We start from the raw sequence: 287,826 nt of genomic DNA, 5'->3' as shown, positions 1-287,826 counted from the left end.
TACTAGCACCAAACCTTCCCATGCTGCCTTCCAGCACTTTACACTGTGGAGGCCACCAAGCTGGCAGATCCTGAAGGCAGCTGGGGTTGCCTAGAGTTAGTGAATGGTTCCTGATTGATGAATAATGGGAAGAGTAATAACGAAAACTCTGCTGAGCCCCACTGACCTTCAGCAGCCGCAGGGCAGGGTGGTTGTGCTAGTGCTGTCCAGGAGAATTTTTTAATGGTGAGGGTGACAGAGCCCTGGGACAGGCTGCCCAGGGGGGTTGTGGAGTCTCCTTCTCTGGAGATATTCAAGACCCGGCTGGACGCCAACCTGTGCAACCTGTCCCAGGGAACCTGCTTTGGCAGGGGGGTTGGACTTGATTATCTCTGGAGGTCCCTTCCAACCCCTAAAATTCTGTGAATCTGTGAAAAGAGCTGCCCAATGAAGATTTTGGTCTCACTTATATGTAAAAAACCCTTGCTAGCACAGCAGTGCAAGGTAGAGGGGGTGATGTTTTATGAAACCGCTGCAACTGGAGAATTACAAAAGTGGCTTTTCATCCCATAACTTCTTTTGGTGCAGAATCTATACCTGCAAAAAGCAGCCTTCTGCCATGGCCCGGTGTGACCGCCCTAGATGGGAAGGTGTGCGTGGCTCTGCCAGGCACGCGTGTGTCTGCACAGTTACAGCAGCTCATCTCTCGTAAGGCTCTGCGAAGAAATTGTGATAGATGTAGCGAGCAACTGTTTTCATCGGTGGAGTGATTTAGATGAATGATTTTCAGGCGGTTTCCTCCCACCTTCCTGCTAAATGGACTCTTCACTGCTTCAATTAAGAACAGGCTAGCACTCCAGGAAGCAGTGGCAAGGGAAAAAAAAAATGCAGGTAGTGGTATCAATAAGACCTTTTTAATTACTCTTTACCGGAACCTCTGACGTAAATCATACTGAAATAAAAATATCCCCAGTGTGTTGGAAGAATTTAGGCTCCTTTGATTGTGAACGTGATCACGGAAGGCAACTGAATTAGGGTCAGAAACCAGAGCCCTTCGGTACCCAGACAGCACTGGGGAGGCTATGGACATGTACACACCCACACAGGACAACCAAATGAATGCAATCAGTGCAAAATACTCAAGCACCATAAATGCTTTTCAAACACCCCTCAGAACAGCTTTCCTAACAGTGAGGCTTAGAGGGGCACTGCCTGGCACCCCATCCCCCCCCCACCATGCCTCTGCCACCCATCGCAGCAGCCATGTGCAGAGAGTCACTCACCCATCACTGAGCACAGGACTCGTCCAGTGGCAGGAGACATTCCCCTCCCCTCCCCTGCCTGCTGAAGCACCCAGTTTAGTAAGAGTTAATCCAGGTGTACTCTAATAAATGAAAGCTGCATAATTGAAAAATAGCTGAGGCATTAATCTTCCTTCTCGGTACCTTGAGTCCTCTTTAAAAAGATTATTTTGTCTTCAGAGACAGCTTTAATGCTACTTAATGAATCGCTTATAAATGAAGATTTTTCCCCCTCCCCTATACAGGGACAGGCTGAGCACCGCGCTGATCTCGTCAATGTAAAAGAGACAATTAACTCTTGTCAAATATGCAGAGGTAATGACTGCTCTCCACAAATATTACTGGACTGAATTCGATGTGTTTAAGGCCAATTTACCTCGTCGTGTTGGCTGAGCCTGCTTAGACACAGCAAGTTACCCATTTCCTTTAGCCAGACCAGGGGAACTCTTTGGGCTTACCAAAATAATTAGTGGCCCCCAAGCACCCCAGGAAGGGGTAGGTTAGCACCAGTTAAGAAATACCAGACTGGGAAATTGAGAATCTGAACACGAGCTTGTTCAAATGTGTTTGGGTGTCCAGCTTCAAAGGAGGGCCCAGACCTGAGAAGGAAGAAGAAACAGAAACCCAGAGCCCCAGGAACCCTTCCCCTGGACTCCTACGCTGAGTGTCTCAGTTGTGGACAGGGTGCAGGAAAAGTTTTCTTCCAACTGAAGCTCCCTCCCTGCAAAACAGACACCAAGCAGGACCTTGGGGCAGGCCAGTGGGTTCCCAACTCCAAATAACTCCCAGGAAGTTGCAAGGGCAATTTTGTAGCATGAAGCCCTTCCTAACACGGGGGTCCCCAAGCACTCCGTCATCCCACTTGCCTGCGTCCCACCGAGCACCTGCTCCAGTCCCCAGATCCACACCCACAGCCCAAAGATGCTGAATGAACCCGAATCCTTCCCACCACACCAGCCTGGCTGAGCATTCACATGTTGATTTCCAGCGAGGACAATGGGCAGTGCAAGTTGTAACTTCACAAGTGCCTCCAGCAACAGCCTTTGGGATAGGCACAGAGGAAGATGCAGAAAAGGCCCAATAAATCCTTTGCCACCTGGGCTGCTCCCACACTGTTTGGCCTCAGATGAGATGCGAAGGAGCTGCAGGGATGCACCCAGTGATGGGAAGAGTGGATCTCCTCCATCTCTGAGCAGACCAAGTGAGGGTTTAGAGGTCTCTCCTGCCTTCCATATCAAAACTAGCAGCCTGTCTGATTTAATGCCACCAGGACATGGTGCTCAGCTGTTGGACAGGTTCTGCACGTGCCTTTCCAGCACAGTCCGTTTTTCCTGCTTAAGATTCTAGTCTAGACCCCAGACAACAGAGGTTCATTCCTTGGCACAGTCTTAGATTCCTCGAGCTGTCAAGCACAAGTACAATAAGCCATTTAGTCCCCTCTGTGCATCATGGGCATTATCTTCAAAGTCAGGACCAACATCTTCTGTCCCCCTCCTCATCTCAACTCTGCCTTAAATCCAGCATGTGGCCAGGAGGCAGAGTTATTTCCAAACTACTTACCAAAGGGGGTATCACCGCTATCCCCCCACCACTCTCTAGCCAAACACTCACAGCAGCAGTTGCTCTCTTCCCAACTTTTTCCTTCTCCCTTTGGAAGAAGCTATTTGCTGCGGAGGCAGCGCAGCTGTACTGTGCATGGCATAAGAGGTTCCCAGTCTTGGGGAGAAAAATAAAAGCACTAGTTGCTTTGGCAATAAACAGCTGAATACAGCAGCTTGCCCTGAGCTGCCATCGCTGAAGAGATCAACAAACAAGCAGCTCTATTTATGCCATCGGGCTTGCACAGAAGCACCAGACAAACTAATAACCTCGTGTTCAGCCACTTCCCCTCTTTGTCCCCGAAGCAGCAGCCTCACGCAGAGCGCACGGCTCGCTCGCCCAGAAGAGGCTTTTTTTTGTTAATCACTCAAAGAGCCACGGACACAGGCCCCTTCATTCAGCTCACCCGCTCGGCGCTGCCATCTGAATAGAAAGGGAAAGAAGGAAAACTTTGTATTCCTTTCGTACCTTGAATATTAAATGACACCATCAATGCTGCCTCGGGATGCAGCATCAAACCACTTCCTTTGCTCCCAGATAGGATTTAAGGACAATGACTCTGAGGCTGACTTGCTGTTTCAAACCTCCTGTTTCTTCCCCCATCTCGAGGACATAACATGAATGAGATCAGAATTAGCCTCGTTACAAACAAGCAAGGGGGGGGGTGTGTGTGTGTGTGACCCAGATTCACTTTGCCCCTCAGAAAGAAGCGATGGGAGAAGTTTAGATCCCACCATACAGGGCTGTCGGCTGTGGCACATTTAGGGCAAAGTTTGTTGTGATCAAATGGTGCTTTCCAAAAGGATTTCACTAGCGGGATGATTTGTACAGCAGAGGCTGAATTATGCATGGGATTTGCACAGCCTCTGCTGGCAAGTAACTCCAGCCCTTCTGACACATGCAGAGAAACCCAAGCTCTTCCCTGCAGCATCTTCAGTGGCTTGAACCCAGCCCTGCAACCTTGGGGACACACTGGGCTGGGGTGTCAGGGTAGCCACATCAGGCAGCACCCTGTGCCGTGCCAGGCTGGAGCTGGTCTTGCTGTGGGTCTCAAGGTGCTAGGATGTAATGGGAGGTATTTTTCCAGTGATCTTATTGAATCCTGCCCAAAACAATCATGTATCAGAGGGCCTGCTCCCAGCGAAGGCAGCCTGGTTGCTGTGTGGGCTGTGGGGCTGCTTGGATCACAGCTGGGTGGTTGCATGGGATTCTGAGTGATGGTCGTGCTGAAGGAAATACATGGAAATGAGCAGGCTGGTGGGGTTTGTTGTAGAGAACTGGGGAAAAAAACCTCAGGGAAAGGCACAACTGTTCACCCCATTGAGCTGGGAAGATTAAATTGATGTATTTCACATCTAACAAATCCTAAAGAATTTTCAGTGCTTTAGTATCTGAGTAAGAAACTCTTACATTGCTCATCTACAGGCACTCAAGGTGCTACTAGCACAATTCTTGTCAGCAAGGCAGTGACTCTGGGAAAAAAGAGGAAAGCAATACAAAAAGGAAAGCTGGTTCGTGACAGATTGGTCCTTGGGGAGGTGGGACAGGGGCCCTATTTGTTTTAGAGATCTGTCTTTAACTCAAGGAAAAAGGCAGCTCATCCTCCTCACCCCATCCCCATGGAACGTGTGCCCAAGTGAGGGTGGGCAAGGCTCTTCCCCTTACACTGAGAATTCCTGGGGGGGGGAGGGAGGAATGACAAAAGAAGAAATAAAGAGCTTTTTATATTTTTCCCATTGAGATTCCTCATCTAGTCCCTTTCGTTATGAGTGACAACCAACAACAAACCCACTCCCAGGTCTCCTTTCTCTGATCACAATGGGATTACTTTGGCAAAACGCAGCCCCAGTCGCTGCCCCCAGAGAACCTACTGAGAAAGCTCTCCTCTCCACACATACTGCCCAAGCAGTACCTCCAACACCCCCAAAAATTTGTGCAGCATCTCAGACACTCAGCATCACACCCTAAGTGCCTGGCCCTGCCAGGGGAGAATGTTGAGATGCTCTGGGGACTCTCCCCTCCACATTCTCCCCCTCCTCATCCCCAATTCACATCGCAGTTCACCCAGTTGCACACCCACCTGACAAGCACTTTGCCCGCACCCTGCTCCGCTGCCCAGCACTAAGCCCAAGCTGCTTTTCCAGCTGGGAAAGGCTCCCACCCAGCCACACCATCACTCCAGGGATACTCATGGTTGATGCTGCTCTCTTGCCAAAATCACCCCACTACCATTGAAAACTGCTTCCCAAGGCTGAAATTGCCGTGGTTGTTGCCTGTGAGGGGAGAAACAACTGCTTGAAGAAAGAAAACACCATTCCCTTCCCCACACAGCCCCTCCTGCAGCCTGGCTTGCAGGAGCTGCAGGCTTCAGGAGCCCATTGCACAGCAGTGCAAGGAGGACAGCACGACACACTGCGCTCCAAATGCCGAGCTCTGAATTACGTCCCAAGCAGCACCTCTGCACCTGAGTAATGGGGGCTCAGCTCATCCGCGGCCGTTAGCGAGATCCTGTCTGGCTTCATCCTCATGACGGGAAATGGCCTGCTCGAGCCCTGCAGCTGGTGGAGATGCTTCCTCTGGTGAAGCGGAGTGCTTTCTCCTGTCAATTATGAGCAGAGAGCTCAACGGCCCCGCGCCGATCGCTGGGTGAAAGCACAGCCAGGAGCTCATGGGAACTGAGGACAGTCTGGGTGGTGAGTTCGCTTCAAAGCGGCTGATGGAAACACAGAGGTCAAAGGAAGTCAAGAGCAGAGGAGGTGATGGTGGCTGTGGCTGGCACAGCAGCGCCGAGGGGCTGGGGGGGGCATGTGGCCCCCATCTGCCCCTGCAGAAGCGCAGACGTCCATAGCAGCGGTGCAGCGGGGGTTAGCAGCAGTGCCAGTCCACTCTGAAGCCAGGGTTTTTCCCAGTGAGGAGATTCCCTTTCGGGGCTGTCCCCTGTGGTGCATCAACAGCGTGCAGCCTGCAGCTGGGAAACTCGAGTCTCTCAGGGAACAGACATGATGCCCCCACTTGCCACACTCCTACCAAAAGGCCCAATTTCACTGGACGTGCCGGCACACCTGCAGAGCCCTGCAGGACTTCTGAGGGGTGAGTGACCACATCCCTAGCTGAGGTTGCACACCAAACCTTTACCCAGCAGCTGTGGCATACTGCCCACAGTGACTGTCCTTACCCAGGAAGTCCAGGGCAGGAGACATTCTGCTGAGCATCATAAACAGCCCCGTGTCCTGGTGGGTTCCACAACGGAGAAGAGGATTAGGAAGAGTGCGTGCCTTTTAATCAGCCGTCTCAGGGAAGGTTTCTTCAGCCCTACAGACCTTGCTGGCTCCTTCCAGGCCAGGCTCACAGCCCCCACTGCCTGTCTGGTCCCCAGAGCCTGCCTTTACTCCTTCCTTTTGGGAAGGAGGTAGCAGTACTGGGGCCCGATTCAGCAAAGGGACAGCTTCCCTGCCCACTGCTGGCAGCGAGCAAGCTGAGTGCCCAGCTTACAGCGTTCACTTCACTCTGCCCTCTAACACACCATCACTCATGAACTTCCACTGGTCTTCAACCCACTCCCCAGCGCCTGGTCTGATCTTCAGCTGTCCTCATACCCACAGCCCATCACTGTAAGGTCCTCATGTACATGCAGAGTATCACTTGCACTCACATCCATCCTGCCTGTCTCTTCAATGGCTCCATTCAGAAATCTCCTACTCGGCATCAGCTCTGTACAGTCACACCTGTCAGCAGTTCTGCAGGCTCTGCAGAGGGTATCGATTCCTGCTCATAGAGCAGCTCTGCCTAAGAAAAGCCATCGCATTCTCCTGGGTGGGCTTCAAAAGTTGGCCCCTCTATCCCAGGCAGATCCCTTCTTCTCCTTTTCCCTTCTGCCTTCCCAACAGATCCCCTGGAAAGTGGGGTTTGCCTGCCCGCCTCGCCCCAGCCCCCTTGATTTCCTTCCAGGCCCCGGAGGCAGAGCCACCCATGACTTATTTCTTTATGTTTAGTACTGCAAAGTCAGAGGCAGCAGAAATCTGCAGCTGGCAACTTCAGGCTGCTTTCCAGCTCCTCCATCCAGCCCTGCCAGCAGACGTTTTCAGTTTTGGTTCTCAGATCTCCATTACAGTCTGGTCCCAAAACAGCAAATCCACCAGCCCTCCAACTGTGCACGTTCAACTCCACAGCCTGAAAGCTGTTACAAACGAGCCGCAAGTTCCTCCCGCTCCTCCCGAGGAACAGGGTATCCCTCCAACACGTCTGCCTCTGACGGAGAGCGAAACCCTTCACAGCTCTTCAGCACAGTTTGGTGCCTGGTTTTCCCCTCCTACCCGACTGTAGGCTGGTAAGCAAAGACAGCTCCTCAGATCTGAGGAGATTAAAACTCTTCTATACCAGTAACTCCACTTACCTCTGTGACAAGGTGAAAATTGTGCTTGAATTTCTGCCCCTTTCCTGGAGGATGCAGGCGATGCTGAACTGTTGGTGCATCCATCCTCCTGCTGCCATCCACTCCTGAGTGTGCACTGCAGACACTTCTGGGCCCAGGTTTTATTAAGCCATGGAGGAGAAGTGAGAGCTGTGGTTCATAACTCATATGACATTTCACTTAGAGCTGAACCAATAATTTGAGAGAAAAAGGGGGGGAAAGAGGGATTTCTGTGCCACAGGTTTGCTCTGCGCTCCTGCCATCTGCAGAAAGCAGATTTGGAGATGCTAAGTTAGTGATGAAGTTTAACAGGGTTGTATATGTTTGTTTTGGGGTTGAGTGGCAAAGGTTTGGAGGGAGGGAGCAAGCTGCAGGGGTGACTTCTGTGAGCAGCTGCCAGAAGCTTCCCCCAGGTCTGACAGAGCCAACATCAGCCGGCTCAAGGACGAACCCGATGCTGACCAAGGCTGAGCCAATCAGCACCTCTGTGATAACAGAGCTAAGAAGGAAAAAAAAGCCCCACAAGCAGCAGTTTTGCCACCAGAGAAGGGAGTGAGAAGATGTAAGAAGCTCTACAGACCCCAAGATCAGTGAAGAAGGGGGAGGAGGTGCTTCAGCCACCAGAGAGAGATTCCCCTGCAGCCCATGGAAGATGGCTGGGAGCAGAAATCTCAGCTGCAGCCCATGGAGGATCCCATGCTGGAGTGAGTGGAGACACCTGAAGGAGGCTGTGACCCTGTGGGAAGCCCACAGTGGAGCAAGCTCCTGGCAGGAGAAGCCCACACCACAGCAGGTTTGCTGGGGGAACTTGTGACTCTCTGGGGACCAGGCTGGAGCAGTCTGGGCCTGAAGGTCTGCACCCTGTGGAAACCACGCTGGGGCAGTTTGTGAAGAGCTAAAGCCCCATGGGAAAGGACTCATGCTGGAGAAGTTCATGGAGGACTGTCTCCCGTGGGTGGGACCCCACAATATGGCAGGGGAAGGGTGGGAGGAGTCCTCCTCTGAGGAAGGAGCAGGAGAGACAAAGCATGATGAACTGACCCCAACCACTGGTCCACGTCACCCTGTGCCACTCGGGGGGAGGAGGTGAAGAAATTGGGAATAAAGTTGACCCTGGAAAAAAGGAAAGTGGGGGAGGAGGATGTGTTTTAAGATTTGGGTTTGTTTCTCATTACCTACTCCATTCAGATTGGATAATAAATTAGATGCATGTTACTCCACCTTGAGTCTGTTCTTCCCATGACATTACCTGCTGAATGATCTCTCCCTGTCCTTATCCCGACCCATCATTATATCTTCTCTCCCCTGCCCAGCTGAGGAGGGCAGTGATAGAGCAGCTTTGGTGGGCACTTGGTCTCCAGCCAGGGTCAACCCACCCCAACATCTAAACCAAAACCCTCCACAGACAGAACAAGCCCCTCATCAGGGCTCATCCCTGTCCCTGCAAGGGAGCTGAGCACTGTCCCCAGCAGCGGGGACTGCTGAGCTGGCACACAGCCCCAAAGGAGAAGGCACGGCTGGCTGAAGGAAGCTGGGTGCAGATCTTTGGGACCAGCACAGATCCGAGATACAGACAGCAAGTTGGAAACTGAATACACATCCAACGACAGGAAAAGCTGACAGGGATATTTTGGGTTTGTGTATGTATTGCTGCATATACACACACACGTATAGATACAGACCAACAAACCCTATCTGCACGCAGTGAGAGCAGGATGTTGCTATAGTAATCCTAATTTCACATTCCTTATATTTAAGAAGACGACAGCAAGTTGTTTGGCACCCAGACTGTCCTTTTGTTACAGCATGTGCTGCGTTTACCCCAGTGGGACTGTTCTCTGCCGCTCAGAGCTATGGAAATAGAAATAACTGCTAACAATACCATCACCGGCACCACACGCAGCCTGGGATCACTTTCCTTCAAGGAAAGGGAAAAGAGAGGCAGACAGAGAAAGAAACATGCTCTGCAAGGTAGCAGTGAGTTTCAGCTTGGACACAGACACGTCCCCAGGGATGGGCAGGGACCCCGGGAGCAACGCTGGGAACTGCCGGGGTAGGGGATGGAATGGGGGTGTCCTGTGTGGTGGAAGTGGGTGAGCAGGGGGCAGGAGAAGTGGCGCCTGCTTCAGATTTTAGGTGACACCAGCTGCAAATCAGAAGTGACTCTGGCAAAGCCAGCAAAGAGAAGGATGGAAAGCAAAGCGGAGCTCCTGCACTGCAAATGTGCTGCATCCGGATCCTTCTCCAAAACCTGATGTTCTGGCACAGCACAGGGTCTTTCTGGCCATGCTGGGGGGCTCTGCCTACAAAATGGGGAACTAGAGATAATATTTAAGCATTTCTCTCTAAACAGCCCCCTCTCTGGTGGAAGCCCGGCTCATTGCAGGGCGGTGAGGGGGCACCCAGCACGAATGCTGGCTGCACACCTGCCAGCTCCGCATGGCCGCGCAGCCAGAGAAGAGCACAACTGGGCTCCCAGCACACATCCACCCATAATGCTCACACCGTGTCCAGGGCTCACTGTCCCCCTGGCAGCAGCTGAACAACTTCACAGAGATGGTGACAATCCTCACCAGGAAGCACCCAGGAGCTGCGCTAACGCTGAAATAGCAGCATCCTTCTTCCATCTCCCTGAAACAGCAAAAGCAACTGGTGCATTAAGCCCCCCCCCCCCCCCCCTCCATCCCCCACCCCCTCCCAATGCTGCAGCCCCACAGCAGCTAACCCTGACCTGGGTGCCCCATCCTGAGAAGGGCTGGGGGCTGCATGGGCGTCTACTGACCTTCAAAACCCCGGGACCCAAGCCCTGCCAAGGAAGAAGAAAGGCAGTGCTTTGCCTCCTTGGGTTTGCTGGAGCTTTGGGTGGCCGCAGACCTGGGGAGGTCTGAGGTTGGGGATCCACAGCATCCATGGGCACGCTCCCTGCCCTGCAGAGGCGAGCGCTGCCTTCAAACATCTTCACCTGACACAGGCTCAGGGGCGCGTTCGTTTGTCAGGATTGATGGTGTTTACAACTCCAGGCGTCTTCTCTGTCATCTATGATCTCTGGCCATGAGCGGGTCTCTTTGGGACGCCGAGTGACAAGCATTGTTACAGTGCCAAGGAGATGGGACTCTCAACCGTCTGTGGCAGGCAGACTGCTGTGAAATCATGATTTATCTGGAGTTAAATTAAGTTATGTCTCTCCTCCCTGCCCGCCCTGGCAGCAGCTGCATACAGGTGTGCTGTATTTCTTCCCTCCAACAGGAAAGCGCGGGGCCATTTACCAACGGCTGGAGATCAGAAGGTGCCCGCTCGTAAACGCCAGGACAAAGCTCATCCGAGGGAGGGAGCTGACAGGTGACAAACAGGCAGAGCTGAGCTGGCTGTATTTTGGCTTATGCCATTGCTTGGGGAATCTCGGGAAGGGAAAACGGGTGAATTATTGTCACCTCCAGACTTAAACAAATGGAGGCTTCAGAGAAAATTGCATTGCTTAGACATTCAGAGGGGGAAATATTTACCTCGCGTGCAGAAATAAATGTTATAGTTTATGAGTCATATAAAGCCTTTTATGCTGAAAATCCCCCTCTAGATGAGGACGGGGATATTTTTCATTGTGGTCTTGAGCCATGCAATTTATTTGCAGAGCAAAAGGATCAGTTAGGACATCATTCTCCAGAAGGATGGAAAAAGTTCTTCCAGTGGGAGATGGATGCCCACCTGCTCTTTCCCACCCTGGCTTGTAGATGTCCCTTCGCCCTCCCACGCAGCCCCCATTGCCCCTGGCAGGGGAAGCCCCAGGTGCCTCTTTGTGCCAAGGGTTTTGGAGCTGTGGCATGCCTGTCTGCAATAATGGGGATGCTCTGACACGTGGCTGTTCCCCAGGGCCAGGGGGTGGAGTGGGAGGCACAAGAAACAGAGCAAGGTAGAACATTGGGACAGGCAGGGCAGGCAGGAGTAGGATGCTCTTTCTTTCTGCAGCCCAGTGTGCCCCACCTCACTGGGACCTGGGATCCCAACCACCCCTCCTCTCCCCTCAGTCCATCATGGAGTTGTGTGTGCACCCATACCTGCACTAAGGGATGAGCCGAAGATGGCACCTTTGGGGTGCACTATGACCCAGCCACTGGCCACCCATCCCAGAGAGATGGCCAGCAGCAAGTCTTGGGAACAGCAAAGGTCTAAAAACTCCTTTGTGTGCAAGGAGTTTGGGTCTCAGGGCAATTGGCAGCAGGCTCAGGCAGCACGGAACGAGCCTGGCCTGACTCCTCTGCCTTTTGGGAGAGACATTGCTCCCACTGGAGCCTCATGCTTTCTGAAAAAGCACCATTCCCTCCACTGCTGATGATTTATTTGGGAAGAAGCCTCATTTTTCCACTGATCATATTAGAAGCACAGAACAGATTACAATGTGGAGTAACCTTGATAGCTGAGAAATTCAGTGGATGCCAATGGGAGCCTTAAGTGGCTCTTTCAGTGACAGATCAGCTTGCAGGGGGGATGCCTTTGCAATGTGGCACCAATGAATAGACAGATGCTTAAAAGCAGGGACTTTGTCACAAGCCGCAATACACAGCCCAGAGACCCAGTGACCCCGCAAAGAGCGGCTCTGCCCTGCGAGCACAACCCGCCTCGCTGCTCTGCAGACCTGCTCCTGCTGCTGCCTGGCCCCCTGCCCTTCAGGATGGCCAGCATACCAGCACACGTGCCCCAAAAGATGCCAGGCACTCAACTGCAAAGCCCTGAGTCGCCTGCAGCACCCACCAGCTCCCAGAGCCACCCATAGCGTCCCCTGACACCTAAACTGCAGCCCAAGAGCTGCCAGGAGGGAGCACGAAGGGCTTGGAGCCATTTCATCCTCTCCCACCTCCTCAAAACTCGGGCATGAGAGTGGAGCAAGGGCAGGTATGAAGAGGGATGAGGTAAAACACATGTTTTCCCTGGACTGATGCTGCCCGTTGCCTGGGTCTCCCAGCGCCAGGCAGCAGTAAGGGTTCTTCCTCCCTTGGGCATCCCCTGCGGCACCCAGGCTGGACCTGCCAACTCCGGTGGGTGCAGGGATGCACAGGGATGCCGTGCAGTGCGTGGCAGCTGCCTGAAGATGGCAAGCCAACACTGCAGTTTTATAATACATGCAAATAACCCCACTGAAGGAAAAAAGGGGGCTCCCTACAAACAGGAGGGCTATATTTTCTTTGCAGCCCATGTAATGCCAGAGCAGCATTTAAATTGCAGTGTTTATCAAACAGATCCGAGCCTTTTGTTTTCCTTTGCTCCTCTTTGTTAAGCGCTGCCCATCCTGCAGAATTCCAGGCGGTGCTCCCAACACTGCACCAGTCCTCAAGCCCCAACACAAAGTCTGAGGAAGAAATTGCAATGCATCCTTTGGCACCAGGGAGCCATAGAGCTACTGTGTGCATGCAATAATTTATCCTAAGCCTTCTAGTGGCATTTTATGTCTTTTTGCTGTAGTGCTATTACAGCTTTGATTACTCCATTTTTATGTTTGTCAGCACAGCATATGGGCAAGATAATTTGTATTCAAAGTATTAAACTGGTAATGTAAATTATTAAAGACCCAATTCATAAAAGCATTACACACCATATGCAGATTCCTTCCTCTGAACTCTCCCCTCCTCCTCCCTGTTTTGCAGACCTGGCATCTCACAGTTTGAGCGGGACAGGGACCACTGCCAGCTCCCCTGCCATGGGCACCAGGTTTGGCTGAGTAGATGTCAGGTGAGGACCCAGCACCTTTCTCTTCCTGCTAACCCCTGCACAACTCATCCCCAGGTGCCTGCTGCCCACCAGCCCAGCTCATTTTGTCATCTCTGAAAATATGCTAGAGAAGAAACTGGCTTCCCATTTTCATCCCCAACCCCCATTCGCTACAAAGCACCCTCCTAAGTGCATACATCTCCGAGAGTGGCGTTACAAGGAGGCACTGGAAGGGGCACAGGAGGAGGTGAGCCCTGTGGTGGTCCTGTCCCATTGCCTGTCCCAGGCTCCGGGAGCACTGGATGATGGCAGTTGTTCTTGTGGTGGGTAAGCACCCAGCCCTCACTGGCAACGGGTTACCTCTCCTGTGCAGGCTTCCAGCAGCTGCTCCACAGGGCTGGGGACAGCGAAACCTGCCAATTCTGCAGGGAAACCAGGCTTCTCAGCTGTAACCCCTGCAATAACAGGCCACTCATTTCAGTAGCTGTTTACCAGACCATTCACAGTACCATCATGTTGAGCAGATGCCGTCTTCTGTTTTTCTCATTACCAAGATTTACTGTCTTATAAGCTTATTATTGACTGAGGCTTTAGGCTTTCTTCAGGGCTGAGGACAAGGGGAAGGCAAATTCCCATCATCTCCCTGTTGCACAAGCGTCCCTGCCAAAGCCCTCAGGGATGACCTGCTGCTCAGGGCTGCCTGCCCAAACCCGGACCCCTCTACCTGGTGGCAAAGGCTTTAGCAGCCCAGAAGAGCAGTGAGGCGTTGCAGCGTGCCCTGACCCTGCAATGGGTCTCCCAAAGCCCCCAGGTCCCCGGGGCAGCCCCTCGGCTCCTCACCCCAGCATGGGGGAGCTCCGGTGCATCACACTGCTGGTGCTTCTGAAAAGTGGCATTAGAACTGAGCAAGGGTTGGGGCCACAAGGCCCAACTGCGCTTCACCCACGTAGAGTCACACAAGTTTCCCAACCTCGAATCCCCCCCACAGCACACAAACGCTTTCCTGGCCTGGCTGTTCAGGAGGAAAGCACTCCTCCTCCCATCCTGGAGGAACAGGAGGATTTTGTATTTTGCTTCCAGAAGGTCTGGCATCCAGGGAGCCCATGGGTGGCCCCAGGGGAGTTGTACCATTTCTCCAGACCTCTTTCTCTCCATCCCAAAACCGCTGCTGACCCAGTGCAAGCTGCAGGCTTCCCAGTACACTGACACTGAGCAAAGCAGCCGCTTTACCTGTTCACCCACGCACTGGCCACGCTCACAAATCGCTCACAGCAGCAGCTCCCTAAGGTAGCACAGGGAAAGCGTAAGGACACCACGGCTCAAGCCCAGCAGGACATAAAGGTACCCAAAAAGTAAACATGCTGCCAGTATCCATCAGGACTCAGCTCTGCTCCCCTGCCAGGTTTCCCCAAAAAAGCACGTATGTAGCTAACAGGAACATCCCACATGAAATACCGAAAGCAGAAAGCTGGTGCTTTCCTTCTCTCCTTAATTTTTCCCCTAAACTTTGGATGGACATGTTTCACCGAGTCAGCATTTTCAGCAGCCCCTGCTGCACGGCTGCATCGGGCCTCAGTCCCACTTTTCATTCTCTGGGTCATCCTGCCCTGCAGCAACTGACATGTGTCCTTTAGCCACCCTTTATTAACGTCCTACCCAGGTTCCCACTGCCCAGGTACCTGCCTCTCTCCTGCATCATCAATTACTCTTTTTTAATTAAAACCCCCCTTGCTTTTATCACCCCAAGCATGACCCAAAGCACCACCAAGTTCTTACATCTGCTTTAGGGTGGCTTGTTTTATTGCCTGGACATCTCCAGGCTTTGGTTTTGCCTGAGATGGGGCTGAGTGGGAATTACGCTGCCTGCCTGAGCAAGGCACCCATCCCAAACCTCTCGGTGCCAGCTTGCTCGACATGATGCTCCCCACCCGTGGGCGGGCATGCTGCTGTTTGGGCAGTAGCAGATATTTGGCAGGACCACTGCAAGGGTCCAGCTGTGCACAGCCATGTTTCAGCTGTGGCCAAAACTAAAGCTGCCAAAACAGGTTGTCCAGGAAGGGGATGGAAACAGGAGCAAAACAAAGCACTGGACTTGAAGGAGGAGGAACAGAGCACACACTGCAGACTGATAAAGAAATGGCTTCGGGTGGGGGGGGTGGGGGGGTGGGAGGGAGCAAAAGCAAAACAAAACACTGTTTGGCTATTTCTGCTCACAGCATATTTGGAATTCCTTCCCTGATACTGTATTTTCGAAAAGGCAAAAGCCATTTTCAACTCGTATTTCATCATCAAATGCAAAAATCCCCACACATCTGCCCCCACGGCTCTACAGCCTGTCCTGGTACCCAGAGCGGGACAGGGCGAGGGGCTGGGGGCAGTGGGACAGGGCAGGTGAGGTCCACCCTGGACAGACAGAGCAGCTGATGCCGGCAGAAGCAGCCCTGTGCTGTAACGATGGGCTCAGCTATGGGAGAACCAGGGGTCTGCACATGGGAAGGGTTCAGAAGCCACAAGTAGGTTTCTCTCCCACTCTCCCATGTGTTTGCTTTTCTGTCAGGCTCTGCAGAGCTGCACCTGCCCGAAAACACAGGGAGCCCTGTGCAAGGGAGGGTCTGCTAAACACCAGCCAGGGGACCCGGCGATGTTTGGAACGCAGCCGGCAGCTGTGGTGCACGGACACGGGGCCCTGAGGCCTGCGAGCAGCCCTCCAGCTCCAGAGGATGGGCTGCTCAGGCACCGCTCGGGCCTGCGTGGAGCCTGCAGAGCTCTGCTGGGGCGGGATGGTGCCTCGTAAATAACAACCGAAACTCTTGTTTCAGAACATCCCCACAGAGAGCGGCCCCGCTCCCCGCGCGTGTTCTGCGCCTACCAGCCCTGTAATGAAGACGCAACCCGCCCCAGCAGACAAGTTCAACAGCAGGCTTCCAGATGTCCACGCCGCTCGCCCATCTCAGACTCCTAATCCCCTACTTTGTCTGAGCTCTAGCTGATTTCTGATGCATTCAGATTATCCAGCCAGCGTAACTGCTAGCGAACATCCGAATATTCCCGCCCCCCCCCTCCGCATCTCACATTTCACCTTGGAGGAGAAGCACTTTGCAGAGCCCAGGCCCTTCTTTATCAAGCCAATTAGTGTAACACAAAAGCCGTGAATAGGGCCAGGCAAAGCTCAATGGCCTGTAAAATCCCCAATATTTTGAGATGGGCTGAGGCCAAATATGACTGGATTTTTATTTTTTTTTAAATAAAGGAAAAGCCAAGGGTAAGTAACTGGCCTTTCCTAGTGCACCAGAAAGAAAACCCCAGCAAACTCCTCTAATACCCAAGCCGGTTCATGTATCATAAAGGAAAGTTTACAGAGCGGCTATAATTCCTTCTATAACATTGGAGGACCAAAGTTTGCGAGGAACAAAAGGAAATGATTAACAGGGGAAATATGCATGTACAAAAAAGACTTTTTAGTCCAAAAAGGGATGTCCATATTTAGAAACACTTGATTCCTGTTGTCAGGGCCCTGCTTTTTCCTGAATGCGTTTCTCCCCCCCGTGAAAGAAAGAAGTCACAAAGGGAGTTTGTGCGCAGCCATGTCACATGCACACAGGGCACCGCTGGTTTTCCTCCAGGATTAAGGGAAAAATGCAGAGATTTCACAGCAAGCAAATAAATAAATAAAAACAGTCATGCCCATATTTAGGAGACAACTTCCAGCAAACCGGCGGCTCCTCCAGCAGGATCCCCTCTCTCGCCACAGGCACCGTGAGCCCTTCTCAGGGTGTCCTGCCTCCAGCGGGACCCTCCCTTGGGGGTCCCCAAGCACCCGCATCTGCAGCAAGTTACTGTCTCTCTCTGTGTGCTGCGGGGCCGGAGGCAATCCCACTCCAGCTCACAGAGATCTGCGGCTCTGCTTCGGGAGACGCTGTCTCCCAGCAGCTCCACAGAGCACCCGGGCACAGCCCCACCACCTCCTGTAAGAGTCAGCACCCAAGCACAGCTCCGGAGGGGGTAAATGGGGAAGGGACCCTGCCAGAACGTCTCTGAAGGGAAGGAAACACATGCTTAGCAGGATGAGAATATATATGGAGACGCTTCCTGTCTGCACGTTAATTAACACCTTATCTCACCCCACAGCAGCCTAGTCCCGCTCCCTGCCATGAGAAAGTGTTCCCAGCCCAGTTCAACCAGTGCTACAGAAACCCAGCACAGCCCCAGTACAGCCCAACGCACTGCATTGGTCATAACCACCTCTGCAAGATGCACCAGCACCAGTGACAGCAAATATCTCCAAGACCACCCTTTCATCTGTACTAGCTGCCGAACCTCATCTCACAGGGACGGCTGTGAAATACCACACCATATGGTGCTCGACACAGAGAGAGACCCTGTGGGCTGGATGCCGTCTGCTCGAGACCCAGAGACCTGCATCCCTCAGCCACCTCCCGCTCCTGTTTCCCACCTCCATCACGACCACTCTGCCCCACGTGCACCAGCCGGTCCGGCACGCTCCCTGCCAACAGCGGCTCAGGCATCAGGATAGCTGCCACGCTCACCCTGATGCTCACCATCAGCACAAAATCTCAGGGGAACAGCACTGGCAGGTGGGCTGAGCTGGCACAGAGCAACAGCCACACCAGCTGAACATCTTCCCTAAAGCATACACAGTGGGAATACACAGGCCAGCCTGCTCTCAAAATTTGGGAGTAAGTTACCCCACCTCAAATACGCTGTTGTGTTAGATTTGCTGAACAAAGCCAGGACAACCCCTCCTCCAGCTGCCCCCACCTCGCTGGGCAGGGGATGGGAGGAGAGGAGGACACAAAACAGGTGAAGAAATGGGTCTTTAAAAGCTAAAGAAATAGGTCGGGGGCAGGCATTATTTAGAGGGTTTGGGGGGAAATAGAGAGAAAAGAGGTTTGGGGACTTCTTTACACTTTGCACTCGGGAAGATCAGCCTGGACCACTGCTGGAGAGATGTTACCTTCCAGTATGTAACAAGCATCAGGGGCACTCTGCCCTGGGTCTGCAGAAGTATTTCTTGGTGCTCCCCACGGATGAGTAACCACACGTTCACAGAAAAGGCAAAGGGCTGAGCCTGTGACAGAGACACCTTCGCTTCCTCCCCAGGCAAAGCACTAAGAGGGGACAGTGCCACACTGCAGAGGTTTGTGGGGAGTAGTTGAAAGCAAGCATGGCCAAGGTCTACATTCAAAACTATCGAAGGCTTTTTGAAAGTTGGCCTCGAGATTCAAAATACCAGGTCTGGTCTAGCGGATTTCCTTGCTAGACAACACTTGCTGGTGGGGAATGGCCAACAAATGAAACACGAGTGGCAGTGAAGAGCGAGAGATCTTTAGCTATACAGCTTTGCTCCCTCTGGTCAGGTTTTATTCCGCTTTCAGACAAGCCCTCAAAAGAAAGGGTTCTCTTTCAGACTCACAGCTAACACCTTGATCTTCGAGCTTGGTTTGAGAAATCTCCCAGCAGCTTGCAAGAACTGTTACTACACAAAGCAACGAACTAAACTGAAGAGCCAGCATACCTTTCCTTTCGCTGGCTCTGCTGCTGGGGAGCAACCTTGGCCAGGAGCTGCAGGTAGCAATGCCTTAAACAACCAAGCCTGGGGAAGACCCCCCAATCTGAGCTCTAAACCTGGAGAGAACAAAACTCGACCAAAATAGTTTTTAAGGAAACCAGCCCAAATTGCCCCTGCTTCTACCTTCCTTGCAAGATCATGAACTCTTGGTAGTCCCTCCCAGGTAACACTCAGAAGAACAACAATCACACAGTAATTAGCAACAAGCAAGAGGCTTTTGTCTCAAGCAATCCCTCAAACGACTTCACCTTTCCATGTGTATTAATTTTCTAAACTAACATGAAGTGGATCTTGGGCTTCACAAAGCAGCAGTTAAAAACACTTACAAGTAACAAGCTCTTACAACAACAAAGCCAGGCCCTGTTTGATCAATATTTTTAAAAAAGAGCATTTTTCTGCCTTGAAATACCTGAGGGAGGGAGGGGAGGAGCTGGGAAGAAACAGCAACTCTGGCTGGCAGCAGCCCCCCTCCTCACGCAGCCTGACTGCAGCAGCCTGCCGAGGGGCTGCGGCCGGGGCCTTGTCAGGCAGCGCGCAGCCAGAGGCAAGGCCGGGCAGCTGGTACGGGGCAGGGCAGCAGCACTCTGTGCTGGGGGGGCCTCAAGGGTCACCCACAAACACCATCAAAGTGCGCGGTCCTACTGCAGGGCTTGGCTCCCAGGGAGATTTTCCTGACTGCTGGATTCAGCCAGGGACACCAAGTCCACCATGCCAGGGGACACAGTTCAGGACAGGGACCCCTGAGCACAGTCAATACATCTCCCAACACCACCAAGACCAAGATTTGCTTTTATGTATCTGAACTTCCTACAGCCTTAACCCCACAGCAGCATCAGTTTGCTGCTCTACATAACTCCCAGCCTCCCCGGTCCCAAGGAGGTCACTTGCCATCTCTGCTCTGGCTTAACAGGAAGACTAACCCCAGTTTAGCTACTTCACAGGCATTTTGGTGAGGCCATGTGCTCTCCAGGCACAAGGAAAGAAGGTACTCACCACCCAGGAGACATAGCTGTCAGCTGTAGCAGGGCTGGACCTGCTTCCTCCTGACTGATTTGGGACCCAGGTGCAGGAAGGAGCTCAGGGAAGAGCTCTTACCAGTGGGCAACACCAATCAAGATCATTAGCACAGGCAAGGAGCCACCCCTCATCCACATCTTGCTTCAGCACATATGCATCAGGCCTACCAGAAAGATGTTTGCAGAGCGCTTTGAACACAGGATGCCAAACATTGCCCAAGACAGGGCAGGTGCACACTGTGCTCCCACTGGAGCCTGCTGAAAAGGGAGGGAGACACCTTGTAGGGTAAACCCCCTCCCATCAGACATGCTGGTTATTCACTCCCTTCTCCACTGCTAACCAAAACATGTTTAGAGGGAAGCAGCTGGTAACGGGGTCTCCAGCACACTTTGTTTTGCTTTGCAGCTGCAATTTGCAATTCAGTTTATTGCATTAAAATCTGGTACAGCCCTAGCAGAAAAAAAAAAAACCCAAACTAAACCAAGATTGTCACTTGTCACAGATCCTCCTGTTATCTCTTGGAGGAGAGGTTGGGCTCATGTTCATAGAGGGGAGCCCGGGGCTTGCCAGGAAGCAAACAGCAGCATGGCCATAAATGCAGCATCCTGCTCTCACCCCAGCAAAGCCAACAGGGAGGAGGTCCCATCCCAGATCCTTCTCCTGGTCCAAACCCTCCTCCCTAAAACCCTCAGCAGCAGAGTGCTTACTTGGGAGGTGTTTCTCTGCCCATGCAACAGCCTGAGTGAGCAGAGGGAAAACATAAACTCGAGGCAGCTGCCAGAATTGTGCTGGAGGCTGGAAGAGAAAAGCCATTCACCTGCCACCGCCTGAGCCAGAGCCAAGAGAAGCCCTCACACCTCACTGCTGTTCCTGCAGGGTTTATTAGGAGTGAATAAAACTATATAAAAATGAGCCATTCGAAGGGAGCAGATAAGAGAAGTGTTTTGACTCTGCCTGTATCCCCAGTACGATCCCCAAAGCAGGCTCTCACCTTCCCATGGACCTCCGTTAGAGCTGCAGCCGTTCACTGCTAATTGATTCAGTACGTATTTGGACTAGGATTTTTAATTAATTTTATTACAGAAAAATTAATGCACTGCTTCCCCACAGATGCATTAGGATACAGACATGAGCAGTAGGAAATCAACCTGCAGCAGAGTTTTCCTTGTGACTACCACCAGGCCTGCGGAGGGGCTTCCCCAATGCAGCTCCTCCCCTTTGGAGCCCCCACCCCACCTTAGCCTAAGGGCTCACCTTCACCTCACACCAAGTATTTACCGACTTCCAACTGAATTTAGGCACATATAAGCTATAGAGCAGGACAGCACAGCTCCTCTGCCTCTATGGTCATGCAAACAGGCCCTTAGGCTCCTTTCAGCAGGGGCTGCCTCTGTCCTGCACCAAGCAGCTCAGCAGCCCCCCTCATCCCATCACCCCTCACAGTTGACTTCACTGTGGAGGGAAGTGGAGTGCTTGGGCAGTGACTGCATTCTCCAGACTTACACAGTCCCAAGTGCAAATCAAGTGGCACCAGCCATGGGGAATGACCCTCAGAACAGTCAGCACTGCAGGGCAGCACCCTGCCTGCCTCTGCCCATCTCTGCCCTGCATCAGCGGATGCTTTCCTTCAGCAAAAGCTCTTCAGACCTCTGCCACTGCTCCAGGCATCTGGAGGGAGCACCCCATGCAGCCAAGCCCTCCTCTGCCTCCCCAGAGCAGCTTTAACAGCTGCACCACCTGCACTGTCCCTTCTTCCTAACCGAGCCCCTCATCCTCACACAGGCAGGGGGATGCAACAAATCGTATTTTGGGAACATAAGCAGTCTCACCATCAGCTCTGCCCAACTCATGCAGGGATAACTCTTCATTCCTCCCCTCCCTTTCCCCCCAATTTATTTTATCAGTACCCTTCTCTACATATAACAGGGTTAACAAGAGACATATTTATGCTGCTTGGCTTGCGACTAAAGTCAAACTAGAAGTTTTAGCTGTACAGCAGCCCAAAGCAGCAATGTCTGCTCTGAAACACCACAAGCATTTCAAAGCAGGAAGAGCATTTGGAGGATGTTCTATCAAAAAATAAAAAAGGAGGCGGGTGAAATTAAGCTCCTAATACTTGAGATGACATCTCAGAACACAGAAATCAGTGGTGATGGGGGAAATCATATATCACTTATATACATTCACACTATGATATTCATCAATAGCCGATTACTGGGGGAAGAAACATCATCACTACATCTGCAACAGCCAAATCAGAGTCCCACACTAGGGTTGTATTGAACGGCATCCCCAAGGCACACTATATTTTAGAAATTTACAGAGCAGGAATAGGTGTTGCACTGTAAGGTCTGAGACCTTAATCAAGCCCTGCAACTCGATAGATTTCCAATATAACGAAGACAAAGAGGTGTCAGCTCTAGTTCTTATTTGCTAATACTATCAATGGGGGCTCAGCTCACTAGCAGTTAATTCAAAGCCAAGCTCGATTTGCACAGCAGTGATCTACACTAATTCCCATATGTGGCTAAGGGGAGATTTTGCCAACTAGACAATAGAAACAGTATTACAGTTCCTGAAATGATGCCATTGCTTTTCTCTTCTGCTCCACCACTTCCTCATCAAATTTCCACGTGCTGGAATCTCAAGTCATCTTCTCCCTTGTATTGGAAGATGTGCAGAAAGGGCAGCAAATACGAAGGTCCCTATTTCTTTTCCAGATACAGCTTCATCAAGGCTTTTAAAATGCTGCTTCCCAAGAACCAGGGGCAAGTTCCAAGAGTGGGTTTTGTACATTAAAGACACTAAGAATTGCTGTAAGTTAAGCAATTACTTCTGAGTGATTCAACTGTAACAGCCTTAAAAAAAAAGTTGCCCATTTTACCAAAGCTTATTAGCCTGCTGCTTCTGAGACCAAGTTTTACCTGGTTTTGCTTTTAGGTCCCAGCCCACCTCAACACCACATCAGACTGCTTTGCAAAGGTACTATGGTTGTTAAGAAGTCAAGGGAAGCCAAATACACCAACCAATTAGATAACGAAGTAGTCTTACCCACATCAGTAACATTAGTTACTGCCTGCAAGCCTGGCCCTCATACTCTGCAGCTTGGCTCAGAGGGAGGGGGGCAGCAGCGTACCCACAGTTACCACTGAGTTACCCTGTCCTCTTAAGCCCGTTGCACACAGCAACCCACAACCTTGACCTGCTATTAATGCAAGTATCCTCCCCCCCCACACCCCTCAGGTCTCCTCCTTGCTGCCAAGCAAACACTGACTGCTAACTACATCACTACAGCCAGCACAAGGAGGGAATTCAAGGGTAGCAAGAGGGTGCTATAGTTTTACCAGTCTGTGCAGTTTCTATGTTATGGAAAAACAAGGTTCGTCTCGCCAGCTAGAGACTAGGTATTGCTTTTCCCTTCCAAGGGCTGCAAAACACCCCCAAGCTCAGATTTGGAAAGATTTGAGGTGACACGGGCAGCTCGTCAAAAGGGAAACAGACCTGCACCGCTCCCCCAACCCACCTCACAGCACCCGATTCCTATTAAAACTTGCACCATTGGAGAAGGGACACAGACTGAGTACCTGGGCCACGCTCCTACTTCAGCAGGGAGTTAGACTAGGTGCCTGGCTCCTGCCACGAACCAAGATGCTAGAAAAAACCACAAGTCTGAAACAGTTTAACACAGGACAAAAAAGGCACATTTTAATATGTACAGCAATGCATTTGGGCTATAAATTTACCCAACACAACTGAAAAAAAAAATCCAAACTATGCTTTTATACTTATTCCATGGTGTCAGCCTCATTCCTAGCCACCTACCTTTCTCTGCATCTCTGAATGCTGCTATATACACACACAAACAAACAATTACGTCATGAATGTTCATTTAGGCTCCCAAGTTCAAGTAATAAAGTTCAAACTTGCATAGCATCTTATGCCACTCAGCCATAAACAGTTAGGATTGCATATTAGCTGAAGCAGCCATCTCTTTCAATTCAGCCAGTTTTGGCTGGCCACCATTTTTTTTTTTTTTTTTTTTTAATTTTTAATCCTTGAGTCAGAATGTTTCCTAAGTCACCAGCCCTGAGGGATGCCACAGACTTCAAAATGAACCTCTTGCTGTTGTTAAAGATCCTTTTAAACCAGAAATTTAGAGTGTTGTCAAGAACAGTTTTAAAAATGTAATACTGTTTATTTTGCTTCAAAAACATTTCAGCATTCTAAACATACAAAAAAAACAGAACGTTGCAAATTCGTTTAAGTACAGAGTGTTTTTGAACTTCAGTTGCTGCACTGGCTCTCCACTTAGTTGACGATGAAGAGGTGTCTACAGTTTCAGTTTAAAAACTACCGCACTTAACTAAAAAAATCCATACACTTCTCATGCCAGCTGAACCCCCTTTCCACAACTAAGAATGGCAGCAGAATGCTATTTCACTATATACAGAAAGACAACTTTAAGCTAAATGGACGCCCACTGTAGTGTAAATAGATCTACCCTCACAGTGCATGCTTTGGGCCATGGCACCCCGGGGAACGTACAGCCTTTCCAAGTAATCACTGCTCCTCTAAGGCATCATAACTCTAAGCATGTACCACAAGAATCTGTCTAGTTTTTACAAACTATAGATATGTACAGTTTATAACCCAGGATTTTCTAGCCAATAACCATATAGTAACACCACCTTACAAATTAAAAAAATGCTTGAAACATTTTTAAATGCTTTGTTACACCAACAGCAAAGTGCACAGAGTTAGGAGAACACTAGAGCGCCTTTTCATTTTAAAAATGTTTGGAAATATGTACAACTTTGATACAGTTTCAGGGTGCTCACTACACCCATGGCCACTTCATGTAAACCAGTTACAATTTCTAGAGCACTTTTAGAAACTACAACGCGATCGGAATCCAATTTTTTTTTAATTAAGCCTAATAAGGGCAAGAGACACCATCTCAAATAAGAGGTGCTTCATTTATGGTGTTTCCCCTACTCTATGGTATTCACATGGAGACAAGTATTGTACAGTTTTATTCATCATCATCATCTTCATCCTCCTCTTCTTCATCCTCCTCCTCCTCTTCGTCTTCTTCCTCTACCTTTTTCCGAGCAGCTTTGGTTGCTGCTCCCTTTGCGCCATCAAACTTGCCTTTAGACTTGTAGTCTGCAACATCCTGCAAAGTCAAGGGGATGTCTTAATTTGCTCTAAGCAGCAAACACATACAGCATTTGTACAGCAGCAGGCGTTAACGCAAAGGGACTGGCCTCCCATGGCTGCACCCCCAAAAAGGGAGGCAGCAAGCTTTAGAGCACGCAGGTATGCAGACACCTAAGCATACTCAACTGCCTCCAGATGATGGAGGCCTCAAACCCTGAGTTCATGGGTTTGTTTTGGTTTTGAGGAGGAGAAGAAAACCCAGCCTCTCTTAGAACTTTCCTGCTAGCTAACGGGACAGAGCTGCTTTAACAGCACAGCAAACCCTTTGCTGTAGCAACACAAGCTGCACAACGCTGGGGGAAGTTCTCCCTCCTTGCTGGAATCCACCTGCCCCTCTTCCACCTACACTGTCCCAACGTACAGAGTTCACACAGTGCATGGAGACTGGTCTGTAAGCTGTGGCGATGGTCACTACACTGGGTCTGACACAGAAGTTGATCAACGTACGAGCCAGTATGAAAAGCCACAATGAAAACTAGCCTTACCTTCTCATACTTCTCCTTCAGTTTAGCTGCCTTATTATTATAAGGCTGCTTTTCACTATCACTGAGGTTGTTCCACATTTCACCCAGTTTCTTTGCTACATCCCCAATGGATATGCCAGGGTTTGTGGACTTTATCTTGGGGCGGAACTCTGAACAGAAGAGGAAGAAGCCAGACCTTGGGGAGAAGCACCAGAACAGAGTCAACACCACAGCGGCATGCCCAGGGAGCACCCCATCCCTGTTCCTCTCCCACATCCACAAAGAAACATTCTTTTTACTTTAAAAAAAAAAAAAGCCAACCCCACACCAAACCCAAAAATGTTTTGATTTTACTGAGCCTCAGACAAACAGCCCTCACTCAATGCTGGTTTTAATCAGCTGTTGTCCTTCCCCACCCCACCCCCCTTCATCTTGGATATCCAAGTCTCACTGCAAAACAAGTCATTTGCATGCCTTCTATCACCGTGAGTTTAAGGGTACAGAGCACTGACAACTCCTGTTAGTGCTCAAGATCACAAGCTGCCTAGGCAGCTTCCAAGACAGGATCAAGTAAACTATGAATAGTAGCAACACTGCTACACCAACAGCATGCCCCAGCTACTTCCTTTATGGAAACTTATCAGCTGCGTTACAGGGTGCAAAACTACATGAGAACACGAGTGCATTTAATGCCTCAGAGTTACTTACGGTGGTCGTTTGGGGGCATTGGGGTCCTTCTTCTTCTTGCCACCCTTGGCCGGTCCATAGTCCTTCATTTCTCTATCATATCGTACCTTGTCAGCCTTTGCCATTTCATCAAATTTAGCTTTCTCCTTGCTTGACATAGTCTAAAAAAACAAGACACCGAACCTGTGATTACCCAACTGTTCAATAGCTGGCAAACTTAAGTAAACACACCAACACATACCGACTTGATAGGGGAGTTTCAGAATTTGTTTGTTTGTTCCCTAACTGGACCACCTTGGGGACGAAGGTCCTGTACCCCAGTACACACTGCAGCCACAGCTGGCATATCGAGCAAAACAGAAGCAATGGGAACAGGACAAGCACAGCCAGAGTCCTCCTCAAGGACATGGGCCTGGGAGGTGGCTGCTGAAGGACACTGGTTGGAAACAGAAAAAAAAAAGGACAGAGTACAGTAGAAGAACCTAAGCGGGCAGACACACTGAGCTGCAGCCTTCACAACCACCACAGGAGTCAGGAGCACCTGGTCAATGGCTGCGACACCTTGCCAAGAATGGCACACAGACCAAAAGAGCACCAGCTCCCTTCACATTCAGACACACGCACGTCACCCTACCAGACACCGTTTCAGGATGCCACAAATTAAAGTACCTTCCACCTCTCTGAGCACTTCTTGGAGAACTCTGCAAAGTTGACTGGAACCTCTGGGTTCTTTTTCTTATGTTCCTCACGGCACGTCTGCACAAAGAAGGCATAGGCAGACATCTTGCCCTTGGGCTTCTTCGGATCACCTTTAGCCATCTTGACTCTGTAGGCAAGGAGGGGGCAAAGAGGCAAAAAACAAGTGAATGCATATACAGATCAACGTGCATATGTACGTGTGTATGCGTAGATGGTGCATATGTGCTTATACACACACACTGCCATGCCCTGCAGCGATGTCCCACCACTAACACATTCCTTTCTTCCTCCCCAACAGCTCTTACCACCCCCAACAGACTTATTCTTCCTAGAGACTCGGGTTGCAGACTTGAGCCAAGTGAAACCGATGACTGGATTTAAGTTTTACAACTGATACACATTTACATCATGTCCAAAGCGTGGAGACAGGCTGTTAAATGCACATACTCCCGGCCATTAAGAGTTATATATGAACTAATATAAAAATATTTGTTTTAGTTGGCCACCACGCTGAGGCTTGAGTGGCGTGCACAGCATCAGGCGCTGTGACTTATGCCTTTAGTAGCTGGAGTTCACATGTTAGCAGCTGCTGTCCAGGTAGGAAAGCAGGAGAGATCATCTCCCTTCCCGCTAAAAGTGTGATAACCTCCCACACGGGAGGTGTGCGAGTAAAGGCGACTTTTAAACACAATAGGATCCACGGGGCTCTGCGAGGTGAGCAGCGCTTGCTCTTGCTCCACCAAGTGACATGTTCGGAGGCGTAGTGGTCAGCGCAGAGCTGTGATGAGCAAGTCACAGAGAGGACGGTGCTAACTTTTGGGCTGTCTTTCTCTCCCCCCTCTTCCATCTATTTCCCCCCCGACACACCCCCCCCCCCCCAAAAAAGAAAAATCCCCGCAGCAATATTTCCTATTTACAGCTTCTCCAGCGCCTGAAAATTTAATTTTTATTGGCACAACGTTAATATTTAATTGCGCCCATTAAGCCCCCACGCGCAGGAGAAGCGGCTTCGGGCTGCCCGCCCCTGCCCCGGCCGCTCCCGGCGGGATGCCCGCCGCCGCCCCGAGAGCCCTCCGCGGGGCGAGGGGAGACCCGCGGGCCGCGGGGCCACCGCGGCGAGGCGGGAGCGCGGAGCGGGGCAAGGGGCCGCCGCCTGCTCCCGAAGTTGGGGGCCAGCGGCCCGCCGCGGCCGGCCTGGCCTCCGCTCCGCTCCCCTCCCGCCATCTTCTCTCCCCCCCCACCCCCCCGCCTCCTCCCACCTCCCCCGCCAAGGTCACCGCGGCGGCCGGGCTCCGCGGCGCGGGGCGCGGGCACCTGCGGCGGGGCCGGGGCCGGCGGGCGGAGGGGGCAGCGGCGGCTCCGCCAGACGCCAATAATTCATCTTCCATTTTGTGAAACGCCTCCTGATGAAAGAAAGTGCCCCTGAAATGCGGCGGGGCGGCGGGCGGGGGGCGCCGGGGGGCCGGGCGGCGGCCGGGGGCGCCGGCCCGGCCCCGGGCGGCCGGTGCGAACGGCAGCGGGAGCGGCGGTGGCGGCGGCCGCGCTCCGCGCCCAGGGCCGGCCCCGCTCGCTAAGATGGCTTCTCCCAGCGCCGCCGCCGCCGCGCCGCCGAACAAAGCCGCGCTCCCCCTCCGCCGCGCTCGGCCCCCCGCGCCCGCCGCCCCCGGCCGCCGGCCCCGCCAAAACGCCGCCCCCGCCGAGAAGGGGCTCCCCGCTCGGCCCCCCGCCGGGCGGCGGGGGCGGCGGGGCCGGGGCGCGGGCGGGAGGCGCCCCCCCCCTCCGGCCCCTGCCTAGCGCAGCGCTCTCTAACAAAGGCTCCCGTGCAGCCATTATCGCCGCCGCTACGCTCCTCCGCGCCGCCAGAAAAAAGAGTGCGGAAAGCCCCGGGGCGGCCCCCCGGAGCCCGGCCGAGGGCACAGGAAGGTGGGGGGAGAGGAGCCGGGGCGAAAGCGAAAGGTTTGAGCCCCCCGCGGGGCGCCGGGAAGGAGATTTCCCCCGCCGCGACCCCCCTCCCCATCCCTATGCCGCTTACACGTCTTTCTTCCCTTCGCCGGGGCTCTCCAGCGCCAGCCATATTAATGCCCACAGCACGGGCGGCGCGGCGCGGGGAAGAGGCGATGCGGGGCCCCGCCGCGGGCGCAGCCCCGCCAGAGACACCTTCCCGGGCAGGGGAAGAGCGGCGGAGGCAGAGGCGAAGGGATCGGGGGAGTTTGGAGGCGGCGGCGGCGAGAAAAAAACTGCTTCGCCGGGACAGACGGGCGCAGCGCGCAGCGTTTATCCCTGTCAGATGCTAAAGCGACAGCCATATTAATGCAGAATAAACAGCGGGCACGGCATTGCGCACGGCCAACAACTTTCCCACCGCCGCCAGCCCCACCGAGCCCACCCGGGGGAAGGGGGCAAATAAAAGCCGCGGGCGCCGCGCGTTTTGCCGTGCGACATTAGGAGGCGGCAGAGAAAAATCCCTGCCCATGCGGGGGAGAAGAGGAGTTAGTCCCGGTGTAGTTGCTGCACCAGCCATATTACTCTCGGCGGTACGGGAGCCCGGCACGGGGAAACCGGGCTGCACCGGGGACAGGCAGCCCCTCCGCGCCGAGGGGGAGCTCCCGGCGGGGCAGGGGAGGAGGACGGGGGGCAAACACCGCGCCTCGCCCGCCGCCCCGCCAGCTGCGCGCAGCATCTGCCCCGGCACCACCGATCCCCTGGCGAGGGGCGAAGAAAGTTTTGGGTGATTTTTCCGATTTTTTTTTAAATAATTTTTTTGTTTTTTTTTTAAAAATCCCCAAAACTCGGAGGGAGGGAAAACAAAAAAAAAAAATATAAAATTAAAAAAAAAAAAAAAAGCGCCCGGGTCAGGCAGAGCAAAGGGACGAAGGCGCGGGGGGCAGGGCGGGGCGGCGGCGGGGCGGGCAGGGGGCAGCCGCCCCCCGAAAAGTTGCGGCGGGGCTGCACGTACCTGTATTGTTCGCGGTAGTGTGGACAGGAGCTGGAGCGCAGGGCACGACGCGGGGCTCGGCGCGGCTCAGCCTCGCGTTGGCTGCCTACGAGAGCGGCCTGATTGGCTGCGGGGCTCTGCCGTTTAAAACAACCTCCTCGCCCGCTCATTGGCGCGGCGCCTCATGAATATTAAGCGCGGCCGCGCGGCGGTTGGCGGGCGCGGGTGAGGTCATTCATTCAAAACGAGCGCCCGCCGGGAGACGGGGAGCTCGGCGGCGCGCGCCGGGGAAAGCGGGGCGGGGGGGGACGGGTTTTGGGGAGGGGGGTGTGGGGGGAGAAACAAGGAATAAAGGTTGGCGCGAGGGGGCCGCGCGCCCCGCGGAGCCCCGGCCACGTGCGGGGGGCAGCCCGGTGTCCCGCTCGCCGCGGGACGGGCCGGCGCCGGGCGCGGAGCTGGTGCGCGGCGTGCGGGGCCCGGCTCCCCTGACCCCCCAAACCCCGCTCCGCGGTGCAGGGCAGCACGGGGGCCGGCAGTGGCAAGCGGCTCCGCGCTCTGCTCGCCTCGGTGCCCAGCCGGAGCTGAGACCCGCTGCGAGAGCTGGGGGGGCGCGGAGCCGCGGGACAGCTCCGGCAGCGTCCCGGGGGAGACGGTGGGGAAACCCCCCCACCCGCTGTAGCCCTTTATTGACGCTTCCTGCCCCGGAGCCGCCGCGGCCCGGTTCCAGCCCAAGGGCACTGTTGGCAGAGCCGGTTACTGCTGCGCAGCGCGGGGAGGGAACCGAGCCCCAAACAAACTCCGCTGGCAGCCGCAACCCGCGGTGGAGGGAAAGGAGCGACCGAGCTGCGTGTTCGCTGCAGGGCATCAGAGCGTTTTACCCGCTCCTTCAGCAAGTAAAGCACCAACAGGATGGAATTACTCTTTCTAACTCACTTCCACAGCTTGTTTGGCACTAACTTCCTAGGGTCAGGTTGTTAGAGAGGCTGGTTGGGAGCAAGGAAACCCCAACATGCCCTTTCTGGCTGAAACGGCCCCAGCAGGGCTCTGGGGCCAACAGCTACTTTGGCTCCCTCAAAAACTCTATTTCCTATAGGGCAGCTGCCAAATGGTTAAACTGGTATTAGTGGCTGACCACAATTGTTGGCTTGCTTGGAGAAAAAAAGAGCTGTTATTTTAAGGCTGGAGCGGTAAGACTCAGAAACCACCACATACTGTTATGGGCTGGGCATAACTGCCACCCTTCTTTTATGATAGCCAGAAGAAACAGTTGCCCTCTTTAAGGAATAGATAGCGAAAAGAAGCCTCCACCCTGGGCTGAGATGCTGACATGCATCAGGGTTGGCCAGATACTGCCCTGTGGAAACACTTACGGCTGTAACAACATATGGCCACAGGTTGCCTTTGCCGGAAGAGATCAAAACAAAGTGACTGATGAGACATAGAGGAGTGCCAGCCTCCCGCTGACAGATCCACTGGGAAGCACGTGGAATTTCACCCAGGATTTTAGCCAAGGTACTGCCTGGATTTCTCCCTTAGGATACACCTCAGCTGGTCTATCAGGCGCCCCCGTCCAGTTGTCATCTATACACAGAACCACTGAGGCTTATAGAGACCTACACCTGTGTCCTGGGGCTTTCCAGAGCATCTATGATAAAACCAGTCTTACCAGCCTCTTGCCCTATTTCTACCTTCTAAAACCAAAAGCACAAAACAAGGGGTTCATTCATAAATGTTAATGAGGCTACCTGAGGGACTGGATTCTGTAGCATCATCATAAAATAAGACAAGCAATACTACTGCAGGATAATCTCTTTGTAGCTGACAAACATTCCCCTCACCTATTTTTAGGGATACTTTAAAGTGTTTCAAACTAGTTGAATAATTAAGGCTTTTTTTTCTTGGCTCTGGAATTGCACAATTTTGTGCTCTAAAACACTGTCTTCCTCAAACCACCGTCTCGTCCTAGGGAGCACCAAGCTGGGAGCATTACAAAGGTGGCAGCCCCAGTGGACAGGGTTACTTATGAGCTTGCTTAGGACCAGCACCAGGCATTGATTGTGCAGTTCTGCTAGCCACCTCCACAGCATCCCTCCTGTTTCTCATAGGCCAAGGGAGCCTATGAGGCCCAAGATGCTTGATCTAGGAAGGCCAGGAAAGTTTTGACAGCTGGTCAAGGGGCAAAGGAGTTCTTTTGGTAGCTGAGTGACAGTTGGGATGAAGGTTTTGTCCCAGCAGTCTCAGTAGGGTTTTGAAAGCAGTGGAGGGCTGAGTAGCAACTGAGTGACCATAACCCCCATAGGGAAAGCTTCGACTTGCTGCCAGAACTGCCACTGATGAAAGAAGTTCTCCTGTGGTGCCCTCTGCCCTGCATTGCCCCTGGCACCCGTGTCCGAGCACCAAGAAAACAGCCTAGAAAGTTGGCTGGGCAAATTTAACCTTCTGCTGCAAGCTCTTCAGGTTTGGCAGTTTGAAGGGGTTTGCTTGGTTGGTTTAACAGTACAAATCACTGGGCATTTATGCTGTGGGAAGCATGAGAAGAAAAGCCAAACTAAATGAAATGTCAGGATGCTGGATCTTGGCACAGATGACAGCAGGGTTTGCAACGATTCCAGGAGAGTTCAAAACAGTCCTGTACCTTCCTTTCAGAAAGTGCTGACCTGATCCCCACCATGATCACTACAGGCAGGATTTATTTTGCAAATGAATGCAAGTTAAGCAACTGTCAGCCATACCTGCATCCCACAGCAGGGACCCAGGCCAGGCAATATCTTGAAAGTAAGGACTGAGGCATAAAATTTAGTTCAAGGAGGTCCCATAGAAAGCAGGCAGCTTCCAACACTTGCAGTAGCCTGTTGCTGAGAAGGTTGACCACTAAGTCCTGTTGCAGCTGGAGTGGCTGAACACTGAAGGCTTCTGGCCCATGTACATCATGTTGGTGCTGTCCAGGAGACTGTAGAGATGCAAACAGCAGAGGCCACATCATTACCTGCCAAGGTGGAATGGCATCTCCTCTTTGGCTAGAGATGATAGAACAGGGAGGCTGCAGTGAAAAATCCTGTAGTCACCAAGGCATCCTCCAACAAATCAATGGATTACTTAAATACATTTTAAATCCAGCAAAGTCATCCATTGTTACATATTGCCAGCTTCTACTCCCTGGAACTGCCCAAGTTCTAGAATAAATTCACCTACTCTTCAGCCAACAGCCAGGTCTTTTTTGACCCTAGTGACAGCTTGGTGGGGTTGATCTCACAGCTCTGTCCTGCTCCACTCGTGTCAGCTGGATGGCAAAATAAGGCCCAGCAGTATTTAAGCTGTTCAGAAATCAGAAGTGCTTGAAAAGAGCCAGAGCAATAACTGATCTTTGTGGAACACTGCACAACGGGTGCAGTAAGGAAACTGCATCCTCACCACCACTGATCAGCTCCACAGATCATCCACCTATTCTCACAATGTATCTTGACCATCTCATTCCCATCAGTGAGACCATGAATACCTCAGAGAGGTCTTGGAAGACAACCACTGTGTGTAAAAGATCAGCCCCAATACTTTTAATGAGCTTCTCTGTCTGAATCCAGATTGCCTTGATGTAGAAAGTTGTCCTGACATTAACTTGTACTTGACCTCTTGCTAGTTTTGCTAGGCTTTTGCTCTGCCCTTGGGATGATTGCAGCCGAACAGTTGATTTGAATTGATGTCATGTCCTTACTGGGCTTGTCCAGTATTGGTCCGAGTGCATTGTGCTTGTCGTGTGGGCACTTCTGATCATGGGTAGCATCACCTACTAATTGCTAGGAAGAGGCTGGGATGAATTCACACATTGAAATTTAAAAGCACCTCAGTGAATTACAAACACATCAATCACAGAAAAATTACTAGGGCCCCCAATGTGATGATGTCCTCAAAACGAGCTACTGAGTCTGGAAAGTTTCCCAAACATACATCATCATTTCCAGGAGGAACAATCCAGTTACCTGGTTCTCATTTTGGAGGGGCAGCTCAGTGCATTCCCAAAGCGGTTTCCTTACTGAGGAGCTACCTGGGCTCAGATTCGGCAGCATCACTGGGTACAGCTACAAAAGCTCTACTCTGCAGCATGCACACTTGGAGATGTGCTGTTTCACCCCATCAGCCTTTGTTTCCCAGTGCTGATACCTGAGTTTCTGCCTTTCTATCCACCAGCTGATGCGGGTCTCAGAAGGTCTCCGGGCACAGATAACTACAATGAGGTGTTGGGTACCAACACAGCATCAGCCCTTTTGCCCTTTACCCAGCTTTGGAATACGTTGAGGCCACAACTGTGTGGTTAAATCAGGAGCACCCATGTTGTTGGGCACCTGACCGCTGCACTGGGGAGTCTATTCGAGGCAAGGAGTACCGGAGGCATCAAGAAATCTCACTGGAAAGCTTGGGGCAACCTGCCTGTTCCCCTCCTGAGCTAAGAAGTAATTTTCTGAGGCCACCTAGGCCACTGAACCCCATGGGTCATAGCAAAAACAGAAGTCTCCCAAGAAGAAACATGCTTGCTACATACAAGGTGAGGAAGTTCAGAAAACCTTGCTGATAAACACTCCTTTCTCTCAAGCATGCAACTCTGTTCCCGTGAAACACGTTTTCAAGCACCCTGGGCACCTAAGGTCAGCATGCTGAAGATGTGCCTGGCTGAAACACCAGAGGCCGGGCTACCCACCTCTGTCACGCAGGGTTAACTCCACAGCAGGTCTCAGCAGAAGGGTCCTTTCCACCAGCCCCGTTCAGCACACAGCCTTTCCCGAGGTCAGGACCGCATCGGGCGCGGATGGGTTCAGAGGCAGCTGAACTCCAGCTCTGTGGAAGGGTCCTAGCGCAGCCACAGCAGTCCCAGCACATCATCATGTGTTCCTTGCAGCGGCATCCCAAGCATCCCGCCCTCAGCAAAACCAGTTATTCCATTGTGGCCGGTGAGCTGCAGTTTAAGCAGTGTAATTACAACTGCATTTGGCGCTTCCACTTCTGTCTGGATCGAATCTCTTTGCAACCCTTACCCACTGGCAAAATTCTCCAGTGAAGACTTGACCTGAATGAAAAGGCTGATATAAATACATCCGTGGGGTTCTGCCAGCAATTAGGGATAAGGGCAGGGGGAATTCCTCCTAGGAGTCTAACAAAGCCAGGAAACCTTTTTAAGCACAACCAGCCTATCAGAGTGACAGAGTTGACATTTAAGGTTGGGTGGACAATAGCGCATGAAAAAGTGTTAAATGACCTGTTCATCTCAACAGCATATTCATTAGGCGAGTTAGGGGCTGTTTCAAAAGCCTCAGGCTTGGACCTAGCTTCTCCCATCCCTGACCCTCTGTGTTAACATGCAATAGAGAAGAAGAGGCTCATTTAACCCTTCTCTAACTAGCATAGTCGAAGGCTGTTTGCAGAGGGGTTTTTGTTGGTTGGGTTTCTTTTTTAATCAAGGGTTTGCCTTCAGTAAAGGTGAGGAGGAGTCCCTCCATGAGAGACCCTCCCAGTCTTACAACACACCGGATTTCCACATATGGATTTTTCTGATGCCCACAGCCTGAGGCTGAATTCCAAGACCTGTAACGATAGTAAAATATTTGTAATTGCTCGCTGGGATCTTAGCCAGTGAGAATATTTCCTCTTTAACCTATGAAACAAAAAGAGTTATCTTAAATACGTGCTGAAAGTAGAAAATAAAATTAGCCATGGTGTTCCAGGAGCTTGCCAGCATGCAAGTTCAGAGAGCCAGAGGTTAATCTGATCCCAATTCAGCTACGGGAAACCCAATGTTCCGACAATTATAACATTAGTCCAGATGAACAGGTGACACCCCCCGCCCCAATCCCCTAATGGGGTGGCACAGCCTGTTATCCCCTGTAGCCATATCCCATTAAGCTGACACCTCGGCAGGAGTAGGATACGCTCCCAGTTGCACACACAAAATTAATTATTGTCAAATGCACTTCATGGGGACTGAGGTGAGAAATACAAGTTAAAATAATTGACAGTCGTATTAGGCAGCGGTTCAAAACCTCCTCACAGGATAACCACAGGCAAGATAAATAGAAACTCACGGTTACCTTCACAGGTGGGCTCCCCCCACATCTTGTCACGTTGTCCCCACTCCTCCTGGCTTTTCCCTTCCTTTCTCTCCCTTCTCCCCCTCCTGTTTTTGCTTCCCTTCACACCTCAGCGCTGGCTCTTTCCCAGCACAGGCTGCCAGGCTGCCCAGGGGGTGGCAGGCAGGCAGTTTGCCCCTGCACACCTGCTCCAAGAGATTTGCCACTGCAGTACAGCACCTCCTACGCTACCAGACTCCTGGAAATCGTGTGCCCCTGCGTACTGCCTCCTTACATTCCCCGCTCGTCTCTGCTCCCCCATCTAACACACCCTTCCTGCTACTACACACTTTATTCAGGCATCTTCTTCCGTGCTCAGCTACCATGGGACCATCTGCTTCCACATATCTTCTTTTTAAAGAGGCACTGTCCCAAACCTTGTAAACCCCAGGCGACCTGGTATATGAGCAATGAGGAAAATTCAACTTCAGAAGGGTGTTTCTGCTTCCTCTTTGCATGCAAAGGACCACACTAAAAAGGAAAAAAAGAACAAATATATGTATCCACCTACCCCACAAAGCCAAATGCTAAAAGTAGGAAGACAGGACAACTGGAAACAATCTCTGCAAGTTTCCCATAGCCCTCAGAGGAGATAGAATCTAGATGTGATTTTAAAGGAGAAGATTGTAAGTGTTTTCCTTGCACTTTAATTGGCAAGTAATCAAGACCACATTCAATGCAACACAAGTTCTTGCAATCACGCTGTGACAGCAGACCAAGAAACTCTATTAGGAATCCAAAGCAATTACAACCCAACAGCAGTCCAGCAAAGGACTAGACATAAAGGGAGGCGTGACCCCACATTAGAAAGAAGCTGGTGATGATACAGCTGAGGTGTAGTTCAGACACCACTGAAGTGACACTAGCGGAAGCAATCAGGCAGTGCTGGGACAAGCAAGCTGCCACTGGATACTTATTTCCCAGTCCTGAAACGTTGCTATAGTCAGCGTTGCTCTCACATCATCAAATAACTTGTTTCCAAAACTGCAAATACCACCACACCAGCACCCTCCCTCCTCCCCAGCAATATCCAATCACAAGTGTATATCCTTTCCTCTTTGGCCATCCTGCCTCTGTCCACACTTCCCAACAGGACTACAGAGGCAGCACATGGCACAGAGACAAGATGATACTTTAAAACCCACTCAGGTTCAAGTGACTGAAAGAGAACGTTCTGCAACAAGCATCATCTCTACCCTACCTCCCAACATGTTTCCAAAGGGAGCTTTGGTCATGGCTTGTAGCTGTTTAACAGGCCCTGCTTGACTCCAGATGCCCGAGTCATTGCTGAGATGGGAATGACATACAGAGCCCTTGCCTAGAGAGGAGAACGAAGTCTGCTCCACAGGAACTGTGAGCCAAGCACTCGGGGTCTCCCTGCCTGTCCAGGCTGCCAGGGTGACCAGCCATCAGCACGTGTTGTGCAGGCCAGCTGTTCCAGACAGCATCTTCGGGAGGTTGGGGGTCTGGGTGTAAGAAAACAAGGAGAGTGTTGGGAGAAAACAAGGAGGAGTTTCCAGCCTGGCAGGGACATATGATGCTATCACAACAGGGCGCTCGGGAGGGTTAAATATCTAATTGTCAGAAAAGACATAAATGATATAGGACTTGCAGAGGTGGAGGCTAAAGAAGGTTCTCTTGATCGGAGATCTGCACTACACTGCTGGGACATACGATCTCCAAAACCAGCTGCAAAGCTAGGGGATGAATACATTTGCCATGTGCACGTCAACTCCCAAACTGCAAGGGGAAAAAGGCAAGTTGAAATTAGTAATATTTGCAGTTTAGGAGAATATTTAATTGGTTGCAAAAAAAAAAAAACCCAAAACCCCACCAGGGTGGCACTGCACAAGATGATTCTTGGATGCCTTCAAAGGGTTAGCTGGACCTTTGGTTAAAAAGAGAAACACTGGCTCAGGAGAGTCCTCAAAGTTCCTCAAGCTTCCCACACTCTTCCCGTGACCTCTCTGTCCCCTGTACATTTTTTCTTCTCGTAAATCAGTTCAGAAAATATCGTTTCCTTTCTGGTATCAGTTTGGTGCTATCACTTCACCATAGCAACAGACAGCAAACAGCAGCTCAAACAACTGGAAGTTCTCAGGTAGGCTCTGCTGCGGCAGCAGGCTTGAGCGAGACTCTGCTTCTGGAGAAACAATCTGCTGCGTAATTCTAGATTTAATTCCACCAAAGGAGAATATACACAGTTAGCTAAATGCCACCAACTACACTATCAAGAAGGCAGGGATATTTTCAGTCACTGCACTCTGTATGCAGCTACACTGTAATCAAGGTATGACAGCAGCTCCTGTAGACACACTGAGCTCCTTTTGAAGTATCTACCTGGAGTCCGGGAGACAGACATGGACCACAACCCTCACCAGGGCAGCTGGGTCCATCCCAGGCAGTTCCCCTGCATACATCTCTGTGCAGACAAGAGCCAAACTGGCAGAGCTACTAGAGCCCGGGCGTGAGATTTTGTGAGAGCCCCAAATTCCAGGTCACTCCCAAGCAACGCCCAGCAGCGGGATGGATCTCAGCTAAGGCACCAGAGCATGAACTGAAGCAGGTGAGGTTCTATCCTGCTTCTAGACTGCGGAGGGGTCACACTCAGCAGGACAGCAGGAAGATAAAGAAGGCAACAGGATGATGAAGTAAAGACAGAGAGGAAGGGAGTGTTGCAATGCCTGGTTAGGATTTACATGAGTATCCTTCCACTACCAAAAAGCACAGGAGTGTCCTAGACTGTGACAAAGTATCCAACTCAGGTTGCCATCACCAGGTGCTATCCTTGATGAAGGAACAATTTACTGAACAATTTATTTGGAGGGCAAGTTTAATAATAAAGGGTGTAGATGTTTGCCAAGTGCTCCTGAATTCTTCTCGCCGCACATGCGTTGAACATCTGCTTCGTTAACATATTTAATCCCCATTTTGCACAGGAGTGTAGGAATGTTACAATGAGTGAATAGTAAATATATTTACAGTGAAATTGTTTTTAAAATTGCATAATTTATGTGTGCACATATTCTTTACAGATACACACATAGGTATCCATCCATCCATCCATCCACAACTGCTTTACGGTTAAAGAAAGGTGAACTTCCCCATGAAAATGTGCAACTATCTCAATTTTCTTTTAGGTTTGTTAACCCATTTCAGATTTAAAAGACATTGTCTGTTGAGGTCCATGTGTGCATTGCATACCTATCATCAAAGATTCCACTGAAGTCAATTCACTTTTTTTTTTTTTAATTACAACTTCTTCTATCAAGATAAAGGTGTTTGATAAAATTCTCCCAAAATGCCTCAGCTTTGTGATTTTCCCCAACTAAAAGTAGATGCCTTTCAAAGAAAACTGGCTTCAAACACAGAAGGAAGGAAGAAAAACATACTGAAAAGATTAAAACAAAAAAATAATCAAAATCCTGCCCACCTTCCTGCCCTGTATCATCAGAGCCAGCATGTTTTCAGGGTGCCAGCAGCAGCCCAGTGTACCTGGCATTTAAGAATTACCAAACAGCTTAGACCCTGCACAGCCTTTGCCGTAGTGTCCAAATCCTGACCTCCAGTTAGAAAATCCCTCTGAATTCACTGGAATTTCATAGACAAAATTCAGGAGACGCTTCAGCTTTATGTTGCTTGAGTATAATTAGCCCATGGTATATTGGTTGGTGGGAGATGGGTATTTTTCCCACCACCACAGAAACTGCTGAGATAAAAATTTAGTGGCTAAAAGTGATTTTCAGAATCCCGTTTTCCAGAGGGGGGAATAATAATAATAATAATAATAATAAAGTGTGATTATATGGAAATGGAAAAGTTATTTGGTCTTACTGTGAACGTGGTAACTGCGGTCTCTGGGTCGTCTCATGCTCTAGCCGTCTTTCCATCAGCTCGTTTGTTTTCCATGTGGCTGCTTGTATATATACAATTGTCTCTGGTTATCATATGCTGAACATGATTGTTACGCGCTCAGATTTATTCCCAGCATGAAAATTATTTGAAAACGGGCAGAATGAGGGGGAGAAACACAGCCATCATTTGAGGAACTCACACAGTAGAGTGCTCAAGAGCTTCATTTCAGATTTGCCTTCCCTGCCAAGAAAAGGCATTGTTACAGTGACAGCCAAGAGGCGTGTGTTACAACAGGGAAATCATATGGGATGCGAAATTAAAATCTCAATCACAGGTGAAAAATCAAGGCAGCAGAGGAGTGTATGTACAGCACTGCTCCTTTCCCTTTGCCTCTGAGAAAAAGTTGGAAACCACTTGTCCTCACCACAGTGGTGCTGTTGGATGGGCAATGCCTGGAGCAGGGCAGCTAAGCGCCCGCCCAGCACCGCATCCTTTCCAGCACAGTGCAGCTTTGGGCTCTGTTTCCAGCAGAAGAGCAGTGACTCTCTAGTCACCGGCTAGCTCCACTGCACCCAGACCTGCCTGCACTCCAACAGTCTGGGTCCCTGGTCCTGCTGGGTCTGCAACTCTAGAGCAGCTCCTGTTCACCTGACCAACTGTTTGTCACCACTCAGAAGGTGCTTGGGCTGCATCTGCAGCAGGAAGAGGTCATCCCTTCCACCGATGGTCCCTTTCAGCCCCAAGCTCACAGAAGACCTCCTGTGCCAGCACCACTGGACCTATGACAGGTCCTACCAGCCAACCCCACCAAGGGAAGAGCGTGATGTTCTGGTGCCACAAGCCAGTGTGCCACACTGACAGTATTTTGCAGCACGGCTCAAGTGCTGATGCGCCCTGCGCCCTGTGAGGGGGGTGAGGGGCTGACACCTACACTCAGCCGACGGTTCGCATTGCACCCAAAGACACTCTGAGGACAAACTTGCCAAGCCCGTGCAGACCCATACAGAAACCAGGTGGAATCTCTCCTTACACAGACCACTGTGTTTCTGAATGGCAGATCATGCTCCTCAGCCTCCTCTACTCCCAGCTACTCAGCATTTCTCCCTGTTGTAGTAATTCTGGCCGACAACGCTCAGTACTACTTACCCTCTTTGGATAATCACACCCTTACAGTACCTCTTGCAGCCTAATGTTTTACAATGAAATCTGAGAAGGTCTGAATAATCCTAATAGCAGATCGGCAGCGGCACTCGCACAATTATTTATATAAAAGGTAAGTGTGCTCCTACCAGCTCTCCATTTAAATTTATAGTGATTGGTTCCATACAGTAACATGGTAAATGAAAAAAATCCCCCAGCCTTCACTCAAGAGGTTTATAGTAAATAAAAACTGTCGAGGGCTGTGCGTTGGCCCCCAGTCTGTCAGCTCTCTGTGCAGGAAGGGGATTCAGGCTCCCTTTCCTAGGCACGCATAAAATGCCGGGTGATATACGGCTCTGCTCTGCGAGGAGCGCGCCTGCAGTGAGAGCCAGAGGAACTCAGGCTGCTGGTCCTAACGAAACCTTCTCCTCAGATCCCGACTGGAAGGGCAGAAACCACCCGTGCTCTCCTGCAGGCTGCTTTCCCAGTACACTCCAGCACCTTATCGGGGTTCGGTGATGTGCCGTTTCCCAGGTACAAGGCAGCATGGAGTTGAATCCCTGATTAACGCGATACACGGTGCCCTTACCATTCTGAACAAAGGCTGGAACTCTGTCAGATGTGGGGAATATTATCTGAATTTTATTTTCCACGAGGAGCACAGACCTTGAGATGTTTTTTAAACTATCTCCAGAGACTAAAGGCTGCTCTGTTGTTCTGAATTTAGACTGCGGGGAAGATAGGGCTTCACTGGAGAGATTTTAATTTCAGTAGCTACACAAGTAACTTTAGAAAATACACCTTGGGTATGGTCCTGACTCTGACTGAAGTCAAAGGCCGAGATCCCACACACAAAGAAAGCTCTGCCTCTGCTGCACAAAGCCAGGCATCTGGGGGATGCTCAGCTCTACCCTGTTGCAAAGTTCGTCTCCCCTGGGTGAAAACACCGAGGTCCCTGCTCGTCCATGGTCCTCCTAGCTGAAAGCACCCTGGCAGCCTCGGGACCCCTCGCCATGAGACCCCACTCCACAGCCTTAGGGGGAAGAACAACCAGTACAAGTCAGCCTGTCTGTCCCCAGGGTATTGGGTATGTGGACAGCTTTGGTGGCACTGAGCAGTGAGAGCTGCCCACAGCTGCTCCCCCCAGACCAGCTCTGAGAAGGGTCCTGCAGCCGAGTCAGTCGGCACAGGCTCCAGAGAAGTCTCCATCACCTTTACACTCCCTACATCACCTTTACACTGCCTGCATTGCCTTTGTGTGGCCCAGACCTTACTCCCTTGCCACGAGCCTGCCAATTCTGCTCCCGGTGAGGAAAGAAGGTTTTCACACCTTCATCAAGCTGTTTCTCCAACAGCACTTGACAACCTTGTGCTCTCACGGTATCTTGACCAAAAGCACTTCCAAGGGGGCTCCACCACCCAGAGTGGCCACAGCTGCTGGGTGGGATGTCTCGGAAACTGCCCCTGTATGGAACCTGGCTACCACGACATGATCGACAGAGCCCCCAGCCCACATGGGAGCTCAGGAGCAGGACAGCAGATGGTGGGATCAGCCAAGGAGAAGTTGCTTGTTGTCATCAGGGAAGACAATTCTCTCCCTTGAGACATCCCGTGCTGTAGCATGTGGGCCAACAAGGAGCCAGAGGTGAATTGAAGAGTCTGTAAGTACTGGCTGGGAGAGAGAACCAGCATGTTTGACCCCAGGAAGCTCATTTTTTCCACTAGTTTAATAACTGCAGTAGCTCCCAACCTCCTTGCTTTTGTCTGAAACTGCTCCAGACTGTGGCAGGTCAGAGGAGAACCTGGCCTCTCCTTCCTCCATCGCAACCCTGAGGTGGTGCAGCCAAGATCCACCATCCACCCAGGGGCACTCCCTCCAGAGTAGCGGGGTGACTGGAGCACCCCAGGCTCTGCTGCAGCCCTGCCCTGACAGCCGGCACACTGAGCACATGCAGCTGGATACCACAGCATTGGTGTGGGGTGAATCATTCCAGCCAAAAGTACGCACCCTAACAAAGAGGAAGGAGTCTCCCCTGTTTTCTCCTCATGTTCCTCCCCATCTGTTTCCTTCTTAAAATAAATAAACAAACAAGCTCACTGCTGGCTGAGCCTTGACCCTAGACAGCCCATAGTACTCACAGGTCCCCCCTGCTCCCTGGCAAGGCTCCTCTCCCCAGAGCAGTCAGACACAACACATTGTGACCCACCTCACTAACCCTGCAGCAGCCTTGCACACCCACACAGGGGGAATAATAACCTGTCTCCTAACTCGTGGGGATTTCACAGCCAGAGATTAGTGCTGGGGTGTTTCTATGAAGCAGGGGAGAGCCACCAGCTGCGTGACATCCAGAGCTCAGCTCAGCCGCGGTGGGTGTCTACAACCACTTCAGAACGTCTTCCGAGACTCACCCCCGTACTCAGAGAACCTCTCCCCTCCCTACACGAAGGAACAAAGCAGAACTGGCCGGTCTGCAGCTCCCAAGGCATTCGGGGAGGGAGGGGGGGGGGGGGGGTGTCAGTGGTGAAGCCGAGTGCAGGAAGGGCTCTGCCAAACTGCACTTGTAAATCCCTCGGGGTGAGAAGTTATAACCCCCCTCCCCTCCCCCTGCTTGCAGGATCTCCAGCGCCAGGGGCTTTACACTCCGGTGCCACGCTCCCAGTGTGCCTTGCACATCTGCTGAACTAAGGTAAAACCGGACACTGCAGAGCTGTGATTTATGTCGCCGGGGTAAGGCGCTGCTGGAGAGGTCCCTCCCTGCCGCAGGAGCCACAGGCGCCCGCGTTGCTCCCCTCACGCCCCCTGCCCTTGCAGCGGCCGCACAGCTGGGGTGGGGCGGGGGGGGAAGCCTGTTCCGACACCGTCACCGCTCCTCCATCTTCTGCGGCGCCCAGAGATCCCACGGCGTGCGGCTGCCGGGCTGCCCCGCGGAGCCACCAGGCATCCCCGCTGCACGGTACCCCCAGACCCCTGCGCTTCCGAGCGCCATGGGCAGCTTTACCTTTCCTGAAGAGCCCCGCCAGCGCTGGCCGTCTGGCTTGGCTGCAGGAAGAGTTAACTCTGTGGAAGGAGGCAGAGGAATGAAAGGCTTTCCTTTCTCGGTTTGTCAGGCAACAGGTCACACGCGCGCTTGCAGACAGATCCCAAAGCCTGTCTCTACTCTCACATTTCCTCTCTTCCTTTCCCTGACGCTTTCCTGACACATCTCCGTGTGCACTTTGCTCAGCTTTCGAAGTAACACTCCTCCCTGCTTGTTCTCCTTCCCACTCCTTGTCACTGGAGTCCTGCTGCTGTCATCACACTCCCATCAGACTTCTCCTTTCAACTGCGCGTTTCCACGCTGTCTCTCCCAACTGTCACATACACTTCTGGTTCAAACATCTGTTCCTCCCCCTCCCAGGGAAGTTACACCAAAACATGCTGCTTTCTGTCTGAATGGCATGAAGGATGGATTTGGTCGTGCACATGCTGCTACACAGCCATCCGTGCTGAAGCTCCTCTTCGCTGGTTTGGTCCCATCAATTCCCAGGGCTACAGACTTGGTCCATCCTTATCCTACCAGCATGGAGAGGAAGAAGCCTGTATTTTGCATCCTACAGAGCAGTGGCTCAGGGCTGACAGGTTCTGCTGCATGGGAAAGCCAAGGAGCGGGATGCTTGCTGCCCCACACAGAAGGAAAGTCTGCCCGATGGTCCCAAAGCACTTGTGCAGCAGCACAGCAGGACTGAAAACAGATGTAGGGGTCCAGCCAGGCAGTATGCCCAGCAAGATGTCCTGCACAGTCTACAAGAATCTCAAGGCTCTGAGGCAGAGCATGTTTTCAGGTCTCTGCAGCAGGCTGCCACGGCCCCTGCACATCCAGCACTTATAGCAGCCCTTGAACTGCCCAGCCTCACTGATGCCATGGGGAGGCAGGGAACAATCACAAGAGAGGGGAAGAACAGCGTCTCTTCTGTCCCCGTGCCCTGGCTGGACACAGGAGCAGCATGCTGCAGCAGCATTACTTTGTCCCTACACTTGGGCAGACAGAAACCCAAAATCTAGTCCTGAGTGAAAACTCAGGGTAAAAAACAACATTCCATCCACTGAGTTCTTCCATCTTTCTCCAGAGCATTTGGTGCCACTCAGCAGAGACAGCAGCTGGAGTTGCGAGGGCTCTCTGACCACACTTCAACTAGTGACCCTCTGCTTCTAGGCAGAGGGAGGACTACAAGTCCATCCACCATGATGTCAACAGTGGCTCCTCGGACACCTCAGCTCAGCTGGTCCCTCAGACTGGGTATCAGCTGCTAGCATGTTCTCATTCACCAGACACACCACGTGCCTGAGGCTGCTCCATATCCATGGCAAGCCTCTGAGCAAACGGCGCAGCTGGCCACCAACCTCTTGAGTTAACACAGCTGAAGTGGTTGGTTCCTCTATTCAGAGTCTCTCCTTTCCTAGAAAAAATTGCTCTTTCATGGCCTTCAGGCACATCCCCAAACCAGGTGTCAGAACTTGAGAATAAGGCTCAGAGGGGGGTTTGTTACTGGTGGTAAGTTCTGCCCATAGCTGCAACCCCAGTGAAGAAACTGAAATGTAGTTTCTCTTCTATTCCCTCTTCAGCTGCTTATAAGGTTCTCAAACTGATTCCTATTCAGGGTGAAATGTTCAGTGCTTGGTCTCAGCTCAGAGATGATTTCTTTTATTTCCCCCTGCAGGAACTGTGAGCAAAATACTAAATGCAGTAGATTTGGAGTTTGGGGAGTGCAAGCAATCAGATATTTCCCCCTCGTTCCCTCTGATACCATATGTTCCAATTGGAAATTTTACACTTGCATACTGGTAACTCGTAAATGGTGGAGATGATAGACTTCAAATGTTCTCATTGAGAGGCAGAAAACAAACCCAGATTTAACAAAATAATTGGTTCAATACTGTTAAGATGAGTTTAAAGAATTCTGATAATGCTTTTCCCTTCCCCAGTGTCCCAGGAGGAACAAGTACACATGTTTTATTTTAATCTATGTGCTATAATTTTAAGGATAGCTGACACAAGGTGGTCTTTGCTGAGATGTATCTATTTGCTTTGAAATCCAAAGAAGTTCAGCGCTTACAGGCTGCCCTAAATCACAGACCTATTATTCAAGGAACTTCTGAGCTCCACTGTCAAAACCATCAGAAGTGTGTAAGCCGAACAGCTCCCGTTCAATGCATTCCTGTGCTCATTTGTAAACTCTACGGTGGGATTGCTTGGAGTTTTATTCCCCTCAACCCCAAATTCACTTAAAACTCAAGGCAGAGAACCACAGCGTTCCTGTAACAGCACATTTGGACACCCAGCCTTCCAGCAGCAACAGCACCCTTATTATCCTCACCCACAGTGTCAGCTAGGACACCTCACTGTCACGCACTTGGGGATTTTTTACTTCAAAGTGAGCCCTGCAAACCCCACATGTGCTTTGGGTAACCTAATTCTGCTCTACATAAGTTATAAGACACAGTTAATAAACTGGCAGCACAGGTACTATCTGATGGCAAGTGCTCAATCACGATCCCATACGCACATGATCTTTGCCAAGGCAGGCTTACTAAGGGAACATAGGGAGGCAGCATCCTCATTACCACTGCATGGCATGCATGTCCCTTGCTATGTGGCTGGGAAGTTACAGGACTAAACCAGACTAGCAATAAAACAGCGTACAGACTCACCCTGCTCAGGTGAGGAAGCCCCATGACCTGGAACTCACCAAACACAAGGGCTGGCAGACCACCGAGGAAGCAGATGATGGCTCTCTCCCAATCCCACCGCCCAGAGCGACCCAGCAGCCACCTGGACCACAGCAAAAGATGAAACCTCACTGGCAAGCAGCTCCCAGCCCACCCTCTGCCTGCACAGCATCTGGCACAAACCAGTTTCACATCTAGAGCTCCTGAGTGCTTTGATCTCTCAGATAGCTATGTACCTTAATGATTCATGATTGTTACCCCAGCCCCACCTGCAAGCAAGGCAGCCTCCACACCGGCCTGCTAACGCGACAGGATAGCTGAGGGCTCACTTCCCCAGCCTCCTGGGAGCTACTTCGTTACACCAGCCTCACAGCATGATGATTCTGTTAAGTGCTATGGAATTAATCTTGATTTATGCCAGTGGGAGGGAGAGAATAATCGAGTCCTGTGTCCTCACCTTCTGAGCTACTAGCACCGCTCTGATCTTCTTCATACTTTGAAGTGCTTCATTCCGGTCAGGTTGGTAGAATTACTTGGCTTCTGCATCCTTAAGCTCCGGTCATTCATTGCTGTAATTCCTTGCAGCAGCTTCTGGAAAGGTGTTTTTCTCCCTCCACTCCCCACAATAAATGAGTTTGTCACTTGAAATATACTGCCAATGTGTTACATGTCCCACAGTGTTTGTGGTTATATCAGAAGTGTTTGTTTATAGCACCATAATTCAGCAATATCTTGATTACAGGAGAGATGGTGTTGTAACTCACTGTGGCTAGAGAGAATATTATTTTTCTTTTCCTTTAATATAAAATGTTGATTTTCAGTCAATACACCGAAAGAAAAAAGTGCAGTTGTTGCCCTAGTAACCAGCTGCCTTGTAAACCGTAAGATGTTGGGAGCACAAGGTGTTAATTGTTCCAAGTGCTGCTTGTGGTCAGGGATAAAAGCTAGAATGGGAGAGATCATAAGAAACATCTGGGAAGACAAAGTCAGCTGGTCTCTGCTTGCAGAAAGCCTCCACAACAGCAAGTGGAGAGACAAGGCGAAGAGAAGTAAGGCTACTACCAGAGGAGCGTTGTGATCTGAATTGTGGCCACGTGTGAAAGCATCCCTACGCGAAGCCTCCATGTGAAAGCATCCCTGGGTGAAGCATCCGAGAGCACAAAGCACTTCTGGGAGCTGGATAGGTTTTACCAGACAGGCTTAGAGTTCAGCACCTTCACTGCCAGATGCAGCACCTTTTCCTGCTGCTGCTTGTTGCCTCCACCTGATCAGAACAGTCTCCATTTCCCCTTCTGCTCCATGTCCCGGGGTCTCCATGTACTGCGATCCAGGAGGCTCCTTCCCTCAGGCTATTCCGCATGTGTTAGGGAGGCTTGCACTGCAGAAGGGGCCACCATCTCTCTGCAGTGCTTCCTCCACCACGGCAGGCTGGGATGGAGCACCCTCCCTGCCACGTACCTACCTGTGCTGCCACACAACTCCATCACCCTTGCTTTCAGGCTCCTTGCACAGCACAGCACAAACACGCATCTCCCTGCCTGCTCCTGCTGCACACCCATCCCAGCCACTAAGAAGTGGGAGTAGTTGACTGCCCAGAGGGGAGACTGAAGCCCCATAAAGCACCTATGTTTCTGCCCCATCCTCCTACAAGACAGAGCCCCTCAACTCCATCAGGCTGCACGCCAGGGCTGGGAAAGCAGCACCAGAAGGGCTCCTTCTGCAAGAGGCCTCTGAGGGAGAAAGACTGCAGGAAGGCTTTTCTCCCATGTCTCTCCTCTCCCTAAGATGAAAGCAAGCTGGCGAGACAGCAGCCTCATGCTCTGCAGCATCTGCCACCTCTCCCTTCCCTCCCCCCCTGACTCCCAGCTCCTGCAAACTGGAGAGCAAACAAGAATCCTGCTAGATTTGGAGGAAAGTTTTCTACTTTACCCCTTTTTAGCCATTTACCTGCTCCGGACGCCCACTGAACCTGCCAGTATCTGCATTCCCTTAGGAAATAAAGGCAAGGAGCAGGGAAAAAGCTGCACATTTATAGGCTAAACCCCTCCCAGGGGCAGAGTTATGCTAATCAGGGAGCCTCTGTCCCAGCATGGAACGTGGATTACATATACATGATAGGAGAGGAAGGCTCACGTTCAGCAAGCCGCTGCCCTCCCCAGCACGCATGGCTGAAGGGCTTTATGCCAAGCAGTAGCTGCTCAAGGACAGAGGAGCAAGGTGAAGGTCCCACTTTGACCTGAAGAGGAAAAGTATGGGGCAGCAGGGTTGGTGCCCCAGCAGCCTCCTGTTTCCAGCGATATATTCCTGATGTCTCATTAACTTCTGCAGAGGGGTTTCCCCCCTGTTGTTCTTATTTACTGACTCTTGGTGTTCATACCTGGCAATAAAGCCATATATCACAGTGAGCCATACCACAAAGCCCTGCGTGCAATCTAATGGTGCTTCGTCACACTAGTGATGAAGACTATAGCTAGCCACACAACCTTCATAAAGAATCAGAGGTTTGCTTGCTGTCTCTTACTCCTCCTGATACAGTAACCTGTGAAAGTGGAGCCATCTCCATCTCAGCACACCCTAATCCAGGTCTCTGCCACTGGTTGGGGCTGGGATTTCTGCCATGCTGCATTTACAATAAGAAAACACAGTTTGAATCAATAAAGCTGAAAAAAAATGTTAATTTTCCTTTCTCCACATGAACTAGAGAGTGACTGGGCAGCACTTCACATAGAGCTGCACTTAAACTGGGGTCTGTGGGTAAAACTGAAAAGTAAAGATGAGTGAGTTTGGTTGGGTAATTAGATAATAAAATGGGAGGCTCTGGAGCTTAGCCTGGGAATAGAATACAGTATTTGTGTCTGACTAGCCTGCTCCCTCTCCTACTGCTAGCAGCACCTTCATAACCTAGCCAGGAGATCTGCTGTTCCCATGGAGTCCAAAGACAAATGTGTTTGGTAGCACAGCCCATGTACCAGCACAGGGTGAGCCCTGCCCACTGTCATTCTCACACTAGCTGGCTTTGCTCCCCACATGCAAGGCAGGGCTGCAAAGGGGTGCTGCAGGAGTTGAGGTGGCCTCACCTGCTGTACCCATAACAGCAGTACCCATAACTCTGCACAGCAACAAAGCCCACCCCAGGCAGGGCTTTCAGGAGGCTCTATGCTTGGTAGGACCACAGGTTCCCTCTAGAGCCAGCAACCTGGCTGATAGCTCGGGGGCTTCATGCAGCTCCCCTGGGCACAGCACAAGTCATCCCCTGGGTGGGGGTGAGGGACACCTCTGCTCAGCACCCAGCAGAGTAAAGTTGGCTCAGGCTCAGGGATAGGTTTGGGCAGAGTTGGAGCTACCTGCCATGCGTACCTCATCATCACACGTACCTCGTCACGCCAGCAGCTAGTACCGTGGCTAGGCAGACGGTGGTGTTAAAGGGCGAAAAGGGCAGCGCAGCCAATCTGAAAGGAAAACAGAGGTTGTTTTTGCTTTCTGGATGCTTTCCTGCATTTCAGCTTTTAAATTGCTGCAGGGCTGACAAGCAAAGCAGAGGCAAGTTCTCTTTGGCTTGGGAAATCCTTCAAAAATAAAGCTAAACTCGTTTTGAAAGGCAGACTTTGTCAGCTGCCCTATTTTTAGGATTGACTCCTACAGGTCCTTCCCTCAATGATAGCAGTTTTGCCTGAGCAATGACTAGGGACTGCAGGATTTAGGCTTTTAATAAAGCAATTGTGTAATTAAAAATAAATGGGTCTCTAGTGTCACTATTTAAAAAAAAGAGAAAACTTAGATCAAATAAGGCATTTCTTTCTTTTTGGTTTAGTCTGCTTGGATCATGCAGAGCTTTAATGACGCAGTCACAAATGTTGTATTTAAAAGGCCTCTTAGTTGCTGAGAGGAGCCCCAGGAGAGGGCTATTAACTGGCCAAATTAGGCTATTTATTTTTGTGAGTTTTGCAAGTTTGAAAAAGAGAGGCACATTTTCACTTAGGAGAGTGATATTTCAAATAGGTCACAGGAAACTCTGGCAGGCGGGGAGCAAAGCAGAGCGTCAGTAGGAAAACATTAACCAGAGACATTTTGCAAGTGCAAGTCGACATTTGGGTTCCTAATGGCTTCTGAAGTCCATTCAAAAAAATCTTTCGGTGGGTGCAAACCAGGGGCAAGGCAGGTGGGTGCAAACCAGGGCTGCGCAGGAGCCCCGGCCTGGTCCTGCAGGCCTTAAAATGGCAGAGCTGTGTGGGCCGGCACGGCTGTGAGAGAGCCTGGTGCTGTCAGCAGGGCCGACAAGCTCGGCAGTGAGCGTCTGAAGGAGGTGGACTCTGCCTGGCACTTGCACAGATGGCCGGCCAGCCCTGAATTTCTGCCACACCTTTCCCACCTCCAGCTTGGATTTTGATTCTCCAGGCAGAAGTATCATTGTCCTCTCACGTAATGACGTCCTGGAGCAAATCAGGAGCGAGACTTCGCCGAAGCCCGCAGAGGAAGTTGCTTGCAGGCCTTAAGAATCGGGCCCAATGCTTTTTACATGCGGGATGCTGGTTGGTGAAGGTCTCTCCACCCCTCTCCACCAGACACGGACGTGCTCACCACCATCACCCTATTTCCTCCTTCCCACATGGACAAACAGAATCATTTCATTAAAGCTCACTCAGGAATGATTCACGTGAAGTCACTTTGAAAGACTGGCCTGTCTCAGGTTGACTTCAGCAGCTCAGGATGAAGCTTCTTGGGAACTTGAGAAACGTCTGGGGCAACGCTGGGCTGCTGCTGGGTCCTGTCCCTGCTCCAGCTGCTGCTACGCAAGCGACAAGAGCACCACTGCACCTACGTGTGATGGAAAGGCTTTGCAGGAACAGAACCAAGATGAGAAAATAAATCAAATAATTAGATAATAAAAAGCAGCGTTCCTAGAACGTGATGTCTAATGGGTTTCTCTTTAAGGATTGTAAATCCACCAGTCATACAAGTCATAAACCAAAACCAAAGTTAGAGACATGTAACCACACACCAATTAGAGTAATTATTCCCTTCCTCAAGTATTTTTCTTATATAAACCTGTTAACTGGGGGCTCCAAGGACTGGCATGCCTGAGACTGTGACTGTCACATCAGTGCTTTGGTCAGTGAATGACACATCTCTATCAAAACACTTTCGGTGGCTGTGGTGGGCCAGGCGGTCAGGACCACCTTCTCCTCCGGCTGGGTAACTGTGTGCAGCTGCAGGTGCCTTGAACCCAGCACTTCCAAGGGACTGCAGGTTCTTACAGCACCGATGAACCAGCATTTTAGGGATTGGAATGAGGGAGCTGAAAGGGGAATACGGAACATTCAACTTTACCAAAATCTTTGTCAGTAGCTACACAAAACAACAAACAGACCTGACACCTGGCTTTATTCTCCCTTAGCTGTTGTACTGCCCTACCAATATGAAACAATCCATGCCACCCTGCAGCACAAAATCCAACCAAAACCAGGAGGGATTCCTAGCATGGTGAGGCCATGGGCTGGGCTGTGACACCGCTGTGTGCTCAGCAAAAGAAAAGCAGGGGTGGAGAGAGCCCCTCTAGCCACACCACAGAAGAAAGCCCCACTCCAACGTGTGTCACCAGTAGCATGTGATGGGGCAGGCACTGAAGCTGTTTTACAGAGTGAGGAGGGAATTTCTAGGGACAGGGGAAAGGACAAACGCCTTGCTGTCTGTTTGGCGTGAAAGGAGCTATAGCACCATGATACTTGTCTCCAGGAATCCAGAACAACCTCTGCCCTGACTCACAACCACACACTGCCCCTTTGGACTTTACTGAAGCTATTCAAGTTGCAAGTCACCAGCTCAGCTGGCTCAATTCTCTGCTATTCCCATTCCAAACACCCTAGTGAAAGCAGCCCTTCCAAGGAGGTGCGGTGGCCAGTTCTCTGCCCCAGACAAACCGGCTGAAGCTCAAGTTTTGCTCATTGCCTAGCTGTATAGTGCTGGACCTTTACCAGTGTGGTAATGCCTCCAGATCTACTCTGCTATTAGCTTAGCCCAGCAATATTTATTTAGCAGATAAAACTTTGATGATGCTCCTGTAGAAATAGTTTGCAATATACTAACAAAGCCATAATATCAAGTCAAAAGCATTTTCTATGTGCCCACAAATGTTTGGCATAACAAACCCAGCAGATGCCAAAGGTCAGTGGAAATTGACTCCTTATGAGAAGTTAACCATTAGAGAAAGAAAAAGGATAAGGATGATCTGGGGGTATTGTCAAACACTCTTTCCTCCAGGACTTTGCAGCTCAGAGCATGCTGTGTATAATACATGCAAGGTTACTGCTTAAGACAACTAAATAGGTGTCCAAGTCCATCAAGAAACAAATAAATAATTCATCCTTTTCTTATGGATGGGGACAAACCACACCACAGTGCAGTCCCCAGACAAATAGGTGTTTCTTCATCAATGCACCTCCATCAACGCCCACACCTGGCCAAGACAGGGTTTTCAGGAAGATCTGCAGGGATTTGGGTCACTCTTACCTGCCCTCAACCACCTGCTCCCCACCAAGGCACTAGGGCACCTCATCCCAACACTTGCCTCCCAGGCATGGCCACAAGCAGTAGTCCTTGGCCAACACCAGTCAGAAAATGGCACCTCTTGGCCCCACTGCTGTGCCAGGGGGTGTGGGTTGTCTTCTCCAGCAGCTGAGTTGCCTTCCCCAGTGAAGGGCAACAAAGACGTTCCTCATAGTGGTGGGGGGCTGGCAGTGCCCATTGCAGAAGCCTCTCCTTGGCCTGTTTTCTTTTTGTCTCTGTTTCCCCATTCAGGAAAAAGCTTCTGTCACAACAGCTGCTGATTCATTTTCTGACTTGGTGCCGAGCGTGCCAGACATAACATTCGTTTGCTGCCAAAGTGGTAAAAACAATGACTTACCAGCTCATTTTTCTTCAGTTGATTATGTTGGGGGGGGGGGGGGGGAGGGTGGAAAGAGGGGAAGGGGAGAAAGGAAGTTTAATTAAAATTAGATAAGGAGGCAAATAAATCCACTGAGATGCAAAGAGCAATGCTCTGCAAGGCACAAGAGCAGAGAGCATCTGAGGTGGCATAGGAATACCCATCACCAAACAAAGGAAAATAAAGGGTGTGCAGCCAATGGTGAGGGACTCTGTGGTCACTTGCTGCCCTTCACCAACTTCTCCTTCTCTCTACGCTTTCCCCCTTTCAGGTGGCAACAGCTGCCAGTAGCTTTCAGATCCACAGGATGCCTTCCAGACTGAGAGGAGAGAAGCTGTCTGAAGATGGCTCTGATGAGGGCACACCAGTGTACTGGCCTTTCATCTTTACATCTTTCTTTCCTGACTTCTTCCTGGAATGAAGGAGTCTCACCATCAACATTAATTTGCTTCTTAAACCACTGACTATTTACCCAATAGACAGAATCCATGTCTGACAGAATCTACATCCAACCCACATTTTGGAGGTGCTGAGGGCAGTGGTGATTAGACTGAGATTTTGGCTTGCCTGTTAGAGACAAAAGAGCCAAGTCTGGACCTGCTGAGTGAAGTCTGACCCGCTAGACTCTCCAATATTTTTCTTGGTATTTGACAGGGTGCTTTGGACACATGGGAATTAAGCTGATCCACGTTCCCTGACCTCAGTCCCATGCTACAGGTCATATTTGGAAATAACTCACCAGGTCACTAACTCTCACTGCAAACATCCAAGTGAAGCTTAGATGCCAAGAAAACAATGGCACTGGGAGCCAGACCACAGTATTGTCCTACTGATGTTTAGCAACAAATTAATTTCCTAACAGACTGGTCCATCTGCAACAGACACAGAGGAAACAGCACCCTGGCCCAGTTCTGCAGGCCAACATAGAAGGGGCAGCATATTAACTCAGATATCTCATCTGTGTGTTATGAGCTAGCGTAGAACATAGCACAGTGAAGCGCTGATCCCCCACCTGAAGGCTTTAGGTACACCATCTTCAGATAGCTGCTATCCTTCTCCAAGTGACTTGTTCCTATGGGGTTTATTTCAGTTCTTGTTTGGAAAGGAAGGGGAATCAATCCGAACAGGAAGATGCTGAAGGGTCACGGTTACCAGCACCAGGGTGAGGACCAGCTATGGAAAGAAGCATCCAAAACCGTTATCCAGACGCTACCATCATCATTGATCTGATGATAAAGAAGAGGCTAACTCATCCAGAGCACCAGAGGCTACAGTGGAGATTTCAAGGCCACTGGAGAACAGTCATTCCACAGTGGCTAGCTGTATGATGAGATAATAAGATTCGAACCAATGATTCATCAAGGACTACTTATCTAATGCCCAGTAACCACTCCAAAGAGATAAGGAGGAAGGGCCTTACCTTCATACTTAGGAAGCTCTTGTGTTCTTTTCTTTAAATGGTTGTTTGCTCTCTTTACTTGAGGGGGATACAGAGAATGGCTATTTGGGAATGCAAAACCTGAGATCAAGAAGTCATTCTTGTTCACCAGAGAAAAGAAAATAGACACTAGAGAACCTTTCAAGCAGGAATGAAGTGTTTTCAGGAATACCAAATGAGGCACCTTGTTACCACCACCAAGCCACTGAAAAAGTTGTCCATGATCTTGGAATATTTTTGGAAATCCACCTCATTATGTCAACTTTATTCAGAAACTGAAGGAAATATTTTCACCACAATCATCTCACAGAGGAGGGAAGAAGAGATTTCAGAGATCTCTTACGTTCTCCACTCTTCTCTCTGCTGCACCACTGAACTACTTTTTGCTTGACTTGATCTACCCGCATCATTTCACTGGGGCTCGTACACACTGGGCTACATCGCTCCGTGACTTTGCTATGCAAAACACAAGTAGTTAAGAAAACCTCCAACTCAACCAACCACGGTGTAACAACACCCACCAAGAAAGATTTCCCAATACCTTTTGCTGATTCGGATCCTTCAGACCATAATGCTGCACTGCAGAGCTCCGCTCATGCTGTGGATCGAGGCATCCAACCAAGAAGAGGGGCACCCTGCTCTTCGTGGCTTCAGTTGGACCTCTAGTTTCTCAGCACCTTTGCAAACAAAGCCCAGAAACCAACAGATTCAATTGTGTTGCTGCATAAGGACCTGCATTTCCAGGCTTTTATCTGCAGGAATGATATTGCCATTCTACACACCAGACCTGTTTTTGTAATACCATGGTTCATCAGAAGTTTTTATGTTAATACCGAATCAGAAATAATACACATGTGATTCATAATAATCTAACTGAATGGCTGCACCGAATGCATTGTAAGAAATTCTGGTTAGGGAAGAAGCTCATTAAAGAAATAGTGACTACTATTATCCCACTGCATATATTGTTCTACTGGAAAGTTTCCTCGAGTAGTTTCTTTAATTAGCAATTTGATATTTTTGAAATAGTGTGATCTCCACCACACACAATTTGTAGAACAGACTTGGCTGCCAACACAGAGGAAAACAAGCAATCTTTTCAGAGTTTGGATCTCTGGGGCATATCTTGTCATTTCCCAGCTATTCAGCTGCTGTATATATGTGTATAACATGGTGACACTGTTCTTGTGGGATTTGGATTCTTAAAAGTTACACAGATAAAGAGCTTTTTCACCGGAACAGAATATATTGTCTCCTCTTTTTTTTTTTTTTTAAATCCACATAAAAATATTTGCATAACTTTGGGCTAGTCAAATAGAACGTGTTGACCCCAGCTGTGTTCCAGTGAATGAATCATTTATGTAGGAGCTCATTGCACAGAACGTATGGTATTTTATCTTCGCTGGGTTTCTGCCAAATACAGTCTGTAACAATTTTTCCCCTTTGCCACATTTGCTGCTTGATATCCTTAAAAATATATCAGCTCCAAGTGTGAGAAAGCAAAATAGATTCTGGGCCCACTCTGGCTGAGAGCAATTTGTATGGATACTCCTGCTCCAGCACTGGGACACCCTTGCTTTTGGAGAACATCCATTGCAGGTCTGGAATCTCCTTGTGCTGAATGCTTTGAATTAATGTTGAATTAAACTTTGCTTAAATCTGCAGGGAACTGCAAGAGCCCAGGAGCGAGCGCAGAAACAGGGATCCTTGTTGTGTACAAGATAGGAGCTGCCCCGGAGCAGAGCGACAAACTTCCACTATCCCAAACACCCTGAGCCCTGCACCTGCAGGGAAAGCCCGTGGGAAGGGAGGATGTTTCTGCCCTGCTTTGTTACGGCTGTCTTCCTGGTATCACTTAAGTCATATTTTGGCAAGATGTATTTCTTCCCACAAGGTCAAGGAGCACGATTATTCCATTAAGTGTTGGAAGCACAGCATGGCCAAAGCCACTGCCAGCGCCAGGTCTGATCTGAAACGGTGAGCGAGAGGTCAAACCCTCTCAACACTGATCTCCCAGTGGAGAGGAGATAAGGTGCAGTGCTAAGATTTCCACGCTCCCACATGAGCAGATAAGGTCTGAATGAGCAGCCTCATCCATAGGCTGCTTCCCTAAGCATTTTTTACAGCTTACACTGGAAACCCGCATACCTCTCTACACTGCCACATAATTGTCATAGAATCCTAGAATCTCCTGAGTTAGAAGGGACCCATAAGGATCACCCAGTCCAACTCCTGGCTCCACACAGTTTCCATGAGAAATTCCGAGCAGGATCTCCTCCAACAAAATCTCCTCTCACCTGTGCTCCTTTCATCACCAAAGATGACTGTTTGTCAGCACTGCTGCTACTGCCGAGAGAGCTTGCATGCAGCCCAGCTTAGCAGCTGATGGAGGCAAGAACAACCCCCACCTCTTTCTAAAACACTCACCTGTGATTGTGTGTGGCATGAGCATCTTCAGAAGGCACCGTTCATTCAGGACACCCATCCTGTCTTGGTGTGTCCTTCCTGCCAAGTAAGGGATTGCTTTTACAACTGACACCCTTCTTCATTAGAGGTTACTTTCCAGTTTCCCAGGAAAGCCTTGCTTGGCTGGAAATATTGCAGATGGGATGCAGCCCCATTAATCTCTGCCATCCCAGCTTCCTCAAGCCTGAACTGTTCTCCGTCATAGGAGGCTCCCTCTTCATTATGTTCTTCCTCCCACGATCCACAGAAACATAGTAGTCCAGCTAAACCTGACCCTGGGTAAACACCGAACACAGACAAGACATCACTCTGAAAGTCAGCAGTTAATTTGTCTGTCAGAAGCAGATTATTTCTGATGTGGATGCTTGCTCCCATCCCCTCTGATCAGCAGGCTGGCGCTTCTGTACATCTCCATGAGAAGGCTCTTCCTGAGAGTCGCCTGAGAACTCACACTCACATTGACACGTGTGCCAGTGGTATAGGCAGAGTTGAAAGCTCCACTGTAATTACAGTTGACTATTGTATAACTCTGGTTTTGGTTGCTCATAACTTCATCTATAATTAATTGTTTGGGCTGAAAATTTCTCCAGCTGGGTTTGGCCTCAGGCTAAACTTTTTCATTTCAGCTCAAGTCTTCCTCAAGATTTGGTTTAAGGAAAAAGATTCTCTTTTGCCTCTGTTAAGAGGATCTTTTTGTCATTTACTAAAACACTCTCACGTCTCCATGCTTCTAAAAGCAGTACCTTGGAACACCAGCAGGCTCAACTGCAGTAAAATACATGCGTTTTCACAGTCTCTGGGGAAAAAGGGGATCATAATTTGGCTGTTTTCAGCCTCGGATTTTATATGTGTGTGTGTGTGTGTGTGTGTGTGTGTGTGTGTGTGTGTGTGTGTGTGTGTGTGTGTGTGTGTGTGTGTGTGTGTGTGTGTGTGTGTGTGTGTGTTGTATATATTTGCTGTTTACAGCTGAGCAGCAGAGATCTGGTGGCTACTATGCCTCTCCTGTGCCAGCCACACTGCTGAGGCAACACATGCAGCTGCAACCAACGATGCTCCTGCAGCTGCAAGGCTTGGTAGGGCTTTCACAGCAAATGTGCCCTTTGGCTGCAGGGCCTCTGTGGTACCAGCCCAGAAAAGAGCTGGGAGACGCATCAAGCTGAGTGAGGACACAGACACTACATCTGGGTGCACACCGGGGAAATAGCTACTAAAAAGAGCCTGTGATCAGCTGACCTCTGGAGTGAGGAGGTGGATCTACAATCCGCATGAACAAACTTAACCTAATGTTTCCTTCTTCCAGAGTATCTGAACTTGAAACCTTAGAGGAGACTAAAGATGCTGTACCCACTTTCAGAGGGGACACACCCCCTAAGTGACTTCTGGCCATGCAGAATGCAGAGATCACATCTCACTACACAGAGCAAACGCCAGAAACATGGGAAATCTCAAAGAGTCTGAATGAAAAAATTCAAACTGCTTCATTAAAATCTGTACTGACCCAACAGAGTCCAAAGATGTCATAGAAAAGAGGGAAGAGCTAGCCCTCAGCTGCCTAGGAGCCCCCTGAAAAGGCAAAACGGGCCCACTCTAACACAGGAATTCAAACACTTAGAGACAGTTCTTACTACTCCGCGAACATGAGTCAGTACAAGTGAAAATGATGCACAGATGGGCCAGCACAGAAGCAACAGAAGTGCCGTGATATTTACAAGGCGGGGGGGGGAGGGGGGGGGGGGGGAGTCTTCCCTTACAAGTGTAAATATACCCGAGAAATCATCCGCTCGCAGCACAAACCAGGGCTTTGATGTAGCAAACACTCCCACCAGGGACCGCGCTGGCTCCGCCGGGAGGAGCAGGCATGGTAGACGTTGCATCTGGAAGGCAGCAGGCTCACGGCACCGAGCGTTCCCGAGGAGTCACAACACGCAGAACGACGCCAGATGACACGGGGCCGTTTTGCAGCCTTTACGCAACCAGCAGCAAGGGGCCGAGCACCGTCCCGGCCCGCGCAGAGGTGTCGAGAGGGGAAGAACCGTGTGAGTCCTTGGCACTAACGCCAGCAGCACGAGGCCCCACCAGCCTGGGCTCCAGATGTGCTGCAGCTCAAGGCAGAGCGCAACGGCGACTAGCAATGCGACAGCTTAAAGACACGTGAATCAAAGCTGGCATCGTCCCGTATGGGGCCAAGGAAGCCGCATTTTGGGGTCCCCTGCCCTCTCCCGGACCAACAGTGACACGTTGGGTCTCTTTCTCCAGCTTCTCCCAGGCTGCCCCATCCCTGCTAGCAGCTCAGTTCACCTTGCGTCCACGGGGCTGAGCAAACCGCATTCCTTCCCTCTGTCTTCCCCTCACCTATAAAACAGAAGTAACGATATTTACACTTCTGCAGCTGGCTCAAAATGAGGGAATAAATATTTAATTATCATCAGTGCTATTTGCTGGGGAGCAGCTCATGGCCTGACCGTGGCCAAAGGGATGGCAAAGGAGTCCAAAGAGCAGGCGGAGCTCCCGGAGCAGAGCTGCAGGAGATAGCACAAACCTCACCCCAGTGGTAAAAAGGTCTGACAGCTTTGGAAGGGAAAGAAACAGCTTCCCCATCACTTCCAAATTTGCTTACAGTGAATTATCACAGAATTTCTTAACGGTTTTTCCAAGTGGGTCAACCAAGCTCCTTCCCGTTCGGCAGCTCTGACCTCTGAGTCTGCAGCAGCACGTGCACTTGTGTTCTACAGGAAAACTGTTTTTAAACAATAAAACCAACTTTCAGAACCTCTCACCTCCCCCAGGTACCTCTAACAACTTTTGTGGGTTCACACTACATTGTCTCGCTCTTGAAGACTTTTCTTTTTCCCCCGGTGTTGTGTGAAAGACCAGAGCACAGCAGGAGAGATTAATTAACCGAGCAGACAGCAATTCTGCCATCAAATGAACAAAATGAAAGAGTAACAGAGACTTACACTTATAGTCACCCCTCAGCGTTTCACATGACAACAGCAGGGAAAACACAGTCCAGACTGTTGTTTTAATGTTGATAATATTCCAAAATCTGCAGCGCCTACTAATAAAACCTTTGACATCAGTGGGAATTCTCTCTGGGCATGTGTGGTGGTTTGGCCCTGGCTGGAGGCAAAATGCCCACCAAAGCCACACTGTCACGCCCCTTTTCAGCTGGACAGGGGAGAAAATATATATTGGGATGCTTAGGAGTGGAGATAAGGACAGGGGGAGATAATTCTGTGACGAGCATCACGGGCAAAACAGACTCAACATGGGCTAAAAGGGGAAAAAGCAAAGTTGGTTGTGACGTTACGATCTAGCAGCAGGAGTCTGGGTCAGTGGTAAGAGCTTTAGCACAAGGACGGTTCCTCTCCACACCTGCCCAGAGCACCTGGACTGAGAAGCAGAGGACAAAAACCTCACTGGAATTACATTAAACCCAAATGCATCCCTGCACACGTGCACCTTCTACCAAGGCCTTTGCCAGTGGGGACTCTGGCCTGTCTTTGCTACAGGCAGGACTTATACTTTGCAGTCACCAGGTCTGCCCGTGACTGCTCTTCGCACCTCAGTGGGCTCCTTACCGCCGCACACATCCCGCCCCAGTGCAGACCTGACCGTGGAGAAACAAGGCTGCTGAGTTTCCCCAGCCCCAGGAAAATGTTAAAGGATGTGGGAGGTGAGAGGAAGGGAAGAAGGGAAGGAAAGTGTTACGATCAGGGTGATGGTAAGAGGGAAAGGAAAAGAGTTAATGCGAAGACAGGGAAAAAAACTGGAAGTTGTACGAGCGTAAAATGGAATCACTTCAGGCACATGTCAAAACAGTGTCAGATCTTTTTCTGTTCATTAAGTCAGCAGTTAAACACCCACCGGCTCTGCTTTGTGCTCGCCCCAGAGTTTCGCGGCACCTGGAGATCACTCTATGGCGTCAGGAGTAGAAACAACCGGTTTGTTTGAACAGCCACGCAGGGTGAACCCTTCTGCAGGGACTCATGTTATCACGAGGTCCACCAGTAGAGGTCAGGTCACATACTGGGTACGGTGGAGACCAGCCCAAGAGCAAAGACCAGAGCTCAACAAAAACCACGGAAAAAAAGAGCCCTGAATTTTATAGATTTTCCTATTTTTAAGTCACACGTAATAGCACTTAATATACATCCCCAGGGTTTGATAAAAGAGAAAATTACCCCCTCAGACTAAGTTTAAAAACATCAAATTGATATCACTCCAGCTAACAGGGTAGAGGTTACCAGTCTGTAGCAAGCCCGAACAGTCCATACAAGGGAACAACGGTGTGCTGGTCTGGGCAGGACTTGTCCATCTCAGACACTTGGGTTTCTAACTCCCTCTCACATTTATCTGAGAGCCCCTGACACGTGAGCACTTTCCAATACTGCTTTGAACCTGTAGCACACATAAATATATTCATATAAAATTACTAAATTTTATGGCATGGTTAAAAAAAACCCAACCCAAAATGACAACTTAAGAACAATCCCAAACCTTTTGGATTTTAAAAGCCTTCGTTTCCTTCTTTGTGCACAACTTGTCACCCTTGGCAGAACTTTTCCATGACAGGTAGGACAACGAGCAAACAAGCACAACCTCATTTACAGAAGAGGGCTAATGTCGTACAAGACAGAGTACACATTAGATGGAGACCACAGTAATTTCCTAGCCCTGTAGTTAGATGAAAGAGTCTGGTTTTTTTAGTGGTTTTGGCCTCAACACCCTTCCCAAGGGACTAGTAGAATTTAGCTGTGCCAAAAGTCTCCTTTAGGTTCAGGAGCCAACGAGATGCAGTCATCTTTCTTCTCTGAGGGCCAGCATCCAGGATTTGGCAACGAAACCACTTTCCTCCCAAGCACTACCAGCCCTGAGTCATACCCGCTCTTTGCCAGCACCCACCCCACGGTGGTACCGACCCAGTCACGCAGATCCCACCGGTCCAGCAGGAGGAGAAGAAAAATCCCCCAAGCAGACACCTCAGTTGCCCGACACTACCTGTTCTGAGTTCAAATCCCCACACTTCCCAGTCTGAATAAGGCTGCTTTATGCACCGTTTTATTGCTGTGGGTAATAGCATGCTCTCTCAGCTACAGGAACAAAGATTTTTGGTGAAAGCAAGTTTGCTTCTTTGAGGGTTTGGGGTTTTTTTGGTTTTTTTTTTTCCTTAAAAAATAATAAATTCTCCCCGTTTGTAACTATGAACATTCCTCACCAGCCCTCAGCCAGCCAAAAAACACACGAGGTCTTTCTGAAAAACTAAGTTCTGTGCTGCAAAGTTATTAGCTGCTGGGAAAGGCAGGAAAGCTTTTTTACAGCTGTTCATTGATGCACTGAATGTCACCTTACACTCTGTAGCCCCTTTTGGATTCTGCAGACTTCTGGAGTAGGCTGAGAAAAAAATAAATGCCTTGGCCGGAGCAGTTACGCTGCTTCTTGAGACATGTTTTCTTTGGGTTCAGGCCTTGGATTCTCAGCCAGCGATTTCTGTCCCTGGTGGAAAATTAAAAATAGAAAAAAAGAAAGAAAACACCGGGTTTTTCTGCTTTTCAGGAATCCAGAGAACAAACACGATTTTCTAAGGTGTTTGTGAAAGATGTGAATTGACCCTGGTGCCCCCGTGTCCTTCCATCTGAGATCACAGTCATTCTGAGGAAATAAAGCCCCCAACGCCTCTGCCCTGAGTCCTGCTGTCAGAAGAGCAGCACAGCACCAGACCAGTGTGCTCCCAGCACCGCGATGCTGGGAGCTGGGAGAGGAGGCAGCCTGGCCACACCAGCTCCCATTCAGCACTGGGGACTGCCAGGCACTCTGCGAGGCCCCTGTGCACGCTCCAGTTGTGTTCCCACAGAAGGGGAGAGCCTGGTCCATCTGACACCCAGATCCCCATCACCAGCACTCCACCGTGTCCATACGACGGTTTTAACAACTCTTGGACACCCTCTACATGGGCACCATGGCTTGTGTCAGCCACACTGGTAACGAACAGGTGCACTGAGTCTGGTTTCAAGCAACTAGCAATCGTTCTGGAGTAGACAAGGCCAGAATTAATTTCCTCTATTTAATTTACAGTTCAACATTTTTATTCTAAAGCTGTACTGATGCCCAGGGACCGGCAGGTGCCTTTACTCAGTACATAAACCATACCCAGGCAGTCCTGTTTCCTCTCACTCCCGCGGCCTCTAGCATGAGCACGCTGTTCCACACACCCAATCTGCTGCTTAGCTTTCTTTCCTCTTTCCCTTTTAAATGGAACAGACAGCTGATGAAGAGCCAGGCACTCACCTTGACCCAGACTCGAAGCTCCATCAGATTTTCTCAGCAGGAACAGTCAGGCTTGAAATAAGAGGTAATGCTTGGCGGGTGCTCCCGGGGGACTGGACAAAAATAAATGCACTCTCCAGTTAATTTCCATCTGAGTGCTGCTAACATTTCTCCTTTAAGAGTGCAGCTAAAGCGTTTGATTTATGCAAGGCAAGGAAGTTCTGCGTTTGTTTGCAGTAGCGGTGGCAGACCCAGCACACCACAGGGAATATTCAGACCCATTTTAAGCACCTACATAAGGTGCCCATGGTCCCCATACCGACAAGGGATCTTTTAGGGTGGGATCCGGAGCACTGTAATTAGGAACCTCCCTCTCACCTTTGATTATGGCAGGAGTCTAGACATCTAATTTAGGCAGAGAAATGACATACTTCAGATTAGCTTGTAGAAATATCCCCCAATGCATCAGTTCTGCAAGGAGCTGGAGGCTCTCTGGGAAGATGGTTACGGTGAGTAGTACTACTTGGCACTTGGAAGGTGGTGAGAAGTGGAGTAAGTCTGTTTACGGGGAGCTCTACTCAGCCGTGACTTCCATCAGGCGAGTGGCTGCAGCCAGCCTCAGCACGCCGCGGGCTGGCGAGGAACCGAGCCCTGAAGACCCACAGCAGCTTTCCTCGGCTCAGCTGATGGAGCTGAAGGAGGAAAGTCTGTCGGATCTCAGCTCTGGCACAGGACCAGAGCCGGCAGCACGGTGACCTGCCAGCCCATTGCCCGGGGAAACCTACTCCCTCCTTCGTGCCGGTGATGCTGCTGTGCCTGAAGAGACTGGGAGTATCCCGAGTCCTTTAACCACAGGGCTGCTGGGGTGGTCCAGGCTAGGGCCGTTTGGAGCACTGCCATCTCACAGTACTACTCCCTCACTTCTTAAACTTTAGGAACTGCTTGGATCATAATTTTAATCAAGACCTCACAAAACAAGACATTTAGAAAATCTGGCCAGATGTGCTCCAGCATTATGAGAGAATTAAAAAGACCCCCAAATTAGCAAATTTTTAATTATTATTTTTTTAAATTAACAACCCCACCCTTGTTGTGTTTGGAAGCAGGGCCATAAAACAATACCTCAGGCAGGAGATGGACACAGGTGAAAACGTAATTCAGCCTCTGAAACAGCTAATTTTAAACGGTGTATAGTATTTTCATTTTCCATCACAGATAACTGTGTGGCAAGGTTATGCATTGCCACATGACAGCTCATTCTGCTTCTAAAACTACAGCACTTCAGTAGCAGCTAAATTGATGCTTTTTATGTGTCCATCACTTATCAAGGGTAATTGATTAGTGCCTGCAAGGGGCTGTGAGATCCAACGGATTACATGTTCTGAGCCTGCTAAATTATTTGAATGGATTTAGGAAGAAAAAAAGATTCTAAATCAGATTTTTGCCTGACCCAGCATTACCTTTCCGGAGCTGCATTTCCCCTTCCTTTAAACACGTTTTTGCTCGGATAGACAAAAGCACGCTAAGCCCCAGGAGCAGGTTTGCAAAGGCAGCAAGAAGAGTTAAGCATGATACCTGTTCAAATGTAATGGGAAGCAAGTGTATTTTCCCACTGAAAGTTTCTCCGACGGCTGTTTATTCCGCGATTTAAAGAGAAGAGCTTTAATCTAGCTCAAGAGAAGAACATTAAAAGGTTGCAGGAAGGAAAGCAATCCAGAGGGGAGGCAGAGCTGCGGTCCTGGACGGCACAACACGTGTGAAACTCCAGCCTCAGCACGGACACATCCTCTGCGGAGCAACCGGAGGAGTTTAAGCCTCGACTGCCTGCCTTAAACACACCCCGAACTAAAAATAGTCTGGACACAGGTCAGGCGATGCTGAGTCACTCGCTGGCCAGTCCCCAGGCTCTCCAGCTGCCTTGGGCCTGGCTTCCCTCAAAGACACAACTCAGCCCCGGCTCTGGCCGGGCACAGCACGCCCGGGACGGGACCCCGCCGTGTCGGGGGCTTGGCCGCACGGTTGGGCCCAACACCAATTCCCGGTTCGAACCGCCCCCGTTTCCCTGCAGCTTCGGAGCCCAGCGCTGCTGCCGCCCTCCTGCCAGTTAAACGCTGCGTTCATCTATTCCCTTGTAATTCTGAATCAACTCAGAAGCGCGGCGCAGCCCAGGCTCGCACGGAGCCGCAAACAATGCACGGTCACGGGTTGCATCAGCTGCCGCGATGCTCCCTCATGCCTCCAGGCCTGTGAAAGCTGATCTAACGCTAATATAATAGGCTTTTTACCCGCCTCCTCCCCCAACAATTACCAGAGGCTTGGAAAGCCATTGAAATGCAAATAGACGATGGGAGGTGCGAGCGCTGTCCTGCTACTTGCCTTTAGCCTACCTCCAGCGGGACCGTAACACCGAACTCCGCTGCACATCGGTAGGAAGAGAGGCGATGCCACGGCAGCCCCGCACCTTCCCTGGTCTAGCTGCAGCCTGGGACCCCGGTGAGCGCCGTTAGCTGCTGCAGCAGCAGAGACCGGCACAGCACGGAGGGTCCGTAGCTCCTGCGGTGCGGTGTGAGCCCACCGAACCTCAGCGCCTTACACCGCCTTACCGACACCCGCTCTGGGGTGGGCTTGGAGACCGTCCCCCGGAAGGTTTGTGGAAGTCAAGGCACTGGGACCGAGTGGCTGCAATCCTCTGTGCGGCCAGAGCAGTAGAGCAACCCCCACCCGCTATCCCACGGCATCCTTCAGCCCGGACACTTCTGAAGAGGACAGTACCTCCTCCATGGTCTGTTTGCTCACTATCTTTTCAAGTAACGTCCCCAACAAGGGCAAAAAACACTCTGCAGACCCAAGGCTATCCTACTGGGGCACAGCGGTATCTTCCGACTGCTGTGGGCTGTCCTGGGACTAGGACAACACAGACACTTCTTAAGGCTTTCAGTCACCCCTAAGGCTTTAGGAATTCCTCCCAAATATAGGCTGCATCTTCACCTCTTTTTCTGCAGTGAAACAACCTATAAATAACAACAACAAAAGATATTTATCGTATAATTAACATTTCCCTCCCTACCCCATTTAACAGAGATGCAGAGGAGATGGCCCAGCACCTGGTGCACACGTACTACAAAGAGCAGTTTGCCTGCTTTGGCAAGGAGGTGGCTGAAGGCAGATCTAATCGCATTTTACAGCTACTTAAGGGCTCTTAAGATGACAGAGCCAAACGCTTCTTGGCGGTGGCAGGCAACACAACAGGGGGTGACGGCCAAGGAAGTGGTTTGGGAGGGTTAGACTGGACTCAGAAGAATCTCCTTCACCGGGTGCTGTAGGTCACTCAGAGATGGGGGTGGTGGGGCTCCAGCCTTGGGAGGTTCCCAGCTCCCCACCGGCAAGGCCGTGGCTGACGCGACCCGCGGGTGCCGCTCCGAGGGGGCGTTTGGGCTGGAGACCTCCAGAGGTCGCCTCCAGCCAATATTTCTATGGCTCCGTAACCTCCGCGTTCAGGGCTGGTCACGGGAGGGGGAACTGGCAGCAGCTCCCTCCCTTGCGCTGCTGCTGGGCCCCTTCCTGGGAGCGGCATTGAGCACCCACACCCGCACCGCCGCCCCATCCACTGCCCCTGGCCCACACACGGCTCCCGCAGCCCCCGGGGTCCTGCCCGCCCCGCCCGCCGCTGCAGCGCAGCGCAGCCGGGCAGCAGCAACCCAAACCCCGCGCAGCATCCCTGCGCATCTCCTCACTGCTGTTTGCGGCGCGGATTCTCCCCGCCTCGGTGAGTAAATACGAAGGCCGAGCCCGGCGGCTGCCAGGGCGCACGCCCGGCGGGAGGATGCCGAGCCTCCGGGGCCGGTTTTCGCCGCGGTGGGGGCAAGGCGCGGAGCCGCGCAGGGCATCACCCTGCAGCGCCGGGGCCCAGCGATCCCCTCGGGGCCCATAGCTTGCCGAACGTGCCCCCTCCCCGCCGGGGGGGGTGCCCGGCTAGAGCGCAGCCGGGCAGGTGCGGGTGCGGGGGGCGGTGGTGTCGCTGTGCGCCCGCCCCGTCCCGCCCCGTCCCGCCCCGGCGGAGGCTTGGCGGCCGTGCCCGCGGCAGACGCGCAGCCCCGCCGCGACATGGCCGGCCGCCGCCTCCTGGGACTCCTCCTCGCCTTCGCCGCGCTGCTGGGCGCAGGTAGGGCGGCCCGGCCGCTGGCACCGCGGGGAGACAGCGGGAGGGGGCGGCCCGGGGGGGTGCGGGGTGTCCCGGGGGGCGGCTCGCGGCGGAGGACGCGACGTGGTTTGCGCATGATCGGGGCGCCGGGCCCGGCCCAGGCACAGCGGGACCCCCCCCCCCCCTTCCCTAAATCCCCTCCGCGTCCTCCGGGGGTCACCCCGCATGACGCACCCCCAGGGGAAACCCCGCGGGGGTTGCAGCCAGCCTCCTGCCGCTGCGGGGGCTCCCCGGGTCGGGTACATCCCCTCGGAGCCTTCCCCGGTGTGGGGGTGGGGCTCGCGGGGCTGGGGAGATGCACCGTCCAGGAGGGTCCCTGGCTGGGGCCCCCGGGAGGATGCACCGCAGGGGAATCGCCCTTGGCGGGGACTGCGCCCCCCGGGGCCCCACCCTGCGCAGAGCACCCCGGCACTGCAGCGGATGGCGGGACGCCAGCCTGTGCACTGAGGCCCGGCCAAAGCCATGCCCGAGGCACCCCTTCCCCTCGCACCCCCGCAGCCTGGGCTCTTACCCTTCCCCTTAATTCCTTCCCCGCCCCATCTCGGAGGCTGGGGATGCTCCTGCACAGGTACCTCGGAGCTGCGATGGCTCTAAACCTGTCATGAGTTGACGATCTGGTGATTAAAGCATCTTGGAGCGCAGATACGTCTCTTTGTGAGAAACTGTCACAACGGTGTTTAATCGGAACAGAAACATGTGATGCTGCAGGTACAGAGCTCTGCAGCAGCCTGGGTCTCGGCTGATCCAAACCAGAGGGAGTTTGGTTTTGTCTCCCAGCTTACTGAGCTGCTGGATTTAGCAGATTCTCTGCATGACCCAAATTTCTCCTGTTGTATTCGCACTCCTTTTGAGTCCCACTGGTATTTCTGCAGACCAGAATAGTCTCACCCAGAAATCGGTCCCAGCTGGACAGTAACCCCGTCCGTCCGTTTGGTTTTTATGTGGTGGGGGGTTATAACATAAGAAGTTTGCCACAACTCTGCTTCCTTTCAAAAGAAGTCCTCCTAAAGGTTGTACAGAGAAAATAGACAGCAGTTATGCAAAAGGCCTTGGGAAAGTTTTTCTGGAACCCCCGCTCTTAGCTAAGAGGTACCTGTGAACCACAGGCTGGTTGGATGATATTAGCATCACTGTGAAGAGCAAAATGGGCCTGAGCAGGTTCTGCTTTTGGAAGAGATTAGGTTTACCCCGAGTCAACTTGGAATCAGTCTCTGCCATAGGTACTTACCTGCTTGTGCAGCTGGAAGGGTGACAGCGTGGTACGGCAGTGCTTGTGCTCACCAGTTTAGCAGCCACATTTTTAATCAGTGGGTATCCAACTGACAGGCTGAGCTAAGAGACTGTGCATGAAAACCTGATTTTAGATGAAAAATTATAAAAAAATCTGGTTAGTCAGCAGCAAAACTATTTGCATTCTGTGTTGCAACATGGGCAAAGAAATATGCTTCTGGGTTTCACTTTGGAGCACTGGGCTGCAGGGTCCAGCTCTTAAATATCCTTGGCTGTGTTTGTATCAAAATGAATTTCACTGAAATCTTCATAAATCATTCCTGCCAGCGCAAGGCTTCACAGGTAATTGAACAACATTAGGTTCAGCTCCTGTCTGAGCTGCTTTAAATCGCCTCTCCCTAGAAATAAAGGTATAAAGGTAAGCGGGCTCGGCGCTTGCAGCCTCTTCTGCCCTGCCAACGCTGGGCACGAAGAAATGAGGCACTGACATGTGGCTTCAGCCTTCCGATGTGGCCTTCAGTTCCTCTCCTGGTGTTTGGGTATTGTGTTAGCAGCTTTCCCGACCCACGAGGAGAGCTGCTCCTCTTCTGTCTCTCTCCCAAAAGTTTTGGAGCAGCTTTGTAGTGCCTGGACTGCAGCTCAGAGAGCCTTTCCCTGCCTGAGTGCTGAACCAGCCTCCTGGGTACTGGGGCAGCCTCTCTGCCCTCACGCCGTGTGGTTCCTGCAGGAAATACGGGGTGGTGGTGAGGAAGTGGGTTTGCAAGGCAGGGCTTTCTGCCCTGGCCGCTCAGCACCACAAATCACATTTCTTCCTTGCCTCTGTTCACCAGTTGGGGTGGGGTTTTTTTGGCTCCTTGTTCTGAAACAGGCCTTCCAACGCTGGTTGGAGGCAGCCCAGGCTCTTGGAAGCTTGGAAGTTTACAAACTGCCAAACCCAGCAAACCAGATGACAAAATTGGTACTTAGCATGGCTGCTGCAGCTGAGCTCTGGATCAGCCAGTGACACAAGGAAAATGTGCATCTTGGCTGTGGCTGTCCAGCAAAGCAGGAACAAACTTCTTTTAAATGGAAAGAACATTGCAGGCTTTGGGTTTCCCTTTGGTCAAACTCTGCTGTGTTTCCCTTCATACACGACTGTGAACTTCAGCGCCTGGTGAGCCATGAGACGCAGCCGTGCCGTACCCCCGAGCTCCCTCTGCCCTCGCCGCCCATCCAGCCACAGGTGCAGTCTGGAAATAGGAATCCCTTGCAGGGCATCGAGCCATCTCCTGGTGCCGTTGAACTCCAGCGTATCCCCGGTGTGACAGGGGGCAGAAGCGTTACAGTGTTTTGAGGCTGTGGAAGAAACCAAATGCCTTGCAAAGGGTTTTTGCTGCAGGCAGTGAGAGGCGAGCGGTCCCTGCGCTAACGTGCTGCGTGACGTTATGTTTGAGTCATCCAGGGTTATCAGCGTGTTTGTGCAAAGTGATAAGGAAAACAGTCAAACAAGGACCTTTCCACAGTTGGGCTTTTCCCCTCTCCTGTCCTTGCTCCCATGGTAAGCCAGTACAGAAATGCAGGGATGTGTTTTCTTGGAAAGAGGACCAATTCAGCATCTGAGGTCAGTGTTCTTGCAGGGAGCACGAGGTTTCCTCTAACAGGCCAGGCAGAAGGAGCACATCTGGATTTTGCACTTCACATCATGCAAGAAAAGCTTGTGGGAGAACTTCACACTAACACATGGGTGATAGGAACAACTGGGCATGTCCTCCAAAGTTGCAGTACCAGCAGTGATGGGCGACTCCGTGTTGGCGGCCCGTCTCTTAATAGAGAGCATCTCACAGATCACCTCTCCTCTCGAGTGTGACTACAATATCCCACCAGCAATTGCAATAATTACTTAAATGTGAAAGTAATATTAGACAGTATAATTAGCTATTTATAACTTTTGCACAGATGGCTGCAGTCACTGCAGGCAGCTCCTCTGCTCAGTCTCCACACAACGGTGCCCAACCGAGAGCGCAGAGAAAGCAGACAGGAGCCAGCTCTCTTCCAGATGTTTTTCCAGGTGTTCGGGCTCCACTTTACGGCGGGCAGTGGTGGATGCAGCTGGCAGAAAAGGCGGTGCTGGGGCAGCCAATGGCTCTGTGCCCATCACTCTCCAGGGTCACTCGGCGCGGTTGTGCCAGGGGAGCTGTGGGGAGGAACTGTTTGGAGCCCAGGTTTGGCACCGCTGTGGCAGCTGGAGGAGGCAGCAGCAGCGCTGTGTAAGGCGTTCACCTGCACTAAAAATCTTTGTTATAATACATTATTATGTTATTAAATTTATAATTACTAGGTATCAGCAGCGAGTCAAAGTAATGCATTTAAAGAATAATTTTTACTTTGATAGCGTCTTTAGCGCCTGTGACAAAGCAGGAGAAGCTAAATTGGTTTTCTTACAAATTATCTCTGATCTTTGAACAAATGTGCATTAATTAGATGTGCCATGCCCAGATATTTATGTACATGCTTTGGAAGTAATTAATTTCCATACTTCTGTTTGTATTTTGGAAGTTTTTCTTCAGCTAGCCTCATGATACCTATGCTTGGAAACAGACAGTTAACTCATGGGGCATTTCCCCTCTACAAAGATACAGGTTCTCTCCCTTACATCTGTTGCAACCGTTTCAGCCCTTAAAGCACATAAACCAGAAGAGTCTATTGATCTCTGGTGTTGACTGGAATAAGCTTTTAGGACTGCTGGTTTAAAACCAAATTTGTTTCTCCTTGGAAAAATATCTCCTGGAGGCTTAAGGCATTGACTTTACCATTAACTACAGGAAAAACCAGGGTTTTATTATGCAGTGCTTCTGAAGCCACTCTAATAACAAAACATATGTTAAATAAACGACATAACGCTGATGGCAAAGAGAAAACCTTTGCAGTAACTGCTTTGTAATCTGATTGATACCAGTCACAATTTGTGGGAGAACTCGAATAGGGGAAGAGGCAGAAGAGGAAGGTGGCATATCAAAACATGGAACATGAAAGGGCTTTTTTTTTTTGAAGAGGAAACTTCAAAGTTGTGGATGCTGGAGTCACTGGCTGTGATTTGGGATGCAAGCATGAGAATGCGTTTGCAGAGAAGATGACAGCCCCAATACAGGACTGTTACCTGTCGCAAGGCGAGCAGCGAGCGCTTTCTGTACGCTTCCAGGGGAGCTGCACAGGCTCAGGCTTGGCTTTCATCTTCTGAAAGCTCAGCGTACTGGTGTGATGTGGCTAAAGTTGTTATACTTACAAAACTGTCTTGTAGTCACCCCAAAATCCCTTTTCATTGCTTTCCAACCTTGCCTGGGCAGCACACAGAACTGTGGTGGTAGGAGCACTGGGGCTGCAGGCAGAAAGCTGGTGCCAAGTGCAAGCTCCTCTTCCCCCAGACACCCAACCACACAAGCAGCTTCTTCAGGGGTGAAGCAGGCCAGGTCTGCTGTAGTGATTCAGTGCTGGCACAGCATACATGTGTAGAAAAGCCAAAGAAAGGAAAATCAGATGCACTGGCAAGATTTTGGAGGTGGTGGCTCAGACAGGGAGGAGGGATGCTGCACACAGCATCGTTGTGCTGTTGGATGGCTCCACAGGCTGGCAGGGGCTGCTGCAGCGAACAAGGAAAAAGAGAATTGCTCAGCATTTTGCTTTCCCTTTGAAGTGTTCTCTGTGCCTGTTGTCCTGGGTTGGACTAGGACAGAGCTCATTTTCTTCCTTAGCAGCCAATGCTGTGCTGCATTTGGGATTTGGGGTGAGAATTGTAGTGATAACACTCCAACATTCTAATTGTTGCCAAGCAGTCAAGGGCTTTTCAGCTTCTCCTCCTGCCCTGCTAACAGGGGGATGGGACACACCCATAAAGCTGTGAGGCACACAGCCAGGACAGGTGACCCAACCTGGCCAAAGGGATATTCCATACCATGCTCAGTATAAAAGGGGCTGGTGGGGGAGGAACATATGGCTCCAGGACATGCAGTTTGGGGACAGTCCAATTTTGGGGTGGCTGTGAGCTGTACAGTTCAGTGAGAAACTGCATTGTGTCTCACCAGCCCGTATATTTCACTGTAAGTCCTGTTTTATTTCTCACTCCTTTTGCCATCCCAGTAAACTATCCTTATCCCAACCCACAAGGTTTGGCTTTCCCCCCCCACACACACTGTGGTGATGGGAATGGAGGGGGGGTGAGGGAAAGGTGATCAAGCAGCTACATGGTGCTCAGCTGCCAGCTGGGGCTGAACCACAGCACCCGTGCACAGAGAAATTTGGGCAGAAAGAACATGTTAGAGTTGGAAGCACCTTACTGTAATCTCAGCTCAGGACACCACGATGCCTGGGTGGGTGTGGAGGGGTGGCTGTGGCGTTGGGCTCCAGGAGGGCAGGAGGCAGAAGCTAAGCCAGCAGAACTTCCAGCCCAGCTGTGGGGCACAGAGGTGCTCGTGCTGCAGAAGGGACAGTAGACAGGTGATAAGGGTTTGGATAGCACACTAATATGTGACCATGAAGCATCATCTGCTGACAGATGTGTGCATCTTAGGGATGGGAGCTTAGAGATGTGTCTCTCTGTTGTCAGATCTCTGACCTGTGTGGGGTGAGAGCAAGGAGCTGGGTGGAGATGCATTCTCTAATGAATGGCCATCTCCATGCAGGTATCCCTGCCTCCCATCCTGCCCTGTGTACTTGGAATTCCTCTCAGACATCTGCATAATAATATAGTGCCAGTACCCTGGGCTGTGCTCTCCTACCATAGAGAGGTATAAACACTAAGGATTGGCAACATTTCTCCCTTACTCAGCATGTTTCCCCCACCCCCTTGGCAAGTTCTCATTTCCAAAAAACACCAGGACAGCACCCAGCTTGGAGGCCACGAGCGTTTTAAACATGTACAGAGAACCCAGTCTTTGGTCTCATGCAGAAAATAGAGTTTCTTTCAGTGAGGTTACAGTGTATGTTCGGGAAAAAAAGTAGTATATTCCTCTTTTCTCTATTCTAATGATGGTCTTAACTGAGTGAATGATTTCAGTGTGCTCACAGAGGAAATCTCAGAACCCTAACACTTGAATTAAAAATAACCATTTACAAACTGTTGGTTTTGTAAATGTTGGTGTTATTTCGTCTACAAGTAGAGTCAGAGAGAGCAAGAGACCTGCTGGTGGATTTCCCTTCAAACTCAGTGAGCCTCTGGGTGTGTGTTTAAATTATTCCATGCCCCATCAATAGCACATGGTGCTGTGGTTGTAAGGCACCTGTTCCCCTGGCCATGGGAAACAAAACCAGGTAGCTGTGCACCTTCTCCACCTAGAGAAGTGTTCCATCCCAGGACTGAAGAGCTGTCATGTCTTAGAAAGTGACACTTTAAGTTACAGTCACAAAACAATTTAACCCCCCCATGAAATTCTGTAGCAAAAACTCTCAGAATTTGCCCTGGTAAGTTGTCACTGACTTCACAGAAACACATCCATTCCTGTCCCCATCTCCCCCCCCTCCCCCCCCCCCCCACACCCCCAGAAGCATTTCAGAACTCTGCTTTTGCCTCCTGGTAACATATCTGGGAAGTGATGGGAATGTGGCTGGTGCTCACCTGCTTCCCAGGGGACTTCTCCAGACTGTGTAAGCAAGAAGCCAAACCCACCTGACTGAAAACACACTGGTGCAAAATGCTGAATGATGTGGCACAGCTTCCCCCCCACCACAGCCTGGGCTGGCAGCTTCCCTTGCCATGGGTGAGCCAAGAGGGGTGGTCCTGCAGCTGCTGGGATGGGTGGGGGCAGCCCACAGCCTGTGGTTAAAAATCACTGCCCTTCCCTGCACCACCTGCCCAGAATTACCTCCAGCAGATCTCTGCAGCTGCTTCCTCCTTGGAAGCTGCAACCCCCACCCCACCCTGTTGTCTCTCTGTGCTGGAAGCCCCTTCCCCTGGCAGGTTCCTTGGCAGCATCGCCTGGGTCTGTGATGCTCTGGGGAGCAGCAGAGCCATCTCACCCAAAGCAGGGGGAGTGAGAACACATCCAGGTGAACACTGTGTACCCCACTTCACCTGGCAGGGAGCAGGAGGGGCTGCACCCTGAGCAGCTCCCCATCCCCAGTATTCACACAGAGAGGGGCCGTGCAGCAGTTGCAGGCGCCGCAGCAGCGGCCCCGCATTGCAGGTGGCAGTGACAGGGGACAGACAAATGCCTTCAGCCAGAAGAGAGGGCTGTAACCCACCACACTCTCCCAGGGCATCGCTCCATCTGTCAGCATCGCCCAAGTCCTCATTTCCACTGCAGCTCTGTTTCAGATTTCACAGCACAGTGTGACACAGGCAGCACATCCCAAGTGATGAACCAGCGTTTTACCCTGTAATTCCCTATTTACCTACTTTTAACTACAGCATTGTCTCTTGATCTCTATCTGATGAGAGCAATCTCTTCCCATTGGGAATCAGGTGATAAGCATTTAATCTCCTGCTTCGGTTTTCTTTGGGCTCCTGCTTTGCTGCCTTTGTCATCAGCTGTTCTGCACTGGGTTATGAACAAGAGGCTTTCATGCCCCAATTTGTTGCCTGGCTGACAGACAGGTGTCTTTGGCCCCAGGCAAACCAGTGGTCATTACTTGAGAGAAACCCAGTGGCTAATGGGAACATACCTTGTAATGTTTCTGGATAGGCAGCATGCAGGGAGACATTAAAGCACCCCAGTTATCAGCCCTGCACCCACCAGAAAGAGCTTGGTGCATTTTCTGGCATTTGTTAGGGATCATAAGGTAAGCAAGCTTTGGTCAGTGTTTCCCACCCTATGCTTGGCACAGTCAGGCTGGGAAGAGGCACCAATGCTGCCCCCAGAGTGGTTTCAGCTCAGATCCTGCCTCCTGCTCCAGGCCTGCCTTCCCCTGGCACTCTGGCTCTCAGCATCACTGCACCAGGCCAGAGCCATCTGCCCTCCACCCCAGAGAAACAGAGCTGGTGTCTGCTTGGGAGCAGCATCACAGCACCCAGCATCTCCCAGGAGCCAGGTCACAACACCCCCACGTGTCCCCTCCCTTGCCTTCTTCAGCAGACCTTCACACTGCACACAACAAACCTCAGTTACAGGTGACACTGTTGGTTCTTCACTGACCTCAGAAAGCCACCTGCAGCCATTCCCAACCTGTGCAGCAGGGTCAGTGCTAATTCCCCTCCTACACTTGCAAAGCAGTTGGGGTCTAGGAATAAAAAACCGTATGCCATTGAAGGGGATCACTGAAGCACCATCCACATCCCTTTCCCCTTTGGGATAATAAATCATTCTTCCTTGAGAAGATCCAAACAAACCACAGAACAAAAAGAAGAAACAGCTCCTTTTCCCATCAGATGCACCTTCAAATTATTGAGGGTTACCTGAGGCATTTTCCCAGAGGCAGAGATTTGTTTTCCAAGCTCAGCAGCAGAACTCCAGGAGGGATGGGACAGGCTGAGCTCCCCCTGCCCTCATTAGCCCCAGCCACACTGTCCCCATACCCAGCACAGGAAGCTGAGCACCGCACCACCCCATCCTCCTCACAAGTACAGCTGAGCTCAAGCACTCCCCAAAAAGGGAGGAACCTTAAATACTTGCTCTTAAAACCTTCCAGCCTTTTGTTCCCGGTGCAATTGATCTGGGACTAATTGAAAGCAGGTTTTGGCAATGCTGCAGCAGAGACCTTTTTGACACAAACCTCAAAGAATGATTACCTTATTAAAGTTGCTTAGAAAACGTCACCTGCTCTACAAGCAGAGATGTCAGAGTGCCTTGGAAACCTTGAAAGCTTTGAGTGCTAATACTGAAGAAAACCATGGTGATTGGCATCTTGTGTTGCTGGAACAGGGCTACCTGCTTTCTGACTGAGCTGGGGTGGAAGAAGAATGGGTGAAGTGTTTGTTTCATGTGGGTTCAGAGAGAGAGTGATGCTGTGGAGCCAGAGATGGGGCAGACCCAGTCAGCTGCAGCTGGTCCGAGGCGTCTCATGGGAACCCTCAACGTGAAACCACCCCTAGCTCCAGTAGTGCTGCCCTTGGCAGGGGCTTTGCTTTTCACCCTTCATCTGTTGAGGGTTGCTGCCAGCACCTGGAGGTGTCCATCTGTCCATCCAGGGGGAAGGTCTGTGCTGGCTGGTGCTTTTGGGGAGCTTGGGGTGCATGGGCTGGTCACAGAGCTGCAGGTCTCTGGCCCAGCCTGAGGGTTTGCAGCCTCCCTGGATCAGATCCTCCCACTCAGCAGACCAGACCCTCAGTGGTCCCTACACAGAGCTTGCTGCTAGAGGGGATGTAGTTCCTGGTGCTGTACCCCCATACTCCTTGGGGTGGTCCCCAAAGAGTGAGGACACTGAAGGACACACAAGGGCCCTTTGCTGTGCGCTGAGCACTGTGGCTTTGGCCAGCACCCTGCTGGCCTGTGGGGACAGGACAGTCTCTGGCACTGGGGCTCCTCCATGGCCTCGCTGCTCCTACACCGACTGGCAGTGGTGACACAATGTGACACGTGTCATGGGCCCCTCACCCCCCAGCCTTGCCTTGCGCACGTCCCTGGGCTGGGCACTCCCCCAGACAGATGTTGTGTGGCTGCCCACGGGTGCTCGCTGCGTCACCCTGGGATTAGGCTGTCTCTAGCAGAGCTGTGTTGTTCCTGGGGCCAGCTGGCACTTGCAGCCCCCTCCAGCTCACAGCGTTAATGCTGTGGCGTTCTGACTCTGCCAGAGCAGTCCAGTGCACCAAGATGCTTTGTTTCCCTCCGACAGCAAATGTGCTCCTTCGCGTCTCGGTCCCCAGGTGTGTGCAGGAAGATGCTTGTGCCACGCTCCTGCAGTCTCCAAGCTGGCAGCCCCACGCTGCTTTGAGATGCAAAACCAAGGCACAGCACTAAGAAGCTTTCTCACCTGATGTGTGGTATAAAAGGTGGCCTTACGGTAATCATCACTGGTTTGAGGTGGTGAGTCTGAGAGTAGGTGAAAGAGGCACATTGAGAGGAAGGAGAAACCTGGGATGAGGGCATAGCATCACGAAGCACCTCTGGTTTGGGGTGCTTTCTGTGCCTTTGGGAGCCAGCTGGGTGGTGGGGGGAGCTGCCATTCCTGCAAGAAGGACAGTGCTTGGGGAAGAGCAGCAGCATGGCAAAGCTCATCCTCCCACAGACGGGTCTGGAGCTGCCAGAGTTCAGGAGGAAGAGGACAGTGCCTGTCCTTGGCCTCAGCTTTTGAGGTTTCCGGTGAGCCCTTTGCCAGATGTGACTTTTGGGAAAGAGAAGACAGGGATGCTCTTCCCTCTGGGTTTTTAAACTTTGCTGTGGAGGAGTGAGAAGGGCTGCACGAGATGGCAGCAGATGAGAAACTCCTCCCTGGTGTGGCTTTTGTGCTGGCAGCTCCTGGCGCAGCTGTGGTGGCAGAGGCCGGGCCGCCGGCTGCTCCCTGAGCTGTGAGGCACTGCGGGGTGCGCAGGTCAGCACCGCTTCCTCAGGCGCTTTGGGAGTAGCCTGGGGGTCTGTCCTTCCACCTGCGGCAGGAGAAGGTGTGCTCTGACTTCCATGCAGCCCCTGGCATGGATGGGCACTGCTGTCCCTTGAACATTCTGGCCCCAGCAAGGGCTCGCCCTCTCCCGCTCTCCGGGACAGCGGCCTTCCTAGCCCCGCGTCGTGGTGCTGACGCTGCCTGCTGACGAGCCTGGAGCCCACCAGATGCAGGGCTGGTTTCGCTGGTTGCATTTCCCTCCCCACCTCCAAACCTCTCGCTGGGTGCCAAGCACAGCGGGTGCTGCCGCCAAATCATTTCACTTACTGTGTGTAAGCCCTGAAGTGGCATCGCCACGGGCACCTGCTGCTCGTCCGGCTGCTCCAGCACACAGAGACACGGAGTCTTCCCATGGCTGGCACACCCGCAGCAGGTGCGCTGCGCCGCGCCGGGGCCGCGCTGCCTGGCCTGCCCCATCCAGCACGTGCTGCACGGCACAGCACAGCCCACCACGTCGCTCGGGCAGCAGGACCAGGGCTGCTGGGGACCAGATGTTCCCAGCAGGGACGCGGTGGTGCAGGTGGAGCAGAGGGCAGTGGGGATGATGGAGCCTGTGCAGGTCACGGCGGCAGCGCGGTGACTTCAGCCTCGGCTTTTAGGCGTTTCTGTTAATAGGTTTCAAACGTAACCGCCATTAGTCCCTCCACAAAGAGAAAGTCTTCATTATGCAAATTCTTATCTTAAAGCTTTATTCATGTGCTTCCTGGCAGGCTTTCCTTTAATCTCAAGAGCAAGATTGCTTGGAATTACCATATACCCTTGTTAATTGCATAAAAAAAAAATATTCAGCAGAGGTTGTTTTTGCCATAATCAAGAGCGATTTTGATTAGTACTTCTGGAAATCAGAATGTTTCGCTGGGAATGGAGAATGAGGACAGCAGCATTGCCACGTCCCCCACAAAGATCAGGGGCCATCCCAGCCGGGGGACTGTGTCCCACCGCTCTTGCTTGGCCATGCCCTGGACTGGGGCAGTGTACCCCCAGCATCAGCCCATGGTCCCGCTGCTGTGGTGGGTGCAGGGGAGTGAGTTTCTGCCCTGTGTTGCTCCTGGCAGAGCCCTGCTCCTCCTCACTCCATTGGGGTGCTGGCAGGGATGCTGTGGGGTGGCCTGTCTGTCTGCCCTGGCAGCGGCCAAGAGGCTGGGAAAGTTGGGTCTGCTTGTCACACAGAGATAACTTCAGGAGGAGGTCTCTGCTCAGGAGACAGCCCAGGCATGTCTCCAGGGAGAAGCCCAGCTGCTGCGGGGCTGTCCTTACCCATCTGTCTCACCAGTGCTGCTCCCAGACACCGTCCACAGCACCCCAGCTCCGAGGAGCTCTGCTCTCCCTGCGCGCATGGGCCGGTGCTTTGGGCTTAGCAGTCAGCAAGAACTCAAGGTTTGCAGCAGCTTGGTGCTTGCGAGTAAATTTGCCAAGTGTTTGGCAAGCAGCTGGGGCTGGTGCCCAGGCAGTGGTAGGGGAGAGCATCAGCGAGTCTGAAGCTCTGCTGCATGCTGACCAGGACCAGCAGTGGAGTGCCATTGCCTGCTCTCAGGAGAGGTCCCCAGGGACTCCCCTGCTGCTGCTGAGCAGGCCTGCGTCTGCAGAGGAGCAGCCATTTGCTGCCCACAGACCTTTGGGGCTGCACCTTTGCCAAGACCCCAGGGAATGCCACTGCAAGGATGCCATCCAGCACCACTTCGACACATCCCTGCACACCTCCCCCCCCCCTTATCCCCAGCGCCCTGGCCAGAGGTGCCAGTGCAGCCATGGGTGCCCTGCGGTGGAACTCCCTCTGTGTGCCAACACCATGATGCAGACAGAGCCAAAAAGAGGAGGTTGGTCACTGGGGAGCCCCTGGTGCTTTTGGGTACCTCAGCACGCGCTTTCCTCCCGCTCTCCCACGCGCTGCCCACCGCGTCGCTCCTAAGGTAGAGGCACAGAAGTCAGGCAGTTTGAATTACTTTCCGCTGCCCTTGTACCTGCTTTGCATTCTCCCGTAATCTCCCGGGCTGTCAATCTGGTGCCGTTGTGGGCTCTCAATTCCCAGGGAAGCTAAACACATATATATTGCACAAAGAGCTCCGTGGGCTGGCGCTAAAAATGGAATACACCTCGCTCCGAGCGCTGCAGCCGGCCCAGCAACGTACGGGGTGTGAATTACGATACTGTAATTCAAGCTTTGTCAAACAGTGGGGCTTAATTAGAATATATATATAATTGTAAAAACTAAAAAGCTGACGAGTACAATTGTGCGTTTGAGCTGCCTGCTACAGAAAATAATGAGGAGAGAATACATTAAGGCATAAAACCCTTCTACCTTCAAAGAGCAGCTCACTCTGATTAAAAATACCCCCGGCAATGCGAGGGGACGTGGCAAGAGGCACAGGAGCCTGCGGCAGCGGCTTGGCCATAACTCTCACCTCTGCTTTACAGGCTCCACACGCCACAGCTGCAGCCTCGGGGTCCCCCCACCTCTCCTCTCTGGCACTGGGGGATTCACATTAGGTACCACAAGATGTCCCAGCTTCTTTTCTTTTGATTGTCATATTAAAGAAAAACATGGAAAACACGTCTCGTTTGCCCACTTCTGCCCCCACCACAGACCAGCAGCCCTGCTGCCATCATCCTCGCTGCCATCAGCCCCACTGCCATCAGCCCCGCTGCCATCAGCCCTGCTGCCACCATCCCCACTGCCATCAGCCCCACTGCCATCAGCCCCGCTGCCATCAGCCCTGCTGCCACCATCCCCACTGCCATCAGCCCTGCTGCCATCAGCCCCGCTGCCATCATCCCCGCTGCCATCATCCCCACTGCCATCAGCCCCGCTGCCATCAGCACCGCTGCCATCATCCCCACTGCCATCAGCCCTGCTGCCATCAGCCCCGCTGTCATCAGCCCTGCAAAGGTCTTGTGCTGCTCCCAGAGCATCCAGCGGAGGGGGATTTTGCATGCCAGTGGTTTTATAGTCCCAGACCAGGGTATGGGCAGCGTGGCAACATTCTGTGGGGAGGTGAAATGTCAGGCTGTGCATGGGGGGGTATTGCAAACCCTGCTGCAACTCCGCAGCAGGCTGCTTGTGGGCTCCAGTGCGTAGGAATGTGCTCCAGCTTCTCCCAGAGGGTGTAAACCCTTAATATAAAGATGCCCTGTGCTGTGCATGGGTTCCCATTGGAGGATGGGCTTTGGGAGCCCAGGAGATCCACTCCTCTGGTGATCGTGCAGTGGGACCGGGGCCCTGGGAGTAAAGGGATTTGTATGAGACAGCACAGGGAGCAGCAGCCCAAAAAACTGTGTTGGCAAGGTAAACGTGCATGCTGAGTGCTCAATGGGTTTTAATGCCTGGTTATGAAATGCTGTGTTTCTTACCACCTGATAACTGGCTAAAAAAATAAAGAGTAGAGTGCTCAGCTCTTACCTGTTGAAGGGAGCAGGCAAGTTTGCATACCTTTGATGGCAGTGTGCCGTTATTGATCCGTAAAAGGTATGATATGTCTCTGTAACACACTGCATGAAATAAAAGGGTTGTTTGCTGCAATTACTTGGCAATCCATTATTAATCCTTGCCACCACCCAGGGGATCCCTGGGTTTTAACTGCCCTGGAAAGGATCTGTTTGCTATAGCCAGAGGTGGGAAAGCCCTGGCAAGGGGCTTAGCCAGGCATTGCAGCTCGTGGGAAGCCCGTATGGCACAGCTCAGTGTGTTGATGCTAAGGGGAGCCATTACCAAACCCAGGGAAGTGTGAGTACTGATCAGCTGATGGGTCTGCTGAGCCACCCCCCCAAAGCTGGGGGATGTCTCTGTGCAACCCCACAACCCCCACAGCCCTTCACCTGAGCTGCACACACCCTAGGGCCACCTGCTCCCCCTCACCTTGTATTGTATCTCATGCGTCGAGGATGAAGTGTGGGGAGCGTGACTGCGGGCACAGCTTGGCACGCAGCAAGTCAGCGCCCTGGAGTTACTGAATCACTGAGAGCAGGGGAGCAGAGGGGGACAAGGGGCAGCTCAGGGCACGCCAACGCGAGACTTGGTGCTGGCCCTGTGTCCCTCCTGCCAGCTCGCCCTGCCCGCGGTGGAGCCGGGGGACCTCAGTGAAATGCAATGACAGTGTGTTTCCCCAGTCGGGTTTGTAGCGCTTCCCATCCCACTGGAGCCACGGCCTGGCTTTCCCTTCCACCTCTTTTTAACATGGCTTAAAATAGAAAGACAAGGATGACAGAGTGCTGCGGGTTCCTGAAGAGCCCAGCAAAGGCTGGGGAAAAAGCTGTGCTGGGAATTGCCAGAGTAGCAAGTTCAGGACAGTTGGCCACCACAGTAATGAGCTTGTGAGGTCTCAGAAGGGATGTGCTGGTGGCTCAGCAGCACTCCATGCAAGTACCAGAGCTGGGTAGGTGTGTTTGCAGTGCTGTGAAGGGTCTTCATGTTCCTTCCTTCACTCCTTTGCACCGACAGACTTCTTGACAACCCTGTGTCTTTGGGCTGTTGGAGCGGGAGAGCATTACCTGCTTTGAGTGCCACCAGCAATAAGGCAAATATTTTGGCAAGAGGGGGGAATGCAGGGAGGCTGGGGGTGCCAAGCACAGCCCTGACACGCTGGGCAAGGGGCTCATCCGCACGCTGCGCTCCACAGATTTCACACAGTGCCACCCAGGCTCCACGTGCACCAAGGCAGCGCCCGCTGCCAGCCGCTCCTCGGGCTCACCCGGGAAGTGTCAGCATCATTCATCCGAGTAGGGACCTGGCCGTGGGCTGGGCTGGCTGCTACTTACACACACCACAGTGGCAGCACAACACTGAGCGCTTTGCCAGAGGAGAGGAGCCCGTAGCAACTTTCCAGTCACAGACCCCACGTTTAAGCCACCCTGGGGGTTGCTGAGCGTACATTCACGTAGGCGGTGAATGAAACGAGACGCGATGTATGAGTAGGTACCGCCGGCGCTGGAGGTGCTGCAGTGCCTGTGGTCACTCTCCAGAGAAGTTTCTCACCAAAATGCTGATACCTGCTCTCTGACAGACCGGTGCCTTCCCATCATTATTGTCCTTGTCAGTAAAGCTTTAAATTTATTCATGAAGCACGCTGGAGCTCAGGTGGCAATAGCTAAATCCATTTAGCAGTAGGAATAAGAGGAAAGCCATTTTAATGTTCTCTTGCAGTGCTGCAGTACTTAGCAAACCCAAAGGATATTAATTACTCAGCATGCTCCGAGATGTAAAAGCATGAATTTATCAAGACAAATACGTTCAGAACTAGGGTAAGTCAACAGTAATTAACGCGATGCAAAAAAAAGGCCGAGGGAGGAAGGATTAGCCAGCCCTACTGCAGGAGAACACCAACTAGCACCGAGTTGTCCCTGGGATCTCTCTCACAGGGCGACTGGAGTTGTGGTGAGGCATCTCTAACCAAAAAATAATCCTCCTGTGCCTGTCAGGTGTATCCCTGGAGTGGGGGTTGGGTCCTGGATGGCATTACCTGTGCTCTCTTGAAATGCTGAGCTGTGCTTGGCAGGCAGCAGCAGCGTTCTCACACGACGCCTTTGATGTCAGGAGGCACTCTGAAGAAGAGGAGCGTGGGGCTCTTCTTTGCTTGTATTTCACCAGATCTGTCTGTGCCGTCCCAGCGTCCACGCAGTGCTTAGCGAGCGTACAGCGGCGAGCGCAGGCAGGGAGGAGTGGCAGCTCCAGAGATGAATTGGTGGGCTCTCCTTGACAAATTTAAGCGTAGCATGTGTTTTTATACCGCATCCATTAGGGCAGGCAAATGGAAAACCCAGAGATGACTGCTCTGCAATTTACCAGTCACAGCATTCGGAGAAGGCTGATGTCTTCCCCATCACCGGTGGCGGGTCAGGTTCAGAATAAAGCAGAAAGCCCTCTAAAAACTGAAGCAATTGGAGTGAATGAGCCTCGCCGCGCTGTGTTTAAAGGTGCTTTACCTTGTGCCAAGCCAGTACTGTGCTCATTCCTTGTCTCCAGGTCACGGGGACGACTTAGATGACTTCAGCCTAGAAGATGCCCTGTTTGACCCCACCACCAAGCGACGTAAGTCACCTTTATTTGTTCTGATAAACACATGGATGTTAATGGATGCAGCCTGTTCTTTGGGATTGGATGCCAGTGGGAGGGTGGTGAAGGACAGGGGCTACCTCACCGTATGCCTGGGGAGACACAGCGTCCGGGCTTGCCAAATGGTGGGACTGGGGACAGTCCTGGAGAAGCTGGTTGCTCACCTTGTGCCTCAGAGGCACACGACACTGAACACGTCTTTTGGGTTCCCTTGCATAAGTTAGTAGCACCTGCTGTCAAGGACCGGGTCCTTCCCTGGTCCTGCTGCAGCATGGCCCCTGGAGAGAGCAAACACCACATTGGGTTGTGGCTTTGCTTCACCTTATTTCAAGTGCAACCCATTAGTTACAGGAAACCTGTATCTGAAGGGGGGGCCCTTGCCACTGGTATTTAATATTTGGCTTTGAAATAAATAGTTTTTGTGTAAGTTTATGTAAGTATTGCTAAGGGAAATGGGGTGACCATCCCCAAAGCCAACGCCCAGCTGGACAATAGTGGGGAGCACCCTGCAAGCAATGCTGGCACCTGTGAGCACACAAGATACACCGATGAATATTTAAATGAAAACTATCACAGGGTTTGAAACCTCTTATTTTAACAGCACACAGATACCCACACTGGCTTACATGTGGAATAAAGAGATGCTCCATACCTTCCTCTGATGGCTTGCCTGGTGCAGCAGGAGGGAGTGGGATGGTCCATGGGGCTTGGTCCCAGGTCTGAGGGACCCCATCTAGGTTTTTGTAAGCCTTTTAATACAGGATGTGGGGAGACCTGTGCTGTTTCCCACTTTGCACAGAGGGAAACAGCATTTCCCTGGGCTGGCACGTGGGGAAGAGGCAGCGCTGTCCCTGTGTCCTCCCCACCTGCATCCCGCTCTGGTCTTCATCACATCAGCCCCAGGAAAAAAGAGCAGAGTCAGGTCACATCAAACAGCACTGACACACTGGAAATGAAGCTCTGCAGAAGTGCTTTGGTATTCAGAGGCGCAAATGGAAATTAATGGGAATAGAGCAGCCGCAACTCTTCCTCATCATTTATTCATATGCTTGGTAATGCTGGCCACTATTAATAGATAGTGGTTACAGCGGGGGAAAAGAAATAAATAATCAGCCCCCCGAAGGCTGACTGGCGCTTGTTTTCAGCCAGGGGAGCTGGGGTCTGAGTGTTGGGGTGTCCCGCAGCCTCTCTGGCTGGCAGGGGAGCTCCTGCCCATAAACGGTTCTGGAATTGACCTGCCAGTGGCTAAATCGGCAGGGCAGGGGACTGCGGGATGCTGCAGCTCACTCTTGTGCTGCAGAGTCCCCAGGACTCTGAATTCGGAGTGGTGTGTTGCAGCTCAGTGCCAGGTGCTAGGTGGGACGCTGGCCTGCCCTGGGGGCAGCGCTTTTGGGCTGCAGCCCCTCGCCCTGGCGCACAGGCTGTCCTGCTCCGGGAGCCCACACACCCTGTCCGTCTGTGCCAGGGTTTCAAGCTGCCCCCTGACAGACGCAGACTGTCCGTGGTCAGCTGGAAAGCTCCTGGTGACATCTTTGTTCCCAAACCAGAGGTGACACGTTTTCGGCGATGCCCATGTCTAACATTTTCCTCCCTGTCTGCTTTGTAACAGCCACTCCCAAGGGACCCAGAAAGCCAGCTGCTGGGACAGGTGAGATCTTCTTGTGTGCATAACCCTTGAGCAGAGCACTGGATTTGCTTCCCATGGGGGTTTAAACCATGCAAACCCCCTGCAGCTGCATGTGCATGGCTGGGTGCTGCTGCCGTAGCAGAGACTTCAGGACACCTTCTCTTGCCCAGAGAAAGCCTGTGCTGGCACACACATGTGCTCTGCTCCCGTATGGCCGAAGCCAACGCGGTGTCGATATTTCTGTCCACGCTGCAGGCAGGCAGCCGTGGAGCGTTTACAGCCAAGGCTGAATTTCGCACACTTTGCAGTATCCTAATGGAAAAGACACAAATCACCACTCAGCCACACAAGGGCTTTTGTTTCTAGCTGCATGGCTTTGCTTCAAGGTATCCCCAGCCTCCACGGGAAGGCCCCAGCCTGGTTACATTTCCCCATCCAGGGAGATGTGTCTCTGCCCATTTGTCCCCGTTGGATGTCCTGGCTGGCCGGCATCTGCCCTGGTTGAGGAAGCTCCCTTAAATTCACCCGAGTTTCATTGGCAGCAGCTCGTCTGGCTCAGTTCTGGCAAAACACCTACTTAAATATAGCGCAGTCACAAGAGCTGAGGTTGCTCAACCCCACCAGCCTGAAATAAACCGCAGTGGGGGAGCGCTCGGAAGGGAGCTCGCTCGCCCCTGCATGAGGGTCTTGGCACAAGTTAGAGCAGATCTGTCTGTCTGGCTCCTCGGTGGCCGTGGTCTTTGCGAGGGACGAGAAAAGCCAGGTGCCAGAAGCATGCGCAGGGCTCCGTTGTTTGGCTCACAGCCCAAATGAGACACTGTTTGGTCCAATAAACTCTCCCCGGGAAATGGATGCATGCAGAGGCCAAAGCTTCATCTCAGGGAGTTTCATCTTCCCTGGGGAGTCTTTGTGGGATAAACGATGGCACCAAGGGGCTCCCATGGTGGGTTCCTGCGCCCTGGTCCCATCTCCTGTGCTTGCTCCACTCAGCTCGGGGTCACTCATGGGTGGCCATGAAGGTGGCAGAGCAGGACCCACCCACTGGCTCCATCCCCACAGCACCTTCTTATCTGCAGGCTCTGCTTTCTGGGAGGTGCTGCAGGAGACCAGCAGGTTCCCCCCAGCAAAACACCTTATTTTGGGGCTGTCATGTTGTAGGTAGGTAGCAGCCACAGCTTGTACAGGGAGAATTAAACAATGGCTGGATCTGAAGGCTCTGCAGGATGGTTGCTGTTGAGCAGGAAAGCAGCTGGATGCCCTTTTCAGCTCCACACTGACATGGGTGCTGGTGGCCTCTGGCAATAGCGCAGTACCGCTTGCACAGCACCCACAGAGCTGCTGCATGGGGGGTGCGTGCCAAAAGCCTTGCACCATCCCCAGAGATGATGAGGGCTGCAATTTGGCTGGCTGCTCTGACACCACTTGGCTGACTACCACCAAACCAACCACACCAACTTTGCATCCTTCCCCAGGCCAGGGAAGCTGGGTACTGTGGAGCTCCCCCACGCCCCAGGGACGGTGCACATGTGCTCGCCTTTGGGGTCCAGGTGGGAAAAAACACTCACCTAGGTAGCCAGGGGGGCTGAGATTGGGCATTGATTTGTGAGCTCCAAAGAGCCCCAGTGCAGCCCCAGTGTCCCTGTGGGAGGGAGCTCCCCTCCAAGCACTCATCCAAATACACCTTTGAGAGAGCAATGTCATTTAAACTGGCTTCTTCCCCTCCCTTCAGACAACAACTTTTGGGATGTCATCCGCACCACCACGACCAAGCGTCCAAAAACCACGAGAGCCCCTCCCAAGCCAGACCAAGGTGAGAACAAACTTCCCAGCACACGTGGCTTTGCTGTGGCTCTGCTGCTGGTGCGGGCAGAGGCTTTGGGCCCCTTGCCCTAGGATTTCCAGCCTCTACTTTGTCTGTTCACATGAGAAACCTATGAAAAAAAATAAACCACCGATGGGACAGGGTATCCCAGCATTAACCCTGCACTACCCCAGGGGTCTTGGCAGCTCCTGGACCCTTTTGCCTTCCTCTGCCTGTTTCAAGGCTGTGGGCTTGCTGTCGTCCCTGACACAGCATGGGTGGCCCAGCACCACACAGCTGCTCTGTACCCCACAGGCTCAGTGGCACAGACTGGCTTGTCCTGCCCGCCGAGCGCTCTGCTGCCTGTTCGGACAGAATTCTGGCAAGAGCCACTCCCAGGGTTAAAAACATAACCAGTTTTGGATCAGAATAAAGGAAGGTGTGAGCTGGCGGAGGGGCTGAGGAGCTCCAGCTGGCTCCATGCCGCAGTTTTAGCTACTGTTCATCACAAGCAATAGCTGCTGTGAGAGCCGGGATGCTCCAGCTACCAGCTGGGCTCTTCATGGAGGAAAACAACACGGAGCAAGCAAGTCACGGGCTGCCCGAGCCAGAACCCTGGCACGGCACAGTCAGGTCCTCCCTCTCCCAGGCATCTCCCCTGGCACTGATGCTGCCTGTGCCCTTGGGAGCACCTCTTTGGCTCTGACCTTTGCTGTCTGGCCTTGTTTATCCAGTTGCCTGGCACTCGAGCCACGGCGTGAGACCCTTTCTGCAGGAAGAAGGTGAGGTTTCTCAGCACGGAGGCGTGGGGGCACAGGATGGGATGGGTTTGGAAGATCTGCCACAATGCTGCATAGCAAAAGCAAAGATGTTCATTTCAGGGCTTCACCTCCTTCACCAATGTTTCCCACAGCGAAGCTGAGCATTTGTTTGATTAATTCATTAATTACAGAGTTCCCTGGCCTGTGGCCAGCACCACTAACTACCATGTTGGGTTTTTTTTTTAGCAAAGGATCCTATGGATTTGGACTTGGCTGATGCCCTTGATGATAAGAACGACAGGAAAGATGATAGGAGGCCAGACGTGAGGCCAGGTGAAGGTACATTGACTTCCCTTCTCCATCCTACTCACTTGCCACTGTCCCCTGCAGGTACAGGGATCATCCCTGCAAAGCAGCTGGGTCAGGACAAACAGAGGTGCTGCTCATCCAAGGCTGCTGCCTGCAGCCAGCACCCCGCTGCTCCCACCCTGCCCACAGGCAGCACGGCCTCTTCTCCAGGGCCATGGGGAGCCCAGCCTCGGCGGTCCTTGGCAGAGGGGGCTCTGCCTAACGACCTGTTGCCTGTCTGCAGGTCTCTTTCCCAGGGTCTCTTCTGGCCCATTAAATTGCGGCGACCGTCTTAAGTTCCCCCTCGTCCCCGTACCTGACAGCTGTTTAACCGAGGGCATGTGCTGCTGGGGCTCACAGTCGTTGCCAGGACATAAATCTGGAGCAGGCTTAAGTCCTGGCATAACATACGCTATGGGCTGGGCCATTTTTTTTCCATCTCTAAAATACTCCAGTGAATGAATCATTTGTCTACGAGGATTGTTCCCTGGAGCACTTGAGCTAGAAAACAGACTTTGCACGGCTAGTTTATTGATGTCAGGATGGCCGTATACCATGCTCACACGTGTAATTAATAGTCAGATATTTTATTAGATTGCATTAACTAGGTGACTTGTCTGCACTTTGATATTCTGGGCTTGTTGAGGTTTCAGACTCCTGCGGGAAAGGTTGAGGTGCTGAACCACTGGAACGTGGCACTGGTCACAAACCAGCACGCACATTCCCCCGGCATCGCCGCACCCTGGGCTGCCTAGGAGCTCTCTGGGTTCTGGCACAAGCAGGTTTTTCTTTTGACACTCATTTCTAAGCCCATAAATCTTCCCCCCCGCCCCCATGGTAAGCTGGTGAATAAGGCAGTCTCTTTCAGGCTGTAAGGCCAAGGTAACCCTTCCCAAGGCACAGCATCAGAGGAGCATTTTGATGGCACATCGTTGGGTCTCTTCTCCCATCACATGCCTTGCGGCGCCCCGAGGCTCCCGCTGGGAGCAAAGCCAAGGGTTCAACATCTCCGCTCATTTGGCTGCCAGGTCCCAGACCACATTTCTCTCTGCCTACCCTACACAAATTAAACATCCCCACTACAACCGTGTCCGAGAGAACAGGCAGGGTGAGGGCACACCGGTCCCTGGCAACACAGCCACCGCTTGCAAACAACTTCTTCCTCCATCCTCGCTGCCAGCTGGGGCCAAGCAGCCAAAACATTTCACAAACTCATAAATACATCACTCATTTCAGTTAAAGAACCCAAACAGTAGTACATAACCTTTGATTCGGGAGCATTTCTTTCAAGCTGGACTTAAAAGTCAATTATTACCGCTTTTATGAGCTTAAAATCATTTGGGGTTGAACATTTTGTTAACATCTGGTAATAGTGAGAGAAGCAGAAATGCTTATTGACTGGTCCCTGTTCTTGCCAGGGATGGAGTAGCTGGCTGACTGGGAGCTGCTGGTTGGAATGGGTGTGCAGAGTGCTGCTCCGGGCCCTGCGGCACAGGAAGCCCCACGTGGCTCTTCAAAACAACTAGTTTTGGAGAAAATACTCCAGTGTCTAGAGCAGCCGCTGTCTGCCTGGCAGAGAAACATCCCCGGGGGTGTTGCAGGAGGCCAGTCCCATCCTGAGTGCATGGTGCTCTCAGATGACCCCTGCCCAGAAGCCCCATTTCTGAAGGCACTCGGTTTTGGGGGTCTCTCTCATCCCCAGCAAGCCAGGCACTGATTTCACATCCCAGTACGGTGCATTCGCCCTGTCAGACAGGTGGCTCCGGTGTGGTGCTGAGTGAATTCGCCTTTGTGTAGGTGGAGAGGGGTGAGCTCCTCCACTGCCACGGAGCACACATGGAGCCCATGGCTGGTACCTCCCGGGGCAGGGGGTTGGGGGGGGGGGGGTGTGTGTGTCGCATCTCCCCTTGGGCACCCACCACCGTTTGTTCCTGTTCTTGTTAAAGCGTTTTCAGACGATGACCTGGCCGGTGTTGTGGACGGCGGCTACAGCCCGGACAAGAAGAAAGGTGAGCGATGAGCTGCCTACAGTCGGTTGCTTTAGCAGTGGCAGCTCAGGCGATGACCCCCGTGTCGGCCACACTCATCGAAGCCGCCTCGCACAGGGCGGTGCTCACAGGGAAGGGGTCTCAGCCACAGGGCCAGGGAACACATGGGCTTTGTGGTCACACCTCGTGCCAGTGGTCAGAGACACTTAGCTTGGACCCCACAGAAGCTCCGCAGCTCCAGGAGCCGCCGAACAGACAGGACCCATGTGTCCTGCCCCACCTCACAGGCAGATGCCCGCAGCTGTGCCATGAGAAGGCACAAACCTTCCACCCAACGACCACCAACAGCCGAAACAAGGGGGAAAATCAGCCACAGTCAGATATGCCTACATGTCTGCAAGGATCTACAGCTTTAAATGTTAAAAGCAGTCGAGTAAAGAGATGAACACCACCAGCCAAATCAACACTGAACGAATCCCTGTGTCAAGGACAAGCTGCATCGGAGGCATTAATGCAATCCTGACCTGCTTCCATAAATTCAGGATGTAAGCAGCTCGATTAGGACTGCAGCTTCCAGAAGGAGCAGCTTCTCAACCCAGTTTCTCCAGGGACAGCGAAGTTAAAATAAACCTCAGGCCAAGGGAAGATCCCCTGACGTTCCAGAGCACAGCCAGTCACCTCCCTGTGACGGCACAAGGCTGCTGTATAACTATCTGACAGCCTTTCACGTGCTCTCTCTTTACACAGACAGCCATGCAGAGTGGAGGTGAGGTTGGCCACAGGCAGAGGTGCCCCCATAGAGGCTCCTCCCCAAAGCTGCCCCAAGCACACAGCAGTGGGAGAGAGCAGCAGCTTTAGACCCCTCTGAGAGGAGACAAGCCGCCCTGGGCAGGCAGGCAGAGACATGGGGCAGAGGAGACACTATGCCCCACAGCACTATACCCTTGCCCCCAGCCCAGGGGCACCCCTGGGGCTGCACTGCTGCCCCTTCCCTGCATGCCCGCTCCCCCCAGGGCTGCCCAGCCCAGCAGCAGGGGAACAGGGGGGCACAGGGCTGCTGACAGGCTCATTATCTCTTGCAGGTGCCGGGGGCAACACTGACAACAACTACAGTGGAGGTAGGTACTGCCGGTGCTGGGGGGCTGGCAGGGGCTGGGGGGTGGGACGGGTGGCGCGCATACCCCCCCCCTGCAGAGCACCCCACTCTCTCTGCACCCCACAGGCGGAGTGGCAGAGACAGGGACGATCGCCGGCATCGCCAGTGCCCTGGCCATGGCGCTCATCGGGGCTGTCTCCAGCTACATCTCCTACCAGCAGAAGAAATTCTGCTTCAGCATCCAGCGTAAGTGTCCCCCTGAGCACCTCAGGGGTACAGAGTGACCCCCACCTATTTGTCCCCTGAGTCCCACTGCCAGCAAAGCCAAACCCAGCCAGGGGCTACTGACCCCCCCCCCCCACCTCATTGAACGACCAGGAACCTGCCAGTAATGACCCCAGAACCCACTGCCACCCCACAGCCCTTCCCACACACCCACAGGAGGCCACAGCCAAAGACCAAACCAGCAACACCAAGCAGGGTACATACAGAAAGGAACCCCACCCACCCCCACACAAACAGACCCCAAACCCCCCAAGATCTCAGCCAGAGGTAGAAACTCACCAGGCAGTAGAGAAGGAAGTTCAGCAAGCTCCTGCAACTAGGGCAGCTGTAGTTGGGGTGGTACAGCCTAGTATAGTATGTCATGGCCCAGCCCACCTCAACTCAATTCAACCCAGCCCAGCCCAGCCCACCCTGCTGCAGGTGTGCAGCAATCACTGCAATTAGTGCAAAATAAGCAACAACATCTCCTATTCCCAGAAAGCTCCTTTTGCACAAGCTGCCCCATGAAACATCTGGGTGTCCTGTCATCTTCCCCCCTACAGCTCTGGCCTGGCCATGGTGGGGGGTTCTTGCAGCCTGGTGTGTATGGGGGGGGTTGCAAACAGCTGGGAAAAAAGCTCTTTTTAAATGAATCAAGTGAAAGCTGCCAGTCTCCTTTGCTCTGGGGGAAGGGTGTCTGGGGTTGGAAATTTCTGCTGGAATTGTACTATTTTCCTGGTTGTGTCTGAAACAAACAGGAGCATTTTGGTAAATTAGATCAGCAGGAAAAGTCAAATGAATGTGATGGAATGAAACACCCTTGTATATTCCCCCCACTTAAATGATATTTTGGCAAGAATAAATAATTAAAAAAAAAAAGAGTAAAGGCTTTGATGAGGGGGAAGCTGAGAGACACAAAGCCCCAGAAAGGCGGCAGGAAATTAAAGTTAATTATAAAGGAGGATTAATTTAAGCCATCAGACATGGCATGCTGGGCTAATGTCAGGCCTTAGATGCATTGCAATGCATGACAGAAATCTAAGAGCCGTCAGCCACTGCAAAAGTGGCTTTTTATTGAAAAACATAAATTGCGTTTGGTGTTATCCCAGCAAAACACATGTCTTGGGGGAGGCGGCGGTGTGTCATGACCACTCGCTTGGAGGCTCCTCACGGAGGAACGGGCTCGCCTTGTTCCCTTGCCCCGCCGTCCTTCCGCGGTGCCGAGGCTGCAGCTCCTTGGGTTTTGAGCCTCTTCTGCTGAGTGTTTGCTGATGCCTCTAGCGCTGCCCAATAACCTTTATCCCGCTTTCTTCTCTTACACCTCGTTTCCCTCTTGCTGGGCTAGTGCTCAGCCCCCATCCCTCGGCCCTGGGCTCACTGTGCCAGGGCAGGCCAGAGCCATCTGCGCTCAGGCAGCTCCTCTCCTGCCTCCACACCGTGGCCGGACGCAGGCCCTGGCAGCTGTGCCACACAGGGTTTTACAGGCTTGTTTTAGCCAGTGACAGAACCTTTTCTTCTCTCCTGCACCTTGGAGGCTGTGGCTGCCCGCTGAGGGCTCCCATCATGCTGCTTAGCCTTGGCCCAGTGCCGCTCCCAGCCCTTCCCCTCGAGGTATGGTTTGGCCCTGTCAGAACCTGATGGTGGGGAGCAGCAGGCCCCTGCCACTCCATCCACAGGGAGTTTATACACCCAAAATCCACCTGTTGGGCACTGGCAGTGTGCATTGCCTCAGCCTGCCTGAGCAGACCAGCACGGCCCCCTCCCCTTCCCTAACGGGACGCGGCGCTTGGCCCAGCACTCCCGTCTTGGCTTCTCTCTGCAGAGGAGGACAGGGGTTCCTCGGTCTGCCCAGGCAGTCCCAGCCCCATCTTACACAGTGCTGAGCTGGACCGCAGCAAGCGGTGCCCCCTGTTCCCCTTGCTGCCAGCCTGGCAGTGCCCAGCCTGGTCCCTAGGCCTGGGCTGCACTTGTTGCAAACCCTGGAAACTTCTTTGCATTTAAATAAGGGTCTTATTGGGGATTTGATGCCCCACTGGGATCCTGCGTTGTCACCAGCACCGCAGCCCTGCTCTGAACTGCTTCTTGCAGCTCTGCATAACTGAGTGTTTAATGAGCTGGAGACCATCTCTCTCTGCACCGGGGCGCAGCATCCCCGTCAGCAGCCCTGCCTGGAATACTCCCCACTCCCAGCACCTCTCACTCAGCCTGGCTGCCTCTCGTGAGAGATGGATGAAGCCAGCAACTCAGAAAAAAGGGGTGTTGCAGGAAGCTCTTCTGGGCAAACCTCCACTGTCACTTTACTGTCCAGCAAGGCGCTCTCAGCATTGTTGATGGTTTACTGATGTTTCTATACTTACTGTGTTAATGCAGAGGAGGTTGCAAAAAGTATCTTCATTTTTACAGCAGACAGGTCGGGTACCAGAGTTTTTAAGGCATCAAAGCAAATAATTTTTACTTTCTACCCTCCCATCTCACTGTCTTTATTGTTACTTCTCAGAGGGACTTAATGCAGAATACGTGAAAGGAGAAAACATGGAAGCTGTTGTAAGCGAGGAACCCCAAGGTGAGAACCTCACATTCCTTACCCTGGCTGTGCCCGGCCACAAAAGCAGATTTACGGAGGGACGTTAAGAAGTCCCCCGTGCTGTATTGAGCTGCCGTGTCTCTTTGATGCAGACACCACTTAGGTGATGCTGCGGCTTTTTTGTGAAACCCCCACCGCGGTGTTTTTCCCCCTTTATTGCACACAAAGGAAAGCCATGGTAAGAGACCAAGGAGCTCATGCTGCAAACGATGGCAGTTAATATTTAGCTTTCATGTTTTCAGCCATCAGGAGTGTCTTAGACAAGAAAAGCGCGATCTTTCTTTCAGTGACAGATAATCGAGGCTGCTGCAAAGGCTTTTCCAGTGTCACATGCAGCCAGCCAGTGCTGGGCACCCGTGGCGTGCGCTCTGGTTCCATCCTGTGCTATTGTACTCACCAGTTTTTTTTTTCCTTTCTCCCCAGTTAAATATTCAGTGCTGGAAACACAGTCAGCAGAACCACCCAAACAAGACGGTGGGAAGATGTAAAGCACGACCTGGGGCTAGAAAAGAGTCAGTCAGCGGCAAACAGAGATCTTACATGCTTGTAATTTAGCTTTTTATTTAATTTGACTCCAAAGCTATTTAATGTGTACTTAGGCTTGAACTGGCTTCTCATTGCTCTAGGCTTTAGGGTTAGAGTGGTAGTTGTGTGTTTATTTTTTGTAAAGAGGTACATGTTTACATGGGAGTAATGGCGTAGGTTTGATGTCCAGTTGTAGATGAACCAACCAAAGGTGCTTCGGCAGCGGTCAGTTGTCAATTAAGGGACGAGGTCTTTGCGAAGGAGCTGACAGGATGAGGACAGTGAAGTGCCTGTACTTAGTCACCCAAAGCAAACCATGCAAAGCCCCCTGTGGAGCACCTCCAGCCAACTCCTGCCATCAGCTGTGGGCACGTTGCTTCCAACGGCAGTGATGAGAACTGCGTGTTTCCTGAGGGCACGTTGTGGCCCTCGGTGTACCTACACCTTAAAACAAAGTGCCTACGGGTAGGTCCTAGGGGAACGTGGGGCTGAGGCAGGTGACCCCCCTGCTCCCGAGCCAGGGGTTGAAGATGCTTCACCACTTTGCAGCACTGGGCTTCTAACAGCGTTAAAGGACCTGCTGTTCATGCCAAGTCCCAAGCACAGGTAACGGCAGCGTGTGCACTGTGCACCTGCAGCACATGCAGCTTGGAGGCCTGGCTGTGCTAGAGATCAAACGGAGCTGAAGGTGCCAATCGATCAGTTTGCTGGTGTGGTGGGAGATACCCACGTTGTCACCAGAATGAAAACTCCCTGTGCGTGGATGCTCTTGAGCACAGGTTCAGGGATCTCATTCGCACTAGAGCAAATTTCAGATTTAACACAAAATAGAGAGAGTGGGATCTGTCCGGACCTGGAACACTGGCTACTGTGAGAGGAGTCAGGCTTAGCAAGATGCAGCCCCCCCTCCCCACCTTCTCCTTTTATCAGCAGCTCTTGAGAACACTCCCTGGCAGCCAAGGCAGAAAAATGATAGAAAACTTCAGCCTTTGTGCTGCTGACTAACCTTTCAAGAAGGGAACATCTCCTGAGGGGATGGGTCCCCCATCGCTGTCCTGTGTGGGGTTCCTGCAGCTTCCTGGGGAGCATGGGGTTGCCAGTGATGCTCAGCAGGACACAGGGCTGCCACTGTGATGGCACTGTGACCCTTTTGTGAATGCTCACATGACCCTCTCCAGTGCTGGGGAATTGGTAGCCAGCCCTGACCTTCCCAATCTTGCAAGGATTTGCGTTTCTAACCCCTCCCCACCCCTTTATCTCTGCCAAAATGTGGATGCTGCCGCTCCCTGATGCATTTACCCAAAGCATGCTCTCAAGTGAAGGGAAACTCACTCTCTGTGGTGTAAGAGGTACTCACTATTTATACTAAACCTGAACGTGTGTGTTTTGTACTGTTTTGCAAATCCTGCACTTTGTGAACGTGTATAGGAAAAAACAAGCCTTTGTTTGATGTACAACTTCACAGCTTTCAGGGAGACATGACTTAGAGGAGGCCTTGCCAGGAGGCGAACCAGCCCAGGAGCATGGCTGCCTAACAGCTCCCTTTGAGAGGAGGCTGCCTACTAACATGGTGAAGTGTCTTGCAATAGCTGCACAATGCTTTATGCTCTTTTTAACACGTATGTTTTTAAAGCCTTACACTAGCTCTAGCAGAACAGCTATGATGTTTTCTAAGGGGGACAAGCTCTAGGGATATGAGGTGCCTCATGTGTACTCAGAACACTTGGGCTACAACAGCAGCGCTACAAGCTACTGCTGCTTTGGTTTGTGAATGTGTTTGGATTAGAAACCAAAAATACTTCATGACTTGGCTGCTCAGAGAGTGGAAGTGAAGGGAGATGGGATGTAGTCCGTTCGAAACTCCCACAGAATGGATCTCAGGAGGGAGGGTGGTCTGCAGGACCCAGATCATCACGTGCAGCAGCTCAGGTGCTGATGAAGCCATGCAGCTGAGTTTGTGTATCTCCTTCCCAGGCACCATCTCCTGTTTTTCTTTGTTAGCCAAGTGCATTGGAAAGCTGTAGCATGAAAAATGTTTTTAGAAGGTAACTGTAGATGAAACGTTGCCACAGGGCACTGGTGAACACCAGGAGCCATGTTCCTAGCTTAGACCAAGCGCCAAAACCAGCCCGAGCCCGCCCGGCAGGTGAAGGTGAAGGAGTGGAACTAGATGATCTTTGAGGTCCCTTCCAACCCAAATCGTTCTGTGGCTCTATGACTGCAGTTCCCTGTCTCCTTTTGCCCGTGGCTGCATTCTCTGCAGACACAGACCATGGGGGTTACTGCATTTCTGCTGCCGTGCCCTCCTCGTTTGTCCTGGGGACAGTGCAATGGAGCATCTGCCATTGCTTGAGAATACAGTGCCTGCCCCTCCTTTGGGAACTAGAACACGTGAGAAACACATGTCTAATTCACAAATACTGCAGTTAAAAAAGGAAAAAAATAGGCTGTTTCACTGGAAAAACCCACTCAGTTCTTCCAACTCCAAAACCGCTCCTTCCCCAAGGCTTTTTCTGTGACTGTGGTGAATATTTACGCCTCAGTGTAATTTCTAGGTATGTGGAAAACCATAAATGCACAGTGGAAGGGAGCACTTTTCAGAAATTCACAGCAACAGGATTCAAGATCCCCGTCTCTAGGATTTCAGCTAGGAAAATACTGACAAATACTGCAGGGGTTAAACTTGGTCTCCTCTTCAAGACTGGACAAAAGTCAAAGTCCTAACGTGGTGAATGTCTGTAAAGGCTCAAATTGCTTTTATTGCAGCCTGTCTCCTTCCCCACCCGAACTCTCAGGCCAGTCTCTGAGTAACAGGGAGTTTACAGATCATCTATATTTTAGGCATTATAGCAACTGAGAGCATCCAGGCGGATTTTCTTAGTAGTGATCCACGTCCTGAAACAACTGGCCCAGCACTGACCTCTCTACCTACTTCCATTTAATGAGTATCTATTCTCTTTAAAGCTGGATATGGAGATTTGAAAAATCACCCACTTAGGTTCTGTATACGTGGCATGAACTATCTCATCCTTTATACACAAAGGCCATAAAACACTGGGAAATTAGGATTTTCTTTTCACGAGTCCAAAATATATATAGATATAGATATACATATATATACATACAGCTGCCCTGAGAGTTTATGTACTACCTGTGCCCTTTTTCTTATCCCACCTCACTTCAGCTTAACTAGAGCTATTTTTAATAAAACCTGTCAGAAAGAGTTTCTCAATTACAGAGAAAACAGCAAATTGAAAGAATGTAACCAGCTCTTTTCCTGTTGTTTATTCTATCAATTACTTGTCTTTTCCTTTAGCAACACTGCAGTAGTAGTTTCTTTGTTTCAGATTCTTCAGCTGAGAACACTGACATGAATTTCAGATATTTTGGCACTATAAATTCAGGCATTTCCATGCAAGCCCACTGAGGAGCCCTTACAAGTACTATATTGTCATTCTTAACTACTCATCTGTTGTGATAAAGGAATTAGTTCCTAATACTATTTCAAATTCTGGAAAAGTAAGATGAGTTGACAGGCTGAAGCTTTAAAACTTTGCGTCTGCAACAAAGGAGGTTCAGGAAGAAATGAAGCTCAGAAACAATGGCATTGTGAAATTAGAGAATCCTTTCCCTCCAGTGAAGGGCTGGAAAAGCAAGGCATTTTGTTTGCTGCTGCAGGAGGGCTCTACACCGAGTGAAGGTTGAATGTTGTGCCGTGAAAAACGTGGCACCGTGCACGGGAGGATCACGGGGTACAGGTCAGGGTCTGACTGCCATCGGGACACACTGAATAAAACAAGTTGCCTGGTCAGGTGGCTGAGGCTTGGTTTTTTGGTGGGGTTTTTTCATGTTGGAAGTAAACTGCTAAAGGTGGGTATGTCCTTATTGCACACACCCCAACACTTCTGCAACTACACTATAAAGACTTCATAAAAAAAAAAAAAAAAGATAATTCCAAACCCAATTGGACTTTGTGGGAAACAAGTTTCCTTATGGAGGCTTTACCTGACCAGTGAAAACACACACACGTGCACGCTCTCCTCGGGTCACCCAGCAGCTAAACTCGGGGCAGCGCCCCACGCCCCGGCTGCGTTCAGCACGTGGGGTTTTGTCCTTCGAGCTGCCCCAGGTTTCCTGCAGTTTCCCTGGAATTTCACACCCAGTGGATGAAACTCCCACGTGGCACAAACCCAGCTGCTGACCTCTGTGTAACAACGCAGCGCTTAGTCTCATGGTCAGGAAAGCTGGCGGGTGTTTCAAACGAGCGAATCCCAACTCACACTCGTGGAACCAAAACTCCTGCTTCCCACCAGCACGAGGTCTGGCAGGGAAAATAATAGAATTGCTTGGCAAAGGGATGTTCCTGTTTGCTTTTTAACATGAACATGTCATGTGGGGAATACTCTAAGTTGTCCATTTGACTTTGTCCTCTGCCGTGGGGCTCGGTGCACGGGAGCTGTCGATCCCTCCTTCCCAGCTCTCAGGGAAGCAGCCACTCTCACTGCCACTGGGAACAGAGTACGAATTAGCACAGCTTTTCCCAGAAAATACCAGAAAAATCAAACACTTCTTGTTGAAAGCTTTAACTCCTCAAGAGGAAGGCTGCCTGTGCAGGGAACAAACCCAGGCAGATAAGAGTGTTTACCAGCTTTAAAAGCCGCCTTCCATTTTACTGAAACAACAACAAAAAGTACTTTTATCTACAAAGGAGGAAAAAGTGTCATTCAGCTCTGCAACAGGACTGCAAAGGCACAGGGTCTGATGCTGACGGTTCACTTAACTTACTTCACCATCGGAAAAGTACCAAGGCTTCAGCCCATTCTGGGACAAGAGGAAAATGCTACAGGCCAGGCTTCACTGCTTGCTACCTCTGCAAGAGCCCAAACCAAAAACCCAAGCGAAGGAAGGTCCAGCTTTGGAACCACAAGTTAATTGCTCTGCCCAAGGTGCAGCAGATGGGGAACAGGGTTCTGCCCTTTCCTCAACCAGCTCAGTGACGCCTTATTAAAGAATAAAGAGTGATGCCAGAATTAGTTGTTAAATCAATAGAGAAAAAATCTGATTATGAAGAACTAGCCTGAGTCACCACTTCAGCCTAAACCAATGCTTTAACCAGCATATAGGAGCTCTGTGACACCTTTGAAAGTTTCCATGCCAGCACACACAAAACCACCCATTGTGCTTACGCAGATCAGAGCAGGTCCCCTCCCCCAGTGCCCTCCCTTCCCATGGCAGAAGCCTGGCTGAGCTATGCTGAAACTTGTGGATACACAGCCAGTCAGTTGAAATAACTGCTTTCCTTCTACGCAAACCCGAATTCTCAGATTTTAGCTCTAGGAATCTAAGCTTTAAAAAAAAAATATCTCGGAATACTCAAGCTAATCCAGTCATCACTTTTACAATAATTACAGGGAAAATGTTGTGATTGTTAGCAGCAATAGAGAGGAAAACTTCAAAAGATTTTCTTTAGCACTGCGTTTCAGAGATAATGTGCTTTGCTTTAATATACAGTTAAAACGTCAAGGAAATCCAAAGTATGGAAGAGTTTAATTCAATAGCAGCTCAACATATTTTGGCAATGTAAAACTCACTGCTGGCATGCTAGTTCAGCAGAACTGTTTTAACAGGAAAACATCTTTTATCTATTTATAAAAAGCCTGAGGTTGATTAAGAGATGGAACACAGTGAGTCTTCCTCGGCTCTGACCTGCTGAGTCTCTGTTACTGCAAGTATTTGCCACCACCAGAAGGACAGGCTGAAACACCCTGCCCAGCACACTGGCGGGCCTGGCACATGGGCCTTTCCAGCTGAAGCTGCAGCCCTGCTCAGCAGCTCACCCCACTCCATGACCAGACCCCACGCCCACGAACGCAGAGGGACAGGACGGCGTCATAGAATCATAGAATCATAGACTGGTCTGGGTTGGAAGGGACTCCAAGGATCACAGAGCTCCAACCCCCCTGCCACCGGCAGGGACACCAACCTCCAGGCCTGGATCTACACAAGGCTGCCCAGGGCCCCATCCAACCTGGCCTTGAACACCTCCAGGGACGGGGAGTCATCGCGTCCCAAGGACAAACACACAGCCTCACAGGCGGTAAAACCCACACTCAGCTGAGAGGATCGAGCAGCTCTTAACAACGGGGCTTAACTCCCACCAGCAGAATTGGAGCAGTACAAGCACGAGTCAAAAAGCAGAGCTGCAGTACTGAAGTGCCCTAAGGTAAAGAACCACATTCTCATGAAACACAACAAGGCAAACCATCCAGGGAAAGTTTCCAGCACTTCTGAGCCTTCCAACAAGGCCACTGAAAAGCACGTTAAAAGGCTGGATAGTGTAGTAATCAAATTTCTCCAACACCAGTATTTTGGGGGGAGGTGGGTGGGAGTGGGAAAGAAAGTTGGGAATGTATCTTTGATAGGAACTCACCATTCAATTGCTCACTTCTTACAGAGAGAACTGCAGCAATTTAAAAAACAAAAAGCCAAGAGGCTTTATTTCAAGAAAACCAATTAAGATCATATTATTTAAAAACTTTGTCAAACAAAGTCATTACAAGTTAAGGTCTTCAAAAGAGTTTGGACAGGCAGGATCCATTTTCTGAACTCACAGCTTAAGCCCAGGGGAGTATGCATATGTTTAACATCACATACACATGTGTATAAACGAGCACAGCTTTGCATTCTGTGTGTACACTGTAAGAGAAAACGCACTTAACAAAAGGTGGAGCTATACAGACTATACAATTTACACAGCTGGGTGTCATTCCAACCCCAAATATTACCATTTGCTAGAAAACAAACTTTTACTTTGTACAAGACTTCCACATGAATAAATTTACCCCTCGCTCAGGAGGCTGAAACTGAACAATAAGCTAAACAGTCAAAAGACTTTATTTCAACTCGTACAAAAGGCATTAAAAAAAACCCCTAAAGTACATGCTTTACCAAATATATTACATCATACAAGTCAGTGTGCTATACTTGATAAATCAGGCTTAACTTCATCCACTTTTAATGGCATATTTAGTCAAAATGTAAAACTGACTACACCGGAAAACATTTATTTTAAAATCAATTTCCAAGTGCATTAATTACCTAAAAAAAATAAATTGTTCTAGCAAAAAAAAAAAAGGAATAATATTACTGAGTGAACTAAGGAGCTCCCATTCAGAAAAACGTTCTGTGTTCTGTGTAAGCATCATGTGACATTTAATCTGCCTCTCTCAACCAGGCATGGTACCCTAGGCAGTGAGAGAGGCATTTTGCTGTCTGCTTGGCAGATGGATCCCTTTTTAGGATGGTTAAATTGTTAGTTGCTCAAAACAAAGTTTAATTTCACAATTGGTGATTTAGCTCGAGATGTCAAAACACACGTGGGAACTGCCAACAAGAAAATACATTACATCTATTGAAGCTCTTTTTGGCCTCATCATGATAATATCAGACACAGAATAAGGCATGTAGATCATAGCAATTACAAGTCACTCACAATCCTTTTGTGATGGGAAGAACGTTTCACCCTCCTCTCCGTATTACCTGACAAGACTGTTCTCACGTGGCTCCCGTTCCTCCTCACACAGAGGTGTGCACTGGAGTGGCTGAATGGGAAGGAGATGAACCTCTATCAGAGGAGGAAGAAATGGATCGTGTAGCAGCTTCCCGCTGCAGATCTTCAACCTTCTTCTGAAGCTCTGTCCGGATGGCCAGGAGCTCTTTCAGATTTTGATGGATTGGAACCTGCCAGGTGAAGAAAGGAAAGGCTCACTTTGACTCTGGCAGTGAGTCATCTTCTCAAGCAATGCTTCCCCTGTTTCCTTCAGTCACAATGAATCCCACACCTATCAATTTCACTACATCAATATTTAAAGAACACGCTTCTTCAGTCATTCAAAATGAAGCTTTTCAGCAAAGTGTGCCTTTCTGACACCACAGTTGGCAGGAAACCTGTTCAAGAGACTACTTGCAAATGGTTCTGATGGGATAGCAAACACACACCAACTCACATACCCCTGTCCCTTATCAATACCACTTCCAGTTGAATTCAAAATGCCTTTCCCAGGAACGGTTGCCCCTGCCTGCTGGGACAGAAGTTCATTTCATAAGGAGAGCAGAGCTCACAAAGCTCCATGATTCTGATACTCTACTAACCAGGCATCTTTCCAAGAGTCTGACCACTTCCAGCTTCTCAGTAAGAAAAGTGCAGCAGCCAAGTGAACTGCACTTGCGGTGGACCTCCCAGAGTCACACTCTGATAAACCCTCTGCACAAGTGGGGCAGGTTTCTGCCTCTACTTCTGACAGGGCCCAAAACCCACCAGAGATGCAGCTCTCCACATCAGCATTTTTCACACTCATCTGGAACATTCAACTGTGTCATGGCCAGAGGAAGATGGAAGCCACACTGATTTTTACAGCTGAATCTGTCACCTCAGACAAGCACAGAGAGACCTGTCCGTCTTCCAAATGCCACAGGAAGGCCAAAAACATTTGACTGGAAATGGTTTTTAATTTATTTTATCCAGTATTAACTCTAATTGTTTACAGCTTTTGGAGAGAGCGAGATGGGAAAAGAATTTAATTGGGCCAGCAAGGCAATCGTGAGGAAATGCAGCAAAGGGAGACATGTGGATTGCTAGATGCTGGAAGTAATTCATACCCTGGGATCTGGAATACCAAGCTCCTGCCCACTACTGCTTCCCACTGCTTAAAAGTGAGAACAGGGCTGGGATGCACACCTGAGCATGGAATTCTCAGCCAGTGCTATGTGAAGGAGATATCAAAATCTTTGTCTCCAGAAAGCATTTCTCTTCTTGCCACCAACACATAGCTCAGTCACCATTTGTGGTGGTGTGAATTCAGGCTCTTTAAAGTTCATCAAAACCCCATGCATTTCATTTTGGTGTTTTCCAAATCTAACGCTGTGTTTCTGAAACAGGAAACTAACATTTCATTTCTACCTTTAGTGCTAACTTAAAAGAATACAATAGCATCAAGCAGCCTGGTTTAGGTCAGGAGCTTTTTGGTCATATAATGTTTTCTTGTTGGTGTCTTAGCCCATGAACAGAAACGTCAGTGTAGTCACAAGTGCTGCTGCCACCACCCCAGGAGTCATCATTCCATCCAGCGTGCCACTCACAGCGATTTTCAGAGCAGAACTCTGTGAGGCTGCAGCAGAGTGGTCCCTGCACACCACCCAGCTCCCAGTGCCCCTGGAGTCCTGCCCTCACTAGGCAATGAATTCCTTTTCTTGCAATCTTCTCCTGCATCCACCATACAAACTCTTCAGCAGGTGAGGCCACAAGTCTACAAACAGCCTCCTCTGCTGATTAAACACAAAGCACACCCTCCAGAAAGGCAATCTCCTTTTTCTGAGGTGTCCTACAGAAAATGTATACACCTAAAAACAGGGCAAAACTGACTCTAGTGATGAAGTCTGTCTGAGATGCTGTAATACACACTGGAAAACTCAAATTTCACTGAAGAGCAAGACTTGCTGGAATTGGCACTCCCCTTCTGGTGTTCTTTCTTTCCTTTCTTTCCTCCAGTACAATATCCCTTCCCCATCCACTCCCACTTCAGACTTCTTCTTTATGAAGACATTTTCCTGACACACTCAGGCCTGTAAGGGAGTGATTTACCATCGGTGTCATTAGTCACGCAAGCCCTGGGTCACAGGAGATTTGTACACCTGATTCCTGCACAGCTCAATCATGATTCAGTGGAACAGGCCAGTTGCTCTTGGGCACCTTTCACCCAGAGACAGTGTGTCCCACTGCACAGTGCTCACACACTCCAACAGCGGTTTCATACGAGGGGCTTCTGGGGAGCCCACTACAAATCCCATCAGGATACATGACACAAAAGCCACTGCAGAACTTTGCACACTGTGTACAGTGCTTTGAGGAGGAAAAGAGTGGCTGCACATCTCAATCCTTCTTCTGCATCCCCCCTGAACCTAATTCAACAAGACACACGCTCAAACTCTGACGCAAGCTCTGTTCTCCCCATGGGTCCATCTCAAAGAACAGCACTGTCTTTAAATAAATTAGCTAAATCACAATAATGACATTTTAAAAGGCTGTGCATATTCAAGTCACAGGAAAAAAACCCTCTCCAACGTTAAGGTTGCAAAATTACACTCAAAAAATCGGGTGTCAGAATGAAGCTTCTCTCTCAAAACTCAGTTCAGCCTTGCTGCACATCTGTACAAAACTGTTGGTTAAATAAACATTAAAATACTGGCTTCCCCCATGTATCTCCTCATCTATTCAGAGCACAGTTTGATGCTACTCAATTAGCCAGTAGCTATTCAATATTTAGTTTTCTTTGCAGTGTCTGACCCCATCCTTTATTTATTCTTCTGAACTTAAAGTGCTTAGGTTTCCTTTTCTGTACTTTCATCTCATGTCAAGAAACAAATCTATTTCTGCAGCACCCTAATGAGGTATGGGAGTACTCCACTTGTCCAGACACGGGTCTGAAGCAAGCACCTTCCGATTTTGCATACCTTGCATCTCAAATCGATTTAACAGAGAACTCAGGAATTCTGCAATCTGGCCTTGTGGGCATCAAGCAGGACACCCAGTAAACAAGCAGCACACACGTGAGGACCACTCTGCTTCAAGAGATCTCCCTTACAACAGTGGAATCCTGTGGCAAAGGCAGGGAGAAACTTCATTTCCCCAGAGCAGCATCCTACTCTCTCACCCATGGGACAATTCTGCCTTTGTCTGCAGCCGTGTCCCCTCCTGCCTACTTCCCCAGATTGCATCAAACAGAAAGCAACGACCTCCCACACTTGGGGCATTATTCACTCCTGTTCCTATTCCCACTTAGTCACAACTCTCTCAGAGACTCTGTATCAAATCTCTCTCTCTTGATCCTTTAACTCTCATTTATTCTCAGTCCTTGAGAATTCATTGAGATTGTTCCAGCCTCAGACCTCCAAATTGGACGAATTTCCTCCAGGATACGAGCAGACACAATTCTGAAACATAATCTCTCTTACTAAAATCTCCTGTTTGCCCTAGAGATGGAATATTTACAGAAAAAGAGCCCCTTGCCTCAACAAAAGAAGTCTATAGCACCAGGATTTTCATATGGGAAAATACTTTCCTTAGTCACATTCTCACAAGCAGCTGAGCCTTCTTGGATGAAGTTTTACAAAACACTCAACCAGACACACATGCTTGGTGACTCAATACAGATCACTGAAGTCCAGCAAAACCTGTAACCAAAGCACAGTAGGGTCTTACAGTGGAAAAAAAGAGTCACCTTTAAAATGCTGGCTATCTTTTAGCAAGTGGATGTTGAGTGTAAGCACTGCAAGGCAGTTCTACACACACATCATCATGCCATTTCATCACCTGGCAGTGTAAACACAAATGGATTTCTAAAGTCAAGTCTTTCCCAGGAAAAGATTCTGGTCACTTGCTGTCCGTGCTGCTGTGGTCCAGCCCCAGCCAGCAGCCAAGCCCCACGGCCACTTTGTTCCCTGCTCCTTGCCCCATGGGATGGGGAGGAGAATCAGAAGGAAAAGGTAAAACTCCTGGGTTGAGGTGAGGACAGCTCACTGGGGTGGCAAAGGCAGAGGGAAATAACAACAACAGGACTTAAAACAAAATACACCAAGTGGGTGATACGCTGCACAACGTGCTCACCACACGGACCTGATGCCCAGCCTGTCCCTGAGCAGCGACTCCTCTTCTCCAGCCAGCTCCCCTCATACACTGACCATGACATCATGGTATGGAAAATCACTTTGGCTAGTTTGAGTCAGCTGTCCTGGCTGTGTCCCCTCCCAGCTCCTGGTGAAAACTTACTCTGTTCTGGCCAAAACCCAGCACACAGGTAGATGCACATCAGTGTAAACCAACAACATTTCACAAACAGATTTTGCACACTAAACTTTTGGTACGTATTTTAATTTCGTGAAATAACTTGTCAAATTCAGTCTGGAGAAACCTTTAGCACTTTCAGAGTACTTTCAGAGCAGCTGATTTATTAATTATAAGGGTCCATGTTAAAATGACATACTCATGGTGTAAAAAAAGGTGTTATAGGCAGCTGAAAGATATAAAAAAATATTATAGAAGTTCTTTATATAATGACTTGCAAATCAGCGTGGTATGAAGAGCTGCATTTTTCCAGATGTCTTAAATTCTTCTGCTATGACTGCCCTTTTTTGAGAAAAGTGGCAAATTTGAAGTGGAAAAGTGGAAAGATGGACAATGGTGGTGGAGGGGAGAAGGGTGAAATGCCCCAAACAAAGCCTCCAGCTCAAGTCATGTGCATTTTTTTAAAACAAAACTGTTAAGAGAACCAAGAAGATGTGGAATTGTGCAGCTTCCTACTATCTTAGAAGGAGGGGGAAGAGTAAGAGGATGAAGCATCATCAAATGAATTCTGTCACAAACCCCATGAAAATAATGAAATAAAAAGCAGTTTATTTCATTTCCACATTTCCTAAAAGCCTGGTGCTGACAGCATCTCCTGATACCATCCTGTGCAAATTCTTACAGTAACTATCTCCAGTTTTGTCACTTCACACCATTATATTTCAGCATGTGACTCCTCTCTCAACTAAAGCCTTCTTCAGAAAGGAATGGGTCCAACCACCTTCACAATACCACCTGTAATGGCTTGCTGTGAACGAGGTTCTCCTTTCCTTTGCCACTGTTTAGAATAAAAGGAAGTGGAAGAGTGACAGATTCTGTAAGGAACACGAAGTTTGGAGAAGATCGTTTATTAATAGATCTTGTTACCACCTTAACCCTACAAGTGTATACTTGCACGGCACAAGTAGTGTCTCCATGGCAAGCTTTTAGTGCAGGCTCGTTAAGAAATCGTGTAATTGATTTGGCTGAGAAGGATTTGTTGGGAGTCTGACAGCAGAGGTACTGGTTTCTACTCTCTCCTCCTGCCTCTCAAATTAGGAGTGAAAGCTCAAAAGATGACTCTGGACCCACCACCCAGTGGCATTCAAGTTATTTTGTGCTGCTCCACTCCGCTGTGTGGACAGGAGGTTTTCAGGAGGGTGGGGGTGCATCCCACCCCTCCCTGTGTCACCCCTGCTTCCCTGCGTGCTGCCGCAGCAGTGCTGCTAGGCAACACCCGGCCGCTACTGCCAGGTCCCCTGCCCATACTCCAAGGGAAAGCAAAGACCTAATTCTGCTGCACAAGAGGAGCCCACACAGATGAAACCTAAGCAGGCAGCACATCTGGGGGTGTGTTGGGCTACAGCTGGAAAATCAGGTGGGCCATCGCTCACCAGGTCTTTGGGATGTTTTTCACATGTTATTTAAGCTGTTATCTCAATGCACTGAAAAGCAATCAAATTAATTTATCTAATTTAACAAAATATTGCAGTAAAAAACAAAGATGAAACATAAGGGTGATTGTAGACACTTTAACAAATGGGTTAACCTCATTAAAATTCTGTGATTTGATTTATCATAAGAAAGTTAGATTTCTCGAATCACATGAAATTAATGAAACAGATTAGAAGCTGATGAATCCAAAACAAAATTGGCATTTACATCTAATATAGCTAGCAATACAACCCACGCAGGGACAAGAGCAAGGAGCTTGCCAGAAGCAGTATGTGGTGGGGAAAAGGGCACGGATCCTTGGGAAGTTTGACTTTGCTCAAGGCATTAACCAGAAAGCTGGCCCTCAAAAGAGGGAGAGGAATTTACCTGGAACACCTTGAGAAGATTTTTCAGTGGGTTGCTTTGGTTTTGTTTTTCTTTTCAACTGCTACTGTAATACTGACTCAGAAACTATGAGGATTACACCTGAGACTGCACGCTGTTCCTAACATAACCAACTTTTTCCAGCCACTTACCCAAACCTGGACTGTGCCTCCAGTCCTAATGTCCTGGTTTCGGCTAGGAAGGAGTTAATTTCTTTTCTAATAGTGGTTGGAATGCTGTGTTTGGGAGTTGGGATGAGAGCAGTGCTGATAGCACCCTGATGTTTCTACTTGTTGCCAAGCAATCAAGGACTTTGCAGTTGTTCATGTTTCCCTGCTAACAAGAAAAGGAGGGGACGAAGCCAGGACAGGAGACCCGAACTGGCCAAAGGGGGTATTCCATGCCAGGTACATCATGCTCAGCATAAAGGGGGGCTGATGGGGGCTCCAGGACACGTGGTTTTTGGGGACGGTCCAGTTTGTCGGGACGGCTCTGGGTAGCACGGCCTGAGCTGTGTGGTTCGGTGAGAAACTCCACTGTGTATCAACAGTTTCATATATTTTTTTGCTCTAAAGTCCTGTTATCATTGTTGTACCTGTCTTTCTGCTATTCTAGTAACCTATCCTTATCCCAACCTGTGGGGTTTTGTTTTTTTTCCCTTTCCCTTCCCCTTCCCCTCTTCCTTTTAAAGAACAATCGACTGCGTGGTGCTCGGCTCTCAGCTGGGGCCAAACCACGACACCTACCCATCCTGAGCAACAGTCTGAGCACTACACAGAAGCTTTAAAGACTTATCCCAGTTGTCCATGATACTATCATCTTGGTTGGCTTTAAGCACTCACCAAGTTTTATATCCTTTCCCATTCAAATCCCTGTTTTCATTCCATTACCCTTCTCTGAGTTGTCTTAAGAAGCTTTTTTTTTGTAAATTCATTTAAAAAAATAACAACCTCATCAGGAAGATTCTATTCAGCAAAGTTCTTCTGTTCCTCTAGCCTATAAACAATTTGATTTTTGCCCATTTCAATGTTAAGTTTCCAGTCCAGCTCTTCTGCATCAAGTCATGACTGGACTTTAGACCTGAGCCCCTCCTCACACAATCTATTTGCCTTCTTCCCTACTGCTTGCTGCTTCTCCCCTTATCTTTGACACTGCCAGCTGCCCTGTCTCTGGAGTTTGCTCTGTCTGGAATGAGCAGCCTCCTTCCCCTGTAAGACTTGATAAAATTCTCCCATTTCTCAGGATACTTGCAAATATTTGAAACTCTGCACCCAATCAGTAAAAACCAGCAAAATGCTGCAAAATCAAGGGATCCAAGTAATGTTCTTCACTCAGAAAGTACTGATTGTGGGTTCCAGCAAATTAAACAGTTAAAATGGGTGGGCTGTTGTTTTTCTGATTAGCTACCTTTAGGCATACTTTTCCTATGCTTTAAAGATAAGGTACCTACTGCCTATAAGAAGTTAAAAAACCCCACTGCTAAAGAACATCCTTCATTGCTTAAAATAACATTGATATGAAACCATTTTTTAAACTGAATTATCCACATGTACACGGAAAGCAGAACCTGATGTACTGTCATGCTCAGACCACGGTGCTTCACAGTTACAATAAATTATTCCTGCTGGCTGAGGACTTCAGGAAATATAAAAGTTTGTTTGGTTTGTTTTTTTTTTTAAATTATAGCCACAAGGAAACAACAATTATGTTACACAATATACACACTACAGCACATAAAAACCCCATCTAGACGTAAGACAGCTTCATTTCCTAAAAAAAATCCAAACCTTCCTCTTCACAGAATGACTACAGTTCACTTTCAGTATTGATTTTCAGGGTTTCATTCCCAAGTAATCCTTCAGGATTCTGGAGTGCCTTTGGATAGCAAAATTTGTCAACACAAGGATAGGTATAAAAGAAATTATAATAGCTACTCACTTATAGTACCGCCAAGTCTTAATTGGATGGATATCTACTGTGTATTACTGAACCAGCTCAAGGACAGCCATTCACATGAAAATTGTTCAGCAGTGAATGCATTTTGTCTTGTTCAGCGAGTATACTTTATCTATTTTAGCAACAGGGAAGAAAGGCTGCAGAGGAAAATGGTTGTTTTAAATTCATTGCTTGACTTAAGACTGTCTGTTTTTCAGAACCTTACCCTGCACATTGGACAGACAACAATATCTTTCACTTGGGCCTTTTGTTCCTCTTCATGAAGAGCTGGAACTCTGACAGACTTGCTTTTAAAGCCTAGTTAACAGTATATTCATAGGAAAAGGCAATCTCAAATGATGAAAGCAGCTATTTTCAATAATAATCAATGCTTCCACATTTATTGTAGAGTTATGCTCCTGGGAAACCCAGCCAAACCCCCTGGCCTTCTGGAAGAGCAATGACTAGCAAACAGAAATTATGAATCCTGCCATGTGGGAACTGGAATGGAGATTATTGCTAACAACTGTAAGGATTCCCAGACTCAGGAAACTCTTCATGCTACAAGCAGATCCCATTGCTTGTTGAAACCTACAGCCCATACAGATTTAGACACCTGATAAATCAGGGCAATGCTTTGGGTGCTTACTCTCCAAAATATGTTAGAAGTGCCCAAAATTATTTGTACAGTACTAGTTTCTGCCCTCCTGTGCATGTTCTGATGCTGTGCTCATTCCAGGATACCATGGTGGTTTTTTTTTCTTTTCTCCTTACATAACTACAGATGCTTTCAGCACACAGGATAAGCAGTTACTCTTTATTTTATTCCATATCAATTGAATGCTGAGAGTTTTATCTGCAGAGTTAAGTTACCTGCAGTAAAGAAATCTTGGATTAAGACACTCAGACAGAAACTATGAGGTAACTGTGAGAAACTTGCCTTGTCTCACAAGAAACTCTGCAATAAATGCTGGGGTGAGATCTCTGTAACTAGGGCAACACTCAACTAGCACCCAAGGCAATTCCTTCTCCTGCCTCATTCTTCCACGTAAAAAGATGACTCTGGACCATGGACTGCAGTCCAGCAATGCCAAGCATTTCCAGAGCCATGTGATGACTCTGTCCTGCCACAAAATGGTGTAAATCATATGTATGAACTTCCAAAATATTACAACAAGCAATGTCAACATGCTCAGTGAGGAAAACACCAGGCAACTTGACTGAAGGCAGGTATAAATAGTGTAAACACTCCACGTGCCAGACAGTAAGCCCTATCCTGTTACGTGCAGGATAAACCATCTCAGGAATTATGTTTTCCAGTTTATTCTCAGCAATGTTTCCAGCAACACTGCATCTTATTTGCTCTTCAAATATGCAGTATTTTGTGTTTATTGACACTGAAGTTCAGCTCACATCTAATCACTCAACTGTTTGACACACTAAACCCTCCTATAACTCTATACACAGCATTAAAAAAGCAGCATTATAACCTGTTCCACAGACTCACACAACGATAGGGCTTGGAAGGGACCTCTGGAGATCATCTGAGTCCAACCACCCTGCTAACGCTCGAGCAGGCTGCACAGGATTGTGTCCAGGCAGGTCTTGAATATCTCCAGGGAAGGAACTGCATAACCTCTCCTGGCAGCCTGTCCCAGTGCCCTGCCACCCTCAGAGTAAAGAAGTTTTTCCTTATATTGAGATGAAACTCCCAGTGTTCCAGTTTGTGCCCATTGCCCCTTGTCCTGTCACTGGGCACCACTGAAAAAAGTCTGGCCCCATTCTCTAGACATTTATAAGTGTTGACCAGTCTTTCCAGTCTTCTCCAGACTAAGCAGACCCAGCTCTCAGCATTTCCTCATACAAGAGATGCTCCAGTCCCCTGATCATCCCTGTAGCCCTCCAATGGACTCTCTGCAGTAGTTTCCTGTCTTTCTTGAACTGGGGAGCCCAGAACTGGACACAGAACTCCAGAGGTGGCCTCAGCAGAGCAAAGTAAAGGGGCAGGAGTACTTCCCTCAACCTGCTGGGCATGGTATTTATATTCTTTCTAGATCATTCCTGTACATACTGAACAAAGAGTTATTTATTCCTAACTTTTCCTTTCCTTTTCTAAGCCAGCTGTTAACTTACAGTCTTTCCCTGGCTTTTCATGGAAGCTCTGAAGACTGCCTTTAGCAAATGATCCCAATCCGGTAGCTGAACTGAATTCCTAGGATATGGATGCTGCCAGCTTTATAGTCTGGATGAACATCCAAACACACAAAGAATGAATTTGAAAAACTTAGGATGTCTTCAAAACTATCCCTGGCACAGCAGCCAAACTCCCAGGACAGAGCTTGAAGAAAAATTAGCAGGCATAGAAAAATTTTAGAAGACCAATTAAAAGAAAACAAGTTTAAGCCCTGTACTCCAAGGGCTAAAGGGCATTTACCAGAAGGCATAAAACCAGCCAAACATATCCTAATGGGCTGCATTTTGTGACTAAAATACATTCTTTTCCATGCCCCTCACACAGGAAGACACAGCTTGAACTGAAGGGACCAGAATCTTTACTCGTGTTCTGCATATATGAATGATAAGAGCATATTAATTTAAAAGTACAGCCCCTGCAGAAGTCATATTCAAGAAAATAATGTCCTGTGTTCTCCCCACCTTCCAGAATTGCCCAGGCAGATAACTAGCTGACATCTGGCAGCCAGAGCTCCTCTAACCAGTGTAAAGAAGAGGTCTGACTGACTACATCGGAAAGATATATGGTATCAACTGAAAGAAGCCCAAAACATCATGCAGTCTTATCGATTCCAGACCAGTAGGGTCACCTCTAAGTCCAGTAACATGTACCACAGAGCACACACCCCTCTTTGGAGAGAACAAGAACGTGTACCTTCCACACATCAAGTACAAATACATGTTTCTCCCAGCCAAGGAAAGGGCAAATCTGAGAAAACCCTCTCCTCAGTCAATGAACTCAAATAAGATAGGACTAATATCTATCTCATTTTCTTGGGACAAGAAGTCAATAATGATGCAACACCTCCAAACTGAAACCAAGGAACATTTTATTTCACTTAAGAATGAGAATGACCTTGTTGAAGATCTGTTTAGCACAAAGGGAGCCTGTAAGGGATGCCCACATTTAACCCACATTGTTCACTTCTCCGACACTTGAGCTTTGAGCCCCAGGGAAGGAGACTCTGTGTCACCTAATTGCACAGCATCTATTATAATACAGCTGTAACCCTAAAACAAGGCTCTCAACACAAATAAACACCCAATTAAACCCACCAATTCAGCCTTCCACAAACCATAGACAGAACTGAAGCTATATCTTTATGCAATCTTTTCTTTACAGAATATAAGAGTAACTCTGACTCTATGTCCTAGTGCAGTGACGAGCATGATCAGACCTTATCGTACTGTGGTAGGTCTGAGGAGACAGATACTTGAAGACAGAGTACAGCAAAGTAAAAATAAATTCCTATATCCAGTTAGCATTCAGTAATTTTCAAACTAAAAAAATTAAAGGTGATGTATGCTAATTTCTAATAGAAATGTCAATGAAGTGCAATGTTTACCTGCTCTCAGTCCATTTAAAAATTCAGGTCTCACTCACTAATAAAGCTGAAGTTACAAAACCTAAAATATTGCCTCAAACCCAGTCCTGCCCTTTTGCTCTTGTGAGTTTCCTCTCCCATGATACAAAGATGGTTGATAGTGGGGATCAAACACCCATTCTGATTATATTAAAGGATTATTCTTCATCTTCCCATAAACTCATGTTATTAGGCATTTTTCCTTTTTGGTGAGCTCTTAGGAAACAATAAACATTGTCTAGTTTCCTAAATAAGTTTTTGCAGCTGATAAAACAGTACATGAGGTTGCCTTGAATTCATCAGAGTGCTCCACATTAACATTAAACATCTTTCTCTTCTTCCAGTCAAAACCCAAAAGAACCACACTAAGAGTTACTGAACAAACTACCTTTTCTCAGCAGGCAGTGATGCCCATTCTTTTAATAAATCCACTGATTGTTTGAAAAAAATCTTTCCACTGAAGATAACTGGACCTGCTGGGCTTCACAATGGTGATTGTCTGTTTTACTGTTACTGGATGGGTCTGAATGTTACTGAACTGACCAGCAGGGTGTGAAATGAGACAATCCAAACACAGAAGAAATAAAACTCAGTATATTGTGATGACAGAGATTGTTATTACTCGTTTGCATATGTTTGTGCTTTCATAATTAGACCAGAGAACACAATTCTGCAACAAAACCCTCTGATTTCTGCAGCAAGTTTATCCACGTAAATCTGACACAGTTCTGAATATTTGTCACAAATATCACAAGAATTCAGGGCAGACACAAAAGGAAAGGCAAGATGTATCTTCACAAGGCAAAACTAATGGGGCAGATCTAAAAAGTCAAACCAGCTTTATTAATTCTTCAAGAAAAGGTGCTAGCAAAGGTAAGGCAGTTGCCAGGATCATCAAATTTTGTTACCTTCAACAGGGTGATTTGAAGGACCTGTTCTCAAACCGGTGAAGATCAATGATTCACACGTGCTGGAGTGCCTGAGTGCTCTCCAGCAGAGAGGCAGTGAGCAGGGCTTGCCACTAAGTATATGACAATTCTGAGATTGTCATCTCATCTCTTTCAGAGCAGGACTAGCTTTCATGGGTGTTTACAAAGCCTGCTTGTTTGCAGGGCCTATAGATATTAATTAAATACAAGTAATAAACTGACAGACTGATTACACTAAACCACACAAATGTTTTTCAGCAAACAGACTAAGGGAAAGATGATATTTTGCTAAAATGCAGTTGACAATTTTACTTTAAAACCATAAATAATAAAATACACCACCTTTCAAGTTAACACATGCTAAGGTAGCTAACAGTCACAGGACTACAACAACCAAAATAGAACAAGGGAAACAAAGCAGCTCAGAGGAAACATGTCAGTGAGAAAGACAGCAATCCTGACTTTTCCAGGACCTTAAAGGGTATTTCTCAGATGCCTGTACTTCTATCAGTGTGCTGTCCTTGAAACTTACCTTGCAATAGCATCTTTTACAGCAGCCTCTGACTTCTGGGTGTCTAATAAATTTGAAACTCAAGTCTCATTCTAGCTGTTAGAAGATGAAACCAGCTTTTGAGCAGTCACCTAATAGAGGTAATTAATCATAATACGCTAGGGAATGTTACCTTAATAAAGAGCTGGTGTAGCACCCTCAGATATATTATGGCTGCGACACAAACTGAATGTTCTTTCTTCAGATTTCCAAGCAAGAGAGCATATGGAGTATTTGGCTGACAAGATTTAGAGATTTATCTGAATAGCAGACATTACTTACAAGAACAAACGCTGGATGGATCAAGGATCATGTATAGGGAGTTTTTAATCTTTAGCACACCAGGTCGGAACTGTAAAGGTCAATTGAAAGCAAGCATCTATGTGATGCTAAGTTTAGAGAACCTACAAAATGAGTCAGTGTGCAGTCCAATTCTTTCAGAAGCTGTTGCTGTATTTTATACCATGGTTGGTAAAGGGCAAAAACATTAAAACCAAAGGTACACTACACTCTACAAGAAGGTTAAGGGGATAAAAGTTTTAAAAAGTGTTACAAAGTATTACAGAACTGTTACAAAAGTAATCTGACAACAAAGACCCTTAATCTGTTACCTTTCACAAACCACTAAAGTGATACTGTACCTCCCCATTCTACTGGTGACTCCAATGACAACATCATTTTACCAAGTTTGAACACATCCTGCATCTTCTTCAAGAAAAAAACACCTTTTACCCCATCAGATGAAATACATGCAACAGATGAGCACTGTTGAAATCAGATCTGCACTCAACACTATGAAAAATAACAAATTTTAAAACCTCCTTGCTCTTCACTACAAGATAAAAGTTACTGACTGGAAAGCTCATACCTGAGGCCGCATCCTTGGGTTCCACCTGACATAGTAGTTCACCCACAGTTCCAAATGGTTCAGACTGGCAACAGGATACAGGACATGGTTCTCATAGTTTACGTAGAAAGGATTTGTGAACTCATCCAACTGGCTGTTTATATAGGACCACAGTGACAGAGTCCTTGTGCTTAGCTCCTGATTGGAAAAACAATTAAATTAGCTTTGAGAAGAAAATCAGTGAAGGGATATGTAGTCTGGAAGATTCAAAACAGTATCAGTGAAAAGTAATTATTCTCCCACTCACATTGTTTGCTCCTATGGTTTAGAATGCCTATTCTATCTCTATTTGCACTTCTGAAAATTGTATTATTCCTAAACGTAATCAGCATAATCATGGTTAGATCAAAGATTGGAAATCTGAACTTACATCAGATTCATCTTGCAATTTTACACTCCTTCAGTGCTGCAAAGCATGTGTTTCTACTACCGCTGTGCCTTAAATTGCATTGCTTTATTGAGAACTGCATCTGACTATTCATTGATGAAGGCAAGCTGTCTGGAAACCCTGGATTTGCTGAGAACATGTTATTCAGCTCCATCTTGTGGTATTTACATGGAACTCTTTTTTTTTCCTACAGAAGCCGTAGAGAAAACCAAAAAAAAGACAAAAAACCAGCAAAGCTAAATATGCCAAGGAGTTGTTAATTGCTTTAAAAAACATGAAGTTTAAAAAAAAAAACCAAAGCCAAAAGTACGCAAAAGGGCACTTGTATATTCACAAACTTTTTTTTTCCCAAACTCTAAGCATTTCATTAAGTCCCAAGTTTATCCATTTATGTATTTTAAATTTCCATAACCTTCAACTGCAAGTTCAATTTAGTTATGTCCTAAAGTGACCTGCAAAGGCATCTGGAGGAGTTCCTTTGGTAATAGCAAAAGAAATGCTAATTTAATTTTATAATGACTATTCATATTGTATATGTTGGTTAGAAATGTCTGAAAGAGGACTTTCTAAAAACTTCAAGCACCTGAAGAGATAATAGCTCAAGTAAAGTGCATGCCACCTCATTGCAGGGCATCAGTATATATTTCTCATACCATGAAAGTTCATGTCTGCATTGCCTTTTAAGACTAAATGACAAATGTATCCAAAAAACACAGCTCAGAGCTCTAAGCATTTTCACATCAAATCAACAACGTGTATTATACTAATTATTTACCTCTTTCAATCTCTCTTTTTCACAGTTGCATAAGAAAGTTCCAAAGAGACAACTGTAAAGGTGATCCAGAATGGTGATCAAAAATAACTCATTGAACTCAAAGGCTGCAGGAAACTGAAATTAAAAAAATGGTAAAATTACTTTAAACTTTATTTTAACCAGCACAAAAAGGAAAAAGGAAGAAACTCAGAGATAAGAAATAACAAAAAATTAGGATAGGGTTTTTTTTTCTTATTTAGTGATTATTTTGGGGAAGACTCAGTAATTTCAGTAGCTCACACTATGATAATACATTTCTCCTACGTGCTTCTTTATAAAGCCTCCTCGGAGACAAACCTTACACTCATTACACAAGAATACTACAATACAAGCATAGAAATAGCAGCTAACGTGACAATGGTGACAGAAAGCAATCTATTTGAAGAAGCTCTAACAGTATTCTGTCCTAACCCACCCCAAACTGTCTTCAACATATGCTTTATTTCCCTTGTTACAGGACAATAAGAATTTTATTTTCCACTCTAACATGCAATGAATTGGGTAATACATACTACTGCCCCTACAGTGTGCTTAACATTCATTTAAAATGTTTCTTTCTCTTTCTACCCAAGTAAGTTACTTCCCTACATTTCACCCCTTGAGTCTACCATCAGCCACATACAACAAGCCTTTAATCCCTCCTCTATTTTATTGGAAAGTGAACGGTGTACATCTGAAATGAAGCACTGTTATTCCACTGAGCACCACTAGGTATTTTATTCACAAGCAGAAGTTACCTGACACATTCCAGGAAAAAGAAAATTGAAAAAACCTCACAATGTTTAAGATCTATCTTAATTTGTAGTGCTCTAAAAATCATAAAGGAAGAAATTAATGCAGACTGCATGGGCCGCTACCTATTCAGATGGAAAAGGTCCTTCTTCAATCAAATCGTATGATAGGACTACATATGGCAACTGCTTGATGTGTCAAAATAACTTTGCATTCAGTATGACAAGGGTCTCAAACACAGATACAGAATGATAAACATTTAGGAGGAAAAAAAAATTAGAAAGCTAAAGGAAAAATTAAGAAGTAGCATTTTGCTCATTATCATGAAAGAAAATCCAAGACTCATTTTCAGGACAAATGAAACAAATTTTGTTCATTCCCACTAAAGCAGTAAGTCTTTACAGAAGCCTAAAAGGCTAACTTAGAGATTCATAAAGGAGAATTTCCTGCTCTATGGAGAAATCTCAAGTCAGTATTTCGGGTCTGAAGAAAGCAATGGACAGGTTTGTGTTCTGTGCCACTGAGGAATACTGAACACCTCGGCACGAGTGACTCAAGAGCTGCTTTAAATAAGAAGACAAGACGACAAGCCTAGCTGGGAGGGATAAGGCAGCAACGGGGACCGCAGATGAGCTAGCTGATCCAGAAATTCCTCTTCGGTGTCATCTGTGATTTATGAAGGGCAAATGTTTATTCATGTTGAAAGTAAAGAGTTGAATAACACACAATAGGTATGCCTGTATTAAGCCCAGAAAAATCTAGGTTTTAAGTAACGTTCTTTTAAAGATTAATTAAAGTCAAACATTGCAAAAACATTCTCTTTCCAACACTCCTCATGCTAAACTATACCAACCTTCAGTTGAAAATTATGAGTAAGGAAATTATCAATATCATGGCACACAAAATGAATGGGAGTCCTCCTTCTGAGGCTGCTAGAGGAGAGTTCAATAGGGTGGCGTGCTTGCACTGGGCCTTCTCTCTCAAATCACCTGCTTGTTCTCAATCATGTAGCCACTCATTTTCATAAAACATGTAGGAACTTAGGACTATCAAATTCTCTTTTCCAGTCATGTACAAAAGTTATCACCTACAGCACTTCCTTCTGTGTAGGAAATCACGCCAAAACTCAATTACAACACGATGATGTTAACAACACAGCTATGATTTTTAAAAAGTATGAACAGAACTCGATCAGCAGGTGTGCCAAACCAAGCCAGGGGAAAACTCAGCGGCCTCAGATCTCAATCTCCTGCATGCAAGCCCAAAGCAGCAATCAGATACAGAGAGCAAAAACAATTTGCAAAGGATCAAAATGATATTTGGAAATAACTTTGAAGACAAAGCCTCTCCTAAAGGGAATCTCTTTAACTGAAAGCACTTAATGAGCCTTGTCACATTAGGGTTCCGTGTTGTGACGGGTCCATACTAATCAGATGGATGCCGACACGGCCGCTATTCCAACCCAGTGAAGCATATTCCAAATTCCATACATCAGTGGTTGCACTCCGACTAATTTATTAATAAGTGATAGCACTTTATTGAAACCCTGTCTTTGGATACAAGAGCTGTACTGTTGGGGTGGTTGTATCAAGGCTGTAAAGCTTCTATTACCGCTGCTGAAAAATCACTGACCTAAAAACGCTCCCCTCTGTAGTTCCAAGCCCATTAGCGTCTGTTTGAAGATTCAGGTGGAAAAATTCCCCAAATGAAAATTTACTTCTTGTCAAATCCACTAATTGCAAGAGAAGACATGGGTCATTAAAATCTCCCACTTGATGCTGCTGGAGTTGTTGGAGGGGGGGTTGTAAAGAAGGGATTTAAAAGAATTCTCTTGTTTAAAAGCCTGACGATGCCAAGTGGCATCTGATTCAGACATGCAAAATAAACTTGGCTTTTAATCAATGAACTTGTTCTGTACTATAGTAACGTCCAACGTGGAAACACTTTGCAGAGCAGTTCCTATGACTGTGGAACTGGACTGAACCAGGTTAACAGCACACAAGATACCGTAACAGAGTGTGCTACTGAAACTAGTGAGAAAGGTGCCTCTGGCAAAAGGTGACACGTCGTATCAAACAGGATGCAAGTTTCTACTAACTTTAAACAAACCCTCCTCCTATGTATGTACTCCACATGAAAGGTAAAAAGCTATTACTTGAGCTGCAATGCTACATGCAAATTTTACAGTTTTGTTTAATTTTGAACAGGGCATCAGTATCTCATGAGATCACGTGTGGCCTTTCCAATTTGACATCTGCTGTTGAAAATCACCAGAATTTACTAACAGAGGAGGGAAGTCACTTTGCCATATGTTTTTTGTTAAAATCTGGTATCAATGAACTTCTCTCACGTTCTCTATTAGTGCATTTGTATGTCATGAAGACCATAAAACACAAGGGAAAATATATAAGACTGTCAAGGATTAAGTTTCATTGTCTGAAGCTATCCGGAAATTTGTGTCTTGGTGGGAAGTTAGAGATTCTCTCACTGTACTCAGTCAACTGCTTTAAGAATGTCATTCACAGAACCCAAAAGAGAAAATTTGCTTGCTTTGAGTCCATGCCCAAGCCCTTACACCCTCCCGCAGTCATTGACACTTATTTGAGCTTCAGAACGTTTCCCATATGTTTCCCATGATCCTAAAGCACGAAATGAGCACTGTTTTATGAGCAAGTGATTTGCACAAGGAGAGCACAGGACCCTGGTTTTCAAAGGTCCACGACACAGTAATCACAACCTTCACACAGATCTTCTAGGTGTTAAAGTCACCTAAACAATAAAAGCAGGCAAGAACTCTCCAAGTATGAAGTTTTTGATTTCTTTTCTGCTGTAACATTAATGATTTTTCAATGCCACTGCTGCTCATGAATTTCAGAACAGTTTCTGTATCCAGGTTTTGAACAGATGTGGTATTGGCAAAATGCTTCACAGATTCCCCCCACTCCCTGTCTGTCTTTTTTTTTTCAACCTAGAGGGAACTAAACTGTTTATAGCAAGAAATAGGAGGCAGCAAGGGAGATCACAAAAATAGAAGAGGCCATTCTCGATTAAGGATCTCCCCAGAGGACTTTTGTTCCTACCAGGTGTTTAGAGCTGCTTCTCTCTGACATTGTTATTAGCTTCCCTCTGAGAGAGGGGCAGAATTTTTTCATTTATTTTCTCCAGCCATACTAAACAGCACATTAATGCTCAAATAGAGATACACAGAAAGAGCCTCTGGCCAAAGGCCCAGTATGACAGCAGGGAACTTTCAAAATGCACCAAAGATGACTGTTTTGAAGACAAGTTTTGGAAACTATGATGTTAGTTTTTGAGAACAGTGTTCAGAACAAGGAGATTAAGGTAAGAGATGTGGGAGCGCTAGCATCATAGGGAACCACACTGTTACCCTCCTCTCTTCAGAACACATAATGTATTATACAGACTTCAGTATAACAGCTTTTACCATAAGAACAGAGATCTATGCTAGGCTTCAAGAAGTTAAAAAAGAAAAGAAAAAAGCAAAAGAGTGGGGAAAAAAAGGAGTCAAGCACTTCTGATTTACTTGGAAAAAGCCTTCATGCGGGTACCCTATTTCAGTAACCCTATTAAAGAAAAGCAATAAAAAGGCTTAGAGGAATCTTAAGTTTATGCTCATGGAGATACAAATAAGGAAAATAAAGGTAAAGCTGCTCTGTAATTTGACATATTAAGAAAAAAAATGGAGAATGTTAATGTTTTTGTATCTTAAACATAATTTATTTCACTGATGTCCTCTGATCCAGAGGTGAAAGCAGTGTTGGAAGTAAGAAAACTTATCAGAGAACTTGTGTTAGAGAAGCTGTCCCATATGCATAATGATGCCAACATTAAATTACATTTCAAGTTTGAGACATACACAGAACCCTCTCCTCCTCTCTGTTCACAATCAACCTGGATTTTTCCTGTTTTTTAGGGAGAATATAAATTCACTTGAACATTTACTCGACCAGTGAATATGTAAAGCAAATGGTTTATCTCATCAATGACCCTCATTTATGTAACTGGAGAAGTGAAAGCCTATTTAAAACAAAAATGATTCTTAGTATTTTGATTTCAAGTCAGTATGTCTGCTTTAGCTCCTTGTACCTCAGAGAAAAAAGTTTCCCTATATGTACACAAGCACAACCAGCTTCAGGAAAACATGCTACTGCTCTGCAAAGGAAGCTCTTCTCCCACCTAAATGACATTTCCAAGATAAGGATCAAGACCTCATAAAAATATACTCTTAAACATCTTACCTGCTTTGTCATTTGCCACACACAGTCAATGAACTGGAGGAAGATGGGAGACCTGTCTGCATCAGCATGATCATCATCTCCATGTCCTACTCGCTGGAAGACAAAACAAACTTTTAACTTCTGTCTCCTGTATTTACAGCACCAACACTTCAAAGCTGAGTAACTCTCAAATATGTTCCAATCGTGAACATATGTGTTAATCTGTATTTTCCAGCTACTAAAACTGCACCCCAGCGTTCACTTATGGACATGCCTTTGCTGTTGAGCAGAGCAGAAAGACACTTTCTCAACAAAGCTGTGCCAACTGTTTCCTCATCTTTCACTGTACAGCCATGTATTTTTACCAGTGGGTCAAACTGGTAGGTATTTACTGAGACTGCATTGAAACAATAATTATTCCATATCCACCTGCCATAAGTACATGTCATTTCTCCTAAACCATCTTAGAGTCAGAGCCCACAAATTGTCATAATAATTTATGTCCTAATTCCCCACTAGCCCACACATTAAATAAATACTCCAACCTTAAATCAGAGTAATGGTACAGCAATTTCACCTTCTAGACACCTTAATTGTTTCCTTGTTTCTCCATTCATGATTGTTAAAGATGAAGCAATGTTTTACATTACCTCTTCCTCATAAAAAAAGCCATTTTTATACCAATATGTTCAAGCCACACCATTCTTATTTACTTTGTAGTATAGATCACATACAGATTTCCTGTTACAATGAAGAAGTCCCAACTCTTTGGCACACTGACACCATTAAAAGGACACAGGAGATGGTAATTAAAATGCAGCACTGAGAAAACATGCTATTCAAAATAAAAGCCTTGAAGGCAACAAACTGCACACAAGCTTCCAGCTCACCATTGCGAATCGGTGTCCAAAACTTATCCATTCTTTCTCTATAAGGACTTCAAACCCCTTGATAGTTCTGTAATAGCTGTCCAGCATAAGCATAGCTAGGGCAGTGAGCTGTGCAGTTCGATCCCAGCCATCGCTGCAATGTACCACCACAGATGTTTTACCAGATTCTATTTTATCTGCAATTCTTACTGCTCCAGCAAGCAGCATCTGAAATAAACAAAAATAAACAAAGCACATTAAACACTAAAAAAAAGTTATAATTTCATATTCTTAAGGTTAATATATTTTAACATTTTGGATTAATTACATCATTATCTGGATGACTTTGCTTTTAAATTAAGAGATTTCCAAATGGTGGTGTGCATATTCCTAGAGGTATAAAAACTGTCTGCACTCTGTCGACAAAGAGGGTTTTCCTATCAGCCCTCTATCATTAGTAGCACATAGGAAAAGAACCTGGGAATCCCTTCTCTAAATGAAATCTGAAATTCAGTATCACGATGAACAAGACAGAAGCACTGTAACCTAACCCAAAGGCTGAAGTTTCAATGTTTTGGAAGTTCATTTTCACAGTAACCAACCACTCTTTGTTCCTCAGCTTTCAGTTCTCAAGTACTAAATTTAGAGAAAAGGATAAACTATCCAGCTAGCCTAAATCAAACCCCACCCCAAACAAACCCAGAAACCCCTGGCTGGGAGCCCATGCTGATGTGCTGGTGTATGATGTATATACACTGTATTCAGCCCCTGAGCAGACTGTTAATAGTGTGGATTCAGAAGCATGCTGGAGAGCAAAGGAGAGAGGTGGCACAGGTCTGGGATCACCTGTGTGAAGTTGTTATTCGTCTCCCTCACCAAAAAACTCAACTTGTTCTCTTATGGTTCTCCATATTTTTTAAAAAAACTGGAATAATCTCTCTCCTGTGAATATTTGTCTCTGTAACATAAAACCACAGGAGAAATTCCTATTCTGCATTCCAACACTAGAAAATGGAATCTTGCAAAATACTTGCATTTTTTCCTTCCCATGCATGTAAAAACATCCTCTGGGAAGAAGGAAAGACAGCATCCACTGGACAAGCTGTGCACAAAACCAGTCTTCAAAGCTATTTCAAGAACCATGCTTTAGAGAGTTTTCATTGATTATATCTTTCATCGACCGTATCTTTTATGGTAAAACCGAAGGCTGTCAGGATGTTAATATCAGGAAGCAATACAAAAGCTTCTATGGGAGAACAGAGCTTGTGGTCTGAACTAGTTAATTGCCAATTACTTCTGTTACAAAGCTCTACTGCACTAAAAAGTTACAAATATTAAAACAGACTGGTCTTCAATAAAAGCAGAAAACTAATCTATATGACATACAGGTATGCAATAGTTTGCTCTGAATTGTTCTAAAGAGAACACAGCTGCCTCTGAAGGAGTACAGCTGAAAATAAAAGGACAGAACAGATACAGGCAATAAGCAGAGCTTGGGAGACAGAGTTACTATTAATTCAGCAAATATCCATGGAGTAGGTGAAGCATTTTATTCTACTCCGCACAAAAGCCTTTAGAAAAGAGCTTTCTCCACAAACTGCTGTTATTCTTTATAGATGTTACAAAACTTACCAGCCATCACAGTATTTCAGGTAGGTGTCCTAATGAATAAGTGGCTTTGGATTGGTTTAGAAAATGAGAATTGGCTTAAAAATAATTAATTACCCAAGTTCTACTCTGAAAGACAGAATATATCCCAGAGGGCATGAGGAAATACCCTGGTTGTGCAAAAAGCACCAAGTGACTCTACTCCTGTTGTTACTACTGTCTTCCCACACACAGAATGCTACTGGTGCCCCTCCAGACACTCCCTGGACAATGTTCAACGTGCTGTGGTTGCCCAGCGAATTTCCAGTAATGCACTGCATTAAACTGGGACACAATCTCTGAGCCCGGAAAACAGAAGGAGCGTTAAAGCACAGATAGGGATTTGTTAATTGCTATTACAAGCCAAATGAAACAGGCAAGGAAGGCAAGCAACTCTTGGATAAAAGCACAGGGAGATACTATCAACACTGCTAACACAGTAATGGCAGCTTTTAAGAAATCAGGCTGTGGTTTCTGCTGTCAATACAATAACATGAAGTACCACGTAAGGGACAGGTTCATGAAGAATGTTACAAGTGTGTCACCTCTTTGAAATAATTTAAATGAAATTTCAAATTGCTATGCCATTGTCATCTGTGCAACAGTGCTTTGAAGGTCCACTCCTGACACTATCTAGATCCAGGAATTCCACTGAAGTGAATGGCAATGGAAGGTGCCCACTGGCCACAGCAACTCCACTTTTCAAAACAGACTACTGTATTCAAGGCCAGGCTGGTAAGAAAAGGTTTCCAGATACTAAGATTCCCAAAGCAGCTTGAAATAGTCTAATTTCAAGATAACAAGAAAACAAAACTGTCCCCAAAAGCTCATTAAATTTGTTTAATTCTTGATTTAAGTGTTTGCTCCCTCTACTGGTTCTCTCGCGGCGGTTAGTGAGCACCAGTCAACAGAAGAGTAAAACTAATGAACAATCCCACACATGTTATGTGTGAGTGACATTTGAGCCAGTTGCTAATAAAACAAACTCTACTCCATCCATATTCATCACAAAGAGGGGAGTGAATGTGGTAATGAAATAATCTATGCTCAAAGCATTTCACAGGTTAGTGAAACGGACTGTAAAACTGAGCATGGTAGTGATTTATTTTAACATTATGTTAAATAATGGAGCAGATTATAACCCAGCAGTGCACTGACTATAAACAGCCCAGGAAAACGTAGGTGCCCAACACATGAACACTGACACTGCATTGAAAGAAGGAAGGATGAGAAAGACAGCAGAATCTACAGTCGAGTCCTTTTGGCAGTCATTCAAATATAATCTGAAGTTCCCAGGGCATTCTTCCAAAAAGCAGGGATAACCCTGGGCTGCTCACAAACATTCCCTCTCAAGAAAAGAAAACATTGTCCAACACTAAATAAGATCCTGTGCTATCAGGAATTAACTCATTACTTACCAGTACATAAAACTGGAAAACCAAAGTTGTTATGGAACGATTAAAATGCTGTATGTTCTAGGTGACACAGCTTACAAATTATTTTACAAGACTATCCCAATGAAAGTGTTTCGATCAAGGTTTTGGTAAGAGCTTGAGAAATGCAAGTTAAAAAGATGGTTTGAAAGAAACTGGATTTTTCACATGAGAAGTATTTTACCCTTATATATTCCAGCCAATGCGTGGAGTCCACGTTGGATAACCACCGAGTCTCATCAATAGTAGGGTAAACTATTTCCTTCAGTTTACGCAGGGATTCTCTCATCACGTGTATATTATGAATTTCCAGAAAGACCAGCTCTGCATTTGGGTAGGCACTTTCACTTTCATATCCTCCACCTTTTGCCTGTCATTCCAAAAGTAAAAACAGATGAAGAAAAGAACATGTAGAGGATTTCAGCATACGGTTGAGAGTGCTATTTTGGTCAGGTTTCAGGATTTTATGAGAGAAAGGATTATTTTAGTACTAATAAAACCACATTATTTACTTTTGTTTTTCTAAGAAGCAGTAGAGCTACTTTTATTAGGTGAAAGAAATAGGCTACGTTTGATAACACATCTATATATACACCTTCCCCTTTTTCCCACTGAAACCTTTGGTCTTCTGTGGGTTTTACTGCATCATTTGTCAGCTACATGTTCAAGCTGCCTTCAACCCCTGCCAGCCTTTCCAATATGCTACAAACAATTTACCTTTCTTCCCCTGCCCTCTTTTTTATCTTTTCAACACCAAGTTCTCCTCATCCTCACCTGTTGCTCATGTCTTCAGCCTTGTAATAAAAATAGAACTACGGCTGCCAGTGACGACACCCAACCTACCTTGTTTGTGTCTGCAACACTATTCTGTCTGGCATCAAAGATGATAAGTTTGTGTGACTGAGCGTTGGCATCCATTATTGTCTGCAAATATTTTTCATCTTCTTTGCAACGCTTATCATTTGGGCCCACCGATGGCTGGCTGCATCGTGTTATTGTTGCTTGGCTCTCAGGATGAATCCAGGATAACACCTGGAATAAAAGAAAATTGTTTTCCTTTACTACTGTACAAGCAGCAGGGCAGAGTGCAATTAGATGATCACACTGCCTACCTGGCATTCTTTCCTGGCAAATCAACAAACGCAGATTTCAGGACAAGCTGATGCAAAGCCCTACTGAGAGCAGGGTAGCACTGCCCATCCCAAAACTGAGCTTGAAATACAAAAAGATTCTACACATCTTCGCTTTTATTTCTAATAAAAACTAAGCCTGCTACTGCATCTTACTAATTAGAAAAAAAACCCAACAACAATGGAGGAAGAAAAACTGCTTCTGTGTGGAATTCTGTGGACCTGTACAATGCCTTGCACAGCAGATCCATGAAAACTGCCATCATGTTTAAAGGGGTTCTTTTCCTACCTGCAAAACTACTACGTCTGTGACACATTCCACACCAGACCAAGACCACAAGCTAGCACGAGTTAGCATCAGAAACCACTGTGGCTTAGAAGTGTTACCTCCAAACAAGGTTTATTACACAGTGCAATATCCAAGCAATTAGACTCACGTTTGGGTTGCTCCCTTTGGTTTGGAAACCATCAAGCCTAATTTTCCCTTTTTTCTCCCCCTTTAAGGAAGGGAGCCTTTTTTTTAAAAAAAATATTTAAAAATAAAGCCTAGAACAACTCTGATAATTTCTTATAATTTGTAGAGCATTTCTATCTCCTTGTAAAAGTTTCTCTCACCGGAACTCTGCCTTTCGCTCTAAATGCTGCCACTTTTGAGAGGTCATCATCCTTTACACTGGTTGGCACAACAAGAACAGCAGGATATGTATCACAAAGCTCATAGGTGCTGTTAATCTTGGATATTTTCCAACTCTCGTTGGGCAAGCCCTGTATGGAAACAAAACATTTTTGGATTTTTCAGATTAGAACTTTAAACATTTGAGTTCAGGAAGATGGAAATTTTTATATGCTACTTTTCTTCTACCTTTTTTTTTAAGCATGCCTACATTTTTTCTTTTAAATAAGCTATAAACTACAGGTCCTCTTACAAAACTATACACTAACACACTACAAAGTCTTTCCTATTTATTATCTTTAAAACTGATACGCAAAATAACCATTTAAACAACCTGCTCACTCAGGTAAAAAGTAATCTGAAGAATAAAATAAATAAGATGATAAAAGATAATTAAATAAAAATACTTCTGCAACTGAGAAGCTGTAGATTTACAATGACAAACTATGGTTACTCTTCTGTTCAGTGCTGCTTATTCAAAACCAATTTTTTATAACACCTATATTTTCTAGAAACTGCACTTGGAAAAACATGGATTTAAAAATGCATGTTAAGACAGATCTATTTGCTCAGGCACTCAGCACCTGTTATCTCCATCAACTTTAGCAGATGCTCAACACTCTCAAAGTCAAGCTGCTTGCATTTGTTATCTAAACATGAGATCTAGACAGTCCCTGTATGTAGCCAGTGCTGAAACTGGAGGGGTTTTTAATATTTTTTTTCTTGTTTAAATGGCTCTAGGAGAACTGGCAGGTGCAGGAGGGGGAACCAACCAAATAATTCTGTAACTTACCTGCCTCTTATATTCTGCCATTGGATCATACACTTTCCAGCCATTAACAGCAAACTTCTCTTTATAGCTGAATGCAAAAAGAGGCTGAAGAAAACCAAGCAAAGACATAAATTACTGTCCAATGAGCTGTATGCACAAGAAGGTCCAAAACAGTGAACCCTGTAATATTTAAAATGTAACACTTCTAAAACTATTTAACAGGAGATATAAAACCTTCAGTGGAGACTGGTTGGCCATGAGCCAGCAGTGTGCCTTGGTGGCTAAGAGAGCCAATGGGATCCTGGGGTGCATCCAGAGGAGTGTAGCCAGCAGGTCAAAGGAGGGGATCCTCCCCCTCTACTCCGCCCTGGTCAGGCCCCACCTGGAGTATTGTGTCCAGTTCTGGGCTCCTTGGTATAAAAAGGACAGGGATCTCCTGGAGAGAGTCCAAAGAAGGGCTACGAAGATGATTAAGGGCCTGGAGCATCTCCCCTATGAGGAGAGGCTGAGTGAGCTGGGGCTGTTCAGTCTTGAGAAGAGAAGACTAAGGGGGGACCTAATTAATGTCTGTAAGTATCTTAAGCATGGAATGCAGGGGGAATCAGCCAGCCCCTTTTCAGTGTCTGTGGGGACAGGACAAGGGGCAATGGCTGCAAGTTGGAGCACAGGAAGTTCCACACCAACATGCGGAAAAACTTTTTCCCAGTGAGGGTGAGGGAGCCCTGGGACAGGCTGCCCAGGGGGTGTGGAGTCTCCGTCTCTGGAGATATTCAAGACCCATCTGGATGCCTATCTGAGTGATATGTCCTAGGGAGCTGCTTTGGCAGGGGGGTTGGACCCGATGATCTCTCGAGGTCCCTTCCAAGCCCTACAATTCTATGATTCTATGACTGGACAACACTGTGTTAGAGAGAAAATGAAAGGCAGTTTTTCCACCTTTACATATATGCTATATAGTGAACAAAATAAAGACAGGAAATGGTCAGAGAGAGTTGAAGTTACTTCCCTGTGATCATACAACACACCAAAGGCAAAGCCAGGGTTCGTCTCCTACCTACCAAAGAGTCCCTCACCCATACAGACAAATGAAATCACATTCTGCAGCTAACTAATAACAAGCCTAATTGTACCTATTCATTGTGTCAGACAGAACTTCTAGACTGAGCTAGCTACTGCAGAAAATAAGAGTCAGTAAATACGTATCTTTAATCAGCAACATTAGGCAAATTAGATGTCAATGGTTATGTACAAATTAACTAACTTCACTGGTAGCAGGACATGGCATCATGTTTTAGGAATTAATGAAAAAAATGTACCAGGGGCAGAGTAGTGTGAGTGCTCTGTAAGGGATTCTATGAATCCACATTGCAATGTTTGTTATACAGCCCTTGTGTTTCTCCACCAACACTTTCCAAAAAGAAAGGAGCCCGGGACAGCCTCCTCCTCCCCACCTCAGGACTTACCAGCCCATTAGAAACAGGAAACGCGCGTGTTACCAGGTTTTCAAAAATCTCCAGCCTGTTCTGCTCTTCCTGTTTGTAGGCCAGCCGCAAGTTTCTCATATCCTGCCAAAAGCAAGTCACACTATTTCAGTCTATGATAAATTAAAGAAAACAAAGCCATTATGACATTTGATTGACTGAAGACATTGATGTAGCACAAAGCCACTCACATCATCTAACCCACATTAGAACAGAGTTCTCTAATCGTTCGTATCAGATGACTAGGATCATCATTAGAGTAGCTAGATACCATAAAAATACCCATCTTTCCTTTGAATTCACTCCTGGGACAAAAGGCAGAAGTGTTTAAGACTGCAAGCATCATAAGAGGAATTGAAATATCTAAATGAAGCACAGTTTAAATACAGGGAACTGATGAGACAGAAAACCAGCACTTGTGCACGCAGATTCCTCTTACAGAAAAATGAAATTAAAATACTTTAGTAGGAATAAATCTCTACCATGCCATACCTTGCAAACTATTTCTATACCACATGAGTTGTCTCCGTGGCTCTGTACTCCAATTTTTTCAACTCTACTTACGACTCCAAGGGGAACATCAATAACAAAAGGTGGATCCTGAAATTTGCATATAAAACAAATTAATGTTGTTATATTAGGAGGAGTACAAAGTAATGCTATGTGTGTATGTCAGCTGTAATAGGTTGCTGTGGAACATCACACTTCACTCACAGGAAATTCGTCCCTTTCTGCACATCCAGCCACACTCCCATCAGAAACACCACGCAGAGACACAGCGGTCTTACCCTTTCAACGCTTTTGATATACATTCTGAAGTCCGTCACTGTTAGTGTACCACTGACTGCTCCCAGAAATGGACAGATATACATAACATCTTTAGCTGGAAAACAGACCAGGTAAAGCTTTGTTTTAATATTACAGATTACTACAGACATTTGTTCCATAAAGAGCTACTTCCACTTAAAAACAGCAAGATTTTTTTCAGTTCCATAAGAATTTGATGCATGACCTCTACAGGAAAGCCTACTCTTCAGATGCTGTCAGGGCAGAAAGAGCTGTCTTCATCTCAAAAACTAAATCAATTCCTCAGTCCCACTGCTGCCCAGCAATTACTGAGCAACTGGGGCTGGGCTGCACTAGCATGGGCTGCAGTGGAGTCAGGCAGGTAAAGCACACTGCTGGTACCCTTAGCTGTACTTGCTCTGAGGTGTAAAGCACCTGCACTTGGAATCTATGAAGTAACTCTGACACCCTCAAGCAGAAAAACAACCCATATACCTATATAAAATAAACTAACCCTTGAAAAAAATTATGTATCAATATAGAACAAGTCATCCTCTGGAACCCATTTCTCTTTTGGGCCTACATTTAGGTTTAAAAGGCAAAGAAGAGAAATCCACATCAAATCAGCTAATCTAAAATGGTATTAAATGAAAATAGCCAAAATCAAAAGGCAGTTATATTCTGTTTTTTAAATAAGTAGTGATTTAATAGTATTCAGTGTAGCACTCAGTGATATGCTTACCAATAACTTTGATTGATTCTCCAGGAAAAAGTGGAGCCTCTTCCATCTGTGCTAGTTTGTTCCCATCCCGCAGCGCCTGGCAGGAATCCAAAACCAAGAGTAAATCTCACTTTCCATCTGTACTACATCGATACATTTTGATACAAAGTGCTTTTACTACCAGATTACCGGAACACAAGAAGTGTAGCATTTTTGTTTTTTACAAGACACAACTGTATTACTCAACAGTATCCTATTAAAAAACATCCCCAAACACAAAACTTTGTGTTATAAATATTACACAGACATACATGTTAGTAACATATTAGTAATAAAGCGTTTATGCAACAATTAGTTTCACATGCTAGCTACATATAGCATACAAAAATATGAACAGTAAGATCAGCCCAAATTTGAAATTAATAATTTGTTAGGTTTTTTGCTAAATGCAGGTATTATTTTGGGTATGTTATCTACTTCAGAACATTCTAAAGCTCATATTGGGGTTGGGTTTTTTTTTCTATTCTTAGTGTTGTTTATTCAATATTTGAGTATATTCACCTGAGAGATTTATCTGGCAGAAGCTTGCTTTATTTAACATTTTAGCTTGGTACAATTGGTAGCAAGAAGTCAGAAGTGATGCTGTTTCAGTCAGTACCCTACTGAGAGTGTCACAGGTTATGGAAAGGGCGCCTTACATGAATTTTGGATCCAGAAGGTCAGATCAAGAACGAAGCAATAATGAAATATAGCAGAACAATTAGCACTTGAAAAATAAGGGATAGTTCTATAAATTTTCCTTTAGGTAAATGGCTTGATTCCTGATGATACAAGATTGATCCTTTGGGTCCTTCATTGGCAGCTAAAATTTACAATGCACTAAAGGTTTTAATTAAGAATAAAAGGGTTTGCAGGACTTTTAAAGCCCATGTAAGAAAGGGATCTCTCTTGGGTCAACATGATGAGATATTAAGGTTTCATTTCTTTACATCCTGAAGTGAGACTGGGCTGTGTTACAGCAAACAAATTACTCTTCTCTTGTATTACAACTCTGATCCACATCCAAATAACTAGTAGGATCTGTCTGCCTCCAAACAAACCACCCGAATCATTTCTAGAGATATTTAATTGATCTCTGGCTTCTGATTTTCTTGGAAACGAGCAGAGTTTTGTAATCAGCACCCAATCACAAAAGGAGACAGTGCATAGGGGATGCTTACAGCCTTGGAAGGATGGATGTGCTGCCAGGTAGGGGCTTGTGCAGCATGACAGACTACACGACGTTATGCAACCCCCCTACCCGGCGCATACCCAGTTAACGGGCTGAACGCTCTCTATGGACCCTCCCGCGTGAGGAATTCCATCACTGTACAAGTGCCAGTACATAGCACCTTGCTACACAGGTAATGAATGAAAGATGAGTAAAACTTGCCACCTGATCAGGTTCTGCTTCAGAATGATAGCCATTGTGTCCATCCTGAATCTCCTGCATTGCATGAGGCAGCAGTAGGGCAAGAGAGAAGTAACAGGAAAAAACATGCAGACAACAGGTGAAAGGACAGAATCTTTCCCCCCTTTTTTTTTTCCTCCCCTTTTTTTCTTTCTTTCTTCCCTTAAAAAGACAGAATATACTTTAACTCCAGTTTAGCTATTTAAAATCTTCCACTCCTGGCACCAACTGTTTTCCACAGAAAAGAATTCAAGCTATTAGCACTATCCTTTTCATGTTATTTGGCACGACACAAAATGAAAAATATACTCCCTTTTCCCCCAAGAGAGCCAGCTCTGGTAGATAAGAACATAAAAGTATGTACTGTCTTTTTAAGACAAATGACCTTACAGTGAAGAAAATGAATTCAAAGTATGCCACATGCTTATCAATAGAAGAAACTGAGTACAGCTTTGCAATGGCAGCATCAGAGGAAAACATGCAATCTTTTTAAGGAAAAAACAGGTCGACATCAAATAGAAGCCTCTAGACAATTTTAAAAACGCTTCCCTGTGTAATACATGTTTTAACTGAACTTTGTTTTAACTAAAAAAATGTTTACTCTTTAAAAATTTTATATGGTTTCACATATTTTTTCCAGCAACTTCTGTGTGGTTGCTGGAAACCTAGTCAGTAGTTTTACAGAACCTAAAAGTACTCCTCGGAGGAAAACATGCAAACAATTCACATTTTTATGTTAATTTATTTTGCATCGTATTGGCAGCAAATCCTGAAATATTAATTGAATCTCTTTAATAAACATAAGGTCCTTCTGCACACCAGAGAAGCACAAATGTCACAGGGTCATATGAAGCAATTGTTTTAATATGTTCAGCCAAAATTGTTCCTCTGTCTTCTTTCCTTATTAACTGGGGAGAAGCTGTGTTCCTGGCAGTCTATTACTCCCACTTCACATGCAAAGAACTCACTTGTCAGACTGTACAACCAGCCTCAGTCGACATTCACAACTGTTTGCTAAAGTCAATTTTTCTTTTTACAGTATTTCTACAGAACCCTCAAAAAAGGAGAAAAGCTTAGAAGAAGGACTTCAGATATCTTCAGATAATTTGAACTCTACAGGAGTTAAAAAGTTATAATTAATTAGAAAACCCTTTCAAATCACAAAGGACTCCTAACATTTATGGAATTCTATTAAATAGAAATTACTTAAATTTCAGGCCATAAAAATGTTGTTTCTGAAATTAAAGCTAAGTAATATTGTGATCTCTGGAAGAAAGCTAGAAGGATAACCAGCAAATACGCTGAAAGATTTTAAATAAATGAAAGAGGGAGAAGCACAGCAGATCATTCAAAGATCAAAGCCTCTACAAAGAACTATGAAAAACTGAACAAAACCAATCAATTTTTGTTACTCAACCCAGACCAATTATTTCAAGAGCTATGTATTTAAAAAAAAACCCAACAAAAACAACATGTGGATTTGTATGACTGGGCTAAACACATCGTTTTCAAATATGTAAACAACAGCTAAGAAAAAGAAATCATTCAGGCTGCATCTCTTGCTTTGAGCCTGAACAAGAGGTCTTTGTTTGAATAAAAGTGTTAGACACATTTCATGAACAATGTCAGAACACTATCCAGATCATTTCTCACTCCATAAATGTTAATAAGAGAGAGGGGGAAGAAAACAAGGCGTGCTTTTTTTATACTTCCAACGAACAATGGGAGAGACCTAGTCTCAAAATTATCATTAAAAAGATGCAGGTCATTGCACTAGTGTCTGACTTCAAACCTCACTTTCCATCCTACGACAGGGTGGTAACAATTAAAGTAAAACACGGACAAAGGCAAGCATGAATTGGTACCTTATTTAAATAGGATAGACAAAGACATAACGCTTTCACTGCTGATATTCCTTAGCATAGAGAACACGTTAGAGCTGCTAACACAGCACTCTGTAGTCCAAAGCATGTAAGCCCCAGTTGCAAGCATCCGTTTTGTCAAAATTAATGTAATAAAACTCAAGTTAGTATTGCACATTCATAACATAATTTAAAAATACTGCTCTCCCACACATTGACTTTTATTGCTCACGGAAACACTGTGATGTATATAAAGCATTTCTATGACAAAGAAGCTGTTGCACCGCATAGCAAAATGGTGTGACTGGTTCATAAAAACCATTAATGAAGTAAAGAATGCTTGACACACCAAGATCTCACACAGCACAGAAGACAAACAGGTAGGAGGCCGTTTTACTGCTAGCCAAAGGTAATCTTACCCGTATAACAGGCCTCCTGTACACCTGTTAGTTAAAATATAAAAAGTTATCCAATGAAACACACATTCCATTTGCTAAAGATATTGTATCTTCATCAGATTTTCAGAAGACCTCTACTTCCAAACATTTTAATCAAAGATGGATCCCAAAAGAGCCAAACTAAACTACACAGATCTAGTAGTTCTCATCTGCAGAACTGTTTTGCTCCAAAAACAATCTAGGCTCTTCATTTTAGCCATGAAACAAATGCCAAGCTCTTTTGAAACCTCCAATCCTAATCACCCTTTTATCCAGTTACAATGTGCTATTGTGAAAAGAGAAGAAAGAGCCTGGTAACCCTTTTAGGTGGAAGACAGTAAGCCTGCAGTAACAGCCATGAAGTACAACCACCGCATCCTTTAGATTCAAACAGCAAAACAAGGGTAGCGACACCTCTTAAATCATAGCCGAGGGTGTCTATACTGAGCTACAATAAGCCATTTTCATATAAACCAGCCTCTCATTCGGAGTTCTCTGCAGGCAAAGAGTGTCTCAGAGAAGAGGTGCACAGCAGAGTTCAACCTCAGAGCCAGATCATGTCGCTGTAGGGCTTAGCAAGCAAGAGCTGGCTCAGTGCTCTCCAGTTTTGATCGTTTCAATTGCATCCCCTTTGCTCCTGTTTGTTTGATTCCCTTCTCCCCTAAACTGCAGGCTGGTACATTAGTTAGAGAGAGTAACAGGATTAACACCATTAGATAAAGAACGGATATACTTACCTGTTCCTGCAAACATACTCATTGAAACATTAAAAGAAATGAAAGGTGAAAGGAAGAATAAAGCAGTGATTTCCTGGTAAATCCAGCAGAACTGACTAGTTCCAAAAGCACCTACACACACACATCTGGCCCCACCTGAGGTTGCTGAGTTGTTGTAAGGGAGTCTCTAAATGCAGCAATTTGAGGCAACCAAAGGTAACAAAGAGCCAGAAAACTGATCACTGTGCATCAAAAGGGAAAAACATCTCAAAGAAAAATGAAGTTATAAATGGGCTTTACTTTTTCTTCTGAGTTGCACAGTAATGATGAATAAACCCAGCCCATTAGTGGCTCAGCAGCTAATTGTACCAGTGAGGTCTGCAGAAGCTAAGTGCAAAGGAAACACCCTCCTGGAGCAGAGACACCACTCACTGCACAGGATACCAGTCCTGAAGAAAACTAAACGCATTCTAGGACAAAAAGATTCCATGATGGGGTTTCCCTTCACGAACATGGGATTTCAAATCACAGCAACGCAGTGATGCCAAGCACAGTTTATAAACAATAATTCTGAATGCCACCAGGCTTATCTCTTTTTCCTTTCATTTCTAAGAAACAAAGAATGAAGCCTAACTTTAATTTGCCCTTTAAAAAAGTATTCCTGTTAAATAATATCCAAGAAAAGTTGGGTTAAGAAAGTTTTTGGTTAAGAAAAATTTTGGTTTAAGGTTACTTAGAATTAAAAAGTGTTCTTTATTCCAGAGGAATGTTTTCTAACTCAGAGAGAAACTGAACACCAAGGTTACACACTTGGATTTTACTAAAATGAAGTCCTTGATCTACAGGGCAAGTGCAACACCGACAGTTGTAATGCAAGGTTTCCCCCAATGTTTTATCAGAGGTGTTGGCCTTGACCTGAAGAAAGCATCTGCCGTGCAGCTGCCATAGCATGGAAGAGCTATGCTTACTTTATGAGTCTAAATTGCTGACTGTAGCAGTAGTGTGAAGCTGTGAGGTGAATTTTTAAGTAGACTGTACAGGCAAAAACATTTTGTGGAGTCATCTTCAGGCTTGGGCTGAACCTGACCTGTCACAGAATTGAAAATACGCTGTTTCTGGACAACAAACTTTTCAATCACAGAGCGTATTAGAAAATAAATTGAAATCTAGTTAAAAACAAAACAAGATAAAAATCTTCATTTGGCCATTTTGCATGAAGACCATGAAACTGTTTCAAACCTGGGAAGAAAAAGGGATCCAGACAGTAACAGCCTGAGTATCCTAACAGGACTTGAAGCACAGCTGATATTGTTAATTTGTCAGAGAAGAAGAACTGCACGTGCTTCATTCTGGACACTTCAGCTGGCTGGTGTTGTGTAGGAAACAGCAAATGAGCATGAAAGAATAGGGGTAAAACAGCCTGATGGTACCTATCAGGTAAACCATACTGTGCAATCACTACCTTAGTGACAAAGATATTCCTGGGAGGGAATGAAAAAGGTGATTTTTTGTCTGTTTGTTTGTCTGATGTTGAAGTCCCTGTCTCTGGTGAAGCCCCATGAAAAAATAATAACCTTTGCAGGTAATGGAGACTTACATGGTTATTTTTTTTGTGAAATCTGAAGAGCTCAGTTCTATACTCTGAATGACACACACTGGAAATAATTCCAACCTGTAACTATTCATCTACTTCACCTTTTTTTTTTTTTTTTAAACGTGGTAATCAAAAGAAAAGAGAAGTCACTTCTGGCATTTTAATCGAAACATTAACTTTTAATTTTCCTTTCACTTCTCCTGTAATTTTTATCCTGCAGACTATTCAATGCCACTATTCTGAATGTGGAGGAAAACACAAAGCAGATTTAAAAGACTCCTACGCATAATGAGATGTTGCTAGTTCTGAAACACTCAGCCATCACTTAAGTACTTACCACCTGATAATCAAAGTAGCAAGAACTTTCCACACCATTCACTCTTTTGTCTTAAACGAATGAATTCCTCAAGTCACTTACCCGGTAGTCTCTGGACACACCTTCTGATGGGACAGACCCTGAAATCTGACTAGAAATGGTCGCAGCTATCAGCTGTTTACACCATTCCACGTGGGATCCGGTCGGGCTACAAAACCAGAATATTTTCAATTATTTGACAGGAATTCAAAATATATATTGAGAGTAGTAAGGTGCTGGAACAGGCTGCCCAGAGAGGTGGAGGATGCCCAGTCCCTGGAGGCTGGATGGGGCCTTGAGCAACCTTGTGTAGCTCCAGGCCTGGAGGTTGGTGTCCCTGCCTGTGGCAGGGGGGTTGGAACTTTGTGATCCCTGGGGTCCCTTTCAACCCAGACCATTCTATGATTCTATGAATAGCATGGCATCTGAGCATATTCAGAAAACAAGACCACTAATGATCATGAATATCATAAAAATTATCTTATTTGGTGGGCAACATGCAACTATTTCACTGGTCAAATTAGAGAAAAGAATTTTACTAGAGCTTATCAGAGATGTAGAGCTGTCAGGGGTTAAAAGCAAGCTTAGGGTCCTAGGAACTTATAAAAACGTTGGTTTCCTCTGCCAGTGCAATTTTTTTTATCAGCCACATAAATTTTTTTCTTGAAGCCAACCACAGTATATATTTGCTCAGCTTACACTTTCTTATTTCCAGATTATCCAGTAAATCTTTAAATTATTCTATACTAGCATTAAAAACCTATGCTAGTGTTATATTTCTATTAACATTAAACATAGAAAACACATGTTTTCTAAAGGATACCTTCTAACTAGCTTTATGCTTTTCCTAACCATTAAAATAATCTCCAAATAATCACTTCAGGATGGGCCTTCCCATGCCCCAGCAAGGAATTACACAGCATAGGGCGTTTATAAGATCCCCAAAGACAAAGCCACTGAACAGCAGGATGGCTCCAAATCCCAAACGATTTGTCTTGAGAACAGCCGCCTGAATTGGTGCTGCTGACAAATAACACAGCATTGAGAGGGAGGAGGAATTACACAGTCTGTTGCCAGCCACTTTGAAGTACACTAGGTCTGCTCCAAAACCGGCCAGAATCTGGGGAAAAACTGGGAATGCCAGAGGGAGCTGCTTCCCAAGTGCCACAGAAGCCTCAGCTGATGCCTTAGATAACTGCCTTTTCTTCAGTTTAGTTGGGCTCTTTGCTTATCCTGAAGTCAAATACAGGAAGAATTTTTAAATTAATTTTTAGAATACATTCATTTGGGTTCTTTGAGTATCCTGCAACCTTGCAGTAAATAAATATGCACATCCAGCACCCAAGCAGTGCCCCACAACCTGGACATGAAAAGGGTGGGATAAAGTACTGCTTAGCCAGAGGTCTTGTACATTACCTCTGCTAGGACAGGTAGACATAAGGTGAAGCTGCATGCAACAACTTCACAACTGTAATGAAAGCTCTGTCAGTACTCCTCTGCTAAGCTTGAGTAGCTTTCTCCCCCCCTGTAAAATTCTACACAGTCCTAGATCACAAAATGGTTTGCAACTGAAACACATCTGTGATATTCCTGCTTAAACACCAACAACTACAGTAGCTCTCAGGTTAGTCCTAACTTGAGTCCAGCCAAACTTTTTGCTTAAGTTTTGCAAAAGTCTGTGTGAGCTAAAACCCAGAGTCATCCTTTTCCAACCTCAGGTATTTCTCCTTTTCTCACAATTCTTTATTTCTAGTACATCTCTTCAGGTTTTGCCTAAATTTGTTTCCAAATACACGTTTACTTGTGATTTAAAAAAAGGATTTATTTTTCTATGGCTTATCTTCATTAGGAATCATTACATCAACAAAGCTAATGCCAGCAAGAAAACAAACGTGAATGCTGGTCTGCCTCCTACAATCAGTGTCTGAGGATGCATCAATGTACCACAGGATGCTGATCAGTCAAGTGGGTCACACGAATACATGTCTTTTCCTTCTGTCTCCTCTGAGGTCATGCACATTAGTATAGCCTGGCACAACTGTACTGGCAAATACAGAAAGACAAATGGACATGATGTGATAACCTTTCCAGGGTAGGACAAGATTAATAGAAAAAAGATGAATATTAGAGAATCATAGCATCACAGACTGGTTTGGGTTGGAAGGGACCTCAAAGATCACCTAGTTCCACCCTCCTGCCATGGGCAGGGACATGCCCCACTAGCCCAGGGCACCCAAAGCCCCATCCAACCTGGCCTTGATGTGCATTAATTGGGAATGCAACGATCTAAGTTTCGGTGATAGCAAATGGATGTTTGATTTCTACCTTGATTAGAACAATGTAAAACTCCAGGCTTCTAACAGAAGAGAGAACACGGAGATTGGAGCTTAGCACTGATTTTTAAATACAGTCTTTTTTTCTTCATTTTCCCTCTGGATGACATTTCTCCTAGTTCCTGCTCCTAGTTTGAGAATTTTTGAATCGATCTCTGAAGTCTGGAAACTTCTCAGGAAGGAACTGCCCTGCCAGCAGCTGCTGCATGGGGTGCGGCAACCGCTGGCATCCAGCTCCTGCATCCCCCCTGGCAACCCGCAGCCGGCCACGCATCTCCTGCCCGGACACACGGCCTTCGCGCACCCCAAAAGAGCCACTGGGATGGGGGGGAGGGGGGAGGCCGGGGCACACAGTACTGCCTTGGGGCAGCCACACTTCCTCGCGTGGGAAAGAAACCCCCCAAACCCAACAAACAAACCAGGAACGGAGACTTCAAGCTCAGAACGGTCTCACGCAGAGGAGAAGCTACGCGCGGCCCCCCCCACCCCCCGGCCAAAATCCCGCTGGCAGCCGCAGCCCCCGCAAAGGCGATGACGTTCATGGCGAGAGAGAACCGCAAGCAGGAAACTTTTGACAACTGCCGGCTCCCTCGCCGAGGAAAATCTGCCTGCAGCCTGCGCGGCCGCAGGACAGCAGCCCCCGGTCCGCCTTACCCCGCCCGGGCTGGGCTCCGCGCCGCGGCACCGCTTCCGTCTCCGCGCCGGTGCCAGGGCGCGGGCCGGCGGCGGGGAGGCCGCCCCGAGAGCAGGGGGCCGCGCTCCGCCGAGGCAGGGGCCGAGGGGCGGCCGCCGCCGCCTCCCGCCAGCCGGCCCCGCGGGGAGGTCAGGCCGCGGCACCCCGCCCCGCCGAGCGCGGGAAGCGGAGCCCCCTCTCCCGCCGCCGCCGCCCCCCTAGCCCCCCGCCCCCCGGGCGCGCCCTTCTCCGCCGGCCCCGCTCACCTGTCCAGCGTCTCCGTACTGGGCTGCCGCGACCCTGCTCCCGCCGCCACAGGGCCCCCCGCCCGCACGGTTCGCCGGCTCACGCCGCCGCCCTCCATCGCCGGCCCGGCAGCCGCCGCCGCCGCCCGCTCCATGTTTCCGGCCGCCGGCGGGACTCGCTGCGCCGCCGGGATGGCAGCACCCCCCGCCCCTCCGCGGCGACCCCACCGGCCCGGCGCGGCCCTGCCGCCTCGGCCCGGCCCGCTGGGGCCCCGGCGGCGGCCGAGAGCTGTCACCTGGCGGCGGGGCTTACCCACAGGCCTCCGCGCCGCCGCCAGCGCCTGCAGCGGCCCCGCGCGGCGGGGGCCGGCCCGGGCGGTGCGGCCCGGGCGGCGGCTGAGGGGGGCAGGGCCCGCGGAAAGACGGGGCAGAGGCGAGGGCTTTGGAAGCGACACGTTTATTGTTCCCCCCTCCACGCGCGAACACGGCCGAGGGAGGGTAAGCTCCCCCCTCGCCAAAGCCGCTAGCGGGGCAGAGCCCGCTGCAGCGAGGGCGGGAGGAGAGCCCCGCTGCGGGGTAAGAACCTCAAGCACCACACGAAACGCTGGGTGAGACACAAGAAATAGACTCAAGGCAGAGGTTAGACAGGCGTCACAAGGAGGTAGTATGCAAACACCTTCTAGGGTACACCCATAACGGCGATGCTGGGGGGGGGGGGGGGGGGACGACACGACAAGGCATAAGCAAATAAAGGCAGCATTCAACAACGACACTTCCCAAACAAGCAACCCAAGCCCGGCACCACCAGCAGGTTATCGCCTCAGGGCGGTGGAAGAAAGAACACAGAAACGGAAAGAGACGAGTATTTCTTAACGGCTATTGGGGGGAGTGATAGGCGGGGATGCTCACAGCCCGGCCCTGCTTTTATAGCCCCGGAGAGCCAGCCCAGGCTTCGTGCTGCTGTAGCAGCTACACGAGGGCATGGACCCAGCTGGGGGTGGCTGCAGCAGGGCAGGAGGACAGCCCAAAGCATGCCTTGGAGGGAAAAGGAAAAGGTTTCTGGCAGCTTTCCTCCGTTTGAATTCCTACATGCACAACTGGAAAGGAGTATTTTCCAGAAAGTGTTGGATTAAAAACATCCCTGAACATTTACCTGTAAAAAACAGAATCAAAACAAGGATGTTACTGGTTACTTGAAAGCAATCCAAGCCTGCAGAGAGCTGTTAGAGAGCTCCAAAGACTGACACACCACTGAACCACTAACACAAAGAATGGTATATACTCAGTGAAGTAAGTGCAGAAAGCCCCTGTTACGCTTTCCCAGATGCAACAGGTTATCAAGTAGTGTTTACACAGTAAAAAAATATTAGATTTTCTGAACTTCTCCTCCCCACTCAGATGTCATCAACGCATTCAACTCAAAACACAGAAGCTTGACATATTCTAATAAAACCAGGTTGGGTTTTTTTTTATGTAACCACAAGTAAGTAGAAGGCAAATATACCAGAGTATGCATAGATTCCAAAATGTAAAGTATATAATGAACAACTGAGTATCCTTCTTCATTTACCTGATGGGATGATTCTTATTTACGGCAACAAGTCAAGATTTTGGGACGATGTTGTTATTTTGGAAACACACACCAAAGAACACTGACGGGAGAATGAAATTTAGAGGACAATAATAAGTCATATAAATAAGGTATATTTAGAACACACATGCAGTATGCTCTGAGCTTCCCTGAAATAATAGTGCAATTCAGTGTACATACTGAATCAAACCAAGAGGCGGTATACTTTTATTCCTTTGAAAAAATACTGGTTTAAAAATATTCAGATGTCCTCTAAACCTTGACTTATTTTAAGGAACTACAGCTTTAAATTCAGTTTTCATATGCAAAATATGTACACTTTATAAACTTGCAGAATCTCTAATAAACTATATTATATATACTTACACAAAACCTTAATTTATATATAATCCTATTATATCCCGCAGATCAAAACTCACCACATGTACAATAATTTACAATGACAGAAGCCTCAAGCATCAAAATATCTCTCTTAAAATAACCATATTAGATAGAGTCCTCTACAGATTCTGAATTGCAATATTTCCTGGATTGCCTGTCATTAAACTTCTGAGAATACGTAAAACTGTAATTAAATATCAAGTCACAAGGTTTGTGCTGTCATAAGAAGTGCTTTCAACTCTTTAAAAGATACCAAAAGGAACAAATGGAAGGTTTACAAGCAGCCCCTGAAATGAAGGCCTGAAAGTAGAACTCACTGGGATTAATGATAAATGCACATGCTATATGCAAATCTTGTAACCTTAAGTCCCTTAAATACTTAATAAATTTTTTGAACAAAAGTTAAACAGTAAGCTATAAATGTGCAAGTTTTCAACCATATTAATAACTGAATTTTTTTGCCTACTTTGGTATAAAAAAGTCTTTTAAACAGGCACGTTTACTTTTAGATGACAAACACCAGCTTTTAATAGCATGGCTATTGCTGGATAGTTAAGCATTCTTTCTGTTGGTCTGTTTAATTCTATAAAATTTCTTTAGAATAATTTTATTCTTTATTAATCCAAAGAACAAATATCACCAACAGTGATCATTCATGATATACTTTAGTGCTGAACAGTTAGCCAGAACAGGACTTCTCAGAATCTAGTACAACTGTAATTTACTTTTTAAAAAAATAAAACAATTTACAATAAAAAATAGATTTAAATTTTGATATCTATTTGATATCTACTGAGCTATCTGAAGTTTTTAATTAGAAGCATATCAGTGAAATCCCTTCCATGTGTTTATTTCACAAAAGGAAAATTTGGAACTCTCAGGTAACCAGAAAATTTCACCCCTTTTCTCTGAAACCTTACATCAGAATTTATTTTCTCTCATGACCTCCACAAACGTATTCCTACCAGGAATACACACACACCCCTAATTTTACACAATGTGAATATTCCTATTGCCATTAATGTGTTTATGCACAATATGTGAGACTGAGAATGCATTTCCTTACAGGAACACAACCTACAATGTAATAAATTAAAGCATTCTTATGAAAACAATAAATCAACTTAATGTCAATTGTACCAGACTTTGCACCATAACTCTTACAGCCCTCCATAACTAGACGTTGATTAATAATGTTCCCAGTCCACAGGTTCTGAAAGGCACATAACTGAAGAGTTGCTCTTGTTTGTTTTCAGGTCCTCCTCAAATGAAGACAGTCTAAAATAATTCGTGTTAGGACAGTCTAACATAAGGCATTAAAATATTCCTCTTTATGCTATAGATCTATGTTAAGCACCACTTGCTATTAATACAGTATAGAACGAAGCCGTTTTCTTCAAAAATGTGTTTGTACTTGGGACATCATTTGTGAGGGAGATGCTGATGAGGCTGATGAATTGGGTATCTTAGAATTATTTGTGATCTGTAGTTCTTCAAGTCTCCTTATATAATCATCACGTAACGCAAGGAGCTCCATGTAACGCTGCTCCACTGGATCTGGCTGCTAGAAAGAGATCTGGATTAGTCTTACCACTTCAGACCAACTACTTCTACACAGTTAGGCTGCTGTACTATTTGTGCTTTCCTGGCACTACTCAGGATTTGTAGTTCCCAACATATGTAACAAGTTGTAGCTAAACAGCAATATTTATTTCTAACACAGAGCCCTCTGCCTTCCAGTTGTTATCATCCAAAGAGTATCTTGACAGAAAACAGTTCTTCCCACCTCAATAAAATCAACCAGCACTTCCTGGATTTTATTTTCTTATTATCTAATACTGTGTGGTGTTGAGTAGGTTTTGAATACCTTGTTCAAAGCTTTTATCTTCTTGACTTACTAAAAGGTTTCAGATTCAAGAGGTCCAATGTCTCAACAATTTCCTTAAAAACAGTGTTCAGCCAGACCAACTCTTTTAGCTACATTGATCAGACTAAGATGAAATCCATGTCTTCAGATTAAGTAACTTCCCCTAGTGATGAAGTTTACTTCAGCTTTTAATAGTAAGTTTGCAAGTTTGTGTAAACAAACAAGTGCAATAAGCGTAAAGCTTTAATGACTCTCTCAGCAAACTTAATGTGTTTAAAATCAATTGCCCAAGCTTTCAAGACTCAGAGAAAAGAGTATCCTGACTGTCTCAATTTTAAATTTAGCTTTATGAAACAAATGCAAAAGAAGGTTTATAAATGTCCAAGGCAGTTAAGGAGCTAGAAGTTGCCTTCAGCTCTATATACCAGAGAAGTTGCTGCTGTTTCACAGTTAGCTGCCTGTAATTAAATGCTCTTAGCAGTGCAGTTTCAGGAGCAAACATGAACACTGCATCTGTTCAAAACCAGCAGAACCAACGTGCTTCTGTGCACTGTTCCCCACACACCCCAGATTAGCACGGTGATGCACTCTGGAACGTGGATCAGTGATTGAATGTAGTTACTAAGATGATTAGAGACATGGGGTTAATGATGATGCTAGTGACAGACCAGGCTCTTCATTAGACTGAAATCTGATGCTGAACATGATTCTAAGTAATGGCACTAAGAAATGTCATTGAAAAACTGGTTCAGGCCACATGTCCACTAGTCAGCTGCTTAAGTCAAGACAAAACATTTATTTTGTGTGCAGAAAAAAAAAATCCCTTGCATTTTTTATATAAAAATGGTGGAAGTGAGGGACCAGTAGAAGCAGCATAGAAGATTACCACATGGGTTTGCATTTCTAATAAGAAACTTTTGCCCAAAATCTTTCCTGAATAATGGCAAAGCGCGTTTTTAAGTAGATTTATAGCTAATTTGCATGCCCTATAATCCTTCATTTTCTAAAATAAATCTTCAGCTTCACCTTTTACAAAATGCTCTCATCCTTCACAGCAAGCAACAAAAGCTTCAAAACTAGAACTTCAAATTAAAACTGGCAAGATACTTTTAAGAAAATAGAGCTAACTGTCTGGTTTTCTTGCTGCTTCTTAAATGTTGTAAATAATACAGGAGAGCAGCTGTGGAAAAGGAAGTCTATTGCTTGAAAACTCTTGATTCATTCCAGGGGCTGGATTGTGAAGACTGATTCTGTCAAAGAAATTGCTCCTCTATCTTCTCCTACTCAAAACTCCACGACTTGTGAAGAAGGACATGTCAGCCTCTGTACACTATTTTACATGCCACATCACTGAAATTTCTAGCAAGACTGTAAGAAACATCCAGTGTCCACATACCAAATGGTGAAAATGAAGCACTGAACTGGTCTATGTGTAAATCAATAAAAGCTGTTCTGGGCTTCCACTTGCACAATTTTCAATAACAGCTTTCATCCAGTGGTGTCACAGTGTTAACTGCTATATCAAGTCACATAAACCAAAATTTTTTATGTAACCTTGAAAACAAGGTTATATAAAAATATAAATCTTACCATAAGCCATCAATACAGATAGCAGTTTCTAAAAGGACCAGGTAGGTCGTCTTAATTTGTGAAAGATTTCATACACTCTCCCAGAAAAAAGCAGAAAGACTAAGCAAATGCTAAGCGTGTTTCTGATGCTAATACCCTAACTCTTCAGGGATCAGCAAGACCTATTTCTAAGTATTGTCATTCACTCTTTAGTAGCATCAAATGTCCTTAAAATATTGCTCTCCCCAGCTCTGTCCCCAGAAAAAGGGTACAGGAAAAGGGACTAGAAAGAGCTTGAGGATGACTTGACACTAAGCAGTGAAATAAGCTCAGTGTTCTGAGAAGAGCTGAGTCAAAAAAATCCCCTTTTTCCTCTTTACTAAAAACCAGCCCAGATCACAGGTATTATTCAACAAGTCAGTTATGACACAAAATCCTACGTCCAAAGTCTAAAAGCATTTTGCACCTTATAGTGAATTTACTTACTTGTTGCCGAATTCTTGGGTTCCACCTGATGTAGTAGTTGACCCAGAGCTCTAAGTGTCGCATGCTGGCTACAGGATAGAGCGCTCGGTTTAGCTCCTTGGTATAGAAAGGGTTGGTGTATTTAGATTTCTCACTGTTTATCAACGACCATAATGATAATGTTTTCTCAGTCACTTTCTAAAACAAAATTGACATAAGCACAGTAAGTATTTGCACAAAATGAGGAAATCCATTACAGAAGCCATGATTACACTCGGAAATTAATGTGTGGAATCAGAAGTAAAACTTCTGATTTACTTCAAAGCTTCATAAGGTGTATTATTCTAATAAGCAATATTAGAAATATTCCAAAGCCAGTGCTTGACAGTACTCTAGTGACTGCACAGTCTACCAAAACAGAGGGATTTACCACACAACTATTGTATAATGAGAATAAAGGTAATTCAAAACCAGTGTCATACCAGGAACATAACCGAATACAATCCAACCAAAACTTTTAATAATCATCTAGAGCCAGGACAGCAATAGAACTCAACACTCCCTGGCTTGACTAACCTCTTTCTCTCTAACAGACTCGCTGTTATACAGGAAGGTACCAAAGCGGCAGCTGTACAAGTGATCCAAGATTGTAATCAAGAACTGCTCGTTGAATTCAAAGGCTGTAGGGAACTAGAAATAGAGAAGAAATTAATGCTTGACATGCCCTGGGTTAAGAGGGTAAAGGTGGCATTTAGAAACCTGAATACCTCTACAATTTTTAGGATTCCACTGTCATGTACTTTATAGCAGACACACACGGTGTTCAACTTTCTGAAACTAGTCACTGAACTCTTCAAAATATTCTAAATGCCCTTAATTTCTAAAAAAGGATAATACACACAACTACACGTATATTTTTAATAGCAAGACAAAATGAGATATACTATCCAGAGTGTGCTGTTTATAATGTGACACTACACAGAAAAATAAGCTTCAGCTCCTAATGCTTGGCCCTAAATGACCAAGTTGGCTGTCTTGTTTCACTACTTATTGAAAATACCACATTTAAATCACAGCACTCAACAGTTCCACAGCTTCCTTTTCAAGCTTTGACAAAACAAGATTAGTGCCTGTAGTTCAAGGGACAGCTTCACAAAATGGCAAAGTGAAAGAACAGACTGTACTGAGATAGAGGGAAGCAATTCCCGTAAAAGCACTTTGCTGGGTCACGTTGCATCTCTCAATGTTTTGGAGAAGCCCATATCCCAGACACACCAGCCACGTGTGCACAGCCAACGTCACATGAAGCAACACAGCTACAGCGTGGGCACCACTTCTAGAAGTAGGTTAGAAAGATGGTGCTACGGTTTAAAAGTAAGCACACTCTTTTGACCCCAGTGTCTGTGCAGAGGGGTATGCTGACCTATTCAAATACTTTTCTTTCTTAAAAAAAAAAGTGATCTAGGTTTTTAATTTAGCAATCTCTTAACGTTACCTTCTGAAGAATGATGTAACATACCTGTTTAGACATCTGCCACACACAGTCAATAAACTGGAGAAAGATGGGTGATCTGTCTGCATCAGCATGATTTTTATCTCCGTGGCCTATTCTCTGAAAAGCAGCAATACAGCCTCCTGTTAACCAAACCAGCTTATTGTATGGCCAATAGACATTGTTCCCTATTTTGCACTAGAATATTAATGCTTCTGTAGTAGAGCAACCTGTTCTTATGATTCCAAAGTTAGTTACTGCTCCAAGGAAGAAGGATTCAGACAGAAATACTGCAAAGCTCTTCTAAAGATGTCTGAGAAAAATTTTAAAATCCTAATTGGTTCTGGTATAAAAACATGCTATTGGATGAGCAGAACTGCTAAAGCATCCATTACTTTGCAAATAATAAAGAAATATTTTGAGATATATTTACACATTTATCAAAAACCAAGTCATATACTTTGTCTTTTGTGATTAAAGCTACTGGAGAACCTAAACAAGTGTCCAGACTCTCCTCTTCCCCGTCCCTACTTGAACCTAAAGATACATCCAGTGAACCTGAGCAAGGTCAAAGAAACATTTGTGTTCTTGACAGAAAATTAAAGAACTTATTTTTGGGGGGAGCTGCTTATTCTGAGGAGTCAAAAGTAACACTCAAAGGAATCCTCCCCACAGACAAAAAAGTGGGTTTGGTGAAAGCTGTTTCCTTCCTTTTCATGTTTGATAGCTGAGAACAGATAAGAGATTCAGGGAAGAGATTCTATTAACTCCCTAATTCTGCTTGAATGTACTTGCCTGGAGGAGTAGAAAAGAGAAGCATGTATGTTAAACTAAGATGCTGTCTATCTGTCTGCAAGATAGCGGGATTAATGTCTTAAAGACATGAAAAATGATAAAACCAGTATACAATGATCTGCAAGATAGTTTAAAATAATAGAATTCAGTGCCAGGAACTAGAGGGAGATGAGCTATTATAGCTGAGCTCAGTCAACAGTAGCAAATGACTAGAAAAGCACTACAGGGAAGACAAAACACATTCGCCTCCTTGCTCTCTAGATTTCATGGTTTAAAATACATGGTGTCTGTTATTGAGGTCATAGGTGTGCTCAGCAAGGAGCAGAAGTCCTTCCACTTTCACTGTGGTTAGCTGTCTTAGGATGTCTGAGTACCTTCCGTCTGTCACTGTCTCATTTCTTACATCAGAAAGTGTTACCAGAAGGACATTCCAATAGCAAGCTGTTTATCACCCAGACAGTGCACCAAGTTCACTCTACATGGAAAAGTCAGGGTAGGGAATTCCTTTACAACACAGAAACCTATGTGATTCATTAGATAAAAGAATACAATGAGGAGCAATTAAGCAGCCTGCTATTTAGTTATTTGTAATTAAAACAGCCAAACTGCAACCCTGGTAACATGTAAACATGAATCTTGCTCTAACCCAGCCAATATAGGAAATACCCTCCTCTTCTCCAGCTGGCCACTTGAGGGGAGGCGTAACAATAGTTTCAGAGATGAGGTTCAGGAAATGGTAACTGCACGAGCTGCCTGTAACAGCTCTCACTATTACAACTCACAGTTCTATTACATATTTACCAAACCAGAGTGACTAAAATATCCTCTGCTTGCATTACCAGTTTTTACTCTACAGAACACTCCAGAAGAGAACTACCTTCACTGCAAGATAAACAGCCCATCAAAAAACTAGACTACAGCAGACATCACTCACAATCATCTCCTAAACCTCAAAGCACCTTTAGCACGCACATCAAAGACTGGTGCAGCCTATAAGGACACTTAAATGGTGAAGTGATTCATGCTGAGAAATGACAGAGACACTCTTGCAACTGTAAAATGGACATGGAATACACGCACAGGTGTATTTTTCTATTTCTTGACTTATCTAGATTACCTATTTTCCCAGTTTTAGCAATATTAGGTAACATCTTTAGATTATTCCAGTAGGGATAAATTGTCTGTGCAAGTAACTTCTACAGAAGATGTGGAAGCTTCTTACTGTGAATTAACAAAGTTCAGCATCAAAAAGTAAAAGTGTTGCAAAATCCCTGATTTATGTTTTACATGTACAAATCTCACCACTCTCCCTGCCAGCCTGTTACACTTCTCCAGACTCCTTATATAGATTTCCTGGTTAAACAGTCACCCACCAAATTTCAAGGAAGTTCCACTAAGACTCTGAAAGGTTTCCTGACACAAACATCCTTGAATTTGCATTATACAAGGGTAGGACATTAAGGATTCACTATAAATAATTTCTACCTAACCCCCTAAGCATTCAGAAGACAACCAAACAGAACTAGAGCCACCGCTACCAGTCACAGGCTCTTGAGAGCTATTAGGACAAGTTTAGAACTTTAGGGAAGAAGCATTCAAAACATCACTTAAGACACATTAGCCAGACTCATTCATCTGCCTCTCATGACATTCAAAAGAATCCAAAGTGAGAGCAGGGTAGAAGAACTTATTTTATCTTTTTCTGAAATTATTGCTCAATGACCATAGTAACCCTTGATTTTTAAAGGGTGTAAATGGCAAAATTAGTTCTCAGAGAAGGAACAGCAAAGATACCATCACCAAACAGACCCCAAATCCAAAACCTCTACTCAGATTTACCTAGAAATGTTTTAAAACCAAAATCCAAAGTAATGACAAGAATTCTCAAACCTTGACACAGTGAGTTGTCTGACACTGGAAGCTTATTAGAATGTTAGTGCTGCATGGTCCCTGAAATTATCTTCTCATTCTTACCGATGCAAATTTGTGTCCAAAGCTTATCCACTCTTTCTGCACCAGAACTTCAAAGCCTTCAATAGTTCTGTAGTAGCTGTCTAGCATCAGCATGGCCAGCGATGTTAGCTGTGCTGTCCTGTCCCAGCCATCACTGCAGTGAACCACCACAGAGCTCCTTCCTGAGGACACCTTGTCTGCCACTTGAATAGCTCCTGTCAGGACAAGCTAGCAAAGAGGAACAGACACCAAACAACACAAAGATTACTGTTATCGTTCTAACAAACATAAATTGATTTCTTTGTATCTACACAGTATCTAAATAGATACTATTTCCATTAAAAGACTCAGAGTGCATGGTGTAGTTAATTGGAAAAGAATTTTCTGGAAGATCAAGTAAATTTCATGTATAAAAATAGAGAAACAGATTGGTTCCCTAATCCCTTAGTAAGATCTAATTCATCTCACAGTGAATTCTTAAAAAATGGGGCAGACAAGAGTAACCTCAATAAACTGAAGAACATAAGCTTCTTTTTTAAAGAAAGAAAGGATTTACCACAGGATATACTCCCTAAAAACTCTGTATTTCATTTGGCTCCTTTCTTTGAATTACTGAAATATCTCAGTTCTTGGAAAAAGGAACTTGTACCCCACTATGCTTATTTTCTGAGCATTAACTTAAAATTAAAGTTTTATTCATTAGGATTCATTCCATAGTACTCTTTACTTTCACACAGCTGTTTTTGAGGCAAAAGGTGAGTAATCAGTTCAAGTATTTTATTTATGCTATAAGATGAAAATTGCTAAGGTTACAAATTAATTTACAAGATCTATTTACAAAACTATGATTCACAAAAAGCCACATACATACTGACAACTAATTACTAATCCTTCACAGTGACAATTATCAGTAGCCCTGTATTGCTAGAAACCAAAATAAACCAGTTCAACACATGTAAAAACAATCAGACTAACACCACATTCCTCTACTAAAGACTGACATTTAACTTGAGGCTGACAACACACACTGATTTTCACCTCCTGCTGCTTAGTAATGATATCCCATAACTTTAAGACTAGCTGACAAGAATGCCAACACTCAGCCATACTGGTTTTGTAGTCCAAGTAGTCCAATGGCTTCCATTCTCAAAGTCTACCAAAGAAAGCAAGCCTAATACAACAGATCTGGATCAGTTTTATTCCAAACAAACAGCAAAAGTTACCTTTATATGTTCTAACCAATGGGTTGATTCCAGACTTGACAACCAGTGTGATTCTTCCACATTAGGATAAACAATGTCCTTCAACTTCTTCAGAGATTCCCGCATGACATGAATATTGTGGATGTCCAGGAAGAAGAGTTCTGCGTTGGGATATGCATCTTCACCTTCATATCCACCCCCAGTTGCCTACAAGCAAGAGGTCTAAAATTGACTTCAGTCACATACACACTGTCGCAGCAGCTTTTCAACAGAGCTAGAAGGGACTGAAATTTATACTTTACTTCAGTTGGACAACATATCATTTCAGTTGCTTGTTTAAAATACCAGTCTCAAATATGAGCTCTGGAGGGGAACATGCTGGGGAAATACTCGAGTACTTCCCTTTGTCCAAAAGGTCACAGCTTATTAGGGAGCACATGGCCAGAACGATGAATGCAAGTTGCTCCAGCTAGCCCAGTTCCTTTCGAAACCTCAAGGGAGCAACCCTAATTGGGAAAATTAATTATTTTAGAGTAACACTAAAAGGTTGTTTGTACTGTTGGGCTTGGAGACCTTCAAATAGGACTGAACTAGCCAGGTAAAGAATAGTGTCCAGTATCGCATGAGTCAGGACTCGGGCTGCTTTGAGAATATCTTCTTTTGAGATTCATGGTAGAAACAACTTCTCCTTGTCAACTGACACTATTTTGTTAGTATTTTTTCTTCATTTATGTTCACATTTCCCACCAAGGATTTAACAAACTCATGATCCTGAGTACAAAAGAAATCAATTTACTTCCCAGACAGATTAAGGTTAAATTAAAATGTAAAGTACATCGCACAAAATAGCAATTACTCATAACATACTAGATCACCACTTCCAGAGAACAGAATTACTCATTTCTTTGTTTCTGTATGAATTGGTAAAAAATGTTATTAAAAATGCTTCTCCATTTCTTTGTATCACTAATTCAAAAGAGGGAAAATCTCAGGTTTACCAATGCAAAAGTGCTACAAAAGGAAAAATATTTCCTGTGTTTAAACTGCCTTACTAAAAATTGAACTGATAGTGAAATAGATGAAATAGTGTTTGGCCAAGTAAAATTAAAGAGTTCAGTTAAGAATAAGCTACATTTCACTTCAGAATTAAGTTCAAGAACCTTAGATTCTGCACCTAAGGGGTAAATAACTAACATTAAAGTTCACTTAAAAGTAACTTTTCCAACATTAAATTTTGTTGCTGAAAACTAAGCCTGTATTTAGATCTGTAAGAAATTAAAGGGCCAAATAAGTAGAAAGGATTTCTACTGCTGCTCTCTCAAAACATTTAAGCACCACCACAGCAGAGGATGTGCCTGGTCACCAAAGGAAGTGGAAAAACCACACATATTTTAGGACACAGCACTACTGATGAGGTTTTCCGCAGATAGCTGTAAAATCACAGCACTGCTGCTGAGACCAAACACATACCATGCCACGAATTGTGATAAATAAATGCTGCCTTCATAAGCCATTACAGTCACCAACTACACATCACACAGCAACCTTAAGTATGAGAGTGCCTCTCCCCAGTAGTGCACCTACATTTCTGTGCACCAGCACAGTATCTCTGTTCCATGCTCTCTATCCCCTGCCTCAGACATAGGGGTATTCTCAGAGCTGCCAGGCTCTGCACTCAAAGTAATCATCGTATTTTTCTTTCCTTTGAGTATTATGAAGTCCTGGTGAGGAATGATTGCAATTTTAGCACCAGGGTTGCTGCAATTCCTACTGCCTGTATGGTCTTGACCTATGTACAGTGAACACAGGAATGAGTAGCACAGCCCAAGACTTCACTTACTCTCATCTTCACAGCTATTCCAGAAAATATTTTTCAGTGCTGATCAACACTGGTATGTATTCTGCATGTCAGCTTTTGTTCCCCCATAAAAATTCAGTGTGCAGAGGAAAATGCAATTTGTAGAGTGAAATGCAAGTAATTAAGGCAGTCCCTCAAAATATAAGCCATCAGAGTAAAACTTAGCCAAACAGCCCTAGGATAGAGTCTCTGAAAGAACATGTGCTATACAAAAAAGCACCTTATTTCCTGCTTGATAAATTGTATTCTCTATCATAGAGCAGAGGGCTGTAAGGGTACAGTGTGTGCCTTAAGTCACAGAGAGCAAAACACTAACTTTATTGTCCCTCTTGAATTCTGAAGCAACTTAACATGTTATACACAAATCTCCTAAAGCTAAACAAATTTCACCATTTCATATTCCGTTCAGCACAAACATCGAAGAGGTCTCATTCCACTCAAATAGCATTCTGTTTGTGCTGAAAAACTATTAAGCTGGAATGCCTTCTCTCCCAGATAAGCACACTCAGCATTTCACTAAGATCTCAAATGCTCTTGAGCTCCTATCTCTTGTACTCTTTGCTGAGCAGACACACAACTTCACTAGTAAGTACTGAGGAGCATGTCCACTTCAGTTGTGCTGAGGGACGATCCTAGAAATGGGTGAAGTTGGTACAGTCTCAGGCAAATAAAGCATTAAACTTGCTTCTCCCTAATTAGGCTTTTCATATAAACAGGGAGCATCTCCACATCTGCTGTGCTCTCTCAACCTGTAACAATGACACAGCATGAGTGGTATGATCTGACTGAACAATCTGTTCCTCACCAGAGTTGAGGGGGGCAGATGGGAAATCCAAGCACAGGGACACCTTTTCTTCTTGAAAGGTTTGACCAGGTGATCTTTCAAAGTCCCTTCCAGCTTGGGCTGTTCTATGATTCTCATCTCATTCAGGCTTTGATCACACATTAGCAAAGGAACAGTGACTTTGTCAGATGGAAACACTACTACCACTGCACTTACCAACTACAGGTATTTAGGTAACAAAAGGTATCTAGCTATCCAAGATCACATCCATACTGCTGTTTAGAATGCAAACCCTTAGTTTAACTTATTCATCACTTTATTTGCTGGGTGCCTGGATGTCAGGTGTGGTCCATGTAATAGTTAGGAAAATCCAACCAAAGGATGTCCACCAGTAGGCCTGGCTTCATGCACAAAGCCTTTCCAGGACAGCATCTTCCCAGGGGACATGAAGAAAAGCTGTGGCCTGCACAGAGATGGCAGGTCATTCCAACAGAGGACATGCTCTACAGCTCAGCCTACATCTTCCCTGCAGTGCAGAAAGCAGTCATATCCGATGTCAGTCCCACGCTGAGATCTGTTCTTGGCTCATAACACACAGGCTAAAGTGTGTCTAGTAATCCACATGTGGCTCTGACACCTGCATATGACCCGCTTTAGGCACTCATGACCTTTCATGGCCTTGAGCCTCAGTATTTGATTATGTAAATGTACATTTGATTACATTAACTACGTTAAGATTACCACAGTTCCCAAAAACCTCCTCACACGGAAGTTCAAACTAAGTTTCCTCCCCATCTGCCTTCACAAATAAGAGTGTTTAACATCTCTTTACCTTGTTTGCCACTGCATTGACGTTGGGCCTGGCATCATAGATGGTCAGTTTTGAGATCTGCCCGTTCGCCTCCCTGATGACATCAAGGTATCTCTCATCATCTTTATTCCGCTTGCCACTCATTCCAACCAGGGGCTGACTGCAGCGCATGATGACAGCTTGAGTCTCTGGATGAATCCATGACAGAACCTAGTCACATGTCAAAACACAGTAGAATAAATCAATTTTATTTTAGAAAATCATAACCTAAAATTTTAAGTTACAACAAATAGGTAATATGAAAATTATAATTTTAAAAAATTTCTTCAAAAGATAATCCCCAGACATCTCAACTTCTTTCACTCTAGTCTCAAAAATTCATTAACAATGGTGTCTAAAACAGTACACCTCTCATTTAACTCCTATTGGAATTACACTTCCCTATATAATCCTGTGTATTTTATTCTTTTCCTACAAGTCTTGGGTTACAGAAATAATTCTGAAAAGCAAACTGGAAACAAACACAGCAATGCCTGCTGCCAGTAAGGAACAATTCAGAAGAATGAATTCATTGTAGAACTGGAGCATCTTAGTCACAAGAAAAGCTTCTCCCTTTTTTGGATAAGGAATGAAAGTTAAACCTTTCCGCAATATCTTCACTGTTTCCCCTTTTTTTTCAGACCATATTTTGTTCCTCCATCCCTCTTTACAAAAGAGATGGCGCTGGACCAGAGTGCCCTTTGTAGTTCTTCTGAGCTACAGTTCATGAGCTGCTCAGGGAACAGGTTGCAGTACAAGAGATTAAAGACAAGCACCCCAAGAAGCAGGGAAAAGTTCCAACTTCATCACTGAAGAATATTAAGAAATAATATTCTCATCCAGTCTGAAAGTTGGAGGTTACAGACTGGAAGAACTTCGGAGTTTCAAATCCACAGAAAGCATTCACTCCCGACACATAACCCAGAGTGGTGCATCTAGAACCGAGGCCCGTCAGTGTGTGTGCAGGGGAGCGTGATTAGTGACTTCCTGACAAGAACAGAATTACTCTTACCAGAGGAATGGCTCTCACTGAACAGGCATTTAAAAGTGCTGACAGGGATTCTGAGATGACAGAGAAGATACATCTCGGTTATAAGAACTAGATGCACACACTACGTCTTTTAACACATACTAGACACATTATGTGTGATACGTATGTGTGTATACGATAGATTTGTAATTACAGGCCATATAATAAATTTGTAATTATAGGCCTAGCCTGTCAGAAAATACCATATCTAATAAATATTTTTCATACTGAGTGATGTATCTGTTTGAAATTAATTGAGATTCAAAGCAGCTTTCTGATCCTGAGAACCCAGCACCTCTTCAGAGTTCACCAAATTGAAATATTAAAGTTGATTGTACTGTTATATAAATCAGTATCCTCTAGTGCTGTAAAGAGTCAATATGTAAAAATTCTCTTATCTCAAGGAGTTTTAGTTACAGAAATATACCTACAAAGTCAAATGGGTTTATCTTCAATTACATAGCCAAATTTAAAGGCTAAATTAAATTCTTGATATAAAAGATCAAGAATTCACAGAAACTAAGCAAAAGGTCATCTTTTTAAGAGCGATCATTGGAAATATATTTAAATGTCATGTGGTTTGCTTACAGGAAAACATTTGCTATCACTATTTATGTGTGTCCAGCAATAGTCAAACTGTAGAGACACCAGTTGAGGGCTCAACAGTTCATTAGAAAAAAGTAATCTGCAACATTGGCAAGCTGTTACCAGAAAATTCAAGTTAAAATCAACAAAGTTGGAATGGGTGATTATTGTGGGGCGAAAACGGAAATGTGGCTTGGCCAAGACACTAGTTTCAGGCAGTAAAAACCACCAGCCAATCAAAACTCTTTTGTTGTAACCATTTCCAAAAAAAGCATCCTCTGTGTCATGTTCAGTAAAAGCTTGTTTGGATGCATACTTACAGCTAGCAACGCTCTGGAGTCATTTTTGTCACAGAATACTCACCGGGATTCTATTTCTGGACCTAAAGGCAGCAACTTTCTTGAGATCATCATCTGTTGCGTTATATGGCACCACTAAGAGCGATGGGTATGTGTCACACAGCCCATAATGTTCATTAATAAAAGTTACTCGCCACCGTTCATTAGGGAGGCCCTGAAATGTAACACACATTTTTTCAGTGTATTTTTGATTGTACAAATAACAATTGTGCCCTTTAATTTTACACAACATTATATTATGGCCACATGGTGGCAACAACCTACCAATTTAACTGAACTAGCCTGCTGTTTCAGAGCAATACAAAACGATTGAGACCACACAAAAGAGCTCACTGCTGATGGATTCGCAGCCTTAAACTGCACAGCTGTGTCTCATGCTCTTATTTACACAAGTCTATTCTTACAACAAGGTTTGAAACAATGATTAAAACTAGTAGATGTGTTTCTTTGACTGTGGGGTTGAAGAAAGAGAATTGTCTTCTCCCCTGGTACGGAGCTCTGCCTTCCCATGTGGCAAGCTGAAAAGAGACCATGGCCCTAAGAAGGTGGGGCAGGAAGTCTCATCTCAACCTTCCTTCCTTCCAGCTTGATACTACTTTCAGGTTATAAGTAAGATTCAAGGTAGCTTTCTTATTGAAAACCAAAAAGTTTTAGCTGCAGTCTGCTTAGCAAGCAAGGTATTTCACAAACAGCAGCCAGGAAATTGAGCAAGATCAATAAGCTCTCCAAACACACCCGGTGGTCTTTGTAGTTTTGTGTCTTAGGCTTCTAAACCTTGAGCTAAAAATCTACAGAGGGGAAAAAAAAACAAATCTAAGGAAGTCCTTATTGTTTGATTTTTTTAAAAAATCATATTTAAAATTAAATATATCATCTTCTTTCACGACATTTTTCCAAAATCACCTGAAGAGCAAGGTAGAATACTGACAGATAAATAACTTCTGTAAAGCAACGCTGTTTCTAAAATAAACTGCTTTTTCCCTTCACTTCAGGAAGAAGTAGACCAAATCAAATCTATATTTAGGACACTGTAGTTACATGTTTGGCACATCCTCCAGGCCCCTTCTTCATTTAACAGTGGCACATTGTAAGAGGTATCAATAACTTCCTTCAAAGAGCAAAGACTACCTTCCTGTGACATTCTAATTTTTTAAAGGTTCCAGTGTTTTATTTCTTTACTTTTTTCCAAGTTATATTTCTGTCTTCTCCCATTCTCCACCCCCACCTCCCCACCCCCTGAAGAACTGGAAAGAGAAATGCACAAACAATAATTCCTCTATGCAAGCTGTCAGGCAACAGCAACTTTAATAACTCACTTGTCTCCTGTATTCAGACATCGGATTGTACACCATCCATCCGTTTTGAGAGAACTTTTCTTCATTTAAAAATGCAAAAAAAAGCTGTAGGATAAAAGAGTAGTTTATTACAGCAAACTGACTGAAAGCAGCAAATGTGAGGGCTCACCATCAGTTGTACCCTCGTCCCTACAAAGCAGGACTGAATTCTCCATGCCAGTCCTGGTGTCTCCATTTAAATCTGGTATTTATCTATTGCTCTAAACAAAGAGCAAGTAGTAACAAACAATACAGAACTGCTAGTGAAATAATGAAGATGTGAGATCAGATAAAACAAGTAGTGACAAAATAATAAATAAATTACAAATCTTAAACTGTTGGATTTTTTTTTTACTGTCAGGAGGTTGAAATGTTTGAAATCGTTTATCAGTTTATTTCCTGGATTTCACATCCTCACCAAATACTGTCTTCTTACCAAAATTTCTCCAATAGGTACAGTTGCAATTACTAAGTAAAATAGTAGATGCTAAATTGAGAGTGTAAAGAGGTTTTAATTGCTTTTCATTGCCCCTACGAAGCAGCCTTCTTTCTGCATCCCCTTCCCTGTTGCTCCTTACTATGAGAAATCCAGTTTGCCGTAAAACTCCATGAAAATTAAGAAGTTGCATTGAAAATGAAACTACTTTTCTCCTGCTTTGCTGCTCAGTCTCAGGACCCGTTTATAGAACACAGCATCCTCACCCAGGACTCTGACCTCATACCTTTTGGCTTCCTTCTGCTTTCAACCGATTCCAAGTGGGCTGTATTACCTAACCAACCCCTGTTCTTCTTGGTTTGTTTTTACAGCCTATCATGAAAGCAAAAGTAAAGTCTATTTTAAGACTGTTTCATTAAGAGAACTGATTTGGGTGGCTTATGAATGCTTCAGATGGTAACTGGAGCACGAAGCTAAGCTGTTGCAAAAAAACCCCACCAAAACAAACCCACAGAAGAGAATATGTTGTCCTGAGCTAACTGCGACAGCAGCCAGAGCAGAGAGCATTCCAGAGCCCATCACAGCTCATTTGTGACAGGAAAGCAGAAAGTCTCCAAGCTATTTGAGCCATTAAAAGAAAAACACTGAATACTAAACTGAACATCCCAAATCTACAGAATTTTTACAGGCATAGACCTGAACTAAGCAGAAATAGTGGCAAGCAAGAAAAATCCTTGTGGTTCTCAGGTGCCATGATTACACCTATGGATGTATGGCAATGCTCCCTAAGCGTGCCACTGGCCCAGGTGGAGGTTTCTGTGGATCCTCTGAAGGCAGACCCAACAGCTCTCCATGATTCTATTCAGCCCAATAAGGCACTATGGTTTAAAGAGCAAGCAGCTCTAATGAAGATACAAAACTGAATCCCTTTAACGTCAGGAGTTTATTCCTCATTTATTTCAAATCAACAGGTATTTTAAAAGGACGATATTGCTCACACAAGATCTTTTATCCCACTAGTTTCAGAAGCTGGAATTTTAGATTAAATCAGTATTGCAGATAAAAGTACATTAATTGGCAAGTTTGCAGAAGTAAACAATGCATTCCCAAGTTGTGTTTTCTGAGTGCCTTCACCAGTTTTAAAGGGGTAGACACCAACTGTATCAGAAAACTCCCACCACGTTCCTTGCAAGCATCAGAAATTCAGCAGAAAAAAAGCCAACAGAAAAAGGTTGTCTTAATTGCAAACTAGGATTATAGCAAACCAGGAATACCACTAAAGCAATAGATACAACCGCTTTGCTGAACTATTAATAGCTACACATAAGAACCATCCCTTCCTCCCCAAAGGAATTTGCTATATCCCGAAAAGCAACTATGCCAAGAATTCACCAGGGAACCAGAGTCAAAAGACAATCTTGTAACAGTAGGAATGAGAAACACTGGAATCCTAACATATCACTTCAACAACATTTCTGCCTTTCAGACATCTTTTAAGTTGCTACCTACTGCAAGTTTCCTGGTAAGAACATAAAAATTAGGCAGCTTAAGCCCTGATAAAACGCACGAGTTTAATATAGTGCACTGTGACAGCTTTTACATAGAAGATTTCATTGGTAAAAATAAAGTGCCCCTCCAAAGTAGAAATAAACAAAAGGCAGCTGTGCTGTTCATGTCACCCACGAAAGAAGAAATCAAATGGAAAAGTATATTTTGCTTTCATCCTTTAGGAATCAGGTTTACATTTTCTATGCACGAGGAGGGGTTGGACAGAACCCTTTTTTTATATTAACCTAAGATTTTTGTACATTCCTGTCCACTTAAGCAGCTCATTAGATGGGAGTAAAATTGTTATCCCTCTATGTATTCCATCACGACACAGCAAAAGAGTCAGAGTAGGAGAATGTGCATTTAAAACTCTGCATACGTTTATCCTCATGTCATATAGTTCTACTTGATTTCCAACTACAGTTTAATTGCAGTGTAACAATCAACCACAGCTATAACCACTCTAATACTAAGATGATATACTTCAGCAAACATAGATACATGGATACAGCTGCATTTTTTCACTTGTGTCAGCATTATCTCACATTTGGATATTATTTTATTTCTTAGAAACAAACTGATAACGAGCAACATGAAGTAATTTCTATTGAATAACAATTTTGTTGAATTGGACCTTTTATTATTCTTTTATTATTCTGATCCACCACATTGATTTGTTCACTATAATGGGGTTTATGGGATCAATACATATTCAGATCCCAGGTTTAATACAGCTCAGGTAAGTTTTAAATCTGCACTAATGACCCATGTATTTCTACTTTTGTCCTGAATAACTCAAGCTTAGAGATTACACGCTGTATGTTTGTATCTGCATGTCTTGATTAACATAACATTGCTGTCACAACACACAGAATATGAATGCAATTCTACAGTGCAGCAGGCAAGTGGGACAAAGAAATCAGGGGAAGAAGAAATGATGCCACTTACAATACATTTTGCACAGGTCCTTGTATTGATGTGTAAGATCTGAGAGGTGACAGCTTAGTAAAAATATATGGCTTAGCTTTTTGTGGATACAGGTTCATTCAAACTTAGTGCCCCTCACATACTCACACACCTTTGGTGTCAGGATGAAAACAGAGAAGTCACTGCACTGCCCATGGGCATTTAGTATGGACCAGCTGGGTGTATATTTATATTATATGAGGGCAGAGGAGGGCTGGAGAAGCAAACCACGTGAACTGCGTGTCTCCACAAAGCAGAAGAGCCCTGCCAACTGTGCACCATTGTGTACACAGGCATTCCTTTCAAATTCCAGAGTATAATAAAAAGTCAGCCAGTTCCACTCCATGCTGCCTTCACACATCCTTCCTTCCCTCTCCATCTATAGTACAGCACTGCTAAACCCTCCTTTTCCCTAGACAATACTTTAGGCACTCTGAGCCTCTTCCCTAACCTCCACTCATTTCTTTCTTCCCTCCACACACAAAATTCCATTCCTTCCTCCCGTCCTTAATCCTGCCTCTCCAACAAAAAGCACTTTTTAACAGCTCCTATTGCACCAGCCTGTTTTCCCAGGAATTAAATCAACTGCAGCTTCATTAGACAAGTCTAAATTCAACAAAAATGGTTGGAAAGTTAGAAAAAAAAAACCAACACAGCAGAGACATGCAGGTTCAGAACAATATTGCAGTGCAATAAAAGTGTGTTTGGGGGGATTTTTTTAGACCCTGACAGGCTTTTTAAAGCAGTGAACATATGATCAGAAAGCATAACTGGTTTGTACAGGAGTACCTGAGCCAACTCTAGGTTAGTTTGGTTGGATACTCAGTACAAGCAACAAGACAAGCTTCAGGTAGACAACCTGCTGAACACACCCATGCTTCTGACAGAGAGCCTGAGCTGACCTCCCTCCTCTCAGCTAAAAGCCACTTAAGTAAAGCAGATTTACCTTAAATTATACTGATCACTGGCTTTCTCTCACATCTAGGGCTCAAAGCATGATAGTTTGCTATCACTTCCAGTGTACTGACCACCAAGATTGTAAATTTGATTAGTGCTACATTCTGATAGACTAAGAAATTGATGGGCTTCTATCAGCTGATTAAAAGTCAGTTCAAATTATTTTCAGCTGCCACAGGAAACAAAGTAGAAATCAAGGAAAGCATTAAAGAGGTAAGAAGAAATCACCATTCTGAAAACTTACAGGGTGCAAGGCTTGTGACTTATCAATACCCATAGTTGGTAAAAACAAGCCAGACATCAGTTAAGATCGTTGCAAAAGGAAATGAAAGGCTCTTTGCATAGAGTGGCACTAAGGATTTCACTGCAGATGAACTGTCGAAAAGCAGAAGGCTACTGCTTTTCTTGAAGCAGAATGTTACTACTTCACTTTAAGAAAAAGTTTCAAATCTTGTAACTTTTTTTGCAAGATACTTTTTATGCTTCACTATGCAAATAATTCTGTTTACTTCCTTGCAGGTGCCAGTTCACAATTTCAATATACAGGCTCTTTTTCTGTCCTCCTACAGACTAATACTTGCCTTCAACATTCAATTTATCATCACCATTTTGCACACAGAAATAATATGCAATACACTGGCTGCTCACAACACAACATATTCTGAAAGATGAAGGAGACACCAGCTGCAATCTGACAATACGGTCTGGCAAACAGTCTCTTTACAAATATATATTCATATATATTTACTCTATGGAATTACAGTACATAAATACATGTTCTACATGTACACAAGCATATAATGTATATCCAATTTATTAAATATTTGATCAGTTTATGCTTACAAAAGGAGAAAGCAGCAAAACCAGAATGAAACGCTGCACACATGCACGAAGTCAATTGTTTTTTCTATTTCTAACTTACTGGTTTATGCTTTTTATATATCATAAATCAACTCAGCTTTCACTCAGTGACAAGGCTGTCAGCTCCTCAGCGCGTTTAAAAATAAAGATACCATTGCATTTCATATGCCATTACTGCAACTCATCCAGCTATGTCTTTCTTACCTGTTCATTTAAAACGAAGATCAGACATAGCAGGAGTTGTGTAATTAACTGCTGATCATCTGTATACATGCTAACCAGACACCATCAGAGTGCTGAGCATGATGCAAGTCATTCAGAATGAAGCCTCAGGTCAAGATGGTTTTTACAACATCAGGTGACCCATCAGATAGGCACCTATGCCAGGCATCAGAGCCATCCAAATCAACTTTGAAGATCCAACAGCAACACTGGCATGATCTGATGCCCAGAGATTTTAAGCTGCCTCAGGAGTGGGAGAAGTCAAAGCCACACAGCATGACGCCCAGTGTCTCTCAAGACCAGCATCCCCGCAGAGCTATCATGGTTAGAAATAAACACACCACAGAGGTATCAGGGTGGCAAATAATCTTCTAAAAATGATGATGCACAGTTTCAAGGTAAGATCAGGAAGTGAAGCAGCTGCTATGCAGAAGCTACACTACAGAGATTAAATATATCTCACCTTTTGTGGGGTAATATGATCATTTGATTTTGAGGGGCTTTTTTGCTTTTGGGGAGTGGGTGGGTGGTTTATCAACAACATGGCTTCAAGATAGAGTGAAGCTGACCACAGAAAAGCAAGAGCTCAGCATTTGAGTGGTAGATTGCTGCCACCTTCATCCAGTTGTCATGTGAAGCCACAGCATGCTCTTTGTAAGAGATGTCCCTGAGGGAGCTAGCTGCATGGTCAGACTGTTAGTGTGCATTCAGAGAAGGCAGGCACACACAGCCCAGACATACTGTGCCAGGCTCATTCTGACAGTGAAACCTTGCTCCAAACCAGACACTAAAAGAGGCCATCCCACCATTCCTCTTCATCCACACTCACTCATAAGCCCTGGCTCACTCACCCAGGATACAGATTTTATTTTTGCCTCCTTGTTTAGCTTTCATCCCCGACCTGTGTGGTTCTTCACACAGCCTCAAACTCCCGCAAGGAAAACCAAGGCAGGGATGAACAACTAGGCAGAAACGCTCACCTCTAGCAGGATCAACTTCAGCTTCTTGTTGAAACACTGTGAAAGCACACCAACAATACCACACACTCGTGTAGCTCACTGTAAAGTTAAGAGCTCACCCACATTGTGACATTGGAAAACAAGGACAGGTGAAACACTGGGGCACTTTATTTCACTCCAGAGCAATCAAAGTACAGCCGTTTGCCACATCACCACTATCTTCCTAAGTTCTGTGATTCACTCAATCTGAAGGTAAAGCTGCCTCTGTCTTGACTGAGCATAACTTCTATTGGTGAGTTACATTCAAAATGGGCCAGGGCATGTAATGATAACCTTTAGTAGGTTCAACAGGACCACCTAATAAGCAGGAAGTATACTACTACACACATTACTCACTACCATCACTAGACACAACCACCAGGTCTTTTTGGATGACAAAACCTAATTAATACAGGTTCACATCTCATCACCATGTTATTCGAACCCTGTAGTGGGACTGAACACCACAGAAAAATCCCACAAGGGATTCACCTCAGTCACTTACAATTGAAATTGTCCATATGCACTAAATGCAAATCCATACAGGGCCTCAGTATAAGGAAAACAAAAGAAATTCTTCACTGTGAGAACAACAAAATATTGGATGAGATTGCCCAGAGTCATGATGGGATCTACCTCTCAGGAAAATATTCAAGGCTATGCTTGACCATGGTCTAAGGCCCTACTCATAACAGATGGTTGGACCAGACAATGTCCAGAAGCCCCTTTTGACCTAAACTTCTCTACAAACTGGTATTTCTGCATACAGCTATTCCATCATTCTCTTGAAGTCCACATATCCTGTTATGGTTTCAATCATTCCCTATTTTAAGATGCATAAAATGCCAGCAGTAGTTACAGATATATCCACTTCTACAACAGTTTTCCTTGCGAGTACAACTCCTCACACCTACTCAAATGTAGAAATCTTAGTTTCTCTTAAGACTTAGTTGTCAACACTACAAAAGATTCTAAGCAAAAGCATTTATTTTTCCTTATGCTTTCCTTGCACAGACTGTTTACATTCAGAATGCAAAACTTCTGCAAAAAAAGTTTTAAAGAATTAAATGTTGATAGAGTATAGCCCACTGATTGACACGTATCTTCGGAGAAGGAAATAAGATTCTTGCTGCAGCCTCAGATACTCAACAATCAAGCAAGAAACCAGATGAGGTTTAATAAAAGCAACTGTAGAGTCTTGCACCTGGGAAGAACAACCACTTGAATCAGCACAGGCTGGGGGACGACCTGCTGGAGAGGAGCTCTGCAGAGGAGGACCTGGGGGTCCTGGTGGATGACAGGTTGGCCAGCAGTGTGCCCTGGGGGCTAAGAGAGCCAATGGGATCCTGGGGTTCATCAGGAGGAGTGTGGCCAGCAGGTCTAAGGAGGCAATCCCCCCCAACTCTGCACTGGTCAGGCCCCACCTGGGAGTATTGTGTCCAGTTCTGGGCTCCCTCACATAAAAGGGACAGGGATCTCCTGGAGAGTGTCCAGCAGAGGCTACAAAGATGATTAAGGGCCTGGAGCCTCTCCCCTATGAGGAGAAGCTGAGTGAGCTGGGGCTGTTCAGCTTTGAGAGAAAACAACTGAGAGGGGATCTGATTAATGTTTATAAGTATCTTAAGTGTGGGACACAGGGAGAAATGGGCAGCCTCTTCTCAGTGGTCTGTGGGGACAGGACAAGGGGCGATGGCTTCAAGTTAGAGCACAGGAAGTTCTGCACCACTATGTGGAAGAACTTTTTCACAGTGAGGGTGACAGAGCCCTGGGACAGGCTGCCCAGGGGGTGTGGAGTCTCCTTCTCTGGGCATATTCAAGACCCATCTGGACACTGACCTGTGTGACCTGCCCTGGGGAACCTGCTTTGGCAGGGGGGTTGGACTCGATCTCTGGAAGTCTCTTCCCACTCCTACAATTCTGTGATTCTGTGATCTTCTGAAAATCCTTAATTCATAGAAGAACTCTAACATTTCATGAAGACAGCTCTTATAAAGTTATCCTAAACAAAAGCACTCCAATAAAATGTAAACTGAATTTTATGAAAAAATCCAAAATAAAGCATTAACTAAAGAGATGTCAGAATGATCCACCAAGCACAGTACACAGATTTCAGCTAAGAAACAGGAGGAAACAATTAGCTGACATCATTATTCAATTACTTTGGTGTTTTTTTCTTTACTTAAAATAAGTTTGTGTAAATTCATTAGCATGTTAGCTGCTTGATGTATTTTCCATCAGTTTCATCAATACAAGTGTTGTCTTGTCATGTCTTCTTTTCCTGAAGTAAAACTCTTGGCAATAAATATTTTTCACTGCTGTGGAGACAGCCCAACTGTTTAACATTTTCAAGAAATCAAGCAAGGCAAGTACTACTGTATTTCTTAATTAGGGAGGTTAACTTGCAGTCTCTAAGCAATGAAATCTGTATGGACCAGTAACTTACCTGAAATATTGCACACAACACTCACGATTTTAGAAATGCATAGATATAAGTGTTGCAAATGTAAAAAATAAAAACATTAATTCTCTTTAGTTTATGCTGACATCAGATTCTGTGGTTACTCTTTTTATGCAGCCATGATGTCCATGAGTAAGTCAGTTAAAGTCAGTTGGCCAGAACCCTGCATTAAGACAAGTCTATAGTATAAATGATGTAACTTACCAAGTTATGTGACTGGGGAAAAGCGTATTTTGTGAGGACTTCAAATATATCTCTTCTACTGTGCCCTTCTTGTTTCAATGCAAACCGTAAATTTCTCATATCCTAAAACAAAGGCATTATCTTTTAAGTGAACCAAAGCAGTAAGATACTTTTATCTGCTGTACAAATGCTATATTATACTCTGAACATGATTTAGAATCTGGTTGCAAAACACCTCTAACCACCGTGAATGTTCAGTTTTGTTTTTTATCCTATAAAAGAGAATAAGAGCATAAGAATTCTGCAAATAAAGCACCACGTTCTGTGTGGTGCAAGTGCTGCTTTGACAAAGCCATCAAAAGTGACTGTATCTGATTCATGAAAAAGCCTCATGGGCTACAGAATGTTTGCAAGATGGGATTTACTCTGTATTTTCAAAATGAAACCTTTTCAATAATCCGTCTGGATTAGTTATTTTCATATCACTAGCATCAAAACCAAGCAATCTGTACATTAAGTACTAAAAAATCAAATGCATGCACATCCTCCATTAATGAGTCAAATAAAAGATCCTGAATTATCTACTGTGAACTGCCCTAGGACCATAACTTTTCAAGGCAACATAATTTTTTGTGAGACCAAGGAAACAGAGATAACTGTTAGATAAGCTTTTCACTAACTTTACACCTTATAAAACTCAGCCCCGTTTGAGAGGTTCTTCAGAGAATGTAGGATTATTAACAAACTACTTTTAGAACAAGTGAACTAATGAAGTAATGCAGGAATGATGCCCTAAAACCATGCAAAACCTCTTGTAGATTAGTAATTCGGGAAGGAAGACCAACCCCTTCCTTGCATGCAGAGTTTAAATAGTCCTTTGTATTTCCCTGTGCAGTCCCAAAAAGCTCTTTTTAAAATTCAGCTGTGGGGAACATGTGTGTTTTCATTCCTATAAATAGGTAAGCAGTGAAAAAAGGGAACTCCTATTTTTCTACTGAATTATTGGAAAGTCTTACTTTACACGTTATATCTAATCCATACGAGTTCTCCCCTCTGCTTGAAGCTCCTCCCATTTTCTCAATCCTTGAAATTACACCCAATGGAACATTCAATACCACAACTGGATCCTGCAAGGAAAGTTTGAGTAAGGAAAAGGTTCATCTGAAAAGAAGACTCAAGCAAAGTGTTCTTATGCATTCCAGAACAGAAAGCAGATGTGAAATACATACAGGAAGCAAAAGCATGTTTCTGCATTTGATTAAGTCTCCCCTCCCAACATGTTATGTAGTCTGTGAAGTCACCCTACAGCCTCTACATCCCATTTAACATGCAACAAAAATACTTCATGCCTAGTACAGTATGCAGGGAAAAAAGGTGGCAACACCCTAAAAGGTTCTTGACAGACAGAATCAAGTAGAACAAAATGACCAGAAGAGCTGGCTGCAACCGGAAAGACCTCAGTTCAATAGTCCTAAAACCTTACTTTAAAAATATAATTTATGGAACAGATAACAAGGGCATTTTATTCTCTTTCATGTTGCTGCTTATTGAATACACTATTACTCCCCCCACCCACATGAGGTTCTATTGATCAAAGTATTTTTCTCTTCCAACAGCAAGGACAATCAAAACCTTGGTTTACTGATAGCCATTTTAAAAGCTATTGCACATCATTAGTTGCTGCCCTTGATCTACCAGAAACTAAGTGTAAAGGGAAGAGCTATGAAAAAAAAAGCTCCAACAGACAAAAGATAATCAGCCTGATCAAGTTTTAATTTTACCAGGGGGAAAAAAAAATTAAAATTTAAAAAAATAAAAATCACGCTTTTACAGTATATTTAACTTTAAAGAACTTCCATTTTTATACAGATTTCTCAGTGGCACAAAAACAATTACTATTTAGTCATGACACAATTAAGATATTGTTATTACAACCATTACAGACCATTTCAAGTAAAGCCTTCCATGCAATTCCATAAACTTGTGTGCCAAAACTAAACCAAAATTAACTGGCCACAAAATAAAGCAAAAGCAGTGGGGGTGAAGGGGAGAGGGTTTAAAGCCAACTCATCCCACGGAAGTAACTGTGGAACATTACTCACATTTTCCACACTTCTTAGGTACAGCCTGTAGTTTGTGATGTACACTCTTCCTTTAACAGGGCCATTAAATGGACATATATAAATAACATCCTTGTCTGTAAGAAACATAACATTTCTTAAAGATTGCCATAGGAAAAAATCAGAGCTAAAGACAGCAAGAGTTAAATGAGAGCACTGCACTCATAAGAGGCACTGTGAGAGATGAATCAATTTCAGTAGTAAATCTCAATTTTGTCCACTCAAATTGTTAAAAAATTGCAAAAGCTTCCTATACTAAACTTGCCCAAATTACATCAGCAGATTTCAGTAGCCTTTCCTAGTCCTTCCCTAGTTAGACTTGTGGTGTCCTCTCTCAGAGCCATGTGGGAAAGGGCAGGACATAGAACGTGGAACAGCTGTAAGTCCTCCCTGAAGAATGAGCCAGTGTATTCACTGCCCCAGAACAAATACATTCTGCTGTTGATACTATTACATCTTTCAGTGCTCTGTAACCAATTCTGCACTGTAGTATGGAGTTCAGGTTGCAAAGTGTTGAGGGAACTTACCGTCCTGCAGAGAAACATGATGTTTCAATTGGAGGCAGACACAGCAAGGCCATCTGCAGTGTTTCAGCAAGGCCAGTACAAAACAAATACTAACATGTATGACTCAAAAAAGAAATGATTTAACTGAATCAATGCCATTAAAGACTTGAGGAGCACTACAAACCACCTATTTCAGCCTATCCATTTCTTTAGCCCAAACTATTTATCTGCTTTCCATAATAAGCACCCTCCTTCACGCATGATCCTAAGCACACACTGCATTAGGCAGCTACAGCTTCATACCTGTAACTCTAGTCTCTCCTGGCAGACGAGGTATTTCTTCATTTTGTTCCCAGTTAGTTCCATCTTTTAGAGACTAAAGAAAGAGAAACACAATTTAAAGGTCAAACAGATCTGAAATAGAAGTATGTTTTGGTCTTTCTCCTTCTAAAAGAATAGTTGACTATATTTACATTAAATTTCTAGCCTGTCAGTACCCTGAAAGTTTTGTACATTCAATTTTCCACATACACTGGGCTTGGAAGAATAAACAAACTGAAATCACTTAAACATACACAATCTAATTTTTGATTTTCCCATGTTCAGTAGTTTTTAAGAATGATTCCTAAGAAAATATTTTTTTATTAATTGAAAATATTTGTTATTTTTAACAAAGTGTTTAAGAAGCTAAATAAAACTTTAGTTTCTGTTTGCTTGTGCAAAGCTTACGTTTTCTTTAGCCAGGCAGCATCAAAAAGCAGAGGGGAATTCCATTTAGATTGCTTTAATGTACTTTCCACTTTAGATAAAAATTTTAAAACTGAGCCTGTCAAACACAACTAAGTATAACCTATCAACTTCAGGACAAAATAAGTGTCAAAAGTTTTCAAGAATGCCACAGAATATTTCAATGCACAAAGCAAGGATACAGGTCAGTGTATCAGAATCAACTTTAAGCAGGCTATCATAATTTGTGATACAGAAAATATTTGACCCATCCACCCTGAAAGATATTTAAATCAACTCAGTTAAATGCATTAGAATTTTAGCAACAAAAATATGTATATATGTTCAAGTAGTATGTCATCCAAATCCCCTACTCACTCAATTTTTCTACCCAAATATGAAATACGAAGTTCTGTGGAACCTCTGATGTTAAAAAAAAAAAAGCCACCATGAAAAAAAGCTTACACTCACCCTTTTACTTGAGGAATTCTCCAAGGAGTTTGAATTATATTTGGGTGTTGATGATGAGGCCATACTGGGTATCTGATGAGAAAGAAGAATTAGAGATTTAAACTTCCTCCTGGACTACATAATAGCTACAGCAGACATTTTAGTCTGTGGAGGTCCACAGGTAAGCATCAAGGGCTTCCAAGAATGCTTTGCAAGTTACTCTTAATTAAAAAAGTTACCCAATGCCTTGTAATTGATGGTCACTATTTAAAAGCACCCAAATCTAAGAAGAAATTCATTACTAGCTCTGGGATTGGTCCCTATTATAAGGAATATTCTGACTCAAGCTGTATTTGGGAATTCAGTTGTTCACATACTATTATTAGTTCAGTCAATGGTCATTAGAGTGCTTGTTTTAAGCAACAGGATACACATACTATGAAATACAACCTACTTGGAGCATTTGTATTAAGACTTTTAATTTAGGACAACAGAAAAAAACCACAAAATTATAGCATAGCTCTTGAAATCCTGAGGAACACTCAAGTGTTTTATGTTAAAAAAAAAGGGGGGGGGGGGGGGGGGGGAAGGAGAGAGGAAGAAAGCAGGAGTTCCACAGGACTTCTACATTTAAAAACAACCCCTCGTTTCAGTAACTGAACCTTCAGCTGGCACACCAGAAGGGGGAGCGTCCAGCCTTCTGGTCCCAATAGCCTTGATACGTTTAAAGGAAAAGAATACTGATTAAAGGCAGAATCGCATGATACAGGATTCATCATCTTAATCATTTCCTGACATGGCACAAGGGATGCTGAGAACAAGCGCTGGGGAAGTGCTGGTACTTGAAGGTGCTTCAAACAGCAACTTGCAACTAAAGCTCCCCTTTGCACAAGCCATCCATCCAGCCCACAGACACCACCCAGCAGCCCCAAAGAGTTTGTGCCTGGTCCTTTGGGGACTGGGTGGAGGTGATTACAGATCACAGGGTTTGCTTCTCTTCCATAAATGAAACGTTGTAGCTTTAAATAAGCACTTTATGTCCCCTCTCAATACTGAAAGAACTTTGCAGGGATCTCTCTGCACCAGGATAGCTCAGCCCAGGCTCACAGTGACACTGCAACAGTCCTACACAAGCAATAGCAACACAATTAAACTGCAAGAAACAAAAAGCTCTGAGGTTACCACACAGGACGCACACGTGCCTGTGCAGGAAGAGGGTAAAAACCCACAACCTGAAGTTCCACAGGTTTGTTACCGCCTTACAGTGCCTGAGTCTTCCACACCTCAAAGAAAACATGACAAACCTGACATCATGCTTAAAACTGTCATCTTCAGTGATACAGCTTATCAGTATGAGCATCACATCCCTCCACAGAAAAGCTTTTGCAAGACACGAGTTGAATGCTTTGAATACAAAAAAAATCTTAGAAGATGAAGATGTTTTCAGTTTTTCCTTGCAGTATCTTACACATAATATTACATATTATAAAACTTGGGGTAGATTTAACTTTTTCTCTATTGCTACATTAACTTGTGAACATATGTGTTCACATTACTTTCCCTAAAGAAATTTAAGTTTTCTAATAACCAGATATCTATAAGAAAAAGGTGTATTTGCCCAGAAGCTTGGTTTAAAATGTTTTCCGTATGAAGTGGGTTTTTTTTCATATTTTAAGTGAGAAATACCAGGTGAAACAAAGACACAGCAGCCCCAGTTTTCTATGTCAGCATAGAAAATGTTTTTAACTAGAGCCCACATAAATTTACATTAAGGTTGCCCCAACCATGAGACATAAGTGAGCACAAACAAGCCCTAGAAAAGTGAGTTTTCAAAGCAGCAGCAGCCCCAAATAGATGTGCACTGCAAAATGGAAGCTTTGCTGCAGCAGGTACAGACACACCCAAGCGAGCTGGTGATCCTGCAGCCACAGGCACTCCACCAGCAACACCACAAAGATGAGCTTCAGCAGAGGTCAGGGGAGCCCCCAGCACCCTGGACACTCACCTCTGCCAAACTGCTGCTCAAGCTCCTAAGAACAAAAGTCCTTTGGGGCATTCCTTATACCTTTCAACACTCCCTCTGGTCACACAGTAGTCCTGCTGTGCAGAGGCAACAGTATGAAGTGCTTCAAAAGCCTCCTGAGCCCTCCTTTGCTTTCTAGATTATCTCCTCCCTTAGTGCACATCCATTAAGTTTTGGCTGAGCCACAGCATTACATGAGGTGAGTTATGATTCTGAAAGAATCCTCTGACTCCAGAACACTAACTTTTTTAAACTTCACTGTAAATTAAAAGCAATATGCAGAGATCTTTCAGACTCTCAGGAAAATTCCCCTTTGCAGAACCCGACAGTACAACAGGACAGCACTGGCCTCCCCTGCACACTGTCACCACACAGGCACACGGTGTCCGTGCAGCTCTTGGGACAAACCTCTGTGTGTGTGTTTGTGTATATAGCCTTACTCCTTACAAATTTCCCCCAACCCTCCTCATTTCTTTAGACACACTCCACTGTGGAAACTAATTCACTCACTGACCTCAATTTCTATAGAATTTCGTTACAGAATTACAATCAACTACTCTGTTTCATTTCCAATGCTTTAGTGATGCAAATTAGACTTCAGAGCTAATTAAGTTGAAAAAATGTGTATTGAAGGTAAGGTGTTATCTGGGGTTTTTTTCAGTGCAAACATTTTCACTAAAATTAATGCAAGTTATTTCATCAGTATATAAGTGAAGTAATTTTTTTAATGCTGCTTAAATTTTGCTTTGAAATCCAAACACACTTTAAAAACCTAAATACTAATAAACCCACACTTCCATTATTCCTGTAGTAAACTATGGTCAAGTATCAAAACTTTACATTACAGAACACCCATTAGACAGCATTTTTGGACCCCAGTACAAGACACACATTGATAAACTGCAGCAAGATCAGCAGAGGGTAGCCAAGAGGATGATGACCTGGAGCACCTGCCCTAAAACACGAGGCTGAGGGAGTGGAGAATCGTTCAGCCTGAAGAGACTGACAGTTTCACAGTTACCCATCAGTGCCTTTGAGATGGTTACTAAGATGACATGGCCAGGGTCCTCAAAGCAATTAGTGATGAGAAGACAAGAAACAGAAATTAGATTCCAGTGTGATTTTAAAAAACCTAACAAAAAATGCACCTATTTTTGCTGTCAGGCAGTGAATACAGGCCCAGTCTCCATCCTCAGAGGTTTTTAAGACTCAACAGAACATATCTTTGAGCAACTGTGTCTGATCCTGATTTGAGCAAAGGCTTGAACTAGAGACTTCCTGAAGTCCTTTCCAACTGGAGTTACCCCATGCTTCTGTGATCTTCAGGCAACAGACAAGATTAAGTTCTCGTTTAAAACTACCCACCAACCAAGAACACACCCTCAAAGAAGTGGACTCTTCTATATCAAGAGAGCAAAAAAGTTTTCAGAAACATTTAAAATTTACATGAAAGATTTCCTTCTATAATATTATTCCTTTTTCTGTCAAATTGTAAAACCAGCTTCTGGCAACCTCCCAAAGTAATACTGCCATGAACACTTCAAAAACATACTCCATCATAGTCTTAAAATAGCTACAACTTTCTCATTATCATGGAGCAGCAGTGGTCCTTCCACACAGGGAGAAATCTTGCAAGTAGTTTTCCACTGCAAATACATTTTATGCCCCAGTATCACCCGTATCTACTTCTGTACTTGCACAAAAGCTGAAAGCTGAACAAACCTGATGTTCTTCAGCAGCCTGATAAATACAATTATTCCACAAATTTAAAATAAATCAGGCAGCTTTGTTTATGATACTCTGCAGTTACAAACAGTTGAAGATTCTTCCCCAAATGTAGAATAACAAGGAGACAAAGCCATTTTATCAGCCTTAACTTGAGCTAATAAACAAAGCTTTGTTACAGTTACCAGAACTTAATATAGTAACACTACCAAGAAATGTAGGCTCCAGTGATCTTACAACAACAATTCAACTACTTGGGATCTGTATTTTCATTAAATATTATATTTAGACCTCTGCTTCCTAGGATTCATGGGAACAGAGGCACAACAACATCGGACAGGGTAGCTACCAAAGGACAGATTCGGAAGTCAGCTCAAGGATCTACCTGCTCTTTATGAATAGATGCTGACAGACACCAGCACAAGCCCACACAGCAAATCTAAACAAACAGTGAAACATATAAACGAGCTTTTGAGGGTTAAGAAACCTGAAATGATCAGCTACTCTTTCCTTCAGGTTCTCCACTGCCAACAGGTTATAGAATGTCTGCAGTGCTGTTTAGAAAAACCACCAAGACTCTAATAAGCCATGTTTAAATTGACAACAGCCTGATGAAACTAGTTCTTATTGTTTATGACCCAGGAACAAATTAAAGCTCATTTGAGATTTTGCTGATCCTTTTAAGGCCTCAACTTCACACCAGGACCACACCAAATACTACATAACTGTCATGCATCTGAACCACGCTTGTGTCGACTCATGATCTTCACACATCTTGTGCCCAATCACAATATACCCTGCAACTGACAAAGGTTCACTCCCACAAACATCTGAGATCAAGTAAACTGCACCAAGTAAACTGTAGCACCACTCTTCAGCTATTTACTATTTTTGACCCTGCATCACTGGATTAAAACTTGGGAAAAACACACTTTTCAAATTTGTACCTATATCAATCATTTGGAGCAACAATTTTGACAGCACTTCACAGAAAAGTCACGTTTTTAACTTTGCATTGTCTATAATGTTCAGTATGTTAATCTGGGAAGATTGAGGATATTAAACTGCTAAATTACCACATCCAGAAGACATTTACAGAATATACTGAGCAAGAGGTAAACACGATGAAAAACCATTAGTGGCACATATTATAGTTGAAACAGTCATTTTATGTGTGTGTGTGTATGTGGGCAACTGGCTGAGCATGAGAATTACGTGCTTTTACCAGAACCAGATTTATTAATATGGTAAAAATGACATGAAAAAGTTCAACTGAACGTTTTCTAGAAGAATTCCCATTTCTGTCACACATCAATAACCACAACACAATGTAGCAACAAAGTTCTCATAATCCTGCTCCAGATAATGATTTGTGCAAGAATGATAAAAGAGACTTCACACCTCCAAGACCTCTCCAGAAAATACAGTTACAAAACTTAAGCCACTTCATTTGCTGTAATTCACAAATCAATTAGAGCCCTTCTAAAAAGTCTTACAGTTCCAATTGGACAATTCTGTGGCACTTGAAAGTGATCAGTGCACCTGGTTAACAATTGAAGATCTGCAAGGGATCTGCCAGTCTGGATAGAAATTAAATATTTTTCATAGTCAGACCTCATACCAAATAATTATTTCAAAGAGGAAAAAAATAGTACTATATTAATAAATAATTTTTCATCTTTCTTGAGATGCAAGTGTAGGTCAGTGTGGGTATACAGAAAAAGCTGCTTGCACCCTCATTTAAACAGAAGATGCAGAAAAATGGAAAAGCAGGTTTATAACGACAATGCATGCTGGTGTTACACAAAGACTGCATAGTTTTGTTTGGTACAGTAACAACCTACAGAACCAGTATGAATACACTGCCTTGTCCTTCACATAATAAAATTAAAAGCATAAAATACAAAGTCCTAAAACGAAAACCACATCTATCACCACTGCAACTGCACAGAAGAGATAATGCATAATACATAGGTTTTCAGAAAGAACATATAGAAAAGAGCAGAACCCTAGGAATTTCTAGGACAGTAGGAAAAATAAGCTAAGACAACCATGAAGAAAGAAGGAGGGAAAAAAAGTATTTCATTCTAAGTATAAAGCAGAAAGGAACATAAATCCTTTAAAAAAAAGAATATGGAAAAACAACAGTCCTGAAGGGTCGGGACAACAACAGCATCTAGGTTAATTCAGCATCCTTAAACACTACTAAATCAGCATTTAATTTAATGAAGTCAGAAGTAGTCATTCATCTCATTAAAGGTCAGTAACATTTTAGAACCAGATATAAAGATACACAAGGATACAAAAGAAGACAGGAGGAAGACCTACAACCATGAAGGCAGTTTTCCAGACATCAGCTGTCCCTAACCAAAAAGCACCCATTAACCAACAAGAAACACTGTGAGACTAAAGTGCTACAGCCAACTAATCAAGTCCATAGAAACAAGTATTTCATACTAGTTTAATCACTTGTATTTTAGCACAAATGATCTATACTCAGTAACAGAAACAAAAATAAGGTAGAAGTTTAAAAGAGGTAAAAGTACCACAAGGCACAGCATTCCAGTTTCAAACAGATAAAAAATAAACTACAAAAAACCCACAGAAAATTCATGTGACAGAAATACTTGTTTATACTTATTTCCAAAGGCAATTAAAAACCCATAAAAGCTTCCTGCAACCTTGCAAGATACCAATGCAGGGGGCTTTTAGAAGCAAACACTTTATTTTTTTTTTTAAACAATCATAGAACAGTTTGGGTTGGAAGGGATATCTTCAACTAGACCAGGCTGCTCAGAGCACTGACCAACCTGACCTTGAACTTCTCCAAGGAGAAGCATCCATCCACCCCTGGAGCATCTACCACCTCCCTGAGCAACCAGTTCCAGTGTTTCACCACCCTCATCATAAAACATTTCTTCCTTACACCTAGTCTAAATCTACCCACTTTCAGTTTAAAACCACTATCCCTTGTCCTATTGCTACAGGACCTATTAAAAAGTCTGTCCCTGTCTTTCTTACAAGCCCCCTATAAGTACTGGAAGGCTGCTGTAAGGTGTCCCAAGAACCTTCTCTTCTCCAGCCTGAACAAGCCCAACTCAGCCTGTCTTCACAGAAGTGGTGCTCCAGCCCCTCTAATCATAATGATACCACTCATGCTCTCTGACCTGATACATTTAGACTGCTTAACTAAGAGATATTAACATTTAAAAGTCATACAATATTGACACATCTCTAGCAATGCCAGTGCAGACAATAGTTACACGTGTTTAATTGTGGCCAGTAGCAACCAGCTGCTACTTGTTACGCAACTGATGGCAAACAGAAAGGAAGACTGATGAACCTGAGAAACGCATCATTTAAACAGGAAAAGAAGGAGGACCTATTAAACCACTGAAGAGAACACTTATGATTTGTTACCATCAGTGTTCAAGGACAAACAATGCCTATGATGCACACCCACAAGCCACCCTTGCATATGAAATCATACACTTCAATCTGCACTTCGTCCAGACTGGATCCTTGGAGTCATCATGGATTGCTAGATCATGGAATCTCCTATTTCTTCTTTACCATCTCAATTACAAGATGCAAAATCCTTCCAAATGCAACCTTTTAGTAATGGAGCCCACAGCCTTACCTCTCATCAAGGGGATCCTCATAATTCTACTGCTCTGAGACTGGATTATGTCACTAGTGGGTCTTCTCCCTTAGTGTAAATGATATTCCCATTCACACAAACTTACTAAATCTACATTTCCCAGGGAAACCATATGAGCTTTCCAGTCTCTCTGAAAGCCTTCTCAATTCAAGCCATAACTAGAACACAAAAAGCATGCCAGCAGTACAAGCACTCCTCAATGGGATTCTGTGCATGTAGAACACATATCACTATTTTTGCCTTCTGCACTGAATTTCCTGAGGCAGTCAAATCCACCACTGAAGCATTATAAAAACGTCTGCATCCTACCAAAAAATGTATCCAAAAAAACCCCCAACCCAAACAACTTGCAATCTGGAGTTAACGTGTTTGCTAAGTGCCAATTCTTCAGAGGGCTTCCCACCCTTAAGAAAATGCACTCCAGAATCCTGATTCTCTGCTAGACTGTGAACACCACACTGTACAACTCAACATGGGCTGCATGTTGAATTTGTTTGCAATCAGGAATGCTCCCACTTCCAGAAAAAGCATTTCCTTGTTCCCTAATGTACTCTGAATTTGAAAGGCCAAATTATCGTCCCCAAAAGACTCAAGGTCAACAGGCATAAGCAAACAACATAATAGCCAAGTGACTGCTACTTCAGCAGCAAATTAGAAACATGCCAGTTGCCTGCCCACTCCTATTTTACAGGCTTGCTATGCCAGGTAGTTATGAAGATATTAGAAGAAAGCCCTTGCACTAACAAAAGCCAGTATCATAGCTTTGCAGAATCATAGAATATACCAAGTTGGAAGGGGCCCATGAGGATCATCGAGTCCAACTCCTGGCTCCACACAGGGGCAGCCAAGTCAGAGGACAGGACTGAGTGGAACTTCCTGACAACAAAGTTCTACAAATGGCAGCAAGTAGCAACTGCCTGGCAGTGCCACCAGATCCTATCCGCTCCTGTGTGTGCTTTTCTTTACAAAGAGATATTGTCAGAAATCAGATATTGAATAAATCATAACTGGAGGAAGTACAAAAAAATTAAAATCTTCAGTATTGTCTTGAAGGGTATTTCTCCTGTCTCCATCTGAGGGTTTTTCTTTTATCATATTCTTAACTTCTCATGGAATTTGACTCCCACTCTATCTTCAAAGTAAATTACAACTTCCAACAAGACCTAACACAAAATTTTGTAACATTACTTTTTCTAATTATCAACCCAGTTGCTTCCTCCTTTCAAATTATATTGCAAACGTAGCTTAGGGTGATATCCCTGGCTTTCATCCTGGCAAGCTTTCTTGTAAAAGAATTTAAAACTCTCTCACAAAGAGAGACTATACGGTAGGACACGTGCCATCATGGACACTAACTTATCTGTTCATAGACTCTGATCTGCTAGATATTTATCACACTTTGTATCACAGTAGCAAGGAAAAGCAGCACCTACTTCAGTGGTAATAAATACAATTATTTGCTAAGGTCTGTTCTTCCAGCAATTGTCAGTTGTCTATTCCTTGTAATTCATACTAACAATTATTTCTTCCCCTTGCACTTGCTCATTGCTTCTCCTGTGTTTGTTCTATGCATAATATCTTTCTCTTGCCATGATTATCTTTTTTCCTAACTTTCTTAATATTTACTCTGGGAACTTGGTTCTGAAGTGAAGGTTCAGCCACGTCAGCTGATTAAAGAAAGGAGTAGTTTTCCCTCTCTGCACGTAGCACTGTATGGCAAGTAGCTGTTAAATCTAGTTACATTAGGTGGCACAACAGAAGCAAGCAGGTTTTTTTTAGGAACCATTTGTCACATTACCTCTAGAATCAGCATTACATCTGTAGGAAACCTATGCCTGAAGGCTGATCCGTGGCTTTCTAAACCCACCCAGCCTATTTTCCTCTACCCTGCATCCCCTGCAGGGAATGTATACCTCCCACATTGTCAAAAGCTGATGTGGTTGACAGGAAAGCCTATGGGATAGCAAATACAGCTTCAAAGTTTTCTATTAAGAAAGCCTTCAGTTGCTCTCTGCTCATTCTTCTTGAAAGATATCCCCTCAGGCCACTGCAGTTCCACTGCTAAAGATTTAACTGATGATTCCACAAGAGAAATGGAAATTCTATCTGTTATATAATGATATACCACATACAAAAAATGACACTGTAACAGTTAAAACAACATCCCTTACTTTCCTCCAACTTTCCTTTGAGAACATATACATCCTCATTCATCTGCTGTTTAGTTCCTTCTTGAATTCCTTCCCTGAACACACGTAATACCACAGAGAAAGTACCTTTCTGAGCTTCTCTTTAAAAAGCAGACTGAGGACTACGATGAAGTCACACACAAACTATTCTTCACTCCAACCCCCAGGAAAGGAGAGATTGGGATTGCCCTGTCATTCATGGGGCAGCACCACACGTCAAAGAGAGCAGACCCAAAAGTAACAGGCAGGTACTTCACCAGGCACAGCCTGATAGTTCAGTATTCCACATGTGCCTATGTGTTCTATGCATTAATGGGTCCACTCACATCACACAGAGCAAACTACACAACCCAGCAGAGGTTACTTCAATCCATTACTTAGATTTTATTGAAAAACACTCCCCCCACCTTACACAAAAGCATAACCCAGACTACTTGAAGACACTTACTTTTGCTTTCTCTTGCTTCAAAGCCTCCAGGTTTAATAAGTCATTTCAGCTGTAGAAAATATATACATGCCCACTTCAGTGTGAGATGAGAGGACAGCACGTGCATTCCTTCAACTTCCAAACAGCATTTGCCTTTTGTGCTGTAGTTGCCCCCTGACAGGAACAGAACAGGTAGGAAGACATTGTTAGCACTGCCACAATATTTCAATTGACATTCTAAAGTTTTTTAAAAAATAAAGGAAGCAAACCCCCAGAATAGTTGCTACTAAAAACACTCTGGATAAAGGAAACAAATAGAACAAGTTCTTTTTGTGGTTTATTTTGTGTCAGGAGATTTGGCATCAAGTAGTTGGAACTGTGAAGAACTTTCTCTCTAAAACTTTAAGTTACAGTTTTGAAATGTTTCTAGTGTGTAAATATTATGCAAACTTTTAAACAAGCTCATGTTCCCCATATGTACTTGGGCATCTTTCTGCACACAGTCAGGCATTTTCACTCTCATCCCTTCCCAAAGAACACCACCATTTGTTTCTTTTCCCAAGTACATTCCAGAATGACTTTCCTATGAATGCTGCTATGTAACTGGGCAAAGTCAGAAGGAAGGGATGATGAAACAAGCCTTACTTTCACCTGATTCAATCCCTTAGAAAAAAAAACAGTACTTGCCTCCTTTAAAAAAAAAGCCATCCACAACATTGCAGTTACTTCTCATTAAACTAGTCTTGCATTTTAAATTGACTATTGCTAGTTAACACATTAACTCTACATAATAAGAATACATTCATGCTAGAGTTTGCTCAACCTCAACGATGCTACAAGCCCATCTCTTCAGCAAACACATCTTTGGGAAGTTTCCTTCTGATCAAGCACAGCATGAGTAACACTGAGAGAAGGGAAAATCCTGCATTTGATTGAAAACATCTCTGTATCTCATCTCTTGTGACATTTGCCACACAACGATGATAGAGACCCAGAAGTTCTGCACGTTAAGGCTCATTGCACCTACCACCAACTGTACAGCCTAGCCTTTTGAACCACCTAAACCACAAATTAACATTAAAAGTAAAACTACAGCAGGAAAGACGTTCTGGTTTTGCTCAGTGCTAATCCTGTATCATGAGGTATCTGCCCTTCAAATATGGTTAATGATAAACACAATATTCATGACTTCTAGCAAGCAGTGAGCACAATGCTGCCCCAAAACAAGCATTATGTGCTATTATGCACTACTTTTTAAACGTAGGCAGTTCAGACCAGCATCTATCGTGACAAGTCAATCTACAGGCCAACAACAAACCACTTCACAGCTATGCAATTTTTCTAACTTTGCCTACGTTGCTTCCTATAGTATCAAGAAAAAACAGGGCTTTCTGTGAAAAGAAAAAATGCCAATAGCCTCCTTGTGCTCTTATTTACACATACACCTGAGAAAAACACCACCACAAAAAAAACCCATCCCCAAAACAACAAAACAACCACCTCAACCAAAACCCACCAGTGACACAAAGTAGGAATTCTGCTTTTTGACCAGTGAGGGGAAACAGTCTATCATCACGAGTCATTTCTTGGTTTAAACCAACTGAAAAGTTTGCCCCGAAATGGAAGGTTTCAGCTTTTCAGCTGCGAACACTGGAACGAGTCACACGCCTCAGAACAAAATTTAAGCCAGTCAGAAACTAATAGCGCAGCGGCTGGCAAGTCTGAAAGCGAACCACGAGCGCCCCAACCACTTTCACATCGCGGGAGAGATGCTGTTTTTACGGGAAAGGTAAAAATTACAGCTCGAAGCCGCCCTCGCGAAGCCGCGACGCCGGGCTCCGCGCTTCAGCAGCGCCTCACGCCCAGCCTGATTCAGCACATCAGGGCGTGTGTCAGAAGCCGAACAGCAACAAACAGCCCCGCCAGCCGAGTGCCACCAGCCGCTGGGCCCCGCCGGCCGCTTCGCTGCGCTGGCGGCCGCAGGTGACTGCCGGGGCCCGCCGGGGATGCGGGGCTCCCAAAGCGCTCAGGACGGCGGGGGAGACCCTCGCAGAAGCCCGCGACAGCCCCCAGACCACCGCGGGCGGCCCGGAGGAAAGCCAGGGCAGCCGCCAGGCGCGCCGTGCCCTGAGGGCGAGGGGCCGGGCCGGAGGGAAGGCCTGGCCCGGCAGCCGCCCCTGCCCGGGCGTACCGGCGGAGGGGGACGGGAGGAAAGGTTCCCCGGCGCGGCGAGGGGCCGGGGCGCGGGGTCAGGCGCGGAGCCCACCGGGGCAGCCCCACTGCTCAACCGGGGCCCCACGCAGACTCACCGCGACGCGACCGCCGTCGCCGCCGACCCGAGTGCGGCGCCGAGCGCTCCCCGCCCCGCCCGGACCCACCTCGCCCGCTCACGTGACGGGCCGACGCCCGCACCGCCCCACGGGGCGGCTCCCCGGGGCCTGCCGGGAAGTGTAGGCCGCGGGGCCTGCCGGGAAGGGAAGTAGGCCGCGGGGCCTGCCGGGAAGGGAAGTCCCAGAGGTTCTCGCTGCCCGGGGGCGGTGGCGGGAAGGAGTCGCCTGAGGCCGTGAGGGAGGGGCGGGGGCGGCCCGCCGGCGGCGCGGAGCCCTTCACAGCACCGTCCCTAGCCAAGCAGAGCGTCCCTAAACGCAACAGCCAGGGAAAGGAGAGGAGGGGAAGGGAGGGGAGGGGACACACGAAGCTGATGATCGATGGCCCTGCACGATTGGAGACATCCCAGCGGCCCAGGCCTTCTGGCTGCTCCCTGCCTGCAAAATGATAAGCAGTAAAATAGCTGGTGATACCGGTGCCAGGAGGTTTATTCACGTAGGAGTAAAAAAAAAAAATAGAAAAGAACCCCAAACCAAGAACCCCTTATGAAAGGGTGTGTTGCCACCATGCAGAGAGCAGCTGTGCGCATCTAGAGGGCAAGGCGGTGATTCCGGGATCCAATGTTCTCTGATACTATGTGCTCCCAGGAAAAGGGGATTTGTGATATTATAAAACATTTCTGATCTTATAAAACATATTTTTGAGTTAAAACAACTTGTGTCCATCTTCTCCAGTGATGTGGCTGGCTCTAACGTTCCCTTGTCAGTGGATGGCCGATACCACAAAAGATCTGATCAGAGGAAAACACAAAACCCCACAAAAAACCCAAAAGTAACTCTGGGTTCCTTCATGATCCCAGGTGATTAGGAGCTTAACCCAGATCTCACAGTTCCAGCAGTGCCCACCTCACGCCAGCACAGCATCTGCACTTGCTCCTTCGGGAGGAAAAAATCACCATCTGCCAGTTTGCAAGCATCACACCAACAACCATTGCCTCTGCTTTTCTGTATCTTCCTGAAAAAAAAATCTTTCTCCAGTTTAATTTTTCCAGTTGTTTGTTGTCTATGAACAGAGAGTTACTTACACTGTCTGAAGTGCCAACTGTGATCTAAGGTGCTTGGAGGTGAACCATGTATTTATTTGTACCAGCCTTCCTTTCAGAAGGAGCCACAAGACAAACATCTTTACATTAATTTTATTCATTACTTTTAGGTGTCTCCTTTACTATCAACAATTTACATCTGGAATTCCAAAGACTTCAGCAAATCAAAACTAAAAAACCACAAGGGAATTGGGCTGGTGCCCCTTACGATGCAAAAATTGTTTTAAGAGTAAGAAACATTTTTCCACAGTAAGCACCAAAGCGTGTGTTTTACATTAATAATCAGCAGAAGCAAGCAGTGAGCAAAAGTCGAGGAAATGTTAGTTCACCTCCCTCACACAAGACCATCTTGTCTGCTGTCTTCTGGGATGATATGCCTTTGCTTCTGACATCATCCTTTCAGTAAAGGGTACCTATAAAATTCAGTAATGCAAGTTTGAAGCCTTGTTTTGATTGATTTCAGTGTGTTATTTCAAATTGTAATGATAAATCAATGTACTGGGTTTTATATATATGCATTTGCATGTACAGGTATACATTTATTGGTGTACGTGTCTGTGTGTGTGTATATATAGAGGATCCTTCTTATTTGATCATCCATTCAAGGTCTCATTCAGATCACATTTTAAAGCTTTTCTCTAACATCATGAAAGCTAGAATTTATTTTTGCCTTGCTCATTTCTGGCACTTTGTGGCCCCATCACTAAAAGTGCTCTCCACAAATGCTCTCATAAATTTCTTTTCATCAATTTTGCCCTAAATCTTTTCCAACCTTGGCTTGTGTCTCTGTTACCTTCTCATGACTGCTCAGCGGGACTGCACACGGCCAGAAGTGCCCCATGAGCCCCACACCAGCATAGCCAGACGCCCAAAGATGATGTGAACCGTGCTTTGAGCCACCTGACTTGTGATTCACCCGATGGCTATTTGGATCTGGAAGGGCGGTGTTATTCCAGTCCGGTGAGTGGGTTCTGGGGTGTTTAGGCTGTCTGTATTTCTCAGCCTGGTCTTCGTTCTTTTGTATTGCAGCATATGGTGCCTGGGTCGTAATCAGCCCAGACGGCACACAAATACTCCAGCCTCCAATCCCTGGACCATCTGGATAAAAACTGGTTAATTGACAACCCTAATGTCATTTTAAGCTCAGTGTAGCTAAAAGAGTGTCGAGTCTTCTCCCACAAGTACTCTCTACTTTATCTATTACACTATTATCTGCCTGTCTGTAATCATCTTTGACTCAGACCTTTCCCTAGTCCTTTATGTTCACACTGTATCTAAATCTGTCCATATAGCTAAAACTCCCATCTTCTCCAATCTCAATTACCACAACGTCCTTCCCTTTGGCCTTGGAAAATACAACCTTGTCTTGCTCATACATATGCTACAAACACCATTTTCCTGAGTCTGTCCTTTTCGCCGTGTTACTCCTCTTTCCACCCCCACTCTGGCTCCGCCTGCTCTATCATGTTGCTCCTCACCTACGTGTCTTTACTTTGCACTCACTGGCCATTTCCATCCGCTGCCAGGATCAAACTGCAACCGGTCAGCTCACGATGCCAGCTTTCACACTTAAACAGCTTCTTTTCTACATTCTTTTAGCTGTTTTTATTGCCACAGATCCTACCAATAGCCCTGAAGTTACTGATAATTATTCCTCCAAACCGTCTTTGAAACTTCTCTTTCCTGTAATGTCTACGATACAGTGTCACATCTTTATGCTGTCTGTCCTGCCTGTATTCCTGGAGTCTCACGTTTCATACTTTGGAAAACTCTCAGGGCAGGACCATCCTCTGAGCTGATTCTGATGCCTAACAGGGTCTTGCAGCACTGTGGTAATACAAATAATAAATACGCGTGTGGAACAGGGATGCCAGGGAGAACTGAGGTATTATGAGATTGCTGACAACAAAATGCAATTTGGGATTATAACCATACCTGATAATAATATTAACTCCCTTTCCTACTCTTCTGGAGAGTAGGGGGAGGCAAAACTAAGTGGAGAGCAGTCTGCATCTTTCAATGAAGCCCATAGGTCAAGTTAAAGATGATTTATATCCATGTACCTCGCAACAATTTTCACCTGCCTGTAGTTGCTGTTGTGACAGGTAAAATGGGAAAGACGATGTAGTGTTAAACATATCACACATACATGTGTCTGTATGTTCACATGTTCTTTGTTTTCTTTCACGAGTTTGATTTTAGAAAAGACATGGTACATCAGTGATTCTTCTGCTTTTCCAGCACTGTGCCACTTTGCTTCCCGTTATTGTCCTTTGTTTGCTAACTCGATGTTTATTTTTGTCTCTGCTAAATAAAGACTGCCAGATTTAATTCTTTTAAGCTGTGCTTTAAGACCTCTTTAACCTATTTCTAGCTAGCTTTTCCCTCAATTAGCCTAATCGTTTCTTTATCAAGTAACATGTTGCCAAATAAAACACCTAGAGCACCCTAAAAAAAAAAATAATCTCCCTTGCTGCTTGACTCACAACAGCAATAAGGTGAGTTATGTAAGAGGCTCGTGGTATTTCTGGATCCTGCGACTCCCAAGGGCTGGAAATAGCAATTGTATTTTGGGAACCATTTTCAGAAACACTAACTGAACGTGTGTACATGTCAGGCTGAAATCAGGCAGATGCAAACTTTCATATACCTGGGTATTGCATGTGAGGCTCTGCTGTCACCTGAACCTGGCACGGGGCAACAGAAGCATACATATATGTGGATATACACACACACACTGTGACAGATACCTCCTATTATATGCTGACTCTTTGTCTTCGGAGAGAGAGAGAAAATTAATACCAGGTACTTGCTGATTCTATATTTAGGTAGCAAAAAAACCCCAACCCATTATTTTCTCCGTGCAAATATTAGAAAGCAGTTAGTAGTTTTGTTTGAGAAATAGCTGCATTTCACAGGAAGGCAAACTCATTCTTACATGTATCATACCTAATTTGCATAGTCACTAAAGGTTTTAAGAGAACTGGAATGAAATTGGATGAAAAGAACCAACCAAATGGAAGTTAGTAATAGCCACTGAATTACCAGAACCGTTAGTAGAATTCACTTTAATACTGTCAGAACAATGCCCCAAATTAAGAGAAATAGAAGAAAAGCCTCTTAAATTAAATAGCACACAAAGGAATAAGCTGCCAGTACACCTAAGTGCAAATTGCAAGAGAAAGTTACCTGCTAAATGTGTAAATATAGCTCATCAAACAGAAGGACCTTTTACAGAATCACAAGGTTGGAAAAGACCTTTAAAGATCATCGAGTCCAACCATTCCCATCCTAAGCTAAACCATATCCCTAAGTACCTGATCTACCCTTTTTTAAACACATCCAGGGCTGGTGACTCAACCCCCTCCCCGGGCAGCCTGTTCCAGGCCCTGACAACTCTTTCAGTAAAAATTTTTTTTCCAATATCTAATCTGCCCCTGCCCTGGCACAGCTTCATGCCATTTCCCCCTGTCCCATCTCCTGTCACGTGGCTGAAAAAACCATCACCCACCTCTCTACAACCTCCCTTCAGGTAGTTGTAGGTGGTCATAAGGTCTCCCCTCGGCCTCCTCTTCTCCAGGCTGAACATCCCCAGCTCCCTCAGCCGCTCCTCAGAGGATTTGCCCTCCAGCCCTTTCCCCAGCCTGGTTGCCCTTTTTTGGATGCACTCAAGGACCTCAATGTCCTTCTTATGGTGAGGGGCCCAGAACTGCACATGGTACTCAAGGTGTGGCCTCACCAATGCAGAGTACAGCAGCACAATCACTTCCCTGGACCTACTGGCCACACTGTTTTTGATACAAGCCAGAATGCCATTGGCATTTTAGACTCATACCTGGCAAGTGCTTTGCTTCTGCTCTGTGCCCTGAAGTTCTTTGCAGGGCTGAGGTTTCACTCAGATCCCAAAAGAACTCCAGTGAAATGGGGCAGCCAAGACTACAGCAGTGATATGGTTAAAGTTAAAATACCCTGTAAAAGCTGAGCACATTCGTATCAAATGGTTTTATCAGGGGAAAAAACCCTGTGTGAGATGGACTGCCAGTACCCTTCCTCTACTGTCAAGGTCCAGACATGTACAACTTAAGCTGTAGTAGTGGCTGAATCACTTACAATTCAGCGTGTAAGGAGTTATTTAAGCATTATTTTAAATATGCCAATAAGCTCAGTGGAGATGGGCTGGCAGAACAGAGTTAATACATGATATACTCAGAAACACTCTGTGGTTTATAGTACAAGACTCAGGGCAGCTGATAGAGCAGGAAGGGAAACATTTTCACCAGCATTTACTACTCACAGTGGAATATTAATGCATTATGCAAACACAGCACAGCCCCTCTCAGCTGCCATCCCCCAACAAAGAGGAGTTGGCTTTAAAATTCGGACAAGCTCTGGGCAGCAGACTCTAGTTGCTGAACAGTGAAGAATCCCCAGGTCACAGGACCAGCCAGAGAGCCTGCAGAAAATTTCCCACTGGGAAAGCCCTTCCTCTTCCCTCTTTAGAAACATGCATCTGTTTAGATCAGAACATATTTGCACTCAATTTCCATGATAGTATTTGGTGTCATATTGTCAACAGAAGTGACTGCTTATGCAGGATAGGAAATCAATGAGCTGGCAAGCTGTTCCAGGCACCACTGCCCACCAGAGCTTTACTGATTTCTCTCTCTAAAGCCCAGTTGATCCATTAATTCGGAAGAAACTCTGCACTCTCAGATGTCGGCTGACGAATTCCAGGTTGGATTCAAGCCTGTGTCAGCAGAGGCTGCCAGCGCATAGCTAGAGGAATTGAGATTATGGTTTCTTTTGGGTTCTCCAAAGCTCGTGCTTTATTGATTTTGGTTTAATTACAATTTCCCCTGACTATGTTTTGTAGGGAAAATCGATCTAATCTTGTTATTCTAAGGTGTTATTCTTTATAAGAAAGAAGACAACCCACCACCGTAGTCGGTTTGCCTAAATATGTCATGGGAGGAAAGGAAAAAAAATGGGTTTCAGATGCAATTTTCTTTGCCATTGTCAGAGAAAATTGCCATTGATTGGCAGGGTTAGAAACAACTGGCACTCATGGTGTTAGCAGGAACCTCCACTGCAGCAGTCAGTGGAGGTTTTTCTCTTACCTCCCATGGGATCGTTCCGTGGGGCTGGAAGAGCCATGCTGCTGCATGCAGCTAGCCCGGCTCATCTTTGCACTCCGATCAGAGTAGGAAGAAATCATTTTCTTGTGAAGCAGAGTTTCCTTAGTTGACCTAATGAGTGAAACAAAACCTGCCTCAACTCTGCAAAATCACCAAAACAGGTGGGGTCTGCAGAAGCCCTGAATCTCCCATCAGATGCCAATATAGGTTTCTGCAGACAATTAGCAAAGCTTCAAGCAGCCACCTGAAAGAAATAATGGCTTTTATTGGTGCTAATGCAGTCGTTTCTTCCATGAAGCTTCTTGTGAATAATTCTTGCTGGAAAAATTGTACATGATTTCTTTTCATTTATATTTTAATGCAATTTATTATACAACAGCGACCTCCATTCAGGGTTCAGAAGATCAGAGTACTTACAGTAATCTTCACAGCACTTTGTATCTCCAGCTACAGCTTACACTCACAGCGTGAAAAGAATAAGAAGTTAATGTACCAAATCAGAAAGTCTCTGTGTGGCAGTGTTAATCTCAGTGTTGAGTTATTATTTATTAGTAGTATTATGGTAGCGGCTAGAGACCAGGGCCTCATTGTGTTGGGCATGGCATAAAATACATAAAGAATACATTTTCTCTCCAGAATAGCTCACAGTTTACGTTTGAGGATGATTTGAGGATGTGGACAAGAGGTACTACAGCTATCATTACTGCCATGGCCAGAGGCAAAACTCTTTTCATGCTTATTGTAGATGCTGACACTAGGAATAAAATTACCTACTGACAGACAATTAAAATGAAAACATTATTCTGGGATCAGACCTCAAGGTGCAAGAAAATGAAAAGAGCCACTCTGTCTGATTTCATGCCAGGCCAAGCACGGCTGCAGATGGTGTCTTGCTGCACTCGTGGGTACATTAGCCATCCGTAAGAAGCTCAAGAGGTGTTTGAGCTTCTGAACCAGTCGATCTTGGAGATGTCTGCAAGATCAAGCAGTGGGTAAGACTGTGAAGCAGTTACATATCCCTGTGAGTTAGAGAGTGCTGGAAGTCCTGTGACAGTAGATCTGCACACGGCTTAGTGTGTTAGCTTTTGGCTAGCAGCCGGAGAGGTGGGCATGCTTTCTGGCTTACACACTGGTAACCAGTCCAGGATGCAATGACCTTTTCTGCTACCTCTAGTAAATAACGTTTGGCTCCTCTCTGTTGAATGCTGTACTCATATCACAGCTTGCTTCTAGCCAGTTTCCTTCAAGAATGAGTCTGATGCAATTATTTGTGTGTGTGTGTGTGTGTCTGGGCACCCTCCCCACTGGACGATTTTGAACTGTTTGTTAATTGTACCAAATTCAAAATGCACCAAGGGTCTCAGGGTAACTAAGACTCACAGAACAGGCAGACAAGGAGAAAGGAGTCACTTTCCAAATATTCACCAGTTTACCTCTTAGAGCTCTGCATTCCTATCAAGCGTTCTCTGCAGCCAGATGTGGCAGTCCATGGGTTATCATCGTGTGTGGGAAGGACTATGCGAGGAAAATAAATATATAGGTGTGGGAAGAGATATAAAACCAAACAAATCACCAAACGCCCCAAAAAAACATAGCTTAGAAGGTCAGAACAGCCCCAGCGCAGGAACAGCCCTGGTGCAGGGACAGCCTCTCGCAAAGGAGCTGTGCTGCACTGAGGCTGAAGACAGGCCGCTCCCCAGCTGGATGACTGTCTGATGTCCTCGGTGCCAATGGGAACGTCTTGCTGCCTTTGGAGATGCATCAGAACTCAGATCTGTCCCTTTCCTCTTGCTTGATCCCCACAGGTCCTCTTTCCTATGCCAGCAGCTCTTTGGGTACTTGCTGCATTAGTGTTAGTTACTACTAATTAGTTACTACAATGCTCCATTTTTTCAACCTTGAAGCCAGAAGCCTGAGCAGAGTAAAGATCTGTAGGTTTGAAGCAGGGCTCCACCTGCTCTTCAGAACATGCTGGTGTCACTTCCAGAGTTTGTTGGCAGGAGTCCTGACCCAGAAGAGTGAACCAAACGTCCTCAGCATTGAGCCCAACCCCTCTGGCAGGGCGAGTGGTGCTACGTCCTGGAGCTGGGAGCAAGGTGCTGAGTAAAGCAGAGAGCTTGCAAAGGTCGGGGAAATTGATGGCTCATCCCCCACTGTGACCTGCCAGGCTGCATGTTCTCCCTGCCCAGGAGGAGCCAAGTGGCTCCTGAGGTTGGAAAATTAAGATACAGAGGGGCCTGACTCACCATCCCATTTTGCCCACAACAGGCCATACAGAAACAACCAGCTTATCCTCCTGGCGCTGTAGAACAAAGCCCAGACTGGTGCCCAGCTGCTGACGGTACCACACAGCCTACTGCCCGGGAGACGTGGCTGCCGGTCCTGCTTAACTACACTTGAAAAATCCTACGGGTGTCTGCCTGCCTCATTAGGCGCTTAAATATCTTTGGGATTCAAGGCCTGAGCCTTTCGTGCATCACAGTCCCTCGCTGCTAATGGACATCATCAACTATCTGAAAAGGGCACAGGAAAAAAATATGTATTTATTAAAGACCGTGAGGCTCAAACAGGGGGTTAATAGGAACTGCTTAAGCAAGTAATGGGTGAAAAAGAATAATAATTTATAGGCTGAGAAGAGGAAAGGAACACCGGTCCTGGTCTGCCAGGTAACGCTGTTCCCCAGCTGCCATGCAAAGCCGGCAGGGCTGACAAGGAGCAGTCTGTAAACTTGAAACAAAGCGTGTTTCTGCACCTGGATGGAGTCAAGCACAGCTCTATATTAGCAAAGGAAAAAAGAGATTTCACAACTTTATAGCTTCGGGCTGGTTTCCCCTCAGGGAGTGGAAACAGGCTGGTCTCACCGCCTCCTGCCACTGCCCCAGGTCTTGTCTGTCCCAGCCATTCATCAAACACAACACAGCTCCAGGACATGAAACCAAGCAGGGTCAGCACTGAGTTCTTTCACTCCTTGAAAAGGGACTAAGAAAACATCAGAACAATTAAATGTCCTTTTTTGATACAAATCTGTCTTTGAGCTTAAAATTGCATTTTTTCTTCTCCATCCAAATTATTTACATCCCAGACATTCAATTGCAGCAACACAAACCTTGATAAGGACAAAAACAACACGCACAAAACCCAGGAGCTTCTCACTGGCTTCTGGTTGACACACAGGAGACCAGCAGTGGGGTTCAGCCCCACACAAGGAGGGACAAATCACTGCTGTAGCTGCGGCTTGGTTTAATTGACACTTAGCTGTGATGCAACCCAGACCACTGTCATGTCAGCCTCAAGAAAAAGAAAAATATCCAACCACCTCTGCTTCCTGAGCTCAGAAAAGCAGAGAAATCAGACTCTGTCCCCACAGCGTGCATAGTCATGTGTTCTTGGGACACACACAGGGTGCACAACCCAACACCAACACATAGAGCCCAACACAACCCAACACCTGCACACACAGGCCGATGCAGCCCAACACCAGTACACGCAGCCTGACACAGCACGACACCAGCACAACACAACCCAACACCCGCACACCCAGCCCAACACAGACAGCACGAGCCCTCGTTAGGCAAATGGCTGCCTCGGGCAGAGCGAGGATGAAAGCCAAGTCCCAGACCTGCCGCATAACGGGAAATGGGTTAAGACGTGTATAAAACAGCATATTTGTTCTGTGCTGTGCTACGAAACCATTGAGTGAGTGGGGAGGGAGCAAAGAAAATGGCTGTGATTAACTACAGCTCCACTGGTTTCAGCCTGGCTGCTTTAATAAGGCGCCTTTCCCCGGTTTTATGCAGGATTGTACACAGGAGGCCTCTTGACCAGCCAGAGTCTTAAGTTCTCAGTAACTCCTGCAGCTGCCAGCCAGTACTTGTGTTTTAGCTTGCCCAGGAGAGACCCTTATTGGTATTTAAAACACCTCACTTTCTTCCAGACTCTTTTCCTTTTTAAAGATATTTTTGCTAGATATCCAGCAGGGAATAGAAGGTGAAACAGACATTAATTTGGCTTTTAAGCAGCAAAACCTGAGCTCGGCCTGAGTAGATGGCTGGGCAGATGTGCCAGGCCGAAGTGTCCCCTGGGAGCACGCACCACCTGCCCTTCGGTGCTGAGACGCGGCAGGAGAGGAGGCAGAGCCAGCGCAGCGGCTGGCCGCTCGCCCTTGCGCCTTGCCTTGTCCTTGCCTGCCCTGCAGTCAGGAGCCAGCGCGGAGCGGGTCCTCTCCTGGGGCCACCCCACATATCTGCAACACCCATCCTGCAGTGTGGGGCCATCAGGGCAGGACGAGGAGGCAGGTGCCAGCCTCGTGCCAGGTGCTCGCTCCCACTCTCAGGCTGGTGTAAATCAGGGGTTACCCTGCTGCAGGCAGTGGAATACCTCCTGATTTACAACATCCTACACAAGAGGAGAGCTTGACCTTACACTTCAACGTCAGCGCAGCTTCCTTTGTTGAAAGCTTCTTAAGGAAGACATGTAATCAATCCTGGAGAGCTGCTGAGCAGCAGGTTCTGCATAAGTCAAGGCTTGGCTTTCCTGGGAAATTGCCTGATCCAGGCTCCCGTGTTGTCTGCTCCTGGGCGCTCCCTGCGTACTTTCTGACAGGAGTGAGCGTGTTTTTCTGGTTTGCCTTTGTCAGGAATGGGCTGCTTCAGCATAATACAATCCACAAAGAGTTTTTCCATTACAGGTCTGACTTACCTATGCTACTAACCTTTCAGACAGAAAGGCTCAGGTCTTTGGAAATTCTGGCCTTTATAGGCATTTGATGTTATTTTAGAGTCCAAGAGGAAAAAGCTTACTGCCTTGCCTCTGTTTTCATGGCCTTAATTATGAGGGCAAGCTGATGATGTAATTTGTTTGGGAAATAAATGATAGCTTTCAGCAGCGAGTCCTGTCAGACACTTCATTCCTTGTAACTATTTTAGAAATACAAATTCACTTTGCACTTGCACAGCACTCGATGCTGCTCTTATTTATGTCTGTGCAAATCCCGTGCTACACCACTGCCTTCAGGAGACCTATTCCCTGTTTACACTGCGAGCAAGGCAGCAGAATTTGGCTTGTGGTGTCCGTCTATGTACACTTTGTGGCCTGATCCACTGGTCCAGTGACAACAACAGGAGAACCGTGCAGTCTTACTCCCTTGCTAGCTGTAATGTTTCTCTGCAGTGATACGGACCATGAAGGGGAAGGTGGGATCAGACTTTGGGCATTTTCACACATTAAACAGAGAGTAAAGGGGAAGGCAAAGTACAGACAACGGTATTTTTGGCAGAGCAAACCAGACAAATTTTTCATGATAGAGGCATTACCTGCTACAGCCCAGCACCAACCAGAACGGCAGTGTCAGCGCTCCAGTTGCCGCTGCATTGCCCCATGGTCATGATGCCTTTGCCCTGCACATCCATGCGCATTGTGTTCCAGCACCAGCTGCCTGCTGACCTAAGGGAGGGGCAGCAGCCCGGCACTGGGGCTGCAACTCCGCAGAGCACTGGCCATTGCTGTGATATGCCAACCCCCAAAAAGCTCTGAACCAGACAGCGAGATAATGATAATGCTTAGTCGTCTTCTTCTTCCAAGCTCGATGCAGTCCTGACTCCTCAGGGCACCTCTGCGGCAAGGAAGGATCATCACTCCCTCTTGAGACATGAGGAACTGGGATACGAGGGGTGAAAAGCTCTACCAGCTCAAAAGCTAGAGAAAAAAACAGAGTGAAAACACATGGGTACACAATGCAGGTACAAGATAAACTTTTTTCCATAAATGCTCTGGAAGTACTTGGCTTTTGCTGACATCTTTCCCCCCTGCAATGTTTGTACCCAAATCCCGTGGAACTGAAAAGCTGAAAGGTGCATTGACACAAACAAAACATAGAACAAAAAGAGGGCATTTTGGGGATTTTTTTGGTTATTTTATGTCCTAGAGAAGAGCACGTGGGCAGTAGCCTCCACTGCCATCTGTGGTGGCTGTGCTGCTGGCCTGGTGGGGCCAGGCACTGTGGGCTCCCAGGCCTGTGGTCAGACCCACTGCTCCGTAAGGCAGTGACAGCCCGGCTGCAGCCCACGCTGCTCCCTGGCAGAACACAGCTCGCGATAGAAAAGCTGCTGAAACCGCGCCAGTTTTCCTGGTCAAACAAACTCACCTTTGTCCTCGCCTCAGACGCGCTCGCAGGCGTTTCTCCCCCTCTCCGCTGTCTGGAGGCGAGTCGGCGTTTCTGTCTCATTCAGCTGCTTGCCAAGTTTTATGGCCTCTTTTGGGCAACTGTTTGGTGGGGCTGGTCCTCTGCTGGAAAGACTGGCTGCTTTCCTCCTCGCCCTGGTGTCACGCAAGTGTGTGCCCGTCTCGAGATGGAGCTGGCTGGGGGTTGCTCCCCTTGGAGCCTCATGTACCGCGAGGACCCACCATTGCCATCTCTGGCAAGGCAGCTGAGCTTGGGAGAGGTCTCCTGCCCACCTGAGTACCTGCAGCAGAGTTCTTACCCCGCTGCGTTCAAGCCTGTCCCCTCTCCTTTTTGACTTAAGGATCTGTTTCCTGCCATCCACTCTGGAAAAAAGGCATCGGAGGACCCACTCCAGGGTGAGGATGGCCTTGCCAAACCCCTCAGCATGGACCTTCTGAGGGAGATCCCCCCCTTAAGAAGATTTCCTCAGGCTTGCTATACCCAAGGTGTGCCCAGGACAAAGGGCAGCACCGACAAGTCTTCTCCACCAGCAGAGGAAGTCAGGGCGGCACCTGGCTCTGCTTAAATAAGGCAATTTTAGCTACAGATTCTGTTTGTGCCTTTATTTAAGATTGCTAAATTTTTCCTTTTCCTTCCTACCCCTTGTTGCAGCCTCACCTCTCCCAGGACCAGCACCAGCTCTTCTGGCAGACAATTTCTGCGTCAAAGCAGTGAAATGCCGTACCCACCACTGTCCTGCCGGTGTTGCCCAACGAGCAGGGTGGGACTGGCCGCAGCCCCCAGCCCTCTTCACGGCTTGGTTTTCTGATGGGTCACCTATTCCAGGAATTCAGAAACAAGAACTGTCACTTGAATAAACATGGTGCTATGTAACAAACCCCAAAAACAAACCAGAGATTGATTTCATGTTCACCTATAATTACACTGGAAAAGGAGAGCAGACCTAAGAAATCCCACCTTACAATAAAATTAAAGCCTGCTTCGATTCTTGGTCTAGCCCATTTCTTCTACTCCTGGCACACATGCATTTGTACATGTTATTATATTGACATCGTAGCATGCTGAACAAATCAAATTAATTCAAATATCTGCAGGTACGAGATGTTGTAGCTGAGAAATAAGCACATAAAGTAGACGCAATTTTCCCCTGGCAGTTTATTATGGTATGAAGAAAAAAAACATTCTGTGCTTGAAGCTGACATTATATTACAAATGTATTGCGAAGTATGACTTGACTATTAAAATATGATTACAGAAAGTATGAACATTTTAAGAAGTTTACAGTACGGTGAATCTTTTATAAACAGACTCTTAAATATACATAGGACAATAGTAGCTGACAGAAAAACATCAAAAATTAACTATTAATGTTTATAGACTTTTCCCCTGGAAAAAAGTCTCACATTAAAACAGAAATTATGAAAAGCCTTAAAACCAGGAACAAATCACCTGTACACTACAAATATACATGGCAGAGGTGCGCAAGCCAGAGCTGCCCGTTCATGGAAGGGTACGGTTGCCAGGGAGGACTGGCGGTGTCTGCCCAGCACCTCACCGCCAGCATCACCGTCACTTGCCCAGCACCGTGCTGGGCAGCGCAGCGCCCAGACACACGCACACCCCTGAAGATCAGCAGATGTCACAGCACAAGCACACCCTTGCTGCAGGACAACGGGTGACACGTTGTCAGTGTCGAATCCGGCTCCGGGAGTGTATCAAGCTGAGAACGTGCCTAGGATCTTGCAAATGGATCTCTGCGGGCAGATCCCTGGATGCACAGGGATCACAGATGGGACCTGCGTGCCAGAACCAGGTTGCAAGACGAGCTGTGAGGGAATCAGCAGCTCTTTCTATGGATTTTGCTTTTTTTTTTTTTAATGCAACTTGTCGATCTTTCCTCTTGATATGAGAGAACAGATGCCACGTTTGAGTTCTGCTCAGTCTGGCTGCAACGACACCCCTAGTTCATGTGTTAAGTTATGTCAAAAACATAAGTATTTTATGCTGTAATACACAGTATTACTGAAACTAACAATATTATTTGCATATTTATAAGAAGGTGTAATGAAATCCCTATAATAAAACCAAAAGTTATGCTATAGATTTATTTACAAACAGTCCAGCGAAGAAGTATAAATACTTCTACATTTAAGGTTTAGGAAAACATAATTTACAAAATATTCAAATATATACAGTCATCTGAAAAACTGCCAATATTAAACTTCGATGCAGGCAAAGAATTGGCTGAGTCTATTGATTCTGTGTTGAAAGAGGCGGCGGCTTTCACGGGTTGTCTGCTATTTTCAAAAGTCACACGTATGTTATTTACAACGAGACCGCTTCTCTCCAAGCTAAACATGTCCGGAGCTTTGAGCGTGCTGTCCCAAAATGTCGTCTATCATTGTCAGATTGTTCAACCACTCTTCGTCGTTGCTGCTGCTGCTGTTCTTCATGAGGGAGTCGAGGAAGTCGGTGTCACTGCAGTTGGCGGGCAGGACGGAGCTGCCGTGCTGGGACACGAAGTCGTACTGCGGCAGCTCGGCGGTGGCGCTCATCCTGGTGAAGGCGTCGGGCGGCTGGCCTGTGGAAGGGTAGCTTGGCGGGCCGAGGCCCGAGGCAGGGCTGAGCTGGTTAAAACTGGACACTCCTTGCGGCATGGATTTCATAACATTCATAGCTGGCAGCGGTCCTCTGGTTAAATTGTGTCTCAAGTTCTGGTTGCTCGCGGAGCTCAAGCCCTGGCCAGACTGCCCCATGCTCAGTTTCTGCATCTGCCTGACCTGGACGCCAGGAGCGATCTGGTTCGGCGGCACTACGGCCTGCTGGGAGAACTGCTGACCTGGAGCGCTCGGTCTCACGTTCTGCTTGGAGAAGAGAGCGTTACCAGAGAACTGCTGCATGCTGGCGTCCATTTGGCTTTGACTGGGCATTCTTGGCACGGCGGTCGGTGTCCACATCTGGGCAGATGAGTTGGGGTAGACGCTAGGGATTCTTGGCACGCTCGGCTGCCTCAAGTGCTGCTGAGTTGCAGAGTGGTTTGTCAAGGAACCAGAACTGAAGCCCGCCATCGGCATTCCTGGCCGCACGGCAGAGTGGCTATGTACTGTTTGGCACCCCGAGTTCATGCTCAGCGAATTCTGGCTCGGCCGCAGAGGGATGTTAAAGTCAGAATTAGGCGGAAAAATCCCCTGCTGCTTGCCAGGGTTGTGTGGAATCATCACCATCGTCCCGCTGCTCTGGCTGGCAGTGGCTGGGGCCATGCCCGAGCCCAAGGTGCTCTGAAGCATGGCTGGGTTAGACGGCAGCATGCGGTGGTTGGGTGGAGGAGCTGGCATCACTTGGCTGCAGTCAGCAGGCATGGGCTGCTGCACGGCTGTGGACGAAGAGACACGTTAGCCCATGAGCATACGTCCACCCTGGAAACACAGCAGACCCCTACAAAGCTGCTGCTCCATCTCTCTCTCTTTATGTGGGCCTCTCCACTGTATTCTTTGTAACTGAGCTTCTACTGTAGTGATAAGGAGATGGGCGAATCTCATGACGTGATAAAATGTGAAATGCTTTTATTTCAGGGCTGAGGATCATTAAGCCGTGTCTATTTAATCAAACCCCAAGTCCTGGCTTGGTCCAGGCTTTTCATGGCATGCCATTCCCCCTTACCTTGAAACTGATTTATCTGTTGAGCCGCAAACAAGCTCCTCTGCTCAGTCGTTACTCCCAGCATGTTTTGTCTCTGCTTTTCCTGGAAAACAAAGGGTGTAATAGTCAAGTCTCAGCCTCTTGACAAACAAGGGTAGTAAGCAGACACCTGAAGTGTAGCCACTGTCACCATCATCAACCTCTCTGGTGTGTACATACATATGTACACCCACTGACATGTCCTGAGACACAGTGACTGCTGGCGCATCCCCAGCACCTCTTGTGCTGACTACTGGGGTGTGTTCTCTGAAGTGCCAGATATGGGGGAAAAAAATGCCTGCTCAAAAATCTATGAGTGAACAGAAGCAGCAGCAGCACTGACAGGAAACTGCTGGTGGCCACCACCCCATGTAGGGCATGGCTCTGCTCGTGTGCCATCAGCTTTTGTGCTGGTCGCCACCTCTAAGCAGTGAGCCACAAGGAGCCAAGGATCCTTGGCAGATGCTCCCTGAGCAGGGCATTTCTGGCTCTCTCCAAGTGACCTGATTTGTGTTTCCCACCATTTAAAAACCCCAGAAACCATCACTGCACTCCCATCTCTGCTGTGGCAGCAGCTGTGACCTGGGGAACTCTGCATGGACAGGGAAGCTGAGGCCTGCGTTATGATGACATGGAAGCAGAGCTGTTTTTCAAAGGGAGTCTGATCAATGAGCAGGGCAGCACTTTGTTGAGGGATTTACTGAGCTACTTCTTGTCTCATTTCCTGTCCAAAGTCTACTCAACCCAACTGGTTCAGAAAGTCAGAGACACATGTTCAGTGCAGCCTCACCCAACTCGTGCGTGGGGTTCCCCCACCCCTGCTCCTTCAAACAAGCCTCTTACAGGGACTTCAGTTGCTAGAGAGACCAGACAAATCCAAGGCAAACTGGAGTCTAACATCTGCTCTGGTAACCTCCCAGGGAACCAGAGAGAAAGGCAAGTGTGGAGAATCTCTCTCCTGGGGCTGACTCACTCCCCAAGCTTCCCTTCTCTGCATGGTCCCTCCCAACTCTGTGGCTGACCAAGGATGACGGCAGTGATGCGGAGGTGACTGAATCCTTCCCTTGCATATGAGTGGGCAGACCCGCACTCGGACTCGCTGAGCAGCACTCAGCCCTTGGGCACAACATCCTGGACTCACCACAGCCCTAGTCTGACTCAGCCCAGCAATTCCTGGGTCCCTCCTTCATGTTTGCTGACCGGCGATTTCCCCATTCCGGTTAGTCCTGTCCTTCCCACTGAGCTGGACAGCTCAGGGACCCACAGAAGCACTCGACATCGTACCTGCATCAGCTGTCGTTTCATTATTTGCTGCTTCAGTAAATGGTTCCTCATTGTGTACCCGTTCACCGTGGCTGGTGCCGGCACGGAGCCTCCGCTTGGGATGGAGCCTGGCTCCTGAAGTCTGGCAACAATTCCAGCATTCTGATCCTGCCAAGAAAGATGGAAAAAGAAAATTAATCTCATCAGGGAGATAACAACAGACGCCTTTATCCTCTCTGCTGACACCCTCTCTCTGGTCTTTGCCTGTCCAAGGCCAAAACACCTTGTGGGCTCACACAGACCCGCACAACACGGTGAGGGGAGCGAGGGCAGGGTACTGCTCTGATTTCTCAGGATCAGCACAAGAAGAAGCGAGAGAAGCAAAAGGTCAATCCCAGATTCTGTGACTGGCCCCAGGCTATGGGCCTGATCCCCTCCCATTACTGGAGTCACAGGCTGCCTGCCTGGCAGAAGGGACAGAAGCAAAGTGTCACATTTCCCGCCAGTTCTCCAACTGTTACACTGAAAGACATAAGGAAAGAAAAGTTGCATCGAGGGTAGGATTTGGCAGTTGGATGTTAAGGAGAAACCCACAGTAAAAGAAAACAGCAGACTGAAGGCAGAGGAGGGGAAAAGGTGCTACCAGACCAGGGACCTGGGAAGATGGGGAAGATGTGGGCCTGGGATCAAAGTGGTTCTCATGGGTCCCATGACCAGACAAATAAGGAGAGCTAATTGTGAAAGGAGAGGAGAACATGCAAAACTGCAGGCTCAGGACATGGCCGGGCCCAAATCATCAATGCAGTGGGCCTGACTCCTGGCTGGTGCCAACAGTGTCGCTGCACCAGTCCTCAATGAAAGACCTGAGTTGCCTTTCACCAGCTGAGGACTTGCCTCCAAAGAAGCAGCACGATGGGGAGAACACCACACAAATAAATACAGAGGAACATTATGAAGACACAACCCAAAGGAGAAAAAGAATTTAAAAAAGACTAAAGTCTAAACATCTTAGGAGCTGGCAGGTAGTCAGGGAAATATAAGGGAAAATGAGGGAAGAAGACAGGGCCTTTCTGAGGACAAGACTCTGCAAGGGCTGTGCCCAGGGACATCAGTCCCAGTGTATTCCCCTTTCTCCATTTTCACATCCAGCTTCTACATTATTTATGATGTTTTGTTATTATTGGCAGGGAAAAGCATGTATATTATATCCAGCATCCTTAGCTAGGCCATGCTTCCTTTGTTTCCAGAATGGAAGCCCACATCCTTTGTTTGAGAATCAATGTTATCAGGAGATAAGCAAGAAGAAAATGGTTGCTGCCTTTTGACATCTGACAATTAGAAGCATGCTCAGATGGAGAAAACAGGATACGAGCCATGGTTCAGAGTGGCCAGAAGAAAGCCTTGGAAGGCATTTGTCACCAGGCAAGCTTCTTGGGCCTGGGGCACCTTTCCACAGCTGCTTCACCATGAGGAATCACCCAACTCCTTCCAAGATATTCTTTGTAAGAGTGATTACCAAGAAGGTCACTGAAATTACTCATTTTTATAGCGCCTCCTTTTGTTGCAGCACTTTGGTCTATTATGCAAAAGCACAATTGATGAAATGTAAATGCCTGCTAGATAATTTACTAAAAGACACAAACCTGCAGCTCATCACTGCTCTCATTATCATTCCTATTCATGGGCAGTCTTGTAAGACTAGGCTTTATTACTGGTGCTCTGCTTACAATTTTGCTGGACATCTCTTCTCCTCCTCTTTCCCTCCTACCCATTTTACTCCCTCTCCCCCGCAGAAAAAGAGGGAGGGGAGGAAAAAAGTAAATATGATTTACTACAGATGTAAATATGAAAGTTCATGTAAAGCTAGCACTCTGCTTTCATGTCAGACAGGGTTCTGCAGCCACAGTTAGGCTTTGAATAATGCAGATTGCCTCTGGGGGAATATTTGAAAGTGCAGGGATTCAGTTTGTGTACTCTGCACATGAAAGACACTGCAATGTTCATACCACCAAAATCCCTGCCATCTATCCAATTTCCTCCAAACTTGTCTTGTTGCGTGCAGAGGGTCTGTGCTTACTGAAGCAAATGAGTTTAGTGCAAGGACGATCATCCTGATGTCTCGCTCAGGGCTATTGCATTAACGAGTCATAACATTAAAGTCTCTTTTCCTAATCATGTCCACCTCATTCTAATTTCTCCTAAACATCATCAAGAAAATAATGTTGATTTTTCCATATTATTAATGATAAAGAAGTATAAATCACACTCCTAATTGCGGCTCTTGTGCTGCGGTAGTACAACAGCTTAATTATATGGGATTTTCTGCAGACACCCTATAGCAATAATGGCAATCAGCGAAGTTCATTTGCAAACACACAGAATGGGTTGCTGAGTTTTTCAGAGCAAAGTTGTATAACACTTAATTAGCCAGTAAAGAAACAATCTATAGATATACATTTTGCTTTGGGGGGAAATTAGGACAAAAGCATAGACAGGAAGACAGAATGAATTCAAAATCTTGCCTTCTGCAGTTCACATTTAGGTTAAGCCAAAAAAGAAGAAAAAAAATCAAAGGAAAAAGTTCTCCCTTTTCACCACTAGTGGGAACTACTGTATTCCCTTACAATAAAAAACAACCACCTAAACGTCACGACTAAGAATAGCTCTGGTATAGTCTAAAGGACACTGCTATCTGTACCAGAGGTTAATGAACCTTAAACATTTTTCCTTTTCATCACTCCCCAAGAAAAATCACTTTCCTTCCCATAGCAAGGCCAAGCCAAACAAGCCATAATCTTAACTTGTCTTTAGTTTGGACTATCCCGTTTTAAAATGCAGGAAGGCAGCAAAGAGAGGAGGATTGTAGGGTCGAAGTGGTGAACGATGGAAGTGGGTGTCACCCCCAAAGGGTCGCAGAGCTGAGCCAGCTGTAAGCTGCTCTGGAGGACACAGATGGCTACAGGGGATACTTATTCTTCAATTTAAAAAACAAACAAAAAAAAGCATTTGCATGTAGGCATCTTTTTTTCCCCTCCAAAACTCATATTAAAACATCCAATGGGCAGAACCCCTAACTTAGGTCGTGCCACCAAGGTTGGAGTTGGAGAGCATGTGTTTAAGAGCATCTTACTATTGCTAGGCAAACTGTGGCCCAGCATGTCCTGTGCTCCTGCAGCACTCCCTGGGCTTTCCAGTATGGCCCTGGATGCTCAAAAAGGCACAGGGTGGGGCTGGCATCACGGTTTTGACTTCATATCTCAAGCACCACTTTTGGGAGCAAGGAGGAAAGAATAGGGTTCCAGGTTTGCAGGAACACGCACTGTTTGTGTCAGCATTCAGCCACCCACTGTAATTGTAAAAGCCTTGCACAGCCCAGTGAAACCAGTCCCACCCAGCTTGTGCACAACCACAGGCTGGGCCAACGCAGCCGCACATCACTGTGTCCCACTGAGTGTGGGTCGGGTCTGACCAAACATTCGGGCACATACTTCACTGAATGTGTGCAAACAGTCCCCCTGAGACCTGCCCTGGGTATTTATGAATCTACAGCCTTCTAAAAACCCAGTGATGAGCTCGACCTGCCCAGCCCCATCATCTGATTACGCACAAGATGCACAACTGCTGTAAATAAGCAGGGAGATGAATTGTTCTGTGCGAACACGGTTGATAAACTCCAGTCCTCAGCACTTAGTTATATATCCAGTAATCACTTTGGGGCTTCAGTTAAGTGAGAATGAAGAAATTTATGGCCCTTAATTCCTCAGAATACTCATTAACAAACAGTCCAAAAAGAATTTAAAAGCAAGACTTTCTGAGGATTCGAACCTGTGCTTTAATCGCACCCCTGCAAAGATGTAAAAATCCCTCTAATCTTTAATAAAGAGCATTTGTTGTTTTTTTTTAGGACTGTGTGAAAACACCAAACTCATTTATCATTATTAAACTTTCCCATCTGCTTTTACGGTGTAACTCCAAAGAATATAACAAAGAAACGTACATGTTAAATTGTATTGACTTAAGCCCAGAGCTATTGGAGATGTACAATTTATTTCAGCGAGGGCATGAAGGGGACTGCAGGCTGCTAGACAGAGTCATTTGTCCAACGCTGAAAAGACAGTTATCTGCACCAAAATGGCTCTTGGAAAGGCACATTTGCTTCATAAGAAATAAGCTGCCAGGTGAGACCATTCAGCTTTATGTTACAGACCCAGACAATAAAACTAAGCCATGAATTTCAATAGTTAACAGATGGACTAATTAGAGACTGAATTCTTCGTGGGTCTAAGAGATAACCAGGTCACAGCAAGGTTACTGAGAGACACAGAGAGCTTTGCAAATTTCGGTAGGTATTTGCAGAGCTGGGGAAGAGCTGCACTTCCCAACTGTTAGCAGCGGTGGAAGAGCAGAAACATGTCTAACTAAAAATGCACATAGGAGGGATTTAAAAGGCGTGTAGATGAAGTCCTTAAGGACGTGATCTAGAAGTGGACTAGTCAGCGTTAGGCTGTGGTTGGACTCGATGATCTAAAGTGTCTCTTCCAAGCCAGGTGATTGTATGATGATTCCACAGCTCCTGTGCTTAAAAAGTTTTTTCCATTTCAAAAGGCACTGCTGATTAGGGAAATACTCCCTCCACTTGACATGGGCACCCAGCTGGAGCCAGTAATTACAGAGTTTGGAACAGGAGGGCTGTTGTGATGAGCTGCATCCCCAGAATACAGGGGAAAGACCAAAGGAAAGGGGGAGCCCAGGGTAGGTGTTGGCTGTAAGTGCCGGAAAGGGACAACCAAACCAGAGAGGCAACACACGGCTGCAGGCCCATACTGTGCTCGCGGTGTGCGCCCAGGCCCCGCCTGCTCGACTGGCGACTCGAGGTGGATCCCTACTCATGGTGGGGACAGCTACTCTCCAGGGGTGGGGTAAAGTTCCATCAACCGTGTTCTGTTCTGTATTTTAAGAACATCTGTTACGTACAGGGAGTGCTGTACTCTGCTGAGGAAATGCAAATACTAGTTTCAAACTAAGGCCTCTGCGTGTCCCCGCAGTCCTGCCTGCCTGCTGGTGCATCGTCTTCTGTCCAGAATGCATGTGCATCTCCTTGCTGGGGCTTTCCTGAAGCCCAGGATGCACACTGCTAGTTATAATGACTCTGCAAATGCTACAAACAAAGCAATTAAAACACTAATACCATTAAAGTTGTCTCACTCCGTAGAACTGCATGGCTGTAAGAATTTCGTGTTTACATTTACAGAAAAGCCACATGTAGACTCTGGGTGTCTAATAACCTTGTGCAGCCCTACAGAAAACCTCAGCAGCACCTTGACAAAGGAGGATCGCTGCCTCTGCAGCCATTAATGCAAGTAGGTACAAACATGGTGAATCAGTCTGGCCGATGCAAACAAAATCCAAGGTCAGGGTCTGGCAGAATGAGCATGTCAGCCCACTCAAGAGCGTGGTATCTGTGAGATGCCATGATCATTTGCTTCATGTAGAAGTCAGGGGCTGTGCATGCTTCTTGCCTCTGCTTCTTGCCTCTAACAAAACTCTCCATTTGCTCGTTGGAAGTTTTCTGTCTTTTTTTCTCTCCTCTATTCTGCTCAATTCAGAGATGCTCTTCAAGATAAAACAACCTTTCAGTTCAGAAACACTCCAAAGCTTTTTGTTTGTTTGCTTGTTTGTTTTAACACAATGTATGAACATTGATAAAACAAACTGTACAGCTCAGTGGATCTTTTTTTACCCATCTTTCACCCATTTACTTGACACACAAGCATGTGAAATACTACCAGACTCAAGTTTCTAAGCTTATCTCGGGGGCTGTCAGTCAGGAACAGGCTTTGTTTGAAGATTGTAAATGATCCATAGGTATACAGTTTTGTTTAAAAAAAGAAGTTCTTTTAAGTTTTTCTCTCTTTTCATATGGCACAAGCATGCACAGCTTCCTTCAAAGGTAGTCCTCCTCCTCTGCTGGGAGCACTGACAAGATCACTGCACCTGGCTAGCAATTCTATCTGGATCTCCTCCCTTCAAGCAAAGCAGATGAAACTAATTTCCCTATAGCTGCTCTCATACTGCACGCTGTTCAAAACAAAACAAAATCCCATCAAAGTACCCAAAGTGCTTTTAAAAATGCACCCAGAATTTTAATAAGGTGGGAAACTGAGTCCACTTCCACTCTTAAAAAAAAAAAAATCATCTAATTAGTTAAAGCTTTTGTGCAAAGACTCTACTGATATTTTCAGAGCTGGTTTTACCCATCAAAACACGTTGCTGAAGAGGAGCAGCTATCAGACCAACAGAAAGACACGAAATCCAGGTGAATTACTGCAACAGTGATTTTTCTGTTAGATGAAATGCATCCTTTAGCAGGCAAGCTGAAATCAAGCTGTGATCCTGTTACCAGCACCGGTTCTTAGAAAGAACATGGAAAATGGCTTCGGGAACAGCCAAGAGCCTGAGGCACAACACGTATGGGAGAGTTGGTGTGTCACACACACAGCCTCCCAGGGACTGTGGGCCTTGTAAGGAGGAACGATGGAGACTCTGGCAACAGCAGCTCCCCTGCCCAGAAGGTGAAGGCAGCCTGACGAAGAGCTTTGCTCCACCATCCTGAGTGAAAGGCAAACCTTTCAGCAGGTCTAGAGACCCACACAGGCTCTGCAGGGACTCCGATGGCAACGGGACCTGGGTACCCCCAGAGTTAACCCCCACTTTACCATAAACCCAAGAGCAATGCTCCAAGGCTGGACTCACCCCCATCACTCTTCGTACCACTGTACTTCAACACAAACCGGATCTGTTACTTGTTTTACGTGTGAACACCCAGGGATGCAGAGCTGGGTGGTTTGTACCTGTCTAGATAACATATAGTCAAGATCCAAAATTGAATTCTCTGCAAAGAACAAAATATTTATATTTGGCTTGTACAGCTATCATGATTCTCCAACCCTTGACACCGCGCTCTTGCTCCCATGGAGGGCAGCTTGCCTATAAATTCAATGAGATAATCTAAAACTGTATTTATCTCACCCAATTTCGGCTGGTAGTCCTTCTGCCTGTCTCTACAAGGTTGCGCTAGCTGTGATGACAAACTACAACGTCTCATATCTATAAAGCGGTTTGACTCGAGCAATCCTTGTGTTATGTCAAGGCATGCTCTCAGAGGTGTCAATGAGATTCAAAAGGAGCCAGGATAGCTCAGCAGCCAGCAGAAGCTGCTACAAGAGAAATGACTGGCTGGTGAACGTATGTATTAGGGAGAGCAGAAAATATCCGATAAAGGAAAAAAAAAGAAAAAGTGAAGATTTCACTCCAACAAAGTGAAAGTCAGGAATTCTTGAGCTAATGGGAGAAATCAGGTCTCTACCTGCCCATTTCCGAAAGGCTGTGAGGTGGTCGGATCACAGAGATTTGTGAAACCCTTGATTTCTCTAAGTTAATGTTTCCACGAATTTCTTTTTCCTTTTCATGCAAAGGTTCAATCTGCAGGGGCAGACGCCCAAGTCTCGCTAACTTTCAACAGCAGCTGGCTGCCTGACCGCTTCTGAGAAGCCCTTTGCACCAAAACCTGCCCACATGCAAAACCCAACAGGATTAACTCCCCATTTCTCGTGTCAGTGCGCAAACAAAGCCTGCCCTCACACAAAGTATCACATCACTTTTTCAGTATCAAACCTCTCAAGCTTACTCCTTCCTGACAGATGAAACTATTCAGACACCCAAAATGGTTGTAGCTGATCATCTACCCAATTAGGTGCCAAAACCCACCACCACAACTTACAAACCAAAATCCAGTGATAGATAACACGTTAAAGGAATGGATAGGAAGTAGGCTGCTTCTAGGGAGTCCTCATCATCAAATTTTCAAACCCAAGATATTGACATGTTAAAAAAGAAAAAAATTATTAAGGTGCCCTTGAGTATGGGGAACAAGGAGCGATTCCATTATTTTTTTACATGGAAATTATTATTAAAACACCCGAAGCTGAACTGCTGTAACCGAGTCAACTCAATCTCCCCTTAAAAATTCCTTTTCTCCCCTTCCATTCAGATTGTATTTACAAACTGTAGATGTCTCATTTTTTTCTTGTGTCATTTCATTATTACAGAGTTGAGATCACTAGCCATCTGCAGCTTCATTTCATCAAGCTCTGATTTGTCCTTGGAGCAAGGTCATCCGGGACAAGAACATAAAATGCTGCTTTCCTCAACTGACAGTTCTTTATGCCTTCCTGTAAATATTCCCCACTAATTTTAAATAATTTTACCACTTCATACTCCCCCTCACACACACTGAAAAGGCTGATATACACGCATATTAATAAGGATCTTGTCATTTAACCACTGCATGACATATTAGAAGCAATTAATGGTGTTTATTTGCTGATAACATAGGCATTTCGAACTCCAGCTCAAGAATCCTTGGTAGCTTTCATGTGACTTGTAGGATATTAGCTATGGGTCAGAAGTTGGGACCCCCCCATTCAGCATTAGCATACGCTTGGCGCGACTGTTTTCCATCAGGCAGAAAAAAAATGCAGTCAGTGCAGAAAAATTACCAGCTGCTTTATACCCTATGGTGAGTGAGCCACAATAAAGCCACATCACTAGGTGTTTGTGGGCTGTTCATCGAAATCAATAGACACATAGGGAAAGATTTTCAGGCACATCACGTAATATTCCAAGATAAAACCAAAGAAAACGGAACACAGAATTTCTACTCAGGTCAGATTTCACTTGCCATAAATTCTGGAGCACCTTCTCCAAAGCAGAGACTGTTGCTCTGGATTACAGCGAAACCAAACCAACCGACCACCACCAACAACAAAAAAGGTAAATTAATTTGATAATCCTTATTAGCACAATCACAGAGCAACAGGGAATAACTGAATGGCTGAGAATAACTGGTGCTAGCTCTGGGGATCAACCTCTGGCTGCAGATGCTGGGAGCAGCCGACTGAAGGTCCTGGCTCTAATCTCCAACTCAAGGTATCCTTTGGCACCTGGAAAATTCACTGCTGGTCTGCAGTGGGGTCTGAGACAGGTGCTGCCATACGCAGCCATCTGGCTCACAAATAACTGTGTGAGAATTTTTCCTGCGAGCTTTCAATAGCCCCAGCAGCCCAGATATGAAGGCGTGCAGGTCACAGAGGTGTTTGCAAACACCCCTGGATGTGTGCCGCACAGACACACGTGGCTTTACCTGCAGGAGCGAGTGTCCCTTCGGACACCCGCTGAAGGATGAGCTCCTGAGGCTGCGAGCGTGCAATCTGTCAGAAGGAGACGCTCGAAATGGGGTGGTTAAAGGTGACCTCCCAAGCCACCTCCAGAGGAGATGATCTTGAAAGGTGAGTTTGTTTCGTGACTGAGTCACTGGATAAAAGCCTGTCGTATGGACTTGGGCTCACGTGACCAGGTTCAGTTGCCAGTTCCATCACACATCGTTTCTTCAGGTGACTATGGACAAGTTGCTGCGTTTCTCCCTCAGTCTCCCCCTTCAGTTTCCCCACCAAAAGGAATTAAAGTTACTCCCCAAATAGGAGGACGAGGGTCAGTTCCCAGGGCAGCGTGGAGGTTATGTCTCCTGAAATGGTGCCTCTACGATGCCCTCAGGCTATGACCCCCAAGACCCACAGCAGAACTGCACTCTACGCTGCTCACCGGCAAGAGCTGGAAGGGCTTTTTCTGCTTCACTTTGCACACCAGATTTTGTCATGTCCTCCTCTCTGCATCTCTCCTCCGGGTCCGGCCACAGCTGGTTGCATCTCAGAATGGCACTAAACTACACGGACTTATAATGGTCCCCCCAGGGCCTCTAACCTGGCTGCACAGCCCAGTGGAGCGCAGCATGTCCCAGCCACACGCCCCATGATCCCGTGACTCCCCCTGTCCATGCCAGCAAAAGAAGCCACTGAAACAACTACGGACACCGCTGCACTTGGAGAATCCCTGGTGCCCAGCTGGGAGCTGTGTAGCTACGTGCTAGGAGAAGTCAGCCCTGTGTTCTGACTGGGATGAAAAGAAGAGGCAGGCTGAGGTAGTTAGGGGCAAGAATCCTGGGCTTTCCCTGCAAGTCCCATTTGGTATTTTATTGTGAGAGCGGTTAGTGCAGTGAGAACCATCCTGCTTCACTCCATGTCTTCCCCTGCAGCCCTGGGTTCTGCTCCCTTCCATCCCCGCTGTATGCCCTTCTCTGTCACTGACAGGGCAGGAGACACTTTCCACTCAAAACTTATCCACCCTGAAAAAAAAAAATCCAAGTGCCTCCAAATCTTTTCAAGTCAGCTGGTGTTTCCCTGAAATTCTGTGGGATCTGGGTGCCTCTGTCACTCAAGGTAACAGGAGTCCAGGGAACATGCACCTTTGAAGGTTTGGCCAGCCAGGCTTTTGCTGCAAGGAAAGAGGGAAGTGGATAAAAGACACAAGGAGGCCGGAGCGAGTCCATGTTCCCCGCGAGCGTTTCTTCGGCGGACACGCCGCATGTCAACAGTTAACTTCCCTTTGTTCCCATCCAAATGATTAAGGTTAGAAGCTTGCCTGGTGACATCACCAGAGTTTAAACATGCTGGATATGGTCCAGGGAGCCAAAGTTATTGCTGACCCCATGGTTACTGATCCGCTCTGCAAGTAGCTGATGTCTGCTCTCACTTTATGAATTATTTAATGGGTTAAAGATTGGTCAGATCTTCTTTATGCAACGTACAGCCATACAGTGGGCAGGAGGACATAAACATGCATTAACAAGGTTAAAGTCATATACTGTAACTACACTGTCTGTTTTCAGCTTGCAGCTTTATTGACTTAATCATGCCGGCACCGCAGCCAACAAATCATTAAATCCATTCCATTCTTTTGCTGGTTACCAACCACAAAAACAGAGGCAGGCAAACACGGAGCAAATCTCGGAGGGGGTGGGGAGCGGCGGCGGGGTGCGGGGCAGAGGGAGAACAGTGGGATCACTATGGAGCGCCGCGCTGGCCTGTCACTGCCAGCACAAAGACGCCAAATCTGTCTTTACGGACTAAGTGGTTTCATGGTTTAAAGTGACACACTCATTTGTTCCTGTTTCGCAATGATTATAGAAAAGAAGAATGGGGGGAGGAATAAAAAGCAAACTGAGCTTCTTCACAGCGTAACAGCATGCATGTGCGTGAGTGTGTGCATGTGTGTGCACACTCACATCCTCGCAGAGCCACAGATCTCATCTGTAAACCCAGCCCTGGGCCAGGGCAGAGGGGATCTGGGCACTCGCTGCACCCCAGGGGTCTCGGGCCCCGCATGGCGCTCCCTGCTAATCTGCAGTGAAATGCAGGCATAATTAAGAGTTCAGTGTAAAACAAAAAAGACATGGAGCATTAAATCAGTCCTCCCGTTGCCCTCCAGGAGCAACGCTGACCACAGCGATCCATGGGAGAAGTCCCAGTTTTCAGACCGAAGTAACAACTTCGCTCTCAGACAAAGCCATGAATTTCTGACCTGGCACTTACTGTTACTCTTCATGTCCATGTCCAGCCCTCCCTCCCCAGGAGCTCCCTGACTGGTGGCAGCACGGAGAACGCCGGTGCCCACCGCAGTCAGCAGATTGCCAAAATACTGTTTCTAGGTGGTTGGTTCAAGACATGGAGGTCTGAAAATGGAGCTGTCAGCTTATCGGCTTGAACCCGTAAGATCTTTACTTGTCACCGCTGTCATCCCCATTCATTTCTTGGTGTACATCATCTTCTCTATCACCGTAAAGTATGAGTGGCTTGCTCTGCGCTAGGGGAGCATCACATCAGGGCACAGCCCCTCTGCGTTACAAGCAGGCTACAGAGGAAGAACTAAGCATGAACTCTTGGAAACCTTCAGACATCAGGGTGTTCTGCTTCTTTCAGAGATGCCAGACACAGCCTATTTGCAAGTTTTCCTCCACTGAGAGAACAGGAGATAAGCTCCCCCTTTCTGACAGAGACTCAGCTACACCCAGAGAGATTCCTGGCCCGTTTCTATCTATTATAAAAAGGAGGAGGGGCCAACAAGCTCCCTCTTCTTCACCTTCTGGGCATGGGCTGCTTAAAGCTCCCTGTAAGAATCACACAGATTTTGGCATCCTACCAGCACAGGGGCTTGGCAGATACGTTTTCCCCTTGTCATGAGATAACACCACTGCAGACCTTTTCGAGCACTGTCATTACTGGGTTTTATAGTTGGTTTCTTTAGACCTGAATGCGCCTTCTTATGGTTTGAGTTCTAACCTTGCGGCCTTTTGCTTATTAGTCTCCAGATCCCTATCGCCCAGAGACGTCTCCTGGCTCCATACATCACACATAAACATATCATTACTCCGTGCAGGAGTCAGCCAGAAGTCCTCTCGGAAACGGCTGCCAGAGAAGCGCACACTCCCCAGCCACTCTCCCACAGTACTGGGGTAGGGGGCCACCACCAAAGGCACTTCTGTCCAGTCACCGCACTGGAAAAATAGAAGCAGAAATGCTTTCTGAGGCAGAAATCAGCTCTTTAAGGTATCTAAATGACTTTCAGCTTCACAGACTGTTGTCTGTTGGATCACCACAGCTGCTATCCCTTCCAAGGAGAGGGAATAAAGGTACCTCCAGCAGACAAGGGCCAGGGCTAAGCCTGTTGTCCAGGCTTCCCTAACCACAGACCATCCATCACATCTGAGGAGCGTATCAGGATGAGGTGAAATTACCCTCTGAAGAGCTTTTCCTCCACTGGCCACAGGAAGACCCTAAATGATGGGAGGAGGAAGATGAACCCCAACCTGCCACAGAGGACGGCTGACAATGGAGAGCGCTCCACCCACATCTCCCAAGTCCCAAACCAGCACTTAACCATGCAATTGTTTTGCATTTCATAGACCTTTTTCCTCAGGGTTCATCAGCCTCACCTCCATGGGCTGTGCTCAGCAGGGCAAGCTCCTCTTCCCCAGGCTAACACCACCTCCCACTGCCATGCCCCAGCTCCACAGCACTCTCCACCAGCAACACCCCCCCCGCCCCCCCCACCCCCCCACTCCCCGCCCCTTTGTGTGTGCTTGCAGGGCTGAGGGTTCTTCATGTGATGGATATGTCAGCCTGGAGAGCATCTTATCATTGTCCTGTGCTTATCAAGAGAACATGGACATGCAGAGGAGGCTCTACTGCTGCCGACAAGCTGCTTCAAAGGGAAGCGACAGTTGGGGGGATGTTTTAGCACCGACACACCCAGCCAGGAGTAACACGCCGGTTGGGCTATTTATAATCCCTGATTCCAGTGCCTTAAAATAGCACTGCTTTTATTTTTACATTTTTAGGCACACTTGGATATTTAAGCAACTCCACTCGCAGGCTCCACATCCCACACCTCACAGCGCGAGAGACGGCGCTCCGTGGCCCCCCCTGAAAGCAGAGGCACATTCCCCTCTCCCCATGCCCCTGTCTCCTTGGCCAATGTGATTAGAGTCCCCAGGCCTATCTCCACATAATTTTACACACAGACTGGCTCTTCCAAATGCACAAAGCAAGGGAGATGCAGCATCTGCCTGCAACCCAAATGCAGCGGAGCAGCGGAGGTGTCTCTCAGATGGCAGTACACAGCCACGCGTGTGCTGCTCTTACCACAGACACCACGGAGTCTCCGAAGGAGTTAATGGGTCCTACAATAAAGCAATCCCAGTCGTTTGTATTTTTCTTAAAAAACAAAGGTCAATGTACAGAAGTAGTCAAACAAACCATGGCCACGCTTCCGAAAGGAGAGCTCTCTATGGGCTCAGAGCAGGCGTAGCTATTTGTTCTATGCTCCCTGGTGCCACAGTGTACCTTGGTTGGCATTTCTTAATGACTGAAGCATCCATGTGCTCTTTGTAAAACAATTATAAAATATTCAGGGCAGGAGAAAAAAAAAATCCTTGCACGGCCAAGGCTCTGGCACACTGCATAGGTGTCAAATGGTAAATCGTTAGGTGTTTTGGTTTAATTGCAGTTATTTATAACCCTGGAACTTGTTATTAACATCAGAAAAAACAGGACCTGTTGTTACCCATAATTAAAGAGATTATTATGGGACTGCAGAAGTGGGGATGGCCCCAGCCAGACCACCCCTCCTTTGGTGGTGGCGACTGGCGTGGGGATGGACATTGAACAGAGGCAGCGTCTTAAGATATTTCAGCCAAGAGCTTCAGAGGGGTCGGTCCCAAGACGTGAACTCCAATTCCCGCTCTGAGCCTCACCCCCAGCACCCCTAACTCCTGTCTCTGCCCACAGACCTGCCATAAAACAAGGGTGCTTTTCCAAGGGGGCACTGCAGGGGTGCAATCCCACCCTTCCCTATCAGCAAATCCCTTCTGACCAAGGGGTACACGGATAGGACACATCCTGGATTTGGCCTGGAGTTGCATAACCATCCTTGTTAAAAGTCAGGATTAACAGGTTATATTTTCATTTACGAGATTGTTATCTGCCCCGAGAAAGGTTTCCGATTTCACCAGCACTAATCAGGACGCCACAATGGATTTCCGGCCTCGGCACGGAGGCTCGAGAGCCTCTGCAGCTCGTGGAGCCGGTTTTAATTCAAATCTAACTGGCAGAGCTATTGTAGGCTGGGGGTTGAACAGATTAAGGGGAAAAAAACCCCACAAATAAAAGTAATTTACATACTACCGTACCTTATTCCTAAAGCCATTTCTTACAGACACAAATCCCTCTGGCCACCAAAGCATCTGGTAGCTGCGCTACTTCCCCGGGAATGACACCCTCCACCTCTCCAGTGGTTCTGAGCAAAGAACCCCATCAGAGTTTTGTGCCTTTAAAGAAAATGTGCCAAAAAAACCTGCAGCAGTGCCCACCTGGAGTTCTGGCTTACACTGTTAAGGGTTTCATAAAAACCAAGCAGCTAATGTGCCCCACATAAAGAGATGAGCGTGCCAGGATGGCCCAGCTCCCGAATGGTGTGGGCTGCACCCCCTGCGCTCTTCTGTCGCTCACCGGGCACTTCACGTTTCCATGCTATCGCCCAGACACGACACCCCAGCAGAGGAGGTGCCGTCGGCCTAGGAGGGCAGTCAAGTACGAAGCTACTGATGCCATAATTATAACTGGGAGGCCAAACAGGCTCCCAAGAGGGACCATCTTTTGTGGACAGAGAGGGGAAAGGCTCATTGACAACTGGCTTTACCGGATGAGTAAATTAGACCCGGGTTACAGCCTTCTTGTTCTCCCCCTGCCTCTGCCCCCAAGGACTGCGTGAGTCAGTGGAACTGGAGGGAAAATACACACTAAATTCTACAAGTGCAGGAATTAAAGAGACATCTACAAAGCTTGCCTCCGGCGCTCGATACCAGCTGCAAAATTGGGTTAGCTTGACATTGCTGCTGGAGGTGAACAGAGCCGGGGAGGCTGGCTGAGCAGTAGAGCCCCTCTCCACGAAGCAGGTGAGCTGCGAGCTGACTGCAGTCTCATTGCTAAGGCACAGAAACCCCCTTCTAAATTTTTTAATCCAGGAGTGCAGCGAGAGCAATGAAGGAAACAAACTGTTTCCTGCACAAACGTGAGGTTCAGACAATTATGAGATACATGCAAATGTGCAAGCCTGGCCTGAGCCAGTTTCTGAGGGCAGGAGACCCCTGCAAGTTCTCCAAGGTTCATGAAAGCTTTTCTTGTTAATAGTCATGTCAAGAACATTTTGGTGCTGAGGCTCTTCCACCAGCGAGAGCACCCACCACCAAATCAACCCCAACCAGCACACACGCTGCCAGGCATGGGGATCTCCGTGAGCAGTATCGCAGCTCCAGAGAGGAAATCTCACACATCTCATAAATCCTGCTGCAGGGAGCGCTGCATCACAGGGGGCTGTTTTGAAGCCTCTCCCAGCTGGTCTGTTCAGCCAGGATTGCAGGACCTGCCAGAGATGACACCCAGGTGCCTCTCCCAAAAGGATGCCACCCCAGACGCCTGCCTGCTGCTGCCCTGCCCCTTTCCACAAGCAGCGTCCAGAAACCACTGTGCAGACTACCCCAGAAGACAAATGCCTAGGCCTAGGTTACACCAAAAAGTCTTTTCTTCTTTAATTACTTCCCTTTCTCTCCCCGTTTGCTGCTGGATTTGAAGGAAGTGTATAAAGGGTGACAAAAACGAGTCCAGAAACCTCTGATGCTCCTCCCCAGGTTGGGGCAAGAGCTGCGGCCGCTGCTGGGGTCAGCCGGGAGGAGGGAGAGGAGGGCAGGGGAGGGAGAAGGGGAAGAAATGAACAGCTGCGGAGCAATTAAGCCTGCCTCTCTGCCTTACTGTCCAAAGCAGGAGGCAATCTAATTCAGCCTGGTGCCTCTCTTCCTTCAGCCGTCTGGTGCCTGCCTGGGATTCAGGAAAGGGGCTGTCTGACTGCCCACTTTGTCTGCCGAGCCAAAGGGGCCCTTCCCAGCCACAATTTCCAAAGGAAAGAGATCTTGGCTGCCGGTGTCTCTTCTGAGAAAAACATGCGCTGAATGTAGTGACAGCAGCTTTATAACCCTCTCCTGCCCTTCCTCAGCAAACAACCCGAGTGGAGTTGGAGCAAGAAAATGACCCCGCTGGCTCCTCCGCTCCGCACTTGTCTCCCAGCACAATGAATCAATTAGCGTCCGATCATTATTGTGGTAACGGTATCTTTCACAAGCAAGATTTTATATAGAGATAGAATAGGATGTTTTCTGCTCATTTCCTTCCTGTCATTCCAATCACGAACTACTGTTAAAAATACAATGCATTTAAAGGCTGCAATATTTGCCAGCGCGTGTTCCAGTTTCCCAGCTGAAGGGCTGGCCCTTTGTTTTCTGCCCAGTATCGGCATGGAGGAACAGCGATAAAGGGGAGCCCCTCCAGTGCCACCAGGTTAGGAGCCTGTGCAGGGTGTACACAGAAGGTCACCTCGTTTTCATGCTCCTAATATCACGGATTACTTTAATTCCGTGTTCTGGCCAACTGTTTGGGTTTATAATCTGTGGTGCAGGGCTGCTCCCAGCACGTTGGAGGTGGTACTGGCTCTGGTGTTTCTTCAAAAACTGGCAAAACTGTTTTATTTGGAAAATGTTAGTGCAGCAGTAAAAGCCTTTTAGTACCCAGGCAGAAGGAGAAAATAGGCTCTGTTAGGGGAACAGAGCACAATTCAACTTCACTTCTAGTTAACTTTGACAGTAATCTAGGCAGCAGGCAGGTCCCTCCCTCCAGCTTAATCAAGGCAGAAACAGGCAAAACCGTGCATTTTAAATGCAGGTAAGACAGCGCTTCATCTTGTGAAAAGCCTCTCTACTGTTATCGTAAGCAGAACAAACAAGAAAGCACAGAGAGCACAAGGTTTCAGCTCACCATCCTGACAACTAAAAGCCTTTAAAGCAAGAAATCTAAGGAAACTTCTGTAAGCTAAAATTTTATGTATCGTGTCAACCTAGAACGGAGCAGCACACCCAAGCCAGGAGGCCCTTTCTAATCTTATTCCACATAGGGTCCCTGATGGAGGTCACAGTTATTTTTAAAATTAAAAATTTTAGAAGTGTAGATATATGCCACCTAGGTAGGAAAAAGCTCAGACTCTGAACTGGGCACTGAATGGATTTGTCCATTTTCCCCCTCACTGCCAACAATTTTTCATAATCAAGAAGGTTTTACTAAATGGTCAGTGTTTTCGTTTGGTTTTGTTGTTGTTTTCTTTTTAAAAGTAAAATACAACATAAATAAATGTGGAGGATTTTAGATGAAGTCCTAAACTATAGGAGAACATCAACTTTTTCAGTTAAAGATTTACTCGCATCAGGACCATCACACAATCTACGGTGATGTTATCAGCCTTTCTCTGTTCTTGCTGACCTTAAGCACTCTTAAACCATTAAATACATATTTTCTGATAATAGAACGCCATTCACATTTCAGTAACAATAATTCACTCTAATGAGATAAGAACTTACACATCAGATTATCTCTGAGAAATATTAGTACACTTTGGGGCACTGCAGAATCACAAATAATGACACCAAGAGGCCAACACTATTCCTGGAGAACTCCTAACTCCTGGCTACATCAGTAGGAATTCGAGATGTGTAAGGATTGCAAAATCAGATGTTAATCTGCAGGGAACGACACAGGTATGGGCAGTCTGCATTTCTGCCTTAAGCAAACAAGAACCAACAAGACTATTGATGAGAGAAAACAGCACCGGCTTCTAACTGCACGTATAAACAGGCATGAAAAACAAGAGTATTCCTTAAGCGAGTCATGACACTGCAAAGACTTTTACAAGAAACTTCAGGTTGTCTATAAAATTCCCATTTACATAATTTTTTTAATCCTTTCCTTTCCATTCATAACATGCACACCAACCTCAGTGAAGAGAGCCAGGAGAGACAGAAACCTGATGCTTAAATGAAAAAAACCCCACCCCAAATCATCAATATTTACTCCAGCATCTTCAGTTAACAGGTTCCCCAATTTTTTTTTCCTGCAGTCGAACAGCTACCGCAATCTAAACACAGACCTTCTTATCAAACTAAGGCGAGACCACTCGGCTTTCTCCTGGCACGGGGAGATGCAGCTCGGTAGGTGCCGGAGGCTGCCCTGGGTGTAGGCTGGTCCAGGCTGGGGGAACGGCTGCGCTGCCTTCAGCACTCCCCCGGTGTGGCACAGCACTACTGGTGAGCCAAGGACGAAAATATACAGCGGGAATAGCTTAATTCCAGCTCTAAATGAGCTCAGCAGGGAATCTAAACAGTCAAGTCAATTGCCAGAATCTGCACTTTTCAACCTCGTTCTGCTCCTTTGATCAGACTGAATTTTGAGCTACGGCGATTAATGGACTAATAGAGGAAGTCGCCGGGTATCTCTTGGGAGAAGAGGGGGGAAAAAAAAGCATCTCATCCTCTCTGTGCATCTCCCCTGCTAAACGCCACATTTCCAGGCAGAAAACTAAAATGCCACTGTGGAAACTGTGCTGGCTGAGCTGGCAAGGAGGAGAAAAAGGGGGCTGTACGAAACACACAGATACTGCGGGGACGATCATTCATTCATGGCTTGAACACGCCCTTCGGAGCGATGGTAAAAGAAAACAGACTACCCAAACACAAGTGCCATGTAAACTACCCTTCAATCCAGCACGGTAACAGTTTATACTTAATAATGCTGGGGAACAACGGAAATATTAAACACATTCATTATGTAAAGAGATGCTTCCAAAAGCCCTGAGTATTTAAATGGATTTGTGTAGGGCTGATATCTACTACTGCTATCCCAGCACAGTATGTCCTCATCTTTCTGGAGACAGAAGAAACACATTCTCAGCCTGCGCTCACCGAAGAAAAAGGCGGGGGGGTGGGGGGAAATGTCTTCATTAAGTTTTTCTTCTCCTCGATCTCCTGTTGTCATTGCTATGCCTGAGAGGAGGGGGCAGCTTTTTTTTTTCCCCTCCTGCAAGGGGCAAATTTTGCTCCTGCAACTCACAGATGTAAAAAACAAGCCCCAGAGAACTGCAAATAATCACTGGCCTGATTAAAACATAAGCGTACTCAAAGTTTGGCACCTTTACAAAATGCTGGTGCTAACCTCCAGAAAATAAAAACAGAAAAGCCAAAAATAATTCAAATGTAAACTTGAGCTGTGGTAGGAACAGTGCATCAAAGCTTCCAACTCTTTTTCTGCCATAGCACCAACGTGCCATCACCGATGATTGCTGTGCCCTTTGCTGCATCCTTCCCCTCCACCTTTGGTCTTTCTTGAGCATACAAAGACACACATACATGATTCACTCCACTCAGAAATAATCCCGGAGTCGTACTGGGATGACCTCCCACTGGGTAAATTTAGGTGTGTGCATTTGAATCTTTACAAGATCAAGCTGTTAATGTCATGTCTTAGACCAGGATATCATACTATTTTGTCTACATTACCGGGCTTATCCTCTTATCAGTTCTGCATAGCTTGTCCATACCCTGGGTTCACATCTGCATCTGCCTGACACTGCTCTGACATATCACATTTTCATTACTACAGTGAGAAATAATAAATCATGTTGCCAGTCATACAGAGAATATTATTTATGCGAAAGTAATGTATTTCCTGTCTTCTTCTGTAACATTCCCCTATGCAAAGGGTTAAACTGTGACGCAGGATTCCTTTTTGTTAACAGTAGAGCTTTTAAGAACTACATACAGATAATGATAATATTTGCCTTTATATAGGCTATAAAACTTTAACTTACGGACGTTCATGTAAGAGAGTGATTAGCCTTCAAAGCCCTAAGAAGAGCTGCTACATTTTGACTGTGGATTTCTATCAATTATTAGTGCTGTCTGCTTGAAATCGTCCAAAGTGCTCGAGACAGAAATATTGCATAGCCAACACTGCAGACTGATACGCTTCCTAAATGGACAGAGTTTTTGAAGACAGCTCATAATAGTGTTTGGCTTTCAAACCTTAATGTTAACAGCTTTGATGGGACTGCTTCTAATTTGTATTTAAGACCCATTACCTCTTCCTCTAAGCAATCTTCCTGAAACATCATTTGTTCTAGGGGGATATTTGCCATCCAGCACAGCTCTGTAATGGCCGTTAATTCACACCATTTTGCTTGCTCCTGTATTAATCAGCAAACTGTGAATCATCCCAGTGTTTCCAGACTTGCAGATGTACGAGAGAACCACCGAGGCCAGTTCAGTTTCTCTCCCCATTCAGACATGGAGACAATATCAGTTCCTGTTTACAGCCACGGCTTTGTTTTCCCCCACCCACACACTGAAATTTCTCCAAAATGCCCAAAGAAAAAAAAGAAGGGAAAAAAAAAAAAAAAGAAAGAGAGAGAGAGAGAGACTGAGTTCATTTTACCAGGAAAGTTATTTCTAGGTATTGCATCTGAAACAAAACATGTTTGTACTTTTCTTTCGTGTGCAGCGTTCGCTGCAGCGAGGCAGAAATGACAGAGGAACAGAGCAGAAGGACAAAGTAGGCAGCTCCAGTCACCCCACCCTGCCGAACCGGCGCCAGGCACATGATTTAACAGCATCCCAGGGCCTCTCTTATTTATTTGTTTGCTTTTCATTCTAATTGTTAAATTAGACTTTGGTTCTGTAAGTATTTCTGCCTTGTGGAACGCAGATGTAATTTTAGACTGCTCACTAGACAATGCTAAGGAGAAACCATCCCCAAAAAAATCAAAGGTACAAACCATGGTATCACTGTAAAAAGCATTAAAGTGAATTATTAATGTAGGCATTGAATTTGGGGTAGTAAGAAGGGCAGGGTTTTAGGGAAGTGAGCACATTTTCTGAAAGCCAGGCTGCTTTTAGTTCAAAGTAAGTTCAGACAGCGAACAAACCTCTCTTTCACAAACGTGGGGAAAAATGGAATTAAGACATTCTGTTATTAATGGGAATGCACAGCACAGAAGAAATAAGTTGGGTGTACAACGGGGTCATGGAAACCATTTCCTCATTGCTATTCATCAGCACACTGTGCCACGAACACACCTTTTCAATATAAGAATTATGGGTGTGTGGACTCGCAGTGAGGACAGCAGCGTGTCTTACCCATCACTAACCACTATTCACACTGTCCCTTTGAAGAACTATACACAGAAGGAAGTTTCAGCATTCGCTACAAAGCCAAACAGTGAGAAGGACCCTGAGTCTTTCCCTGGATTCCTTGGACGTTTGTAGCTTCAGTGCAGCGGAGAGAAAATGGACGTTGGAAACCTTTTGCTCAACAGCTTTGAAATTAAAGATACCTGTGTATGGATGGGCTTTTTTTGTGGTACTAAAGCAAAAATGGGTTACAAACAAAAAGAAAGTGCTTTTGGGGCCTGATTTAGCCAGGAAAACTTGTGAATGCTGCTGCCAAGCTGCCTAGGAAGCCCAAGAGAAACTGCCCACCTAGGGGTGGTTTTGGTACAAATGGGTGTCAGGACACTGTCTCACATCAAATGAATCAGACCAAAATGATACCGCTGTTTTCCCTAGACTTTTGAGAGAAGGGGTTCTCCCCTGCCTCACAGAGCAGAAGGAAACAACTGCCTGTTGCTTAAGGGGCTTTTGAGAGTTAACTCAGAACCCTCTGTGCATCAGCACCTCCTTCGCTCCCCCTGCAGCTGTGCGGCCGGGCTCGGAGTGGAGGGGGTAGAGCACTGACATCCAGCCGTGTCCTGGGCACCTGGAAGCTCATTAAAAGCAGCTTGTCAAGCTGAAATTCCACACCTTCCCCTACATTTTGCTGGGATAAGTCACATTTCCACCTACGTGTTCACAGTACCTAAGTATTCCTTCCTTCCCCACCAAAAAGCCGGACAGTACCATGTCACCCCACACACGTATCGCTTCATCCTCCCCCAGGTAACGAAGAGGAAGGATTTTCTCAATGCCACCTAGCACCCTTCACCGGTGTTCACAGCACCACCCCAGCCCCTTTTTCCTTTCCAAGAGGATTTTCATTTGTCCAGCACAAGATTCCCATGGAGCTGTCTGTGTCCAACGTGCTAAATTGCTGTCAGAATGTCTTCCATGTTATTAAACAGGTAATAATGAAGGGGAAGACCCAGTCCAACTGAGGAAAGTGCTGCAGCTTTGATGTAGTGTCCACAGTCATTTCAGATCCAAAAGGAGGGCGATGGTGAGGGTGGGGGAGGATGCTCCCTACACCCAGTTCAGAGGGATTTGGTTTATTTACAAGCTTCTCCTCTGCAGATTGCTTCCCCTAATGATGTGCAAAAGTGCTTTCAGCACAACAGATAGCTAAACTGGAAGGAATGATGAGTGCATTAGGCAGAGCTGCAAGAAACATCAATGCCTGTAAACATCTTAAAAACACAAGCCAAAGAACTGGGAAGGTTAGGACACGGCTAGGAGGGCTCCACTTCAGCAGGGAAATGCTTTGAAATACCTGTAATCTAACAGAAGAGGACAAGGCATGCGGTTGAAAAGACACTGCAAAAGAGCGATGGGCTAAGCAGATCAGATGGGAACTAAGTTTTTTATCTTGATTACTGCACTTCTGAAAATGTTGTATTACTGTGGGCACATTGAGGCCAAACACCCCATTCCTTTCCACGATTTTACTCCTTACTTTCCCAAGCCTATCGTACATTATTTATTTGCAGGGGAGGGCAGAAAGGCAGAAGGCAGCTCTCTGAGAATTTCAGTCAAGTTCCTTTCAGGCTCTCCTGGAAGAAGGGAGAGAGAATCTCCAACTTTGGGGAGGGGGGGAAGGGGGGGAAGAAAAATCAACTCCTTTGCAAGTGCCTGGATAAACACAAATTCAGAAATGACCATTCATGAAGATGTTTTTACATTTATGGAGAGGTCAAACTCCAGGCTCAGCCTTATTGCTCTCTGTCATCCAGATTCATCACCAGCTTCCTTTATTCGCCTATTCAAAGGCACTTAATTAGCTGAAGGGCTTGTTGCTTTGCCTTCAAAAGCTCTCCACTCCCTCAAAGGCTTTGCTTAGGTATTGTGCTACCATCACCCTTTGAAATCAAATCTGATTTTCTTCTCCACAGCATTAGCAAGAGGGAAAAAAAAGCAATATTTTAAAGAGAAGAGAAGAGAAGAGAAGAGAAGAGAAGAGAAGAGAAGAGAAGAGAAGAGAAGAGAAGAGAAGAGAAGAGAAGAGAAGAGAAGAGAAGAGAAGAGAAGAGAAGAGAAGAGAAGAGAAGAGAAGAGAAGAGAAGAGAAGAGAAGAGAAGAGAAGAGAGAAGAGAAAAGAGAAGAGAAGAGAAAAGAGAAGAGGAAATACCAGTGAAACTTCATTCAAAGTGGCTTTAGAGATAACTGACACGTAAAGAAAAAGGAGGGGGTTTGAAACTGCAGATGAAATCTGGCCAGTACTTTTGGTCTTCTCAGTGATACTGTAGTTGTTTCTTGTGTTAGGAAGACTCCTTGTGACGTCTTGGAAATCCCAAAAAACACATGATTTTTCCTCTGTACTTACAAGAGGGACTGCATGTACTGAGATGCCATGAGCTGCGTTCTTTGCTTTTCCAAACTCTTAATCAATCTGCATCAGAGTTTATAAACATAAGAGTGCTACTGAATCAGAACAGGCTCACCCAACAGTCACGGTGTGCTGACTTTTCACAGGCAGAAATAACTTCACATTACATAGGACACCCAGGTTTCAGTTTGTGGCATTAACATTTCTGTTTATATTAATAAAAGTTGTATTTTGTGCTCCATTATATTTATATAACCTTTGACATCTGAGCTCTGGGTCAGTTTGCTCTTTATAACAGTGCATTTCTTCAAGTTTTGTTTCTATATTTAGAGAACTCATGCTCAGAAACAGGATTTTTTGTTTAATTCCCCCCTCCCGTATACTCAGTCTAGCTCAGGGGTTTTGGTGTTTCTCTGCAGCCTGTAATTTACTCTGCCAACTCAGATACTGTATTGCTGCTTTTACCACAGTTAAAGAAACACTGTCAAGTCCTTTTCAAAGGTTTTTCGGTCTCCAGCCTGTTCTTCCCTCGCTCATACGCAGTCCACATGTAGTCAAATACAGTAATTTTTACTGCAAATAGTATTATTTTTCTCTCTGTCTCTTCTGCTATCATTTCTCCTCCACCATCAGTTTTGGCAATGGAGCTGAAACAAATACACCCTTCACTGACAATCCAGCATACAGCTATCTGGATGTCAGCAGGAATGCGGGGAGCTCTAAGAATAGCACATTTGGTTCCTACAGCGCAAGTGGAGCTCAGAAATGCACAGTGTGTCCCGCTCAAACAATGGCTATTTATTAGCTACATCCCCCCCCACCTCGACAAAACAACCTTTTTAAGTTGTGTTTTGGTTGTCAGCACTTCACACACAGAGCAGTGGGCAATACTGCCCTCCTCCCCGAGACTCTGCCCGTTTTAACACGGGCAAACTTGGCCTTGGAAAAATAATGGCCACCCCCAAAGGGTTTCTGCAAAGCTCTTCAGCTGCAAAGATCTTCAGCTCATCTTCCTGCCTTCGGGGGAACCCTCCTTCCTGCTCACAGAGACCTGTGTCTGTTCCTATATTGGCAGGAGTAAAAGAAGAGCTCTTCTGGAAGCGGTGATGGTGTATCAGCATTGCTGAAGGCAGAATTGGGCCCAATCTATCTGACATGCCAGAAGAGGAGATCAGCAAGTACAAACTATATTTAGACAGGAAAATCAGGGAGATGCCCAACTATTCAACTTGCCTGGGCAAATGCAGCTTTTCATGTGCCCAGAAACAGCCAGTGAAGCCAAATGGCTACGCTTACACCCAGAAAGCAGCGCGTGATAGTTCTGGAGACTATCTTTGGCTCTCTGGCATTTACTACCATCTTTATATCGTGGATTTATGAGTCCAGACCTTTGAGTATAATTTCACTTGGCAAGCACCAGTCCAGCACGAGTCAAAGGAAAACCCCACACACCCCCACGAGCACGGTTAGCACCACCCGGCTCCGCGCTACCGCGCAACGCGAGCTGTCAGTGCCTCGATCGATATCCATCAATGCTCAACAATAAAGACAGGGTGCTTCAGATGGGAACAGATTAGCCCTTATCAGATTTACCAGTTGTCCGGATGCAGACTGATTACGCTGAGGAGATGCAGCATTACCTACAGAAAGGGAAGAGCTGCGAGGCACCGTGAGGAGTAACCCAGCTTTTGGATGGGAAGTCTTTGCTTTGATACGTGTTAACCCAAGAGCAAACAGCCCACTCTGGGTCCACGTCCCAGCCTCTGCGCCCTTCCCTGTGCTGCTCTGCCCTTCCCCTTGCTGCTCTGCTGGCTACAAGGATCAAATTTCATGGTTTATTGTTCTTCCTCCAACTGGCCACCATCCACATTCTTCTTCTGGACAAAGCTGCACCTCTTGCTCAAAAGAAAAGGGCGCTGTGCCTTCTTTTTATACATTTTAGTCACATTTACAAACACACACACGGAGTAAGGATATGACTTTTAAACATGAACTGACATTCCAGGGAATGCCGTTGGTTTTCTTTGAGCAAATGTCCGTGAATGAGGCTAAAAAAAAAAAGGCAATTTTCCACCAGAAGGTTACTAATTTTTGAAGATACAAAAGACGTCTCCCCTGTCTTCTGAATCTGACATTTTTGCCTTTTAATGAAACAACTGCTCTATGCTTGAGAAGTCCTATTCATCACCTGCCTCAGGAGAGAACTGGCACCGGGATCCTGCAGAGCTCAAATTCAGCTCTGGGTACGCGGCTGGAAAATCAAAACCGCAGTTGCTGGAGCCACTTCGCTATAACAACGATGGCACACAGCAGGTCAGGTCCAAGATTTCAGTATCAATGTCTCAATCTAAATAAGGAATCTACTCCAGACAAGTTACAAATCTACATGCCAGGTTCAATGAAACACAGCAAGTATCCCAGAATTTTAGGGTTTCTGACCCGGAATGTTTTTTTCCATGTCATTTTGCTTTCAATTCAGCAGTCAGGATTCATTTTCTTCTACAGGATCTGCAGTAAAGTTATCAAAACCTAACAAAATGTTCCACTCCTGAACATCCACCATCTTTCTCCAGCAGCTCAACAGACTGTAAAACCAATGTGCTGTCATCTGGTGTGTAATTATTGTAATAAGTCTGACTTGTAAAACGAGGGAGGCACCATACGCTTACCTAACTAGTCTGAAAATGTGAAATGCTCATCACCTGTAATCATTATCCTCACTGTCCTTTATCTTTACTGATAGCCACCCAATTACAGCACACTCTTCTCTTGAATCAGTTAAAACTGCTGCAGGGGCAGAGCCCTGGGAAGGCTGCTGGGAGAGGGGCTCTTTTGGCCAATTAAAGAGTCACTACAGGAATTTTTATTTTTTTCTCCTTTTTTTTGGCTAATCCGTGTCGTAGGGGGTTCAGAGGTGTAAGACAAAGACACAAAGTAGGGAAAACTAGGGCATAGGAAACCTCAGGAATCCAACAGGGATGTGGCAATTCCACACATCCGGTGGGGGAGCCAGGAAAAAAAATAAATGCTCGAGCGTTACGGACACACAACCAAAAGTGATCACGTTACTCCAGTCAGCAGCTCACCAGCCACCACCAGAGATGCAGTTAAACACAGTGAAGATACTCTTTACCCTCTCTGCCTCCAGAGTAAAACATCCGATGGGCAGTAACTCCTGAAGCCGCAGCGGGTTACTCACTTTCCATCCTGCATCCATCCATACCCCGAGATCCCAAGCCAGCAAGACCCTCTACTTTGTGTTTAATTTGGGTCCCACTGGACACAAACAGGGTCCTCACTGGCTTAAAGCAAGGTAACCGGTTCCGTTTCCTACTGTTCTTCCAAAGACAGCTATTTATTTATTCCTCACACCCAGGTTGCTCTCAGACTGAATCCCCAAGCCCTTCCTTGCTCTGAACTCCCTGCTCGGAGTACATCTTTTAGCTGGGATAGCTCTTTGTGTCTCAGGGAGGAGGTGGCTGGAGAGAAATCGGGGCTGTGTCTCCCTCCAGCCAGCTGCATTTTCGCGTTTGCCAGCTGGGCTGGTATCGAAGATCAACAAAGGGTGGGGAATGGCCCTCATCCAAAGCAGGGCATAGCTTCTGGCACATGCTGGCAACAGGTATTTCAAGTCTGCCTCTTTGCTATTTGGGAGCTGTACTGTTTGACCTGCTGTCCATGAAGGAGCCACATTTTAGCTTCACTTCTCACCCCATCTCAACTTTTCTAGCCTCCAAAGCGTAACACTGAGATGAATTGTTTAAAGAGCATTAAGAATAATTAAAAAAAAAAAAATCACATTTCCACTAAAAAGATGATGGGAAACATGCTAGGGAGCATCTCTACGACTTACAACATAAGCTACGAAAGAATACCACCTCTACACATAAAAATAATGGGTTTTCCTTAACAGCACAGAGTTCTCCACTGGGCTGGAAGGGACAATGCCAGGTGGAATTACAGTATGTTTCTATTACATAAAGTTACTTCTGATAACACCAGGATGTTGTTACTACCTGGTCCTTGTGTGCACTGTGTGCACACCCCACAGCTTTAGCAACGTCGTGTTTGGAAGACACAGGAAAGTAAAAGTAAGAAAAGTGACTCAATATTTTCACGTAAGCCCTACATGACAGAAGACACGTTCTCACCTGTCTGCTCTGAGATGGCAGTGTGGCAGGCTGCATGTGTCTCTGCATCCGATGTGGCTGCATCAGCTGTCGAAACTGCTGCTGAAGGAACTGGCTGTTGTTCGCTTGCTGGGACTGCTGTGTGGCTGGAGACTGTTGCTGCTGCTGTTGCTGCTGCAGATAGTGAATGAGAGACTGCTGCCCTTGTCCTGCTGTCAGAGGGGACATCTTTTGAGTAGTTGACTCTGAGGCAAAGTGAGACAGTGGTTTGGTGTTATTGAAAGAAAACTGGTCTTGGCTAACAGGGCTCTCATTCACCAGACCTGGCTGTAAGCTACCGGACGGCTGCTGCATAATTATGTTCATATTTTTGGACTGGTTTGTAGTCATTGATTTAAAAAGTGAGCTCTGCATACTTGTGGGGTTGCTGGTGGGAGTGATGTTAGAGATTAATGTACCTTGAGGACTGAAGGGCTGCTGATGCAGTGCTGGGCTTGACAGCTTTTCTGGTCTGTATGGAGGAGAAGGTCCAGTGTTTGTGGAGGCCATGCTGGCAACCAAGTTGTTCTGTGGACTTTTAATGTTGTTGGCTGGTAAGCTGGCTGCTGTCAGGGTGGGCAGCATGGAGCTCTGGGGGCTGAAGGGTTGCTGGTTCAGAGCCGGACTGGAGAGCTTCTCTGACCCGTAAGGAGGAGAGGGGCCATTGGATGGGGTGTTGCTGGAGGTCATGCTTGAGAGCAGAGTGCTTTGAGGACTCTGGATGTTGTTTCCTGGTAAATTATTAGCAGGCATGCCAGACACCATAACATTTTGAGGACTGAATGGTTGATGGTGTGGGGATGATCCTGCCCTGTAAGGCGGTGAGAGACCAGGAGGAGACATAGTTGGCCAGCTGGGAGCCTGTACTTGTTGCTTAGTAGTAGACACCTGCTTGCTGGCTGCCAGCTGCTTGAGCTGCTGAGCGTGCCAGTTGGAGCCAGGTAGGTTGGGTAAAGGTACTGGCAGCATTGGTGGGGGCTGGTTCTTGCTCTGAGCTGCTGTAGAGATGGGCGATGCAGCAGGTTTGTTTGATGGAGGAACTTGGAAGTTAGCTCCAGCAGAGGATGGTCTCATCTGAGGAGATCCTCCACTTGTTGGATTGCAGCTGGGAGAAAAATCTTTGCTAGCAACATGGTTCTCCAAGTGGGAGTTCTGTGGGGAGGACTTTGGAGTGGTACTTATGCTTGGTTGAGAATGACTCAGCCCAAGCGGCTCTTCAGCTTTGCTGCACAAAATCTTCTCCAGATCCAGGTCATTGGGAGAAGGATCAGGCATTTTTGTCAGCTCTTCCAATAGATCTTGCAGCTCTTGGTCCACAGACTGGAGGCTGTTTCCTTTCTCATCGTAGTGGACAATGTTATTGTTTTGCCCTCCTATCGTCCCCTTCTGGTTTATTTCCGTGTTGGGTGGCACTGAAAAGGGGGAACCGATGCCCCCACCATTCATGTGATTGTTTTCGAGGAGCACTGGGTGACCTGCGACTCCCAGGGAAGACGCGCCGTGGCTGGTGGAGAACGGGGAACTTTGCATCTCTGGACACGCCACGTTGGGATTGGCACCTTGGCCCATGGCAAGGTTTACGTCATCAAGACAAAGTCTTTTACTGTCATTTGGGAAAATGACATCAGGCACGCCACTGGAGGCAGGAGAGCTATCATCTTCCAGTTTTCTTTTAATGGATCCCTGTAACTGGGAAAATAAAAAGGAAGAAGAAAGGATCCGTTAGTGACCTTATTCTAACAGGCTCTGAAGCTCCACAGTGTAGCACTGGCTTGGAGATAAAGAAAATTAAATCACACAATTAAAAAAACCATCGTGTGAGACAAATTCAATCAGGATTTAAGTGGGTGCAACTTCACCAAAATCAAGAGTTACGGTTGCACAAGGGCTAAATCTCACATGTTGGCCCTGAGGCAGATGTTAAAGCTGTAAAATACTGTCTGGCATGTGAACTGTAATACAAGTTTTTTAAATAGTTTCTGGTACCGTTTCAATTAAGACATTTTACTCCCTGAATAACAAACATGCCAACATTTTTATGGTAACATTTTTTAGGTCTAAACAATGGCAGATCCGAATGAAACCCTGGACTGAATTTAGTGACCTTCTGCCAGTGACGTGGATTACATTCAGACCTGAGATAACTAAATTGTTTCACATTCTTTATAGGCAGAACATCCAAAATAACTGGAATACTTTCTAAACAAAACAAAACAAATTCTCAACCATCTATCTAAACAGACTTTTGAGCCCCTAATCACAGATGTTTTAGATTTCAGAAACCAGTAAATAACAGCTAAACATCTTAATTTTTGTTTATTCTTTTAAGTCTAGGGCAGTATGGGCTTCTCTCTTTTGAAGGACTGCAACTCATTCATAAAAAATTGATCTACAAGAAATGATGGAGCTGTAAATCCACACATCACAGGGGGGAAAAAACCTGCCCTGCATGTATAAGGAAAGTGAAACTGAAAACAACGCTTCTGATACCAATGCAGTGTGACACAGCAATCTCTTCCAAGCACCATCGTCTGTGGCTTTCAACCTTAACGAGAACGACCTGTATGTCACAGGATTCATCAGACACGCACATTGCTGCTTCAAGTTAAGGGAAATAAGCATTATGTCCTTGTTGATAAACAGAGGGAGGGAGCGTTCAGGAAAGTATCTAATCAGCAACGGGAACACCATAGAAAGTTGCTGGTCCTCTAGGCTGGCTCCACAGTAAAGCCTCTCCCAGCCCTGCCCTGCAATTGCTGCCAGTCATCTAGTACCATGAAAAAATTCACATCTAATAACAGCTCATATTGCTGGAAAAGCCCCACCACATAACCCCAGTGTAACCAGATCCAATCTAGGGCGGTGGTGGGTATGACTAACTTCTAAATTTCACTCTAATTCTTAAGCACTGCATGGTTTTGCCTAAGAACCACTACACAACGTCCAGAAAGTTTGGTGCTCTCCAAGCACAGCGGCACAGGAGGATCACCATTGGGCGTGTGGAGCCTGCAAGGCGGCACAAGGCGGGTGCACCTTGTCTGGCTCCTCCTGCGATGTGCAAGTGAAGGTCACTGTGCAAATGGTCAATGTCCATCCCTACATTCAGCCTACGTTCAGGCAGTCAAGGAAACGTGCATCATTCTGGTCTGGGACCACAGCAGAGCTGCCTGGTGCCTCACGCAGCGGGACTCGCGAGCACTCTTTCTCATTACTTACTTCTAAATCAGGGGGCAGAGAGAAGGCTGCTGTCTTGTGCCTACAATTTGCTTAGGCTATAGATGCAGCTCAGTTAGTATCAGACGGTGCTGTGCTAACACCCAGCTTACACAGACATCTGGAGGAGAGCGGGAGGACACACGTTCACTGTACCTGATCATCATGGCAAATGGAAAAGCAGGTCTGAGAGCTGCTGTTCAGGTTTGAGGTGGAGTTCACCTACCCTCCATCAACAGACACAGCAGATTTGAATGGCATTGTGGCAAGGAGACCTTCCTAGGTGGACATTAAGAGTTATCCCCTACTAGTGCAATCAGTGCTTTCCCCTGTGACCTCCATTTGTGTTGCTTTGACACAGGTTGCACTCGAAAAACCACTGGCAAGCGAGAACAGACACTGGATGGGGAGGGTTGCTTTCAGTGCACCATTACTGGTTACTTGACAGCCCTCCTCAGTCATCAGTGCTATGCGTGGTTTGAATCGTTGCTTGGCGAGAGACCGCCTTGACATCACAGCCAGAGACAGCTGAAGCATTGGCAATTTGATTATTCCTCTGGGCTGATGAGGCCAAAATTTGCTTAGCTTTAGGAAATGGAACAAGGCCTAAATCTTCTCCCAAGTGTTGGTCTAATGATGGATGAAATTGTTTTCCTTCATTTTCTTTGCTAAAGCTAAGCCAGAGTTGCATGTTTCAACAGATGTTGGCCTGTGTAGGCTGAAACATGTTGGTAGAGCATAACTACACATATTGAAACCCAGGCGCATGCAGAGAATCTTTACAGGGGCTTCACACATCCAAAATAAACACAGCATGTTCCCAAGTTGCACCCTGGGAACCTTCAGACAGGAAGGGGATCTCCCACCCTTGGCCAGCCGACACGCTGGCATGCATGGCCTTGCCAGTGCTGCTTCTGCCATAGGACATTCCTGTGCTCTGAGTTACTGGGGAAAAATTTGGGCTTTCTAAACACTTTGAAAAATAGTTTTTTTAACTGTTGCACTGGGGAGTAAATGTGATGGGAAAATGAAACTCCATTTCCCCGAGACTAGTACTAGATATAAGCAGATAAAATAAGGCCATAGCTTTCAGACAGCATGGTCACTCCAAAACTGGGACAGGATTTTTAAGTAGGATGCTGTTGCTTAGCTCTCAAATTCAGGCAGTGAAATTAGCTGGGTGATACATTCCCTCAAAAGCAAAACTCCTATTTCCCAGCTGACTATCTGCACAAGGACCATAAAAACCCAGAAGACCTGTTTCCCAGTGTGTGTAGGTATAAGTAGCCACTACAACTGAGTAGCTTTGCTTTTGCTTAAGATAGATCTGATACAGCCCCAAACATGAGAGAAAAAGACACCATCCTTACAGCAACTAAACAAATCACAGAGTAATTTTGGCTGTGAGGGAGGCGCAGGTATCATCAGCCCTCTGCTTCAAGTACATTGCAAATGAAAAAACCAGAGGACAGTATTTCACCAGGCAGTTAAGCCATGCAGTATCCAATACAGCCAGAAATCCCTCTGCGAGCTGGCTGGGAGGTTTTACTTCAGCATCCCCCCGACCCGAAACACAGGCAGCCGCTGCTCTCCCGTGGCATGCTCTGTGCCCGTGCCATGTGCCAGGAGCTGGCATTTGTCTCCTCAGCTCCCTGTGACTCCTCTGGGTGAGCTGCTGCTGCGGCAGCCCTGCCCGCTGCCGGGCACGCCAGGCAGTTTCATGTGACAGGCATGCTGGCTGGCTCAGACGTGCTAAGAACTATGGTGGCAGGAGTTCATCACCAAGGCATGACGACTTTTTGGGCCAGGAGCTCCTCACCTAACTCATTCAAGCAGCTGCTTGTTGCAGATCATTCATCCAGTACTCTTGGATGTATCGAGACTGATCTCTTCAAAACCCATCTACCCTTTTCTAGGCTCTTCCCTTACTAAAAACATTTTTACTGCCCATTTCCTTCATCTGGCCCTGGATTCCCCAGGAAGGAGCTGATTTAATCCATCTCTTTCTCCCCCTCTTCAAGAGGGCTTAATGCTATTTGACAAAGTCAACAGAAGTAACGAGCACTAAAATACGTTCTTCCTCTTTCTCTGGTGATCAGTGCATCGGGCAGCTCCGTTTCAAACCAAGTACCTGACAAGTGAACAGAAGTATTTTAAAATCTAAACACACACACACACTCTTAGGCTGACGGGAGGTTGTATGTGGCTAAGTATGGGAAAGCTCCATTCAAATGTGCAAGCAAGGGCAAAGCTGACAAGCAACAAACGGGCTCTTGTGACCTTGTCAAAATTCATTAAAATGCATTAGCACGTACAGGCGACCTTCTGTTTGGGAATACCTGGGAAACAAAGGCAGGCCCTCCGATTTGGGGAATACCCGACAAGGTCTGCACTATCTCAGGTTTGCTCTTGGAAGCCAGAGCGCCCCGATCCCGGCACTGCTGTCCTCCCAAAGCCAACAGGCCGTCTGGCTTTCTGGGAAAGGCCCGAGTTACGATTAGCAGTGCTGCTAGCTCGCAATGGCCGTACACCAAAAATAAATAATCACTGTTTACCCTGCTCTGTCCAAGGAAGCGATACAGCTGTGGTTACAAGCTGCTCATCCATCACACGCTATCTCTTCGCACAGGGCCGATTCGCTACACGTGGGCAGGGCACTCCACAGCCTCCTCAGCAAGCGAAACTACTCCTGGGCTGCACCCTCTCCTAGACCGAGCTCTCTGAAGCCACCCACTCGGGTGACTTTTGGCATCAGGCACTTCCCAAACTCAGGAGGTGGTGCTGGCCTTGAGTAACCTGTTATTTCTCAAGGAAGGTAGAAAGGAAGGCCAAAAGTGTCAAATACTGAAACCGAGAGACCTCTTAGTAAATACACGCCAATGGTGGTTCCATTGGGTTTTACAAACCACCCAAATGGGCAACTCTGGACCAACTAACTCCCTGCCTGGCTGCCACTCAGCTTTTCTCCTTTCTTTACACCTCAGCTGTCTGAGGTTGCCGCTCCAGCTCTCCACGTGCTCAGCTGCCCCACAGCCCCCCTGCCAGCCCCTGTTAATTCTCCACCCGCCACTTGCATCTGGGAGGAACGAGCCACCGCGGCCAGCTTGGGACAGCCTCGTTTCTCCAGCCTCACAATGACCCCGCGCCTGCCAGAAAGAAGCTGAATCTAACCAAAGGTTCCTATTTAGGTCAACGTAATGCAGAAATGAGAGAGAGGAAAACTGTTAGTCGAGGTATTTCTGTGCCTCTTCCTGGCTTCTGCAGCCTGTCAGAGATTTAAGCCTTGATTTACAGCAACCGCAGGGTGCTGATTATTGATCTGCAACCACCCCACCCCACTCACTGCCATTGAGAGATCCAGCCTACAGCAGCGATTCCCACACCTACGCAGCTCCTTCAAGCAAGAACTGAGCCTGATGGGATGCTGACATTTTGAACTGATGTCTGCAGAGCCTGTGCCACATTCTCCTTTGGCAGCTAGTCCACCTTCCCCATCACTAACACACACCATCACTGCTGGAGACTCTCTTGGTTTAATACCATGAAATCTATGGGTCCATGACTGGGATATCCAGACTGGGAGACAGGTAGTCTTCTTTCACTGGGGATCTCAAGATCCTTCTAACTCTTAGGAAATCCTGGGTGTTGGCTTTTCTGTTTGATTGAAGAAAAGCGAGAAATGATGGTAAAAGGAGACAGGGCAGGTGGGGAAGAACTTCAGTCTCGGCACAGACACTGGCACTTGCTAGCATTGCAGCAGCTTTGCACAAAGCCTTTCAGAGCAAGGCACCAGCACCTCAGAAACCTGGGGAATCCAGGTCACCAACAGGCTGCTGAGAGCTGGAGTATCCAAATTATTTTGACAGAGAGCGCATGTTTAATCTTTGGTGTAAGGGCTGAGCAATGCAGCAGCCTGAGATGAGTAGGAGTCCTTTTTTCCCCTCGGTTTTTTTCAAGGTTATATTGCAAACTGTCCTGTTCCCCCCCCCCGTGAAGTACAAAACCTCAGTCTCAGGTTTGCTCAACCGAGCTGACCAGTGAATCTATCACTCTGTGTCTCTCTCAAACAGTAGACACTGCCAAATCTGGGAGTATGTATTTGCCAGAGGCAAACTGTTTGCAGCATTCAGCGATCAAGACTTCAGTCTCTGTGGCTTCAACAAGCTTCAGCGAGAGCTATCTGCCCATCAGCCCAAAATGTTTCTATCTGTTCTGACAAAAACAGTCATGTAATGAGCAAATGAAACTGGCAACTTTCCATATAAAACAAGAAAACTTCACTTTTTTTTCCCTCCTGTGCCTTAAACACACAATTTGGAAAGGTTTCTGCTCTCTGTTGCTCATTTATCCACACTCCAGATAGATTTTTATATCCTACTGATCTTGTGGGATGCTTGTGGAAGAGAGGTGGGAACTGGTGTTTGAAGGCTGGAAAGCGGATCTGATGGAATGTTACCTTTTAACTGGCAGCAGTTACTTGCAGCCCTGTTCCATCTAAGCTGCACTGCTCTCAGTGGCAGGCTGACTTGTGCATCATAATCAGCAAAACCCACCCAGGACCTTTGCCCACAACTGCAGCAGAACCTGGCACTGCACCGAGGGCACTGTGCACATGCACAGGTTGCCATGCCTGTGCACTGGCCCCAGTTTGGTAAGAGAAACTCATGTTATATATTTGTATCCAAGAGAAAATGCCTCCTGCTGACCGGTGAGTAGCCAAAGCCATCCATGACTAGGAGGAACATAAACTATACTTTATCAAAGTCACATCTCAGGCTGCAAGGAGAACTCAAGGAGGCTCATGCAATTAAAACTACCATCCACCTTCCCCGTACTAAGATTAAACATAAGCTAAAATCACATTCTTCCTACTGCTTCAGGCTGCCTGACCCCTCTGATTTCAGCATGGATGGACGGAAAGTTGTCATTTCACATTGTCAGGAAAGGGATCACAGTGTGAATCCAGGCTACCAGCGATGTGTTTCACTATGCTTAAAAATAGCGATACCCCAACTCCTCAGCTAAGGAGTAAAGTCTGCTGTGGGGTTGGTTGGGTATCGGTAGGCTGGAAAGGTGGCAGGTCTATTCATAATGAGGTGTGGAAGTGCAGAAGGTATTATGAATAGGGAAAAAATCACAGGGTGGATTTCTTTCTATTCATCACTCTCATGGAAATAGGCAACTGGAAGGGAGGATGTAAGAGGAACTGGGAATGTAAGCAGTCATTTTAACCATGCAAAGACATTGGTTATTAACTAGCTTGTGGATTATTTTTACCTGGAACTACAGCTTCTCCAAACTCATAATTTACAGTGGCAACAGGAAATCTGCCATGTTTAAAACAAGCATATTAACATAGATGGGAACCTGCTACTTGGGCTATGCACATGTAAAACACCTCCTAAAACACCACTGCTACATTTGCTGAATCTGATCTCCCCACAGCACGACAAATATCAGTTTGACTTGATGGGAGTGTGCTGTGATCCTCTGCCCCATTCCTGTGATCTTCTCCAGCAACTGCCCCAGTAAACCAGGAACCTCAAGAGACAGAAGAAAACAAGGTGTGTGCTTTCCCTTGATAAAGGTGGCAACGCTCCCTGCTGTGAGTGCAAACATAGAGGAAGGAGCAGGGCAGCTGCCCCAGTGCCTGTGTGCACTGCCTGGACCTGGGCTGACAGACACACCTCCAGTAAGTCGCTAGAGCCCATGACAAGGTTTTGCTTGCTTGCACCGTCGCTCCAGAGTTTGAACCCACTCCCCTTCCCTGTTACTGCAGCACAACAGGTCACTTGTTTGGCTGTGCAATGTATCTGGAACTTTTACGTGGTGAATTACCTGGCACTTCCTTTTGTCTACGTGGCTTTGCTCCCCGAGTCACCAGGCAGCATAGGAAACAATCCTGGCTGCAGGTACTCAGAACTGCACTCGTTAGCTGGTAAGCACAAAAATCCAAAACATCGTGACTAGACAAAACCGGAAAGATGTGATCTTACAATAAGCTTAAACCACAGAAACTAACAGGAAATTCAACCTGGATTACCAAAAGCCTATGGTATTAGTTTGTTGTGGGTTTTCTTTTCTTTTCCCTAAAACTTAACCAGAAATTAAAGGGAAGGAAATAGTGCAAATGTGATTTTGTCATATCGATTCGTGTGAATGCAGTTACGCTCACAATGACAGAAATTGGTGTGAGCTGTATCCTGCTTTAAGCTGGAACATCCTGCAGGTTACACAGCAGCAAGTTTGTGAACAGGACTTTTCGGATTACCCTTGTGTAAAATTACAGGTAACATCTCCAATGCCTGTGTGAAGATGGAGATGTAGAATCAGCTCCAAGGAGAAAAAAGCCAGCCAAGAATACACCTAATGCTGCCATCCCACACCAGCCAGCTGCCTGCAAGAGGCCAAGTGACATTCACTGTAAAGAAAATAAAGAACGAAGCACAAAAAAATTTTAAAAATCCCCAGACCAGTAGCTTTGCTGCTTTCCAGGTCAGGCAGAATTGCCAATCTCATTTCAAAGGCACCAACAGAGATCTGCCCTATCAAATCAAATGTTTCAGAGCCTTCCCATCTTCCCTTAGCAATTCATCTGCTTTCCGTATTGACGGCGCTGTTAAAAGGGAAATTTTTCCAGGAGAAGAATTGCTGTTGACAAATGGGGCTGGAGGAACAGGACTACTGCTTGCTACTGTGTTGTGCTGCTAGCAGGAGATCTCTGTACAGATGCCTCTTAATTAGTCATCTGAAGACTTACAGCAATCACGTCACGCATATTGTTTGGCTGTAACTTCCACATTCCATTTAATGACAAGTGTTATTAACTAGACAGCTGAAGACAGAACAAGTTCTCTGCCTCTCGGTTTTTAAGCTGTAGTACAAGAGCATTTCTTTCATATCTGGCTGTAAATCAAGATCAATCTTAGACTCAATGCCTTTGCATCAGTATTACCTCATCTTACCTCAGTTTTAATACCAGCAGTATTGTTTTATATCTTTTTTTATAGTCCATTAATTTCTAAGTCCTATGGAACACTTTGCAGTAATTTTGTAGACTACATTAATTTCTCACGGCGAGAGCTGGGCCAGGGAATCCGAGATCCTCTCCACTGGGCAAAAAGTGATGGTTTTGCTACTCGGGTCCACCGGGATTCATTCAAAAGATGTTTTTCTCTCCTCTCCTCCAGCCTGACACTGGCATAGTTATGCCCTGAGCACAGGTTAAGAGGAGCTAAGTCTAAAAGGCCAAGTTTAACAGGCTGCATTTGTTCCTAAATTATGAGGTGGGTTTACCACTTGCTAGATAACCCAATAAAAACCCATCTGACACTTTTTTTCCTGCTATACATTGGATTATGTTTTAAAACCCTTAAGACTTACTACTGCAGTTTATCAAACTACAGGTTTGATACAACAAAGTATGGTTGGGGAAGGAACAGCCTGGAGGCAAAGCCTTCAATTAGGTCAAACCTGGGGCCAAAAAGCTCTCAAATTCTCAGAAAAATAAGCAATAATGAGATTTCAGTCTGGAGAAAAAAAAAAAAAAAAGGAAAAAAAGGCCTTTTGGTTTCAAACAGCTGAAGTACTCACACTTACTACCCCAACAAGTAACAGTTCCAACCCAGCCGCTGGGCTGCAGCTGCCTGCTCTGATGGCTGAGCACCCTCCTGCCCACCTTCTGCATCGCCCCACTATGCAGCACTGACCCAGAGCTCCGTTCCAGGCTGGGCAGGGGACAAAGCATTTAAAAGAGCAGTTTAGAGATATTCCTAAGCGGTGTGAGATACTGGAGCACAACTCTATGAAAGGACAGGCAAGGGAAGGGAACATCCTGAACAGCTCCTGTCCTACACATTCATCCCAGGCCTTTGTTAGCTCCTGGGCGTTCCTCTGCCTTTCAAAAAATGAAACCATAAACAGGATATCGATTAATACAGAGCTGTACAAACAACCTCACTTAAGAGTAAAAAAGAAAATCACAGATCTAGTGAGTCTCTGACTGAACCCAGGTGTGAACACAGCCAGGAGCAGAAACCTTGTGTAAAGCAGAAGTCTGGTGGTATTTAATTTGTTTCTGAGTCCTTCATTTTATCCTACTGCTTTCATCTTTACCTAACAGAGCAACTCCACTACTCTCAGCGTGTGCTGCCTGGAACTGGAACAGGGTTCACTGGCCGCCTGTTGTCTGTCAGCTTCCTTCCTCCTGGACCAGCAAGGTGATGGGACCAGCCCATAGCTCTGGCTCCTGCAACACACACTCACTGAAGACTATCTGTTGCTTACCCAGGGACCTTTGAAGAGATTCTGCAAAACAGTGGTACTAAAGAACCCCCAAAGGAGCCGCAGACCAGTGCCCCACCTCTGAAGCCCTCACCCTGCGTGAAGCCATTGAAATCCTGGCTTCAATGAAACAAATATTTTGGGAGCTGACTTCAGCAGGGATGGCATTTCACTCCTCGCTCTTTCACTGTTATTACTAACTAAAGGAGTGAATTAAAAATACACAGTATTTGGAAAAATTCTCTCCAGCACAAAACACAAAGCTTAAGTTGCTCAATTTTTAACCGGAGAACCTCTCCACTTGCTATAGATACCAGTTCCCCTCTGTCCTAGAAGCCACGCTAATCACACATTCATCACTGCAAATTGACAACATAAATGCTGACTTGTGCAAACAATGTTAGAGAAAATGGTGTTCTTGCTGCAGAAGTGAATTACACAGCCTTTCAAGCTTTCCACACTTCTCAGTTTTATGTAAACTCTAATTTCTAAGCCTTTGTTCTGCCTTTAAAGGTCACACAGTCGAAAGCTCTGAAGCATAGCATGTGTTCTCGCTGATATTAAAATACTGTTTACTAAATCATGCATATAAATGTAAAGAAGAAACTGTTTGCAACCTACTGCGTTAATAGGAGATGATTTATCAGACAACACGTTTCTAAGTATCAACATGTGGAATGTAAAAACCTGATCTTAATCACACAACATGATTTTTGGGTTGTTGTTTGAAGTCAGGTCTCTGCACTGCCATGCAATCACACCAACTTCTGATGACACCGTATTTGACTGATTAAACTCTTAATCTTGCCAATGCTTAACTTCAGGAATACGAGCGGTCTTTTTAGATCCGAGCATATGATTGCACATTTGCAAGATCGGGGATTCATTTGCATATTCAAATTGCAAAAACTGCATCTTCCCTTTGTCTGTGGCAAGGCCAACTATAGCGCTCCAAATGCTAAACAACCACTGTAGAGTTGGACAGTATTTTTAGCATCTCTATGGTGCACTTCTATCTTTAGCTCCTGTGTTCACAAACAATCCCACAGGACACTGCATAGCTAACATAGCTCGGGCTCTTCACCACATTCAATTTTTCTCCCAAAACATGGTGAAAACAGGCTATTCAACAGGCCAGCTCAGGGCCTGCCAAGGTTTCCCTCCATGCGGTGTCTTGAGTGGAGAACTGTATCAAAGTACCAAAACGTTCAAACATTACAGCACTCTGCTCTGGAGAGGGGATGGAGGTTGCTGTGACTTCCTCCAGGGAAAATACAGCTCCACACTCAGAGTTTCTACAGTGTGCATAAATCAAGGAGGACAGCGAAGGATTTCTGCTTGTTGTTTCCTAGCAGGATGTGCCCATGGGTTCATGGCAAATTTCTGGTCAAAGCTTAACCCTGCAAGAGAAATTAATAATTGAACTTGCCAAATCATGGCAATTTCTAAATCCAACTGCGTCTTGTTTTTACAAAGAGGCATCTTAAACCAGTGAGCCATTTTATTAGACTCATGCTCATGTAACAAAAACATGTGTTAGCTCTTGAGTGCCAAGTATCATCCTGGAGGGTTACCAATCCCTGTTACAGATTCTGTAGCCAGCCTGCAGTTATCTGTCATAACAGAGGAGGTAGTTTTGAATACAGAGAATGAAGCACGCTGCTCGGTTCGGGAATACTTCCTGTGGTCCGGATCTCTTTGTAAAACCCTAGGAAGGAGATGTACTGCAGAGGGAAAGAAAGAGCTTCAAACTTCCTGCTGATGCAGTGGGACTGTCTCACGGAAGCCTCCTGGGCAGCTGGGGCATGGCCCAGAGTTTGCTCCTGCATTCTCTGGAGGAACCGCTAAGAAGGGCCGTAGCATCACCAGGTCCAACACACAACCACAGCAGCTGTCTGAGGTCTGCGTGTGTAGGAAATGCCTTTACAGGCATCTGTATGGGGTGTTTCAGAAGTACAGGTTTTACCACAATGTGAGGAAAAACTCATCATGGAAATGGCAGTATTAATCAGATGATTGACCTTTGAAGCTTCAAATCTGAAATGCTTTCCACACCGAGCTGGAGTTGCGTATGGAGACAATAGCCTCCGATACCGTGATTTACAGAGGAAGTACTGATGGAATCCCATATATCCTCTTAATGGTGAAGGGAAAGGAATTATGTAAAGGAACTATTTTTTTCATTAAGTGCCCTAGCTGAGGTTTGCAGATGAGCCTAGACACTTGGCTCCAATTTAATTTCAAGGGGACAAGATAACCTGGAAACCCCTAGAAAACCTTAGACCTTGCAAGTGCTTCACAAATGGGCTCCTCATTTCCCCATTCACACTTATCTTCTCTCCTATTACTACACACTATCAAACATTCTGTTATTAAGACTCTTTAAATGATAATAGGCCTTTCCAAACAAACTGCCCTCATTAGCTTCCTCTACCCTACTCCAGGTACAGCTGAACGCCTGGGAGGTGTGAGAACTGGGGGAACAGCAGCAGGGCTCGGAGGCTGTCCCTTGCCAGCACCACACAGCAAAGGCTGAGATGCTCAGGAGGCAGCAGCACATACTGCACACAGGCCTGCAGTTTGTTGTTTGGTCTTTTCTTTTTTTGGATTAAGAGTTATTTCTTCCTTTTGAGCATAGCACATGTCCAATCAAGAACATCCCAGTTATTCACTCGAAGTGTTTACGTTATGTAACATGAGCCTCAGGTTAAGGGGAAAAGAAAAAAAAAACTAAACCTGCAGGTACTTTGCTTTTTCTGAGCCCTTCATTACAGGGCTTCCAAATTTTCAAATGAGTAGAGGTTTCCCCTCTACCAGGATGCGAGGCTGACATCCCAGGGTACTTACAGTCCTCATCCTATGAACAGCTTATCAACTGAAAACCTTGGAAGACTTGGCCTTTACTAAGAAACGATGATACTATGGGAAAACTCATTGAATGCTTTCAAACATCAACAGCAAATTACCCTTCCCTTTCCTGATACAGACACCATGTCTGGAGTTAAGCAAACACATTCTTGAAAGGTCAGTGCATTTAAACTGTATGTACCTCGTTTAGGATGAAAAAAACCTGTTGTTGCCTTTTAGTTATGACATTTCAGTTTACCCACAAGAATTACACTACTTCCCCTAAAAGTTTTCAAGCCCAAGAACATGCTTTGCTCCTGGTGTTGGAAAGTGAAGGTGAAACTCTTTTTCATATTAACTTATCACAGCTGCCACTGAGTCCAGTGATCTACCAAGAATAAAGCCATTCTTCCCAGAGGCCTTCAGCCACCAGCAGACACACATGTAGGGATGCCTTGTCTGCCTTCAAGGAGGAGGGGCTGGAGGAACCCCATTTGCCCGGATAGCAGCCCATGGCGAGTCGCTGCCCCAACAAGCCACACACGACCATTCACAACAAACTCTGCAAAGCTAAAAGTATGAAATCTCCTAAAGTTCAGAGCTGGAGTGTGGGCAGCTCTTCATTTTTTACCGAAAGAATGGGAGGAACTTCCTCTTTCAGTTACAGTTACATGGTCTAGTGAGGATATAACTGCTGCAACGATCAGGAAACGACTGTCATGTTGGATGGCACTACAGAGTGTTACCAGGAACTGCAAGGACCTTGCAAACTGGGGACAAAAGTTGGGATTTGCTGGAAATGCTCTGATCTGTCACCAAACACAGTTTTCTGTCCACCTTCCCGTTCCAGTGCATTAAGGGAATTGAAATAGCCCCAGTGTAACCACAGCCCAAAGAGGTGAGGTTCACTTCATTTCAACAGCCCTGCTTGAGGTCACTTCACTGCTTTAGAGCATATTCCCTCCCTGGGGCTCAGACATCCTGAAGCCAAGGCTGCACACTGAGCTACCTCTGAAGCTAATTAGTGTGGGTGAGCACCACGTTATCGGACCTACTGCGCTGGCCCATGCTGGGACCTCAGCAGGATGCTGCATGTGCTGTGCCCAGGTAGCCTTGGCAATCTCAAACTGAATTGCACAGAGAGACACTCCCCTTCCCTTGTTCACTGCTGGTGAAGGCAGCAGTAACACAACTGTGCTCCGTGTTAGGAAATGACTGAACTCCTGCTGAGAAGCACTGACTACCATTGCAATGGAGACTGAAGCAGGTTAGCCCCTGAAAAGTGGTTGAGGATAATGATTCTATTTCATATTGTCACAGAAGCTGTCAGGTACTGCTTTGTAGAAGGGAATGAGACTTCTTCAAATGGATTAACTTGAGCACTTCCAAGTACTACAACCCGTCCTCTCCATCATGACCGCTATGCAAAGCTCCTGCCAGTTTAAATGGGTCCTTGGGAGTATCTCCAGCATGCCTCATGAGCATCGACGTGCATTTCACAGGCCTCCCATGCCCAGACTCAACTTCTCTTCTGAACCAAAGTTTTATCAGAGTCCCTCCTAGTGCCCACCAGCACCACTGGCACCAGCAGCACATACTCAACCCAGCACACCTCATCCCACCACCACGGTTGCTTTGGAGAAAGAGAGCTCCAGTTTTTCAAAACAAACCTGCTTGCTATTCAAGTTGCTTGCAGGAACTGTGAAGAAGCTGTACCTGGTTTCCTGTGCTTCAGTCACTAGATTTGCCAAACATGATATAGGAAATGGGCAGGAAACGTCAACCTTACGTATCACAGCAATTCTTCCCCTTTCCTTCATGCCACATCTGAGCAGCACACCGAGACCTGACCTTGCACTTTTTAGTGCAGCCTTTCTTACACAAACATTTGAGTCAGATCTGGAGCCAAAAACAAATAAAAAGCCAAACACATTGCCTAACTGTTTTTTTCTTCATTGGACACCCTGCTTCACACCTATCTGTACTCAGATCTGAAACAAACTCTGCGTTTTTACCTGCATGAATTTTGTAAGAGCAACAAAAAACCTAAAAAAAACCCCCAATCTGCTTTTTTATTCTTCCAGGTACCAGCGTAAAGACTGTTAAAGAACCAACATTCCTGGAGCTCTGTACAGACGTCAGAGGTACCAGGGCGTAAAAAAAGGTGTCCTACGATTAAACACACGAGCGAGAAGCTTGCGGCTGTTTTGTTTCTCCCTCTCCCTTTTACAGTCATCTTAATTTTGCTTCCTTAATAAAACCCAGAAAGACAGAAACCCAACAAAAACCCAGTCCTTCACCTTGCTTCTCTGCACAGCGGAAGCAAAACAGCATTTTTCTCACCTGGCAGCATTTTATCATCACTTTATCCAGGTGTAAATGACAGCAGGAGGAGTAAAAAGTGGAATCAGATAAACATATGTTTCTCTAATAAAACCACCCCTCTTTTCCTCTTAAACACTTGAAATTGAAATACAATTTTCCTCTTTTGTTTCCCCATTAATTATATATGAACAGGGAAGGATAAATGTCAAGTGCTTCAAAGGAAGAACGCACCACAATCCATCAGTTCCCCAGTACAAAAACCACCTCCTCCTCCCTGGATTGCTCCTTTTCACAACAGTGGTCCTACCTTTTTGTATTTTCTATTGACTGCCAAGAAAACATGCCTTGTTATATCATTAGAGAACCTACAGGTCCTAATTGATCATCTGGTATCTTTCAGATGATGCCATTTGTACTGCTGATCATTGCTGAAAAGTCAAGTCTGGTCGTGACCAAATATACTACAATTAAGAACAATTAACTCATAATACTGAACCCACTTTGAAGTACTTTGTATTAATACATAAGACACCCAAAATAATGTGTGGGAGAAATGGGGTAACATTGGGGGAGACTTCCAGTTTAAGGAAGTTTCTTCTCCAGCTTCATGCTGCACGTTCCCTTACACATCAGTTCCTGATTTTTGCAAGACAAATCTGTCCTGTAACAAGAGACACTAAGTCAGAAGTGTCAATATGAGTAATTCCCTGAAAATAAACTGTGCTCATTTACCATAGAGTGTTTCTAATGTGGGACGTGAAACTGAACTGCGGGGAAGGAGCTTGCTGGGCTGCCTGCACACGAGCTGCACTGACAGCAAAGTGCAAAGCCTGATTCCTCAACCCAGCCAAGAAAATGTGATTCCCTGCAAGAACGACAGCATGAGTTGGTCAGACACTATGTCACCACATTTGTTCACCATGTGGTTGCACAAGATGAGATTTTGCATGTTGGTGCTTCCCTCCTGCTTCCAGGGCGGCACGGATGCCCCGGCACCCAGCAGGACCGGGCTCTGCTGCAAGGGTGCCTCTGGCTACTCTTGCACAACAACTCTGAAAACCACCAGCTCATCGGCACTGCCCATTTAATTATGCCAAAATGGAGCTGCAACAGGATTCCTAGACAGCTCTCACATTGCCACGGTCTGGATCTCTCATTGCATCATACTAGTTTTGGGTTTCTGAAAGAGAGGTTTTTTTACCATAAAGTCATAGAGTGATTGAATGACCTAGGTAGGAAGGGACCTCAGAGCCCATCCAACCTGACCTTGAACACTGCCAGGGAGGGGGCATTCACAGCTTCTCTGGGCAGCCTGTTCCAGGGCCTCACTGCCCTCACAAAAAAGAATTTCTTCTTGGTATCTAATCTAAATCTCTCCTCCTTCAGCTTAAGGCCATCCCCCCTTGTTCTGTCAACTTCCTGCTCTTGTAACCAGTCTTTCTCCAGCTTTCCTCAAGCCCCAAGTACTAGAAGGCTGCTGTAAGGTCTCCCCAGTCTCCTCCAAGCTGAACAAGCCCAACTCTCTGAGGCTTGTCTTCAGAGGAGAGGTGCTCCAGCCCTCTGATCATCTTCATGGCCCTCTTCTGGACTCACTCCAACAAGTCCATGTTGGGCACCCCAGAGCTGCACACAGTACTCCAGGTGGGTTCTCATGAGAGCAGAGTAGAGGGGCAGCATCACCTCACTCGACCTGCTGGTCATGCTCCTTTGGATGCAGCCCAGGACACAGTTGGGTTCCTGGGCTTTGGATCTACATTGCCAGGTCATATTGAGCTGCTTGTCCACCAACACCCCCAAGTTCTTCTCCTCAATCTCCTCAGTCCTGCTCTCAATCCATTCTCCACGCAGTTTGTGGTTGTGTTTGAAGTTACTGCAACCCACACACAGGACCTTGCACTTGGCCTTTCTGAACTTCATGCAGTTCACATGGGCCCACCTCTCAATCCTGTCAAGGTCCCTCTGGATGGGATCCTTTCCCTCCAGTGTGCTGACAGCTCTCTGACTGTTGACAGCTTGGTGTTGTCAGCAAACTTTCAGAGGGTGCACTCAATCCCTCTGTTCATGTCACTGACGCAGATGTTAAACAGTGCTGGTCCCAATACCAACTCCCGAGGAACATTGCTCATTACTGATCTCCTGCTTGGATATCAAGATGTTGGCCACATGAGTCCAACCATCCAGTCAATTCCTTACCCACTGAGTGGTTTGTCCATCAAATCCATGCCTCCCCGATTTAGAGACAAGGATGTTGTGCGGGTGTTGTGGTTTGTGCTGGGACAGAGTTAATTTTCTCCCTAGTAGCTAGTATGGGACTGGGGTTTGGATTTGTGCTGAAACAGTGTTGGTTGTGTGGAGACGTTTTTGTTACTGCTGACCAACACTTGCAGTGTCTGATGCGTGGAAGCTCATGGATTGAAGGGGAGGGATGGACAATTAACCTCAAGTACACTTCATGAACTTGCTAATGACTGGTGCTTAACTCCAAAGGTAATCCAAAACCAAGGAGGGATTGTTGTTACCCCTTAAAAACGCGTTTTATCTCCACATGAGAGTGGTAACAGCCTCCACCAGCACATAACACTGTCTCTGGATTCTGAAGCACACGGCTGACAAACAACTAAATACTTTTAATAGAAACCTGGTCTGTTAGGGAGCTGAACCATCCAACAGTCACATGAGAACAACAAACCACCCCAGGAAGAGCTGTCTTTCCACGCTGAACAAAAAGCCACTTACAGTAAGAGAAATAATGCAACCTCTAATGCTCCTCTGCCTCCAACGCAACTTTCCTTGGGTTCCTGACACAAATTTGAAGAAGCAAAACTTGCCTTTTCCCGCGCTCACTTGCTCCCGGGTGCCCCTTGTGCAATGTTCTCCCAGGACTTGTTTTACTGTACGCCAGTGCCAACTGCAGATCTCACTGAATCCAGGCTCTCCCCTGCCTCACACATCCAACACCTTTCCCTTTGGGTATCTCAGGGCTTGGCAGTCATTATCTTCTCCAATGAAACCAAACTCGGTCTTTTCTTCTCAGAAACCTGCCTTCACGATATTCTCTGCGCAGAACAATCTCTGTTCTGTTTTATACCTGGACCTGGGCTGCTGAAACAACTGGGAACTTTTCAGCTGATTTCAGTGGGCGTTTCTCTGTGTAGCGACTTACAGTCAGCTCTTTTAGGAATGAAATGATCGCCACATCTTTGTAACAACACCAACGCTTACTCGCGCCTTCCGCATACCTGTGCAGATAAAGAGATTTTGTTGTTCCCCCACTCACTATATTTGACTTGCTTCAAACCCCACGTGCAATACAAATAACGGCCCTGCATGGAAGAGAACACATGTGTCTTACACAAACATTTCTAATTCCAAAGCCTTAGACGACAATCGAGATAAACCGAGCATCAACAGCAGCGCAAGCTGCGCCCTGCGAGCCGAAGGGGGCCCTGAAGGTGCAATTAGCCCTTAGCTCGAGGTTTGGGTGAAACAAAAAAAACCAACTCGTCTCATTAGGCAGGTGGAATGAACTGAAGGTGAAGTCTGCAGCACTCCTGCTCCGTGTGGGAAGAGCCACGCGCACGCTCGGCGGGCAAGGCGATGCTACGCCCTGCGATGAAGATTTAGCTTCTGTCATTTTTATTTCTGAAAAAGGATCGATCCCCCACACTTCAAGTATGGTCATCGAGGACTTCCTGACAGCAGTAAGCCTGCATGCAGTGCTCTCCTCAGATCTTTTGCCTCCCACAAACGAGACCGCTACTTTGGGCTGTAGAAATGGGCTGCGCTGATTCGTAACGGAGGTGTTTGAAATCAGGCAATCTAATTATCAACTTGAGAGTCCACAACGTCTGCAGTCAGCAAAATTTAGAAAATGCAAAATATTGACAAGATCAGACAAATACATAATGAGAGAGTTATTAATATGCAAATTGCCTGCCTTCTGCTACTGCTGTGGTGTATGGCACAGGCCCTCTGAGCCTCCCTCTAACTCTGTGTTGGTTATGGGGCAGCAAGGGGAGAGCTATCACAGGGCAGCCTGATGGGCCCCTGCATCACAGGAGGCCCCCAAAGATAGACAGTGACTGTGTGGGAATGGGAGGCACTGCGATGTGTCAGGATCAGGTGGCCCCCCACACACATGGGATCCCAAACCTTTCACGGGGAAGGCCCTGGCCGCACAGGGAAGCCTGACAGCAGCAGTTTGGGGCTATATCTTGTTTGGGAGAACAGCAGAAGTGGGAAAGGCACCACACTAAGACCTTGTGCAAAAGAAAAACCCAAAGAGAGGACGTGGTGAAAATCCTCTCTATCCCACCTGCTCTGGGATGCTTAGACCCAAGCTTCAAGTAGAGAGAGCCCAGTACCCTGGTCTGGTTTGAGAAGTCCTAGCTGGAAGGTGAAAGAGGGCATCATTCCATCTCTCATCTCTGCCCCCCAACTGTTTCTTCTCATTTAAATAGCTTTATAATCCCGTGGACTGTCTAGTGCATGCTTATTATTTCACCTTGCAGACACATTCTTGTACGTCTGAAGGCTGTGCATGTGTCTGGATGTCTAGAATAGAACAAGTAAAATAACACCATTCCCAGCTGTGGGCTGGATGATCTAAGCCCCTACCAGGAGAAAACTTTGATGGATATTATAATTTCATGTGATGCATTTCAATCCTGTTAACATTGCTGTAAGAATCTCTAAAAACCACGCCAACATAGACGGTGACATCCAATTAACAGGCAAATTCTAAGGGGGAGGTTAAATGCTAATTTTACGTTGGCATTTAGCCCAAGAACTTCATTATGCCACCTTCTATTTCAAACCGTAGCCATCCCACCTTGTGCTGTGCCGCTGTCCGCTCTTGGTGTCAGTATTACGTGAACCACAGTGATTCCTTGCCAGACAGAAGGGTCACATCTGTGTGGTGCTAGGTGCCTGCCCAAAAGCAGAAGAAAAGCCGGTCCCTGCCCCCAAGAACTTGCAGTAACTCTGAAGTGAAGCTTTATCGACTCTTGGAAAGGAAATCTGGTTTAAGGTGTTAAAGCGATGGTTCAGACAGATGATGTAGCTACCCAGAGCTCCTGAGTACGCATCAAGAGGAAAAGGACATTGCAGTGACACGATCTCCCCTGAATATTCGCCCTTTGCAGTATCTGGTTAGGAGCATCCGTGGGCAGCGTGGAGCGAGGCCGTCAGAAGGTTGCTGAGCCTCCCAGCCATTAGTGACCAGCTCTGATACAAAGCCGCTTCTTGATCTCACCTTTCAGATAAATAAAATCCAAACCAGGTGGAGCTTAACAGCCGTAGATATCAGCAAAGGTGCAGGCACACACTGAAAAATGCTGCGGCGTACTTGAAGCTACAGCCAGGAGTGTGGTAACACAGTGTTGAATTTGCAGAGAAATTAGATGCCTCGTTAACTGTGGATAGATGCACAACTGCCCAAATTTAAACTCCCTCCTTTCCCCAGCTCACGACAGTCATTACAAATCATGCAGCTGAATGAAAGATGAAAAAGCACTTGGAGCTCGGCAATTTTGCTGTGGTGAGTCCAATAATAGATGAGGGAAGAGGGGTGGCAGCACTGATAATCTTTATATCAAAAACACATTTTCTGCAAAGCAGCCTATTATTGTTCATATGTAAAATACATCATGCTGCTTGTAGGGAACGAACTGTCCTGTGTTTTACAGAAAGTCATTTTATTACAGATTCCACCTGATTGTGACTCAGAAAACAAACATTTCATGCATCCTTTCTTTCTAATAAATGCACAAGATACATGACATGGCTGGATTATGCTCTGCTGCTCCAGACAGTCATTTAAAACACAGTGTTGGAGGGATAGTTCTGCTGTGCAGGATCACATCTAAATTATTAACAAAAGTTAAGGAATGAAAGCAGAGCAAAGCTTCATCTGTTCAACTGAAGTCAGCTCCTGAAACATGCTGAGCATCATCACCCTGTTCCCAAGTCAAACGGGCTGGAGGCAGAATGGTACCCAGAAGCCCTGCTCCCCACAGTACCTCCTCCTGGCCTTCCCATCTTTCTCCCTGAAGCAATTAAAAAACCCTGCAAGGCTTCTTGGCAAGCTGATTTTTTTCCTCTCCTCTCGCTCCCTCCGAACTGACAATGGTTAGGTGGGGTTTAGTTTTTTAAGCACGAGGTCTTTTTCCTGAAGCTAAAAATGTTTGGATAGATGTGAGCAGCCTCCACCACGTGCAGGAAAATCTAGTCCATTGCTTATCAGTCGATTTGGCTTCGCACCAAGAGTAACACACTGCTATAAAGGGCCAACACAGTGTGAAAAAGGAGCTATTCTACTAGAATACACTCCGTTAATTCTGGTTGAACTGACGCTCTCCTAGGACTATGGCTTAAAGAGCGTTTAGACTATTGTACTAAGCACGGCAGGGAACGGAGCAGCGGGCTGGTTTGTCTCTGATGCCACTAAACAAGAGGCAGACCAAGGGGAAAAAAAAAAAGTATTAAAAATCTTTTGAAAATCAAATGTGGGACAAACTCTCACAGCATCATCTTACACCAAAATAATATGTCAGGTTTTAAACAGAAATCCCCACCACCATAACAGGAAGAAAACACAGAAAAGTCAAAAATTCCAGCCTCCCTACACTTACTGTAATTGTTCTTTATAAGAAGAGCCCTCTAGTTATGTGAAATGACATTACCTCACAGCCCCGGGCTCCCCGTGCTACACTCAGGAAGGAAGCAGACACACATCTCTTTAAGAGCCGTTTCCTCTCTGCTCTATTAATTTCGGAGATTAAGCAAGCCACTCCTTTGTGGCATAATAGAGCCAGATAGAGCCATTGTGTTTGCGGAGAGCCCTGCGCGCCGTCTCGCTGCCTCTGAGCTGGGGGATGCCTTAGCGCTTTATTCCCAGATGAAAAGCCAGAAAACTTCTCGCAGCCCTAAAGCCCCACTTAGCCTTAAATTATGATTTCAGCACGTAAGAAACCAGCAGCCCCGGTCCTCTCCCCCACCGCTGGTGAGGATTTCAGTGTCTCACTGACACAGTTTGGGATGGGAAATAAACCCCAGTCACATCAGATGAGGAATTCTTGTTTCAAAGGCCCCAAATCAATGGGATTTATTTAATCAGGACTTTTTTTCCCTCGACACAGACATCCCACCTTCCTGCCCCTCCCCACGGTGTTGAAGCTGAGGTACTAAATTTACCATAATTTTTTCTTTTCCTCTTTTAAAAATGTATACATCCTTTCTGCTTATTTAGCTTCGCAGCACAAAATCCCTTCAGCTTGTACCAGATGCTTGATGACCTTTAATAACACAGAGGCCATCGCCTATCTGTTTCAGGGACCATCAACACATCTGATGTTGGAGCCTGGGATTACATGGGCTACTAAAGTGACCACCAGCCGCTCAGAGCCTTGGCCAGTCCTGAAGCGTTTCTTTGAAGGAAGGGTGAAGCAGGAGACGATGCAGCCCATGCCCGCGCGAGTCAGGTCCCCACTCCGAGCCTGGGCTTTCAGATCTCCTTCTAAAGCTCATGCAGATGATTTATCCTTAACTTCCCAGATTTCTTTCCAGACTGTTAGGCAAATGAGGTTGGAAACACAGGACCTTTTGGGAGTCAGCTACCATAGGAAATACCACTTTGTGGGGGCGCACAAAGCTGCCGAATCCTTTGGACTAGTTCACGTTTTTAGAGTGTGTAAGCAGGGCCATAACTAAAAAGCTATCCGAAGAAAAGGGTTTTTTTAGGGGGAGGAGGAAAAAAGATAACACATGCTCAGAGCTTTTGAGCACCAGAAGCAGCAGGAGAAACAGCGATCTCCTGGCTGGAGCAAGAGCCCATGAGCCAAACACTGCTCCTACTGTACCTTCCCTTGCAACGCGAGTCAGGACCACAAAACCCATCCAGATAAAACAATTTGCCTATTCAGCAGCTTTCTTTTCACGAGCTGCTTCATCTTTGTAGGCTGTGTCCCCCCCCTCGCCTTCCTAGTCGCCAACTGAAAACTTCAGAAAGAAAAGGAAAGGAGAAAGGAGTTGTTCAGACAAAGGCCTGATTCTCTGCAAGAGAAGGGCAAGCACACCAGAAAACACAGTCACGGTGTTTTGGGCACGGTGCTGGCAAGTTACTCAGCCTGTAGTTGTAGGACTCTGCTCCCTGGGCCCTGCTTCAGGTTTCGGGCCCAGGCGATGAGAAAGAGGGAGCTGCAGCTCCTGCTCCCCCCCAGCGCCAACACCCTGGATGTGGTTCTGGCCAAGGCTGCCAGCTGGATGTTTGTCATCTCCACACCTTCTCCGAGCAACTACGTGGGACAGGTCCCTTGCAAAGTTTTCCCTGCCTGTTGCCAATGGAAATTTTAACCCCTTCCAGAGACTTTTCTGCTGGGGTGGACACTTGCAAAAGTGTTTTTTCTATTTTTTTTTTCCTATTAAACAGAGATACTTTTCTGATGTAGGAATGTAAATGACCAGTTCATATTGCAAAGGTGACTCAATAGCATTTAGATGCCAACATGTAGTTACTTCTGGATGGAGCAGGATGTGATTCAGCAACTGCAGGCATGATGTAGCAATATATCCTTTGCCTCCTCTAGACTCCTGTTTTCTTAATAAAGTACAGTAAAATTCAGTTTAGTCACTTTTATCTTGGTCTTTTTCTGATTACATTGCTATTGGTGTAACATAATACACACCTCTTACCCCTCTCCCCCAATATTCAGAAGACCTATGAGGAATCATAATATTGCCACGTGTCAATAACACTCAGTAAATGCTGCACTTCACACCACATCATCCAGCTGTCTCTGGACAGCTTGCTTCCCTGTATTAGCAGAATTTCCCCCAAAATGCAGCCCCCACCACAGCTTCATACACCCACAGCTGGAAGCAGTTTCTCTGCTGCTCTGTCCTGTTAGGCCAGTGCCTGAGCAGGGTGCATCAGCTATCTGCATCCAGTGGAGATATCTCTGTGGGCAGAGCTTGGAACACCACCATCATCTCCCAGCCACGTGCATGGGCTGCTGGGGACAAGCAGAAATAAGGCGACTGCCAAATACAGGTGAAACGTGTATTTTTTCTCTCTGTTCCCTGTGAGGCACAGAAGGTGTGCCTGAAAACAACAGCCTAGAAAGCTGAGCTAGCAGAAGCCCCGGCTGGCAGTGCTGCTGCAGAGGGTGCACAAGGATGCTCGCAGGGGTGTGCACGATGCCTGGACACACTCCTTAGCGTCCTTCTCAAGAGCAGTTTTGAGTCTTTTCATGGAAGTACATGAAAGCAGAAGTGTTTGTCTTTATCTAGTGCTTTGCATCAAGGCTAGGAGGCAGGGGTTAGCAAACTACCTGAGCAGTCTTGGAAGACTTAACAGGCAGGATTTATTAGTTTTAATATTAAAATATTAAAAAAATCTACCCTGCTCATAAACTCAGGGGCTTTGAGTTGTGGGAGAAAGACACATGGATTGTTGTGGGGTTTCTTTAATGTAATTTTGGTGTTTAGAAGCCCAGAATAAGTGGCAATATTAAAATCATCAGTCAAAGCAACCCTGTTTCCAACATATAAACCTCTTCTCACACCTCCTGTAACAGCAGATTTTATTCTCACTGTGTCTTTATACCAAACCCAACAAAGGAAACAAGCACATGCCTTGCTACCCCCTTTACCAAGGGATTGCCAGAGGTGCCTCTCCAGCAGGTTATCCTTGTGTCCTCATCCACCACTGCCAGGGATTAATTGGCATCTGGTGACAGGGATGGTCTGGACCAGGACTTTGCATTAGAGAGGAAGGTGTTTAGCACCCAGCTCCGGGAAACAGCCAGCCATCTACTTCCACTTTACCTGCACAGCTAATCATCATTGGATTAATTAAAAGTGTGAACTTAAGCTGCTTGTGTAGGAACTCTTTTTCTAAAGTGTAATATGGCCTGTTAGTTTTCCTTTACATTGGTTCCCAAGGGAGGGAAATAAAACGGAAGGGAGCGGGTGCGCCGCAAGCCGGTGTATCTGCCTTGTTCAGACAAGGCCCGAGTCCTCTTCTGCCCTGAACAGTAACTGCTTACCTGTCAGCTGCCTTAAATCTCAGCTCTTCCCTGCAACGCTTACCTTCACATTGGGTGAAAGCAAAGCACAACAGAAAGAAACTGCAGGAACAGCGCTCAGTGCTCCACAGGCACTTTGAGATAAAAAAAAGGGAGGAAAACGTTGTCTAAACAAATCAGGGGATAATCACTTCAACATTTGGTAGCTCAGAAAAAAAAAATCACCAGTCTTTCTTTGCTCAAAGGAATATCCTTCTAATGCACTGCAAGAAACAAAAGCAGGCTCAAGGAATTGCAGCGAAAAACAAACCAGTTTTCAACTCCAGGACCACTGTGAAGGGGAAAACTCCCAGGGAAAGTGGAGAATCTTACACCGGAGGGTTGTAAATGTGCAAGCTCAGTACCTCACAACCCCTTTTGAGTAAATAAAGGTTGAAAATGTTCCTCCTTCAGCCTGACTGAATTCCTTTCCAGTGTGACCTCAACATGCCATTCCTCTATCTTTATCTGCCGACACAGCAGAGCTGTTGACCTTTCACCAATGACCTCCGCAATCAATAAACAGCCGACAAACTCTCCCAACAGAAAGGCTCCGCGGACAAGTTTCTCCCTCGCTCCCTCCGCCACCAGGATCCTGAACTTTTCCTTGGGCCTACAGTTGTGTGTCAGTGTGACTTAACACACACCACGGGGCTCAGAAACACATTTTCTGGGGCATTCCCTATCCAAACATATGAAACATGCAATGGTGTTGCTGCTGGTTGCGGTCCCACAAACTGCTTTCGCATTACACGTATAACCTACAAGATCTCTGCCTCATGCTAAGCGCTGTGTGTTGACCTCCAAGGATGGAATCCAAACTCACATAACCCAAATACGCACAAACCATTGGAGAGTAAGATAACAACTTTAGAAAATAATAGTAAAGTCTTATTAAAGCCTCGCCCAACCACCAGTTGGCAAAGTATCATCTTAAGGAACTTCATTAAACAAAAAATATTACCGGTGGCAGTTGTGAATGCCTGGAGTAAGACAAGACATTGAGGCCAGTGAGAAAATACTGTGTCATTCTAGATGGCTTTCGGATGACTTCCAATGCTACAAAATCTGCCATGCACTACATGAAGAAGGATCCAATGCAACATTCTTACCAGTATGACGGAAGAACTCGCTGTGTACGCGTTTTGATTCAAACAGACCCGTGTTTTAACCGGGTTACAAAATGGGGAACCAGTGAAGTGCTGCAGTGTGTTTTACTGGGTACAGAAAAGAGAACAGTCGTTCCCTGCAGTGGTTACAGCAGACGCACCGAAGCACCGACCGAGATCCGAGAAGCCAAAGGAATGAAAACTATCAGAGACCAGCCAGAAGCAGAAGTGAAACTACGCGGTCCGGAGTCTCTGTCAAACCGAGTGAGCACAAAGGTAACCCAGAGGTGCCAGGGAAGGGAACACAAGATGAGAACTTTGAAAGAAAAGCAGTTTAAAGACTTCATTCCCATCTCTCATAAAACGCTTAGGAGAGATGGAGTTTCTCTTGCTACACAAACCTTTTCTTCCTGTACATACATTTTATATATATATATGAAACCTTAAAATGTTAATAGCATTTGCTGATGCTGACAGCTTAAATTTGAAACCCCAATAAGCCTGTTAAAATTTGTATGAAATGCCACTTTCTCATCTGCTCCACGTACTGTGAGAGGCTGAGTTATTGTTGCTTTCTCCAGCATTTAGAAAAACCCACCCTGGTAGCATGATTACAACCGTGTTTTTAATTGTTCTGTTAAATTAATAATGTAAATCAGTACTAAGTGGAGCATATAACATGACATTTTTTATCCTGATTTTTTTTTTTGCCAGTCTCTTTAACTGGAAAGTATGTTCACTGTGCATTTTTAGGACTGACAAAGATTAGCTCTTTAAAGGGCAGTGGCAGCAAAATTTTAGTAAAAGTGATCAAGTGATTAACCTGCTCATTAGGGAAGTGAGAGTGCCTGCATTATTATCTGCACAGCAGAGACCTGAAATGTGTAGAGCAGCTCTGATTTATTTATTTATTCTTAATAGAAGCAAGCACAGCTCAAATCCCAGTATTTAACAGAGCGCACTGGCGGATCAATACAATATCCCACTGAACTTAAACCTCAAGCAGACAAGGCCTATCAAAGCCTCTGATTCAAAGCCCCTTGTTCTTTCTCACATGAGTCCAGATCTTGCTCAGCCCGATCCTCCGAGCAGGGTTTCATAGGCAGGAGCCCCCTAGTTTCACTGGCACTTGGGCACTTTCAGCCACAGTTGGAGTGCCTGCAAGAGTTGCCACGCCTGCAAGAGTTGCCACAGCTATGCAACCACACAAGCCTCACCTGCACCAAGCACCAGGTACTGCTGAGGCATCTGCTAATGCCCTGTGGAAGTGAAAGAGAACACACTTCAGGTTTCTGCGTGATACAGTTGTTTCTCAGCCTGGGAGCAGAGTCAAACTTCACGTTTGGGATTACTTAAATAAACCGGCAGAGATCTCCAGCCATGGGTGCCTGCAGCCCAGGACTAGTAAACACAGCTCCCAGAAAAGCCAGGCATCCCTCATGTCTGGTTTGTAAGTGCAGGATGCAGGCGTCAAGGCGGGATGCTGGGTCAGGAAAGGAAGTGGTGTGACTCGGCCGGACGAGGTGGAGATGCACCCAGGAGCCCTTGGCTACCAGCCATGGTCCTCACCTGACTCATGCTGTGACCCAATCCTCATGACTCCCACCTTGCTGCATGGTCACAGTGCTCTGATGATGGGGACAAGCTGTGGCTCATGTAGCTGGAGTAAAATGCAAGCCCACTTTTCCTTTTTTATTTTTTTGCCTCCCAGAACTTGCAGAAAGCCCTTGAGATCCCAGCGCTCCCCAGGTCAAAGCAGTGTGGGAATATCTGAGCTGTGCTGGCTTTTAGGGTTTGGTGGGGCTTGTTTGGGTTTGGTTTTGTTTAGGTTTTATCTTCTTTTTTACTTTTAATCTAGGTAGAATTAATTGAAAGTGCTGCTTAAGAAGAAGCATGCAAAACTGGAGAAGTGCCGTAAGTAAGTATATTAATAAACAGGCTCCTAATTTCTCATCTTTGATGGTATTCAGTGCTATTTTAAATATTCTCAAAAGAATCACAAACATACAGAAGGTCATATATAAAATCCCCGATGAAGCAATTTAATGCTAAATTAAAGCTGAAACTAGGTAAGCCTAACTCTTGGGATCTTGGGTATTTTCAAATGCTCAAATTGAATCAACACTAACCCAAGAACACCGTGTGTTTTTCAGATTTTTAAATATTTATTTCCTAAATTAAATAGAGTAGGTTTAGCTGGTTCTTACAGCTTAGCAGGAAACAATTTAATTTCCAAGCCAATTGTATATTGACAGTTGGCAACAATGGTCTTACTCTATAAAAAGAGAATGGGAGAATAGTTGCACATTTCTGAAACACTTCCAGAAAATTTCCTTTGAGAACACGTTCAGTGAAAAGTATACAAACAGGCATTAAACATGAATGTAATTTAATAAACATCCACTCAGCTATATGGTGTGATAAATAGGTAATAAGAATGTAATACAGGCATTTAGCTTTCAGCTTCCGAAGGAGCTGGAAGCTAAAACAATAATACTTTCATTAGACTCTCCTGCCTGGCATCAAAAGCCAATTTCCACCTATTAATATGGATTTCTATTACCTGCCTTGTGAATACTGTTAACCCATTTATCAAGCAAGAAGCCGTACTTTTGTCACTTATTACAAGCAGAAGGGGAGCAGAAGGATTGCTAAACCGTGTAACATTAGAGCATCAGATTAAATCATTTGACCTAGAAGATAAAAACATTCCACTTACATTTAAAATGGAAAAAACCCCACCCCAGTCCTGCTCGTATTACAGCTAATAAGCTCTTGCAGGATCAAACCTTCCCTTGCTGCGTCAGAAGAAAGAAAAAATAAATAGAAATCACTGTCTGCAGACTAATTGTAAACTCGGTGCATGTGTAATTAAACATGCCTCATTGGTTCTCTTGATATGTCAATAGTGGGTAGGAGGAGGTTGATTTAAGTTAAACGACTCAAGTCTTACTGAACATTTGCCCCTTTCTGTGTCCTCTACGCAAAGCATCATTTAACAGAACAACCTCAGCCAAACATGAGGAGCTCAGAATCGAGTGGTTATTATTCAGATTACAGCACTGCCCAAAACATGCCGAGCGCTTTTCTAAACGCAGAGGGAGGGGCCGGGACAGATCCCTTTCCCTACTCCTGATTTACACCAAGAGCAAACAGAGCAGCTTTCCTGCTGCCCTCCCCCAGCAGCCCAGGAGATGAATGAGGGACCACGGTGCTATCACAGGGATGACAGGCATGCCTCTATTAATCACTTGTTTGTTGCTAAACACACTAAATTCCCGCTGTCCCGCAGCGCTGAAGCCTCCTGGCCCTCACGGCCGGCCCTCAGCCGCAGCGAGTGGTGCTCAGCCGCCAGCGGGTCCACACCAGTGGTTTGGTTTAGCCCCCGTCAGCTCACTGCTCCGCCGCTCATCTCCCTCTTGGGTTATTAAGACCACAACATTTTCCTTGCTGTGCACATCGGATTGAATTATAAAACAGCTCTGCTTCCACGCCTGTGATGAAAGCTCCACGCTACCCACCTCACCCACTTTCTCTGGCGTGATGACCCAGGAGGAGTACTTGTGTTCCTCCCACTCTACACACTGCAGCTGCAGATGCCAAAAATACCAAAGACCTCAATCCGCAAGGGAGAGCCAGGATCTGGTAAAGCAAAGTTTCTGAAGCTGTAATACTTCAATTTTCCTGGTCTCCATTCAGCAGAGTCACTGAAGATAGGGGAATTCATCAGCTGGGATGTCTCAGCTTTACTTGCCTCACTCCCCGCTGCTCGGAACTCAGCAAAGCTAAGTCACTTGACTTCAACACCTTGGTGCTGGGTTATCCTCCCCACCTGGTTATTCTTGTTTAGATTCAATTTTGTCAAAGCACTGAAGCTTCCCAATGTGTTTCTCTTGGGAAGACTTCCACCCCAGCATGGCAGAGAGCTTCCTGCTCCACATGCTCCAGCGGAGCCAAGCGACCTCCACAACTCCTACTGAGAGAAGGACATTTCTCTTTTCCTTCCCCCAGATCTCTCAGCCATCGGTAAGCGAGTTACTCAGAAGTCATCAAGCAATCAGGGTGCTCATTATATTCCTCAATGAAATTACCACCATGAGTAATTCTCAGTGCAGTACTACAGGTTGGCGAATCTTTTTTCAAAGCACTGGAAGAAGTGCTGCAGCTCTGTGAAACAGGGTTTGAATTCCTCTCTTACTCTTGGGCAGTCACTTTATCCTGGATTTTACCTTTTTGCACACTCGTACCCACCCCTTCCTTAGGGGCCCTTTAATCCCTTGCTGCTCATGCCGCAGCACAGCACACAGATGGGTGTATTTCTATGAGCCGCGCACTCAGGAGGCTCTATCAATATGCATGCACGGTGTAAGGGAGGGAGAAACATATTTCTGCCGAAGAGGAATCAGAAGTTGGGGTCAGACGTTTTATATTTTAGCCAGATTTTGATAAGAAGTATTAGGAATTCATAGGGCTTTTATCATTTTCAACAGCAAGAGGATTAGACCCTATGCTGACACGAGCAAGAACATCAATTGTTACAAGAAATATGTGCCACGCTGAAATACAGTAAAGCACCTGAAAGACATAACATACCCTCTGATAAAAACTCTATAAGCACTTTCAAATTCAACCCAGTAATGACTTGCAGAGTCAGTGCTTCATTTGTCTGGCAGAGCCGAAATGACAACGGCTTTGGGTGTAACGCTCAGAAATGCAACAGAAGTGCCGAGGGAAGCCAGGATTTAAACCATGGCCTCACACAACAGCAGGGATTCAAGCTATGGGTAAAGGTACTGGTGCTTAGACCACACGACAGAAAAAAAAAAAACCAATAAAGATCTTTATTTGGGGTCAAAAACTTTATCCAGCAAGCCTGCAATATTAATTAAAAGACTCACATATTCATAAAAGAAACAAAAAGATACCCCAAACCCATCCAAAAAATAACACACCAGCCAACAGTGGGTTATTTTTTCAGTTCAAGGAAAAGTAAAGACTCTGACTCACTAACACTTCCCTCCTGTCTGAAGACTCAAAAACTAAAACGTGTCTCGAATTCATCCTTTTTCCCCTAAAACATTCAGAGCGCTGAAAACGTGCTACAAACTAAATGACTTTTTGTACTGAAGTTCTAAAACCCTTGACTTTTAATAAGGTCGTGCATCATTTGATTTTAATTACAGATTTTTTTTATCCCTTAAATTTGACTAAAAATGATGTGATTTACAAAGCAAACAAGCCAGTTAAACAAAGCTAATTAAATTCACTAGAGACAGCCTTGCTTTTCCCCTCAGTGAGTGTTTATTTCAGCTCCCAGTGCTCTGATAGCTCCTGACAGCTTGCTGGGACACAAGAAAGAAGTAGGTCAGGGTAAGCCGGAATCAGCAACAGAGGATCCCATTAGACAGGCTTGTAGGGTAATACGGAGATCGAGGAAGTGTGTGATGTAGTGACAGTGTTAGAGACACATAACAAACAGCCTGAGGACAGCCTCCAGCAGAACCGGTACATTTATCTTCCCCGTGTTATAATGACCCCTCATACAGCTTATCCAGTTTGTGATTTCTCATACAAGAGGTGCTGCATAAACCTAATGACACAAACGCGCTCACGGTCGGCAAGACGATGCCAGAAGCAGCGCTGGCAGAGGCTCTCATCCCACCGAGCCCTGGCCCCTGGGTTCGGGAGCCCGCCAGCTGCCCGGGGCAGGCAGCTATTCGCACAGGCAGAATACGTCCCCCCACGCTCCGGCTGGGAATGCAGCGAGGGATCCCACTGCGCACGGAGATCAAAGGAGAACAAGACTGGTTTCTCCTAACCGGCTTCTAAAACATTACGCTGATGATTATGGTTGAGGTACCTACACTGGATCTGAAAGCACCGAGCACCCCGTAGCAAGAAAAGCCGCCATGGCAGTGAGGGAGAACAGCAAAACCACCTTATGGGGCAGAAACACGCCCGCATCTTACTGAGCTGGTGTCTGGGGGCTCCTGGTGAACCTCCACCCAGGTTCCTACATGCCTGTGGAACTGGCAGGAGGGCTTGGGAATGAACTTCTCATACCACAGCACCACTGCCTGGGGGAGCAGCGACCAGCAGAGGAGAGAGGCCAGGGAACCTGCTGCGTCTGCTGGCTCTGTAATGGAGGAACCACAGCAGAACCAGGGGGGCATCGAAACCAAAAAGACCAGAGTGATCAATGCAAAATGCTTTATGTTTCTGCCACTGTATTGGATTTTTTTTTTGATGAAAAGCATATTTGCACTGGATAGGTGTGTAGACTTGAACTCTTGCTGATGCAACTCTTCCCTCCCCTAGAACAGGGTAAGAGTCAGGTTTCTGTAAGGTGCCTTAGCAATGAGAGCAGAAAACACAGCACCATAAACTCCACAGCATCATCCTAAGACAGAGGCCAGCAGCAAAGCCGAACTGTAACTCTCCTGGTTCTCACGACTACTGCTCACACCATTCCTAGTTCACAGCCTCTCCTGGCGCTGTACCTACCCCAAACACTTCAATTATGAGAGTCAATTTTCTCGGGTTTACACACACAGCCAGAGCGATTCTCCTCCACTCCAAACTGCGCAGCTCACATTAAACAGCGAGCGCGAGCGTGTGCTATCGCAGAAAATAGGTACCTCTGACAGGAACAATTTAAACCGCCACGGGCATAAACAAACACAAATGGAGAATGTTGTTTTATTTTGTTCAGAGCTCAATACATTTGCTTTGCTTAGAGATGTCTCCAGCATCCCCTTCACCCACAGTGCCTGAGCAACTGGGTTTTCAGAAAGGCTGGAGCACGTACTGGTAAAACAGGAGTTTCTTTTTTGTCACCCTGACTTAATTTTCACGTTTATTCCATGAGGAGTGCGTCATGTCCAGCATTGATCCCCTCCTTTGTTCCTAGTTACAATCTTTCCGCAACACAAGCCATCTCCCACACTAGGCGTGCTTCCTGCTCTTCAGGGGGTCACACTACATGGTCACTTTGCTCCCACCCATTCTGTGACACCGCACATCCCTTTCCTGCAATTTTTCCTCGAGCACACAGTTCCACTGTGCTCACAGGGGCTGGTGTCCCAGTGACGCCTGTTTGTCCCAACCCTGAGCACCGAGGTAAAACCCCATCCCGGTTAAACCTCCTACAGAAAAACATGCACGTCCCAACAAAAATGTGCATTAAGATAAAAGCATTAAGGGAAGACAATGAGAATGATCAGAGCAGCGCTCTGCAAGGAAGGAAGGAAGCTTTTAACAGCACTAAAATATAAAATTGATTTGTACACATATTTGATAAAAATCAATACAATTAGCAAGTAACTGAATACTAGAAAGGGAAATTGATTGCTCGAGGGCCCAGAGGACTCGGGGCAATCAGTCCATTCTTCTAGCTCCTCCACTCTTAATAAAAATTTACTTTTTCATAATCCTGCCTGAACTCTTTGCCCATTAATAATGCCGCTAAATAGCTCTTCTTTTAGCACTATTATTGCAGACCTGCTTGAATTACATTTGGAGGCAGTTTCGAGTGGCATGTCCTGGCCATTTTGCTATCTGCAGCACAAACCTCCAAGCAAGAGCATAAAAGAATACCGGCTAATGAACGGGAGCACAGGAACACTTGAGAAGAGCTTATAAAATTAAGTACCAAAGTTTAAATAAACGGATTACCATAGAATTGATCTGCTACATCAATTTGGTCAGCTTTTGCTGATACATCATTTCTTTCTCAAAGGAGAAGGGCCACCGTTTCGGAACAACTAATTAAACATTTTGAACTGTGGCCTTACAAGGAGAGCAGGGCTGCACCGCTCTGCTCTGCCATCTCCCTTCCCTCACTGAGCGATTCCTCACCACAGTGTGGAAATCGTTACTCCACGTGAAACGTGAGACTGAATTTATAGCCAAATCTAGACTGCCTGCAGAGGCTTCTATAGCCACTAGCTCCACACAGATTCCAGTTTCAGCCAAAAGCATCACCTCCTTCATTGAGGTGGGACTGGAGGAACTTAGACACAACTGCTTTTCCCTGCACAGAGCCAAGGAGGCTTGGCCAGTGCAGCCTCCCCAGGTGAGGATTCCCATTACAGTCAACCGGCTGTACAAGCTGATAGAGGCTGCACACAACTCGTACGCATCTACAAAGGAGGCTTCTCTTTCAAAAGGTCAGATGCCTTCTCAGATAAGAACTTTCTCAGATGTTAAGCTTTGTCCACTGACTCATCTTGATAGGAAGCTCTTTAAACCAAAAGGTACCTTTTGGCCCTCAACTCCTGTGCCACTCCGCAATTCAGGATGACGCAGCTCTTGCTGTCAACTAGGGCCCTGAATCAGCAGTGCACTTGCACATATATGTAAATCCAGCTCTGAGTAGCCCTACCCAAGTCAAGGGGAAACAAATGATGTTTCCACATCAATCAGACCACTTGCATGCTTAAAATTAAGCAATATCACTTATGCACTTTCTAGTACATCTCTACAGTGATCTGGTGCATCTGACTTCTCAAGAAGTCATGGAGTTGAATAAAATCATGTATGCACCTCATCACATTCCCTCCAGCAGAAACTCTTTTACTCCAGAAATCTCAACATACTTAGGTCTCCAACGGTCCATCTGGACCAGTGACTAAACTGAGCTGCAACACCTGCTGACTGCTTCACTCAATTCGCATGATGTTCTTACTCAAAAGTTTGTCCCGCTGCTGCTTCTTACAAAGAAGAGACATTAATCTGGACACAGAAACAGACACCAGAAATTGCAAGGTTTCAGTGCTGGCTTTCTTTGTAACCACGAGCAAACTACTTTAATCTCTTTGCTTTGGTTTCCCTGCCTTCATTAACAGAGACAGTAAAACTTCACCTAACTCACGTATCTTTTTGTGAAGATGAAATGCTTGCTCTCTGCAAAGTACTTGGAAGATGAAAGGCTTCAAGTAAATATTAATCATAGTCACCACACCTACCAACAGGATCTCCAGTACGCTGATTTGGATCCGTGTTTGAAGAGTTTGCCTTTGTGCAATTCAGGAACTATGCTTTCCTGGAGTGGCAGAGCTGAATTACAGGTAATCTAGAGTTCCCATGTTAATCGGTCTTCTAGACTTCAAAAGACTGTAAGAAGGATGATGTTCCCACTTCAAAAGACAGCACAGTGCCCCAGAACACACCACATGGGACTGGCTGAAGCCTGCTTACAGCATGGTCACGGAGGAAACTCTAGGAGTTTGCCCACTGACATCCACCTTTGAGCACGCACCCTTGTAAATCAGCTCCGTTCAGTGACGAGATGTGGAGTGACTCATTCCTTCTACACGTGAAAAAGCTCTCAGAGAGAACCAAAGATTTTTACTCTCCCACCGCCTTCGCAAGCACCGAGTTACATCTCCTGACTTCAGAGAAGCTGCAGTGCTTCAGAGCCAGCTGTAAAAGACAACATCCCTGCTTTAAGTCAACAGCATCCAAGGTCACCTTAAGACCCCGAATGTCTGCTGAAGGAGATTTGGGAGGATGGTTCACCAGCAGCTGAGCCGATGTTCTAAACCAGCTTCCCGGGCGCAGCGACACACACCGATGTTGTGCCTGTGAGGCTGGCTTGGGGAAGGCTGGCGATGCTGCTCTGGGCACTTTTGCTGTTCCATGTGTGTCAAGTGCCAGATTATTTACTTAACATCTTAAGCAACTTTTGCAGCTCAAACATAGCTCATGAGCCCGTAGCTGTCCTGTTGGCAGTAGCCAGCAGGTTGGCCAGGTGAAAGCAGTCGTCACGATTTCTGCTCCAGCCCGTGAATTTACACAAGGACAGAGCACAGACATACCTTGACTTCTGTCCCAGTGTTCGCACCGGCTCAAAGCCGACCGGCACGTACCGCCGCTGCACGCTGAACAGCAGTCGTGTGCTTCGGCCAGCTGCTCGGTAGCTGAGCTGCCTGAGCACTGCACTTGCCCAAAGAAAAACCCTTCTCACAGAATAAACCAAACCAGCACGTGCCTGCGATCGCAGGGCAACCAAAGGTGTTCAGCCCCAGCACTGTGCCTGCTCACCACAGCTGCTCTGCCCGACACTGGAGAGGCAACACAGTGTTAGCTCCCTGGAGCATCTCTTCACCGCTGCTAAGAGAGGCTGATTTCTCCAGCAGAGCAATCACAACAAAGGTATGAAAGCAAGAGTACAGGGAGGGAAAAGCAAAAAAAAAAGGGCTTCAAAGTTAAAAAAGACAACATATATGAAGAAAAGCAGCCCAGAACGAGTTTGCACTCAGAGAGCACTTACTGCTTGAAGCAATAGGAGATGCTGGATCTGGCAGACCAGGCACATGTGGGATCCCAGCCCTCCCATGGTGGGCCCAGACCTGCTCTATCTCCATCCTCCCCCAGATACCCACCCGGCTTCCTCAGCTCTCCATCTGCTTTGTCCTTCCTACTATGGACCCCAGGGGGTCCCATCCCATCCCTGCTCTCTCTCCCCTACCATTGCCTCCTCGTACTTTGGACCTCTTCACCTCTTCACCCAGAGGTCTCTGGCTCTCCATCGGTGGCTCGAGCAGCACCAGCCGCGCAGCCGGGCCACCTCCTGCCTGCAGTGCTGGTCCACCTCGTGCCTGCAGTGCTGGTCCACCTCCTCACCAGGACCCAGCACTGTGCATAAACAAACAAATTACACTACAGACACAGAGCTACACTCCAAAAGGAAATGACCACTGGATGTTATTGCTTAACCTTTCCTAATAATGAACGTGTATTTCTTGAAAATATATGCCAACTAATGCCCTTGGCATTGCAAGCATGTCCAACAGGAGGGTAATTGAAGTTAATCAAGGCCTAAGCGCTACGCGAGGTTTAACAGTTTGCTTCAGTGTGCTCTGAGGAGCAGAGGGGAAGCACCCGATGGTACGTTTTGCACAGGTCTCATGCAAAGGCCAATCCCTGTTTCTGTTCCGGGTGGGAACACCAACGAAGGGCCGTTCCCCGGACCAGCTGAAGGCTGCACAGTGGGTGACCATTTTAAATCCTGAAGTGATAGACAGAAGGGATAGATCCCAATATGGATGCTCCAAAGGGAGGACTTGTGGGCAGCCAGAATCAGTCATTTACCTGCTAGTTTACCATTAGTGCCACTCTTTGATATGAGAAAAACTGAAGCTACAAGCTGACATAAGATTTTGGTAATTACTATACTCCTTCCCTGCCAAGCATCACCACCCAGAATGGGTTCTGTGCAGCGGGCAGTAGGAGTTTCTTACACAACACCACTCGAGGCCGTTGCTGTAGCTCAGTATGTCCATTCATGCCAGCCTTACTAAGCAGACTGTACGTAGTCTGGCACGTGGGCATCACAAACCGGTCTCGGTGGCTACTCTGGAGTTCAAACTGCCTTTGTGGACAGTCACTCATACGCTCTATTTCAAGCTAGATTTTGGGGGCTGGGGCAGGAGGAGGGAAGAGCTGACAAGGGGAAAAAAAGAGAATTTGTAGATGATGTGTACAGTTGGAACAATTTTAAAGAAAGGGCAATTAAGACTGCCCAAGACAACCTTTTCCTAGGTATTCTGGTGTGACTGGGAAGCAAGGGGGTGAGCAATAAACAGTTCAGCCTGCCACAGTCAAAATTTCCATAATTTATATACCAACAGAAGACACACGCTTCTTCAAAACACCCCCCAGCATCCAATTAATGGCAGCGTGTAGAGTGAACATACTTACACTAATTGACTGGTCCAATAGTTGTGGCTGCCCCTGAGCATTTCTGCAAGTAGCATTTCTGCAGCAGCACCGTCCAGAAATGCTTCATATTTATTAACTTGTTTGGTTTTGATTGTTGGATTGGTTCCCCATTCCCAAGGCACTGAGATTTATTCTTTTAGCTTAACACTACGAAGTAATCAAATCAGTGTTACAGCTGACAGACTGTAGAAGCCCCGAAGGGGAGGGGAGAGCAGCATCTGAAGAAACATCTACATTTTTCTCTTACACCCTTCACACTTGCCCTAAACTTTATATTTGACTCATCTATATCTCTGGAATTCAAGAATATTGAACTTTAACTGACGTGAGAGGTTATTTGAAGATGCAGGACTTTCACTTGAAATTAAGGCTGATCTACCTCCTGGGATCAGGGACCACGATTCACTTCTCATAAAGACTGAAAAGCCTGAACGCACTCTCCTGCTCCAAGTCAAACACAAGTGTTGCTGCAACTAAGAAAACCTCTTCCCAACACTATGTAAAGTTTAAACCAACCAATCTACGAATAAGAGGAGGAGGTAAGATGGAGGATTCACACTTGCCTTTGTCCCCTTCCATCAAACATGAGAATAGGTAAGAACAGAAAGACAAAGGAGTCTCTCTCTTGACTCAAAGAGTCGAGATTAATATGGAAATTGAGAAAAAGGGCATGCCTTTGGTTGGATTTTGACTGTGTCTCTTCAGTAGAATTTATTTTCAGCTTTATGCAATGCTGCATTAGAAAATGCTCAGCACACAACCCCTGATGGGGAAGACAAAGTGATTTTTTTTTTTATTTAGACAGATTCCAAAGTCCTCATCCAATGTTGCCCAATGCAGAATTAGAAATAAATTAGTTGTTGCACGGTCCTGTGTGTTTAAAAATAATTTGAATGACCCACTGCTTAAAGTATGGAAAGGTTCCTCTGTTACTAAAATCCAAACATTTCATTATAGACTGTACTCAAATTGAGAGTGTAAGGCTTGATGAAAAATCCCCCAACAGGGGTTTTTAATCAAGAAAAATATCAAAACAAAACTTTGTGGAGCCTGTGATCAAATAATCTTACAGAGCTTGGACTTAATACACCAACAATGTCAGGCATTTGAATGCAGTAGCATCAAAACTAGATATTTACTGCTTGGTAGTGAGTAACCCTTTGAAAAGGGAGGAACAAAAATTCCTTTTAAATGAGTCACCATTTGGCAGTCAGAGATCAAAACCTTTTGCCTGTATTTCTGACTGCAGGATTGTAGATACTTGGGGGCTGTTTCAGTCTGTGTGATTTTATTTAAATCAACGCAGTTAATTAAAGAAATAAAACACAGGAACATGAAAAGTGAAGTCCTTAAAAGTACCTGACCATCAGTAAGATCTACAGGGGTTCTGAAATCCCAGGTGAATTCAGAAATTATGTCAATATACAGATTTGGAATTGTGAAAATCCTAGTAAGGTTTAAAGTAACTATTGAAAGCAGAAGGAAGTTTTACTGTCCAGTCTGCTAACCCCATTAGGTTTGTTTAAGAATAATTCTGCAACACCTACGAAAACGTTTACATACCAAATGCTACATAGAAACTTTCTGGGGGAAAAGCTTCCTGGGGGCACGTGGAACTGTGTATGACAGATGTCTCCAGGAAACACAGATTTCTTTACTGTTGCTCAAACCTTAACCTATGAAGAACTCCAGGCGGGAAGGGAACATTAAAACAGATGCCTGAGAGTAGATGCCATTTTTGTCTTTAAATACTTTTTCTTACCCCCTGTATAAAATTCTAAAGTTTCAGCAAAAAGGAAGATACTGTGATGTGATGTCAGGGGAAGAAAAAAAAATATCCACCTGCATTGGTATTTTAGCAAAAGCAAACCAATAAAACTTTCATTCATGCTGAGGGGGTCGGAGAGTGAGAGGTACCTGCCTTTATTTTGAATATAGTTTCCAACTATGTGGAAAGTCCCTAAAGACCTCTGCTAGTAACAAGCACTTCTGATTTACAAAATATTTAACTAGTTGAGGATTCTTAGCGTGAAGGTAAAAGCAAAGCACCATTATTCCCATTTTACAGTGAACAAATAAGAACCTGGGAACTATTTAATCCAAAAACTGCCTCTGTCGCTGGAGACCTGCGGGGCTACAGATATCCAGAACCTTTGAAGGAGTATCTTGACAGTTTTGCATTAGAAGAGGCATTATTACGTCTTGGCTTCTACCTTAGGATATCTCCAAACTGTTGTATGAAAACTCATACCCAGAAACATTAGAGCCAGGACATACCACTCACTGCATGCAGCTGCCCAACAGCCATCCCATGTCACTGCTGACCAGCAAACCTGTCTCCAGACTGTACTGTCAGCTCACGGAACCACCTTGTCCCTCACATCAGTTCACCTCTATTTATCTGCAATTTAGTTATGAAATAAGTAAAGTAACCGGTTACAGTTTGGGAATTGAGAGAACTGATGAAGGAATTCAGAGATCTGACCGGATCTGCTGCTGCAAAGGGAATCAATCATCCTTCTGTGGCCATTAGTCTTTTTGGCAATCCCGTGCTGGTGTTGCCACAAGCCTGGATAACGATGCCACATTAATTCTCCTTTTGAGAAAGGGGCGACAAGATTTGACTCTGCAACTGTCCCCTATCTGACCTTGGGGGATCTTTGGGGGAAGTTTCCCACCAAATGCAGGTACAGCTCTCTCTGAAGGAGAATTACTGAGTTGGCCCCATGCTTTATAACTCGAGCACACCACACAAAAACACACACTCCAGCTTCTGTTTCCACAAGAAATGTATCGTCAGGACATACCCAGCCATTCTGCAGATCTGACCCTTGTGAGAATTCACATTTTCAAAGCCATTTCAACAAGCCTGCTCAGAGGTGATGGACACAGGGCAGACCGAAGAGACAGCTCCTGTGGATTTCTTAAGGAACAGCAGTTCTTTTAACTGCATTTACCCAACCTGGAGATAAACTGCATTTCCCAACCCAAACCTTCCCAAAGGAAAAAAAAAATAAATCAACCAAACAATCAGTCCCCAAAGCACCTTGGCTGTAAATATTACAGAACACAGAGCTGGAAAAGAAGAAAGTCATCCTACGTTTCATAACAGACTCCCTCCCTTCCTTCAAGACGACACGCTGCTCTCAGTGCAACGTGAACTGCAGCACCGCTGATGTCAGTGCGAGCAGGCAGAAGAGGACATATGGCCTTTTGTACTGTTCCCAAGATGCCTCATGTTAAAAAATAAAAAAAAAAAAAATCAAGCAATTCAAAAATCATTATCCAGGCTGGAAGAAACCCAAGCCATCGTAAATGTTTCTTTATTGCAATTTGAAAGACCTTTCTAGAAGAAACAACAGACTACTCTTAGGCGTGTAATCCTAAACCCAAACGGTGGATGGGAATCAAGCAGAAACCACGTCGTATTTTGGGGAAAACATGAATTATTTTGGGGAAACTTTTGCTGCTGTGCTTATTTAAGTACTGCTCTGTAACCAGATATCACTTCTATTACTGTGACTATGACTAACGAGTTAACAACACTATTTACACTAGTACTGTTGTATCATTAGAAACAACAAGATTATGTACTTTAATTCTAATGCCAGCACAATTATTTTAACACCAAGTGTGTCAGATCTGACTCTATACCCCTTAAATTAATTTCAGAGTAGTGGCTAAATAAAATGACATACTTCTTTGTGCTTTTGTTATAACACGCTCATGTGCAGCAAACTGTGAAGAAAATGTAGTAATTAGAGGTTAAATTAATCCCTGACAGACAGGCAGCTTAGTAAAGCTGGGCCCTCTTCAGAAAACACAGCATAAAGCTTGCCAGTCTTTCAGAATTAGGCACAAAGAACAGGCGAGATTGGCAAGTCCCTCACTGCTGCAATCCAACCGAAGGCTAGCGCTGAAAAGTCGGAGTTAAGTCTTCTTGCAGCCAATACTACTGAGCAGATCTTGTGACAAATGTGATTTAGAGCTGGGAGCAATTGCTGCTGCAGCCGCCCTAACTGCCTGATCAGGATCAACCACTTGAAATTAAAGACAGCCTTTTGCAGAACAGGCTTCTAACCGCTGTATAATCAACCTCGAGACGTTCATACAAGGGAACAATGGCATTACATTTCACAACATAACTAGAAAGTTACCTTGCTGCCTCTGATTTTAATGCAGGTAATGGACTTCATTGCCCACAACAGAGTAAACCTGCCATGGCATTCTGGAAACGATAAATAGGGACGTCTCGGTAAGTGTAACTCCTGAACCTGCTCGAAGTTCTGAGATACTTAATTCTAGAGAAAAAGAATCTTCTGTGGCAGGGCAGAGCCCCACCAAACACAAGACAAAGGAGGCAGCCAGGGCACATTAATAATACCCAGTAACCATTTCTTTTTCATGCACATCAACAGAACCAAACGTTTCTTCCAATCTCTCTAGCTGTGGCACGACAAAGGTGCCCGGTTTTAAATCCATACAGCCTGTTTCCAGAAGGGAAGAGGCCAAGGGGTGCTTGGCTCTGTGCTGTGCAAACCCGGGCACAGGAATTGCAGACCCAGCACTGTGCCATCCCACCTGGCTTACACCCTACCTCCAAAGGTGGAAGGTGGAAAAAACCGGCTTCCCCCTGGGGTAACACCGACCCCACTCAATAGATTGCCTGACACAGGGTGAAACAATGCAGTGGTTACCACCCTTCCCCACAGAGGTAATCTATACCATGCCTGTGCTAGGCTGTGCCCCGGCTGTCCCTGCCTGGACTGGAAGGCACAACAGGCAGCCATGGTCTGATCATCAGGTAAATCCAAAAGAAAAAGAGAAGAAAACCAAAAAGGCCTACATTACAGTTCAAGCAAAAGGAAAATGTGGGGCCTGTGGAGATTGCAGATCAGTGTGGGAGTGCATTAATACCACCGGTATTTCTGTGCTACCCAGATCATCAATTATTAACAAATTAGGACATGCCTGATGGGGTACTTATGTAACACTTCTTTATCAATAAAGCTGCCAAGTCCCTTGCGGGAAGAAAGCGGAGTGGATTTCAATGAGTCTTAATATGCTGCCTCCCTTCCTTGGGACAGGGTGCAGCAATGAATTCTGACTTCCCCCTCCTCAGCTCAGCCACCCATCCTCAAGAAGCACTTCTGGCCAGTTTGGCAGACCTTGCTCAAAGCCCAGGGTGCACCCCAGCTTCCTGCGAGCAGCAGCCCTCTAATCAGGTCAGCGCTTATCAACGGCTCATTGTAGCGACGAGGCGGTGCTCCGAGTAAAGGGCAGTATGAAATCCTGCAGCCCCCCTGCATCTCCCATGCCTGGGCCCCGACGGTGCCCCGCTGCACCCATGGAAACAGCCACCGGCTGCCCGCTCCCTGGACACAGCCCACGCACCTCAGCCGGGCCAGCTGGCCGGGCTGTGTGGGAGGGAGGGGAGGAAGGAAACCCACGGCTCTGTCCCCTGCTTTACCCTTCGGGCACAACTGTTCCACGCAGGAGCAAAGCCTTGCTAAGATTCCACCCGCAGAGACTATATCCTCCATCCCCTTCCTTCCCATTTCACTTCCCTCAGCAGGCGGGAGCAGGCAGGGTAGGGGGCACAAAGCAATGCCCCATCCCTATGCAAGGGCCTGATCCTTGAGCCCTTAGTTCTAGGATCAAATCTGAGTCTCATCTACAATAAAACGCAAAAGCCCTGCTAGGCTGGGCTCTGGCAGGAAGGCGGCCGGTGTACTGTCCCAATGCCTGGCCTAACAAATACCCTTTAGTTCATCTGAGATGTGCAGTAAAGAAACAGCTCTAAAAGGGGCCACTGCGACTTTGCCAGTTGGCGCTGTGAGGCCAAGTGTTTTCCTCTTGAAGGAAAGTAATGACTTAGTAATACATTTTCTTCCACTTAAAAAAAGAAAATTATTATCAGTGCGGAGGTTTCCCGGGAGAAATACAGACTCTTTGTAGCCCATTTGCATTTGCTAGTTATCCCTCGCTGACTGCATTACTCTCTGGTAGTGCAACTGGTGACTTTGAAAGCGATGGAGTCATATCCCAAGAACCACGAGTGCTGCTTACGCTGCCACCCTGAGATATATTTTCATTTTGAACAGAGCTAACAGGTCAGTCCATAGCAATTGCAATGAAAAAAAAACCCCAAAACCAACAAACCAACAGAAGACAAGGACATAAAGTGAAACCTTTAACTGACAAAGACTTCAATTTTCTGTGCAGAGCACCGGCAGTAACAACAAAGAACATGGGAAGGAGACCATGATGCAAGCACAAGCTGTTTTGCAAAGTTTCCCTTCAGCTGCTGGCAGCCCTGAAACAGGTTACAGAAAGTTAAAGCTGTGTTATTGATCACTGCCTATCCTGCAAGGATTTTTAGGGTTTGTGTTATTTAAAAAAAACCCCAACAAACACGCAGCATTGTTCTTTTGCTATTTCCATCTCAAACAATACTCCAGCATCTTCCAATATCCGGTCCAATCTGAAACAACACCAGGGAGGGTAGTACTGAACGTCTAAAGAGTTTCTTCCCACATTTGTGAAGCGATTGCCTCTTTGGGTGCACCCTTTTTCACAGGGGCACAAAACAAAACTTGCTAGGAGTACACAACAGCACCGTGCACATTTGGCGTTTTACAGCAACTCTCTAAAGTTCCCCTTCAAAACTGCTGGCAAGGAAGGAAGTTCCGCATAATTTTAGCGGTCAACATCTGAAAAAATTAGAACAGTCCCAAATGTTCTTTGAGATGTATAAAAGAACAGTTGAAAAACTTACAGTTGACTGGTGCTACCTAGGTTACCCGTCAATGGCATTGAAACTGGTATATTATTAAGAGAGGTGTATGATGGGAATTGGTTTATTGTGCTGATCCATAGTAACCAACTCCTGTTCGTCCATCATTTATCTCTCTCACCAGCGACATATGGGTTTGTCTATTCACACTCTCAGCATTCTCTCTGCTCCAACAAACAGTCAGCCTTTTCTGCTGGGATAAGGAGATTTTTTAGTTACATCCATTATGTGCGTATCAACATTTATGGCAGGAAGATAATTGCCAAAGAGCTCAGGGGGATAAAAGCTCCCTCTTTATAACACAAACCCCCTTAAAAAATCAATATTGATATAAAACAGTTCAACGCAAAACCTTGGTGTGTCTTCTGCTTCCTTCAGTTCAAAATACTTTTTTTTTTTTGTTAAACATAGCAAGTCAAACTGGAACATCAGGTAGGAAGCCTACGTAACGAGTTACACTACTGCTCTTCCCATAGAGGGAAATATAGTAGTGTGCAATATTAATTGTTCCTTAAAGAAGTGAGTGGCAAATGTGTCAGATACAAAAAGGGTTCCTTGGAGAGGCGCCAGCATCATTTAAACTGATTTAGCTGCCTTTATTTGGAGACCATACCAACTACTAATGAATGGTAACTTATAGTCACCTCTGCCTAAATGTTGAACAACGCTGACGCTCAGGAACAGCCGGCAAGGGGGAACAATGAGAACCTGGGGACCCTGCCTTTTCCCCAACTGAAGGAGCTTCGACAACCTTCCACTGCCCTGTCCCCCAGTTGAGATAAATCCATGTGTCACAGCTTCTGCAAGATTTACTTTACTTTCCCATGGCTACATACTCATAAAAGTTATTTTAAGGCGACTTTCATCAGAGTAGCAAGTAACACAGAGCGTTTATTGATTAAATGACTGGGAACCAGTGAGTTGCGCTGTACTTAACCTACAGCACGACTCAGGGACTTTACTCACTGTTATCCTTGCCCTTGCGCTACCTTCTGCCTCCCTAACTTTGGTTTCTCTACGAAGCCAATCCTGGGTCGGTCCCTGTCCTGCAGTGGCATCCAGGCAGGTTAGCGACCACTTAAATCAGGGTAAGAGTGTCAGCCCGACACCCCGGATCCTGAACCCCCGCAGTAAATCTTCCCGTGCGTTCAGAAAGCATCCGGCACAATAGCTCCCTAATCCATTTTAAACCGCTGAATGCTGCCACACTGCAACATTTGTAACAAGATCGGTAAAAAAAACCCCAACCAACAAATCAACAGACCCAAACACACTGTGTTTATAAAGTACTCCTACCTGTGTAACAGTAAGCCAACTTTTAAAAATCTCACTCACTCCTTTATTTACTAATGTGTCCTCCCCCCCAAAAAAAAACCCACCATCCCACAAACCCCTTAACAACTACCTTAGCTCTAAAAAAAAATCCAAGAGACTTTCCAAGTTCGAACTACTTAGTTACACGGGACTAAAACTGAAGCCCTGTCAATATTTGCTTTTCTGATTCTGAAGTATTAGTTAAAAGGATTTTTTAAAAGAGCTGAAAAACCCTAATTTAAACCCCCCTTTGAAAATAAGAAGCTGAATTAAATTGGAACCGCTCAATTCTAAACATTAAACAGCTTTTCACTCCCTCGAAAGGAGCTGTTAACTGCCTGTTACCTGCCTTACAATATATACTATTTGTTTTTTATCCCTGAGCAACAGACTATTTCCTGGTTGAGTTTAAAAACTCAGTGACGTTCCAATTTCAACCCACACATGTGTGTCACTGTCAACGTCAGTGGCAGGAAAACATTAGAAGTCACCCCTTGCTAATGCTTTCCTAACATGGAATTTCCTCGTATCTCGCTCCCCCAGCCCACCTCCTCCCTCCAGCTGAGAGCATCTTTCCCAAATTGCCTTCTTTTCCCTCTTTTTCCCTTCTCCTTCCCCTCCCCCAAACATACGGCAGGGAGAAAGAACTGAAAATGGTCAGTGCCAGAACTATATCGCTGCTTTTTGAGGTGCGAGCGCGTAACTTGCTCCAGCTGCCGCCGCCCGCCTTTAACTCGCGGAGCGCGGCCGCAGGCGGGCACCCCCCGGGGCCGGGAGCTTCTCCCGCCCAGGCGTGGTTGTGTCCCGAGTATCCGGGGCCCCCCCCGCGCTCTTAGTGCCTCCCACCCCCGCTGTTACTCGGCTTGTCGTCAGCTTCTCGCACGGTAATGCCCAAAAATACGTTCCGGCGGGTAGCCCGCTTGGGGAAATGGGGGGGGGGGGGGGGGGGGCGGGCGCGGCAGAGTGGGTGGCGGGGAAAAGCCGCTACCGGCGCGGAGGGGGGCGCAAGGCCCCCGCTTATCCGGGGGATGCCCGTGCGCCCGCCGCCCAGCCGCGGGTGGGGGGAGCCGATCAGCTGCCCGGGGCGGGGCGGGGAGGGGGAAGGCAGCAAACAGCTGCTGGGTCCGGCAGGTTCAAGGCCGTTCCGGCCCCCTCTCTGCCGGAGGCACCATATGGTCCATCTCGCACACCAGCAGCTTTATTTCCCCATCAGCTCGGTCCAGAGGGGGAAGCTCCGGGAGGGGCAGTCCCCCCTCTGCCTCCCCCCCCAGCCCCAGGGGCACGGGCATGAGGCATTACCCAGGGATTACAGGGCTAAGCAGGGAAACACTCACATTATATAACAGGGGGAGTATTTCGCCCCTCCCGGCACTCCCACACCCCTCCTTCCTTCCCTCCCTCTCTTCCAAGCCGGGGCGGCCGCACGGCAGCGGGAGGCGGCCGGAGCGGCGGCGGGGGGAGCCCGGCGCCTCCGCCCCCGGCTGGGGGAAGGGGCCAGACGCGGTTAATCTCCCCGCTGGCGGGTCGGGGGAGGGACTGCGGGGTTCGCGTTCCCCCCACACACCCCCCGCGCCTTCCCCCGGTGACGGGGGAGGAGGAGGAGGAGGAGGCAGGCTCGTCGTGCGGCGCCCGTGCCAGGAGGCTCCCTACGAGCGACCAGTGCCCGAAAGGCTCCTCCGCTTCCGACGGGAAGAGGCGCGGCGATCTCGCGTCCGCACAGCGCGCCGGGGAAACTGCCCAGCCGATCGCGTCGGGCGTCGGGCAGCGGCTCCGCGGCGCCTCCCGGCCCCCGCTCTGCAACCCCGGGCTCCGCCGCCTCCCTCCCCACTCCCCCCCGCCCCCCCTCCCGCCGGGAGCACCGCGGAAAACAAAAGCGGCCTTTTAATTTATTGTTCCGGGTGCGTGCGTGTGAGCGGTGTGAAAGGAAACCAAAGCCCGTTTTCTTCCAAGAAACGGCCGTTCTCCCCGGGATCTCTCCGAGTCACCCTGGTGACAACCCCCCGCCAGCCAAACCCGAACAAAAGCCTCGGTGCCCTCGGCCCCGCCGCTCCCCCGGGCCGAGCAACAGGCCAGGGCGGCGGAGGAGGGACCGGGAGGAGGGTTCGCCTGGACTGGGGGAAGAGGGACAGCCCGTGCCTTAGAAGGAGACGCGGGACCGAGTCAGCGAGCGCCTTGTTTACCCTGCAATTGCTCTAAACCCCGATCTTAATCACAGGATGAGAAACCAAAACAGTTTAAATCGTGAGTCAGCACGCATTTTATTTCAAATACATGTATAGTCTCGGAGAGCGCGGCAGACACGCCGCGTTTGCACCGTCTCCCTCACTTCTGGGCTATTCCCGTTTCGAGAACCGCACACACACACACGCAACCTCGCCAAAAAGGAGGCTGCACGTTGGGCTCCGCGCTCTTTTCAGGAATCACCGGGGCTCGGCGGAGCCTTTTGTTCAAAATCCTGCCTATATACCGTGCGCTCCAGACTCCCAAAATACCCAGGCACGCCGCTGCCAACGCGAATACCAGGAGCTATTAAAACCATAAAATACTAGTAACGCCGACCAGCGCTAGCCCCCCGAGGAGTGACACCTTCCCGGAGGAGTCCCCTCGCGATGAGGGGTTCATCCTTCCTTGCCGGTTTGTCCCAAGTTTAAAGGAAGCCCCGAGCCCGGCTGTGTTTACAGAGCGATACCGGGAGCTGGCGGCGCCGGAGCGCACAGGCACTTCCCTCATCCCGCTCGCCCCCGGGCCGCCGGCGCTTCACCCCGCAGCATTCACCTCCTCTTCCCCGCACCCCGCGTCGCGTCGCCTCACGAGCAATGACACGAAAACCTTCTGAGCGTCCCCCCGTCGCCGACGAGCCGCGGACGGGGCTGGCCGGCGTGGCTGTCCCCCTCCCCTCCGGCCCCGGGCGCTGCCCGCCCGCCCTCCCTCCCCGTCGCCCGGAGCCGGCCTCTCCGCCGCCACGCACCGGCTGCCCCGCCGCCGTGCCGGAGACCGCACCGCCCCGGAGATCACCTTGTTCACCACCATTTTAAAGCCCCCGGACCCCCTCCTCCCTCCTGCCGCCAGCGACGGTCTCCCTCCTCTCCCCGGACTGACACCAGCCCTCACCAGAAAGGAGGGCGGAATCTTTCCCCCAAGTTTCTGGCTGCTCCTCTTGCCAAGCCCCGCCGCAGCCCCGACCGACACGAACCCGCCGGGCAAAGCCAGCACAAGGTGGGCACTTTCTTGAGCCGCGCCTGCAAACTTTACAAGCCCGGCTGAGAGCGGCTCCGGCCGCGCCGAGCCTGGGCAAGCAACTATTCCCAGGCTGTTCCGAGTCCTTTTAAATCAACTCCTACTTTTCCAGCCCCTATCGATTTCAAACGCGACTTACTGGAATATGTGGCTCCATGCGTGGTGCTTCTACCCGCTGGGAAACCAGCAGCATCTTGGACTGGGGATCAACCGGCTTTTAGATCCACTTTGGCTGTATTTAGCAAAACCCAGCGCCGCGAAGGACTCTCAGACTGTTTTCTCCTTTTAGGTTCCAGACAAGTTCATCCTGGCGTTGCAGTTTGCTAATGATTCACTGTCTGTCTCAATCTGCTCACTACATTTCCATCAACCCACAGCTTCCTCACTTAGAAGGTGGAGTTTGTGGGGTTTAAGTTACTGATAGGCATATCTAAGTGCTGTGTCACTCAAAGAGGAGGAGACACACACACACACTCTCTCACACACACACTCACACACACTCACGGCTCCAGGCTTAAAGGGGAAGCAGCAACACTTTCTTCTCTAGATTCTCACAGATCCAAGAATTTGATTTAATTTTTTTTTTCCTTCTGAGCATGAAGGCAAAAATCATGCAGCCTCTGGACAGTGTTTTAACACAGGAGACGCTGCTTAGCACATTTAGCTCCTTCTGTGTACAGCTTCAAGTTCATTTAGTACAAAAGTAGGGTAGCTTAGGAATATACCACTAATTCATGGATATTTATTTATTTTTCCCAGGTCAAAGCGTACAAATCTCTGAAAAGACAGCCAGCAGCATGAAGTGCAAAGGTGTGAGGGATTCTTCCAAAGAGTAGTTCCCCCTCTCAGTATGCCATTAGGATACGGTAATTCAGCACTCTTAACTCCCATGAAAGGGTTAAACTCATCTCATACAGGTGAACCCAGGTTACCAAGAAGGAAACAGCAGAGTTGTTTCATTTTCCCCTTTGTGCTATGGACATGTATTTATGAAGACAGACACAATTCTGAACAGAGAGCTCCCATAAAACCATACACTTCTCATACGACTATGAACGTGCTCGTTACGAGCCGCAATCTCTGAATATTAAATTTGACAGGCGATCAGCTGAAAGCTGAGACCTATCCAGACCTCCTCTTGGATCGTGCAGAAAGGGCTGGGAACAGCAAGCTGCAGGCAGCTAGGAGAGCACGCTGGGTCCACAAATAATTGCTGGTATAATTTCATTTCATTACCTTGCTAAATCAATACGACTGTCACTCCTGTCCTGAAACACTGGAGATGCTAGAAACCCTGTCCCGATGCAATGACTCAGTGGATGGGATGTGAAACACATAGTACCATTTCTAATAAAATGTCTAATTTTTAAAATCATTCCTAAAATAGTAACACTAGCAAATTATGCTCTATAAAATTAAGGAGAATGGTATCTAAATAAAACTCAATTACTGTGGCCAAATACTTATAAATGGAGCCAGTATCTGGCCTCACTTTCCTCAAAGTTTTCCACACAGCAATCCTCTTCAACTTGCAGTGAACTTATAGACCAGACCTATCTTCATGTCCCAAGTTAATAAATATCAGGAATATCACTTCATCAAGAGAGAAAAAAATGGTTTCACCTTTGCTGAAGCCTCTACCTTTCCTGTGACTGCTGGAACAATGAGCAGTATTTGTATTACTTCAGTTGGGATTGTTTGCAAGTCTATTGGCTTGCTTTTCTAACGATTTTGCCTTCTATAGCTATTTAAATTTGCTTCTATGTATTTAATCTGTTGAAAAAAATAATAAACACAAAGCACAAAAATAATAAACCTGTGTGGGTGTGAGCACCCTGAATCCTGCAGGCTCTGAGGGCTGGATCACAAAAGGGTTCAGTACATAAGGCGATGCATATTGACAGCTGACATTGGGGTTTGTTGGGCTGCTCAGATCCAGTCTACACGACATTATGGCACCAGCATGGGATTTCAGAGAGCCAAAATGCTGAGCAGGATACACCTAAAATGAGCAAGCTTGGTGGAGACGCATGTTTATCACTCAGGAATTAAGCTCCACCTGCAAGGAGGTGCCGCTGTCTGCCCAGTATGCAATGCCTGGAACCCTGCCCTGAAGGTGTACATGTGTTAATGGCTCCCATCTATCTGCTGGGAGGTTTTTTGCACCAAAATAAGTGTGAAATGAGCAGGGCACACAGGGATTACCATGTTCTTTGGAACCTACTGACAACACCACGACCAGATCATGAATACATAGTAGGTCCACGTCAGTTTTTCTGTGCAGCACCTTCAGTGCACACTAGTCATTTGTCCCAAAGTTTTGGACAAACCATGTCATTCCTGACTCTTGCCAGACACCTGATGTTCCTGACAAACAGCAAAAGTCCTAGGGACTGTCACTTGCTTTGTTCACTTCATAAAACTAGACCAAAGGACTTCCCCAAGAGGAAGATGACATGAACAGGGTGTAGAGGAGTCCTGTTTGTACCTGCCATCTTTTGTTGTCAGGGGAACCTTCTGACCAGACAGTGGTTGGTGTTCTCTTCTGAGGTGGGATACAAGGTGGAAACCAAATTAAGACAAGTACTTTTATCAGTTAGTTAGTCCACAACAGAATCATGGCAATATTTTCTTTTTTTAAAGTTTTTTTTAAGCTACTGGCTTAAACCACACAAAATCTGGAGGTCTGGACCTCACTTTGGCAGCCCGGTGCCAAGCATCCCCATGGTGCCCAGCATGGTGCTCGGACTGATTGGACGAAGCTGTAAGGTAAGTGCTGGGTCACTCAACAATGTCACAACAAGGGCAGGTTTGGGTGTATGCAGAAGCCAAATTCCAGGCAGTGTGATCTTTTAACCAAAAGTAACACCCTTGCAGAGATCACTCATTTTCAGCCATGAGCAATGGCGAAACAAGGGCGTCCAGGGCTGCAAGTCTGGTCTTTGGTGATCGAACGATGAGCCCTTTCTTTGGGCATATTTCCTATAGCTGACCTGGACCCTCCCTGGCTGCTCTGCAATCAGCAACAGAACTTTCACTGGCTTCTTCAGGGCAGCATTTTATCTTCCTAGGTTAGGCCTAACCTAAGCAAACTGCAGACTATCTCGTTAGTGTGCTTCTGTCTGGCTTTGAAGAGGTGAGCCCTGGGATTCTGCAGGAAAGAGGCACTTTGAAGGGCATCGAGGCTGCTGTTATGGCCATGGGCTGAGGCGTGCCAGAATGTATCCTTCTACCCTGGGCATCAAACCCAGGCCTGACTGGCTGGGTTTCATCCTGATCTTTATCAATTTTACAGTATTTTGACAAATTTTACTTAGCACCTTTAATATCCATAGCAAACAAAATTGGGTTTTTTCATTTAATAAAACTAGTGTCATTTCTTTCCAAATAGAGATGTCTTATTCAAAGCCAGTCAGAGAGTTGAGAAGTTACAGCTATCTAAAAAATAAACTGATGGAAGGAGTGCACCAAACTATCTTTTGTGGAAGAACCACACACACACACACGCCCCAACACTCCCCCCTCCCCCCAAAAGGACCAATTCTTGTCCTGTACCCTGTCCTTTCTGAAGAAGCAGTATCTTTTTTACCTAAGGACAACTGTTAGCTGGAGAACTGCAGTGTGCTAAAGAACCTTATCCCAACGTTACATTCACCAAGTGAAAGGATCACACTCTTAGAGACAGCTTTGATGAGTTGTGCGAGCAACAGGCACTGCTAATACCAGGTGGCCAAGGGCTAGAGAAAAGATTTGCATCTTTCAGGCTGGTATGAACTAAACATGCTAAAAAAGGAGTGTCCAGGTATCCTTAACGCTGGGACTCTGCTCTCCCAGGAATGCTGTGCTCAGCTCCCAGCCGGCCTCTGGGCATTCCTGACATCAGTAAGGACAGCGGAAGCCTGAGCAGACAAGGGCTGCTCTGTGGCATGTCTTTCACACTGAAGGGAAGTGGTGACTGAACACTGCAAGGACTCACCACAGATTCACTGAAGGATTCACAAATTCATCAGTGACCCAGAATCAGAGGGATGCAAATCATGTGATGCTTGCTACTCGCGTGCCTTTGACCTGAAATCGGGTAAAATCAATGGCTTTGGATGAAATACACTTTGAGTGTATGTTTATTGGGAGCTAAAACTCAAAGCAAAGCTCCTGTGGGGAGTAAAATCACACAAGCTACAACAGAACACACAAGTCTTCATAAGATAAACCATAAGCTGTCCTAATTCCACCAAAACCACAAACCATTAGCAGGTGAGAGCGAGGTGCAAAATTCAGAGGACTGATTTGGGATGAATTGGGATGTGTATAACTCCATCCCACAACAAAGACAATTATTAGGACAAAGATGAAAAAGGTGAGAAGGAAAAATATATTAAAAAAAAAAAATTCCCCTGATAGAAATTATAGAAACCCCCACAAATCCAGCTATGTTTGCTTCCAGACAACTGTGACATAATCACAAGTCAGTGTGATATAAAGAACAACGTAAGAATTCCCATCAGGCCAAAGGGACACCTAACCAGTATTTTTTTTCTGGATATCAGTGACATCCACTTTAAAAAGTACTTACTTAAACTGTGGAGATCCTAACTAGGGATGGACATTTTAGAATAAATGGGTTCAAAAGACACTGGAAGTACCTGTGGATGGCAAATTCATCTGCAGCTATTTAATGTTCTGAACCACTACCTGCTGGAAGCTGGCAGGCGAAGTGAGGGCAGGAAGGACTCTGTCCATGCCTTGGGTACAAAGCAGATTCTTTCCTAAGGGTCTAGTAGCAGCCACTTCAAGGCACTGTGGTTGGGCCTGAGGAACCTTAGGTTTGACCAGTCAGTACTGCATTTCTTACACTAGATTAGATCAGCGATGTAGTTAATTTGGTATCTTGTCTCTGACCATGGGCTGATGCTTCAGAAGATAGAAAAGAAACCTTTACTGAACAATGGCAGGACAAATTGCACGTGGCAGTGCAAGTTTCTTAGCAAGCTACTTCCTAAGGATAGACAGTCTGTAACAGGGTGATGCTCAGAACCAGCTGGGCTCATGTCCCATCCCGTGTCCCTTGTGTACACCCTCCATGAGACACTGTACTATATCGGGGATGAAATCCCTAATGCATGCAAAATTTCAATTCATTTCTGAAACCCATTATACTATTAACATCAGTAACACCATGTGTTGAGTAAAACAGTATCGCAGGTTGTTTCTGAACCTGTTTAATTGGATGTCTTTTTTTTTTCCTAATAAAATGTATGGGAAGTACCTGAAAATAGATAAATCCCATCAATAAACAATTTTGATTTCCTCAGTGAAACTTGTTACATTAAGTAATTTTATAAGTCATGTAGAAAATATATGTATTATTCTTAATCTATCAATTCTAATTTTAAAAGAAACATTACTTTTAGGAAAATTGGAAGCTTCAAGGAAAAAGCTTTTGTTTGTGAGCAATTAACTCAAGAATTTCTGCATGGCCTTTTTTGATTTGGAAATAAAAGGAGAACACAGTTCATTAACTTTTCCTTAAGTAGGTCATTATTTACGTGAGTGTCCGTGGAAGAACATATAGGTAAAATATAAAGGTAAAAAAAAGGGTGAACTGGCATGCTAATATTGCAGTGCGTACATCAACTAGCTTAGGAAATTATATAAATCAAACTGCATGCTGATTTTGTCTTTTATATGGAAAAACAGACACAGATCTAAGCAGAATCTTTGTGCTTAGGAGTTAAGAGATGACAATGCTCGTAGTAATTCCCTCTTATTTTCATAGAAAGGTACAGAACATTAAGTGTGTAGCTTCTACTGAAGTACACCTTGAAATCACATTGTTAACGTTGCCAAATGCTTGTTCCAAATTGGTCTACTTTGAACTTATATTTTAAATACAGAAATCAATTATTTGCATAGCTCAGAGATACACTTAAGCTCATGCTTAACATTATGTACTGCGCTCCCAGAGATTGAAGGGATTACTTGAGTGCTTTGGTAAGCGCAGAGGTGTGCCTGCACCAGCAGCACTAGTGTGATCAAGTCTTGCTTGCATGAAGCAAAGCCCCAGCCCTGCTGGTATCCCAAACTTGAGACCACTACTCCAAACCTTTTCATGTAAGCAAGAGTCT

At 46.5% G+C, this 287,826-nt stretch overlaps 5 protein-coding genes across 5 annotated transcripts; 1 reads left to right on the top strand and 4 right to left on the bottom strand.

The window, feature by feature from the left end:
• Positions 1–23,771: 23,771 nt before the first annotated feature.
• Positions 23,772–29,669, bottom strand: HMGB3 (high mobility group box 3). The gene is made up of 5 exons (XM_084269327.1): positions 29,624–29,669; positions 26,638–26,794; positions 25,990–26,129; positions 25,303–25,477; positions 23,772–24,773 (listed from the first exon to the last, which is right to left on the bottom strand). Exons 2-5 carry the CDS (start codon positions 26,785–26,787, stop codon positions 24,630–24,632), a joined length of 609 nt encoding a protein of 202 aa, XP_084125453.1. The 5' UTR covers positions 26,788–26,794; positions 29,624–29,669; the 3' UTR covers positions 23,772–24,629.
• A 37,941-nt stretch (positions 29,670–67,610) lies between these two features.
• Positions 67,611–99,286, top strand: CD99L2 (CD99 molecule like 2). The gene is made up of 10 exons (XM_084269070.1): positions 67,611–67,672; positions 84,402–84,467; positions 86,101–86,139; positions 87,848–87,928; positions 88,927–89,019; positions 90,975–91,037; positions 92,099–92,134; positions 92,239–92,358; positions 94,874–94,939; positions 95,384–99,286. The coding sequence occupies exons 1-10, from the start codon at positions 67,615–67,617 to the stop codon at positions 95,446–95,448; spliced, it is 687 nt and encodes a 228-aa protein (XP_084125196.1). The 5' UTR covers positions 67,611–67,614; the 3' UTR covers positions 95,449–99,286.
• Positions 99,287–102,004: 2,718 nt separating this feature from the next.
• Positions 102,005–142,602, bottom strand: MTMR1 (myotubularin related protein 1; the record flags this gene model as incomplete). Its single annotated transcript, XM_084269220.1, has 17 exons — positions 102,005–103,225; positions 117,060–117,236; positions 118,262–118,375; positions 123,292–123,384; positions 124,161–124,367; positions 127,404–127,589; positions 128,063–128,251; positions 128,965–129,114; positions 129,816–129,899; positions 131,258–131,359; positions 131,768–131,875; positions 132,064–132,158; positions 132,804–132,879; positions 134,215–134,268; positions 136,514–136,537; positions 139,260–139,365; positions 142,469–142,602. 17 exons carry the CDS (start codon positions 142,600–142,602, stop codon positions 103,061–103,063), a joined length of 2,064 nt encoding a protein of 687 aa, XP_084125346.1. The 3' UTR covers positions 102,005–103,060.
• Positions 142,603–143,495: 893 nt separating this feature from the next.
• On the bottom strand, positions 143,496–183,171 carry MTM1 (myotubularin 1). Its single transcript, XM_084269135.1, has 15 exons — positions 183,040–183,171; positions 173,015–173,086; positions 172,121–172,193; positions 171,294–171,388; positions 170,208–170,318; positions 169,213–169,314; positions 160,545–160,628; positions 159,233–159,382; positions 157,237–157,425; positions 153,784–153,969; positions 152,582–152,788; positions 149,840–149,932; positions 148,897–149,010; positions 148,342–148,518; positions 143,496–145,983 (listed from the first exon to the last, which is right to left on the bottom strand). Exons 2-15 carry the CDS (start codon positions 173,075–173,077, stop codon positions 145,816–145,818), a joined length of 1,812 nt encoding a protein of 603 aa, XP_084125261.1. The 5' UTR covers positions 173,078–173,086; positions 183,040–183,171; the 3' UTR covers positions 143,496–145,815.
• A 16,944-nt stretch (positions 183,172–200,115) lies between these two features.
• On the bottom strand, positions 200,116–233,883 carry MAMLD1 (mastermind like domain containing 1; the record flags this gene model as incomplete). The annotated part of the gene is made up of 7 exons (XM_084269055.1): positions 200,116–201,137; positions 201,425–201,506; positions 202,727–202,873; positions 215,004–215,153; positions 216,301–216,372; positions 230,772–232,478; positions 233,779–233,883. 7 exons carry the CDS (start codon positions 233,881–233,883, stop codon positions 200,116–200,118), a joined length of 3,285 nt encoding a protein of 1,094 aa, XP_084125181.1.
• Positions 233,884–287,826: the final 53,943 nt, after the last annotated feature.

The sequence above is a fragment of the Gallinula chloropus genome (genome assembly GCF_964237585.1).
Source record: "Gallinula chloropus genome assembly, chromosome: 11".
Taxonomy (NCBI): domain Eukaryota; kingdom Metazoa; phylum Chordata; class Aves; order Gruiformes; family Rallidae; genus Gallinula; species Gallinula chloropus.
This window is presented reverse-complemented; position numbering and strand designations above follow the sequence as displayed.

Bases quoted from the DNA above. Each gene is read 5' to 3' on its own strand.
- HMGB3 (XM_084269327.1), bottom strand. From the start codon at position 26,787: ATGGCTAAAGGTGATCCGAAGAAGCCCAAGGGCAAGATGTCTGCCTAT. The intron at 26,130-26,637 runs GTACTTTAATTT...TTGTTTTTTTAG, and splicing joins AGTGCTCAGAGAGGTGGAAG to ACTATGTCAAGCAAGGAGAA. The intron at 25,478-25,989 runs GTAAGTAACTCT...CTTCTCCCCAAG, and splicing joins AATGCCCCCAAACGACCACC to GTCTGGCTTCTTCCTCTTCT.
- CD99L2 (XM_084269070.1), top strand. From the start codon at position 67,615: ATGGCCGGCCGCCGCCTCCTGGGACTCCTCCTCGCCTTCGCCGCGCTG. The intron at 87,929-88,926 runs GTGAGAACAAAC...TTTTTTTTTTAG, and splicing joins CCCTCCCAAGCCAGACCAAG to CAAAGGATCCTATGGATTTG. The intron at 91,038-92,098 runs GTGAGCGATGAG...TATCTCTTGCAG, and splicing joins CAGCCCGGACAAGAAGAAAG to GTGCCGGGGGCAACACTGAC.
- MTM1 (XM_084269135.1), bottom strand. From the start codon at position 173,077: ATGGCCTCATCATCAACACCCAAATATAATTCAAACTCCTTGGAGAAT. The intron at 159,383-160,544 runs GTGAGTTATTAA...GTTACATTTCAG, and splicing joins TGTCTGAATACAGGAGACAA to GGCCTCCCTAATGAACGGTG. The intron at 157,426-159,232 runs GTGAGTATTCTG...ACATGTGACTAG, and splicing joins GGTCCAGAAATAGAATCCCG to GTTCTGTCATGGATTCATCC.